This window comes from Gopherus evgoodei, chromosome 18, assembly GCF_007399415.2.
Source record: "Gopherus evgoodei ecotype Sinaloan lineage chromosome 18, rGopEvg1_v1.p, whole genome shotgun sequence".
Lineage (NCBI taxonomy): Eukaryota > Metazoa > Chordata > Testudines > Testudinidae > Gopherus > Gopherus evgoodei.
Window position 1 is genome coordinate 6,473,922 of NC_044339.1, and position 253,699 is coordinate 6,727,620.

At 51.7% G+C, this 253,699-nt stretch overlaps 1 protein-coding gene across 15 annotated transcripts; it reads left to right on the forward strand.

Annotated features, from left to right (window-relative positions):
* The first annotated feature begins 27,855 nt into the window (after positions 1-27,855).
* ARHGEF10L (Rho guanine nucleotide exchange factor 10 like) lies at positions 27,856-195,615 on the forward strand. Of its 15 annotated transcripts, none has more exons than XM_030537196.1 (29): positions 28,060-28,134; positions 61,912-61,996; positions 67,136-67,420; positions 68,530-68,557; positions 85,672-85,763; positions 86,709-86,792; positions 94,558-94,715; positions 98,461-98,577; positions 103,876-103,984; positions 108,387-108,493; positions 110,135-110,212; positions 111,853-112,032; positions 113,234-113,350; positions 114,380-114,472; positions 117,107-117,280; positions 120,037-120,182; positions 122,100-122,114; positions 122,407-122,588; positions 125,166-125,281; positions 132,209-132,336; positions 133,555-133,655; positions 143,391-143,512; positions 149,160-149,246; positions 149,992-150,224; positions 151,606-151,760; positions 161,239-161,384; positions 182,139-182,313; positions 192,583-192,705; positions 194,585-195,615. In XM_030537196.1, the coding sequence occupies exons 2-29, from the start codon at positions 61,960-61,962 to the stop codon at positions 195,097-195,099; spliced, it is 3,903 nt and encodes a 1,300-aa protein (XP_030393056.1). In that variant the 5' UTR covers positions 28,060-28,134; positions 61,912-61,959; the 3' UTR covers positions 195,100-195,615. The 15 variants fall into 15 exon arrangements, with proteins under 15 accessions (XP_030393052.1, XP_030393053.1, XP_030393054.1 ...); XM_030537197.1 differs by lacking the exon at positions 28,060-28,134 and adding an exon at positions 55,191-55,209; XM_030537192.1 differs by lacking the exon at positions 61,912-61,996 and having other exon boundaries at positions 27,856-28,134.
* Positions 195,616-253,699: the final 58,084 nt, after the last annotated feature.

Consider the following 253,699-nt stretch of genomic DNA (forward strand, 5'->3'; position numbering starts at 1 on the left):
TTGTATGATTATTCTCCTTTCTCATGGGGTTTAATGCCCGAGGGAGCTGTTTATGGGGCTGACCGACTGCGAGATTGAATATGCTCCTAGCACTTCATCTCCTGGAAGGCGGGAAGAGCATGAGGAGACCAGATCTATTTCGTTGCCACCCCTAAAAGGCCTTTACTCCGGGCAGAGCACCGAGAGCATCTATGGGGCTCCAGTAGGGTTGCCCAAGGAGCACAGGGCCTCCTGGCCTGGGCAGGGGGGAGTATTGCCACCCCAGGAGGGGAGACAGGGGACACAGGGCTGGGAGTGAGGCTGGAGCAAGGGCAGTGCTGGAGCTGGAGCTGGGCTGAGGGAAGGGCAAACCTGGAGCTGGATAAGGAGCAGGAGGTGGAGGTGGAGCTGGAGCTGGGCTGAGGGAAGGGCAGAGCTGGAGCAGGTCGGGAGAAGGCTACAGCCTGTGGAGTCTGCCAGCCCTATCAGGTAGGGGAGAGTCCAAGCCAGGAAGTGAGTCTCAGCAGGCTGAGCAGCTATTTCTCCTGTGAGGCAATATACCTGCCCTGAGAGCCACCAGACCAGCTCCTGGCTTGTGGATTGTCTCTGGAGCCTAGCACAGGGATGATTCATCCCCACATGTGGAGGGAGGGATAGCTCAGTGGTTTGAGCATTGGCCTCCTAAACCCAGGGTTGTGAGTTCAATCCTTGAGGGGGCCATTTAGGGATCTGGGGCAAAATATCTGTCAGGGGATTGGTCCTGCTTTGAGCAGGGGGTTGGACTAGATACCTCCTGAGGTCCCTTCCAATCCTGATATTCCCTGATTCAGGCTCCTCTGGGATCACATCACACCACACACATGATCTTGTTTGGTAAGATGGCCAAGCTGATAGGAGACTGAAAGTGTCTTTCTGTCCCTTCACCTCATTGTGCCTCAGTTTCCCCTCCTAACTTTTTGTCTTGTCTCTTTAGACTCTGCACTGTGCAAGGAAGGGGATCTTTTTACAGGTATGTACAGCACCTAGCTCAGAACTCCGCTGGAGCCTCTAGTTGCAACTGGAATGTAAATCATAAAAATAAGGTGACCGTGAACATTGGCTCTGAGTGCAGCTCAGATTTATTTCATAACAGATTAAGGCATGTATTTAAATTTGTTTGGGAGAAACAGTGTTATCTAACAGTTAGAGAAGGCTCCTGGGAGTCAGGACTCATGGGTTTCTCTATTCACATCTCTGCTATTGTGCAAACTTAGGCAAATCACCTAACTTCTCCGGGTATGTCTACACTGCACACTGACCCCGGTCTCTGATTCAAGTTTGAGCCCAAGCCTCTCTTCCACACACACATCAGTCAGACTCGGTTCAGCAAGTACTCAGAATCTGGTTCCTAGGACTCTGGTAGGAGGGAGGGTTAGAGCCCGAGTCCCGCTGTGTCTTGGATCCAAGCCCTGTTGATTTGCAGTGTGGATGCAGCTCAAAGGCAGACTTGAGTCAGAAGGGACATGTAAGCACAGCTGTGAGTCCCAGGTCCAGCAATTGTAAACTGAGATTTACAATGAAGTGTGGATGCTCAGTGTGGGCTTGGAAACAAGTCCACAAGCCCGGGTCTCACCAGGTTTACAATGCAGTGTAGACGTAGTCTCTGCTTTAGCTGATTTATCTCCCACAGTGTTCTTGCCAGCAAGTTAAAGAAGTATTGTCTGGATGAATAGACTATCAGGTGGATAGAAAGCTGGCTACATCGTTGGGCTCAACGGGTAGTGATCAATGGCTCCATGTCTAGTTGGCAGCCGGTTTCAAGCGGAGTGCCGCAAGGGTCAGTCCTGGGGCTGGTTTTGTTCAATACCTTCATTAATGATCTGGAGGATGCCGTGGACTGCACCCTCAGCAAGTTTGCAGATGACACTAAACTTGGAGGAGTGGTAGATACGCTGGAGGGTCAGGATAGGATACAGAGGGACCTAGAAAAACTAGAGGACTGGGCCAAAAGAAACCTGATGAGGTTCAACAAGGACAAGTGCAGAATCCTGCACTTAGGACAGAAGAATCCCATTCACTCTTACAGACTAGAGACCGAGTGGCTAGGCAGCAGTTCTGCAGAAAAAGACCTAGGGGTTACAGTGGACGAGAAGCTGGATATGAGTCAACAGTGTGCCTTTGTTGTCACGAAGGCTAGTGGCATTTTGGGCTGTATACTTAGGGGCATTGGCAGCAGATCAAGGGACGTGATCATTCCCCTCTATTCAACATTGGTGAGACCTCATCTGGAGTACTGTGTCCAGTTTTGGGCCCCACACTACAAGAAGGATGTGGTAAAATTGGAAAGAGTCCAGCGGAGGGCAACAAAAATGATTAGGGGGCTGGAGCACATGACTTATGAGGAGAGGCTGAAGGAACTGTGATTGTTTAGTCTGCAGAAGAGAAGAATGAGGGGGGATTTGATAGTTGCTTTCAACTACCTGAAAGGGGGTTCCAAAGAGGATGGATCTAGACTGTTCTCTATGGTACCTGATGACAGAACAAGGAGTAATGGTCTCAAGTTGCAGTGGGGGAGGTTTAGATTGGATATTAGGAAAAACTTTCCCACTAGGAGGGTGGTGAAGCACTGGAATGGGTTCCCTAGAGAGGTGGTGGAATCTCCATCCTTAGAGGTTTTCAAGGTGAGGCTTGACAAAGCCTTTGCTGGGATGATTTAGCTGAGGATTGGTCCTGCTTTGAGCAGGGGCTTGGACTAGATACCTCCTGAGGTCCCTTACGACCCTGATCTTCTGTGATAAGATGATAACACTTAACTACCTTGCAGGAGTGTCATGAGGCTTGCTGATTGATGAACCGCTTGCAAAGCAAAGGTTCTGCAGCAGTGCAAAGCACTAACATTGCTTTTGCTGAGCATAAAAAGAATTCTCGCCATGGTAGGTGTTTTACCTCATCAGTGCCAGCAGAGGGTACCCTGGCACCAGAATCATCTCCATGGAATATGACAGAATGGACTTTAACAGGGTACCAGTCCCATGTCACTATGCCGTTGTCAGGCACGTTCCCATACTGGGTCATAAATGGTAAAAAAGAGAATTTTATCCCAAATCATTTACTGATCAAATGCTTTCTCTGTCTCTCCCCATTAATCATGTTACCAAGACACTGATGGTGAGATACCACCGTGATGGGCAGCTGGAAATGCAGACAGATAGGTCTGGTTGGGGAATGAATTTTTTTCACCTGCAAAAGGTAACAAAAATGAACATTTGCATCCCAAATTTTCTCAGAAATGTGAAAAACAAGAAGGTTTTCAGTAACCAAAACTTCTTTTTTGCTTTTGCTTTTTGCGTGTTCAGTTCGACAAAAACCTGAATGCTTTTGACCGATTGTTTTGCACCTTCCTCTCAAGCATGCGGTGCTGGCGGAGAGGAAGGGGCTAGAGGGACCAGGGGTCTGGCTCATTGTCTTTGAGGCAAGAATTTACTCCAGGGGAAGGGCCAGAGTCTGCTCACAGTTACGCAGGTGTAAATCCAGAATTACTCCACTGGCTTGACTAGAAGTTCCCTGGGTTCACACAGGGGTAACTGTAACAGGATCTTGCCCATACACTTTACATTGAACTAAATGATCGGTCAGACTGCAGCTATTCCAGCCCTCCATCCCTGAAGCTGAACTCACCTCCCCAGGTGCATTTCCCATTCTCCTTTTCCTCTACTGCTTTCATTTTGAGGGGCAGCCAGATCCTGATAGAAGCAGGGTTCCTGAAATAGAGGATGTTGCAGCTACTCAGGTCTTCTCTCCCCTGGGTCCTTTCTATCTGGTTCTGCAGTGGCATTTTCTTCATTCCCTTTTCCTTCCCCGGCTGCACTACCACGTCCCTGGCCCCGTTCCCTTCACATACATGGCCCTGCTTCCTATTAACATCCCCTCCCTTCCTATGCCCACTCTGTCACTGCCCTTACCGCCAATCTCGCCAACTCCCTAGTTCCGTATGCTGGTGCCAGACACCACTGATCCCCAACCTTCCATCCTGTCCAAACCCCCCTCTTGCTCTCTGGGGAGCCAGAAAGGGGAGCATCGCCCCATTGCCTATGGAACAACAGTTATTAAAGAGTCAAGACTTGGTGAGCAACAACAACTGAGTTTATTAAAAATTAAGAGATGAACTCAACTGGGCTTAACCGAGCTTGCTGGTGCCTACAGGCAGCTCCCGTTTCCTGGCGTATCCAGCAGCAATCCCTAATGCAAGCAGCTTTGCTGTCTCCTCTGCCTTGTTTGCAGCTTCTTTTACAGGCTTCCAGGCTGGGCACATGTAAAAGCAACGGTAAACAAGGAGGAACCAGCACCATGTGGCCAGCCAGCTGTCCCCGAGCTCCATGGGCCCTAGTTTGAGACCTTTTACATTACATCATCAGAACAAACTCTCATTGGTTGATCAGATGGTATGGGCAGGATGCTGCTTCCAGGAGCTTAACCCTTTTGTGGGTGTCCATATCCGATAAGCCCTGTGAGCACCATTACTATAGCACTATCTGCTGCTATGGTTGGAAAACCAAATGTAATGGCCTGCACCATGAGTCATCAGGAGGGGTTGAACTGGGCCCTTCAGCTCCTAAAACTCAGCCTCTTCCACTTGACCTAAAACAGGGGTTTGCAAAGTTCTGTCCTGGTGACCCCTTTCACACAGCAAGCCACTGAGTGTGACCCACCCCTTATAAATTAAAACACTTTTTTTTAAAATATATTTAACACCATTATAAATGCTGGAGGTGAAGCAGGGTTGGGGTGGAGGCTGTAATAACCTCATGACCCCCTGAGGGGTCCCGACTCCCAGTTTGAGAGCCCCTGAGCTAAAAGAGTAACGTCATTAACCAGTAGCAGCAGTAGGCTTTTAACCTTTAGGAGTACATCTACACCAGTGTTTCTCAACCTTTTTGATACCAGAGACAAGCTCGCTGCCTTCCAAAACTGCATCAGGGCAATGCTTGTCCACGGACTGGTCGTTGAGACTCCACCCAACTCAGGGTAGCAAACCTCTGAGCTAAAAACAGCTGTGTAGGGACTGGGGTGGGCTTCGGAGCCAGAGCTGCACCTTCTACACAGCTATTTTTGGTGCGGTAGCATGATCCCAAGTGTGTCAGTTTGGGATCTGAGACTCACTTCTGGGGGCTGGGCAGATGTACCCTAAGTGGGCCGGTCCCATGTTTTTGGTGATATGTTTATTGTATTTTCAGTTCTATACCTACACACATTTTGAAGTGAGACAGACATTACAACTGCCCCCCACTTGCTCTCTCTCTCACTCTCACACACACACACACACCTCTTCTGTGTGTGAAGCCCTGTGGCAGACTTTTGATTGTCCTTTGGTTAGCAACTCCCTGCACCCCTTGTTTATTGAATCGCATTGTGTGCAGTCTCCTGGCAGGGAAGGGGTTAACCACCATTGGGTAAGTCAAGGCAAGTCATGGGATCCAGGTGAAAATCCAGCTGTTTTCTCCTCACTGTCATAGCATCAGCTCTCCCTGCAGCTTTCCCTTCTCCCTCTCCTCTCAACACATGTGCTGACAGAGACCAAACGGGAAGGTAAAGACTAGTGGAGCAGTGCCAGCTGGGTTATAACACTTCATTCTTTGAGGACTGAATCAGCACTTGCTTAATGCCGCTAAAGAATGTACCATAAAGGGGGGGAGGGAATCCAACCAAATCGAAACAAAATCGCTCTCGCTTGCGTCAAAACCTATGAACTTTCTTGGCAAAATGGGCTTTTTTTCATGTCTCCAGGGGCTTAAGCAGCAAGCAGAGCCCCAAATGACTTCCAAAGAGGAAGTCTGAAGGAAATCCTTAACCCCTGAAGGCAAGTGCACTCCTGCCCTGGCATTGGATTAGAGAGCTGTGCTGATTGCCACTCTCAGGCAGCCGGATGAATGGTTGGAGTAGACTGTGTGGCTGAATCATTTCTGTGTCGAGAGTGTCTGGTTCAGGAAATACTGAAAGCCAAAGATGGGGACTTGGCCAGACGTAAGAACATAACAGGAGAACATAACGGCCGTACTGCGTCCTTCCAGCCCAGTATCCTGTCTGCCGACAGTGGCCAATGCCAGGTTCATTCCCTCTGGGACACCTAACAGGTAATGATCAAGTGATCTCTCTCCTTCCATCCATCTCCACCCTCTGGCAAACAGAGGCTAGAGACACCATTCCTCACCCATCCTGGCTAATAGCCATTAATGGATTTAACCTCCATGAATTTATGTAGTTCTCTTTTAAACCCTGTTATTAGTTCCAGCCTTTATAACCTCCTCAGGCAAGGAGTTCCACAGGTTGACTGTGCGCTGTGTGAAGAAGAACTTCCTTCTATTTGTTATAAACCTACTGCCCATTAAACAGCGAGGTCATCCTAGAGAAATGAAGGGTTTGACCCTTCAAATCTTGACTCGAGCACACAGCCACTTCTGAAGTTAATAGGAATAGCTGGTGGGAAAAGGTTTTGCAGGATCGGGCCTTAAGTGTTTAGATGGGCCTGGAGATTGTTGGCCCAGATCTTTGAAGATATTCAGGTTCCTAACTCCCCTGGGAGGATCTGGGTCTTACTCTGTAGATCAAGGCTTACCAGGCAAAGTTCCAGCTGTTACTTCAGTAACTATTGGACTAATACCAGGCACATGTCCATTATGGGCAGATATTTATGTTCACTGCTTTAAATGCATTGCTTGTATTTAAAGCTCTTTGATGTATTGCCTGGATGATATTAAATGTATCTGCGTATGCCAGTTTACTTGCATTGTTCCAACTGATCTGTATTACGGTTTCATCGTGTCAGGTGATCTGATGACTAACGAGGTCCACCCCTCCATGGAGCCTGGAAGCCGTGAAAGCTCCGGCCGCAGGAGGAGAGCTATGAGCAAATGATCCTTACCCCCTTTCATTGCTTGTTTTAAATAACGTGGAAAGAGCACTTGGGTGTGGGCCAATTCAATTCGGTTTCTTTGCAATTCATTCTAAGCCTGTTACAGAACAGTTTGTTCAGCCTTTTTCTTCACACACTAGAACTGGGGGGCTCTCTGGGATTCTGGTTGCTAAGCTGGGGAGCCTCGGCCCTGAGAGCCCATGCTACATCCATGGCTTCCAGACCCCTGGCCCTTCTGTTGGGTTCGTTCCTGGGGAAGTCAGTGTTTGTTCATTCAGATCAGTGAAAAAAATCTCTGTTCCCTCTCGAGAGACATGTGCACCTGCTGGAGGCTATAGCACTTGCTGCATTATAGAGGGGCTCAGAGTACACGCTTGGCGGTGGGCAGGAGAAGGGGTGACAGCTGGTGATGTCACGGAGCAGGGCATGGGCAGTCATGCGTATTGGTCAGAGCTGAAGTCAGCAGCCAAAACACCACTGAGGATCAGAACCAGAGTCAGGAAGCAAGCAAGGCTAGGAACACGGCCTCAGAACAATCACAAGGTCAGGAATAAGTAGCCAGTGCCTTCTGCTGCTGTTGTGCTTAAATGCAGCCCTGTAGGCTCCTTGCAGCCTATAGGGTGGGATGGCCAATCAGGTGATGCTATAGCAGCCCAGCTGGGCTCATTAACTGGCCCGAGAGCTGGGTAGTCCCAGGCTCAAATGAAGGAGTGTAGGCTCGGAGTTCCTGATAGATGTAATGCTGGCCACACATCCTTTTTTAGCTACCAATAATAAAGAGGGTCTGTGTTACTAGGCACTAGCCTCAGCTTTTGGGACCTGCTACTGCATGTGCACTCTGATTTGTGTTCCATGTATTTCAGCATCTGTGAATTCTGCCTTTTGGGGCCAGGGCCCAGACTGATCCTATGTCTGCATAGCTGGCAAATGGCCTGGGTACTGTTCCCAGGAGGATCAACTCTGACATGCTGCCAGACCCAGGGAGAAGTCTGGTTAATGTGTTCTGCAGGTGGGGATTGGAGGATTGTTGCTGGTGACAGTTGCAGCTGAGAGAAATGCCAGCAGGGAGCTCTGTCTTTCCCCCAGGTGTTCCCTCCAAACCCATGTCCAGCAGAGATGGAGGCAGTGACCTCCAACCCCCGTTCCCAAATACCAGGGAGCAGTGGTTAACAACCACTTTCTTCCTAGAACTGAAATTGTAGAGTGAAGCATTAGAGGAAGCTGATGGTCTCTGGGCATTTGCCTGCTTGGGCCAGTTCCCAGATAGAAGTGAAGCAACCTTGTGTAGATGGCGCTGTGCTAAGCTCCGCCTCCTCCTCATTGCTTATATCACCACCTTCTTCACCCTGACTGTGCCCTGGGGTATGTACTACCATGCTTCAGAAGAGCTGACTGCTTAGGGCCAGGTGGATTCTGCTGGCTCCTCCTCATGGCAACCTGGTTCCCCTCCCTTCACTTCCTGGGGTTTTTCAAAGGCTCATAATTTGGCCCAGCCTGGGTGGATTTTCACAGGAATGACAAAAGGCATCTCCCTGACACAAAGGGCACTTCCTTGCCGTATTCCAAGTCCCTCCTCCAAAACATGTCACCAGCATTTTTTAACAATGTATTTTTCCCAAGCCTCGTTCTCAGAAAAGCTAAACTGTTTTGGCTGAAATTTTCCAAAGCAATTCAGTCTGAGGCGGACACATGGCATGGACAATTTCAGCCCCGATGGGTAAAGCTTGGCGAAATGATAAACAGAAAAGAGGGACTTCTGCTGGGAAGTATCAGGCAGCCTTAATAACAGGCTATCTTTACCTAGATTTATAGTTTTAAATCAATAGCATATAGGCTGCCTATTTAGTCTTGCTCAAATCTTGGTCTGAAATCTCTCCACTGCAGGAAATTGGACCTGGTATTTCAGTGTGTGGCAGGGCCTCCATCTGCATGTAAATGTTTTCTTCCTTTTTGGAATTTCCTCACGGACTCTCCACTTCTGATAGCCTGGCTACAGAGTGGAGTTTTTAGCTCTGTGTATCATGGCTATTTACATGCTGGAAGCCCAGGGCAGTTTGTGGTGCATGGCTGGAGTGTGAGTACACAGTGGCTCAGGCTATGAATAGATGTTGCTGTAATAGGTGACTTTTTTTTTCTATAGCCTGTTCATTAGGAACAATTTATTTTTTGTTTTGATTGGGGTGGTGTATCTAAGTCTTAACTACGCCCTAGTTTCACAAAACTCTGGTCTAATTAAAATCAAAAGTGTCTTAAGCCAAGAATTTAGTGAGTATTAGGAAGGTCCTTCAGCCTTAGAGCTATTTCTTAGAGGCAGTACGGCCTAGTGGACAGTGCACTGCGTCACAGGAGACTTGGGATCTAGTCCCATTCTGCTGAGTGCCTGTAAGCCAGTCATTTCCCCTGCCTGGGCCACAGGCTTTAAGTGGTGGGGTAGACACAGCAAGTTCTTCCAAAATAAGTGTGTAAGGTCCCAATCCTGAAATGGGCTCTGTGAATGTTGAGTCCAATTGACTCCAATAAGTCTCTGCATAGATTCACAGACTCTAGAACTGGAAGAGACCTTGAGAGGTCATCGAGTCCAGTTCCCTGCACTTATGGCAGGACCAAATACTGTCTAGACCATCCCTGATAGACATTTATCTAACCTACTCTTAAATATCTTCAGAGATGGAGATTGTACAACCTCCCTAGGCAATTTATTCCTGCATTTAACCACCCTGACAGTTAGGAACGTTTCCCTAATGTCCAGCCTAAACCTCCCTTACTGCAGTTTAAGCCCATTGCTTCTTGTTCTATCATTGGAGGCTTTTAGATACCTGAAAAGTGCTATCGTGTCCCCTCTGTCTTCTCTTTTCCAAACTAAACAAACCCAGTTCTTTCAGCCTTCCTTCATAGGTCATGTTCTCTAGATCTTTAATCATTCTTGTTGCTCTTCTCTGGACCCTCTCCAGTTTCTCCATATTTCTTGAAATGCAATGCCCAGAACTGGACACAATACTCCAGCTGAGGCCTGACCAACGTAGAGTAGAGCAGAAAAATGACGTCTCGTGTCTTGCTCACAACACACCTGTTAATGCATCCCAGAATCACGTTTGCTTTTTTTTGCAACAGCATCACACTGACTCATATTTAGCTTGTGCTCCACTATAACCCCTAGATCCCTTTCTGCCATACTCCTTCCTAGACAGTCTCTTTCCATTCTGTATGTGTGAAACTGATTGTTCCTTCCTAAGTGGAGCACTTTGCATTTGTCTTTATTAAACTTCATCCTGTTTACCTCAGACCATTTCTCCAATTTGTCCAGATCATTTTGAATTTCGACCCAGGCTCTGCCTACTCAAATCTCATTGGAGAATCAGGGCCTGTGTTAGCTTGTCTAGGCAGTGGGCTAGATTTGTCCTCTTGGGTGTGGGGGGATGTCTGTGTGTCTGTGGAGGGGGAGGGCGAAGAGCTCCCTGCTGCTCCCAAACACTGAGAGATCCAAAATCACTGGTACTTTTAAGGATGTTGGCCCCCTTTGGCCAATATAGCTAGCACTCCTCTCTTGCACTAGGCAATGCGCAGTTCAAAGCTGCTACAGTGGTTTTAATTATTAGTGTGTACGCGTGATGGAGGCCTCTCCAGGGGCTCTCGATGAAGGGGACCCAGGCTAATTGCCCTCTGCGAGCAGCCTTCCTTGCGGGTAACAGACACCGAAGGCAGAAGTTAGCATTCTCATCCTGACTTGGGTTCTGCAGCTGACAATGAAGGAGGAAGGATCTCTGCCTCTGGGCATCCATTAGGTGGTGCCAGGACAGCTTTAATTCCCAGCTCTTTCCTAGCCCTAAGTCACTGGCTGACTCAGAGAGCCCAGCCCAAGCTGAGCCAGGAGTAGTCACTCCGGAGGGACAGGTAATGCCCAGACCTGTAGTTTCTCTGCTGAACTGCCAGAGCTGGGAGGAAGACAGGACATCAGAGAAACCAAACCAGTATCGTACGCAGGAGTGAAGTCAGCTTTGTCTGCAGTACCAGAGGGCTTGCTCCTTCGAAGGGCAAGCGGAGGACTTGAAAGGAATCAAGTAAGCTTTTTACGGTCTGTCTTCCCAGGCGGAGCGGATTTGTGGCAGTGCGCTTGGCTGAGCGTGTTGTGTGGTTGATAGGATCTTGGTGAAATCTGGGTTGAGGTGGTTTGGCTGGTGTATCAAAGGATCAGAGCAAGGGAACTTCCTGTGGGAAGTTCCTTCCTCTTCTGATTCCCCAGCTGGTTTTTTTTTACCGTTAAGAGCCTGTCTTAATTAGGAAATTGTGTCGCTTTGACTAGACTGGGTCCAACTGCCCTCTCTGGATGCAGTTATATCAGTGAAATAATAATGCCTACCCTTCCTGTAGCACATACCATCAGTGCAAGCCAAAGTGCTTCACAAAGGAGGTCAGGATCCCTACTTCCATTTTACAGATTGGGAAAACTGTGGCACAAAGCAGGGAAGTGATTTGCCCAAGGTCACTCAGCAGGTTAGTGGCAGAGCTGGAATAGAACCCAGGTCTCCAGTCTAGTGTGCTATCCACTAGTCCTCACTCCTCTTCCCATGTAGAAAGGGGATAAGCTATACTCCTAGTTAGTCACCATTATATTAGTGCTTGCGCTGATATAAGTAGCTCGGTAAAAAACCAAAGCCCCCCCATTCACTGATACTGATTGAGAGATATATAAAAAGTATTAGAGCGTAGCCCAGGACATATTATGCCCCACTCCTGTGGCTGTAGCTGGGCTTTTAGGTCACTGCTGCTCCTTAGATGTCTAGGAGGTTCCCCTTCAGTACTTTGATACTTTTCCCTCCTGGGTGGGTGCTAAGTCCCTTTTGCAGCGCTCTCTGGCCCTGCTGCTCCAGGGAGAGAAAGATGTTTCCCTGGCTATTCTGCTGCCGAATTATTGTGGCGAGAGGCTCCCATTGACTAGGACAATTGGTTATTTACTTGCAAACCTTCCTGGGTGCGTGCGGGCCAGCCCTGGAAGAATGAAGGCTGAGATCTCATAGGACATGTGACCATGTCACAGGGTAGTGGAATCTGGTACCTTTCCATTTAGGAGGAGGGGGTGGGGACCCAGAGAGACAACAGATTCCCGCCTTCTGCAAAAGCTATAAAAGGGGGTGGAACAGAACAAAGGGGGTTGCAGTCATGAGAACACTCCTGCTTTCCACCTAAGATGTCTGCTGGAACTAACAAGAACTGTACCAGGTGAAAAGATTGGGCTCAGATGAGGAAGGAGTCTAGTCTGTGAAAGCAGCTTATTGGAACATATCTAAGAGTGAGATATTAGGGTTAGACTTGCGTGTTCTGTTTTATTTTGCTTGGTAACTTACTTTGTTCTGTCTGTTATTACTTGGAACCATTTAAATCCTATTTTTTTATACTTAATAACATCACTTTTGTTTATTAATTAACCCAGAATAAGTGATTAATACCTGGAGGAGCAAACAGCTGTGCATCTCTCTAGCAGTGTTATAGAGGGGGGACAATTTATGAGTCTACCCTGTATAAGCTTAATACAGAGTAAACCGGATTTATTTGGAGTTTGGATCCCATTGGGAACTGGGTGTCTGTGTACTGCAGATAGGTGACCTGCTGAGCAGTTTTTGGTTAAAACCTGCAGCTTTGGGGGCATGGCCCAGACCTGGGTCTGTGTTGCAGCAGGCTAGCGTGTCTGGCTTAACAAGGCAGGGTTCTGGAGTCCCAAGCTGGCAGAGAAAATGGGCTCAGAGGTAAATTAAGCATGTCAGGTGACAGTCCCAAGGGGATCTCTCTGAATGAACTTATCACAGGCAGTTCATAGCCCTGGCACCTCTGGGCTTGTAGATTTAAAACTCTGAGCCCACATAGCAGGGTGGTACTGAGTTCACGACATTTACTTGAACCGGTGCCACGTGACAAGACCTGACTTGTGGATAGTGCATTCTCTTAGGAGTGGATGAACGTAGACACCCGCTCTCCTCCTTACTCATCTTGTTTTGCTGGCACAAGGAAACAAAACTAGAACCAGAGTGCAGGAGGAAAAGTTCATCTCCATGGAAATGCAAACTTGGGAGACCATGAGAGAAGGAAGAGTGGCCCGGGTTGTGCTCAGACTTTTTCTCCAGGGATCAGCCCTTTGGTTTGAAACCTTTGTGCTCTGGTCCCAGGCTTAGCCCTTTACTGCTGCATTAAATACTTGTAACATTTCTCCTGAGTCACTCGGAGCTGTGGCTCACTGTGGAATCCTCAATGCTCCTCCTTCTCAGAATGAGCAAAGGAAACAAAATATATGGAGAGAGTATAACAGCTTTGTCATTTAAATCCCTGTCAGAATTTGATTTATGTGAAAGAAAATCGGTGAAGAAAATGGTAAAAAAACAAACACACAAAAATAACCCGTTCCAGACTGTCTCTCATATGCACATTCCCATGATATCAGCCCTTGTGATTTTATTGAGTCTTGTCGTGTATGCTTCTTTGGGAGGCAGTGTGCACTAGTGGCTAGCACTTTGGACTGGGCTGTAGAAGGTCTGGATACTATTCCTGGTTCTGCAGCTGGGTGACCGTAGGCAAGTTGCTTTTCCCTGTCTATGCCTCAGTTTCCCCATCTATAAAATGGGGATAAAAATTCTGACCTCCGTTTGTAAAGCACTTTGAGATCTACAGATGACAAGTGCTATAAAAGAGCTAGGGATTATTTATTAATAAAGCCCCAGCAGCCAGAGTCATGTGATTAGGTAAAATTACTGTATTCTGTTAAAGTAGTAAGTTTCCAGCCCTCTTGGTTGCAGAGAAAAGCTTTAAAATGACCAAAAATCACAAGGCAAGGACCCAAAATTATGAAATTGTCTTAAAAATGAGATTTTAAAAATAATAATATTGGGTTCGTCTTTTTTTTTTTTTTTTTTTTTTGCTTTGTGGCTTTTGAGCCTTTGGGTGGCGGGTGTGTCGCATTTTCAAGCTTTTCTCTTCAGTCACAAAATCAAGAAATGTCCCTTTTCTTTCTTGCTATCACCTGACTCCAGGAGCTAGAGCTGTAGGAAAAACAGCAAATAACATGAGTCTTTCTATGAAATGGTGCAAGCAGGCAACACTGCAAAGGTGGGACAATACTGAAGTGCTACTGGCCCCGTTCATGAAGTTGGATCCATGTGGCTCGAACTGTACACATGTGCGGCCATCTCTTGCCTCAAGTGGGATGTCATGGGGGGGTTTAGGGTTTGCCTGTGTGGATCTGATTGCAGGTTCAGGGCACTGGAAGGTAAGAGGAAGAGGCAATCTAACAACTCAGGCAGATGACATATCCCCAAAGGCATTGGTACATTTGTGGTTAGAGCACCCAGAAAGTAAAGCCCCATGTGGTGCTAGTTTGATAGAGGCTGATTTTTTTTTTTATTTTTATTTTTTTTAAACAACCATGTGGCTCTGGCTAGGGTGTTGCTATAATATGATCCCATTCCCAAGGGCCCTTCGATTTAGCTGGGGCTGTCTGTCTGGTTTATCTGGTTCGTTAGGAAATAATTGAAGTGGGTTTTTTTTATAAGCTAAAATGGGTGGAGGTGGCATCATGAAATACCTTCTTATGACAAGTATCCGAGGGGTAGCCGTGTTAGTCTGGATCTGTAAAAGCAGCAAAGAGTCCTGTGGCACCTTATAGACTAACAGATGTATTGGAGCATGAGTTTTCGTGGGTGAATACCCATCTTGTCGGGTCTGACAGGCAGAATGCTGAGTGTGACTGGTCAGAAGCTAGTGATGTGTGGGATAGCGACTGTACAGCAGGGTAATTTCCAGCAGTCTCTGTTTATGGGCAGAGATGTGGCTGGCAAGGAAAGCACCGCAGAACCCTCTTGAACAAGCACCTATTAAACAAGGTCCACTGAACTGAGCAAAAACCTTACTGGCTACAGCCCTCAGTGAGTTTGTGTGCGTCTCTCTGTTGTGCACATGAAAACAGTCTAATGAAGTAATGTGGCTTTGCACCACTGCCTCTTGCTGGAGAGAATCAGGACAGTTTAGCTATGTATCATAGCCGCTATACGTCTAAAAGATCATGGGGATTCTCCTTTAGCTTTAGTGATGGGGTCCTTTGGGAGCAGGAGGATGTGAGTTCTGTCCCTGCTGCTGACCATACAGTTTTATGTGATCATGACGGAGGTGCGGCATAGTGACAAGGCGTGGCCTTGGATACGGATACAATACACAGTGTTAACGACCAGTATGGAAGGTGCCCTGCTGTAACAGCGTGTATCTTGGGGTGGTGCCTAGAGGCCAGCCATGTCAGGCCCCACTGAGCTTGGTGCTGTGCAAACACACAGGAAAGGATGGTCTCTGCCCCAAAGACGTAACAGTCTAGAAGACACGATGGGACAGGTGGGTGTGGGTGAGACAACCAAGTGGGTCAGTGGGACAGTGGAGGAGACAGAAATAACAGGGTGGGCGAAGTGCTTAACAGAAGCATGGTTTAAACACATGCACCCTAACCCCAAAGAGCCCATAAATCAGCTAGGATGGTCTTGTGGTTAAAGCACTGAACTAGGACTTAGCTGATCTGGGTTCTACTTATGACTTAGCCACCGTCTCTTTGTGTGACCTTGGGCAAGTTGTTTAATCTCTCTGGGCCTGAGTTCCCCATCTGTGAACTGGGACTAATTGTCCTGCCCTCTCTCGGAGGGGCATTTTTAGGATAAATCCATTCATGTTGGTGACACGCTCAGATCCTCTGGGGGAAGGCAAGACATCACGAAGGCCAAACGCCTAATGAGAAAAAATGGTCTCAGGTAAAATTGTACTCCATTTGGCTGCTTTTGTCTTATGCTGCATTTTGCTAGCCTTGAGTTAGTCAGAAGAAATGGTTCTGAGTTTAGTTTTTGCTGATTGTGTTAACGGTTATTCTTAGAAGAATAAAAGTTTTATGGCTGTAACTGCCTTGTTTATGGCTGGGTGTGAGTAAAGAACCTCTGGTAATTAATTGAGAAGGGACAGCCAACCAGCTAGGCCATTTGGTCAAGCAGGGAGTGGAGGAGTCAAGTGGTGCCAACTTTCAGCCGGAAGGCAGACACGCCGAGCACAAAATTAGAAGGTAAGCTAAAAAAATAAACCAAATAAAAAATGGATGCAAATCTTCCCGGCAGAGGTGAAAGTAACATGGATGACTTACTGGTACGAGCCGGCCCCTGGCAGGGGTGGGGTTGGTGGGGTCAGTGTCCCAGAAGCAATTTAAAGAGCTTATACTGGGGGGCAAAAGGAGCAGAGATCCGGCAGGCCCACCGACAGGGGCCGCAAAAGGGGCAGCGATGTTAAAGTGCTGTCGCAGCAGTGCTTTAGTCCAGGGCTGCCCGGGGGGGGGGAGGGGGGGGCGGGCAAGTGGGGCGGGCTGCCCGGGGGGGGGGCGGGCAAGTGGGGCCCCCACAAGAATATAGTATTCTATAGTATTGCAACTTTTTTTATGGAAGGGGTCCCCGAAATTGCTTTGCCCCAGACCCCCTCAATCCTCTGGGAAGCCCTGCTTTAGTCATCTGTGTATGGGCTGGTACTGGCGGCCACTTTTTACTGGTACCGGCTTACTTTCAACCCTGCAGTCTGGCCCTTCCTGGCATCTTCTACCCCGTCCCCAGGGCTGGACCCCCAGAACTCTGGCTTCTGCTGACAAGCCTGAGCTCATGCGTTACCAAGACAAGGTCACTGTGGGACAGCAGATCAGAGATGGGCGGGTCTGGGGACTGTGAGTGATGGTGGGTGTGAGGGGTTGGGTCACAGAACCCCCCCTTGGGACTGCCACCTTATGCACCTAGACTATTTCTGACCCCGTTTTCCCTGGCAGCTTGGGACTTCAGCGCCTCGTTGGAGCCACACACGCTTGCCTGCTGCAAACACGGACCCAGGTCTGAACCACGTCCCCCACAAGTTACAGGCTTAACTGAAAGCAGCTTAAGAAGTGCTCCTGTCTCCAGCACTCAGATGCCCAACTCCCAATGGGGTCCAACCCCAAAATAAATCCGTTTTATCCTGTATGAGGCTTATACAGGGTAAACTCATAAATTGTCCACCCTCTATAACACTGACAGAGATGCACAGCTGTTTGCCTCCACCCCAGGTATTAATACATACTCTGGGTTAATTAATTAATAAATAAATAAATATTTTTATTAAATACAAAAAGTAGGATTTAAGTGATTCCAAGTAATGACAGACAGAATAAAGTAAATCGCCAAACAAAACATGCAAGTCTATGCCTAATACAGTAGGAAACTCAATGCATATAAATCTCACTCACAGAGGAGTTCCAATACGCTTCTTTTACAGACTAACCTCCTTCTAGTCTGGGTCCAGCAACCACTCACACCCCTCTGGTTACTGTCCTTTGTTCCGGTTTCTTTCAGGCATCTCTTTGGGGGTGGAGAGGCTCTCCCTTGAGCCAGCTGAAGACAAAACGGAGGGGCTTCCAGGGGCTTAAATAGACTTTCTCTTGTAGGTGGAAATCCCTTCTTCCCTCCTATGCAGCCTCCAGCTACAAGATGGAGTTTGGGAGTCACGTGGGCAAGTCACATGTCCATGCATGACTCAGTTCTCTGCAGGCCCACGCCACACTCCCAGGAAAGCCAGATGTGGACTGGTGTCTCTCAAAGTTCATTGTCTGCTTAAGAGTTTCTTGATTGAGCACTTACTGAGAATAGGCTCTTCTCAAGAAGCTGACCAAATGCTTTGCTGAGGCTACTTAAAATCAAACAACTACACAGCCGATATTCATAACTTCGAATACGAAAATGACCCATGCATACAAATAGGATGAATATATCCAGTAGATCATAACCTTTGCAGAGGTATGTTACATGGCATATCTAGCATAAAACATATTCCGGTTATGTCATATTTACGTTCATAAGCATATTTCTATAAAGCATTATGGGATGCAACGTCACAGTGAGGAAGAGGGGAGAGAGAGCGTAGGTGGCAGCCTTGCTGCTGAGCAGGGGAGGGAGAGATGGAGGTGGAAATGAGAGCAGAAATCCAGGCTGGGACGGGATTATCCATTGCTTCCAAAGGAAATACAAGGACAGTGAATCAGCTGTGCTATGGGACAATATGGCCGCGTCTACCCTGGGATTGTGATCACCAGGGGCGTTGCACCAGTTGTGCAGACCTCTAATGCAGACACAAACATGTTGCAATTTGCACGGGGGCAGAGTCTCTTGGTTTCAAAACAGGGGGGAAGCTGCACCCGCGCAAATCCCGCCACACTAGCATAAAATGTGTCTACAAACTGTCCAGCTGCACTAGTGCCGGCAATCGCAGCCGACATCTTACGCCTCGAGAAGGGAGAGGCGACGTGGTCCGAACCGCATTAGCAGCAGTGCTGAACAGGGCTGGCTTGAAGTTTCCTGTCCGCACTGTTTGACCAGCTGTACTTCTTCCTAATGTGTCTTCAGGTGGTTGTCACACACTGCACTGGCATTGGCTCAGGCGAAGTGGGAATGCATACAGCTGCTGTTTCTGAAGCACTTCATTCAAAACCGGAAACATTCGCTTATGAGCTGTCAGTTATCTGAATACCCAGCAGCAGTATCCCACGCTTTAGACACAGATCTCCAAGTGCTTTACAACTGTGGAATGTGCCCCGTTATACAGAATGGGAAACTGAGACACAGAAGGGCTAACACATGCAGGGCTGGTACAACCCATTAGGCAACCTAGGTGGTCGCCTAGGGCAGTGACATTTGGGGGGCGGTGACCGCGGAGGCCTGATGTTCAACCGCCGCAGTTGGTGGTATTTCAGGGGTTGGCCCTTCCGCCGCCTCTGTCGGGGGCACCATTTTGGAGATGGGACCTTCCGCCGCTTAGGGTGCCGAAAAGGCTGCCAGTGCTCCTGAATGCATGGGTGCACTTGCAAAATAGCCTTGTAAAAAGAAGTAGCAAGTTGATTTGTGTCTCTCTGAAGATTTCAGTTGTGCTCAGTTTACAGGCTAGCTCCTCAGTTGGCTACGTGATTTAATTATTAACCAATCGGGAGGCGGTTCCTATGTTATTAACCAATGACGTTATCAACTTGCACTAACTAATTAACTTCTTAGTTTTAGATTATTCTCACAGCAAAATATTTCCCCGTCACGCTGTTTAAATAGGAATAGTACTATAGTAAAGGAAATGGTGCACTCGTTGTCCTGTGGCTTTTTTGGGTCATGGTGATTGTTAATTTGGTTCCTGAACCACAGATGTCTGAGTATCACCACAGAGTGGGACACAGGGAGCAGAACTGTGTCCTGCTTCATCAGCTACTTTTTAGAGAACAGCCACATTTTAAGTGATTTGCCTGATGTTAACAGAGGGAGTTGATGGCAGAGGTGGGGCTAGAAACCACATCTCCTACCTTTCAGTTCACAATGCTGGCCTTACTCCTGATTGGGTTTGGTGTTTTAGCTTTTGATGATCACTTACTCTATGCTTTCTCTTCCTCCTCTCCTTTATTTATATTTCCATTGTTTAATGTGAATGTGTCCCTGTGCTGTAAGTCACTGCTGGTGGCGGCTCTGGTATTTCATAAAGGAACTAATTAAAATCCCATTGATCTATGCAGTAGGCTGATTTTTCTGTAAATTGTCTACCCTTAAAGCTAATACAGAGAGACCGTGACAATACTTAGAGATAATCTTATCTCACCTGCCTTAACAATGATATGGCAGAGCTGGGAAGGTTTCCATGTGTTTGAGTTTAATACTTGTCTCACTACCAGCTGCCTAGCAGGCAAATAAAGAAATTCTGGAACTGGTAGGAATATACTTGCCAATACATCCTTTTCTAACTGGTCTATGGATGGGTGCCGGGTGGGTGCCGGGTGGGTGCCCCACCCAACCCATTCGGAGAGAATCCATGCAATATGTAGATTTAAATCTCAGCCCCTTTCCTGAAGATGGTTTTATTAACAGACAAATTAATAAATCAGCTCAAGTCTCCTCCCAGGGCTTGGCTGCTCCTAAGGTTCCTCTCTCAGGACTGCTCAGCCCATACCCTAGGTCAGCATTTCTCAAATGCGGTCACCAGGGGCTTTTCTTGCAGCCACAGCCTCCTGGGCAGTGATTGGGGAGGGGGAAGCAATGGCCTCTCCCCCGGGGCCTCCAGCAGGAATTGGGCCCTATCCCCTTCTGGAGACAGAAACACTGGAGGAGCAGGCAGCCACTGAGTTCCTGGAGGCGGTGGGGTCAGACTTCAGCCCTGTGGGGGCAGGCAGCAGGCTCAGGCCATGGGACTTTCGGCTCTGGACACGCGGTGGCAAGCTCTCACCCCCAGGTATGGGGCTCCGGCCCCTGGGCTCCCCCCATCACCTCTGGCCCCCCACTGCCTCCCTGCCCACCTCCCCATCCAGGGCTTCATTTGTCCCTCATCTTCAGGGCCAGCTCTGGCTTTTTTGCCACCCCAAGCCAAAAAACCCAAACAAACAAAAAAAGCAAACCTGCAGGGCAGCCGGAGAGGCAGAGCGAATAAAACCCGTACAGGGTGGCTGGAGCATGGGTGCAGGGGGACTCCCGGTGCTGCAGACATGCCCCGGGCAGTGGGGGGAAGGGAGAGGGAGCTGGGGGCAGAGAGAGAAGGGGTGTGGCCAGAGCTTCCACCGTGCCGCCTGCCGGGAGGGCTCCGCACCACTCCAGTTGGCGGGGAGGGAAGGATGCGGGCTGCCCTGCCGGACTTGCTGCAGACCTGGCATCGGCTGGGGCAGATGCAGCGTGCTGCCCGCTCAGCAGAGCGCTTCCCTCCTGCGCGCCACCGCCCCCTACAGGGCGACCGGAGTGGCGAACCAAAAAGAAAAATGAAAAAAAAGGATTTGAGAGGGTGCCGCCCCTTAGAATCTGCCACCCCAAGCACGAGTGCCTGGAGCCGCCCCTGCTCATCTTGCCAGGGCGGAGTAAATCTGCTGTGAAAAGTGATATTTGTATGTTTGTTAATATCACTTTTCACAGCAGACTTAGCAGCTAGCTACTAACATACAAGTATCACTTTTCACAGCAGCAGGCTTACTAGCTAGCACGTCTAAAAAAAAAGCACTAAAAAAGCAAAAGAAACGACAACAAAAAAGACGAGAACGTGCTGTGCTTATTTGTGTTTCTATTCTGTTTAGGTCCAGTAAAGAATAAATTGTACATTATTTTTATTATTGGGTCTGCAAAAAGACCCTATATAAATAAATTACAATGACTTGGACATGTGTATGTCCATATTTATTTGTTTTTCCTAAAGTTAATTAAGTAATTTAGGAAAAATTGTCAGAGCAGCCACCACCAAGAGGTGGTGGCTGTACTTTGAGGCCACTAACAAATTTGTTGTGACCTGTCCTAGATCCTCTTGATAGAGAACCACCAGGGGCGGCTCCAGGCAACAGCATGCCAAGCGCGTGCTTGGGGCGGCAAGCCGTGGGTGGCGCTCTGCCGGTCTCCGCAAGGGTGGCAGGCAGGTTGCCTTCGGCGGCATGCCTGTGGAGGGTCCACTGGTCCCGCAGCTTCGGTGGACCTCCCACAGGTGTGATGCCGAATCCGCAGGACCGGGGACCTCCCACAGACAAGCTGCCGAAGGCAGCCTGCCTGCCATGCTTGGGGCTGCAAAATACCTAGATCCTCCCCTGAGAACCACCACGTGGAGTAAGGAACCACCTTCCTCAGTTGCTTACTGGAGCATTTAACATGTTCCCAATAGGATCAACACGTACTAACAGGCTGTGATGTCTCTGGAAAACAATAGTGTGCTGGTGCATGATCTTATCTTTGCAACCATTCAAGTCGGACTTTTAAGTGACAGGTTTTTTTTGTTTTGTGTTTTTTTTGGGGGGGGTCTTAGCTCATTTTAAATCCATTGCTTACCTGTCCATTTGATCTATTTTTAATCCTCATAACCTTACTAGAGAATCCTTCCTTCCCCTGTCTGAACGCTCCTGTATGTTGGAGAAGGGGACTATGTAAGGTTGAAGAATGTAACCCCAAATCTCAAACCCATAATTCATGACTGATCCCCACCCCTAAACTCTCAAACATGCCCCCTTAAATTCCAATAAAATAACATTTATGGGGGAGATTTTCCAAAGCATCTATGGGATTTAGGGGCATAAATGTCACTGACAGACAATGGGCCTTATGCTCCTAAATCCCTTAGGTGCCTGGGAAACTCTCCTTTTACAACAACTAATCCCCATAAACAAAGGGGATGATTCTCACTTACTTGTGCTTGGCTTAGGGGGTGAGGACTTTAAATGCTCTTTGCACTTTTTGCACTCGGGGAGTGTTCCGGACCCTGCCAAGCCCCTGGTGTAGGCCAGAGCAGTCTTAGGGCTGCTCTAACATAAACTTTGTTCCCATGGGTCCCTAGATGTCATTGGAGGAAGAAAACAGCCATGCCTTTACCCTGATACGCCCTTATGATATAAGCAGAGCGGGGTAGAATCCTTACACCAGCTGTATTTTTGGGTGGAAGGCGGGGGGGACCATGAGGGTGGATTTTCACCCCTTCAGGTCTTCCTTACAATGCTGTCAAAGGTCCTTGGCCTAACTGAGAGTCTTGTCTAAGACACAAGCTGAACTGTCAGACCAATAGTAATTGTTGGCCTTGTTGCCTCGCCCACTCTTGTCCTGAGTCACGCAGAGTTGTCACTGCATGATTCCTCCTGGGGGAGCAGGGTTTGCCGTCATGACGAAGGACAGGATCTCTCCGCCTCTGATGTGATGCTGTCGGCTGGATTAGCCTCACCCACACTCCACCCAAAACGTGCTCTGGATCCATGCAAGATTGCGGCTCCAGTGATGCGGTTTGGGCCATTCCCTTCTACATCAGCAACGTGATGGCTTCGGACAGGGCAGGAAAAAGCCAGTGATGCTGGAGCATGCCCAGCTGCGGGTTTATTCCATGATAAGCTGTAAGCCCCCGGGGGTGTGGAATTCCATGGTGGGGCTCCATCCTAAAGAGATGCAATCGCTCACCACTGTGCTCATATGAACCAGGAGATGGCCCTAATGCGACCATGTTTACCCAGAATCTGCTGTCCAGGAGACCCTTTCTCAAGAGCCAATGGCAGAATCCACCACATGGGCTCACTGGCTTGTTAGTTCTAAGCCGGCTGGTTTACCCTGCCGCTCCCAGAGTTGCTTATGTGGGTAACCTGTTTTCTCTTCCCATAGCGGTATTTCCCATCCTGCAGTGGCTGAGTCATGCTGCCAGGATCAGAGCATCTTTTCTCCTTGGCTTCATGCAGAATTAGGTCTAGAAATTTCAAAACAGCGGGGTCATTAGGGTAACACTGCTCAATTGTTCGCTCTCTTCTGGATTCAGCTCTGTTCCCTCCCTTGCGCTGCTTCACTTACCAGCAGAAGAAAAAACGACAAACTTTTGTAGTGATAAACAGGATGGTCAATTTCAAACAGCTGACATGAAGTAATTGAGTTACAGTAAGGGGAATTCCCCCTAAGGGACCATCCTGATTATCACTACAAAAGTTTTTTTTTCTCTTGCTGATAATATCCCACCTTAATCGATTAGTCTCATTAGAGTTGATATGGCAACCCCCGTTTTTTTCATATTCTCTGTGTGTATATATATATATATCTTCCTACTGTATTTTCCACTGCATGCTTATGCTCAAATAAATTTGTTAGTCTGTAAGGTGCTACAAGTACTCCTCGTTCTTTTTGCTAAATAGTTTTAGTTAACTTAGTAATCTCTTCAGAATAACAAGGACATGGCTCCCTCTGAGGGTGGATCTTCTCTAGGTCATATGGTGCTTTCTTACCATTGGCTAACATGTGGTATCTAACGTGTGTTAAAATCCTAGTGAGGACAAGACAGTTTGTCATTTTTCACCTGTGTCAGCAGGTCGAGGTAAAGACTGTCAAGGAGTCTGGGCTTTAAGTTGACCTGTAAACACACATGTGTGAAAACTACAAACTTCCTTGTCTTCACTAGGATTTTAACTCATGTCAGTTACCATGTTAGCTAACATGAGGTAAGAACGCATCTTTATTCCTAGTGAAGACAAGGCCTGAGAATGGTGCCCAGAGCCCAGCTCTAAGTTAGATCTTTCTGCTTTGTTGCTCTTCCCAAACACAATAGGTTTAACATTATCTTGCACGTTACCCCGTCTCCTCTGATCTCTGTGGCCTTGGTAGTTGTTTGTCTCCCTGCTGTCACTGATTTTGGTTTTAAGACATTGTGAAAATGTGGTGGGGCTGGTTGTGGTGAGGACGGTGGGTTTGTTTTTTAATCCTGCAAAACAAAAACAATTTCAAGATTTTCCATGTTCCCCCTTCCCCCATTTTTAACCAGCTCTATCTGCTGCCTGATGGAATCACTTATGCTTGTGCAAAGCGAGTGTGCGAGAGTGGAGGGTTCTAAGTTGGTAGCATTTTACCCACGCTTTGCACGGCACTAGTGCGAGTAATCATAAAAGACAACGCCACAAGAGGCACTGGAAGCTCAGGCCCTGGGTTGAATTCTGGGGCTGGGTCAATTTCATAGCACCATAGAATGGTAGGACTGGAAGTGACCTCGAGAGGTCATCTAGTTCAGTCCCCTGCACGCAAGGCAGGACTAAGTATTATCTAGACCATCCCTGACAGGTGTTTGTCCAACTTGCTCTTAAAAATCTGCAGTAATGGAGATTCCGCAACCTCCCTGGGCAATTTATTCCAGTGCTTAACCACTCTGACAAGAAGTTTTTCCTAATGTCCAACCTAAACCGCCCTTGCTACAATTTAAGCCCATTGCTTCTTGTCCTAGCCTCAGAGGTTAAGGAGAACAATTTTTCTCCCTCCTCTTTGTAACAACCTTTTATGTACCTGAAAACTGTTATCATGTCCCTCTCAGTCTTCTCTTCTCCAGACTAAACAAACCCAATTTTTTCAATCTTCCCTCCAAGGTCTTGTTTTCTAGACCTTTCATCATTTTTGTTGCTCTTCTCTGGACTTTCTCCAGTTTGTGCACATCTTTCCTGAACTGTGGTGCCCAGAACTGGACACAATACTCCAGCTGAGGCCTAATCAGCACAGAGCAGAACAGAAGAATTACTTCTTGTGTCTTGCTTACAACACTCCTGCTAATACAGCCCAGAATGATGTTTGCTTTTATTTGCAGTGGTGTTATCAGGGCCAGCTCCAGGCAAGAGCGGAGCAAGCAGCTGCTTGGGGTGGCCAGTACAAAGGGGAGGCACTCTGTCTGCTATTGGGGCTGCACATCCGGCGGGAATTTGGCAGCAGGTCCCTTAGTCCCTCTCTTCCTCTTTGAGCTGCCGAAGTGCCACAGAAGAATGGAGCGTGATTGACCTGCCGCCGAAGTGCCGCCGATTCGTTTTTGTTTTTTTCTGCTTAGGGTAGGAGAAAACCTGGAGCCGGCCCTGAATGTTACACTGCTGACTCATATTTAGCTTGTGATCCACTATGATCCCCCAGGTCCCTTTCTGCAGTGCTCTTTCCTAGTCAGTCATTTCCCCCTTGTGTATGTTTGCAACTGATGTTTCCTTCCTAAGTGGAGCACTTTGCATTTGTCCCTATTGGATTTCATCCTATTTACTCCTGACCATTTCTCCAGTTTCTCCAGATCATTTTGAATTTTAATCCTATCCTCCAAAGCACTTACAACCCCCCCCAGCTTGGTATCATCCGCAAACTTTACAAGTGTTACAAGCAGGGCCGGCTCCAGGCACCAGCTTAGCAAGCAGGTGCTTGGGGCGGCCATTCCGGAGTGGGGCGGTTCGTCCAGCTATTCGGCGGCAATTTGGCGGAGGGTCCCTCACTCCCACTCGGAGCGAAGGATCTCCCGCTGAATTGCCGCAGATTATGACCGTGGCTTTTTTTTTTTTTTTGGTTTCTTGGGGCGGCAAAACCCCTGGAGCCGGCCCTGGTTACAAGGCTTTCTAAATCCTTGTGGAAGATATTGCTTCCTTCAAAGGTGGATATGTAGGTTCCTACCTGATGTGTGGGGCCTCGGGCTGCGCCCTTAAAAGCCATGATTCTGTCTTAGCTAAGGTTCCCAGGGTGTGTTTTGTTAAAGGAGAGGTTTTCCACTGTCTGCTTGGCCACAGTTTCCCAGGGCTGCTCAGAGGACTCAGGGGGCCTGGGGAAAAGCAGGGGAGCTTGTACTCACCTGGTGGCAGTCCGGGTCTTCGGCAGCACTGAAGGGCCCCCTGCCGCCGTAATACAGCCGAAGACCTGGACTGCCGGGCCAGGGCTCGCAGTGCCCCTGTGGGGCCCAGGGCAAATTGCCCCACTTAGCCCCCACTCCCCTGGTGGCCCTACAATTACCCCCTGGACAGTGCTGTTCAATGTGCCTTACAAGCTGGCTGCTGCCTGCGTTTCAGTGCGATGGTGGTTAATAGGGACTGAAACCGTTTTGTTCCTTCCACACACTATAAAAATGGAAAATGTTATTTTATTATAAAAATGCCCGTTTCCTTTCATTCATTAATTCCCACGTAGACTGTTGCTTCTAGGGCGCCAGGCTCTCAAGAGCTTAATAAAGATAATAAATGGATCTGCCCACCCCTTCGGCCAAACTTTCCCCTCTTCTTCCAGGCCTAAGCCCCAATCACCTCTCTCCAAATCTGTTATCCCTTGTAGGAAAACTCCAGGGCTAGAATAGTGTGTGGGAGTTTCCGGTGGAGGGGAGGCTTTGCAGGTCAGGACTGTGAGTGGCAACGTCAGAGCTGTAGGGGGCCCAGGACTTGAGTAACAGAAGACACCAGGACAGAGAAAAACTAGGACAGGACTGAGGAGCATTAGCAGAGCTGCATGTGGGGAGCGTGGGGCTGGGGTAGCAGGGGGTGCGGGTTAGGATTGAGGAGCATTGGCAGAGCTGCGTGTGGGGAGCATGGGGCTGGGATAGCAGGGGCTGCGGGTTAGGATTGAGGAGCATTGGCAGAGCTGCGTGTGGGGAGCATGAGGCTGGGATAGCAGGGGCTGTGGGTCAGGACTGAGGAGCATTGGCAGATCTGTGTGTGGGGAGCGTGGGGCGGGGGTAGCAGGGGCTGCGGGTTAGGATTGAGGAGCATTGGCAGAGCTGTGGGTAGGGAGCGTGGGGCTGGAGTAGCAGGGGCTGTGGGTCAGGACTGAGGAGCATTGGCAGAGCTGCGTGTGGGGAGCGTGGGGCTGGGGTAGCAGGGGCTGCTGTGGGTAGGACTGAGTAGGATTGCCAACCCTCCAGCATTGGCCAGGAGTCTCCAGGAATTAAAGATTAAATTTCATTAAAGATTACAAGGAGTCTCCAGGAATATGTCCAACCAAAACTGGCAACCCTAGGATTGAGGGGCAGTGGTAGAGCTGGGTGGGAACTGGCTGTTGGGAGCTGTACAATCTTTTTCTCACCAGGACAACCTGACACGGGTGAACAGGCCCTGAAGTGGGGGCGAGGGGGTGTGTGTGCCCATGGGGGTGTCTAACAGGCGGCCAGCTCGAAGCCATCCACCCAGGCCAGTGTCCACCCGCTGCGACTGTGTTCTGAACCCGCCGCGCCTCCGAATTTAACACAAAGAGGGTCTAAAAATCAGTTGCCCTGGGATGCAGTGGGAGAATTTGGCCCATGGGTGCAGGCCGCCCAGATTAGGCCCTATGCCAGGCACAGCTAGGTAGGGTGACCACATAGAAAGTGTGAAAAATCGAGACAGGGGGTGGGGTGGGGGAACATCCCAAATAGCAGAACTGTCCCTATAAAATCGGGACACCTGGTCACCCTCAGCTAGCTGGGTGCTGGGGTCAGCTGGGGAGCCCATGGAGCAGAGACACTGCACGGGCAGGGGGCCTGATCCTGCCGGTGTAAATCAGGAGTGACACCGGAGTCGCTCCGGTGCAAAGCGGGAACGAGCCACTTCCCAGCCGGGGGCCTCTGACGCGGGCCGCCCCCGCCTGCCGCTGCTCCTGAATATTCATCGCGCCGGCCGGGGCCGGGAGCCAAGCGGCCCCGCAGACGGGGGCGGGCCGCAGCGCGCTGCCATTGGCTGCCGGGGAAGGCTCCTGGCTCGGGGAGCAGCCCGGGGATCGGCCGGGAGCGGAGGCAGAGGTGGCGGGACGGTGGCAGGGGGAGACCCGCAGCTTGGCCGGGTTCCGTGCACGGACTGAAGCGGGGCTGGGAAAGCTGCGAGTGGATGAGACCCCCCCGGCCTTTGGGAGCTGGCAGGGGGAGGAGAGACTTAGAGGAGACACACGAGTGTGTGTGCGTGTGCAAGGAGCGCTCTGCCTTGTCAATCGGAGCACGGGGGGCTGCTGCTGCAGCCTGCTGCTGTCTAACATCACAACAAAGGCTGGTGTGTAACTGGGGTAAGTGACGGCTCCGATTCCCTCCTGCTTTTTTCCAGCCCAGCCTGGGTTAGATGTGGCAATGTCGATTGCATGTATGGCCACTAGACCCCCCCGCCCCCAAGAAAACAGACAGCTCGACCAGCTGCTCCTCCAGCTAAGGAATGGCCCCCAGAGCCCAGCCTCTGGTTTGAAAATCCTGCTCAGCTGCAGGATTTGGGGGGGCGATGCTGTGACCGCCCTACTGCCCCACGCTGGGAATCCAGACACAAAGGCCGGGGAAATGTAACCTTTCCCCAGGTCAGCACAAACGGCTGGCCCTGGCAGGGCTGCAGTGGATAACTAGCTCCTAGCCCTGCTGGGTGGAATAAGGCCTGTCCCAGGGCAGGGGAGGGGGGACGAAGGGGGATGGCTGCATGGATGGTTGCATCTTTTTAGGGTTAAGTCGCCTCTTTCCTGTTATTGTGGGCCAAACTCCCGGCCAAGCGGTGGTGGTAAGGAGGGCCTGGCAGATCCTCCCCGGGGGTGGTTAATTAAAATGTTGCAAACACTGAGGTTGTAGAAGGAAAGGGGAAGGCTCAGAAAAATAGCGATAATTTTTTATCACAGTCTCTGAAAGTTTTCGTGTCCTTTGAATACTGATAGACAGTGCCAGGTCAGCTGCTCTGGAAAAGGAGCGTTTGCCCAGGCAGGATCTGCTCTACAGCCAGAACGTGTGGAAGCTTTTCCGTGCTAATCCATCCGCGGGCCTCAACCTTATCCCAGAGAGCTCACCTGTAGGGCTCAGAGGGAGTTCAGTTTCCATGCCCTGGTGTGCCCTTGGCCTTTCTGCGGAGCCTGCCAACAAGAGGCCACTTACCACTAAGGTCTGGTCTATGCACAGGTTTTGTACTGCGTTAACTACGTCAGTGAGGGGACTGATTGTTTTTAAATGCAATAGTGAAATCGGTACCGTCCCTAGCACAGGATAGAGGTGCCTTATCGTGGTCGAATTTATGCTTCTAAATGTACAGGAATTAAGGTCTAAAATTTTTATTAATGTTTAAAATGAAATAAACACAAGTTAAGAGGGAAGGTGCTGTACATCTGGGTCAGGCTCGAGTTATGAGGGATTACAGGGATCAGTTACAAGGTTCACAAGGGATCCGTTACAAGATACAGACATATCACATAACCAGCATCAACCCAGATTGGGGTGCGGGAGTTTTTAAAGCGTCAGTGGATAAGTGGGCTTGGGATGCCACCCTTGGAATGTATTAAGAGTCCAAATCAGGATCAGTGTAGCACAGTGGCTCTCAGATTTTGTACTGGTGACCCCTTTCACACAGCAAGCCTCTCAGTGCGATGTCCCCTTATACATTAAAACACTTTTTAATATATTTAACACCATTATAAATGCTGGAGGCAAAGCGGAGTCGGGTGGAGGCTGAGAGCTTGCGACCCCCCAGGTAATAACCTCGCGACCCCCTAAGGGGTCTCAACCCCCAGTTTGAGAACCCCTGGTGTGGTGAATAAGTACATGAGTGGGGTGCGTCCTTCGGTTTGTCAGGGAAGGAAGTGGGTTATTTCCCTGCTTGGCACTCTCGGTTACTCGAGCTGGACACAGTGTAAGAAAAGGAGACAGTCTGGCCCTGTGAAGTCAGTGGGGCGAGGTTCTGCTTTGCTTCAGCATGGGGTAGCAGAATCTGGCCCTAGAGAAAGAAGAAGATGACTGCTGGAAGAACACGCTCCTTGTGAACTGGCCCTTTCTCAAGGCCTCCTCACTTCGCCCTTTCCCGTCTGAGCGCTGCTGGTGCAAGAGCCTTCTTCCCTGTATCTCCTGCTGTCTGGAGCAGTCTCCCTGTCTATCTCCCTGCCTTGCCAACTCCCCATTTCTTTTCACTCTCTTCTGGTCACATTTTTGCTCCCTTGCTCTGTAGCTCGCTTGTCACATGTATAGTGTATCATAAGAGCATAAGAACGGCCAGACTGGGTCAGACCAAAGGTCCATCTAGCTCAATGTCCTGTCTTCTGACAGTGGCCAATGCCAGCTGCCCCAGAGGGAATGAACAGAACAGGTAATCACCAAGTGATCCATCCCCTGTCGCCCATTCCCAGCTTCTGACAAACAGAGACTAGGACGCCATTCCTACCCATCCTGGCTAATAGCCATTGGTGGACCTATCCTCCATGAACTCTTACCAATCTCCTGTTAATGTTCCACCATTAGTTTAAGTGGACCTTTGTTCAATACCTTAATGTTCCTTTTCCTGACAACTTTATCTCAACATTCCTCATTCCTGCTTAAAAGGAACATACAGCATTTCTTTAAAAGCAGCAAAGAGTCAGACATGCATCTGACGAAGTGGGTATTCATCCACGAAAGCTCATGCTCCAAAATGTCTGTTAGGGCTTGTCTACATCAGAAAGTTGCAGCGCTGGTGAGGGAGTTACAGCGCTGCAACTTAGGAGGTGTACACATCTGCAGGGCACCACCAGCGCTGCAACTCCCTGTTTGCAGCGCTGGCCGTACTCCCGTTTTGTCTCGGGTGTAGAGGATCCAGCGCTGGTGATCCAGCGCTGGTAATCAAGTATAGACACTTACCAGCGCTTTTCTTGACCTCCGTGGAATAAGCAGGTATCCCAGCATACCTGAGGAAGCCTCTGGTAATCAAGCTGGTCTCCTTCCCCGGCTTGCTCTCGCGTTCCCCGAACCCCGAGCAAGCAGGTCTCCTTCCCTGAGGTTTGCTGGGTGGTTCCGGGAACGCGAGAGCAAACCGCGGCGAAGCTGGTCTCCTTTCCTGGTTTGCTCTCGCGTTCCCCGAACAAGCAGGTCTCCTTCCCTGCGGTTTGCAGGGTGGTTCGGGGAACGCGAGAGCAAACCGCGGCGAAGCTGGTCTCCTTTCCCGGTTTGCTCTCTCGTTCCCCGAACCCCCGAGCAAGCAGGTCTCCTTCCCTGCTGTTTGCAGGGTGGTTCGGGGAACGCGAGAGCAAACCGCAGCGAAGCTGGTCTCCTTTCCCGGTTTGCTCTCGCGTTCCCCGAACAAGCAGGTCTCCTTCCCTGCGGTTTGCTGGGTGGTTCGGGGAACGCGAGAGCAAACCGCAGCGAAGCTGGTCTCCTTTCCCGGTTTGCTCTCTCGTTCCCCGAACCCCCATTGAAGCCGCCCAACAGCGCTGCAGTGTGGCCACATCTAACACCACTTGCAGCGCTGGTTGCTGTAAGTGTGGCCACTCTGCAGCGCTGGCCCTATACAGCTGTACTAATACAGCTGTAACAACCAGCGCTGCAAAATTTTAGATCTAGACATGGCCTCAGTCTATAAGGTGCCACAGGACTCTTTGCTGCTTTTACAGATCCAGACTAACAATGCTACCCCTCTGATACTTGACAGCATTTCTTTAATTCATTTTCCTTTTATGATATAATACACTCTACTTTCACAACATCCAGTTACGTATTAATAGCATCCTGCCCCGAGATCTGCCTATGCTGCTCCATAACTGCTCACTTGTTGGTTGGAGTTTAGCATGATTTAATACAGCAGGAAGATGAGATTAAAAACACTTAAAGTTGTTGCTGGAACCAGCTGCAAACATGGTTTAAGATACTGGTGCTTTTTCATAGATTATAAAGTCAGAATGAATCACTGGGATCATTTATCTGACCTCCTGCGTAACAGGCCGTAGATCTTTTCTGAAATAATCTCTGTTTGAACTACAGCAGAGCTCTTCGAAAAACATCCAGTCTTGATTTAAAAGTTTCCAGTGATGGAGATTCCACCCCAAGCCTTGGTAAATTGTTCCAATGGCTTATTGCCCTTGCTGTTAAAAAAATTACACCTTATTTCTAGTCTGAATTTGTCTAGTTTCAACGTCCAGCCACGGGACCTGGTTGATATTGAAACACCTCTGAGATCTCGCTCTGTATTGGATCCTTTTAATGTTGCTTACAAAGTTAACCAAATTAATGCCACTGGGGGAAGGAGGGTGGGGGAAAGATCAAACTGGCTTCTAAACATCTTGCAGTGCTAAAGAAGCCTTATCAAAGTGCATGGGTCAAACTCTGGACCTATCTGCTGTGGCTGTAACTTACATCTGTTCACCAAAGGTGAAATTCAGCCCCGCACAGCCAGCGCAACGCCCAGCCACAAATAAAACCCTGTTTTGAGGGCTTAAACGGGAACGGCCAGATTCATAGACCTTGTGCCAGCCCACTCTGCCAGGGCTGATTTCCCACTCCAAAGTCACACAGCGCTGGATCCACAGCCCATTGAACATGCAAAGTGTTTTGGAAAAAATGCTGCACTATTATTTTTAAAAATTACTCACCAGGCCTGCATTTGTGACGAGCAATGTGACAGTAATAGATCGGTGGACTGAAGTGAGCACGTGCAAGCTAAAACAGTGCAAAATCTGGTGCCTTTCAGGATATGGGCCAAGGTAAATATTTTCTCATGGGCCTCTGAAAATAGGGTGAGCGGGGAATTGTAAGTGCAGGGAATTACTGGAGAGGGATTTGTGGTCGGTTATCATAAATTAATGAATTTAGGCACACGGGTCAGAGCCTCAAAGGTATTTAGTTTCCTAACTTCCTCTGATTTCAAATAGTTTCAATGGAAGTTAGGGGCCTACATACCTTTGAGGGTCTGGACCCTAGCGCATATGGCTAGAGATGCCCTTTGTAGAATTTTTATGAATCAAAATAAATAAGCACCCTACAATAACAACCCGGTAGAGTGTCTATATAAGAGAGGAAAACCCATGTGGAGGGGATGAAACAGGTTTTACATTTCAAGCTTCCAAAGATTTATTGCAACGAAACCCCCCAAAACTGTTTTGAAATGGCCAGGAGTACTTTTGATGGTAGCACTTTAAGAAACAATCACATAATATCGAAGCGTGAGGGCAGTAAAGGAATGGAGAGGAGTCAGGCCCTTATTTCTAATGAGGACCCTGCTTTTTAAACAGTCAGATTGCCAGGTACCGAGTGGGGGACAGACTGGCCAACATTAGCCTGTGTCTCTCCTGCAGAGGAAGTGCCTTACAAAGAAAAAAGCTGAACACAAGGGGAACAGCAGAGACAAGGTGGGCACTCTGGAGCAGAGCCATCTGCTCAGGGGGAATCCCTGAGGACTGGATAATCAATCCAAGGCAAGTAGCCAGGCAGAGACAACTGTGATCAGCTCATCAGCTGAATGAGTGTATCTCGGGACCTGATGGTGGCAGAAGCCATCGGGGGTTTAGGGCCCGATCCACAGCCGAGGGCGAGCCTTTTAATTAGTTTCTGGGAGCTTTGGATCACCTCGGGGCTGGGGGAAAAGGGGATGGGCACGTGCCCTGAGGGCAGGAGTTAAGAGGATGCATGTGAGTCCTGTGGCGTGTCTGGCTCTGCATCCCACTGTGGTACCTGCACAAATGCTGAGTGAAAGGGCTTTGCATGGTGGAACTATGCTGGGTGCAGCACCCGCCGATCCATGACATGCACCCCAGGAGCTTCCAAAAGGGATTCTGGGTGAATCGTCAGCTCCTGTGTGCTCCAGCAACGACTCCCTCCCCTCCTATCCCCACTCCACTGTGCCTCCATATTGCAGGGCAGATTTCCGCCCTGTCAATTTGAGCCTGTAGATGCAGGATCTGCAAGTCCTGTTTAGGTGCGAGCCCAGCTGATCTCCGATGGGTTTTGCCCCACCAAGGCAGGTTCACCCAGAAGAGCTTTTAACGCAGAAAGCCGGGGAAAGTAGCTTTACTGGCAGTGGTATAGGTGCATCAACACTCTCCATGTGAGAGTGGGGTCCCAATGTTTACATACAGTGCCTAGCCCATAGTGAGAGATGGTCCCTGCCTGGAAGAGCCTCCAGTCTACATAGACAAAGGGTGGGAAGGAGGAGTGTTATTAGTCTCCAGGCGCAGAGAGATTGAGTGATTTACCCATGCCACAAAACCCTCCCATAGTCTTGTCCGATTGGCACAGCTCGGGGGAAGCCCAGGACTAGAATGACAGGAGGTGCTGTCGGTCAGGACTGAGGGTGCGTAGGCAGAGTTTTTATATTGGTGACCCATGCAACACTGTGTCTGGCTCCCGCAATAGCTTTCAAAATCAAGACCGAAGGCTTCCTGTTTTCAGCGGGAGTTCAGGGTGGGGTTTGCATGCACGCTCAGCGTTGGCCTTGCCCTCTTTCCCGTTGGAATCAACAGTTGACGGTGGTGGGCTCGGAGTTCGGCCAAGCCTGTGTTTGTATTCACGGGGGGCGGAATTCCCCTCTGTGCAAGGCCTTCGTGCCATTCAGGTTCTGCCTCAGACTGTGGGGCTGTACCATGTAAGACAGGTTTCCAAGCTGGGGTTTGCAACCGCCTAGTGATCGGTGAAGGCTTTGGCAGGGATGTGGATTATGCCTTGTGTTTTTATCCCAATGTATGTGACACACTCCTCCCACCCCAACTCAGGAAGAAGCCCTGGAGTTCAGAAAGTCTGAGATCCTCTGATAGGCAGCATGATCTAGATGGCATAATCAAGTTGTGCTTTGAGTGTCACTTAGAACACGGTAGGAGCCTTTTCTTTCCTTTGTGAGCAAGAGCATGTTTATGGCCTGGGAGAAAAGTGCATTTCCAATCTGAGGTTCAACTGCGAAAGGCTCACCACGGCTCCACGTTTGTTCTGTTTATCTGCGGTCGATGGGCTTAGATGCCAGGGGCTGGATTTTAAACCCTGGCCGCCGAGGCTGTGCATACAGCTGTCTGTGTTTGTACCAGTGCGTGCACACCCATGTGCCTCGCGCGGTATTTGTGTGTGCATGCACTAGGATAGTGCACTGACCTGAGTCACAGGCACAAAAGGGGCGTGCATCCAAGTTTTGCACCTGAACTCCAGCGTGTGTGTGTGTGTGTGTGTGTGTGTGTGTGTGTGTGTGTGTGTGTGTGTGTGTGTGTGTGTGTGTGTGAGATTGTATGAAATTTCTTGTTGCTAGGCTCTGTGCACCACTATGAACTCCCCAAGAACTTGGGACTATCACAAACCTCACCGCTTTCCGTTCCACGTGCAAGGCAGACTTCTCCGACCTTTCCTTCTCTATTACAAATACACAGCAAGGGCTGTATGTAACAGATAACAGTCAACCCGCCCCTACCCAAACAGGACACGCCACTCCACACCTTTCTCCCCTTGGGGAAAGGAGAGAACAAACAACAAGTGACAGATGGGTAGTCCTGTTGCTCAATGCAGTCTTGGAAGGCACTCAGATATTATGGGGATGAGGGTGGTGTAACAACAGATTTAGAATAGAGCAGGGGCAGATTTCACCAGGGGATACGCAGACCTGGAAGCTTGAGGGAAATGTGACCTCATAAGCAATGAAACCAATGTGTAAATATTGGTGTCCATTAGCTGTCTCTACCTTTCTATGGCCTTTTGTTTAGCTTCCTATCAAACTTTAAAGGTCATGTGTTTTTGACTTGGCTGGCGAGTGAAACCCAAGAATTTTTCTACCCCCTTTTCACTTTGTTTTCCGAGCTGATGGTGGTTACTAGGGACTGCACTGTGGAATGGCTGGCTCGGTCAGGCTGTCCAACGTTTGCTTAATGTCACAACTATTTTCTTGGCTTTGGCTGCTGTGCAGCTTCAATCATGCGGGTAATGGATGGTGAAAAACAACAGGCTGTGCTGGGGATTTGATCCGCTGCTGCTTCTGGAAAAGGCCTGAGACAACAAACTAGTTTTGTGGCAAATGCAGGATGAAATTTCTCTGGGGTGGTTAGGGCGATTGGGAGCAGCTGTAGCCCCATCCCCCCTAGAAAGGCTCAATGGCCCATAGGCAGGCTGTGCAGATGTTAAGGAGAGGGGGCTGCTTCTGATTCTCTTTCTTTCCTCTCTGCCCAGTTGCTCTCACTTGCTCTACGGAGTCTTTAAACCAAGAGTGGGTGGGTGTCTTTCTCAGAGGTCTCCTATAGCTCATCCAGAAGTTATGGACTTCATGCAGGGATTAGTGGGTGAGGTTCTTTGGCCGGAGTTGTGCAGGAACTCCGACTAGGTGGTGACAATGGTGCCTCCTGGCTTTAGAAAGCTATCACGCTCTATTGCTTTACCATCTAAGGAATCCTCCCACCTCTGCCAGCCCACTTTTTCTGCCGTCATCCTGATCTGAGTCTGTACTGCCTCCTCGTGGCTGGCAGGAGGTGCTCTAATCGGCTATTGTCACAGCACCATGTTGCAGGCAGCCAGGCAGGGGAGCCGCTTCAGAAACTTGCCAGCAGTGATAACTCAGCTTGATCCTGGGCGTTGTTAGTGAGATCCACGGTGGGGACAGATCCTGGTCTCCCTCCTGGTTGAATTCACTCAGGGCTCCATTCTGCCCCATGCTGAGCGGTGCCTTACTATGCACCTCACTCCATTGGGACAGATTCTGCCTCCTTTCCCTGCTTGGCAAACAGCGTCAGTCATTTCCAGGGATTGAGCAAGGGACATAGTGTAAGGAAAGGAGACAGTCTGGCCCTGTGAGTCAGTGGGGCGAGGTTCTGCTTTGCTTCAGCATGGGGTGGCAGAATCTGGTCCTACAGAAAGAAGGAGATGACTGCTGGAAGAACACACTCCTTGTGAACTGTGCCTTTCTCAAGGCCTCCTCCCTTGCTCCTTTCCCGTCTGAGCGCTATTGGTGCAAGAGCCTTCTTCCCTGCCTCTCCTGCTGTCTGGAGCAGTCTCCCTGTCTATCTCCCTGCCTTACCAAGTCCCCATTTCTTTTCACTCTCTTCTGGTCACATTTTTGCTCCCTTGCTCTGTAGCTCGCTTGTCACATGTACAGTGTATCATAAGAGCATAAGAACGGCCAGACTGGGTCAGACCAAAGGTCCATCTATCCCAGTATCCTGTCTACTGACAGTGGCCAATGCCAGCTGCCCCAGAGGGAATGAACAGAACAGGGAATCATCAAGTGATCCATCCCCTGTCGCCCATTCCCATCTTCTGACAAACAGAGGCTAGGGACGCCATTCCTACCCATCCTGGCTAATAGCCATTGGTGGACCTATCCTCCATGAACTTATCTAGTTCTTTTTTGAACCCTGGTATAGCTTTGGCCTTCACAACATCCTCTGGCAAAGAGTCCCACAGGTTGACTGAATGTTGTGTCCCCCTCTAGTGGCTGATTGAAATAGTGAATAACTGCCTACTACTGCTCCTAGCTTATGAAGTTAACTCCTCTAGCACAAGTGCTCTGGTGCCGAAGATCCTAAGGGCTGAGCTCTGCTGATGTCCTTCTGTTGAGGTAGCGTCTAGGAGCTCTTGTCATGGACCAGGACCCATGGTGCTAGGTCCTATACAAACACAGAACAAAGAGATGGTTCCCTGTCCAGGGAGCTGACAATCTAAGTATGTATCAAGGGATGACAGGTGGATGCAGGCAGACGGGGGAGCCCAAAGAAACAGTGAGACAGTACGGTTAGCAGGATAGGCGGTGCTTGCAGTAGACCCGCAGCTGAACAAACCATTGCCAAGTTTTTTGAAAACATTGCGGCAAAGGAGAATTTTAAGGCGGGAGCTGAAGGACAGAGGTAGCTTTGCCAATGCTTACGGGAAATGCTTCCTAAGGGTGAGGGGCAGCCTGGGAGAAAGCACAACATTTAACAAGTTGTTGATGGAGGCTGGCATGGGCTGGTCGGAGGAGAGAATCAACCTCTTGATAACAAAAGAGGGATGATAGGTAGAGAAGCAGTGGGGCTAGACAAGCAGTGATTTGCCTAATGACTGGGTGCTATATTTAATCCATTCACCACACTATGCCAGCCAGTAGAACTCTACCCGGCCCTCCCTATCATCAATGGTAGAACCTTCAAGTTACGAATGAAGGTTGTTCGAAACTCTGAAATGTTCGTAACTCTGAACAAAACGTTATGGCGAGTCTTTCAAAAGTTTACTAGGCAGAAGAAAAATGCAGCTTTTAACCCTCTTAATTCGAATAAAAGAAGCACAGAAACAGTTTGCTTACCTTGCCAAATCTTTTTTTTGAAATGTTCCCTTTATTTTTTTCGTAGTTTACGTTTAACACAGCACTATACTGTATTTGCTGTTTTTTGTCTCTGCTGCTGCCTGATTGTGCACTTCTGGTTCTCCATGGTGTGTGGTTGACTGGCCAGTTTGTAACTCTGGTGTTTGTAACTCTGAGGTTCTACTGCACTTAGTCCTGTATTTGGGCTACTTGGGGTTTCAAATTACCCAGTAAATTGAGAATCTCACCTAAATCTCCTTTGCTGCAGACTAAGCCCATTACGTCTCGCGTATCTCCAGCACACCTGTAATGATGATGAATTTTCAAAGAACAATCGGTGGTTTTGGCTAAACAACTAAACATTCAGGTTCAGCTAAGCATATCTAATCAGTCTATTTCGACTAGACATACGACTTCCTCTTTGGTTTCAAAAAATCAGGCTGAAAATCTCAAGAGAACAGACTCCTTTGTGAGATTTCAAGATCCTCCCCGCTTCTGACCTTCAGGCCCAGATTGCTCAGAAATAGCAGTTTTCCCTCTGGTGTTTCACCGCCTCTGGTTTTAAATCCTGGTTAATGCAAGGAGGTGCAGAAGCACATGAAAATGGGTGTGTATGTGACCTAACTCCACCTTAGTGAACCTCAAAGTTAAGGTTCTATGTAAGTTTCAAGTGAAAGATCAGGACAGGTCCCATTTTACTGATGGAACTGGTTTATTCATACTTGTTGGTTGTCTTGGGATTGGTATTTCTATTTGCTGACCTGGTCTTTGGAACAAGGCAAAAAACTAGACTGTGCCGGTCTAGATTATGACGATTCTTAGTTGTGTTACCACAAGCATGGCCCAAGACCTCCTTGTGCTAAGCACTATACAAATCCACCCAAAAAGACAGTTCTGGCCTCAGAGAACTTCCAAACTAAACATAAGACAAGACGTGGAGGTAGACAGGGGAGCAATCCACTCCAGGTTTTACATTGCGCTGCTGCATGCTGGGACAGGAGGAACTGGGCATTCAGGGAGTGCAGTGCTAATACCCATGCAGCGCATGCATCATCGGCACCGCTCCTGGGCCCCAATCCAGCAAAGTGCTTAAGCATGTCCTTCCTTCAAGTGTGTGAGTCTGACCACTTGACATCAGTGTGATGGGACTGATCACATGTCAGATCAGGGCCATAGTTTCTAGACCTCACTATCAAGTCTCAGTGCCTTGTTCTAAGAAGTTCCCCATAAACCAAAGACATGAATTTTGTGTCCTGCTACATTGCCAGATCTTGTCCAGTTGAGTGCAGTGGGTTCTGCCATTCTGGCTGAAAAGTGCCTTTTAGATTCTAAACGTGTTGTTTGGACTGGGGTCTTTCTCAGTGCAGGGGAGTTTTGCATTTGAATGGCACTGCAATGAAGCCAAGCGCGGTCCGTATTCTAAATGAATGACTGGAACACCGTGGCTCACTGGCCTGTGATTGCTGTGGCAGGGATTCCAAGTGCAGTATCCTCGTAGTTGCTGAGGCTGTGTCTGAAAGCTTGCAAATTTTTTCTTTTTAATATAATTTATGAGGAAAGAGGAAGTGGCCTGCAAATGTGCAGCTTGGCTAAACAAGGGCTAGTGGGGAGGTTAGCATCAGTGTCCAAGGAGAGCTGAAAGGTGCAAATGTTTAGGTGGCCGAAGGGTGTGACCAGGGCTTATGGGAGGAAACTGAGCAAAGACACATTGTAGTGAACACGCAGAAAACGCCCCGTTGGCCCCAATCCCGTCAGCACGCACGGAGTCACAACTGCTTTCCTCTAAAAGTAGTAGATATATAAAGCAGTGAACGAGGCCTCCCTGCATGGAACGACTTCCCCTGAAAAAGTGAAGAACGTGCATAAGTGTTTGCAGGATTGGGGCTGGGGAGCAGCATCTCAAGGAGAAAGGCAGAATCAGGTCATTTGGGACACTTTAAACTGGACTGGGTAAAATGCTGAAATAATCTGCATTGGCTGAGGGGAGGGATTGATGAAGGGTTTAGAAAGAAATAGCCTCTGGTACCTTTTTCCTCTGAAAATACTAGCACCGTTTCTGTCTCTGTTGGCTGTTTCATTTACAACCTGCCTCATCAGTATCTCTCCTCCCTCCCCGGGTTCGGCTAACAGAGAGCTTTGGGAGGTTTCTTTTAGACACAAGTGGTTCTGAGCTGACACCCAAGCTTTGGATCCAAATTTGCAGCTCAGACTTCTCTCCATGTTGGATGGAGTCTGAACACCAAGTTCAAAATGCCCTGAGCTTTGGATTCAGCTGTAGAATTCAGCCTCCATCCACTCCTTGCTTCTGCACGTCTTCAGAGCTGACATTTCAGTTCAGGGTCTTATTCCTAAATGTCCTGGATGCCCTTTCCTTATGCACAGACGAAGGCATGGTGGTTCTACCTAGTCTCATTTCTTCTGCTCAAAGCAGCTCTTTGCAGAATGGGTGGCAGTGCTTAAATGAATCTCCGGGCCACCACCCATGCATGTGTGAGTTCACCCTGTGTAGCACTGTGCCCCTGGGTGCTGCTTCTGTGCTGCACTCCAGAAAATGTCCTCAGTCCAGGTGGCACTGTTGTTTCCAGGTTCAGTTGAAATGACACCTGTACTTCCTCCAGGATGTGACTGCTTTGCTCACTTCAATTTGCACAATGTGATGCATTTGCAGCAACTACGTATTTTCCCACTTGGCTTGTGTAATGGTAATTATATGTTTATCCTCTAGTTTCATCAGGAGCCTCTGCATGCCAGGACGGCTGTCATTCAGGTCCTGTTCCTGTATGTCTAGCTCATGTTTATTACGTGACAGATCTCCCGGCAACCTTGTAAATTTCCCTGTGCAATTTCTCCCATCCATAGGCTAGAGCTAAGGGTTCCCTCCCCACATCAGAGCCTTTTTTGCTCATTCTCAGTCTTTGATCTCCCAGAGGAAGTAGGAAGCAGGAAACAAAGCATCTTTTCTCCTGAAACAAAACTTTTCAGAGGCCAGAATTTTAACTAGAAACTTCAAACCCACCCAAACCTCCCCCTAGATCAGTAGGGTTCACACTTGTGTTTCTGGATGCTGGCCCTTGAATCAGGAAGCTCCAGCTGAGGTGAGCACAGCATGGGTTTATTGTTGTTGGGTTTCTCTGGAAGGAAAAAGGTCCTTATCTCTTTCACCAGGGATGTTTACTTCAGCCCATGGATGCTGGAAAGCGGGGATGGATCAGCAGTCCATATGGGCGTTGCTATCTAAACCCTGGCATTAGCCACATCCCCTTCCTAAGATCAGCACTTGCGTGTTGATATGGGGAGATGCTGGCTCTGGACAGAGAACTGAAAATATATAGGGCTCAGTATCTGAAATCAGTTTTCTTAAACTACACATGTGCTAGGAGGCTGCATCTCATAGACTTTGAAGGCCGGAAGGGACCATTGTGGTCATCTAGTCTGACCTTCTGCACATCCCAGGCCACAGTACCTCACCCACCCACTCCTGTAATAGACCCCTACCTCTGCCTGAGTTACTGGAGTCCTCAAATCATGAGTTAAAGACTTCAAGTTTCAGAGAACTCACCTGGAAGTGACCTGTGCCCCATGCTACAGAGGAAGCGAACCTCCCCTCCCCTCTTCCCCCTCCAAGGTCTCTGCCAATCTGACCTGGGGGGAAATTCCTTCCTGACCCCAGATGTGGTGTAAACCAGTGTTGCCCCACTGAAGTCAATGGCGCTGTGCTGAGTGGCATCAGCGGAGGATCCGGTCTTTTGTGTTTCTAATGGAGCAAAGGCCGACAGGATTCAGTTTTGTTCCTTGTGGGTACAGCACAATTGGAGCTGATGGGGCTAGGAATGTGTAACTGTGATGTTAACTTGTTTAGGTTTTTGGCCATGTCCTGGATAAATGACAGTTTATTTCTTGGTGAAATTTAAAGGCTGATTCTTCCGAATCAGAAATCTGCCTGCTTACCTGCCTCCCATTGCTATGGAATCTGAGCATCTCGCAGACATCTTGTATTTGTCTCTACATCCCATTGTGGGGTGAGGAAGTGCTAGTAACCCAATGTCTAATATGGGAAACTGAGGCACACAGAAAGGCAGGGTCAGGTTTCCAAAAGAGATCAGCATCCAACAGCTGCCATTTTCAGCACCAGATTTTCATTCTGCATCCAGTGCAGTGAGCTCTTTTGACAATCTGGCCTGTAAGTGACTTGCCCATGGTCACACAGGAAGGCTGTAGCAGAGCCAGCAATTGAACCTGGATCTCTTGAGAACCAGACCAGTGCCTTAACCCCAAGGCCATCTTTCCTCTGGATATCCCTAGATCCAAATGCTCTCAATTCTTTGAGGGGATTCAGAGAATCTACATCCGACTTTTACAACTGTCTCCTACCTGTGTGATAGGCCTGAATGGATCCAAGCATCCCTCCTGAATTTGGGGTAGGAGGAATAATCAAAATCCAGACTGGAATTTTGTGATTCATTCCCATCTCTCTAGAATTGGGAGAAGTCCCCACTTCGCTCCCCCAATGTTAGAACAATGACAACATACAGGAGGTCGAATCTAGGGCATGAAAGCTGAATTGCAAAGGATTTTAAAAAAATTAGGTTGTGCATCTGTATTTTGCATCTGTATAATAGAGAGCAAAAGAGGGGTTTTCATTTCAGCCTTCAAAATCTCAGTGATGTCTAGCCTGGTCTCCTTTCGTTTTGCTGGAGAAAAAAGTCTTGAAGGATTTGTACTTTGAACTCTGCCACCTCACTTGAATGGGTGAGCTATTGAATGATTAACGAAGACCCTTTTATCCCAAATGTGTATCAGTTATTGTAGTTTAATAGGTGGTGGCAAAAATAACAATCAAAGAGTTTTAAGCTGCCTGATTAAAAATCTCTTCCGTCCTCAATGTCCATAACGTGCTGTTTTCATTTCGCGTTGGCTAGACTAGGGACATTGGGACAACCCTCTTATGTTAACAAACGACACCACTGTCACTTACGCTGGCAATTTAATGCAGACCTTGTCTTTACACTAGTGCAATGCATTTACACTGAGGACTTGTGCTAACAGAGCTGCTCAAATGCAGCCTCCTCGCACGTAGGCACACGTGCTGCCCCAGAACCCAGCATAGCCCAGCTTAAGGTCTTCACGAAACATCCAGGTCAGCCTTAGGGGTGAGTAATGAGGGTAGTTGACCTGGGCAGTGACTTCCGGGAGCATCAGATCAACATTCGGGGGGCGCTACATTGGCTTTGTTTTGGTTTGGTTTTTTGCTTGGCCTTTTAGGGGGTATCGGGACTGTTTTCTGCCCTGTGTGACAAAACACCCAGGACTGTCCTGCTAATCATAGACTTTTCCCGGGCAGGTAATACATGAATTTCTCTTGTAAAACAATGAGAAGAAAGAAAAGACCTTAACACAATCAAATAAAATAAAGTTTTTTCCAGGTGTGTTCACAACAGAAACAGAAAAGTGCACAAACCCATTTTATTGTTTTTTCCTTCTTGAAAGTCTCCTTTAAATACTCTAGGGTGTCTCTCTTTAAAGACCATTCAAGTGCATGAGAAGGTGCTTTGAAAGACGCAAGTGGCACTGGTTGTAATTTGGAGGGATTAGACAGCAAGCGCCAACAGGAAAGCCAGCCGGAGGGCAGATTTTAATGGGGGTTTTGTGGTAATAAATAAGATTTAAAATAAACAGTCGGACCGTGGGAACCTGGAACCCTGCCTTTTTAAAACAGCGTTCTTGATTAATATTGCATAACTTTGGAGACAGCGTGGGATGCGGTGTTGTCCAGTCACCGGAGCATGGCCTCCAGAGGCGGGAAACTTAAGAGTTCTAATCGCAGTCTTAATGCTGACCTGGGGGGTAATAGGTGCACCTATTACCCCCCACCCTGTCCCTTTTAAAAACGGGACATCTGGTCACCCTAGTTGAAGAGGATGTCAAAACGTTCCAAAATTTCCAATCTCATGCTCTAGGACTTCACCTGCAGGGGTCAGGAAGGCAATCCCCTCTCCCCACCACTATATTCAGTTTTCGTTGTTGCTGTTGTCTCCTGTGGTCACGGCTCGAGATAAGAGTGGATGGGGTGGGCTGGTGCTCTGAAGTGGCATGGAGAATTCTCCCTTGGATCCTTGGCTTGCTGGTTCTGGCTCACATGCTCAGGGTCTAACTGATTACCATATGTGGGGTCAGGCAGGACCTGGGAGTTTTCTTGCCTTCTTCTGCTGTGTGAGGCATAGGTCGCTTGCCAGAGTTATCTGGGTATATCTCACCTACTCTGTTCCCTGCCACTGCGGGGGCTTCAGACACTGGTGTTCTCTGTCTGTGGCACACAACCCTTTAGTTTCCGAAGGGCTGAAATACGTGGGTCTAATTCTGATTGTGAGGCTTGGTGGGGGGTGGCCAGGTGGTGTTGGTGGCCTCTGAGGTGCAGGAGCTCTGACTAGATAGAGAATCTCATTGTCCCTCCTGGGTTTAAAGTCGATGACTCCATTTTGAGCATCTCAGTTCTTGGGTGCCCGACGGAAGTGCCGTTGGGTTGGGTTTCAGAGGTGCTGAGCAGCTGCAAATCCCCTGGGCTTCAGCGGGCGTAGCAGGTGCTCTGTATTCCTAAAAATGCAGCTCAGGATGGGCAGCTAGACACCATGAGGATAAGCGTGGCAGTAAAATTATGACAGCCCTGCTGGCTGGCTTGTCTTATCGTGAAGCAGGGCTCTGTAACTTGATTAAAGTGGCCCAAGGAGCCCAACCCACCTCATCCTTATGCCTCTTCTTCCTCGTCAAATGATAATGGAATCCCATCCATTTTCCACCTCCTTTCCCAGCAGACCCTGCTTCCTGGCCACTGAGTTCCCCAGGAGAAATATTGAACAGTGTTGCCTTTGGAGATCAGCAGTGCTGTCTGGGAGAGGTTGCTGGGTGATATCATAGAATGGTAGGACTGGAAGGGACCTCGAGAGGTCATCTAGTCCAGTCCCCTGCACTCAAGGCAGGACTAAGTATTATCTAGACCATCCCTGACAGGTGTTCGTCTAACCTGCTCTTAAAAATCTCCAATGATGGAAATTCCACAACTTCTCTAGACAATTTATTCCTGTGCTCAACCACTCTGACAAGAAGTTTTTCCTAATGTCCAACCTAAACTGCCCTTGCTGCAATTTAAGCCCATTGCTTCTTGTCCTAGCCTCAGAGATTAACAAGAACAATTTTTCTCCCTCCTCCTCGTAACAGCCTTTTATGTACTTGAAACTGTTCTCAAGTCCCCTCTCAGTCTTCTCTTCTCCAGACTAAACAAACCCAATTTTTTCAGTCTTCCCTCCTAGGTCATGTTTTCTAGACCTTTAATCATTTTTGTTGCTCTTCTCTGGACTTTCTCCAATTTGTCCCCATCTTCCCTGAAATGTGGCGCCCAGAACCGGACACAAGACTCCAGTTGAGGCCTAATCAGCGCAGAGTAGAGCGGAAGAATTACGTCTCGTGCCTTGCTTACAACACTCCTGTTAATACATCCCAGAATGATGTTCGTTTTTTTTGCAACAGTGTTTCACTGTTGATTCATATTTAGCTTGTGATCCACTCTGACCCCCAGATCCCTTTCTGCCATACTCCTGCCTACATAGTCATTTCCCATATGAAGTTTCCGCAGTCCTTTGTAAGCTCCCATGATGGAAAGGGCCATTTTAGGGGGCTTTAAATGCTGCAACTGGGACACAAGAATGAAACTGAGACGTAGACTTTGAGGTTGGTTCCAAAATACTTTCAGATTGTGACGGTGCCCTGTGCAGCACAGCAGTGTCCCAAGGGCAGTGATGGAAACCCAGTTGCTCCAGGAACTGAACCTTGGACTGGGCAGAGCCCTGGAGAAGAGGCTGTGATGAACAGTGGGGTTCTGTGCGAGGATGGTCTCTAGTAGAGCTGACGGAAACTCAGAATTCCTGTTTCACGGGAAATTTCGACATTGGGACATTTGCCGCGAAATAGAAATTCCGAAAAATTTGGGTTTTGGAAAATGTGTGGAAAATTTGAAATTTCATTGAAGTTTTTTCTTTTTCCATTTTTATATTTTTATTATTTCGACATTCTTTCAGGACCGCAGCCGTGCACAATATACACGGCTGCTAGCGACGTGCCGTATTGTGACGTAACACAGTCGCGGAAATAGTCTAGTTTTCTTTATTTCATCTTCATCTTTAAGGGCAGCTCGGGCTGAAACGTCTGATCTTCTATCTGCTTGTGGTGCAAGGAATCTGTTTGTAGTTCGACTTCTGCTATGTCACGCTGCAAAGAGTCATCCCCTGGTACCCTGCAGGCTGAATGCCTGGTGTGGAATCCATTGCTTGGGAAGGCCCAGCCTTCAAGGGAAGTGGAGGGGACCAAGGCCCTGGAGCAAGTAGAGTTAACATAGGAGCCTTGCTAGAGAGACCCAGGCAGATGACATTGGCCTTCATGATTATCAGCGAGCAAGAAAAGTAACAGAGGATGGCAGCAGAGCACACTGGCTGCAGTTCTAACACCTGGAAGCTGTCAATCAAGCATCGGGCTAAAAATAAACGAATAAAGAAGATTTGCCAGCTTGCTCCTGGACGAGTATTAAATCACGGGGGCTGGCAAGGTGCAGCAGATGCTCCAACTTTCCTCGTTTTTAATTTTTCTCCCTTTACTTGCTAGGGAGAAAATGTCTTTTCAAAAGGGCATTCGCTGGGCTGCACTAAAAAGTCCCCCATATCACAGCTCAGCTGTACTGTGTTACTACGTGGTGGCCCCAGCCAGGGTGGGGGCCCCATTGTGTGGTGAGAGAGAAACCCTGCCCGGCACAGTCTGAATAGTCAAGGAAGACAAGGATTATTGTGCCCACTTTATGAACAGGGCTTGGTTGCCCAAGCAGTCTGTGGAAGTTGGTGCCTTAGCTACAAACCCATCCTATCTCACCATTTCTAACACTGTAGCCCAGGGATCCCAAACTCAGTTTACCTTAGGGCCAGTGCCAGTCCTCAAATCCTCCCAGTGGGCCAATAATGTCACTGAAGACGGTGTTCAGAAGAGAAAATGTTTATATTGTATTTTTTATTTCAAATTTCTTAGAAATAATAAAACTGTCATACAACTTTACACAGTTCTTGGCCTGCCAGAGAGTTTTTAGTTGGCCAGCTACCTGGCAATGCTTCAGTTCTGTCAGTTTGGTGATGTTTGGCCTCAGTGGCCGAGCAGTTGAAACCTTCAGGATTGCAGCAAGGTGTGCATCAGAGAGAGTTGTGTTCGGTATTTTTGACTTGTTTTCATTGTGGAAAAAAGTGATGCTGCCTCTAAGGCTGACTCTGCCCGGCAACTAGTATCTCTGTCCCGCTCCCCCAGCCAATGGGAGCTGTGGGGGGTGGCACCTTGTAGTTGAGATTGCCGGCAGCATGTCTGCCTGCGTCTCTCCTCCGCGGGTGCAGTGGAGAGGTTCTCGGGCTGCAGATGGCCCACCCGGGACTTTGAGACCCCTGCTGTAGCCTCTTCAGTCTGGGATAATCGCCCTGCATTGTCAGATGCCTCACAAACCCAAGGCTATTGGCAGACCTGGGGAGTAGCCTGGTTGTAAGCTTATTTGAGATGCTCTCTCTGGTTAGGTGAGCTTTCCAACAGGGCATCTTTCCCCTTTGATTCAGGTCCCATTGGTAACCTTTTCCTGCCACCGTGAGGGCTGGAAACTTTTTTAAAAGGAAAGTTGAGATGCTCACTTGATCACATGCTTCCAGGGGCTGGGACTTTAAGAGAAAGACCCCAAATGGTATCAGGTTTCAGAGTGGTAGCTGTGTTAGTCTCTATGAGCAAAAACAACGAGGAGTCCTTGTGGCACCTTAGAGACTAACACATTTATTTGGGCATAACCTTTCATGGGCTAAAACCCACTTCATCAGATGCATGGAGTGGAAAATACAGTAGAGAGGTATAAATACACAGCACATGAAAAGATGGGAGTTGCCTTACCAAGCAGGGGGTCAGTGCTAACGAGCCAATTCAGTTAAGGTGGAAGTGGGCTATTCTCAACAGTTGGCAAGAAGGGGTGGAAATCACTTTTGTAGTGCTAATGAGGCCAGTGTAATCAGGGTAAACCCTGGTGCCAACTCTGTCCGCATATCTATTCAAGGAGCATCATCATAGGACCTAACCACATCAGCCACGCCATTGGGCTCGTTCACCTGCACATCTACCAACGTGATCTATGCCATCATGTGCCAGCAGTGCCCCTCTTCTGGGTGCATTGGCCAAACCGGACAGTCTCTATGCAATAAATAAATAAATAAAAAGACACAAATCTGACATCAAGAATTATAACATTAAAAAACCAGTCGGAGAGCACTTCAATCTCCCTGGACACTCAATAGCAGACTGAAAAGTGGCAATTCTTCAACAAAAAAATTTCAAAAACAGACTCCAACGAGAAACTGCAGAACTGGAATTAATTTGCAAACTGGACACCATCAAATTAGGCCTGAATAAAGTCTGGGAGTGAATGGGTCACTACAAAAACTAATTCCCCCTGCTGATACTCACTCCTTCTGGTCAACTGTTTGAAATGGGCCACCTTGATTGCATTGGCCACATAGCACTACAAAAGTGATTTCCACCCCTTCTTGCCAACTGTTGAGAACAGCCCACTTCCACCTTAATTGAATTGGCTCGTTAGCACTGACCCCGTCACTTGGTAAGGCAACTCCTATCTTTTCATGTGCTGTGTATTTATATCTCCCTACTGTGTTTTCCACTCCATGCATCTGATGAAGTGGGTTCTAGCCCACGAAAGGTTATGCCTAAATAAATGTGTTAGTCTCAAAGGTGCCACAAGGACTCCTCGTTGTTTTTCCCAAATGACGTGCGACCAGAGCCCGCTGGGTGTAAAACTATTATTATTTATTTGTCCTGCTGTAGCGCCCTAGTCATGGACCGGGCCCCTGTGGCGCTAGGTGCTGTACAAACAGAACAAAAAGACAGTCTCTGCCTCAGAGAGCTTGCCGTCTAAGTAAGAGACGAGAGAAAACAGGTCTATACAGACAGACAGGGAACTACAAGGGACAATGAGACAAAATCACAAGGGTAGCATTTAACAGCCCCTTTTCACTAGTATAAGTGACTGCCCCAACTTAGATTGAAAGCTCTTTGAGGCAGGGACTTTTAGTTCTCTATTTGTACAGCGCCTGGCGCGATGGGAGCCTGGGCAAGCCAATTAATGAGGAATCAGGCCTGTTTTTCATCTCACTATCCTGTTTCTCTGCATCTATTCTCCCTTATACGTTGCGACATTTTCACGAAACTGTTATTTGCCACCTTGTGCACCCTGTTATACAAAGGCGAGGGGACAGATCCCTTCCCCATGTCCTGCAGGAAAACCATTTGGCATAAGGCATGGTTTGCAGAGGCATAAGTGCAGTACAACTCTGCACAGCTGCTACTGTTCTCGCTGTTTCGAGTCTGCATTAATGCACTCGCCGTATAGCAACCAGATATCTCCCCCCGTAGTAATTAGGTATCTTCACCCGTCATTTCAGAGAGGGAGAACGAGCTCATTAATTCCCCTCTGTAATGCGCTCGCTTGCACGAACCAGGTGGTAAAAGAACTGGCTATAGGAGAAATCAGCCTCTGATGGAGCATATGTTGGCCGTCAAAGCAGTAGCTGCCTTCCCCATCTCCGATAGCCTGCTGAAATCCGTCTGGCTGATCCTGTCTTTTATTCTAAGCCTTGAGAATGTATTTATTTGTGTATTTGTTGCTCCAGTTACTTTGCTGTCCAATGAACAGGGCTGTTTGTTTTCGTTGGAAGGGGGAAAAGTCAAAATGCAGGGAATTAGAAAACCAGCGAAGAAATTTGTTTGCTGAGATAAACTTTAAGTCTCCCAAATGTATCTTCCTATGGCCTTTTCTGGGACCCTTTCGCCCCTCTCTTGCTGCCAGCCACGCAGAGCATTTAGGTTGTGATCCGCCAGCAGAGGGATCATTGTACTAAGTCCTACTCAAGCCCTCCTTAGAACTCGGAGCTGGGCACAGCGATGGGTTTCCCCTGGGAATGTGAACATGTTGCTCTGTCATTAGTCGGGGGCAAGATGATCTTGATGGGCTTGAGGTGTATTTTGGTGGTTCGTTGCTGTAGTTGGCATTAGAACAGGTGGAGGCCTCCTGGTGCTTGCGTCTTTCCACGTCATGTTAGGAGATCTTCTTCAGTCTCATTTGGAAAGACTTGCCCATTGAATGTAGGGAATCAGGTACCTGAATCTGGGAGGATAGAGCATTGCACACAGTATATAGCAATGGACTTACTGAGGTATCTTTGCCCCCTACTGGTTCGAATCAGACGTGCTCAACTGAGTGTCATAGCCTCTGTACTGCTGCTAGTGAAGATTCTCCTTTAGCTCAGATGGGAGGAGCCTAGATTTTTGGAGCAGTTTATTCCAGGAAGGTCTGCACATTCATGGATTTACCATAGTCCAGTGAGCCTGCATTGACAAGCATAAAATTCAGTCATACGTTGGAAGTGAGAACCCTCTTCATTGATTCATTTAAAGGGGTGAGCCTCTGCGAAAATCGTGCAGGGAAATGGTGTGTTTATAACATAGATAGCAAATGATAATGTAAAGCAGATACAAGTATCCAGAAGAGGAGTGAATACACACTCCTTGGCTGGGAAGTTACTCCCAACTCTAGGGCTAGGGAGCGGAGTTTAGAGAGAGAAAATATCCCTGGCTTCTCCTTCCTAATAAATCACTGTTAATGTGTTTGTGCAGAAAACAGGCTCTTTGCAAAAGCGCTACTGAGAAAGCATCTGTTTGCAGGATTAGTTTTCGAGAGCGTCCCAAACTGGGTTGAAGTTATTGAGTTTCAGTCTTGCAGGAAAGAAACAAATGGATTTTTTTGCCCAGGTAATGGAGAATCCTGTCTTATTTTTCATCTAGGATAGGCCAGACATGTTTATTTTTGTGCCTTTTGGTTATTTACAGTAATAATGAAATATGCATTTATTTATATAGCCCCAGGGTACTTTACAGACTGGCGCAATAAAAAAATATCCAGCATGGGGTCCTGTTACCAACTCCCTGTTGCCTGCATCAGACGTGCAGAGGGGTGGCAAAAGTTGCTGAGAATGACAAGAAAAAGTGAAGCCAGCTATTTAGACCCCAAGAAAGCTTGCACGGAAATCTGAGGCAGCCATTCTTTTATTCCAAGTGGTTTGAGACGCTTCAGCAATCCCCCCTCTTCTGTCATGAGTTACTTCCACACACAAGCAACCCTCTGTCTTGGACATCAAAGCCAGTTTTTCATTGGCTCAAATAGCTAACCTCTGGACCACACTTCCTGCAGTGGCCTTGTGATTGATTGGTGCATTGAAAGGTCCCTTTCTTGAAGGCTGAGGGGACTGAATCTACAGCTGTCAGCTCCTCTGCACCCCTGGGTTCGCTCCTTGTGTTATTTGTCTCCAGACGTTCCACTGGGTTTGCTAGACATGATCTTCCACAGTCCGTCTTTTCACTGGCCGGTGTGTGTCTGGCTCTGTTTCTGGTCGGCATTCCTGCTCTCCTCCCCTGGCCAGTGACACAGTCGGACAGGCAGGCGTGGGGCTCCCCTGAGTTTTCCCTGGTTGGTTTAAACAGTGGAAGAGTCTGGACCTTCTCCAAAGCCTATTGAAGTCAGTCAGAGTCTTCCCATTGCCATCAAAGGCCTTTGGATCGGGCCCTGTCTAAGCTGAGCTGATTGTTTAGTTCTGGCAGCTCATGCGATGCCCACCTCACGCCACAGAAAATGCAAGTTTGGTCTGGGAACGAGCAAACTAACCCAACTAGCGACCGCTGCGTTGCTGACTGGGCTCGCCCAGGCCAGTGTTTCTCAACCTTTTTGATACCAGGGACCAGCTTGCTGCCTTCCTAAACTGTGTGAGGGAGATCTCTGGGGTCGGCGCCAGTCCACAGACCGGTCATTGAGAAACACTGGTCTAGCTGATCTGTCAGTGCGCGGCATGCCGGTGCGTCAGCCTACCCTGCAGTGACCTGCCGTGTGCTAACTGCCTGCGTGCGCTCTGCTGCCCCGTACTAAAGGTTCCCTGGAGTGCTGTGATCTGCCTGCTTTGATTAACACCCCAGCTTGCTGCATGCTGACCCTTCATCTGGACAAGCCCAGCAGCATTGGAACCCAGCCCTGTCTGCCCAAGGTTTGCACCGCTTTATTTATGCTGCATTAATTAAGGGCAAGTCTACACTTAAAAAACTGCATTGGTGCAGCTGTACTGGCACATCACTGGAGCGCTTTAATGAAGGCACTCCAAGCTGACGGGAGACCTCCCCGAGAGACGGTAGCTAGATCAGCAGGAGAAGCTCTCCTGCCAACATAGCTGCTACACTGGGGTGTTAGATCAGTATAACTATGTTACTCACAGGGGTGGATTTTTCACACCCCTGAGCCAGGTAGTTTTACCAACGTAGGTTCTGTAATGTAGACAAAACCTAAACTGGTACCGTTAAGTTGGTGCAAAGTCCTTTGTTGATGCACTTACTTTGGTTTAAGAGTGGCTTATTTTGAACATCTCCAGGAGCAACTTGCACCAGTTTAACGTCAACCATTTTAAAAAACAATTCAGTTAGGGCAGGTCTACACTATGGCAGGGATCCACGCTCTGAGGTAAAGACCTGCCAAATTGACTGTAGATCACTCTCCAGTTGACCCCTGCACTCTACCCCCGACCAGAAGAGTAAGATAAGTCGATGGGAGAAAATCTCCCATTGATCCCCTGCGGTTTGGCCCCCTTGATAACTCAACCTAAGGATACGTTGACTCCAGCTACGTTATTCATGTAGCTAGAGTTGCGTAGCATAGGTTGATTTACCGCAGTAGTGTAGACATGGCCTTAAACTGGTGCACAAAGCTGTGTGGATGCTCTTATTTCAGCTTCAGGGCTTGTCTACACTTGAAAATTAATGTGGATTAAGGTAGGGTGTGAATTTAAAGCACAATAGCTGTTCCTGATGAACTCCATTGGCCTTGGCTACACGTGAGAGTTACAGCGCTGTTGATGGCTTTATAGAGCTGTAACTCACTCCCAGTCCACGCTGGCAAGGCACATACAGCGCTGTATCTCTGTGGCTACAGCGCTGCTTGTACTCCACCTCCCCGAGAGGAATAAAGATAGCGCTGGGGTGCCAGTGTAAACAGGGAATAACCTTACTACGCTGTGACTGACCTCCGGAAGCGTCCCATAATCCTTTTAAGTGAAGGTTCCTCTCGTTGTTTTGTTGTGAACTCTGGGCTCCGGGAGCTGCTTGTCAAAAAACCAAAGACAGCTACTTTTGCTCCCTTTGGAACGCCCACAGCTAGTGTTTGCTTGAAGAGAGGGGGAGGGAGGGGGCTTGAGGAGAGAAGCAGTGCGGCGGGTCCGTTTCGGGGAGGCTGCTTATCTGGTCTGTGAGGGAAAAAAACCTGCTGCTGTTTGCTTTCAGTGAGTGAGAGGGGTTGGGGGAGAGGGTCAGAACTTGCAAGGCAGGGAGCTGACACGGTGTCGGCTCCAAAAATCCACGCTCTCTCTCCCCCACGCACCCTATCACACCCCACCCCACCTCACCCCTTTTGAAAAGCACGTTGCAGCCACTTGAATGCTGGGATAGCTGCCCATAATGCACCACTCCCAGCGCCGCTGCAGATGCTGCAAATGTGGCCACGACAGTGCGCTGGTAACTGTCAGTGTGGCCAGACTGGAGCGCTTTCCCTACTCAGCTGTACGAAGACAGGTTTAACTCCCAGCGCTGTACAGCTGTAAGTGTAGCCACACCCAATGTGTGGGCACTTGTATTCCACTAACAAGAGCGTTGTTCCTGCCAGTTTAACCCATTCTGAAGTTAAAGTGAAACTGAACAGGCTCAGGGGAACTGTTGTTGTGAAGTAAGTGTCAACTCACTGGGCTAATCTGGAACGATTAGTCAGGAGCACCTCTATATGTAGATACGCCCTAAGAACTGTTTATTTTGGTTTTGCTCAAGTCAGTTTCTGATTGACCTGAACTAATCTGAAGTAAACTTGAGTCACACTGAAATAAGAGTGTCCACACAGCCTTGTGTGCTGGTTTCACTAAACTGGTTTCAAATCATACCCTAGGTTGCACCAATGCAACTCTGCATGGTCTTGAACCCTGTGATCGAAATGCTGGCCCTAAACCTGGGCACCACAGGTGTGGAGTGCTCCTGATGCTGGCGGTGAGCGGAGAGTCCTGATCTGGGAGCAATATTTGTGTCTACTTTCCACATACCCCTGTATGTAGGATGATGACACAAGATCCCAAGAAGGGCAGAATCAAGCCCTTGGGTTCCGTAGGGAAGTTGTGGGTCTAGTGGTTTGAATTGGAGAATCCACAGACCTGGATTCTAATCCTAAATCACACCTGCTGTGTGACGATGGGCAAGTTTGGGCCTCTCTTTTCCCCTCCAAGTTTTTGTCTGTTTTGACTGTAACCCGTCTGTCACTGTGTTTTGTACAGCACCTTGTGCACAGTGGGGCCCTGCTCTTGATTAAGGTCTTTATGTGCTACTGTTATAAATCTTTCTTTATTCTTAGTCGTCTGAATATCCCATCTCTGCATCTCCGCCGCCTTTCGCCTGCTTTCTGAGAGCTGCTGTACTTTTCCCAGTCTCTTGCTGCCTCCTCCAGATGCGATGAAGGAGCCAGGCTGCTCTTGGTGCTTTGCCCGTTGTTTGGTAACGTTAATTTCTTCACCAGCTGTTGTCTGGTGCAACCCTAGGAATTCCGTCCAGGTTTCGCCTTTCCTCCCCTTGGAAAACGTTTTTCTTTCTCACTGGCATCAGCTTCCCGCCCTCCTCCTGGCAAACCTGGCAACTTCAGCTTTCTGCAGCGACAATTCCTTTTGCAATCGAACCGCTCTCGCTGACTCACTGGGGAGTCCTGCATCCGCCTCCAGCCACTCCTTGCTCCTTCAGAGTCTGAAAACTTCTTTCTTTCCACTCTGGGTGAAATTGACTTCTGTGCCGTCCTGTTCTCAAAGGTGCTTAAACTTCCACCATCCAGCTGAAGCCCGTGGGAGCTGCAGATGCTCAGCGGGTGCATCTGGCTCAAGGTGTTTCAAACTCAGCAGCCAAAAGGTGAGGCATCCGAAATCAGTGACCATATTTCGCCTCACCGCCCTGCTCTAAGGTAGGGAAATATTATTATCCCCAATGGCTAATAGGGAAAGCCAGGCAGAGAGGTGGAGTGACTAGCTTAAGACTTCACCCACTCTGTGCTCATTCCTCTAGGCAGCCCTGTAAATGCGTGTAATGGCCAGTAGCATATACCTTCCCGATGCCCCACATCTCTTTGCCTTTTGGACCCCTCACTGTACGTTAAGATGTTTGAATTGATTTATCCAAGGTGATCCCTAGGTATCTTTTTCAGAGACATTGGCTTTATCTTCCCGTGCCTGAATTTTGCAATCCAGAAAATGCGAGTGACAATAATTGTTCATTTGTGTTCTTAGTAGCACATTGTACTGGAAACTATAGGCACACAAGTGAAGAGGCAGTCCTTGCCCTGGAGACTCATAATCCTTACCCACCTCACAGGGGAGAGGGTGTGAGACTTAATTAATGTCTATAAAATGCTAGGAGATGCCACAGACGTGTTAAGTATTATTAATAGTAATGGTGCTGATGATGTACCAAGGATATCCAGGAAATGGATTTGTCCAGCCACATGAAGCAAACCAGGCTTGTCTAGCCAGGTCAAGGAAACTGGCTTGAATGGTGTGTTACTGTATATCACACGTTTCTGGTATTCCTGTCCTAGACTCATAGATCTATTAATAGGACACAGACCTCCTGATTCCCAGCCCAGTACCCTATCCACCAGACCAAATGTTCTCAAACAGGGGAGCAGATCCCTTTTGGGCGAGGTCCGGGGACGGACAGAATAACAGACTATATTCTAGTGGGGCGTGAAAAGCTTTAAGGAAAAAAAAGGACTTAGTGAGCACATGTTCCCCACAGCAATGACTAACCAGCCAAACAGATTCCTCTATATCTGGTCCTCAGAGGGCGCTGTGCATTTGGACGGATTTCTGTGACGCTTGCAAAGCATTCTACAAAGTCATTGCCATCTGTACGTTAAGCTGCTCGCTACGACGCCGGGTGCACGTTTCTTTGTGAGCACGGGCCACAATCGCAGTTTTGCTTTTGCTCTTATTAGAATGGCTTGTTTGGTTAAAAAAACAAACCAACCCAACAACTGAAGTGAGAAACAAAGAAGCAGAAACGAATGCGAGTGAAGCAGCACTGCTGCATAGATCGGGAAATGTACTTGTGTGGTGGTGGTGGTGGGGATGTAAACTAGCCCAGATACAAAGAAGGGGGCGCGGGCAGATACCTTTGAGAACCACTGCCCTGGGCTGTACAGGCACTGATTGTTGCTGTGAAGTCCTGTCCTGGGGAGATCCCCGATTGTCCTGTTATGAACATTGTCAATACTTGGATCCCTTGTATATTGTCATACAAATCAGCGATTCTCAAGCAGGGGTCTGAGGGGCCACGAGCAGGTTTCAGGGGGGTTTCCAAAATAAACCAAAGAGCAGAGCCAGCATTAGACTCACTTGGGGCCCAGGGCGGAAAGCCAAATCCCGAGCCCCGCTGCTAGGGACTGATTCTGAATCCTGAGCCTTTCCTCCCTGGGCAATTCAGCTTCACGGGGCCCCCTGTGGCACGAGGCCCTGGGCCATTGCTCTGCTTGTTACCCCTTCACACCATTCCTGGCTTTTAATCTACTGAAAAACAGGTGTTGTGGCATGGGTGGGCCATGGCAGTTTTATAGCATGTTGGTGGGGGTCAGGGGGAGCTTAGAAGGACAAAGGTTGAGAAGCCCTGACATAAATGATCTGCTGGGAGGAAAAGGGTTAACTCGCATTGAGTCATGCAAGTCAAGTAAAGGTCTGAACAAGTGGGATCCAGTTGGAGGGATCTAGTAGATTTATCTGGTAGATTTCTCCTATATGGTAATTGTGTTAGATCTCCTGCACCCCCTCTCTCCACACACACACACACACACACACACACACACACACACACACACACACACACACACACACACACACACACACACAGAGTTGTCATGGCTACCAAAACAGCCCCAGCTGATCCAGCTCCAGCCATGTTCTGTCAGGCTGGTGGTGTTGACTCAAGCAAGTAAGCAGCGTCCAAACAGTTTGTGCAGCCGGGCATGGAAGCATTGCAAAACCATCTGCCGCTCGGGCATTCTTCCCAGAGGCTCTGCGGCCTGCCTTCCAGACAGCTCAGGATTCCTCAGCACCAGTAAAAGTTGGAGGCCAGCGGGAAGTTGGGGTTACTGCGAGACCTTTCTGTCGCTCGGGTGGAGCCCTGCCTCAACACACTGTGGGGAACATCAGACTCGTGGCTGAGCAGACCTGGGGAGGCTGCAGAAAATTTGTTTTGAATTAACAGGGAAGCTGTAGGTACACACTGGACTAGATGGACAGTAGCACCTATAGTAGGGGTAGGCAACCTATGGCACGCGTGCTGAAGGTGGCACGTGAGCTGATTTTCAGTGGCACTCACACTGCCACCGGTGCAGGGCCCTTTGCATTTTAATTTAATTTTAAATGAAGCTTCTTAAACATTTTAAAAACCCTATTTCCTTTACATACAGCAATAGTTTAGTTATATATTATAGACTTATAGAAAGAGACCTTCTAAAAACATTAAAATGTATGACTGGCACATGAAACCTTAAATTGGAGTGAATAAATGAAGACTCAGCACAGCACTCCTGAAAGGTTGCCGACCCCTGACCTATAGAAACAACAAGGAGTCCTTGTGGCACCTGAGAGACGAACACATTTATTTGGGCATAAGGAGGTGGGTTTTAGCCCACGAAAGCTTATGCCCAAATAAATGGGTTAGTCTCTTAAGGTGCCACAAGTACTCCTCGTTGTTCTTGCTGATAAAGACTAACACGGCTACCACTCTGAAAACAGTAGCACCTATGATGATTAGCGGGAAAACAAACCCTGTGTGATCTGCCAGCTCCCTGTGTGTCATCAGGTTCACTCTCCCTCAGGTAAAGTCAATGTGTTGTACCAACGTCCCGTGTATCAGTTCCACCGTTTGCAAGGTACAGTCAGTGTGATCTGCTGACACCCTGTGTATCGTCAGTTCCACTGTTTGCAAGGTACAGTCAGTGTGATCTGCTGGCACCCTGTGTATCGTCAGTTCCACTGTTTGCAAGGTACAGTCAGTGTGATCTGCTGGCACCCTATGTATCGTCAGTTCCACTGTTCCCCAGGTACAGTCAGTGTGATCTGCTGGCGCCCTATGTATCATCAGTTCCACTGTTTGCAAGGGACAGTCAGTGTGATCTGCTGGCACCCTGTGTATCGTCAGTTCCACTGTTCCCCAGGTACAGTCAGTGTGATCTGCTGGCGCCCTGTGTATCATCAGTTCCACTGTTTGCAAGGGACAGTCAGTGTGATCTGCTGGCATCTTGTGTATCGTCAGTTCCACTATTCCCCAGGTACAGTCTGTGATCTGCTGGCACCCTGTGTATCGTCAGTTCCATTGTTTGCAAGGGACAGTCAGTGTGATCTGCTGGCACACGGTGTATCATCAGTTCCACTGTTCCCCAGGTACAGTCAGTGTGATCTGCTGGCATCCTGTGTATCGTCAGTTCCACTGTTCCCCAGGTACAGTCAGTGTGATCTGCCGGCACCCTGTGTATCGTCAGTTTCACTGTTCCCCAGGTACAGTCAGTGTGATCTGCTGGCATCTTGTGTATCGTCAGTTCCACTGTTCCCCAGGTACAGTCAGTGTGATCTGCCGGCACCCTGTGTATCGTCAGTTTCACTGTTCCCCAGGTACAGTCAGTGTGATCTGCTGGCATCTTGTGTATCGTCAGTTCTACTGTTCCCCAGGTACAGTCAGTGTGATCTGCTGGCACCCTGTGTATCGTCAGGTCTACTGTTTGCAAGGTACAGTCAGTGTGATCTGCCGCCACCCTGTGTATCGTCAGTTCCACTGTTTGCAAGGTACAGTCAGTGTGATCTGCCGGCACCCTGTGTATCGTCAGTTCCACTGTTTGCAAGGTACAGTCAGTGTGATCTGCTGGCACCCTGTGTATCGTCAGTTCCACTGTTCCCCAGGTACAGTCAGTGTGATCTGCTGGCATCTTGTGTATCGTCAGTTCCACTGTTTGCAAGGTACAGTCAGTGTGATCTGCTGGCACCCTGTGTGTCGTGAGTTCCACTGTTCCCCAGGTACAGTCAGTGTGATCTGCCGGCACCCTGTGTATCGTCAGTTTCACTGTTTGCAAGGTACAGTCAGTGTGATCTGCTGGCATCTTGTGTATCGTCAGTTCCACTGTTTGCAAGGTACAGTCAGTGTGATCTGCTGGCACCTTGTGTATCATCAGTTCCACTGTTCCCCAGGTACAGTCAGTGTGATCTGCTGGCATCTTGTGTATCGTCAGTTCCACTGTTTGCAAGGTACAGTCAGTGTGATCTGCTGGCACCCTGTGTATCGTCAGTTCCACTGTTCCCCAGGTACAGTCAGTGTGATCTGCCGGCACCCTGTGTATCGTCAGTTTCACTGTTCCTCTGGTACAGTCAGTGTGATCTGCTGGCACCCTGTGTATCGTCAGTTTCACTGTTCCCCAGGTACAGTCAGTGTGATCTGCTGGCACCTTGTGTATCATCAGTTCCACTGTTTCCTGGGTACATTTGCTTGTGTGCGTCTTTCAAACAGCAAGGAGGAGAGAAAAGCATTTTAAAAACAGGAAAATATGACTGTAAAACTGTAAACATAGGCTGTGGGGCAAGTGTGTTACCCAAAACTCCTGTCAGACTTTTCTTGACACTGACTAGATTTCAAGTTGTCAGTGTCCAATTAATTTAATGGTTTAAAGTACTAGTTTTAACTCAGGATTTGATGTAGAGTCTGCTGAAGTCAATGGAATGGCTGATGTTGGTGATGGTGGGTGAATACAGGTCACTGGAGAGAGCTCGGTGTGTGTTGCTATGAGTGCCATCACTGCTCAGCTTGGCATCCCTGTCCTCGCTGCCCTCCTGCCTGTGAGATAGCTCTGTTCCATAAGAGCTGGGTTAACAGGCAAGTTGGGTGGACAGAGCTATCCAAAAGGAAATGAGCCAGTTGACTCTTGCCTGGCTAACCCCGGACAGGGCTGCACTCCTTCCGTGTCTAGTATTCCAATAGCTGTGTGTATACCGCCCAGTTGTAAAGGACACACCTGATTCAGCTGGCTGGTGCCCTTTCGACTCTGCCGGCCTCCGGAGGCCAGCGGGTTAGACAGGTGTTCCCTCCTCCGGTGGAAGTGAGACTTGCGAATTGAGAATTCCTCCCCTAGCTTAGTTCAGAAGCGGATCAAAGCTGCTTGCATTGGCCTCTCTCCCTAGTCTGTTTGCATGTTGCACAAAGCCTGGGGAAGTCTCACTCTTGATCTGGGACGGCCCCATCTTTATACGTTTCCGTCTACACTGCAATTGCAAACCCTTGGCTGGCTCATGCCAGCAGACTCAGGCTCGGGGGGCTCCGGCTAAGGGGCTGTTTAATTGCAATGTAGCTGTTCGGGCTCGGGCGGGACCCTGCGAGGTGGGAGGGTTGCAGAGCGCATTGCAATTAAACAGCCCCCTAGCCCGTGCCCCACAAGCTTGTCAGTTGGCACGGGCCAGCCACAGGTTTTTAATTGCAATGTAGACGTACCCTAAGAGGCCAGACCAAACCCCTGCATCCAGGCTTCCTCCAAATTTGGGGGAAGTTTGGATCCCACCCAAACTTAGTGGCTTGGGGCCCGCTCTGTTTTCAAACCTATGGCTTGTTTGGTACCAGGCTCGGCCCTTGCCTGCCCTTTGGAACCGAGGTCCTGGGGATTGGCCAAAGTAAACCCACTGTGCAAACAGGCACGGCTGCTATTTGAACCAGTCGCCCTCAGCCCTGCTGCAGACCGCGGTTCGCTGCACCTGTGCAAACGGCGGCTGATAGCACTTTCCCCCTGTATGCCTTGGGGAGTGAAACACACCGAGACAGAAAGACGTCTCCACCTTATGCTTGAGTTTGGGGGGTCATCTTGAGATGTCTGATAACAAAGGGATGTGTGCAGGTTAGGGGGCACGTTTCCCGTGGCAGCTGGGAACTGCTGAATGACAAGTCAGAGCACCAAACAAACACAAAAAAAGGGCTGGTGAGTTATAGCATTTCTCCCTAATAGGGAAGGGAACTGTTTCCTGGTTGGGCCAGTGCCTGCCTTTGCATTTCATCAGCTCCGCGTGAGGGCACAGGATGCTTCTCCATCTGGGCTCTCTTTCCCCACTGGATACCAGCGACATTGTTGCCAGCAGGTTTTGCTACATCCTGGAGCAGTGCTGCTAGTGTCCTAACGCTTCCTGCTGCTTTGGGCTCCTGCTCGGCTTGCCCCCAGGAAATGCTGCCTCGTCTGTAGCCGCAAAGCGCCTGCGAGGCAGCGTTGTCTGGTGGGTAAAGGAGGGAACCGGGAGGGGCCCTGGGTTCTGTTCCAGGCTCTGCCGCCTCAGGGCATCCCGTGGGTCCTACCTTATACCTGGCCCTACCATTTACTAGTTGTGTGACCGGGAGCAAGTCACACCTAGTTTGGGTTGTCCAGTACCTCTGAAAATTCGGGTGCTCATCTCCAGGGACCTGTTTCCACTTCTATCAAAGGGTGTAACCCCTACCCCCAGGGCATGCTGAGCCATAATTAATTAGGAGCAGAGCCCCGTGAGCTGTAAGGAGGGCAGAGAGTTCTAATGCTTTATTCCCCACTCCCAGGAATAGACAGACGCGGGGGTTTCTCTTCCAACTAGATCTCCTCTCTTTGTGTCCCTAGGAAAGCAGCCGGGAAGGTGCCAGGCGAGACGTTGGGATTCCTAGAGAGATGGCTTCCTCCAACCCGCCCCCAAGCCCTGCAGTAGGTAATGTAAACCCAGCCCTTTTCCTTCAAGAACTTGTATTAATCATTAGAAAATGAAACAGATCTAGCCCAGTCCCCTCGCGCTGTGGGCTCGTGGGGGCAGGGCTGACTTTGTGCTATGTGTGAGTGCAGCGCCTGGCACAAGGGGGTGGGGGGCGATCCCTGATTGGCCTCTGCCTCTGCAATGTCAGTCATAAATAACAGCATGCGGAGTGGCTCGTGATGGGCAGTCTTGGTTTCCCTTCGGCATCTAGGCTTTTGTAATGCAGAGCAGCCCCCCAGGATGTGGGGCTTTCAGGGCCCTCCGAGAGCTACCAGGCAACCCATCGCCTGGTGCTGGAATGTCATTCGCTCCTAACAGAACTCGGAGGCACAGGCTGGTCATGGCCCCATGCAATTGTAACCCCGGACCGACCCACATCAGAGGTCCGTGATCCTGTTCCTCCCACTGCACTTTTGACAGCAACGCCATATGTGGCATTCTTCCCAAGGCGATGTAGGGACGTGGTGCCCGGTTTAATGTGTGTGGCAGGGGAGGGGAGGCAGGAAAGTCACAGGGTCTGAACCTGTAAACCACGGCTGGATTGGAACCTGCAGCCTGCCCACGCTCATTTTACACCCGCATTGAACAGGGTAAATGGCGAGACACGGTGCCAGGCAGGCACTTGACGCTCAGGGAGACCTTGCTAGGTATTAGAAGAGCCAAGAAGCCCTGTGAGATTGAATCTACAGGAGGCGCTGCAGAGTCACCCTGAGAGCGTCTCTGCGCCCTCCCCACAGTTCCCCCTCCATGTGCCCAGAAGGACAGACAAGTTCTCCCACGATTCACGGGGAAAGAATCATCGAGCAGCTCAGCCCCACTGCAGCGCTAAGAGCCAGGGAACGTGACCCCACAAGTCCTAGTGCCTCCCGTGAGTGCAGTGCCAGTGTAGCTTTGCAGTGTGGTCACTCAAACCCGGGCTGGGCCGCTCTGGGTGTCCATCCCCCTGGTTAACACTGCAGCGAAGGCATGTCCGCAGAGATCACCCTGCAAACTCCGGGCCTCTGAGCATTGGGGGGCCCCATTTTCAGAAGAGCTCAGCTTCCGCGTAGGCACCAGAATAAGTGGCTGGATTACTCAGCATGCAGGGTTTGTTTACAGATGGGAAACTGAAGCACAGAGAGGCTAAATGACTGGGTCCGGTCGTATGGGAAGCTTGTGAGAGAGTGGGGACTTAAACCCAGGTCTTTCAAGTCTCAGGCTAGTGGCCTAACCACTGGATCATCTTCTAGTGGCTGGAGCTCACCCCGAACCCCCGTTTTCAAGCCTGCTCCTTATGGCCAGCTTGGGATCTGGAGCCATTCAGACTCAGTTCCTGTCTGCTGTGGTACAGTCCGGGCTATGCTGTACACACCCTCCCTACAAACCAGAGCTGGCTGGCCGAGAGGAACCAAGTCTGGGCCGGTCTCAGAGGCTGCAGTCAGTCCATGCAGCAGCCCGTCCTTCCCCCCGCAGAGCTCTGGGACACAAGGAGACTGCAAAGGGGGATGCTGGAGAAGGAAGAAGCAATGCGATAAATACAATTTCTATTCCAGCGGCGCATTAAGGCCACAGCTGAGATCAGAGCCCCATTTTGCTGGGCGCTGCCCGCATCCAGAGTGAGAGACAGGCCCTGCCTTGAACAGCTTACTGTGTACATGGACAAGGCAGAAAAGAATGCGAGTAAGGAAGGATTCTGCTGCTGCTATTATTTGTGTGAGCATCGTGCCTAGGAGCCACAGTCTCAGACCAGGCCCCTGTTGTGCTACAAACGCAGAACAAAAAGACCGTCCCTGTCCCAAACAGCTGACAGGCAAAGTATCACACAAGAGACAGCAGGTGGATACAGACAGATAAGCTCAAGGACAAAGTGAGATTTTAGCTCTGTTTGAAACCTGGGAACTGAGGCCCAGGGTGAGTAAGTGACTTGCCCAAGGTCACATGGAGAGCCTGTGGCGGAGCTGTCAGTTAAGCCCTGAGTCCCAAGCTGCAGCCTTAACCATTAAACCGTCTTTCCTTGCACGGAAAACTGCACCACCTAATGAAGGCTTGAGCTGAGGGGAACTCACTGGCAGTTTGTGAACGAGCTGGGCCAGCTCTCCAGCTGCCCTGCTCTGAGCTGAAGCGCTGCCTCAGAATGTACCTGGCACGCGGTTTCTCAGAGGCACGCTGTGTAACGCTCTAGGCAGAGGGTGAATGGCTGAGTGGAGTTCAGTAGGGCTGTGTTCAAGTCCTGCTCTGCCACAGACTCCATGTGTGACCCCAGGCAAGTCACTTAACCTTGCTGGGCCTCAGTTCCCACCTGTACAATGGGGATCCTAATTCTTCCTTTCTCTCGGCCGCCTCTATTTACAGTGGAAGCTCTGGGGGGGCAGAGACTGTTTCTCCTGTGTGTGCGTACAGCAATGTGAGGCCCAGACCTCAGCTGAGGCCCCTAGTTGTTTCTATAATGCTAACAACAAACATTAATATTTTGTCCCGGCCACGCAGAGTGCAAGACCAGTAAACAGGCAGTATTAACGGAGATGAGTGAAGGAGATTTAAAAACATCTCAGTGCTGATCACTACGGGGTTCTTTGGAGCACAGGACAGGAAGCCTGGAGAGCCTCCAAATAGAATTTTTGATTCTAAACCCGTGACCGTCACTCCCCCTTCTATTTTTTCATTGGTTGTCCCCCAGAATCAGTTGATCCCTGTGTTTCTTCTGGTCCTGCCCCCTCCCCATGCATACGCCCTGGCCTGGTCTTTGCCAGTTCAGCAGTAATGCTGGCTTCCGACTGGTCAGTGCGAGAGGCAGAGGACGGAAGCCGTGGGAGAGGGGCAGAGGAAAGAGATGAATGGAGAGAGAGGCGCATCAGAGAGGATATGGCGACAGGAGGCCGAGGGAGCAGCTGGCCGGCTAATACCTCAGCAGGGGAAGTGCTGGAAAGCAGTTCTGAGACAGGCCCTCCCGAAAAAACCCTCTTAGCAGCAGAACGGGCCTCCCAGTCCCAGGGGACAAGCAGCCTCCCGCCGCTTTGCTGCTGTCTTCCTGGATTAGCATGGCCCCATTGCGGGGCCCAGGTTGTTCCCCTTTTCAGCCAGCCAAGGAGAAGCCTGGGCTATCTCTGAGCGGGCTTGCGGGTGGCTGTGTTTATTCCATAAAATTAATCCCTAACAGTCTTGGCTCCCGGCCACTCTGTGCGCTAAATCGGGAGCAGATTGAGATTAGATACCGCTGGTTGCTCGGGCATTTGGAGAAATGTTCTAAAATGCCCTCGGGGCTCCCGGCCACAGATGGGGTGCAAGGGAAATACGAGGCAGGGAGGTGCTGTTGCTGGGGTTTTTAAAAACGGAATTTCCCTCCTTGCCCTTGCTGCTATGAGGACCCAAACCGATCATGTGATGGGCGGTGCTGGGCTGGCTTCCCTGCTGAGAGTGGATGTGCACCTTCAGCTGAATTCTCCTCCATTCCCATGTCACTCAGTTAATGCAGCTCAGTTCTCACCCACTGCACCCCCTGCTATTCCAGTCCTGGGGCCCCCCTACAGCTCTGCAGGTGCACCTCAATCCTGCCCCCTCTGTACCTCCTGCTACTCTGATTCTAGTCACTCTGGTGTGTGCACTGCACACTGCTGTTCCAGTCCTGGTCCCCCAAATACTACTACCAGTCTACCTCAGTCCTGACAAGTGTGTGTTCACACACACACACACACACACTTGCCAATGCACATCTGTTGTAACCAGCATTCCCCGCAGTTCCAGGCCTGGGTCACCAAACAGCCTGACCCAATGCAATTCCCTCCTGACCAGCTGCACCCATGGCTGCCCCAGAGCTGGGACCTAACTGACAGCTCTGCCAACGTACTTCGGTCTTGTCCTGCAGACCCCTCCATCCTGGACTGTGCTGAGCACCCAGCTGCTCTTGTGAGGTTGCACAATGAATTTAAGATTTGTCAAATGCTCTCAAGAAACTGGGTTAACTGGACCAACGCACTCATTTTACCTGTGACTTCCCCTGGATTTAAGCTCGTCTCTAGTAATAATAATAATTTGTTCTCTTGTCTCGTGCTTTCCATCAGCAGCTATCAAAGCCCTTTATCCAGCAGGTCAGGATCATTCTCCCTAGTTTATATATGGGGGAACTGAGGCACAGAGAGGGGAAGTGATTTGCCCAGCAGGCCCGTTGCAAGAATAGAACCTAGGCCTCCTGAGTACACCAGTTCAGTATCCTAACCCCTAGGGCAGAATGCCAGGGGATGTGAGTGTAGCATTGCTTGCCCCATGCCTCTGCCAGGCTGAACTGTGCTGGAGAAGTGGTGTCGCTGTGGTTTTGTTTCCATTGCACTAGGACACTCCGGGGAAAGCGTTTAGGGGCAAGGCGTGGTATGTGTTGCACTCAGTTCAGGTGAGCCCACCTGAGTGGGACTTGTCCTCGCCGCTGGTGGCTGTACCGTTGCGGGGGTGTTCAGGGGAGTCACTGATTGAAACCAGGATGATGCTTTGGGTTATATAATGGAGGGCGGAAGGGGGGATCCCAGTCCTGCTGCAGACACCCAAAGGAGCTTTCTCTGTTCCATGGGAGGATCAAAATAACTGGTTGCTTGAGACCTTGATGAGTCAGAGAGATGATGCTCCTTGCTGGGTCATCTGCAGGGGTTGAATGTTTGAATGCATGAGCCTCTCTTGTTTGAGTTAGAGGGTGAGGGCCAGGGGAGATAGCGTAGTGTGGTGGACAGGGCACTAAAGTGGGACTTGGAAGATCTGGGTTTTATTCTCAGCTCTGCTGCTGGGAGACTTTGGGCAAGTCACTTCCCCCTTTGTGCCTCGGTTTCCCTATCTATAAAATGGGGATAAAGATACTGACCTCCTTTGTAAAGCACTTTGCGATCTACTGATGGATAGGGCTCCATGATATTATTAGCATGGAGACAGTAGATTTATGAACCTGTAATACCTGGTACAGCCAGTGGAGGGGGACAGAGCCACACTATTAGCATGCGTATGAAAGCAGTTGCACTGGGGTTCCCAGGGGAAAAGGATCCTACCTTTCATCTGTGATCTGGCTGCTTAGTTATCATGTTTTCCTTCCCCCTCCATCCAAAATCCATTGATCCACCTAATTGTAACATCTTCTGGCAGGAGACGGGCTAGTGCCGGGGGCCCTGGAGACCTCGACCGAGGGAGAGGAGGAGCTAGGGGAAGCGTTTGATTTCGACCACAGTGAAGAGGAGGAAGAGGATTCCACAGTAGGGGTCAGCAGCGCTAGCACCGAACCCAGCGTCGAAGTGGCCCTGCAGGCCCCGCCCAGGAGGCATAGATCAGGAATTGCTGCTGAGCCCCATTCGTCAGCCCAGCAGGAGAAGGATGGAGCGCCCCCTGCAGGGCAGGCTCAGCTGACCGACTCTGGATCGAGCACCAGCGCTGGTAAGTAGGGCTTTCAGCTCGTGTTAACGCAGGATGCTTCACTCCCAGCATCTCTCAGGGGTCTTTGCAAGACTCAGGGTTGCAATGGGACGTGCTCAGCCTACTGGCCCCATTACAGAGCTGCAGAAGGAATGGGTAAGAACCAGGTCCTGGGTCTCCGTTGCCCTGTCCCGCTGGCAGTCACGTACCGCAGTGCAAAGTGAGTTTCACAAGCTACCCTTCTGATCTGTCAGGGATTGACACCCGGTCCGCGATCCTTTGCAGTGCAGAGAATCAGGGCTGCCCTGTTTTGTACTTCTACCGCTTGCAGTTTTAGGCTCCTCCTCAGCTCTGCCAATGCCCCTCAGTCTAAACCAACCACTCCCCTCCTCCACTATTCCAGTCCTGGTCTCTCCCCACGTCCTTGCCAGTGTCCCTCAATCTTGACTCGAAGCCTCACCCACCTGCTTCCTGCTTTTCAAGTCACAGAACTCTACCATTGCCCTCAAATTCTGTTTAGAATATGAGGGGAAACTTTTTTTTTCAGTCTCATTCCTGAGACATCCTACTGTAGGGCATACACGCTGGCCGAAGACCAAGCCCTTCCTGAGAGCTGGCTCAGGGACTGTCAATTTCAGTGGAACAGAACGCTCATTCACCCAAACTCGGGATGAGATTTTAAAAGTCTCCCTGAAACATGTTTCAAATTCGCTTGGCACTAGATTGAGCTCGTCAAAGAATACTTGAAAACGAAGCCAGCGTGAGTGGGATCTTCTTGGTGCTGCTAAAAGTGGCCCAGCATGGAGGGTACGTTCTGCTTGTAAACCAGACATGCTGGTATAAACTCTCATGCTTCAGGGCATAAGCAAACCCCTACTTAATGGGGGTCAGGAAGGAACTTCTTCTAAAACCAGGTCGTCCCTTAATTGTCCACTACTGCGTTTCCTGCACCTTCCTCTGAAGTAGCTGATGATAGCCACTCTCAGAGACAGGCAACAGAGCAGGATGGACCCGTGCTGTAATCCAGCAGGACAATTCCTGTGGTCTTGTCAGCTCTGATTCTTGTTGTGCTTGGGTTAATGTGCTCTAAGATACCGACTTGGTTTCCTTCTGCTTTTTTTTTTTGACAGATCCACTTGACACAAAGCTACAGACAGAGTAAGTGAGTCTAGATTTTATTTAAAAAACCACCCCAAACCCCTGGGTGCTTGTTAGGTTATATCCAACGGGGGGATCCAAGGGGTGTGAAGCAGGGGATGAGAATGCAAATAGTTAATAGAACCCAAGATGCTTTGCTGGCAATGGAGAGACAAAACCCTGTCTCGTTACCATAGGCGTGCACAGCACATTTCATTAGGGGGTGCAACCAGGGAGCCTTGCCCTAGCCCTGCCCCTGCCCTGGCCCCGCCCCCATCCTGCCCCCATCCACTCCCTCCTACTTCCTGCCCCCTGACTGCCCCCCTCAGAACTCCTAATCCTCCCACGTCTTGTCCCCTGACTACCCCCTCCTGGGACCCCTGCCCCTAACTGCCCCCCAGGACCCCACCCCCTATGTAAGCCTCCCTGCTCCTTGTCCCCTGACTGCCCCCCTAGGACCCTACCCCCTACCTGTCCCCTGACTGCCCCGACCCTTATCCACACCCGCGCCCCCAGCCAGAGCCCCGGGATTCTCATGCCTATCCAACCGCTCCCCGTTCCTGGACAGGACCCCCAGAACTCCCGACCCATACAACTCCCCCCGCTCCCTGCCTGCCCCAACCCCTCTCCACACCCCTGCCTCCTGACAGCCCCCCCCAAACTCTTGACTCATCCAACCCCCCCAGCTCCTTGTCCCCTGACTACCCCCTCCAGAGACCCCCCACCCTAACTGCCCCCCCGGACTCTCCTTGCTCCCTGTCCCCTGACTGCCCCGACCCCTATCCACTCCCCTCCTCCTGACAGACCCTGGGATTCCCATGCCCCATCCAACCCCCCCTGCTCCCTGACTGCCCTCTCCAGAGATCCCCCCGCCCCAACCACCTCCCTGGGATCCCACCCCCTATCCAACCCACCCTGCTCCTTGTCCCCTGACTGCCCCCACCCCTTATCCAACCCCCCCGGCCTCGGACCCCTTACCATGAGGCTCCTAGCAGCATGTTCTGCTCCGCGCAGAGCCAGACACGCTGCCATGCGGGAGTGCGCAGCCCTGGCCTCCAGAGCGCTGCGCGCGTGGCGGCATGGCTACAGGGGAGGGGGGAACATATCTGTCTCCCCGCGGAGCCAAACACTGCTCCGTGGGAGTGCGCAGCCCCGGCCCCCAGAGCTCTGTGTGCACGGTCGCATGGCTACAGGGGAGGGGGGAAGGCATGGGAGGGGCTGGCGGCTTGCTGCTCCAGGAGAGTGAGCCATTTCCCCACCCCTTCCTTAGGGTGGGCCTGGGCACACCCAGCACACCCCCTGCACACGCCTATGCTCTTACATGCTGCCTCTTGCTCTCCAGTGACTGTAAAGTCCAAGTCCAGTCTGGCATGCAGCTGCCGGTCACCTTCCTTTACCTTTTCCCCCTTGCTTGCTCAAAGGTGGGGGCCTGATCCCGCAACCATGTGCTCGCGTGCGTCACGTTAAGCGTGTGAGTAATTGCGCTGAAGTCAATGTGGCAACAGCCCCTGTTTTTCCAGTCCGGAGACCTAACCGCTGCGGCCAGTGGGACGACTCACGTGCTTAAAGTTAAGCCCGTGTATAAGGGGTTGCAGGGGAGGGCCTCAGGCAGGAATTGTGCCTCTTGCTTTGTGCTGAAGGCTGGGGGTCAGGAGTCCTAGGGTCTATTCTTGGCTTTGCCACTGACTCGCCCGCTGTGACTGGAACATCGCTGCCCCTCTCCGTGCCTCAGTTTCCCTGAGGTTCTGTCATCTCTCCCTCCCCAGCAGCTCTTCTCCCTGCTTCAGGATCTCACTGTGATGCGCAAAAGGATCCCAGGGCACGGGGCTATCAAGTGATTCTTCTGCTCCCCAGTGACTGGGTTTGCTTGTGGTTTGGTGAACACAGTGGGAGCTTTCAGGGCAGGCTGAGCCTCCAGGGCATATGAGGCCTGGGAGGTTTGGGGCAATGCCAGGTGTGGCCAAAGCAGAGCCCGTGGATTTCTGCAGCGCAACTCGGCTGCCCTCACCTTTCGCACAGAGGTGCGGCTCAAAGGACAGGTCCCAGCTTGCCAGGCACGCCCGTCAGGGCGGGCGGTTTTACTCAAAATGTCTGGGGCCAATCAGAGGGCATCGCCTCCTGCTGGCCAAAAGCATGTTAAGACATCCCAACTTCCTGGACTTGGAAAATGTCTGCAGTTTTCTCCCTTCCTTTCCCCACTCCCTGTCTGTACCGTCTCATGATGAATGGATCCAGCCCTTTTGCGTTCCCTGTAAGACTTTGCGCCAGCTGCTGGGTGGTGGCTACCAGCACACGGTGCAGTTCTGGTGTGTGTGGATGCAAAAGTGCTTTAAAGTTCACTCCTGTGCACAGAGTGACCAGACGGCAAGTGTGAAAGATCAGGACGGGGGTGAGGGGTAATAGGAGCCTATATAGGAAAAAGACCCAAAAATTGGAATTGTCCCTATAAAATTGGGACATCTGGTCACCCTACCTGTGTGCTGCTCTGATCCTGCAGCTCTGGGCTGGGCTGGAGCAACCAGCGGGCTGCTCCGACTTACGCCAGCTGAAAGGGGTTGAAACCACAGGGAAGCAGTGTCCAGGGTGTATGGCAGAGAGGGCAGGGGCCTGGGGCCTGCTTGGAATGGAAGAGTGAGTGGGTTCTGCCCCCAAGGAATGTCTGTAAGGAGTGGGGATCGGTCCTGCTAAGGATTGGCCACTTTGTGACTCGGAGGGCTACCCAGGCAGATTGCCAGAAGCCTGAGTGATTCATAACTGTACCGTGGTATTTCCGGCCGTGCGTCTCCAGTGCTCACAGAACTGGCTGCTGGTGGGAGACCCCCTGAGACATGCCGTTCGCCGGCTCTGCCTCCACCTTGCATTTCCAGGGAGAGCCCTGTGACCGTCTGCCCCGAACGTGGGGACTGCCAGCTCCTTCCACCCCGCCCAGCGCTTTGGCCTGGGTTCTGGAACCTCAGCAGAGTGGCCTCTGGATCCCCTCTCCGCCAGTGGAGCAAGTGAAATTAACAGGAGGGTCGCTGAGGGCATGCCTGCCTTGGGGAGCATCCTTCACCCGGCCCGTTACCCCTCCACCCCCATCTCCCCACAGGAGAGGGGTCTTACTCACTGCCGTAGTCCTTGAGCCAGCTCTCCTTGCAGTCTGGTCCGTGGGGTTGCTGGGGTGATGGGGGAGTGGGCACAGCTCCCCTGGTCCCCACTGTGCTGTCCTCACTTTGGGACGGGCACCCCGGTTTCTCAGGTTGAGGGGCGTCAGGGTGCTGAGGGGTTGTACTTGGCCCTTGGGACCTCCTGCCTTAGCAGGACTGGACATAGCCGCTAACGAGTGCAGAGAGCTGGCCTGTCCATACGCCCCCGGCTTTCCCTGTCCTCCCTTCCACCTCAGCATCAGTCAGGCGATTGAAAGCCGTTAACCCTGCAGAGTGCTCCATAGCGGGCAGGCCGGCACCCCGAGCTTTCGAGCTCATGCACTAGCTGGAGGAGCCATGCTTACTGTCCCAGAGGGGCCGGGGCAGTTTGCTTGGCTGGCACTTTGCAGTCAGATCACATGTCAGATTGTTGCTCGACTCCAGGCCTTGCGTCAGGGCCAAAGAATCCACAGCAGTTGCTCAGTGAGCAGCTGTAAACTGTGTTATTGACATCACGGGTTCTGTAGGGCTGGTGGAGTAACGGGCATGGGGAGAGGGAGGGCTCTGATTGCCCAGGGATTCACCTCTAGTCAGCTTATCCTGCCCCCATCCTGGTGGTAGCAGAACAGGATTATTGCTATACGTGTTGTTATTATTACTTCATGAGCCAGGAGAGAAGTAGGTCAGGGCCCTTTTGTGCTGGGTGCTGCACAGATGCATAGCAAGAGATAGTCCCTGGCCCAAACAGACAAAGGCAGGGAGTAAGAATTATTACAAATGGGGAATGGAGGCACAGAGAGATCAAGGGCTTGTCTGCACGAACAATTCATTTGTGGCACGATGGGATGTGCAGCTACCTCATGCTAATCCTCTTTGAAAGGGGACAAGGTCAAAGCATACTGCTGAAGAGTTAGTGCGTGTTAGCAGGTTCCTCTGGGACAGTTAGTCCATGGTAGGCTGGTGGACGGTGAATTCACACCCCATCCTGCTGTGAATTAATTGTTCATGGAGACAAGCCCTAAGTGACTGGTCCAAGGCCACCCAGAGAGTCTGTGGCAGAGCTGGGAATTGACCCCAGCTCTCCTGAGTCCCAGCACAGCCCCTTTGCCACAAGATCACCTGAACTGGCTCAGAAGCAGATGTTTTATCCCCCTCTTGTCCTGTCTATCTGGGCATTTAATCTTCACTTGGCAATAGTTCATCCCAACCCCCCAAATCCAATATCCTCCTCCCCCCTGTATTTATTTTGTGGATGAATCCAAATCTGGATTGGGATCGGAATCAGTATTACTTATTATATGCAGCCTCTGGGAGCCGCAGCCAGGGAGCAGTACCCCAGGTGCTGTACGAACACACAGCAAAAAGAGTTCCCAGGCAGACTGCCCCTACCTCTGTACTGGGACAAATCACACATTCCCCCTCCTGCAACTCCGGTCCACCTCCAGATCTGAGCAACCCCGAGCTTTGGGACTGCAGCGTTCCCAGTGTGGATCAGATTCTGAATTTTGCATCTGTGGATCCCTCACTCATCAAGACCAGTATGATAGCTCAGGTGACTTGTCTCCCCAGGGTGGTGAGAGGATCCCACAGGTGGGTGGTGCAGGGGGGCACTTTGCACGGACACTACAGAACATCTTTCAGCTGAGGATCTCAAAGCACTTTTCAGACAGTGGGTCAGTATTAGTATCCCCCTTCTGCAGGAATCAAGCCTAAATCTGAACAAACACCATATGTTATGGGGAAGATACAAACAATCAGCTGGTTGGGGCAGGACCTGTCTCTTTGTTCTCTGTTTGTGCAGCACCTAGCACGGTGGGGTCCTGGGCAATGACTCGGGCTCCTTGGTATTATGGTAATACAAAGAATAATACTCTAGAGCACTGACATTTCCTCACCAAGAAGATATCCAGCACGGCTTTGACGTATCCCCCTAACTCAGCACCTGCGGGGTTAACATGGTACTCAGCTAGCCTTCTCCCCAGCTGCTAATAGCTGGCTTGTTTCACATGCCCACAGCTCGACCCCTCCCTCTCCCAAGGTGATAATTCAGGTGAGCTGGGAGGCACCCAAAGGAGCTGAATCTGTGTAAACTCTGTGGAGGGGTGGGCTTGTGCCACTGCTTGGAACAAAGGCTGCCTTTGTGGGGTTTGCCCTGGGATCTGTATGGATCACTCCAGTAGCTTTGCCTACAGGTGCTTCCGTAGGATGTTCCTGGCCAGGTAAGGGAGGCAGGTGAGTTGCTCTGGGTGTGTGGATGTTTCTTGAACCAAGTTGATGAGGCAGGTTGTGGTTTGTCCTCTGAGAGCAGCGCAGGGTGGGGAGAGACCCAGGCCTGTGCTTGGTGCTATGACTCAGCTAGAACCTTATGGTAACTATTTCAGGGCTTTCTCCCCCCAGGCTTACAAGGTGCTTCCAATTTCTAATCCTCCCACCCTAGCATTTGCATTTCCCATGAGAGTTCCCCAGGCCTTTAGCTTCATCTCAAGTGACCCCTTGGCAAACATTTTAAAGGCTACAAAACGTTCTCTTTGCAGGCTCTCCAGGCTTCCTGTCCTGTGTTCCAAAGAACTCTGTAGCGATGGGCACTGAGATGTTTTTAAATCTTCACTCTTCTCCTTTTACACTGCCTGGTCACCATTCTTGCACTCTGTATGGCTGGGACAAATTATTAATATTCATGGTTAGCAGCTAGAGGCCTCAGCTGAGGTTAGGGCCCCATGGTGCTATACATGCATTGCAGGAGACGGTCTCTGCCCCAAAGAGCTTCTACTGTAAATAGACAAGGCTGAGGGAAAGGACGGATGAGGCTGTCTACTGTATAGATGGGAACTGACACCTGGCAAAGTTAAGTGACTTGCCCAGGGTCACACATAGAGTCTGTGGCAGAGCAGGAATTGAACCCAACTCTGCTGAGTCTTAACCCCGTGTCTAACCACTTGGCCATCTACAAGCAGACTAGTCTGTTTCCTTCTCTGGTTTCCATGTATGTCTGTTGGTGTTGATAAGGCCCCATCAAATTGTCCTTGGTACTTTCACCCACACTAAGATTCCCACGATCCAAATAACTGCTCCATTCTCTGAGATACAAATTAGTTGTTAACAAACATTTAAGCAGTTCTCGCCCCCGCCCCCATTTCATCTCCCATGTCCCTTAGCTCACCGCCCCGCAGGAAATAGGGTTTTGCAATGTTTGCATTGCAAACACAGGAATGTTTGCTGCTTAAACTTTTCTATTGAAATAGATAAATTCCTACTACAAGTGCTCCCCTCCCCTTTCTCTTTGGTCTGCACTCCTGGGGTGGGTGTGGCTGCCTGCTACAGAATCAGTCTTGTGACCTTTATGTTCAGTCCCCTCCTGCCTGGGGTGTCAAGGCTATTTGAACCCCATTAGTGCTGCTGCATCAACCCAGCCCACTGGTCTGTTGTAATCCAGGCGTTTAGACCCCCGCACCTCTGTGCAGGCTGCCCAAAGCCTACAGAGAAATTGACAGGAGAGACTCTACCGGGGATTCCAGTAATTTGGGGGTATGACTTTTTCCCTGCATGGGAGCAGTATCTTAGGCAGGTCTCCCCTGGGTGCTGCTGTTACATCCACCCCAGGAGTAGATTGTGCAAGCTTGTCTGAGAGTGTCTGGTTCTTTCTCTCTCCATCCTACCTCTCATTTCTGCTGCTTACTCCCCTGGTGGTTGGTTCATGCCGTTATCTGATCTCTGGGCTGGCGTCATATTGAATCCCAGCTGCAAAATCTGCCATCTCAGGGAGGCATTTGCTGCTGGGAGCGTCTGCTGCACATTTGAGCCTCCTCTCTTGCAGACTTTGCCCTCCCCCACCCAACTGAGGCTGGGTTCACCCATCCCTGGTGGAGCAGCAGGACCCGGGTTGGTAACACAGGCATGGAATGCAGGGTACGTCTACACTGCAATTGAACACCCAGGCCTGGCCCGGGCCAGCTGACTCAGGCTTGCTGGGCTCTGGCTGCAGGGTTGTAAAACTGTGGTGTAGAGGCTCAGGCTGGATTCTGGGCTCAGGGACCCTCCTCCAAGTGTCTACGCCACAATTTTACAGCCCCACAAGCTGGCGCAGGCCAGCTACCGGTGTTTAATTGCAATGTAGACGTACCCCAAGGCACAAGTAGTGCCTCTTGGTAGACTGAACTGGGTTCAAAGGGGCACCAGAACCATCTGCAATTCTCATTCTCCTTTTGGGCAGCCTGAAGACCTGCTCCGTCTTGGCCTATGTCATTCATATGCACAAAAGAATTGGGGAGAGATTTTTCCTTTGTTCCTTCTGTATTTTCTTGTGTAGGGTCTTCGTTTGCTGGCTGACTGTGGTCGAGAGCATGGGGCTATGAGTCAGGGAAGCCCATGTCCTATTCCTGGCCCGCTGTGTGTGTCTTCCCTGCTCTGTGTCTGACTTTCCCCATCTGTACAATGGGGGTCACTCTGACCTACTTTTTAAAAAATGCTTTGAGATCCGCTGGCAAAAGGTTCTATCTGAGTGCAGACTGTTACTGTTTTAAGTTTAAACTCCATACGGAGATGGGAACAGTTAGCTTCTTGGTGTTCTAGAGGAGATTACAGGTTTATTTAGAAAGATGGGTATGCACAATACTTTACTTTTGTTCTTTCTTGTTTAGAATAAATCCATTTAGACTTGAACAGTTTGCTCTTTGCATGTGGAATATCTATAACTGAGGCTCCCCTCTGCCTGTTTCACAACCAAATGATTTGGAAAATGCTTTTAGTAGAGCTGGTTGGAAAATAAGATTTTTTTCCCCCCCACACACTGGAAAATTTGAGTTTTGGGCAAAAAACTAACAACTATTTTGGCTGAAATTCAAAACATTTTGATTGGCAATCCTGCCACCTTGCCTCATCAGAGTTGTAGTTTGGGTGCATCATGCTTTCATTATCTTCCAGAGGCTTGCCTCTTTGTTTGGACTACGTGCCCCATGATGCACCAGCCTTGTTTTATGGTGGCAGGATGCAGTGTCCCGTGGCCCGGTGCATGATGGGAGATGAAGTCCAGCTGGGAAGGCCAGCTGTAGAGAATGAATGCACGAGGCATCTGAACTATAACTTCCATGAGATGTTTCAGGCTTGAAATATTTCATTTTTTGGCCAAAAGTGTCTCGTTTTGGGCGTTTGATTTTTTTCAATGAAAAATTAAAAATTTCTGTAGAAAGCAGATACTTTTCACAAAATATTCAGTTTACTGAAAAATCCATTTTTTTCACCCATAAAAGACCATTTTGGTGAAATTTTAGTCCTTTAATACATTGTTCTGTCATGCATCATGTTTGCCTAGAATTCAGAGCATGTGTAATAGACCCCCGAGTAGGTTTCTAACCTAGGAACTTCAGCACTTTAACACGAACCTCTGCTGCTGAAGGAGTAAGTCGCTTAGTGGTTAGCAGTTGTAGGCTATTATCCTGGAGTATACCAGCTACTAGAGGGAAGGGTACCACCAACCTTGTGCTGAGGGGTGTGTATAGCAGAACCCATTTCCCTGGACGTGGCCTCCACCATTGCTAAGAGCCAGGTCTATATTTGCTTTGTCATCGGCATGTAAGTAACATGACACACAAGGCTGAAGTCAGTTAAACACAGATCGCTCTAGGGCTTCGTTTGTGGTGTTTTAATAGCATCAGTTGTTCCGTCCTTCCTTCCTGCGCTGCTGGCAGCCGCCGTTCCAGCTTCCTCACCTCATTGGCAGGGTTGCCACCAGGGGTGGCTCTGTGTATTTTGCCACCCCAAGCACGGCAGGGAGGTGGCTTTTGGCAGCATGCCTGCGGGAGGTCCACCGGTCCCACGCCTTCAGTGTACCCGCCGCTGAATTACCGCCGAAGCCGTGGGACCAGCGGAGCTCCCGCAGGCATGCCACCGAAGGCAGCCTGACGGTCGCAGTGAGAGCGGCAGTCAGATCACCCCTCCATGGCTTGCTGCCCCAGGTACGCGCTTGGCACGCTGGTGCCTGGAGCTGCCCCTGGCTACCACCTCTGAGGGACAAAAAACTGGGATGATCCCATAAAACTGGCCAGCTGGCAGTGCGCGCTGAGCGTCCTGACGGATTTCCCAGGGCAGCTACCTTGAACAAGGGATCATCCTGGGAAAAGCTGGACAGGGGGCAGTTTTACCATTTGAGCCTATACCATGGCAGCGAAAAGCAGGAAGTGCTGAGAAAATGGCAGGGGACTTGTTGCTGGCAGCTGGGAAAAGGTAGCTCAGAACCAATGGGAGCTCTTTGGAGGGGGAGCAGAAGGGCTGGGAGAATGCTTGAGGCAATAATCACTGAGCACTTCTTCCTTTGGCCTCAATTTACCATGTCTCTGCACTTCACATTGTCCTCTACCCCAGAGCGAAAGGCCTGTGGCTCAGAAACGGCAGCATTTCACACGTGCTTTACTCGAGTGGGAAAGGTGCAGGGCAGTGGTGAAACAGGCCCTGTGTGTTTGCACAGCAGGGCAGTTCAGGCCCAAGGAGTCAGCATGCCTGTCATCATCTTCCTGCTAATGCTGCTTTTGGTTCCTGGCGTGATGTTGGGCCAGTCACTTAAGCCTGAATTTTCCAAAGTGCTGAGCTCTCAGCTCTGGTTGAAGGGGAGCACCCCCGAGAGGCAGGCCTGTAACCTTACTGCTGCAGCTTCCCATCTGTTCAATGGGGATAAGAATCCTGATGCCCCCCAGAGCCGCTCCGAGCCTGTACTAAAATTCTGCAAAGCAGCTAAGCTCCTCTGATGGACGCGAGGTGAAACGTTTCCTAGAGGCATTGCGAAGGCATTTCTCCTCCTGCAATCTGGGCACCCCAAACGGTCTTGGGAGGAGATAGCTGGGATCCAGAGAAACATTCCCTAATTTGATGGCTGTGAAACCTGCCCGGAGGCACTGAAAACTCCGTCTGTCTGGTCTCGGGGTCGGCGTGCCCTCGCACATACGTTCTGGATGCAAGTCGCTGACATGCATTGATGTTCCAATGTTACAGCAACCTCCGTGCATGGGGATCCCTGCATTGCCGGGTCTCAGAGAATGACCTGAATCACGTGTACGCGAGTGTGTATCCATGCAAGGCTGGGGTTAGGCTGTTAGATGAAGCCTGAAAGGTGGGAGTGTGGGTGACGTTAGTTGGGCACGACGGCAGCCCTGTGTGTACACAACCCTGTTTAGTATGGCTGGCGAGATGCAGGCAGGAGCAAGGGAAGCCTTGACTCTGGCTACTAGAATGACGCAGGGGTGGGACGTTCTGTCACCGGACAGCCTGGGGCTGGTTGCAAGAGCTGGGGGGAGTCCCCAGCAGCCAGAGCATGGGGCCTGTGGCAGGGTGATCTGCCTGCCCATCTGGTCGTGCCGCTGCGAAGGTGGTCAGGGAAGCCCAGTGAATTTTTCTCTGCAGAACCTGGACTGGTTGCTGGTGTTAGAAGCCAGCTTGGTTCTAGTGTTTGCCTCCCCACGGGCCACCTGAGCAACACCTCTTCCCCTCCACCGCTAGGTCTCTCCTGACATCACTTCCTTGCAGTTCTCCTGCTATTAAACACCTGCATTTGGAGTGTTTTCACATTGCGATCCTGGCCCAGTGCCTGTGGGGATGGGGGGTGGGCCAGGAGGTTTTGGTGGTGGAGGCTAGAGGAGATATGAGCATTCTGAAGGAAGCTTATGCAGGCGCCTATAGGTGCGGTTCATGGGCTCAGACCCAAGTTAGATCAGAGGCTGTTTACCTAGACTATTTACCCCAGCATGTTAGTTCTGTCCCTGGTAGCACTCGGTCTGAATTGCAAGAGTTTCGCTTCAGATCTGAGCACTGTCAGCGTGTCCGGGTGCTCAGAGCTCGGATTCTGTTTGAGGGATGCAAGGACAGCTGTGGTCTGCAAAGCTATATCCACAGCAGGTCATAAGTTCCTTTATGAATAGCAAAAATATTTAAAAGGGGATTTCTAACAGAGGCTACGTCCAGACTACCCGCCGTATCAGCGGGTTAAAATCGATTGCTCGGGGATCGATATATTGCGTCTCATCTAGACGCGATATATCGATCCCTGAGTGCGCTTATATCGATTCCAGAACTCCATCAACCCCAACGGAGTTGCGGAATCGACAGGGAGCGCCGCGAATATCGATCCCGTGCGGTGAGCACGGGTGAGTAATCCGATCTTAGATATTCAACTTCAGCTATGTTATTCACGTAGCTGAAGTTGTGTATCTAAGATCGATTTCCTCCCATAGTGTGGACCAGCCCAAAGAGTTAGAGACGTTAGCAGCTGGTTTCCGCTTACGGTGGGCAGATAACCCTTTAACCCTGAGCCCCTAATGGCATTCAGAGGGAACTGGCTTTAATACGCTACATCATGATATTGGATTTGCTTTTTATTGTTGTGATTCTTCTTCATTTAATGTCTTTGACCAAATGTCTCCTTTCTAAAAGCAAAACTGATATTATATAAGCTCAAAGGAGCAGCAGGTAGCTGCATTTAAAGGTTAAGTAGGTTAGCTGGTTCAATTTGTGGTGGTTGGAGTGGGAAGGCCAGGGCATTTCAGTACATTGTGTTCTCTAAGGCCTGGTCCACACTACACAGTTAAATCGATTTAAACAGCATTAAATCGATTTAACTCTGTACCTGTCCACACTACAAGGCACTTTAAATTGATTTTAAGGGCTCTTAAAATTGATTTCTGTACTCCTCCCCAACGAGAGGAGTAACCCTAAAATGGATATTACTATATCGATTTTAGGGTTAGTGTGGACGGAAATCGAAGTTATTGGTCTCATTCCTTTAATGTAGCTACCCAGGCCATGTCTACATCTAAAATTTTGCAGCGCTGGTTGTTACAGCTGTATTAGTACAGCTGTATAGGGCCAGCGCTGCAGAGTGGCCACACTTACAGCAACCAGCGCTGCAAGTGGTGTTAGATGTGGCCACACTGCAGCGCTGTTGGGCGGCTTCAAGGGGGGTTCCGGGAACGCGAGAGCAAACCGGGAAAGGAGACCAGCTTTGCCGCGGTTTGCTCTCACGTTCCCGGAGCCACCCAGCAAACCGCAGGGAAGGAGACCTGCTTGCTCGGGGTTCCGGGACCGAGAGAGCAAACCGGGAAAGGAGACCAGCTTCGCCGCGGTTTGCTCTCGCGTTCCCGGAGCCACCCAGCAAACCGCAGGGAAGGAGACCTGCTTGCTCGGGGTTCCGGGAACGAGAGAGCAAACCGGGAAAGGAGACCAGCTTCGCCGCGGTTTGCTCTCGCGTTCCCCGAACCACCCTGCAAACCGCAGGGAAGGAGACCTGCTTGCTCGGGGTTCCAGGAACGAGAGAGCAAACCGGGAAAGGAGACCAGCTTGATTACCAGAGGCTTCCTCCTTCCACGGAGGTCAAGAAAAGCGCTGGTAAGTGTCTACATTGGATTACCAGCGCTGGATCACCAGCGCTGGATCCTCTACACCCGAGACAAAACGGGAGTACGGCCAGCGCTGCAAACAGGGAGTTGCAGCGCTGGTGGTGCCCTGCAGATGTGTACACCTTCAAAGTTGCAGCGCTGTAACTCCCTCACCAGCGCTGCAACTTTCTGATGTAGACAAGCCCCCAGAGTACACCGCTCCGGAAATCGATGGTAGCCTAGGACCATGGACGCACACCACCGAATTAATGTGCCCTAGTGTGGACGCATAAAATTGATTTTATAATATCGGTTTTATAAAACCGGTTTTAGTAATTTCGATTTTATGCTGTAGTGTAGACGTAGCCTAAGTTTCCCCTGCAGATTCAGCTGGAGAAGTTATTCTTCACCCCTTGTTCTAAATTGTTGCATAGTGTGGCTGTGTGCCACAGCCCAGAGGTGGCTGCATTTCGATAGTGAGTGAAGGGACCTCAGTAGGTAGGAACTGATATGTCTGGTCGAAGGGTGGAAGCCTGCTGTGATCCTGTAGGATTAAAGGTTTCCGTGTTAGTCTGTATCTGCAAAAAGAACAAGGAGTATTTGTGGCACCTTAGAGACGAACAAGCTTATTTGAGTATAAGCTTTTGTGGGCCCACAAAAGTACTCCTCGTTCTTGTTGTAGGATTAAAGATATAGACTGTTGTTAAACACACATAAAAAATGATTGTTATGGTAGCATCTAGCCACCCCTCTGAGCTCAGTGCCCTGTTGTGCTGGGTGTGGCACAGATGCATAATGAGAGACAGTTGCTGGACTGAAGAGCTTGCTGTTCAAATATCCAATACAGATACTACCTGGAGAGGGGAAACAGAGGCATGTAGGTGAAGGGACTCGCCCAAGGCCACTCAGCAGGTCAGTGGCAGAGCTCGGAGTAGAAGCTAGGACTCCAGAGTCTCTGTCTATTCTAAAATCAATATTAACACTATGTAGCCATCTGAGGCTGTTTCCTCCCTTGTCAGGCTCCTGGTGTCTGTCGCTGTTTCTCACACAGCTCTTGATGGACATGCAGTGCCTCTGATCCGGTTAATGAGTTCTTCCTGCCAATACGGGCTTTCCTCAGCCCATCTAGAAGGCAGCCGTGAGCAGAGGAAGTTTCAGAGGCGGGGCGGTGGTGCTAGATGTCAGCTTGACGTTGTTGCTCCTGGATCCAGAAGCAGTTACAGGCAGCCGGGAGTGATGCAATGAGGGTGGAGGAGATGCTGCCTGCTGAAGGGAAGAGACAGCGATATTGCTCAGCTGGCTGCGTCGGGATCTCGCTCAGTCAGCACAGCCAGCGTCTGTCCCTGGCCCAGTGCACACTGCAGTGCAGAGAAGGGTGGGCGTGTGGCTGAAGGGAAGGGTCTCTGGATCATGCCAGGGGAGGATTGAACCGGGAGCCGTGGTGATGGGTCTCCTGCCAGGTCCGGAGAGAGGGGTCTGATTTCTGGACTGGCGTGCGTGGTAGGCCGTGTAGGTATCCCTGCTTTTCACAAGGAGAGCAGGACTCTTTGCTTTGCTCTGAAGGTACGTGAGGAGGCAGGTGCCGCTTGCTGGGTTGCCTGCAGGGAGAATGGATGGAGGCAGCAGAGTCTGTTGGGAAGGTGCATACCCTGCCAGTCCCATGCTGACCGTGCAGGTAGCTGTATTGCCATTGCTGGGTAGGGAAGTGCTCCTTTGGTGTTCAGGGGACAGGCATCCAACAGCGGACTCTTGGCCCCCATGCGGGCCCGGCACCAAAACTGGGGAAAACGGAGCCCTCCTTGACAGGCCTGTTTTGCCAACAGATTGGAAAGGGGGGACAAGTGAGACAAGGCCTGACTGGAGGGCTGAATGCAAGGCCCGTCCCAGTCGGCAGGGAGACACCCTCCCAGATTTGGGTCAGGCCGTCGGTGGTGATGAAGTGCAGATTTTCTGTGCTATTTTTATAGGGTGGGGAGGATAGCTGATGTGTGCCTCAGTTTCCCCTATATTTTGCATGGCTACCTGGTGGGTGGAGGGAAGGTCTAGGTTTGCTCTCTGGGCAGCTAGGAGACATAGGGAGAGGTGTGTGTGCATGTGCGGGGGGAGGCTTCTCACTTGGAAACTGACTAAGGTCAGACAGCCAGAGCCTGGGGCTGGGCTCGTTACAGCTTGGTCTGGCCTGACCAGGACAGACTGAGCTTTAACCTTCGTTTCCCTGCACTCCCCTAAGGGCTTTTGGCTTGTGCGTGCCAGGGGGCTAGTGAATGGTTACCTGGTTTGGGAAAGGCACCGTAAATACTCAGAGCATTGCTCCCTGAAAGGCTTCTCCTGCAGGAGTCTGGCTTGCCTGGATTCGCTGCAGGGAGCCCTGTTGAGACAGTGGGATTGCTTGTGCCACTAGACAATGTAGGAGGCTGTGGGTCTTCCCTGTGCGGATCTGTGTGGGTCCTGCCCCGCCCCAACTACAGGCCAGGGCATAGACCTGGCCTTGTGACTTGGATGCTTCCCCCGACGTTTTATTCACTTAATAAAGCCAGGCCCGAGCCGCCAGTCTGAGCTCCAAGTCCTGTCCGCCCACCGCCCTCCTGGTTTAAAGCTGAGATGTTCGTGTGTTGGTCCAGCTCGTATGGGGCTGGTCCATGCTAGCTCATCAGCCAGGTGTGGATGCCTCCTGCTTGCGACGCTTCCCCTGAGTGCTGCGGCGAGCCACGTTCTGTGATGCGAAGGCACGTTAGGGGATGGATGTCGACTCTGCGTATTTCCCTAGTTCCACGATGGGGATTTGAACCTGGATTGCAGCTTCCCTGTAGGGCTGGGGAGAGGCTGGGTGTGTTCACTCCATGCAGTATTTAGAGGGCCCAGATGCAGCTATAATAGCTGTTCAGATAATACCGTGGGGAGAGGGCACAAGGAGCAAATGTGTTTGTGTCTGGAGACTTTATAACCCCCACCTCCCGCTCTGCGGGGTCACCAGGACACTCCATCAGCTGCTGTCTGGGAAACAGCCCCTGTGGCTTTGATCTCCCTCGCTGCTCTCAGACATCCTGTTCCACCCCACCACGCACACTCCAGCCCTCCCTCTCCTTTCCCAAAGCTCGGACACAGACCTGCCTCCCCTCTAATACTGATGGAAGCCCCCCCGCTTCTTGCACTGCGTTTGAAAAATTCTTAACCCCTTCCATGCCGGATGATGGGCCAGGGTTGTCTGGCAAATGAATGGACATCCCTGGGACAGCCTGCTGTCGCCTGCTTCAGGTGGCAGATGGGCTTAGGGGATGGGATGATGTGCTGGCGCCAGTTCGGCTGCTTACGTGACTCTCCAAGAGGATGAACATTAGGCTGGAAATCTCGCAAGGGGGAGGTTCTTTTCTGTCTCTCTTGGCCCTTCTGCTGCCATCTGGCACCTGGGATTCCAGTGCCGCCGCCTGCACACAAAAAATAATGGAGGAGGGGCACAGCTAATGGAGCTCTTCCAACCTCAAGGGTTAGATTGAAGCTTTGGCTGAAGGTTCACAGCAATTCTTTATCCAAACCTGTTTGTCCAGCCCTGCTGGGTATCGGGAGGGTGCTGTTTGTAACGCTTGTGGGGCTCAGGCCGTACAGCCGTAGTGGGAGCTGGTCCCTGCCACTAAGAACTTGCAGTCTAGTGGCAGAGAAAGTAAATATTGTCCCCACTTTACAGGTGGGAAACTGAGGCACAGAAAGAAAGTGATTTGCACTCAGTCACGTGGGCAGTCCATGTCAGCGCTGAGCAGTGAATCTTGCTTGTGTCTGGAGAGGGATCTTCAGAAGAGAGGAACTTGGATCGCAAGCTCTTTGGGGCTGGGACTGCCTCAGTTATCTGTCTGCAGCGCCAAGCGTGCTGGTGTTAAGGCATTTAGGTGCTAGCTCAGTACTGGTAAGAATCAAGGCAGAAGGTAGGTTCCAGCCCCAAGGAGTGAACAAGCTTGGGGTGGGGGCGGGAAAGGAAGAGGACTGACTCATGATGGGGAGAGTAACCCAGGGCAGGAGGTAGTGAGCACAATGCAGAGAATGGGGAAGGGATGCCCTGTTGAGGAGGAGAGTAGAGGAAATAGGTTGAAAGCAGCCAAGGGGGGAAAAGACACCGGAAGAGAGAGGCAAGTGGAGTGAACGGTGGTGAGTGGGCACGCGAGAAGGACATGTTGGCGGTGTAGGGGTGGCGTGCTGGGACCTGCAGCGTAACTGGACGGCGCCAGTGCTGGGAGTCAGCTCTGGTATCTGTAAGTGGATGCCCTTGTAAGCAGCCCTGCTTAGGGGTTTGCACCTTCAGAGCTAAAAGCTGTGAGCCTCTATTGCTGCCGTTTACGGGGCGACTCTCGGAGCAGGAAGCGGTAGGAGACTCGCTAACCTTTTACACGGACTGGCCGCTAGAGGGGGACAAAGACCCATCGTGTCTTAGTGTGGTTTGCCCGTGGATGTCACCCTCTCTGGGTGCAGTTTAGCTATGGAGGAGCCCAGTCGGCAGCCAAGTGATTCGGGTGTGGCCATTGCATTTGCTCACAGCTGGCCCTTGCCGATCAGGTTGGTGGATCTGCACTTGCCCAGCGACAGCTCACAACTTCCTCCAAACGTCCCCGTACACTGGCTGCCTATTGCGCCTGCCTGACCGCTCACAGTGCTCTTCCTGCCCTAGGTTCCTGACGGTGGTCAGCAATGGGGACATGGTGGGCAGCTCCCACACCGGGACTCGGACCTGCAGCTGGAGAAGGAAGAGCACCCGGCGAGGTAAGGTTCTGCCTCCTCTTTGAGCTGGACGGGATGGATGGAGACGACTCTGGATTCCTTCAAAGAGTCTCATGTGGTGTTTGATCAGCTTCGGTGTGCCCTGGAAAGGCTGGGATTCCTGCTTCCCCAACACAGATGGAAAAACACGGCTTCCCCATCCCAAATCCTGGCTCTGTTGAAACACTGGGCATGTCTGGGGCCAGACTTCAGTGTAGCAGTTACCGTGCCATACGTAGGGTGCTGAGAATTTGATGGGTTGAAATCGGAGAAGTGTCTGATCCAAAGAACTGATCCAAATTTGGGGTGGTTGGGGATCTGCACTTGGGCCTAGACCTGGATTTCACAGCGGGCCGCAATTTCTCTCTCATCTGGGCCACGCCCCCAGAGCTGAAGGCCCCTGACTGAGATGTAGACTTTGTAGCCCTGGCCTGTTGCTCCTTACAAAGGAGCCAGGATTGAGTCCTAAAACTCAGCTGCAGATTTTTGAGCTCTCCTTGCAGAGGCTGCAGAGAGAGGGGACAGGATCTAGCATTTGTCGTTGATGCACGAAATGCACTGAGAGCAGCGTATTGAAGGTTGGTGCTGAAACATCAGATGTTCCAGACGAGACCCACTATCCGTTGTGTTCCGGTTGCACTCGAGGTCCCTTGTGGTCGGCCCTGTGCAGATACCCAGTGAGTGACAGTCCTGGACCAGAGTTGACCGTCTAAATAGGCAAAGCGGGAGGAACAGTCCCAGAGGTGAAGTGACTTGGCTACCGGGTCAGTGGTTGAGGCAGGTATAGGGCCCAGGTGTGGTGACTCCCAATCTAGTGCCCTACCCACCGGCCCACGCTGCCACTTGGCAGCCAGGAGTCAAAGCGGGATGTCGCTGAAGCTCTTGACGAGTTCTCTGCTGGATTCAGGTTCCTCTCCACAGCTTGCCCTGTGTCGCTTCTCGTTCCAGGTGAACGGTTTGAGTTCCCGGCCCTGGAGGAAGATGTGATCTATGATGACGTCCCATGTGAAAATCTGGACTCTGATCCGTACGGTAGGGAACCACCCAGAATTTTGCTCTGAGCAGAGATGCTTTTCACGCCCTTCACTCCCACAGGCTGTCCTTGCCTGTCTGTCTTGTCATCTTCCTCCCCTGCCTCTGTCCTTCCTCTCATAGCCCCTCCCATCCAAAGATCTTGGAGCTCTTACGTGAGTGTTGAGGGGATGGGTAGGTGTGAAGAGCTCCGTTTTACAAATTGGGAAACTGAGGCGACATGACTTGCTCCAAGGTGGCATGGTGATTCTGTGGCAGAGCTGGGAATAGAACCCAGGAATCCTGACTCCCAGTCCTCTGCTCTAACAGGGCCACTTCTCTGCCTCCTTCAGGAGTACCCTGGCCTTTTAGAAGCCACTGTTGGTCTGTGGATTACTTGGTGCTCCCGAGTCCTTTCAGCCTGCTTGGAGCTAAATCAGAATCTCTCTGGAAGCAAAGGGCCAGGTCATCAGTTGGGGTAATTAGTGTAACTTTACTAATGCCAATGAAGCAATGCTGAGTCTCTGCCTTGCCGTCTCCTGTCCACCCCTCTAGAGCTGCCGATTGACTATAGAGAAGGGGACCCTTTGTGGCTGGCAGTGGGGGTAGGGTGTGTGTTCTGTGCCACTTCAAAGAGATTCCTGGGTAGAGGGAGGGATAAAGCAATTGAGCTTTTCATGCCTTTAAAACACAGCAGCTCTGGGTCTGTACCCACAGCCAGCCTGAGCCATAAAGGGCTGGCTGGGCACCAGGAAGGGAAAAGGGGGACTCTGCATTTCATTGCACTGAATTAACAAGCTCCTGCTGCCTGGGATATGGGAGTGAGCAGTGGCCTCAAGACCAGAGGACACAAGGAAGAGGCTATTTGGAGATGCTTGTGTGAGTAGGTGAGGGCCTCGTAGGCCATATCTACCCTACAGCTTATGTCGGCAGAACTTCTGTTGCTCAGAGATGAGAATAAACCATCCCCTGAGCGAAGTTACACCGACGTATGTGCGGGTGTGGACCGTGCTGTCGGTGGGAGAGCTTCTGTTGCCGACATAGCTACTGCCGCTCGCGGGGGCTGGAGTAGTTAAGCCAAAAGGAGTGCACTCTCCCATCGACTTAGAGCGGCTACATTAGAGAGTTTCTAGTGATGCAGCTGCAAACTCTCCAGGGTAGCCAGGCCCTTCGGTTGATGGCATCTCCCTCTTTGTTTGCTGTGTTGTTGTAGGCGTGTTGGTGCCGGGTTATTATGGAGATAAGGCAAGTGAGGTCATATCTTTTATCTTCTGTTGGTGGGTGAGACCAGCTTTCTAGTTTATCCAGAGCTTGTCTTCAGGTCTGGGAAAGGCACCCCGAGCATCACAGCAAAATACAAGGTGGGACGAGTGTTTAGCATAAGTAGTTAGCACATATTTCTAGGGACCTGTCAAGATAAACTGGCTGGTTAATATGTCTCCAATCATGGGGGGAGGGAACAGATTGTTATAATAAGCTATAAATCTAGGTTCTCTATTTGGGCCCTGATTTCTAGTGTCTAGCAAAGTTTATGAATTTAAACTCCCAGGCTCATCTTTGGAAGGTACTGTGCAGGCTTCCGTTGAGGACAAGGTCTGAGAGGTCAGATACAGAGTGATCGTTTTGTGAACAGTATTTGTCCCTGGCTGATTTTTGTCTTTTGTCTATCATTTTCCTGTGTGAGTTTCTTATAGAGCGTAGTGATTGTCTGGTTTCACCCACATAGTTGTTGGAGCATTTAGTGCACTGGATGAGGTACACCACACATTGTGTGGGACCTGTGGATCTTGAAAAGTGTGCTGGGGGGGGGGTGTGTGTGTTACGTCTGGAGGGTCTGGTGCTGCTTTGAGTTGGTGGGCCTGGGTCTGTGGGGAGCTTGCTTCTGAAGATGAGGTTGGGGAGTGGTTTGAAGGCCAGAAGCGGGGATTCAGGAAAGATTGCTTTCAGGATATGGTCCCTGGAGGGGTATTTCCATATTGAAGCAAGTTCTCCCAAGGGAGGACTGTTCCATAATGTGGTTTACTTCTCTGGTGGTGTGTCCTTATTTGGTGAAGGTGATTTTTAATTGTGTGAAGGTGTATGTCCTGGACTTTCTCCTGGGAGCATATTCTGTGGTCTCTTGGAGCATATTTGGTGGCCTGGCTCTAGATAACTGATTTCTTGGTGTGTCTAGGATGGTTACTGGATCTGTGGAGGTAAGTGTGCTGATCCGTTGGTTTCTTTGTATATAATTGTCTGTAGGGTTCCATTGTTGAAGCTGCTTATGATGTCAAACATGTTGATGGTGGTGTGGGAGTGCTCTAGAGAGAGTGTAGTGGATGGATGGTGGTTGTTGAAGCTGTGGTGGAAATCTGAGGGAGTTTAGATCATCTGTCCAGAGGATGAAAATATTGACATGATCTTAGGTATATCATATCTCGGGCTCATGAGACTGACTTGGGGACCTCGAATATCCATCTGGAGCTGCAGGCAGCCTCTAGCTTGGATGCATTGCAAGGGAGAGTCAGTCCCCCGCCGTCACTTTTGGTGCTGGGTAAGCTCTGGTTGAGATCTGAAGCATGGCCTAGTGGCTAGAGCAGTGGGCTGGGACTTGGGAGATTTGGGGCAATTCCTGGCTCTTCCACAGTCTGTTTGTGACCACAGGCAAGTCACTTCGGGCTGAATGCTCCAAAGGAATTAGACCTTGACACTGAGTGTCACCAGGTATATAATTTTAGGTGCCTGGAAAAATCACAGTGATTCCCAAAGCCCGAGTTAGACGCCTACACTTCTGTACAACGCAGGGGGAGAGCTGGGCACCTTTGACTGCAATTCATGCGTGGCAGGGAGCTGCCTAAGCTAGTCAGTGGGAGATGCCGACCGGAGGGGTGGACGATCTAGGCTCCCAAGTCCAGGCTGTAGGGAGATGCCCATTTCTGCTTAGCAATTCTGAGGCCAGGAACTCTCTCTTCAGAGTTAGGCACCTTATGCCATTTTGGGGGGGGGGGGCATGATACCTGCCTTACAGCTTTAAGCCCAGTGATTAGTGCAGAGAGGATTGGAACAGGGCTCTCCCAGCTCTGACCACTGAGCTATGGGATATTTAGATGGGGGCTCCCCCCATCTCGCCTGTTGAAGCAGGTCCACTGTGGAGAGAGAATGACAGAGTGGTTGGAGCAGGAGGACAGGACCCCAGGGTCTCCCATCTGGATGCCCAAACCACTGGATGACAGAGACATTCTCCCTCTCGCAATGACCCTAAAAGCTCCTCTTCCTCCTGCCAGGTTTTGAATGGCCCCAATCTGGTTGGCGGGCTGAGAGGGTGCCTACTAGACTGAGCCTTGGACACACTTAGGCTACGAACGCCTGTCTTCCCTGGGGTGGGAGTCGGCAGGCATCCGCACACCCACAGGGAGGCAGCAGAGAGAGACAGGGGCTGAGGGAACTTTTACCTTGACAGTTTAGGGGCTGAGTGAGTTTAGGTGCCTGAAATACAGACTTAAGTGCCAAAGTTTGTTTGAGCATCCTGACCCTTACCCTGCCTCAGTGTCCCGTCTGTGAAAAGGGGAAGGGGGCAATAATTCCTTTACCCCTCTCCCTTTTTGTCTCTATTTGGACTGTAAGCTCGGGGGGCCAAGGACAGCCTGTACCTTACAGGTAAGTCTGTGTGGCAAGCAGCAGCCCACAGTAGGGAATCTCCAAGCCCGAGTCCCCAGGCTCAGGCTTGCACTAATGGTGCTAAAAATGGCTGTGTTCAGGCTGTGAACCCCACGCCCCTTCCCTAGGCTTCGGAACCCAGGCCTCAGCCCCAGACTGAATGTTCACATGCTATTTTTAGCACCAGAGCCCTGTGAGTCTGAGTCCGTTGCCCGGGGCTCTGCGACGTGCTGCTGCCTGTCATGTAGGCGCAGTCTAGCTGGTACAGTACTACACGTGATGGTGATGATGATGAACACTCCTTCATCTCCAACCATACTTCCTTTGCCCCTTGATGGAAAGCTCAGGAGGTGGAAATGCAGCTTAATTCCGCTATTGTCCCATGACGGCTGCAGCGATGGTGTGGTTTTTCTTTTTTTGCTTCTCCGTGGCCAGTTGCACTGGTTACCCAAAACCAAATCCTCTTCTACGGAGTTGTTTATCTTTTTGTTTAATAATAGCCTGATGACTGGAATCCTGTGTTAGCTGTCAGTTTAAAATGCCTGTCTGCCTGCATTCCTTCCAGTGCATCTCCTCCTCCTCCTGCCAGCCTGGGTATGGAACGCAGGTCCCTCCCTAGCTTTAGGAGTGGATGTTCCGACAGTGGAAAAAATGCAGCTGTCCGAAGCTGAGCTTTACCACTAGACAAAAGAGCAGGAGCCCATCCAAATTTTAGCCTATGGATGGTGCTGGGCATTGCACGCATCAGAGGTCTCTAGTCTGATGTTAGCCTTGGTCTCCATCTCTGGCCCAGAGGGGCAAGGCCAATGGGTTGCCAGTTCAATCACCTGCTTCTGTAAGTATACATGTAAATGGGTCCATCTAGAAACACACGATGTCGGCCATACTTACAGAGCGGGGGACTCTATCCTGGGATGCAGTGACTTTGGAAGAGATTTTGGTGGTGTGTGGTGGATAATCAGCTGAACATGAGCTCCCAGTGTGATGCTGTGGCCAAAAGGACAAATACAATCCTGTGATGCGTCAAGAGGAATCTTGAGTAGGAGCAGAGAGGCTATTTTATGTCTGTATTTGGCACTGGTGCGACCACTGCTGGAATCCTGTGTCCAGTTCTTGTGTCCACAACTCAAGATGGATGTTGATAAATTGGAGAGGGGTCAGAGAAGAGCCATGAGAATGATTGAAGGATTAGAAAACCTGCCTGATAGTGAGAGACTCAAGGAGCTCAGTCCGTTTAGTTCAACGAAGAGCAGGTTAAGGGGTGACTTGATCACAGCCTGTAAGCACCTACATGGGGAACCAAATATTTAATAACGGGCTCTTCAATCTAGCAGAGAAAGATCCAACCTAATCCAATGGCTAGAAGCTGAAGCTAGACGAATTCAGACTGGGAATAAGGTGTAAATTTTTAACGGTGTGAGTAATTAACCATTGGAACAACATACCAGGGTCATAGTGGGTCTATCGCTAATGATTTTTAACTCCAGATTGGATGTTTTTCTAAAAGATCTGCCCTAGGAATGGTGTTGGGGGAGGTCTCTGGCCTGTGTTATACAGGCGGTCAGACTAGATGATGACGATGGTCTCGTCCGGCCTTGGAGTCTAGAAGGGATGAGGGCAGGGGACTGGACTCGACCTCTCCAAGTCCCTTCCAGTCCTAGAATCTATGAATGAATCTATGACTGTGGGGATCTTCCTCGCTGTTCCAACAGCTGGGAAGGGCCCACCAGAGACAAGGAAATCCAAACAAGGGCTGAAATCCTGGCCCCGTTGGAGTCAATGGGATGTGTTGCTGTTGAGTTCACTGGAGTCAGGAGGTCAGCCAAGCTCAGGGAACTGAGAATGGTGTGGCTGGCCTCTCAGGCCTGGCCCTTCAGCCTGGTGATCAGTCTTTAAAATAAAAATGGCAAGAGCTCAATGAAAGCTGCGCGTCTTTGTTGGGCCTCCACTGAGAAGAGCAGGACTGTGTTTAAATATGGCCGCCGTGCGCTGGCGGGAGCTTGGAGGAGGAATGGGCCCTGCGGTGCCATGGTAACTTGGGGCGAAGTTTCCAAAAGTTCCTAGTAGTTGAGGCTCGGTGGAATCAGCTGGGATGGAAGACCAAGGGGCCTGGCCATCTTCTGCCGTAGCAAGCTCAGAGATAGTGCAGGTGTACCTCTGATCTTCACCAGAGACCTGCATCTATGGTAAAGGAATAAGCAGATCTGAGTCCGGTGAAAGCTGGCACATTTCTTTACTTGGCTACTCTGGCTCTTGTGCAACTAGAGGTGAGACTCCTGTGGTTCCACAATGCACGAGACGCTGAACAGAGGCAGCAAGAGCCACAAGAAAGCTGGGTGTTGGATATGGGCGACTTGCTTGCCAAGGAGCGAATACACCTGGGAATGGATCTTTTAACTTGGATTCGGGCTCACCTTGCTATGGCCTGACTCTGGGGTGGCTGACGCAGCAGCTGGCTGGGGCAGGGCCTGCCCTTTGGTTCTGTGTTGGTACAGCACCAAGCAGGATGAGGTTGTGATGGGGCTTCAGGGTAGCTACTGCAATGCACATAAGAAATAAATAGTACTGGCAGCTCTGCAGTCTGTTTCAAGGGGCTGCGTGGCGCATGCCCTGCAGTGTCGCACAGGCTGGGTTTTTATATGAGACGTGACAGAAATGTGCAAGATCCTGCCCCAAACCCTCTTCTGTGTTACCAAATCTCTTCTCTGGGCTGAAGAGCGGAAAATGGATCTGCTGAAATAGGAAATGGATGGTGGCTTGGGAAATGGAAATGGAAAAGCACATGGTCCAGGCCAGAGGAGGAGGAGGAAAGTAGTAAATAGACAAGGTTTAAACACAAATAGGGAGGGGGAAGAAGGACACTGTGGTTAGGGGAGCTGTTTTGGCCAACAATGTTCCCCAGGGCTTGCGACTCTCCCAGCTGTGACACTGATTCCTCTGTGACCTTGGGTAAATCACTTAATCTCTCAGGCCCTCCACTCGCTATCTATAAAATGGGGTTAATGCTTCTTCCTTGCCCTGATCTAGTTAGATCCTCATCTCTTTGGGGAAGGGACCATTTGTAGAGAACGGCGGGGTCCCCACCCCGATTGGGTCCTTCGGGCACTATAGTCACAGAAATGGGCAATAATAACGTGCCTCTCTCCCACCTTCCCTGATCTCTCTTGAGAAATGCCGCCTCTCACTGTGCCTGGCCTGGGAGGACCTCCCTGCTTTGGGTCTGCAGACTCTAGCTTAGGATGCATCAGCATTAGCTACCTGTCTGTCCAATTCCAGGAAGAGAATGAAGCCTTTCAACTGTGGCACAGGAGCACCCTCTGCTGGGCAGCACCGCTCCACCTACCCACTCACCTATTGATACCGATGTGTGCTGTGTCTCGTAATTCCACAGTTATTGCTGGCTTGGTGGGGAATCGGCTGCTCCTCATGGGTCATCATGTTCCCCTGGAACTCTCAGGACTTCTCACCTTGCTTTCCATGGGTCCAAGCCCCTCTGCTCCACCCTCTTTTCTCAAGTTCCTTGTGGTGACTTGTGGCTGGTCTGTCTATGCAACCATCTCTGTTCTCAGAGGGAGAGCTTGCTGCTTGGACAGAACTGCTAGTCTCTGCTGGCCAAGAGCTTAGTCTTGTCCTTTGGGCATGGTTCATAGCTGCTCTGAGCATGAATGTTAGGAGACCTGGCCTGACCCACTAGCTGCCTCTCCTGAATACAGCACCTGGAAACAGAGGTCGGAGAGGGGGAAAAGATCACTGAGTCGCCTTGTCCTTCTCCAGCCTGCCCCAGCCCCCTTGCTGCTTGCAAGATGGCTCCTTTTCTCATCCACTGTCCTGCCTGGTTTGAAGAGATCTAAGTGAGGGGGAGTTCCACCAATTTCCTTAGGCGGCACTCCTCCTCATTTTCACCCTCATATGGCTTACTGACACGTGTAGCCATAGATTCAGAAGTTTTGCCTAGTTCTGCAGCAACGCCTTCCAAGGCAAGTGAATGCAGCGAGATATCTGGGCCTGGGTCAACTCTTGAAATGGTTGGTGTGGGAGACCAAGAGGCACGCTGTGGATATTGCTGAATGAATTGGGCCCGTTGTGGGTCGAAGAGTCAATGCCTTAGGCCTTTGTCAATGATGTTCTGTTCTTTCCCCCGCCCCGACAGGGGCAGACAGAAACCTGATTTACGAGGATGGGACACATCGGGAAGCCGAGGACCTAGGCTGGAGCTCTAGCGAGTTTGAGAGCTACAGCGAGGATTCTGGCGAAGAGGCCAAGCCTGAGGTGGAACCTGCCAAACTCAAGGCGTCCTTCCAGCCAAAGGTAATTGGCACACGATGTGCCCTGAGAATTGATACAACTGGTGCTGCCTCGATGGCTGGCGTGGGGTGGTGGCACACCAGTTTGAAATAAAACCTCTGACCCACTTCTCTCGTCGATGATCCAGGGCTGTACTGGTTGGGGGTGCTGGATGGTAAATGCTAAATGGTTTGTCAGGCTTATGCTCAGCTGTAAATGTTTATAGCCCATCCATGGTTAAGGGACTGCTGTATCAATAGCTTGAGGGTAAGCAGCAGACCAGGAGGGGTGTAGCTGTTTCAAAATTGACTCAGCTGAGATATGGGGTGCACTCGGATAATCCCCACTGCCTGGGAGAGTGAAAAGGGACTTAGGTGGACCTCCAGAGACTGTTGCCTAGCACTGGATTGGGACTCAGGAGACGTGGGTTGTACTCCTAACTCTGCTTGTCCCTGTCCTTCTGTGCCTCAGTTTCCCCATCTGTAAAATGGGGCTAATGACACTGACTTCCTTTGTAAAGTGCTTTGAGATCTATGGAGGAAAAGCCCCAATATAATAACCAAGTGTTCAAGGAGATGGTGGGTGGGTTTTTAATTTTTTTGAATTTAACATCTTGCCCAGAGAAATTGAAGCTGCTGGTCTCAGATATTGCCTGGTACTAGGGAGGCCATTTGTGGCCTCATTTGAACCAGGATTCCACTTGTGGCTTAGAGATGTCCTGAAGCCCTGCAGTTTCCTAGGAGCTGAGGCTTTGTTCCAGGCTATCAGGGTATGTTGAAATGTCACCCCCGCCATGCATGCTAGATCTTGTCCTCTTTGGAGTGGAACCCCTGCAGCTAGCTAATGGTTCATGATGCAAACCATGTACAGCTGGCTGCAGGGCTGTTCTGCTGCAGTCAAATGCTCATCAATATGGGGGCAGCAAGAATCCCAGCTGGGACACTTTGGGGACCACCCAGGCCAGTAAGGGGTTCATTCACCCCCTGCTGTGTAGCCTAGAGGATTTTTGTGCTGCGCAGCTTTGGTTCAGAGCGCTGATGCCAGTAGCCGGCCCACAAGCACAAGGTCTTACTCTGGCATCCACCAGCCTTTGAAGAGTGACACCAGCAGCTCTTCCCATCCCGAGTCTTCCCAAATCTGTCCTCTCAGAGTTCTTAACTACCGGATGCTGACTTTCCCCTCTGGTGCATCACTGTTACAGGTGTGAAACCAGCCCCCCTGACATCAGATGACTTTGTCCCCCGCATCCACCCGGTTTGTGTACCAGAGACCTGTGTGAAGTGCAAAGAAACAAAGGGTTTATTAGAATCACAGAATATCAGGGTTGGAAGAGACCTCAGGCGTATCTAGTCTGACTCCCTGCTCATAGCAGGACCAATCCCCAACTAAATCATCCCAGCCAGGGCTTTGTCAAGCCAGGCCTTAAAAACCTCTAAGGATGGAGATTCTACCACCTCCCTAGGGAACCCATTCCAGTGCTTCACCACCCTCCTAGTGATTTAGTGTTTTTCCTAATATCCAACCTCGACTTCCCCCACTGCAACTTGAGACCATTGCTCCTTGTTCTGTCATCTGCCACCACTGAGAACAGCCGAGCTCCATCCTCTTTAGAACCCCCCCTCAGGTCGTTGAAGGCTGCTATCAAATCCCCCCTCACTCTTCTCTTCTGCAGACTAAATAACCCCAGTTCCCTCATAAGTCAAATGCCCCTGTCCCCTGATCGTTTTCATTGCCTCCGCTGGAGTCTCTGCAGTTTGTCCATATCCCTTTTGTAGTGAAGCCATTGACTAGAAAAGCCACCAATTCAGAGATGACATAGTTACCGAGAAACCTGTCTACGTTAGGTAAAACCCCTTTTCTAGTACAAGCTGCCTATTGCCTTTGATCAGTTTCCCAGTGTATCCCCGAGCCGTGGGGAAGATCCAGTGTTTCACGGACAGCACTCGCTGAGTGATGGTTGTTACTTGGAACCAGATTCCTGTTACACCCTGGCAGGAGTGGCACCCCTCCTGGCGGTGAGGTGTACCTGAAATTGTAATGCAGGTTATGAACACAGTGTTTATAGAGACAGATCCGTGTTCTGTCTTCTTATCTCATGATGGCCAAGTTCAGAACATTATAAGCTTCCATAAAAGACCTTCCTCGATACACATTGCATACTGTATTATTGTACTATAAATCAGTTAGTTCAACTGCTCATTTTGGGGGCGGGGTGGGGACGTTAAAGCTTCTGTTCTCCCCTGGGGGTGTCTGGACCCTCAGTGGCCCATTATCTTGCATGGCAGGTCGTCCCTCCGTCATTCAGAACTGGCACACTGCCTCTCGAAGCGGTCAGTCGTGAAATCCTACCGTAGGCTGGCACCTTCTCGAAAGGGCGCACAGATCTATTGCTGGTGCTTAATTGGTAAGGGAAGAGGTGCTGGAGCTCAAGCAATTGGGTGCTGGGGTTCAAGGCTTTTTTTTTTTTTAGTTTCATAACTGAATGGCCAGGCCCAGGGGCGCCGAGGCTCAGCCCTGGTAAGCCCCAGCACCAATGAAGCCCTGCCTATAGGTGTGTTGTCCGTAGAGGTTTTTCCTCTGTGATGTCCTGTTCTGAGTCCAAACTGGGACTGTGGCGCAAGCAGAGAAGAGCCTGTGCCCCCAGAGGATCCCTCCCGGGTTTTACACTGAGCCCAGTGTGCACTGGAGCAGGACTATGGGGTGCAGCCAGTGCTGGGCAGATACCCCCGTGGTGCAGACGTGCACAACAAAGTGGTTACATCTGTTCCTATTGCCTGTCGGTGCTTTGAGCTCCCGGTCAGCTGGGAGATAAGATGCTCCAGCACTCGGACTGTTCCACAGAGTGCCTCTGACTGGGCACTGCGACTGGGGGTGGGATGCCCACCTGGGAGGGAAGAGGGGTTGACCAGGATGGTGAGCACCAAGCAACGCCTCCTGGTGGCTGAGATCCTGCTTTGCGCCCTGCATGAGCCTGTGCTGCCCCCTCCTTCCTCCCCCCCCCGGCACCTGCGTACGCTTGCCTCTGTCCCACTTTGCTGTGCGGTCTGCGGGGGACATGCACGCTGGGTGGGATGACTTGCTGGGCAGGGCTACGGAGCAGCTTGTCTTAATGCAGCAGTGGGACTGTCCCTTGCCCCCTCTCCTCCCCCTCCACCCGCCCCCGTAGCGAGTTCTCCTTGGTCTCAGAGTCAGGGATGGACTCCTGCATTAGGGGCCTTGACATGGGATTGGGACTGTGGAGAGCTCAGTAAATTACTGAACGTAGTGGTTGTTGCCTGGCTGGATCTCTAAAGGAGGGGCCCAGGACCCACAATCTGGAATGCCCTTCTTCCTGGTGCCTGGGGGGGAGCATCCCTCCTTTGCAGCCCCTGTCCCCCATCTCCAGAGGAGCTCCAGTAGGTACTGGTGCACCATTGCAGACACGGCCTTGGGGTGGGGAGAGCCTTGGCCACTGTTCAGCAAAAGACCGCTTGTTCTCCTGAGAGAGGGGCCTGAAGCAATTAAATCCCCCCTCCCTCCCCTCCAGGGAGCAGGGCAAGAGCTATCCACAGCCCAAAGCTATCCACCCCCTGTGGGAGTCATGGCAGGTGCTCTCCTCTTCCGGATGGAGGGGACATGAGCGCCACCTGCATTCAGACTAGCTAGTCCAGACGAATCACTGGTCCTCTTGTTTCTCTTCCTGTGTTTGGCTGCTTACCTGAATCTCTCTTCTCTGCCTCTCTTCCCGCCACCTGTTGCTTCTCCTCCTACCTGATTGCTTGGGGCGCAGCTTTCTCCAGACCTGAATAGGCTAAAGGAGAGATACGCCAGGACAAAGAGGGACATTCTGGCTTTAAGAGTTGGGGGGAGAGACATGCAGGAGCTGAAGCAGAAATACGATTGTAAGGTACTGTCCCTCCTTCAGACTTTTTTCTTTTTTTTAAACCCCCTTATCGATCCCTCCTGGGTTGCATGCTCTCTCTGCACCGCAGTCTCCCATCTGCTCTCTTTGCTTCGCATGACTGCTTCCTTTTTACACCAGGCCTGCCGAACTCAAGTCTGCAACCATTCTGTTAAAGGGGCAGAGGTGTGTGGACCAGGGGCGAGAACTGGGAGTCGGTTCTGTTCCTGGTGACTCCTTGGGTACGTGCAAACCCCAGCTCGAGGAGACGTACCCGCGCTAGCTCCAATCCAGCTAGAGGACTGAACGGAGAAGTGTAGCTGTGGCAATGCAAGTAGCAGTAGGGGCTGGTGGCCCGGAGTATGATCCCATCTGAGACTCTAGGCGTGTACTCAGGGCAGCTAGCGCCTCACCCTGGGGCAGCTACGCTTCTGTCTTTGGTACGCTAGCTCCACCAGAGCTAGCCTGGATATGTCCCCTCGAGCTTGAAGTGTAGCTACACCCATAGACTGTGGCCAAGCCATGTCACCTTTGTGCCTTGGTTTCTGGGAAATCAAGGAAAACGGGTAGAATCCTTCTCTGCCTCCCAGGGGTTCCATACAGCATGGTCGTGCCTCTGAAAATGGCATTTCCATGTTTGTTCTCTTTCAAATGAGCTTGGCTTCCAAGTAATATGATGCAGGAGGAGGGTTTTATCTGCTAGCTCCCTTTTGGATCTGAGCACCTCTTTCCTTATGCATCGTGACCCGTAAAAGGTTTTGCGGATCAAATTTTGCCCTTGGTGACCCCTGTGCAGCCCCAGGTGTCACTGATGGGAAGTTAATTAACAAGGCGGCTTGCACCAGATGGCCTGGGATCCCACATCCCCCTCTGCCAGCTGCATTGGCTCCTGCATGACTATGGGGAGTAAAAAGCAGCAGAACTTTATTTAAGGGCTTGTCTTCACTGCAGAGTTAATGGGAGCCCTAACCTTGCCCCAGGACCTCCTTAACTCCAGTGCGCTGGTGCTGTTGGGTACTAATACGATCCCACTGCGCAGATCAGAGTTTCACAGTGTGGCTCCTTGCTCGGGAGGAGATAGGTAGCTGGAGTTAACGCTGCCGCCGAGTGGCTGAAGTGGGCAGATGAGACTGATAAGCCCCGTAAGGAGATGTCAGTTTTGTACAGTCACTTTTCAGAGCAGAACGGCACACAAGTAAGTTGGCCTTTGTAAAACGCTCGCAGACACTGGAGATAGGGTGACCAGATGTCCTGATTTTATAGGGACAGTCCCGATTTTTGGGTCTTTTTCTTATATAGGCTCCTATTACCCCCCAGCTCCTGTCCCGATTTTTTACCTTTGCTGTCTGGTCACTCTTTCTGGAGAGCGGCTCCCATTTAAAAAGCCACCAGCCGTTCCCGCGCAGTGATCTGAGAGCAGTAGTTCTGTACCTTTTAAGAAGTAAACCATGTATCTTGGATAGCTCTGGCAAATGCTGGTGATTTTTATATGGAAGCCGTTGTCTATAAGTGCAAAATATTGGTCACACTTCTTATTAAAGTTTCCTTTATAAGCAGTTAATTGATTGCTGTAGAGCCCAGTAGGTCGATAGGTTGCTTATAACCATCTAGAACATTTTTTTTCTTTTTTAAACCTTTTTTTATATAAAATATAAACACAGAAGGAAACCAAACATGTAAATACAGGCCCAACATGGAAGTAGCATGTAAATAACACAATTCAGCCTTCATTATTTTTCAAAACCTGGAAAAAATTGGAACAAAATCAAACGAGAAACCCGAGCCTGAGTAGGTCATGCCGGGTATCAGGTCAGTGACTAAATAGATAAACGTGAACATAAGCTATGTTAACTAATATATACTAAACTGCAAAAAATATGCAACGATTTCATGTGTGACCAGGCATCCTCATTCCTCCTCTCCCAAACATTTCTATTCAACAGGGATTTGTTTTTTTCTATTCGTGCGCTAGCGGAGAGCTCACTAAGCCAGTCTGTGTCCGAGGGAGGAATTGCAGATTTCCATTTTCTCGAAATGTTTGGCCACCCAAATAGTTACTGCAATCCACTTCTTAATACCAGCTCCTCCAGCAGCCCTGAAATACGCAAGTTTTGGGAAGGCAAGATAGGGACATTTAGCGTTTTTGAGAGCACTCTGAATATGGTGTTTCTGAACACCTGTATTTTTTGACTGGTATAGAGGATGTGTGAAAGGTTGGCATGAGGCTGTTTGCTCTAATGCCTGCTAGTGACATGCTTATAACCATGCCTAGCACATGCTGCTGATGTCTCGAACATACTTAGAGCCGTCCAGTAACCCTTTATAAACCATTTGTAGGTGGAACCTCTGTACAAAAATGACTGTTGTTATCTGATCCATTGCCCAAGACTGAAAATGGAAATGTATTTGGCTGGCCCCTCATTTGATTGTCCCGTCTTTGCTCTGGGTTTCATCTCTCAATCCTGCGGCTTACAACACTTCCTAAAACATGAGAGCAATAAGAATCTGATGTCTTGCATTTAACCTGCACCTTTGTCCGCCTCGCCTGCCCTCTGCCCATTAATCCATCTCATCAGGGGATACCTCTGAAATTTGAAACCTTTCTGTGGCCTGAAACAGCTGCCCCTTAAAAACCTGCTATAAGTCGTCCTCCCGAAGGTGGAATTTGAATGCCATCCTCCATCAAAATTATTTGGGGCTGCAGCACAAAATGGGCACTAGTTAAATTCTCGAACGTGGCAACTGGTTGAAGGCCCCATATTGTAATAGTAGTGTGCCACAGATCTGGGCGAAGGGGTGTGGGTTCAAATCCCACTGCTGGTACCATGCTGTCATACTGCAACACCTGAGATTGGTGGTAAGAGACTGCACTTCATCTCCTTGTTGCAATCACCGGACCCGGGTTGGGGTTACAAAGGTTCACCCGAAAGAGGTCAGCGGTAGACCTGTGTGGAGGCTGGCAAATCCATTTCATGAAGGATTTAGGGACTTTTACGTTTATCTTCATTTCAGTTACAAATAAAACCTGGAAATTTCTAAACACTCCATGAAAGAAAACTCCAATTTTATTTTTTTTTTTTGGTCAGTTAATTTTGTTTTAATTAACTTTTTAAATTTTATATTATAATACAACATTTTTTTAAAGTCAAAGTTTTTTCAAAATGAAAAATCAAACCATTTTTTCTAAAAATATCCAAAAGGAACCTTGTTTTTAATTGTTGAAACTTTTTTGAGGGTTTTACCCAAAATCAAGCTTTGGTGGAACTGACACATTTCGGGAAAGGTTTTAACTTTAAGGAAACTGCGTTCTCTGACGGAAAATGGATCTGTCAAGATTTTTCTGACCAGCTCGCAGTCATCACCATTGGTGGGTATGGACTAAAGTATCTTCTGAACCATCGGGGCCAGATTCAGGTGTCCTGCTCTCTGCAGAGTGTGTGCGGCTGCCCTCCAGGTGCTGCACTGATCTCTAGCCCCTGCAGTTTGCAAATGGACACTTTGCACGTGCAGCTGTTGGATTTTCAGGTACAAGTGCAAAGCTCCCGCATGTACAAATACAGTGGTTCACAAATACCAGGGAAGAGGGTGTGGGGGGAGATGTCCCATAAAATTATTAGTGGTGCTTCTGGCTTGAAACTAAGTTGGTCTTGAGCAGATCAGCGCAGTCTTTCCCCCTTCCATTTGGCCACCCTGAGAATCCCTTCCTGCTTTAAATGTTCACGGAATATCTAACGCTCAAACCCTGGTCCGAATCTGATGGGTCGCTACAGGGCAAATTCTCTGTCGCACGTGGATGGCAATGTGCCCCTTGCTGGCGGGGTTCCCAGCAGGCTGCCTTCCCTTCAGCTCCTTGTGCAGTAGGCATAGCAGGGGTGTGCTATGCTCCAGCTATCCTCAGCGGGAATGCGGTGCCCTGTGAGGACGTGCGCTGGGCTGCTGCGTTGGTTCACCATGAACCTGCTCTTCCCAACTTCCCTCCATGTGGGATGCCTGCCCTTTTAATGTGTCGGATGGATCCAAATGAGGGTCGCGTGCCAAAGGGCGGGGGAGCTCCCGAAGGGGTTGGCGTTAAAGGGAAGCCATCATGTCAGTAGGATCGCTCGCATGCAGCCCTGTGGCCGGAGCTGGGCCGAGGCTAGTCCCAGAGCAGAGGCGGTAAAGACCCCGGAGCGCTGCTGCTGTCTAGTCCGATCAGAAATGCCAGAAGAGGAGGTGGGCAGGCTGGCGTGCCAGACTGGCAGATTGGGAAAGGGAGCCTGTGCTCCCGTCTGCATCTGACCAGGCGGGCAGGTCCTAGAAGATGCCACTATCTGCTGGTGGCTTGGTGGCGCATGTGGAGTTAGTTCTTGAGGCTCAGTCCAGAGAGGCCGAGGACAGACGGGGCTCTGGAGACGGAGCTCTCTCTATCCCGGAGGTGGTGCCACCACAGAGCACACTGGCAGGAGGTGTGGGGGAACCTTGCATTGCTGCTGCCCTGTCCTGGGTGCAAATAGGACTTCAGACCCGGGGCTGTCCAGCAGCATCCACGAAGGGTTTGATTGGCTGGCTTCAGTGGGAGTGAGGTTAGGCTGGAGTTCTGCCCTCCGCTTTGACAGGAGCAGCCTTGGCCAATGCCGCGCGTCTGACAATCCCCACCCCGTTACTAAATTCACAAGTTTAAACCAAAAAAGTGGCATTTCCTCTTTTTCGGAGATGGAAAAAAGCAGAACTTGCTGCAAGAAACTGCTCCTCAAGCTCCTATGATGGTATCACCAACGGGAGTCTCTCTAGGTATAGAGATCACACTTTATACTAAGGTTTCATCTCTAAAGGGTTAATAGATGCTTCAGTAAATGCCTGTCAGTTGCTCCAGATTGCTAGAGAGACCTTAGGTTGAGGGAGTGCTTATAAACCATGCAGAACACTTTCTAGTGCTGTGTGGCAAGCCAGCTGTAGCACGTACTACTCATGCCTGGAACACACTAATAACATCTCTGAATAATTTAACCCTTTACAAAGGGATCCTTAATATAAAGTGTGGCTGTTTTTTTGTTTAAAGCTGCTATTGAAAGAAATTATTCAGATTCTTTCAAAGCCATTTCTTTAGGGCCAAGAGGGTCGGTGCCCCACCATGAAGTGTAAGTGTGTGTGTGTGTGTGTGTGTGTGTGCTTAACATGGGGAGGGAGAGCTGCTCTTGTGTCTTGGAAGTAGAACCGTTCCTAGCAAAGAGGCAGGGAGCGTGGGCTGCTGCTTGCTCTGGGATGGAGCAGCTGGGGCTGGAGGATTGACAGAGATGGTCACTTCTTTGTGTCTCTTCTCCCCAGATGACTCAGCTGATGAAAGCTGCCAGAAGCGGCACAAAGGACGGCTTGGAGAAGACGAAGATCGCAGTGATGCGCAAAGTGACCTTCTTGCACCGGAAAGAAACCCCAGGTGACTGGTGCTGAGGCGGTCGGTGTCAGGTGCAAAATAACTGATTTTACAGAGAGAAAAATCACAAACTGAAAATACCAGAAATCTTTGCGTTTACTACGAATGGTGGAGTGATCGCAATTTCATTTTTTTTTTCCTGCCTCTAACTTATGCTTTTTGCACTCTCTCACTCTTGGGCACTAGCATGGAATTGCTCAGAGCACGGAAGTGACTTAGGCTCTTAAGCGTCTAACTTTTGAAGATGGGATTTAGGTTCTTGTGAAGACTTTGCCCCTTGCCTAGTGCAAGGCAGTTGTATCAGGGATTCCAACAGCGGGAGGAAGTTTACATGTCAAACCTTTATGGACCCTTTAAAAACTCATCCCAGAATCCCTTTTCTAAAACCTATCAAAGCTTCATGACTCTCAAGCTGGAAATGCAAGTGTAAGGCTGTACCTTAAAAGCACCCTTCATTCAGGGCCGGGTTTTCCAAAGAACACTGCTCCCAATTAGGTGCTGAAAAGTAATGTGCAGGTTTTCAAATGAACTCCGGTTGAGGGCTATGCTCTTCTGGAAATATTTGTGTCTTGATGGGAACTAGTCATCTGGCCCCAAGTTTGAGTGGGGAGCATTTGAAAAATCTGTCCCCTATGTCTTTTGAAAAGCTGTCCCCTAATGGCCTGAATGTCGAAAGTGTTTGTCTTCGGTAGGAGCGGTGAGCGCTCAGCACGTTTTGAGAAAACAAAGCTGGATGCTTCTGGCCTAAAACCTGTTTTGGTTAGTCATATTTTTCTTTAAAGATAAAAATCACATTCCTGTTTTATTTCATGCATTGCTTCTGGTGCTGTTACTAAACCAGAACAATATGCTGGGGCAATACCTTTTGCTGGAGTTACTAGCGTAACTTCCTTGGCTGGGTTGGCATTGCTGCCTGCAGAGGATTTGGCCCCTCGTGACTAAATCTGGATCTTCCCGTGGTTGCCACCCGGGTCTGTTGTAATCCTGAGTGTTGCTGCTTCATTTCCATGGAAACAACTGTGCCAAACCAAATCCCTTCCGTTAGCCTTTTGATGGCACGTGAAGGAGGAGAGAGGAAACCAGCTAGAGCAGGGGTAGGCAACCTATGGCACACGTGCCGGAGCCAGCTCATGAGCCAATTTTCAGTGGCACTCGCACTGCCTGGGTCCTGGCCACCGGTCCGGGGGGCTCTGCATAGACTCATAGACTTTAAGGTCAGAAGGGACCATTATGATCATCTAGTCTGACCTCCTGCACAATGCAGGCAACAGACTCTCACCCACTCACTCCTGTATCAAACCTGTGTCTGAGCCATTGAAGTCCTCAAATCATGGTTTAAAGAATTCAAGGTGCAGAGAATCCTCCAGCAAGTGACCCGTTCCCCATGCTTTAGAGGAAGGTGAAACCCCCCCCAGGGCTTCTGCCAATCTGCCCTGGAGAAAAATTCCTTCCCGACCCCAAATATGGCGATCAGCTAAACCCTGAGCATGTGGGCAAGACTCACCAGGAAAGAATTCTCTGTAGTACCTCAGATCCCACCCAATCTAACATCCCATCACAGACCATTGGGCATATTTATTGCTAACAGTCAAAAGATCAATTAATTGCCAAAATTAGGCTATCCCATTATACCATCTCATTTTAAAAACCTTATTTACTTTACATACAACAATAGTTTAGTTATATATTATAGATAGAGACCTAAAAACGTTAAAATGTATGACTGGCACGCGAAACCTTAAATTAGAGTGAGTAAATGAAGACTCGGCGCAGCACTCCTGCAAGGTTGCAGGCCCCTGAGCCATAGTTTCGGTGGTGGAACCTTCTTATCTCTAGTAATGGGAGGGAAATGCTGAACTGGGGAGGTGCTGATGTTGTGGGGCGCCCCTTGAGGGCACGCGTAGAGTAACTAGCAGCGCCGTGTTAACTCAGGGATATTTAGTAGGGCTGATCAGAAAGTTTCCATCAAGGTGTTTTCCCAGTGGAAAACAGGGTTTTTGACTAAACAGATTTTCATGGAAATTGTCTAGTTTTTGGCCAGTTGTTTGACATAAACGTTCAGTTTCTGTTGAGGTGTTCCACAGGTTAGTGGTGGAAGAAGCCCCATTTTCTAATCCGCTCTCATCCTTGGTTCCAGTCCATAGCAGAAAAGGAGTCTGAGCAGCACGTAGGGTTACCCGATGGGTCGTGACCGAAGTGAATAGCTGCTTCCTGTCCAAGGGAAGAGATGTCCTAGGTGACGCATCTAGTTAGGGATAAATCTGGTTGTCTTCTGCCATCCTATGCCCTCCCCCCACCATAGGCGCCAACTTCTCCTGGCGTTGGCGGGTGCCTGCCCCGCCCCCATTGCATGCCCACCTCCTCCCCTGGGCGCACTGCGTTCCCGCTCCTCCCGGAGCTTGTTAAAGTGCTGGGAGGAGAAGGGGGCACGGGGCGTACTCAGGGGTGGAGGTGGGTGGAGGGGAGCTTGCTCTGCACCCATCACTTTCTCCTCCAGCCTGGGAGCACCCACGGGGTCGGCGCCTAGGCCTCCCCACCCCGTGCAGGTCTGATCCTGCCTCTGCAGCAAGGGGCTGGGGCTCTGCTTTGGAGATCAGCCGCCTGACCCAGAGCATGAGGCGCTCTCCGAGAGCAGCGTCCGAGCAGAGATGGGCTCCCTCCGGCTCGGTCTCCCCGCCCATCCCTCGCTGTGGTTGCCACTCTGGGCAGCTGGGGCTGGAGCCGAGCGACAGCGAGCTGAGCGGCCCTTCCAAAATTAGGGAAGGGAAAAGGTCATTCGGGAGTTGTGAGCCAAGCAGCTGCTGTATTCTTGCAGCCCTCTGATCTCCCTCGTTCCTAGGCACCTCCCCTCCCCGTCTCCACCCACACAAGCCCAGTGTGTCCCCGGCAGTCACCCTTCCTCCCGAGGCTATTTATATCCATAAAACTAGAACTGGGGTGGGGGTGGAGGAGAGAGGAAGTTGACAGGCAGTGCTTGCGGGAGAATGCAGCGGGCAGAATGTGGAGGAAACGGTGCTCCGTTGAAAATGATTATATTGTCACCTCCACCACCACCTCCTCCTCCTCTTCCTCTTCGGTCTCTGCCTCAGGTAAGGGGAGGTGTGTCTCTCTGAGCTTCCCCTTCTCAGGTAGGTTCGGTTCCTGCTGCCTCTGCTCCCCAGTCTTGCTCATTCCTTCCTGCTTCTCTCTGCACGGGGTCCGTTATTCCTCGTCTTGCCCCTTTTGCTTGAGTTTGATTTCTGAAGAAGCCATGAGGAGCAATGGAAAAAACCCAGTGGTCCGCTGCTGGGATCATTCTGTTCAGTCCCTTAGCAGGGTCCTGAGATGGGAGATTGGTTGGAGCTTTGCAGAAGTAATTGGGTTTAAACCACCGAGTGAGTTTGATTTCCCTGCTATGGGCGTTTGCTCGGCAGAATGGGTGCTTGGCTGACCATGACATTCAGGGGCAGACGGGGCACTTGGCTCGCTGGTCCTGTGCCCTCCGGCACGGGGTAGAGCCAGGGCTTGGCTATAACAAACCCAAAGGGAACTCGTTCCAGGCTGAGGCCTCAGTGGTTCTCCAGTCCCTACCTCTCAAATTCCTTGGGCTGATTAATGCAGCCCAATGGTATCTGGTGTCAGTGTTCAGGGTTTCCCGTAAGTCCCGGCTTGGACTAAGCAGTTGTGCAACATGCTGCTGCATAGAGAGGAATCCTCTGCTCCTTGAACCAACTGTGGCAACGAGCGGAGCCCCAGCCACCCGGGCAGACAGTTTACTCTTCAGTCCCAGGGCCGTGCTTGAGCTATCAATTCTGCTGACCAGTGGGTCATAGAATTGTAGAATATCAGGGTTGGAAGGGACCTCAGGAGGTACGTAGCCCAACCCCCTGCTCAAAGCAGGACCAATCCCCAGACAGATTTTTGCCCCAGATCCCTAAATGGCCCCTTCAAGGATGGAACTCAAGGTCGGAGCAGTGAGGGGTGCCTCTCCGCCCAGGGTAATGCCTAAGACATAGGACGAGACTGGCATATTCAAGTTTCTAGGTTCGTTCTTGATGCCAATAGAGAGAAAAGGCCAGTGCATTAACCACCGGATTACCAGCCCCAGCCCCCTGCATGGCAAGGATGTGTGTGTGTGTGTGTCGGGGGGGGGGGAGGTGGACAAACGCTCTGGATATTCAAGTGCCAGCACTGTCTGCAGCCTGGGAGAGGCTGTGGTGCCCGCCGCAAAGTGCTTGTGATCTGAATGGTAAGCGCCTGGAGCCCTCCAGAATGCAGGGGCAGAATGCTCAGTGGACATGTGTGCTCTTCCCCTCTGCTGTAGGAAGCTTTAAGACACAGACCGGCCCATGCAAGGTACTAGTCATTGGTCCTTCTGCTGGGCGCGCCACTCAGGTGTTCATTGCTTGTGCGTTTTGTCTTCCAGGTGACTCTGAGGAGGAAGACATGGGGTTCCTCGAGGTCATGGTCTCGGACATGAAACATCCACCTCCAGAGCTTGGCCCCATGCCGGATGGATTAAGCCCTCAACAGGTCTGTGATAGGGTGAAGGTGCGACTACATGGGACTTGACTTCCCCTGGTTGACTGCCCCCGAAAGGATGGTGGTGATGTAGAGAGCTGTCTCCTTGATCCAGAGCTGGTGGAAGCCTCTTTGCAAAGTTGCATTTATTTCAAAGGATCCGAATGGGGCCTGTTTTGTGCCGTTTTTCTGTTTTCTTTTTTGAATCTTTGATTGATTGAAGCCTTTATCAAAAACGTCATTTAAATGGTTAAATATCGAGGAGGTGTGGAGTAATTATTGGCCAAAGAGCATCTTTTTCATGAAAACAAAAGATTTTGACTATCCAATTTTTATGGGAAAAAATTAGATTGCCTAAAAAAGGTCACTTTTGGACAAAATGTTTGGAAAATTTCAGCGAGTTCTATTAGATCTCATGTTTGGAACCCAGAGATTGATCCCTACCAGGTTTCAGCAAAAGCTAACGCTCATTGACATTAACAAATACCTGTCTATGTTCTATAGGATTTAAACAATCCCCAGAGGCTTGCCATGTGCGAGCTTCCCCTGCTGGTCACAAATTTGTGGTCACAAGTGGGGTTGAACCATCCAGTGGCTTAACTTGTGAAGCATCCCGTTGCTTGAGGCTTATCTGAAATTACCTGATCTTCTAGCAAGAACTCCAGCCAGCATAGCTCCTTCCGTTGCTACCCATTAAAATAAAATAAAATGGAGATATACCTATCTCATAGAACTGGAAGGGACCCTGAAAGGTCATTGAGTCCAGCCCCCTACATTCACAACAGGACCAAATACTGATTTTGCCCCATATCCCTAAGTGGCCCCCTCAAGGATTGAGCTCACAACCCTGGGCCAATGCTCAAACCACTGAGTAATCCCTCCCCCCTGTTATCTGCTGTAGCTCTTCAAGGGTTGGCAGGATCTTCTGGGGAGGAGAGGAAGGCTGTTTAACTCCGCTTGGTCCTCTCCAGCACAGCAGGACCCAGTGGTACTTGGTTACCTGTCTCCATGATTTGTGGCACGCTGGAGATTGTGGGAAATCCGTCTTGGTGCGTGTGAGATTATCATGTCCTGCAGGGGTCGCTCTGGAGGGTGCCTGGGAGTTCGAAGCACCAAAACATTTTAGAGCATTAACTGCAGTAAGACCAAGGGGAGGGATGCTGGGCTTGGGAGCTGGAGGACCAAGTTTTCATCTAGTGGGAGGCCCAAGAGGATCAACGGCTGTAGACACACAAGTATGGGCAGAGCCTTTACAAGACTTCCTCAAACTTTGCAATACGCTGGCATTCAGCTGGCCTCATTCCCCCCTGTGTGTTTTTGTAGCTGTGTGTTGAGTAACTAAATTGCCTCACCACCACCCTCCAATCTGCTCAAAAAAGATAAGTCCGTAAAATAGTTCCACATGGCTCTGCTGGATCCTAGCACCAGGCAGCATTGTGAGTGAGCAAAATAGCTCTGCTTCTGTGAGTGGATCTACAGCCTGACACCTTGCCGCTCTTTTTCCCGGCCCCTTCTCTTTCCTCCCACCGATATCTGTGAGGATGTACATGTTCTGTGCTGTGGTGCTAGGGGTGTGTGTGTCTGTGTGTGTTTGTGTGCTGATAAAGGGCTCTGCCCCCGTTTCTGACCGTAACCGTGGTGTGGGTGTTGCAGGTGGTGCGACGTCACATCCTGGGCTCCATCGTGCAGAGTGAGAGGAGCTACGTGGATTCGTTAAAGCGGATTCTCCAGGTGATGCCAATCTTAAGCCCACTGAGTCACCCACCCTAGTACAGACAGACTACAGATGTCTGTGAATGGGAGGGCCGGGGAGGATGGGATAGATGGGAACATTCCCCCCCACCCCCATCCCATTTAGAAACCTTAATAGGGAAAGACGTAGGGGAGGGAGGGGAAGGGAACCTCAGTGAGACCGATCTCTAGGCAGAGGTGCAAGTGAGCCGGTACGGCGTACGGGCAAGAGCCAATACGCTGTGCCAGACGCAACTGGCTTCCCCAGGCTGGTGATTTAAAGGGCCCGGGGCTCCCTGCAACAACTGGAGCCCTGGGGTAGCGGCGGCAGGGCTCTGGCGGTGATTTTAAGGGCCCGGAACTCCACTGCGGTGGCCAGAGTCCCGGGCCCTTTAAATTGCCCCTGAGTCCCTTGGCTCCCAGCCACTTCTGCAGCTGGTAGCTCTGGGGGTGCCATGCCCCTGCTCTGGACTCAGGCATACCGATAAGTCCTTTAACTTACTTTCACCCTGTCTTTAGGCAAGATGATGGAGTAGCCATGACAGCTTCTGGACTTGGCTACCTGCCAGAGGGGGAGGGGAGCCTTGACTCTGCAGTGCTGCGGGACTTGCTGCTGTAGTGTTAGGCCGTAGAATTGAAGCTTCTTTTGTTAAAAAGAGAATTATTTCCACCATTTCCGGTTGCAAAGAAAGCCCTGAGTGTAACAGATGCCAGGATGTCTGCCTGAGTCTTCAGACAGCCTTAAACAGTAGTGCTGAGGAGTGTGAATGCCCCCAGGCAGCTAGATGGGTTGTTAACTCTGAAGCCTAATGATCACAATTGAAATGGGTACATTAAACTGTTTCACTGCTGATCATTTAGTAGAAGCATCCAGCAAATATGCTAATCGTGCAGTCCTAAACTAGGCTCCAGATTCTCCCTTCCCGCCTCTGAGCCCCATGGCTCACATGACTTTAACACACAATCTCCGTAGCTCGCTGAAAATTTAGGGGCACCGTGAAATTAATCACACATCCAATTAGACAATGCAGGGAATGTGCCATGGATCATTTTGATTCATGCCCCCCGCACCCAGGGAACTCTGTGGTGCTTTCCGTTAAAAAAAACTGATCTGAAGTCACCACAAAGCGGGGACCCTGGGCAGCCATGGCGCATGGAGGGCTTTGGCCAAGAGGCACAAACTCGTTAACGGTTGCAAAGCACAGTGAGGACTGTGAATGGCGAGGGCCATGGGAACATGAAGGAGGAGCAGCAGTGGGGAACAATGTGGAAAAACTGCCAAAGTGAGCCGGGGAAGGGAGAGTGTTTTAAGAATCATCAAACCGGTTCACTATGGTAGGGCTGATGGGTTCCAACTGGGAGCAGGGTCCCCGGGTGTGAGGTGCTGGACGTACCTGGGGTAAGAGATGGTCCCTGCTCGGAAGAGCTTATGGGCTAATAGACAAACCGTCAAAGAGCATGAGAGAGGGAGCAGCAAAATCCCTGTTCCACAGCTGGGAGCTGAGACATGACCATTAAGGCTGGGAAATTCACAGGGGGACACCCAACTCATTTTGGCTCCTTTGATGGGCCCGATCTGGGACAGTGAGGGCAGGAGGAGGGTGGGAAAGCCCGTTTAAACCCTCTCCTCTGGTTTACAGGATTACAGACACCCCTTGATGGAGATGGAACCCAAGGCCCTCAGCGCCAGGAAGTGCCAGGTTGTTTTCTTCCGCCTCAAGGAGATCCTGCACTGCCACTCCATGTTCCAGATCGCCTTGTTCTCCCGCGTGGCTGAGTGGGACGCCACGGAGAAAATCGGGGACCTCTTCGTGGCCTCAGTAAGAGATGCCCTTCTGGAGCAAGGTTAAGAGGTGGTGGGGTTACTTCCCCCAAGCACATCCTTTTCCTATCCCCAGCGTGCCAAAGCCACCTCCAGGCAATGACGTAGGATATAAAATGCACAAGCGTCCTCTCTCAAAACCCTTCTGTCTGGACCTTCCCAGCATCCCTATTCCATCCCAGGCCCCCACTGTGCTCTGCAGAGTTTCCACACCCACTGCTGCCAGCTCTAGTTCATTGGGAACCTGGATTATTGCAATAGGCACCGTGTAGATGAGACCATGGCAGCGTGAAGGCCATGGGAAGGTTTTAAGAGCAGCCACCGTAAGCTGACCAATGAGAGGAAGCCTGGGAGAGCAGTATTTGATTTTGCTGGTTTGCTTGATCAAATGGGACCAGCCCACGGGAAAGGCTTGGCGTCTTCAGGCAGGTTCCAAGCTTCGCTATACTAGGCCCACCTGGGCCAATGTACCGTGTATAGCACTGCATTGTGTGCCCCGGTTATTGCAGGATAGCAAGTTAGATGGCTGCAGCCCCAGTGCCAATACAGGGGTCCTTCTGTCCGCCACAGCAGCACGCGGTGCTCATCTTGTTTATGTGGGGCTGGAATGTGGGCGAAGGTGTCAGGGTCCCGTGGCTCTGACTCCTTGGAGTAGCTGCCGGAGATGAGTTAAGCTCAGTTTAGCTTGTCGTATGAATTCCAGCGTCCCCGATGGGGTAATCCCGGGGATTACCTCACTCAGAGCTCTGCAGACTTCAGTGTTGATGCTGCATACAAGCCCAAATCTTGGCGGAGAACTTGAACCCGCAGTCTTCTGGCCCAGACGCGAGTGTTCTCAGCTGACGACAATTAATTTGTCCATTGCAAGGAAGTGGGAACGCCCCTGTACCTCCATCCCATGTGTGGGGTGTGGCAGCCCCAGTACCCCTCTTATTCTGTGTTTGATGGCGGTAACCTCCTTGCAGATTGAAATGAAAGCTCTGGGTTTCAGGATGGACTTTCTGAATGCAAATACCTCGGGATGGGGGTGAGGAAGGGGAGGAGACAGGTTTGCAAGCTGTGAGCCTCTGGCAGCCTGCAGCGAGCTGGTGAAGTCATGTGCTGCTGGCTTCTCCTCAGCTCTAGGTGCTAAGTAAAGAGACGCTGGATCTGACTCTCTCCTCTCTCCTGTCTGTCTTGTTATTTGTGCATGCGCCAAGTTTTCCAAGTCGATGGTGCTGGATGTGTACAGCGATTACGTGAATAACTTCACCAATGCCATGTCTGTGATCAAGAAGGCTTGTCTCACCAAGCCCGTGTTCTTGGAGTTCCTCAAGGTCAGTGGAAGAGTCAGGAAAGGATGCACCTGTCACTGCCTGGCAGTTGCGGCTGCATGGGGCTCTGCTTGCGACGGGTATCATAAAGGTTGATGTTTCCAGGAACAAGCAGAGGATGCAGATGGAGAGAAGATGCATTTCAAACTACTCGGTGAATCACTTAGCAAAGGTCACCGGTACCCAGGACTTTCTACCTGTCCAGTGGCTTCCCGGAGCAGTAAAGGATTTTCCCGCTCTGCATCACATCTGCACTGTCTGATGCCTCTCTATACAAAGGGTTGGGTTTCCAGATCCGTGTGGTGGTCTTCGCCTGCACAGTATCCGTTCTGCTTGTCCTGGTGGCTGCTCTTCTCTGAGGCTGTGGTTGCACTGAATGATGCTGGCTTGTAGCCCCTATCCGCTAGCCCCGTCCTTTTCCCTTGCAGAATACCCATGTCCTCCTTTCTCACTGGGCTTGGATTCCCACCCCAGAACGAAGCTGGGGGCACCATCAGTTGAGTGCCACCTGCCTGATCTCGGAGTTCAGGGCCGATGCCAACATGGTGCAAAGTCACTGACCGTCCTTTCAAATCCTATCATATTGGTACCCTCCCCATCTCTTAATGCTGGCATCCTTCTCTCGCCAGGCACGTGCCACGAAGACCATTCTCTGCTAATGCTGCATTTGAGTGAAGTTAGGCAGAGAGTGGCTAGCCAGAGCAAAAACCTTGCTGCCAATGAAAACCACTGCAGGAACCCAAGGTCCTGAGTGAAGCTGGGCTCAAAGCGGTGGCGGGAGAGGATGGGTTAGTTAGTTTTTCCAGTTCTGTGGTATCTCTTCCTGATCTAACCTCAGACAAGAGGGTGCAGTGGGTGAGGGAGGGAGGAATGAAAATGGAATGAGCGAGGGCCGGAGTGACGAAGAATCTCACCCAGATCCATGGCTTGGGGAGGTGGGTGTGTGGTGGGGGGAGAGAACAAACAGGGGTTTCTGCTCTGAGTGATCCTGGTTGAAGTGCAGGTGGTAGAGGGTTGTTCTTGTCTCAACAGAAGCGGCAGATGGCAAGCTCTGACCGGGTCACGCTCTACGGGCTGATGGTGAAGCCCATCCAAAGATTCCCTCAGTTCATTTTGCTGCTGCAGGTACCTTAAACTGGAGTCTGCGCTCTTACTGGGTAGTCGGGGAGCAAGGGACGATAGAATGGAGCCACCGGGCAGGGAAGTGGCCGGATCTCAGGGCTGGCAGGATGGGGACAGTCAGTCTGGTGTCTGAGTCCGATGGGGTAATTCCACAGGAGTCAGCAAAGTGATGTGGATTTACATCCGCTGAGTCCCTTTCCCTGAGACCCCACCCCCTGCTCACTTCTCTCTGCCCCCGTGGCCCTATCGCTCACCCTTACATCCGTTAAAAAGTGATGGGGCCTGACCCCCCTACTTTTCCGGCACCTCTGCCCAGGATTTAGCCTAGGCTGGCCGCTCTCAATGTCTGGATGTGTATAGAAGAGCTCTGTGATGGGTTCCCCCAGGATGCCACTTACAACTGAGGTACCACCGAGCCAGCCTGAACCACCAGCCTGGGCTCCTTTCACACTGTATGATGCGGTGATAAGTTACCAAGCTCTCCAAGTTTGCCCTTTCACCAGCGCGCACGCACACCGGTAGGGACACACCCAGCTGCGGCTTCAGACACGTGCTGAGATCTGCTCTGCGTGGGAAGGCTCAGCTAAGGCACCCCCCCTCACCCCACAGAGTGTAAACCCCAATTTATACTGTCTTGCACTGCACAGGGAACTGTACAGCGTAAGCTCATGAATTTTGCCCCCTCCCTCAACGTGGAGGAAGGTCTGTAACAGCTTTCTGCCCCAAGTATGATTTCTACCCTGGTTTTAGACCAAACAAAACCAAGTTTATTAACCACAAAACCTCAAACTGAGCTTAACATACTAGACAGGTGGGATATGAATTAGCAAATTCTCACCCTGAGTGATAAACAGGCTGGCAGATTTTTAAGGCATAAGCTGCCTTGGCTTTCCCAAGTTTCCATACACAGGCTAAAATCCCTCTAACCTGGGACCATCGCTTCTCCCCATTCAGTCCTTGTTCCTCAGGTGTTTCCAGGTGTGTTGTGGGGAGAGTGAGGTACCATCATGATGTCATTTCCCCCCCTTTTATATCTTCCTACTTGCTGGAAAGCTCTTTTGCTGTGACCTGGGTCAAACAGTTCCCATTGTGTGGAGCTATCTCTGTTGTGCACAGTTCTGGGGTAATCCTGGTGCTTGTGTGCATTTCCTCAATAAGCCGTTAACATTGTTTGGCCTTTTTACAGTCTGCAGAGGTGGTCAAAAAAGCAAACAGGATGTTAGGAATCATAAAACAGGGGATAGAGAATAAGAAGGAGAATAAATTATTGCCCTTATATAAATCCATGAGACGCTCACATCTCGAATATTGTATACAGATGTGTTCTCCATCTCAGAAAAGATCTACTGGCACTAGAAAAGGTTCAGAGATGGGCAACTACAATGATTAGGAATTTGGAGAGGGTCCCATATGAGGAGAGATTAAAGAGGCTAGGACTCTTCAGCTTGGAAAAGAGGAGACTAAGGGGGGAATATGATAGAGGTCTATAAAATCATGAGTGATGTGGAGAAAGTGGATAAGGAAAAGTTATTTACTTGTTCCCATAATATAAGAACTAGGGGCCACCAAATGAAATTAATAGGTAGCAGGTTTAAAACAAATAAAAGGAAGTTCTTTTTCACACAGCTCACAGTAAACCTGTGGAACTCCTTGCCTGAGGAGCTTGTGAAGGCTAGGACTATAACAGGGTTTAAAAGGGAATTGGATAAATTCATGGAGGTTAAGTCCATTAATGGCTATTAGCCAGGTTGGGTAAGGAATGGTGTCCCTAGCCTCTGTTTGTCAGAGGATGGAGATGGACGGCAGGAGAGAGATCACTTGATCATTACCTGTTAAGTTCACTCTCTTTGGGGCACCTGGCATTGGCCACTGTCAGTAGACAGGATACTGGGCTAAATGGACCTTCGGTCTGACCCACTACGGCTGTTCTTATGTACCTGAAAGGCTGCTTGTGAGTTTTTTTTGTTTTTGTTTTTTTCAACCTCCTACATAGCCAAACTTTATAACTTCACATATGCCGATAGCACATACAATCCAACAAGATATTACTGTCTACCAGATCAAGACTCTTAGAATGATCCTTCACAATGCGCACTTTGTACAAACGTATCCTAATTACACGACAGTGGTGAAAATTGGGATGCTAGGGTGTCACAAGTTCCCGCTCAGCAGAGGTTCTGTCATCGGGGGCCCTGAGCTCAGCATGGTGGGAGAAGGAAACAAATTCAACGCCTCTTCCTCCCACATCTTTGTGCCTGGGAAACTTGAAGCCGCCAGGCGAGGGACCTGGGCAGGGCAGCTGAGCGTCCTGGGGCTGCACATTGTGCCTTGGGGGAAGAGTCTGTGGTGCGTTGATCACCCTGGCGGCCGCAGAAAGTGTCCCTATGTATACACATGTGCATGTTCGTCTTGGGCGGCTGCTGCTCCCCTAGTCTCTGTGCAGGCCAGGCCTGTCTAAAATCCAGTTGTTTTTCAGGAGTGCTGCTTGGGAGCGACAGCTGCTCAGCACCTCTGAAAATCTGAGTGCCATGCCATCAGGGGCTCCCTCCGGCCCACAGCTTGGCCTGCGAGGTGCGTGCGTGGGGATGATCTCCCTCCCTGGTGACTTGATTTTCCTCCCTCCCTCTTTCACCCCAGGATATGCTGAAGAACACCCCGAAAGGCCACCCGGATAGGCTGTCGCTCCAGCTCGCCCTCACCGAGCTGGAGACGCTGGCGGAGAAACTCAATGAGCAGAAGCGAGTGGCTGACCAGATGGCCGAGATCCAGCAGCTGACCAGGAGCGTCAGTGACCGCAGCAACCTTAACAAGGTGGGGGCTTGAGCTCCTGAGCGATGGGCAGGGCTCAGCGTCTCTGGTCGGGAAATTCCCCTACCCGGCTCTGCCCACTAGATGACAGTGTGTGTATGTGAAAAGCTTAGAAATCCCCACCCCTACCTCAGCTGTAGTCTAGGATGGCTGGAAAGGGTAGTTCTCTCCTCTCCGCAAAGGTTTGTTCAGAATCCATTTCTGGCTGGGCACAAAACTCTCCCTAGTTTAGGAATCTACCCACTCGGGCTCTAGCCAGGTGTGTGCAGCTACTTGCTAACAGCATCTTTGCTGGGGCTGGGCAGGGAGGCACTGGTCCAGGGAGGTCAAAACTAGATCATCACAATGGTCCCTGTGAATCTGCTTTGCCCATTCGGATGGGATAATGGAGAGGGAAAGCCTGGACTGAATATCTGAGGCCCCCGGAGTGGATTCTGCCTACGACCGTGGTGTGGAGAAGACAATCTACTAGGTTGGGTTGTGGCTGAGGTGTGTCCGTTGGTCAGAAGAACTCCCAGTTTGTCTCTGGTGATCCATGGTGCTGTCCTCCGGCTTACAGTGCTAGGACCAAAACGTCTTCCATCCTGGATCCTCCTCCTCCCTTCACCCAACATCTTTCCTGCGGTCGCCTGCTGAAGTCGCTCGCTGTTTGTGTTTCACCCCCATACACCTGCCCTCTGCGATGGAACTGTTAGTGCCACACTAAGTCTCTGTGGTGCAGGTGCGAGACCAGGAGCTTCAGAAGCATCCCGGAGAGGGGTAGGATGCATAAGTGAGAACTCTGCAGACTCCACCACCCCTTTGTCCTCTGTTCTAATGGCCCCGCTTGCTGGCTTTCACACTACCCTTGGCAAGTTGGATGTGGCTTTGTCCTTTATCTGCTCAGCCCTGCTTCTCAGGGCTGGCAAGGTAGCCAGGATGATGGTGTGGCCAGCCTGTGGCATATAGCCCTGAGTGTTGGCTCTTGAACAGATCTCTGGAGCCTGGATGGTGTTGTCTGAGCAGGACTCATACTCAAATCCCTCGGATTTGATTGCGCTCTCCTGCTCCGGAGCTGAACTCTGCAGCTTGGGCTCATCTCCGTTTAAAATCCATCTCAAACTTCCTGGGCTGGCTGGCATCAGCCTGGCTGTCTGCAAGGGGGCTTCTGCCAGGAAGCCTGGGCACAGTAACCAGGCAGTCTGCCTGGGCATGCTCCCTGTCAAAGGAAGGGATGGAGGCTGTGTCTTATTCAAAGTGAAAGCTCTGATTTGAGAGCACCTCGAACGCATCAGGCGGCTGTTACCGGCTCACCCAGACGGTCCAGCCCAACCACGGCTCCGTAGCCAGCTGTGTGAGCCCTTGAGCTACTCCGGTACCCAGCCTTGCCATTTCAGGTGCTGCTGGGCATTGAGTGAGAGGCAGGGGCAGTGCACTGGTGCCCGGCACAGAGGTTCGTCTGAGCCACCTAAGTGCAGTGACAGCCCAGCTAGGCTGGGTGGCAGTTCAGAGTGCAAAGCGGGGGAGAATTTGAGCTAAGTATGAGTGTGAAGAGAGTGTGGAGAGAGAGCCCCCTGTCTCCCCCAGCTAAGCACCCTCCTCCTCCCCAATAGATTTGACTCTCTGTTGGGGGTGGAGGGCAGGTGGAAGATCTCATGGAGAGGGCAGGTTGCCAGCACCTAGCTCATCTGCTGGGCAATGGGGGCGCCGCAGGGAGCGCCCCATCTCCTTGGCCAATCTGTGAGTTTCCCCAGCCCGGCAGATTCCTGTCAGCTGGGGCTTACAATAGATGGGTCAAAGCACCAGGGCAGTCTCTGAGAACAGGCAAGTTACCCTGCTAACTACCTGGTTGGTAACGGGGCTCTTCTGCCTACTCCATCAAGGCACAGGCCGGTCCGTGCTGAGGTGACTGCCGATGGCTGCCGAAACCCGCATGGATTGCTGGTGTCTGGTCTCTCAGATGGTGGTGTGTGTGTGTGTGTGTGCACGACTCTCTTGGCCAGGCTAACTGGTATCCAGACACTGCGTTATTTCTCAGAGTCTCTGGTTTACACGAACTCAAAGAGCATTGGGTGGAAATCCCCCACCCCACCCTCGACGTTTACTCCTTGAGAGGACAGAGACTGAAAGTCAGCGAGATTTCGAAATAGCCAGAGCAAGGCATTTGCAGAACAGCATGTGCCCGGGCAGTGCTGGGGCTGAGCAGGGCCCAATCTGCTCCACGGAGGAAACGAAAGCAAAGGAACTCACTCTGCAAAGTGGGGGACTTTTGGGCTCCGAAACTTGCTGCTGCAGGTTTTAAAACGTAGCATAGATGTACCCTCAGTCATTGACACTGTCCACCTTTCCTCCCTGCAGCTGGGCTCAAAGACTTCGGGGCCGAGGAACAAAGTTCTGAAGTGGCCCCTGAGCCTGGTTCTGTTGGGTTGTAGCTCGGCGTGCTATTGCTGTTGTGCTGTGGAGTCCTATTGGATACATCTCTGTACAGGAGCAAATAGTTACCGTAATGAATCCGTTAGGGCTGCTCTCTCTACTTTGTGCACTGGGCCCACTCAGAACTGCATGGCAGAACGCTGATCCTCCTGCTCTGAAAGCCCAGGCCCCTGAGCTAAAGGAGAAACCCCAATAGCTGTTAGCAATATAGGGCCTATGACACAGAGCGGAGCAGTTCTGATTCCATTCAGCAGGGGGCAGTGGTGCGTATGCACGTGATTAGCTAGGTTGTTCCCCTCTCTTCTGCTTTCCTAATAAAGGACCTCTTTGTTCTTTTTCCTCTGCAGCTTCTGAATTCAGGGCAGCACCAGCTGCTGCTTTGCGAGACCCTGACGGAGACGGTTTATGGGGACCGTGGCCAGCTGATTAAATCGAAGGAGCGCAAGGTGTTCCTGCTGAATGACATGCTGGTGTGCGCCAACATCAACTTCAAGTACGTTGGCAGCGTTCATTTCCTCCAGGAGCCCGTCATAAATGTTGTCCCCACAGCCCTGGAGGAATCCGCAGGGATACAGTATCGAGGCTCCACACAAGGAAACCCAACTTAAAAAAAAAAATGAAGGCTGACCTTTATAAAGTGCCGCCTTTGTTTTGCCTCCAGGAAAACCGCTGGCAGCTCTGCTGGGATTTGGCATTTTTCTTTGCAGTCGTTCTGGCAAGTTTGAGTCAAATGGATCCCTGGTGTAATCCCATTGGCTTTGACAGAGTTATACCCGTGATAAATTATGGGCCATTTGACTTTAAAATATGCCTTTTGATTGCACTTTCCTGGCACTGGCAAGTTACCCAAGAGCTGCTGCAGGAAAGCTCCATTATGTGGCTATAAACATGTAGGTGTTAGAACCAGTGAAGATAACTCAGTAAATTACCAGTCGCTGCTGCATTTAGCTGCAGCAAACTGGGACCACCTCCAGCCCTGCAGTGTCTGCCTGCAGTTTTGCCCTGCAAGCTTGTCGATCCCTGGGCCCCCCTCAATCGTAATTTGCATCCTAATCTCATTTTACCCATCGTTGTTACAGCCTCTGAGTCGAGCTCCTTGGGTTAAGAGAATGTGGTGACTGACGGTCTATAGGGGCATAATAATCGATCGGAGTAAAGATTTAAGGCGAAAACTTTTCAGTGTGGATGTTTGAAGTTAGGCACTTAAAGACGACTTTGGTCCGCTCTGCTCAGCACTGGTGAGGCCTCCATTTTGGCCCCCACAAAGAAGTTAATGTGTTAGAGATGGGGAGGCCACCCTGAGCCTGAGTAGGAGCCAGAATTTGCCAATGTACATTGCCAAAGAGCCACAGTAATACGTCAGAAGCTGCCCCCCCCCCGACGCCTCCCGCCCATTGTCAGCCCTGCCAATCAGCGCCTTCCCCTCCCTCCTCGCACCTCCCGATCAGCTGTTTTGTGGCATGCAGGAGGCTCTGGGGTGGGGGAGGAGCGAGGCTTAGGGGAGGGGATGGGAAGGGGCGGAGTGGGGGCAGGGCCTGGGGCAGAGCCAGGAGTTGAGCAGTGAGCCCCCTCCACCCCCCACCAGGCACATTGGAAAGTTGGCACCTGTAGCTCCAGCCCCGGTGTCGGTGCCTGTAGAAGGAGCTGCATATTAACTTCTGAAGAGCCCACATGCGGCTCTCATATTAGAGAGAGACCAGAGGAGAGCAACGAAAAGGTTTAGCGAACATGACGTGGGAGGAAAGGTGAAAAGAATTGGACATGTTTAGCCTTGAGAGAAGAAGACTGGAGGGGAAACATAACAACCCTTTACTGTTGTCAACGGAACAACGATCAGTTGTTCTCATTGTCTACTGAGGGTAGCACAAGAAATCATCGGCTTATTTTATCAGATTATTTTTTGCAGCAAGGGAGATTCAGGTTCGATATTGGGAAAGTACTTTGCAACTCTCAGGAGAGTTAAGCACTGGAAGAGGTTACCTAGGGAGGCTGGGGGATCCCCATCACTGGAGGTTTTTAAGAACCGGTTGGGCAAACACCTGTCCCGGATGGTCTAGATTTACTTAGCTCTGCCTCAGTGCAAGGGGAAGGACTCCCAGCCCTAATCTTCTATCATTCTACAAGTAGCCTGATTTCCAAAGGTGCCGAGTTCCCCTTTGCAGCTGCCTGAATGTGCGTTTCCACACCTGAATCAGAACACTTTGCCCTAAGGGATTTGCCTAAGAATTCAGATGGTGTCAGAACCAGGATTTGAACTCGGGACTTCCTGCTTTCCAGAACTACTAGATCAGGTCTCTCTCTTCAGAGCAGAGGATAGAAAATAGTAGCTGCAACACCCAGGGAAGGGAGAGAAGCGGAGGACTTGCATGCAATTGTGGTAGTGACCTTTGTTAATCTTCTCTCTTTCCAGGCCCGTGAGTACAAGGTAGGCTTAGCACGTGGTCTGGTCTGTTTGCCTCATGTGTTGGGGGTGCAGATTATGGTGGAAGGTGTTAACATGCTGGTGCAGGGTGTGGAATGCAAGTTTTGAAGCAAGGGAGAGGGAGCTGCGCTTGCAAATGTTTCTGCTTTTTTCTGGTCGAGAGGTGTTCTCCGAGCATGACCTGACTGTTCCCTCTTGGTGCTGCAGGGTTCTGGCTTGGCTGGGGATGGGGAAGTTGGTGGAGTCTAAGGATGCTTTTTTTTCCAGGGAATAACAGACTCTTCCCTCTCTGCAGGGGCCAGCTGGAGATCAGCAGCCTCGTCCCTTTGGGCCCCAAGTATGTCGTGAAATGGAACACTGCCCTCCCCCAGGTGCAGGTGGTGGAAGTTGGGCAGGAGAACAGCTCCTACGACAAAGACAACGTGGTCATCCAGAACGCGGGAGCCAAAAAACACGTGTCGTCCAGCCAGTCGTCCAGTGAGTATCCACTCGGCGGTGGGGCTATAGCACACCAGCTTAGTGTGCTCAGTCGTCTTCTAGTCAGCGGCTGCTTCGTGGAGGATAAGAGTCTACTACTGTTGCCAGCCAATGGAGTTACTCCCACAGCTCCAGTGGCAGAGCCCTGTTTTTAGTGCTCAAGGTTCAAATGGGCGAGGTGGGAGGAGAAGAGGGAAGGGGATAGGAGGGGGAGCAAGGGGACCTACAGAGACTCAGTGGTGCAGCCAGCAGTTCCTGTCTGATCCCTGGCCCAATCCTGGACCCCACAGGCTGCTCCAGCCCCTCCGTGTCCCATGTCAGCCCCCCAGGTGTGTGCCAGCGTTCATGGGGGCAGAGCCCCAGCACTATTTCCATTGTGAGATCATTAGTGCAGTTCTGTCACCCCCCAGGTTCACTCCAGTGGTGGCAGTGGGTGATTGACCCAGCTTGCACAGCAAAGCCCTAATCTGGGAATTTTACTGGCATGTGCCGTTGGGCTGGGCCATGGTGATGTGGCAGAGCATGGTGCCACCTTCAGATCGCTGACTGGTCTGCCAGTGACTTCAGATCAGTGACTGAACTCAGCAGCGTCTGCTCTAGCCAGTGCCCCCTGCGTGATAGAAGGGGAAGAATTGGGTCTTTCTTGAACCCAGAGACCTGGTCCCTGCCTTGGTGTTTGTTAGACTGAGGTTGCCTGAGCCCATGACTCCTCGGTCACATGAGGGCTAACACGGGAATGACTCCACGCCTGTTGCTGGCTGGGTCTCTGCAGCGATGTTTTGCTGATGACTAACAAATGTTGCCTGTGCCTCTTGTTTTGGTTTGCCGGCTAGAGGGGACTTCCTCTGTGGGCAGTGTTGAAACCGAAGATGTAGCAAGCAATAAACACGTGCTGGGAGTTGCTTGTATGGGACCAGAAACCGGAGCCCTTTGCTTGGGTTCCTGGATGTGTCTCATTGTATCCCTGCCCGTGGTGGTGCTTGACCCGTCTCAGCTCTACCTTCTCCAGCCCCCTCGTGCCTGTTCTTTTACAGTCGGGACTATCAGGTGGAAATATTGGCTTTGAACTTGTTTCAGGGCCAATTTTTTATACCCCCAAGGAGCAGCCTTTGTGCTACATTATGGCGGGGCGACGACCAGCAGGAGGCACCATGCCGGGGAGTCGTCCTGGGAGTTAGCTCTTCACCAGCTCCGGAGCGCCCTCTGTTGGCCAGTGTCTTGCCTGCAGCTGGCCCTCATGTCCCTCCCACATCCCGGTAGCCCGTTACATCGGGCTTCTGCCCCCAGCAGCAACCCACTGTCTCTGAGTCTCCCCTCCCAGGGGAACCCCCAACCCTCTATCCCCACCTTGCCTCAGTGGCTACTGCCAGTCCCCATCTAGCCCCTGCCCACTGAGGTAGACTGTAGTCTATAAACCACTCAGCATTGGCAAGGGGGGTTAGGACCTGTTGCCTTTGCCTGTCTCTGGGCTACCCTCCTGCAGCCCCCATTCCTTTTGGCCTTTTTAGCAAGGCCTGCAGCTTGGGGAGTTACCAGGCTGGAGCTCCCCAGCTCCCTCTGCCCTTCCCCAGCACTGCTCCACCCTGGGTACCCTTCTCAGCTACCAGGCAACCAGGTCCTTCTCTCTCTAAAGCTAGAGAGAGTGTGTGTCTCAGTCTCTGGCCCTCAGCCCTCTTATAGGGCCAACTGGGCCCTGATTGCACTGGCTACAGCTGTGGCTGCTTTCGCCATCAGCCCAGCTTTCCCAGTTGCAGCCCTCTCCAGGGCTGCTTTACCCCCTCTGGGCAGGAGCGAGGTGCTCACCCCTCTACATTCCTCACTCGCCATTAGCAGTTGGAACGACTGACCTTGAGACTTGGTGGATTCTCCATCACATGGGGTCTTTAAATTGAGACTTGAGGTTGTTCTGAAAGATGTTGCCTAGGTCAACCGTAATCTGAGCCCGATGCAGGGATTATCGGGGGAGACTCCGGCCTGCACTGTGCAGGAGTCAGGCGCAACATGCCTCAGGTGGCACGTGACCAGGAATAATCACCGAGTTTGGTCCACTGGTTGGATCATTCGCTCCCCCAGCTTGGCCCGGGGACTGACTGGGAGTGTGGCATGAATGCCGAGCCGTGCCCCACCCCAGAGTCAGGCTAGATCATCGCAATGATGGTTCCTTCTGGCCTTAAAATCCATGGGGTGTCTGAAAGGCAGCCCCACACTTAGGACATTGCTGACCTATGAGCTTGGCTGCCGAGAAGACCCAGAGTGGTGATGGCAAAAGGACTCTGTGGAATTCCCGCTCTGAGCACAAGTGAATTTTGGCACTTGGGAAAGTGGGGCTGGGTAGCACCGGCAGAGTCTGCGCAAGCTTTCCCCGTGCGGCTATGCTAACGTACTCCAGTCCTGAACTCTAGCGCCCGCTGCTCTTCTGTTCCTGGGCAGTCTGCCAGTTGTACGCCGGGCGAATGCGAACTTGCTTCCCCCTGAGACCCGAGTTGGGATTTGAAACCAAGTCTTCCAAAGTGGAAGGTCAGCTGAGAAACCCACTAAGCCCCTCTCTACCTGCTAATGCATTGTTTTCCTCCCAAGATAAGGTGTACCTGGGCCCTCCACGGCTCTTCCAGGAGCTCCAAGATTTGCAGAAGGATCTGGCTGTGGTGGAGCAGATAACCCTGCTCATCAGCACCCTCCATGGCACCTACCAGGTAATGGCCAGGCAGTTCCCCTTCACAGTCAGTGTCAGCTCTCTCTCTCTCCAAGCTGATTCCTGCCAGCAGATCTCTGGTCAGTTGGGAATAGGATTTATTAAAGAAATGGAGCTATTTCCCCTGTGATCAGCAAGCCACAAGCTGGTTTGTGACTTGGACATAACCAAGGCTGGGGAAAGTCATTGCAGTCTGGAAATCAGACCCCAAGTTAGTGGTCTAAATGACAAAGAACATAACCTTGGAGCAGGGCAGAAAATGGCACTGAATGAGATTTTTGTCGCTATCTTACTTCTAAAGCAACTGTCCCTCCTACCTAGCCACAGTCCTACGTACCCCTCCTCAGCACCTACATCCAACGTTGCTATACTGGCTCTTTAGTTGGGGAGGCAGGCAGATCCTTGCTCTGTGGTTATCCTACTGTGGATGGCCATTGGCTTCCCCAGGAACCTCCAGACATACCAACTTTCTGGTGGACTTGGTTCTTCTTCGAGTGATTGCTCACATCCATTCCAGTTAGGTGTGCGCGCCGCGCGTGCACGTTCGTCGGAAACTTTTTACCCTAGCAACTCCAGTGGGCCGGCAGGTCGCCCCCTGGAGTGGCGCCGCCATGGCGCCCAATATATATCCCTGCCGGCCCGCCCGCTCCTCAGTTCCTTCTTACCGCCGTGTCGGTCGTTGGAACTGTGGAGCGCGGCATAGCTGTCCTCCACGTCCCTAGCTCTCCTAGTTTCTATCGCTTGTTTATCGCTTATCTCTAGTTCTATAGATAGTTGTTAATTAGTATTGTTAAGTAGATAGTTTAGTAAATAGCTGTTAAGTAGTTTCTTGCCGGGGGCTTAGCCCTTCCCGGCACCGGGCGCCAGGCTCATGCCTGTTTCGCCAGGCTTCAAGCAGTGTGCGGCCTGCAAGAAGCCCATGCCTACCAGCGATCCCCACGAAGCGTGCCTGAAGTGCCTCGGGGAATCGCACAGATCTGACAAGTGCCGCATCTGTAAGGCTTTTAAGCCGAGGACAAAAAAGGAGAGGGATCAGAGGCTCCGAACTCTCCTAATGGAGGCGGCACTTGACCCGTCGACTTCGCAGACCGTGGTTTCGGCACCGGCACCGGATCGCTCCGGCACCGAGAAGACTCCTCGGCACCGACCTTCTCCGGCACCGGAATCAGAGCCTAGGCCGTCGAAGTCTAATACTCCGGCCAGGCAGACCCGGCTTGAACGCCCGGCCTCGACATCGGCCGCGGCGCCGCCGGCACCGTCAGCACCGTTGACTCCGGGCCCGGCGGGTCTGTTGAGTCCGGTGCCGCCGAGCTCCCCCATGAGATCTGGGGTTGAGATAATGGTCCCATCCACACCGGAGACCTTCGCCTCGGCTCGGGACCTTATTGCCCTGATGGAGCCTACTCGGCTGCCACCCCCGGTTCCTCCGGTGCGGGTCACGTCCAGAGGCAAGCCCATGATGTCGGCACCGCCCACGGACAGTCGTTCGCCATCCAGGCCCCGACGTCTTGGGCGCTCCAGATCCCGACGCCGCTCGCAGTCCCGGCACCGCTCCCCTCAGCGGTACCGGTCGCACTCGCGGCACCGGTCGGCATCGAGACGGTCGCGGTCAGGCTCCAGTCGACACCGGCACCGCGACTCCAGGAGCAGGTCCCGACGCTACTCGCCGCACCGGTCGACCTCCCGGCACCGAGCTGGTGGCAGGTCCCGGTCCCGATCTCGCTCGACCTCCCGGCACCGAGCTGGTGGCAGGTCCCGGTCCCGGTCGATCTCCCGGCACCGAGCTGGTAGTAGGTCCCGGCACCGAAGCGGCGCCCGGCACCGTGACAGATCCCGGTCCCGAAGCGGCGCCCGGCACCGTGACAGATCCCGGTCCCGAAGCAGCGCCCGGCACCGTGACAGATCCCGGTCCCGAAGCAGCGCCCGGCACCGTGACAGATCCCGGTCCCGATCCCGGCACCGTTATGACTCCCGGCACCGGTCCCCGGCACCGAGACGATCCTCCGTGCCGGCTCGCGCAGACCCGTACCATCCAGGGTCGGCCCCGCCGTGGCCCTCCAGGCAGCCGTCCGTGTCCTCCCAGACGGACAGCGGCTATGCGCTGGGCACCGACCGGCAGGCGGCGCTGTTTGCTGATCCGCCGCTGCAGGACCAAGGCCCCCCACAGTGGGGATTCTGGACACCCTGGGCGTACCATCAGGCCCAGGGCCCCCAGCAGCTCCCTGCTAGGCCGGCGACTGCGGAGCGTAGGGCCCCTGAAGCCTCCTTGTCTCGCCCCCCTCCCTCCCCGGAAGGGGACGAAGGGTCCAAACAGCAGGACTCCGCTGGGGCTCCGGAGACAGAGGCGAGGGCTGAGGAAGACCCTCAGTTAGACACTATTGTGCCTGGGGTCTCATCATCCTCCTCCCCGGATGAGGCGGTGGCGGGTACCTCCTCCAACAGTCCCCCCCCGCTGGATCTCAGGGCGCACCAGGACCTCCTCAGGCGATTGGCTCAAAACCTGAGTCTGCAGGCAGAGGAGGTCTCGGAGATAGAGGACCCAATTGTCACCATCCTCTCTTCCGATGCTCCCACCAGGGTTGCCCTGCCGTTTATACGGACCATTCAGGCCAATGCCAATACTATCTGGCAGTCCCCGGCCTCCATCCCTCCGACAGCGAAAGGAGTCGAGAGGAAGTACATGGCCCCTTCTAAGGGGTACGAATATTTACATGTTCACCCGACTCCCGGTTCACTGGTAGTGCAATCGGTGAACGATAGGGAGCGTCACGGCCAGGAGGCTCCGGCCCCCAAATCCAGAGAAGCCAGGCGGATGGACCTCCTTGGCCGTAAGGTGTATTCGGCTGGGGCGCTGCAGCTCAGGGTCTCTAACCAACAGGCCCTGCTGAGCAGATACGCCTTTAACTCCTGGGTGGCAGTGGACAAATTTAAGGAGCTGCTGCCACAGGATGCTCGCCAAGAGTTCACGGCCATCTTGGACGAAGGCAAGAAGGTCGCGCGCACGGCCTTGCAAGCCTCCTTGGACGCTGCGGACTCGGCTGCCCGTACCCTCGCGTCAGGAGTTACGATGCGTCGCATCTCCTGGCTGCAGGTTTCCGGCCTTCCGCCAGAGCTCCAGCACACGATACAGGACCTTCCTTTCGAAGGCCAGGGCCTGTTTTCCGATAAGACAGACCCCAGACTTAAGAGTTTAAAGGACAACCGGGTCATTGCGCGGTCCCTCGGGATGCACACCCCCGTGACACAGCGTAGACCCTTTAGGCCGCAACAACAGCAGCACCGTCGGCCTTTTTCCCAGTTCCGCCAGCGGCAGGACCCTTACAGGCGCCGCGGCAGGAACGGGAGGCGCAGGCAGTCGGGGAACCAAGGGGGGCAGAACCAAGGCTCCTCAAAACCCCCGCCTGGTCCTAAGCCTTCATTTTGAAGGTGCGCTCGAGGGCGCAGTAACAGTTTCCCCTACGGATCCTTCCCCTCCGTTTTCCAACTGCCTTTCGTTTTTCCTCCCGGCGTGGTCCCAAATAACATCGGACCGCTGGGTCTTGAGCGTGGTGCAGACGGGGTACCGCCTGCAGTTTGTTTCGTTCCCTCCTTCCCGCCCTCCTTCCTCGTCCCTCTTCAGGGACCCCTCTCACGAGCAATTCCTTCGGCAGGAGGTGCAGACGCTCCTCAGCAAAGGAGCTATAGAGGCGGTTCCCGAAAATGAGAAAGGCAAGGGGTTTTATTCCCGCTATTTTCTGATCCCCAAGGCCAAGGGGGGCCTCAGGCCTATCCTCGACCTGCGAGAACTCAACAAATACCTCGTGAAGTTGAAGTTCCGCATGGTATCCCTGGGGACCATTATTCCATCCCTGGATCCGGGAGACTGGTACGCCGCCCTCGACATGCAGGACGCGTATTTCCACGTTGCCATTTGGCCACGCCACAGACGCTTCCTCCGCTTCGTTGTGGGGGCTCGTCATTATCAATTTGCGGTCCTCCCGTTTGGCCTGTCCACGGCCCCGAGGGTGTTTACAAAATGCATGGCAGTTGTCGTGGCGCATCTTCGGCGCAACCGTGTCCACGTGTTCCCTTATCTGGACGATTGGTTGATTCGGGGCACGTCGGAACAGCAGGTGTACAGCCATGTCCGCGTGATCACCGGCATGTTTGCGAGTCTGGGCCTCTTGATAAACACAGACAAGTCCACCCTGAGGCCCACTCAGAAGGTGGAATTTATCGGGGCCGTCCTGGACGCCACTGTGGGCAGGGCCTCGCTGCCTCGGCAGCGGTTCCAGACCATGGCGGCGATCGTTCAACGCTTGCGGTCAGCCCCGTTGACGTCAGTGAGGACATGTCTAACCCTGTTAGGCCACATGGCGGCGTGCACCTTTGTGACCGACTACGCTCGGCTCCGCATGAGGCCTCTCCAGCTGTGGCTTATCAGTCATTACAGACCAAGGCAACCGCTAGACATGTTAATCACAGTCCCCCAGAAGGTCTTAGATTCCCTCGGCTGGTGGGGGGACCAGTCCGTATTGTGTGCGGGTCTTCCCTTTCACCCGTCTCAGCCCTCGGTATCCCTGACAACGGATGCCTCAGATCTAGGCTGGGGGGCCCACCTAGGGACCCTGCGGACGCAGGGCCTATGGTCCCAGGAGGAGGTGGGGCTACATATCAACATGAGGGAGTTGAGAGCGGTCCGCCTTGCTTGCCAAACGTTTTGTCATCAGCTTCAGGGTCGTTGTGTAGCCGTGTTCACGGACAACACGACGACCATGTATTATATCAACAAGCAGGGCGGCACCAGGTCCTCCTCCCTGTGCCTCGAGGCGATACGACTCTGGGACTTTTGCGTAGCCCACTCCATTCACCTCAAGGCTTCCTTCCTTCCCGGAGTACGGAACACGCTGGCGGATCGATTGAGCAGATCCTTCCTGTCACACGAGTGGTCCCTTCGACCGGACGTCGCTCTCTCCATTTTCCGGAGGTGGGGTTATCCCCGGGTGGACCTCTTTGCGTCCAAGGGGAACAGGAAGTGCCAAGCGTTCTGCTCCTTTCAGGGCAGGGAGCCGGGGTCGATAGCGGATGCCTTCCTCATCCAGTGGTCGACCCACCTGTACTATGCGTTTCCTCCGTTCCCTCTGGTTCACAAGGTCCTCCTGAAGGTGCGCAGAGACAGGGCTCGTGTTATCATGGTGGCCCCGGCATGGCCCAGACAGCACTGGTACACCATGCTGCTAGACTTGGCCGTAGCCGACCCAGTTCCCCTGCCCCTTCATCCGGACCTGATTACCCAGGACCACGGGTCCCTCTGTCACCCAGACCTGCAGTCGCTGCACCTAGCGGCGTGGCTCCTGCGTGGCTAACTGGTTCCGAGCTGCGCTGCTCCACGCCTGTGAGAGAGGTGCTCTTGAGCAGCAGGAAACCATCCACAAGAGCCACATATTCGGCAAAATGGAAACGCTTCTCCTGTTGGTGCGTAGAGAGAAATCTCCGCCCTATGGAAGTTTCGGTATCCGAAATCTTAGATTATGTTTGGTCCCTCAAAGAACATGGTCTGGCCTTATCGTCGTTGCGAGTCCATCTGGCAGCTATCTCCACCTTTCACCCGGGTGCGGACGGTCGCTCCGTTTTTTCTCACCCGACGGTGTCGAGATTCCTTAAGGGGCTGGAACGGTTATTCCCTAACGTCCGTCCCCCTGCTCCAACCTGGGATCTTAACCTGGTGTTGTCCCGGCTCATGGGGCCCCCCTTTGAGCCGTTAGCTACTTGCTCCCTGCTTTACCTCTCTTGGAAGGCTGCCTTTCTAGTAGCTATCACCTCAGCTAGACGGGTGTCGGAACTCCGAGCCCTTGTGGTGGACCCCCCATACACGGTCTTCCACAAAGATAAGGTGCAGCTTAGACCACACCCTGCCTTTCTACCCAAGGTGGTCTCAGCCTTCCACGTCAACCAAGAGATTTTCCTCCCGGTTTTTTTCCCAAAACCTCACTCCTCAGGCAGGGAGCAGCAGCTCCACTCGCTGGATGTCCGTAGAGCTCTCGCGTTCTACATAGAGAGGACCAAACCCTTCCGCAAATCCCCCCAGCTTTTCGTGGCGGTAGCGGACCGTATGAAAGGGCTTCCTATCTCCTCCCAGAGGTTATCCTCGTGGGTTACGTCCTGTATCAGGACCTGTTATGACTTGGCCCATGTCCCTACGGGCCGTGTGACTGCGCATTCTACCAGGGCGCAGGCGTCGTCGCTGGCTTTCCTGGCCCGTGTGCCCATCCAGGAAATCTGTCGGGCAGCGACCTGGTCATCGGTCCACACCTTTGCTTCCCACTACGCCCTGGTCCAGCAGTCGAGAGAGGATGCGGCCTTCGGAACTGCAGTGCTCCATGCCGCGACTTCTCACTCCGACCCCACCGCCTAGGTATGGCTTGGGAGTCACCTAACTGGAATGGATGTGAGCAATCACTCGAAGAAGAAAAGACGGTTACTCACCTTTGTAACTGTTGTTCTTCGAGATGTGTTGCTCACATCCATTCCACACCCGCCCTCCTTCCCCACTGTCGGAGTAGCCGGCAAGAAGGAACTGAGGAGCGGGCGGGCCGGCAGGGATATATATTGGGCGCCATGGCGGCGCCACTCCAGGGGGCGACCTGCCGGCCCACTGGAGTTGCTAGGGTAAAAAGTTTCCGACGAACGTGCACGCGCGGCGCGCACACCTAACTGGAATGGATGTGAGCAACACATCTCGAAGAACAACAGTTACAAAGGTGAGTAACCGTCTTTTCTCCACCCTTGGTGGCATGGGTGCCTGTGCTAGTCCAGGGCCCCGCTCTTTGCTCTTGCTGGGTGAGTCTTTGGGTGCAATTTGATAGTAACTCCTGGACTCTTGTCTGGCCGTCTCTGCCACGCTCTGATACCTGCATCTCAGGGGTTTCCTTTTCTCTCTTGCTTCCAGAATCTGAACATGACTGTGGCCCAGGATTGGTGTCTGGCCCTGCAGAGGATGATGAGAGTGAAGGAGGAGGAGATCCACTCTGCCAACAAGTGCCGCCTTCGCCTCCTGCTTCCAGGGAAGACGGACAAGTAAGTCTGCTCTTAGATCCCATGGGCGGGGCGTTTCCTGCTGCATCCCTCTGAGCACGGAGACAGAAGTGGAGGGCAAAGTCAACCTCCAGGAGATTGGCCCGTTCTAACCAATCTCCTGGTAGACCTGTGCAGAATTGTATGCTACAGCGTGTTCCAATGCTTTGATCAGCCCCAGTGTACGTGTCTCAGGTAACGGAAGCCTATGCCAGAGTGTAATAAGGTCTCCCTTATACCTAGTGCCCTGTACACATCTGTGGGCCTGGGCAGCTTGAGTCTTGTCTTGTCCTGGCTTGGCTGGGACGTACCAGAACAAACACCTGGTTCAATGCCAGTATTTTGGAGGAAGGTGTAACCCCCCTCCCGGCCCCCAGGTAATTTGGGTGAGGTGGGAGGAGGAACATCCTCAACAGAGCACTCCACACTGGGATTATGCCCTGATTTTGAGGAGATACTAAGATTCATGGTGGATCCTGAGTTGGTGGAAATCAGCATACTGTGGTGCTGCACTGCTTTACACCAGGTGAGGATCTGGCCCAATACGTTTCTGATGAATCTTGGTTCCCTTTACCCTCCCTCCCCTCGTGGATCCTCTTGTATCTAGTCCGGAGAGAAGGGTGACTGGCTGAGACCATTGCAGCAATTATTGGTCCCCTCCTCCATTCTTGCTGAGATGGATTTCCTCAGTCTAACAGCTCGGGCTCTGCCAGGTCAGGGCATAACCTGTAAAGCCTCTCAAGGCCCTGTGCTCTGCAGGGCATGGGGGTCGTGGCCAAAGAACTAGCAGCTGCCTCAGCTGGTCAGTGCTGGCAACTCCCAGCTGTGACTCCAGGGCGAAACGCAGGCCACGTCTGGTGACTTACCACGAAAGTGACTCCAGTAGCTGCAAAGAGGACTCCTGTGAACATAGTAACTGAAACCACAACAGGATGATCTCCTTGTCTCCATAATGTCATATGTAAACTCCCGTCCTGCCCGCCGTATGGTCAGTGCATTTCCAGCCCTACCCTTTTAGCTGTGGCCCCTGTGTGCCCTATTAAACAGCTATTGCCCATCTCTGCAGGGGTGGTTGCACTTCTGTGGTGAGTGAAGTGCACTTTGGCACAGAAGATAGCTAAGCAGGGGCTGGGGTGGTACTAGGAACCTAGGTTCATCAATGACTTTCAGTCAGACTCAGAATGGAGCTAAGTTCTGGCCTCCGTCATCCTCCTGCTGCAGGTCCGGCCGTCCCATCAGCTTCATGGTGGTCTTCATCACCCCAAACCCGCTCAGCAAGATCTCCTGGGTGAACCGCCTGCACTTGGCAAAGATAGGACTGCGTGAGTAACTCTGTTTGCATGGGCAGGGCAGCCCTCTGAATGCAAATGAAGGGGCAGGGCAGGGAGGGTTGTCGATGTCTGTGTTCCCTTTGATAGGTCAGGAAAAATAAGCATCAAAGCTCCTTGCCCAGCACATGGCATTGTGGGAAACGTGCCAAGCACAGGTCTGAACTTGGGAGCGTTGAAGCCCAGCAGAGCTGCAAAGAGCTTGACTAGGAAAAGCCCTTAGCGCCTCCCTGTCACCCAAGAGTCTCCAGAGCAGAGTGTTGGATGCCCCGTATCCAAGTCAAATTGGGATTTAGCAATGGGCCAAATCAGTCCTGTGTGTTGCTCCATTAAGATCACAGGATCCGGCTTGCCGCTGCTGTGTGCACTCGCCCCGCGTGCAGTGCTCCCATGCTGATTTGCTCGTGGTTCACGCTCGCTTTGCACTGCCGCAAATGAGTGTGCAAACTACAGGGTAATGAACCATGGTCAGCGTGGGCTTGGCTCATGAAGTCTGGCTTGGTTTGTAGACATCAGATGTAGGGCTCGAAAGAGGTCTCTTATCGGGGTGACTTCCTGTTGCCTTTGATGCCTTGGAAGCTTATTCCTTCATTGTTCTTACTGCTGCTTCATCAGGGATTAATTAAAAGGCATCACTGATTTTCTTGCCTGCAGATGTTTGGTTCTGCTTCATAGCAGGCAGTCTAATACCAGGGCTATTTCATCAGGGATGTTTGTTTTAATGGAAGCTGTGCGGTCTTTCATCATGGGGCTCCCCCTTGCTGAGTAGTGATTAAGACCCAAGCGTTAGCAACTGTTGCAGTCTCTCTGCTGCAGGAGGCACTAGGCTGGCTGAGGAGTGGCAGTGATGGTGGAGAACTTCTTGGGAGATTGCTAATTTTTTTTCCCCCCACTAGCAGTGTCGGCAATGAGAGATGGATGTGATGGGCAATTTTCTCTGACTCATGCCTCTATGCTTTTAAGAACCTGCTTTTATAAACTTTTTTCCCCCTGTTTTCCTGGGCATTGTGTTGTGCAAGTGCCTACCAGAAACTGGAAAGCAGGTTTGGGTAGCCAGAAAACACCATAAAATTACAAATCTAGAATGCACAAAACTTTCATAGAGGAACTGCTTAAGGCGGGGTGCCGGTTCCAATTTCAGTGCAGAGGAGGCAGCTTGCAACAGCAGCCCTGAGGATGCTTAGGCCTCTGGAAGCTAAGGATAAAATGTTTAAAAAAAAAAAAAAAGTCAGTCTATTTTGGGAGCATTTGTGGTTTCATGCAGGTTTCCTACAAGGAAGTTACCGGCGCAGCACAAACAGGCAACTACCTGTAACAAATTCCCAATGTTAATTTTCATTTGGACAAACTGTTTAAGGTTCTAGCTGTTTTTGGCAACCTTTCCGGTGAAACTTACCAGTGTACAGAAAATGAACCGTCCTGGATAGTAGCCTGAAATACTCTCATAGTCAGAGTTTTCTATACGCCAGCCTCTTGTGAGACGGGCCGGTAGTTTCAGCAATTCGTTGAGGCCTTGATTCAGGAAAGCGCCTAAGCACATGTTTGACTTTCAGCATGTGTTTGAGATCTGCTGGCAGTGCTAAGGTTAAAATATGTGCTTAAGTACCTGTCCCAAATAGGGATGCAGGGCATTTCCAATTGGAAGAGGGTCAAAGCAGGGGCCAGTGACTTTTCCTCTGCTCCCTAGGGCTTAGGAAAGACTCGAAAACCAACATTTTAAACTACATTCATACTGGGCCAATAGTATCCCGGCCTAGACTTGTGTTTTTTTTTGTTTTTTTTCCCCCAAACTGAGGCTTGGGGGGGAAATTGTGTAACTGCCATTTAGAATTACAGCTTGTGAGTGGTGAAGTGGAAAGAGTTTGGGATCGAGGTGGCTCCAAGATATCTGCCCTCTGTGTGTAGAGTGAAGGGGAAGGATAGTTAAGGATATAAAACAAGGAGTATTTTTACCAAGGGCAAGGGCTCGTGTCTGAAGCACCACATAGCAGGAATCTCTTTCTATGCTAACCAACTCGTTTAGTCAAGACAGGCAGGTACGAGGAGAACAGACTCACCAGGTGTTAAGTTGGCAGTGCGCCGTTCTGTTTGGAAATGATGTCCATGGCTGATGCTAGCAGCGTAAAGGCTAAAACTAATTAGCAGGTCAAAAAAACACCACACCAATTCGCTCTATGCACCTGGGGAACCATCCCTCTGTGCGCACAGTCCCCAGCACTATACGTCCCGGCCAGCCGGCACGTACAGGAGCACCATCCCTCTGCATGCACACAATCCCACGCCCCAGGGCACCATCCCTCTGCATGTACATGCCCCTTCCAAGTTCCCTGAGCACCATCTCTTCCCCTCCTCCAGTAACCCCTGGGGTACCATCTGTCTGCACACCGACAGCCCCCTGGCACCATCCTGAGCATGCACACTCCCCCAACCCCAGCCCTCAGGGCATCATCCCTCTCCGCATGCATCCTGGGGCACCACCCCTCTGTCCCCCCCCCATGGATTTGGTGGGCTCAGCGCGGCAGTTCAGCGCTTGCATGTTAGTGCGGCCAGCCCCGGCAGACAAGTTATGCAGAGGGGTCCCAGTCCCTGTCCCCCGGCACGTTGCAAGACATCTGGCTCTGCTTGGCGGGGGGGTGGGTCTTGGGACGCCCCTTGTTCTGTTCTCCTACCTGGTGTGAAGTGCAGAGTGGGGAGGGGGCACGACTGTCCACCCCTATTTAAATGGCGCCCCTGGCTCAAATGTAGCTAAACCAGAGTTCAAGTAACCAAACCCGCAGATGTCCCCTGAAAGCAGCATGTTCCGGGAGATGGAACACACTCAGCGGTGTCATATGGCAGGCCTCAGTCTGGCCTCTTCCCTGGGTCTCTAAAACCAGAATTGGTAGGTGGAATTCTCGACTGTTTCGAGCTATGTAATTTAATTTACTTACCTCTGTATCCCCAGGGCGGGCGTGCGTGCGTGTGTGTGTGTGTGGAATGTCCATCCAGTCTCTGATTGGAGGTCTTAGGAGGGGACAATTGTGGATCGCGCCTCAGGGAGGTTGGCATATCTCTTCTATGGGCCAACGCTTCCTGTGCTGTTTGGAGGGGAGTGGGGAGACTCTCTAGGCCTCTGCCGTGGCTGGTGTCCACACGAAAGCAAGCCTGGCCGTGTTTGAGAGAACCAGGAGGGAGGAACCCAGCCCCTGTTGCTCCAAGCAGCTATTGGTCAACGCTGAGCATTCACACTCTGCATGGAAGAAAACCAGCCGGGGGCTCAGATGAAATTACAGCTCTTAGGAGACCCTTGCAGTGGGCTTCATGGCTGGATGCTTTGAGTGCCTTCACCTGTCTTTCCCTGACACCTGCTCTGTCCCCCTTGCTCCTTTCTATAGAGAGGACTATAGTTTTACTCCTCCCTTTTGGGAGGGATCACAGCCAGCCAGCCCTGCCTGTTTTTTTCCATCCCTCTCAAATGCTGAGCTATAGCTTTGGACGCCACCTTGTGTTTACACAAACTAGATGATCACAGCGGTCTATGAAGCACGTGGAACTGGGTACTGTTGAAGATAAGAGATTGCTCTAGAAGATGGACCCCAGCCTGGTGCAATGTGGCAGATCCTGTGTTCCTAAGTAGAAGGAACAGAACTGACTGCAGGTTTCATCTTGGGTGGCTTCAGGTCACGCTTTGGGCTTCAGAGCCCTGAGCCAGTGGCGTGGCTACATCTGTTCCTTCCCAGGCTGCACCTGGCTCTCCCATTGACCTTCAGGGCAAGACACGTTTTGTGTACAGCATTTGATTAAGGCTCTTTGTTTTGCATTTAATTTTCTTGTAATTAAAGCGCCTGGCAGCCGCAACCATCAGCACCCTGGAAACAAGTGAAATAAATAACTCCAGCTACTACTGCCTGGGGGCTTTCTTGAGTTGTGTTGGCTCTGAATGATGATGAAATGGGCCAGCACTTGGAGACTGCCTGGTTCTTATTGCAATACTGCAGGATTCTGCTGTTTGTCACTTCTCCAAGCTTCCTTGTTTGGCCAACACGGCCTGGAACGGATCTGTGTGCATGCAGCCTTAATGCCTCCGAGCCCACGGCTAACAGGTACGGCTGGACTCTTGGACAGAGATTTCCTAGTGTTGCCACCTTCTGGCCAACCTTGAAAATCCTGAGTATAGAACGGTTGCCCAACCGCCCTCCTGCCTGAGTTGTATTTCTGACCACCTGGCACTATGTGGTGCCATCCTTGGAAAGGCTCTGGTGGGGTCTGTTCTGTAGATGATTCCGTGCAAAGAGGAGAAGGATGAGGTAAAAACAGTGACAGGCTTTCCAAAGAGCTTAGGGTTGATTTCCAAGTGCTTGGCATCTGCCATCGAGACCAGATTTTTCATGGAGTGCTGCACTTAGCAGCTGCCGTCGCGAACGATGCTGAGCGCCGATGAAAATCTGGACTCTTGTTTTGGTGCTTTTATAGAAGCTGAGTTCTTCTGAAAGTTCATGATCTTAGGGGACCAAGGATGGAAGCTTGTGGGTTGGAACCTGGCCCTTTTTCAGAGGGCAGCAAAGGTGCCTTAGGTACTGTAGTTATGACGTACCCATGTGGATGGTGACCCCATATATAGATGCCTCAAGGCGGATAGCTTTTAACCACCAAAAAGGCCACAAAGTTTTAACCAGAGGTAGATGACGTGCTCTGACTAAGGAGACGTCTGGTCTGAAAAACTGGGGGATGATGGGATCAGGGAATGTTGGTTCAGTGTCTGAGTGATCAGGGCTAGAACTTCCTGGATGGTTTCATTAAAAAGTACCATGTGTGAAACCATGGTGCAGATGCAGAAACTGCTGATCTTCCACATAGTCTTAGCAAAAATCTGTGCCGTGTCCCTTGGACTCAGCCTATAACTTATGTCACTGGCAGCAGAAAGATCCCATTGCGATGGCCAAGATTTTTAACACTGACTAGTGGTTTGGGGTACCTAGTCTGAGATGTCTTAGAGGGCCTTGATCCTCACAGAGTGGGTGCAAATTAAGGGGTCTTAATTAGAGAGCCCCAGAACCGAGGCGCCCAAATTCACCAGTCGCTTTTGGAAAGCTGCATCTGATCCCTAAGGTGGTGTGTGCCACGAAGGGCAGCTTCAAATCTTCCCTTGTTTTGTAAATGGAGCACATCCCCTCGGGAAGTTTATTACGGGTGTCTGTGTAACCCTGGACTGTCATTGGTAGCATTGCTTTTCAGAGCACAGTCACCCTTTGATCTCTTCATTAAACGGGAGAAAGAAAGCAGGTAGATGATTCTGGGTGGCCGCAGCTCCCCTGCGCTTTCAAGTCCCCTGGCGGTGGAGAGTTCTCTGGTGACACTTGCGTCCTTCTTATCTGTGTTTCTGTTTAACTCCACCAGCCACTGCAAAAAAAAAAAAAAATTTAATGGAAGAAAAATTCATTTGAAATCTTCTTTGAATGCCTGGATTCCCCCAGGCTGGAAGGAGTTTTGATTCTCTTGTTTTTAACAGTTTGTTTTTTATCTGGGATGCCTGCGGGGAAATCCTGTAACCACCAGTTAGGAATAAAAACGCATTAAAGCTTCATGTGAAGAAATGTTTTGTTATTTCATTTCCTTTTTATTTTATTTTTTCTGCTGCTGCTCGGGCCTGGCTGTCTCTGCTCCATGCTGCAGTCAGGACTCAATGCGTGAGCGAAGGTAAATAAGCAGAAAGAACTGCTCTTAGTCCTTGGAAATGCCAGCCCCCGGTTCCACCCCTGTTGGGTTCCTTGGGAGCAGACGAGCTGTATGCATTTTAATCACCGTTGAGCTTCATCCTAATGCCCAAAGCCAATGTTTCTCAACCTTTTTGATACCAGGGACTGGCTTGCTGCCTTCCTAAAGTGTTGGGGAGATCTCAAGGATGACAGACCAATTGTTGAGGAACACTGATCTAAGCAGTCTAGTCAGCTGAGAGATGCTAGATTCTAGCTCATCCCAGCTGAACTGTGGTATGTCTGCGTCTACACAGCAAAAGCCTTGAATCCAGCTTGTGTGGGTAACCATAGCAGTGACGATAGCCCAGCCAGCCACATGCGGGTGCACCCAGGGTGTGCTCCGGGCTCGCGCTATCCATGCTGTTCTGTGTTCGCTGCTAATCACATTCAAATTAGCACAGGTAGACCTAGCCCCTGCACAGCTTCTGCTGTGTAGATGTCCCTGCAGAGGGAACCTTTCCCCTGTGGTGTTTGTCTTAAGGAGTTTGTGCTGACACCATCTCTGTCCTGTAGGATGATCAATGAAGCATTCAATAGCATAACCTTAGTCAGCCCAGTGGAGTAGTGAATGTCCTGCTTCCAATGCGGAGTTGGATAACCAAGCGTAATGGGATGGAATTGAGAAAAGGAAAACTCCGGCTGGAATATTGGGCCTTCTGGCTGCCTTTCTTCCCCCTATTTCTTGCGTCGGTTAGAACTGACTGGGCAGGAGGAAGAGGAAGGCCCAGCAGGTTTATCACCCTGGTGGGACTTCCCATGCGTGAAATTGGACTGCAAAGACCTGCGGGGATGATGGTGGGACCTCTCTCAGCCCAGTCTGGGGATGGTCCCTACGGTATGCTAGGGCGTGGTGGCCCGTCTGTATACCATTGGGTACCTCCCTAGACTCTGAACAGCTTCTCTGTGCCTGGCTGAGTTCTGCGAGGGCTGCATCTCAGCTGCTTTTCTGGTTACACCCAGTCACTAGCCAGGGGCTAGTGTGGCTACTCAGGGATTCAAGGAGAGCCTGCATGTTAACCCAGAGCAGGGAAGTTCTTAGCATAAAACAATGTCGTCCTCCACGGCGGGGAGGTATGCAGCTCTCAGCTAGGGTTTAAGTGGCCCGATTAAAGCCTTGTTAACGATCTTTTTTCCGTCAGTTACTCTATCCTGCTTTATTGATCTGAGCTGGAAAGTAAGCTGCAAGAAATAAAGCCTCACTGAGAGGTGCTCCTAAACCAGGAGCTTTGGCTGCTGGGAAGGATCCAGGTCAGAGCCATAACAAGGAATTTTGTGCCCAAGGCAAGGGCCGGCTCCTGGGTCTTCGGTGGCAATTTGGCAGCGGGTCCCTGAGTCCTTCTCGGAGGGAAGGACCTGTCGCCAAATTGCTGCCGAAGAATGAATGAAGCGGTGGTGGCAATTCGGCAACAAGTCCTTCCCTCCGAGAGGAACTCGGGGACCTGCCACAGAAGCAGCGGCGGAGATAGAGCTGCTGCCACCGAAGCGCCGCTGATCACGGTAGGGCTGCGCCCTTCTGCTTTGCGTGCCCTAGGCAAGTGCGTCACTCCCCTCGCCCTTGTTACGGTGCAGATCCAGGTCCAAGTGAGGCTTCCGCATACATGTTCAATGTAGCCTGATACTGAGGTCCAGAAGCCATCTCCAGGAAGGGGGGGTCTGAGCAGAGAGCGACTATGAACCGAGTGCAGGAGGCTTTAGTCTGATGGCAAGAGCTGGGGACCAGTAAGGGTCTGTCTCATGTTTGGCTCACACCCTCTCTCATGGGTGCAAGCTGGGAGTATCTCCGCTGGCCCGAACAGAGTTGGGGTCAGCCGTGCACAGGAGAGAATATTGGGGTCAGTGGGGCTTGCGGAGATCACAGCGGGCACACGATGTTCCTTGGCTTTGCTTGGGTTCCGTCTGGTCCTGTTATAAAGGAGGCTGGGCCTGATTCACAGGGTGGTAGTGCAAAGGGGTGGAGTTATGCTAAGTAACTTAACACGTCTTAGAGCTGGGGTGGGCAAGAGGGTCGAAATCCAACCCAGGGAAAACAAAGCTAAACCCAGGGGAAGCTGCCCTGGCCGCACGATGGATTCAGCGGTAGAACAGATACCCAATGGAAACGTGAGGAGGGAATCCCCATCATTTGGCACGGTTAAAAACTAGGCTGGGCAAACCCTAAGCGGGGTGCATTAGGGCACTGCCCTCTTAGGGAAAGGGCAGGCTGTTACCCGCTTTGTCCCTTTTCTGGATTCCGTGGATATGTCTGCACTGCGGTGAGATGCCAACGGCTGGCCTGTGCCAGCCAACTCCTCCCCGTGGTTCTCGGGCTAAGGGGCTGTTGAACTGCAGTGTAGATGCTCTGCCTTGGGCTGGAGCCCAAGCTCTGGGGCCCTCCCACTTTGCAGGGTCCTAAAGCCCAAGCCTGATGTCTACACTGCAATTAAACAGCTCCTTTGCCGGGAGCCGAGCTAGCTTCAGTCTAGCGAGAGTGGCTAAAAATAGCAGTGTCTATGTGCTGGCCTGGACCCCAGCGCTGGCTTGCAATGAGTGTGCACGCAGGGTTGTGGGTGGGCTAGTGCAGCCCACACCAAATTAGTGTCACCCTGTCTGCATGGCTATTTAGCAAGGCTAGCTAGATTAACACTTGCTCAGGTATGTCTGCCTGAGCTGCAGGTACACTTCTGGCTGCAGTGTGACCTACCCCAACCCTCCATCCCCTGTGCATTAAAGGTGAGATGAAGGTGCCTGGTCTTCTGGCTGCAGGTGGAAAAGGAAGGATCCGTTCTGGGAGCGATAGGGTGGCTGGAAGGATCTGTTCTTCAGAGAATGTCCTAGGAGTCGTTCAGATGAACGAGCCCGTTAGCTCGTTGGGTCAGCTGAGGAGCTCTTGTTGACTTTGCTCCTTGTGGTGGAGGAGGAGCATTGCTGGCAGAAGTTTCTCTAGTTTGTAGAAGTTCCTCTGTCGTGTCCATCAGAAACTAGTCTCCTGCAGCAATTAGGGCAACTTCCCCCCTAAGGTACATAGGGGTTCAGGGGTGTGTGGGTGCAGCTACTATCCATGGTTGGCTGGGCAGACCAGTGTTCCAGGCCAGGGCGTCTGGGCAAGGCACATACATCGGAATGGCCGTCTAGAAAACGACTAAATAAGATGCATGAAATGCGCGGTCGCCATGGAAGGAGCTGCTGGACTCAAGGGTGAGACTCTTCCCTGGAGCCCTGCGTTCCCCACCTCGTTCTGAGCCATGTATGATGATCTTGCAAATATAATCTGTCCCCACCCTGGTTCACTGTTGAAACAGTTGTGGGGCGGGGACAGAAGAGGCTGCTTGGAGAAAAGTAGGAAATAAAAGTAGAGAAACCATGTTGTGAGAAATGTGATGTTAGCTCATAGCTTCTAGTGTGTCCTTGGCTATCAATGATCCTGGGTCAGCACCCTTGAAAGTTGGACTATTGATGGTAATATCACGGTTACTGATTGCTGCTCCTCTCTGTGAATGGGCTGCACTATTTGGTTAATCACTGGACTGGGACTTAGATCTGGGTTCTCGTCCCAGATCTACTACTTGGGCACGTCACTCAGACACCTGAGCCTTCGTTCCACGTCCGTGAAATCGGGCTGATGCTAGCACAGGGGCACTGTAAGGATAAATACGTTGCTTTGCGAGGTGTTCTTGTGCTGGAGGTCTTGTAACTACTTCAGCGGGATCGGCACTCCCCCACCTGGAGGGCAGGGAGCACTTTAAAACCCAGCTCCCAGTGGTGTGGCTCGGGGTCCGTTCGTAGTTCTTTGCCGAATGGGGACGTTTTTTTTTTTTTTTTCCTCGAAGAAGCAGGGCTTGAAACCTTTTTTCCTGGCACGATGGGCAAAGACCTCCTCTAGAGCTTACAGACAGCTGGGGCTCTGATCCCCTCGGCTCTGCGTGTTTGGAAGCATTCGGGGAGTGTTGAGTGGGAGGGAACGGTCTATGTGAAGATCTGCAAAGCTGTTAACTTCCCCTGCCTCTGCTTGCCACAGGGGAGGAGAACCAGCCTGGATGGCTGTGTCCTGACGAAGACAAGAAAAGCAAAGCTCCCTTCTGGTGTCCCATTCTGGCGTGCCGCATACCTGCCTTCTCCTCCAATGCCCTCGACCTGCAGGTAAGAACCCAGCGTCACCCTTTCTCTTCTCCTCTCCCCCAGGCTGTCTGGATGCCAATGAGAGCAGATGTGGGGTGGGCTGTTAGACTGCCCCACGTTAATGCATTGCCCTGGCTCTGTCTTTCTGGTGCCTTTCTTTGCTGCTTGTAAGGGACATAGGGACAGGTGCCCCGGTCAGGGCTGCTAAGTATGAGACTGGGGGTTTTCATGTCACTCTCGGAGATGCTAACAGGAAAAGGTGAAGGCGGGTTTCTTGGTCTCAGAGGATTGAACACCCCTACTGTGGGACTAGTCCCCGGTGGTAGAATTGGGGCGAGTCCTTGTGTGGCTTTTGTGGCTAGATGCTAGCAAAAGGGGGGATGGCGGCTCAGGGAAGTGGAGGGAATCCATGGAACTGGACTGCGGGCCAGTGGAAATTCTAGGTGCTGGGTCGATGCTGGCTCACCTGTCACAGATATTTTGGTCAGCTGGCTTAGAAGTGCCTAGGAACCCCAGTCATGGGCCAGGACCCCTGCTGTGCTGTATAAACACAGAACCAAAAGCCAGTCGCTGCCCCGGTGAGCAGGTAGTCTAAGTAAACGGTACAACCTTGGCATGGTGTGATACAAGCCTGGTGACCTCCCAAATTGGCAACGTGTAGATAGCAGCATCCCACTGCGAGTTAAGACTCGGTGGTATGGCACCGGACTGGCCGTCACCTGGCTTTGTCACTAACTCACTGAATGACTTTTGGCAAGAGACTTAATCTCTCTGTGCTCTGTTCCTAGCGTGGGGACACCAGCACTTCATTTCTGCTCCATCTGTCTGGTCTTTTTCCACTGTGATTTCCTCAGGACAGGGACAGACTGTCCATAGACACCAGCTGGCGCAATGGGCCCCTCATCTCAGTTGGGGCCTCTCAGCACAACCAAGATGACAGGCGGCCAAGTTTGCCTATCCATGGGGATACCGTAGCAGGATGCTACAAACAACCCTCGTTAAGTGGGTGGATGCAGCGTTTCGGAAAACAAGCCAGTGAAAACCACTTGAAAGCTCCCGGTAGTTCTTGCGCACAGAAACCAATGCAGTGCCGGGATTGAACCACCACTGCAGCTCTTGCCTGGTGACCTGCTTTCTTCCAGGGCTGTTCTGGGAGCTCAAGCTGTAATCTACCGGCCGGCCGTTCCTTGTAGCATGCTGCTTTCCTGCTGACAAAACCTGCTTGGTCTTGGCTGCCTTGACGCACTCTTTACAACACCCCGTCGCTGCTTCTCTCCTGACGGCTGTGTGGGGTGGGAGGGCTTGAGGGTTCGCTGCAAAACCCTGCTGATCTGCTCAAGCAGCCACTTAAAACACCCATGTGGTGGTCCTCATCCGCCTGCCTTGCTCCTGGAGTTGAACTGTTGCAGGGCTGCTGAGAGGTGGGAGGTGCTTGGGGGGTCGGGGAGGCGCTGATCTGCAGGGCGGCCAGGGGGTGCTTTTTTTCCATGGGTGCTCCAGCTCTGGAGCACCTGCGGAGTCGGTCCCTTGGAGCCTCAGATATCGGGCATGAATCAGGCAAGGTCCTGGGGAGATGGGGAGGGGTGGATTCTCCGTTACACCATCCAAGAGGGAACAAAACATATTGTGCCCCAGTCCTCTGCAGGTTCAATGCAGTGACACAGGTACGTGCTATGGGGAGGGCATGGGAGGCTGGTGACTTAGGGGGATGGCATCCAATTAACCCTCCCAGTAGCTGCCTGATGTAGGTGAGTCACATGCTCATGGGGAAACTGAGGCATGGCATCTCTGTGGCAATGCCAAGAATAGAACCCAGGAGTTCTGCCTGGACAGTGCTGTCTCTTGGTGCGTCATGGCTAACAGGTGCTAGCTAAGCGTGGCTATTCAGGCATCCACCTGTCTCCTCTCGCTTCTGTTTCAAGAGGCTCGGCCTGTACCGGCCCCACAGCCTCTCTCCTTCCACCCCAGCTTCCCTGTTGCCATTCATGACAGAAATAACCCAATCAGCGCCCTGTCGGTGGGATGAATTAGGGCTCCCAGTGCTGGGCATTTTCATCCAATTACTGACAGTAACAGATGTGATGTTGTCGAGCTGCCGTCTCCCTTCCCCCTCCCGCAGCTGGCTCCGGCGGGAGCCCTCGTCAGCGGAGGAACACATTCCTTCTGGAGCCCTCGCTGCCGTGCCAGCTAATTAGACCAAATGGCGGGCTGTCTGTCTCCGGGGGGAGCAGGACTGTGTGTGTTGCTGGCGCGGTGCTTTCTTATCAGCCCTGCCATAGATCCTGCTCTCCGCAGTTGTGGTTTTTATTTTTTTTAAATGCTAACAAGGGCACCAGCTGGAAGAGGACAGCGCTCCTTCTTCTGTCTTTAATCTACAAAGTTCCTTTGCCGTGGTAACATCCTTCCCTCCTGTCCCCGTGGAGTCTGTGTCGCTTTCGTGGTGTCCTCTGACTTCAAACACTTACCCGAATCTCACTGGGGTCCCAGGAGCTGGGGACCTTCTAGTCTCTTTCCATGGAGCCTTAAACATTCCAGATCCCTCACCAAATTCAGACTAAGCCCCCCGGTTCTCCCCCCTCCCCCTTGCTCTACCAGCTGCGAATCATCACTCGGATCTGCTCCAGCTCCTTCGTGAAGTGGCTCGTAGTCGGTGCCAATGGGGAGGTGGCCTTCTGGGAAAAAATGCAGGCTGGGCTTTGCCTGGCACTGTGTGTGCTGGTGCCGGCTCCGTGGATGTGTTTGGAACGTGGAGGTGGGAAGGTTGTGTCTGGGGGGCAGGGGGAGGGGTGTGGCTCTCTGTACCCACTCACTCCCCTGTGGGGCTACGGGAGGAGATGGAGTGAATCCCAGCTGGCAGTGCCCAAATCCTTGCTGGGCTTCGCCACAGTGGAAGGCGCCAAAGGGACATGTCGTCGTTTGAGGATGGGGGGAATATTGAAGCAAAGTGCAAAGCGTGTGACCCAGCATTGGTTGCGCTGCAGCAAACTTCCTGCAGGGGTCCCCATGCTGGACTGGTGCCGATCCCAGCAAATCTGTGCCCGGGTTCTGCGTGCCCGGGCACCTATCCAATCCCTGCGCCGAGGGTTTCGTTAGGGCGGCGATCATCGGCAAAGGCCTTGATTTCTCCACCCTTCCCCATCTGTTTTATTCCCTCCCATCCCCCACTCTCCTGGCCTCTCCGCACGAGCTTCTGGCATCCCCGTCCACCACCTGACCCAGGCGGCTCTGTACAGGCCCCTCCCCGCTCAGTCTACGAGAGCGACTTCTCCAGCCCGTTCCTAGCAGATGGACTGCGTCCCGGTGCCTTTGGATGAATAAATAACGTCAGTCAATTAAAACAAGGCTAGAAGAGCCCCCATGAGAGGCTAACTGGGACGCTCATTAAAGGGCTAAATGCCATCGGCAAAGGCTGTAGTCATGGATGATGGGGTGTCCGGAGGGATGTGCCCTCATCTGTGTGCCCTGGGAGAGCAGCAGAGTTGCCAAACTCCAGGACTGAAGGATGGTCATGTGATGAAGCCTCCAGGAATACGTCCAACCGAAACCGGCAACCCTAAAGAGCAGTTCCTGGCCTGGAGCTCTGAACAAGAGTTTGCTGGTTGTGCCAAGTGGCCGGCTTTGCCGAGAGCATCCATCAGTCTCTGATGCGCTGGCCGGAGCAATCTGTGGTGGGCCTCCTGCCCCCTTGACCTGTCCAGCTGCAGGTTGTCTGTATCTAGTTCTTAGCTTCGTAGGCCCTTTGTGGAAGCCCTGGCCTAGTGACAGGAGTTGCGTCGTGGGGGCTGGTTAAATTCGTCCATGTGCCTACTGGAAACAGCAAGCGGGAGGATGGGGAGGTGCAGTTAGGTGTCTAGGGATGGGCTTGCTATGGGGCAAATCTTGCCTCCACTCTGGGAACCGTCCCATGTGCTTCATCGGGGAAGGGTGGGATTTCATCCCTGCTGAGTATGCCCTCCCTCGAAGGTTTGCTGTGTTCTGGGCTCAGAGGAGCCGTGCTGGGCTCCCGTGGAGAGGCACCCAGTCAGCAACTCCCTCAGCCGCATCCCTCGCCAGCCACCACTGCCAGAGCTTTGGGCTGGGCTCCTTGAAGGCCCTGTGGTGCTGCCATATCCTGCCCTTGCTGGGCTATATATTGTGGGGGGGCACCCTATGCACCAGTCCTTGTCTGCAGATGCCTCTAGGCACTGGGGGAATTGATCCCTGGAGGTGATGGATGCTTTGACTTCACCCAAACTGCAGCACATTTAGGGTCAGGCTTGTCTAAACGCTCCCCTGCTTGTGCCCTCTGTGTGTCTCCTCTGCTGCGTTTTGCTGCCAAAATCAAGGGTTTGCTGCACTCAGAGCTGTAGTGTTAGCACAGCTATGGGAGAGCGAGCTGGTGCTTTTGTCCTGACTTGTAGATCATCAGTTCTGGGTCCCTCTCTCTGTGAGGTTGAGGGGGAGAAAATATGCATCTCTGCCTGCATATCAATCCCAGGCTGCCTGGGGGATAGAAAAAGCAGGAAAAGTCCCAGGTTTGTCTTAGTCAGTGGAGCCAGTTTGCTCTGATGGTGGCAGAGGGAATCAAGATGTAAAAGAGAATTTGGGCCTATAGCTCCCCTCTCGCTCCGAGAACGATTGTGGGTTTTGCAAAGGCAAAATTAGTCTAGTGGTCAGAGCAGGGAACTGGGAGCCAAACAAAACGTGTCTGGTTTGTGCTGCAAGAGTTCATCCGAAACTCTGCCTCCGAGGCTGAGATCCCTGCGTTTCTCCCACGCCCAAGGTATTGATCTGTGGGTTGGAAGAGCTCCAGAGCTCAGCTGTAACTGTAGGAGGCTCTCTCGGTTCCATCATGAAACCTTCAGACAGGACGCCTGGCTCCATTCCTGGCTGGGCCACGAGCTTGTGGCGTGACCTTGAGCAGATCGCTTTGGGCGAGACTTGGAAAAAAGCCCACGTGATTGATCCTGAGCCGCTTAGGTACTGCTGGACAAACCTACCCTGGGCCTATCTGTGATTCTGTTGCCCCATCTGTTAATAAGGCTGCTTACCTACACTCCTTTCCAAAAGGTGGTGATCTGAACACGCGGCGGCATCCGATTCCAAATGGAAGTGGGCTAGCTAAGATCTGAGGCAGGTTTTGAGATCTTGTATGAGGGCTGTGTGCTGGACAGTGGCTGTTCTCCCTTCCACCTCGCCACTACAGCTTCCGTTCAGTTGAGATCTCTGTAAATATCCCATGCGCCCGTCGAGAAGCTGGCTATGGAAAACCAGACTTCAAAACAGTGTCTCTAAAAATGGCTCTTCCAAATCCCTCATGGCCAGAGCAGGAGGAGAAGAATCAAGCATTTGATGTCTCTGCGTACCAGTGAAAGGTCCAGGCTTGTGTGCAAACCATAGATGGCTCTGCCAGAGGGTTGGGGGAGTGAGTTTGCTGGCAAATCACGGGGCAGAGGGCCATCTTCTCTACCTTGACGGCTTGTAATTGTGCAGCCAGGCTGCTGTGTTTTGGGGAGCATGTGATTAGATTCCACGTCTCAGCACGTTGAGGTGCAGACTCGCGGTGGAGGGGGTCAGGGTGGGGAGAGCATTTTGGCTCTTGCATTTACCTTCATGCTCATATGATGCTTCCCAGCAATGCACTGTCCAGGCCTCGATTGATGGTGTTGTGTCCCCGTCTCTCTTACAGCTTGGAGCCGTGGTGCACAATCCTGTCCAGTCCTCGCTGCTGGGCTTCTCTGCCGTGAGCACCTCCCTTCCGCAGGGGTATCTGTGGGTGAGTACGGGCTGAGCTGGCCTGCGTGGGGAATGGCTCCTGAGAGTCGAAGGCTAGAGCTTCCTGCTAATCCCAGTCGAGGCTCGCCCTCGATGGTCTGACTCACCTCAGGCTTGAGGTGCTCAGATACCCCAGTGATGGGCAGGAGTGTGAAGAGGAGAGATGCTTTGTAAGGGATTCAACCAAGTTGGTTTTCCTGGTCAATCCAGGCCAGCACGCTACTGGCACTGTTGTCGAGTGTCAGATGGGAAGGGGATTGGCAGCAAGGGGGTGGGCAGTGAAATGCCACAGCCCCAGTTATGCCTGGGCCTGGGGTTTTGGTTCCTTGCATGGAAATCAGCTGTTCAAGCAGGGCCATGTGTAAACTACCCAAAGTAATTGCAGTAATTAACCTCCTGGGTGCTGCCTAGTGTGTCTGCGGCATGGGGTACAGGCCCCCCTGCTCCACCCACCGATGCTCCTTTAAGGAGATCCTGTGCACCTCCTAGAGCTTGCAGACCAGGAGGAGTCACTCTAATCAGCCCGACCCCCCCAGCCCCTGGCCAGAGAGCCTGACCCAGAGTCCTGCACGGGAGGAGCTGCCATGGGTATGGTCCAAGCAGCTTGTCGTCCCAGTCTCCACCCAATGGCAAAGCCGGGGGAGAAAATGGGGCACCCTGTTGTTTGCCGAAGGGGTGGGGGAATATTCCAGGCTGCAGGGGCAGAGGTTCAAAGCCCCTCTGGGTGGCTTCCTGCATCCCCACAGGTTGGAGGAGGCCAGGAAGGAGCAGGGGGCCAGGTGGAGATCTTCTCACTCAACCGCTCGGTGCCCCGCACGGTGAAGTCCTTCCCGGTGGCCTCCCAGGTGCTCTGCATGGAATACATTCCCGAGAAGAGCAAGGAGGAGCAAGAGCAGTTCAAAGCAGAGGATTCGAGATCAGCAGCTGACCAGCCCTCTGCACCGCATCCCACTATCTGTCTGGGGCTGCAGGATGGCAGGTGAGGGTTGGGCCGGGGGCTCATCTTTGCAGCCTTCTCCATGGAGGCAGGTGTCCCCCAGCACAGCCATGGCGACCGCCCCGTAGCCATGCTGCGTGTCAAGCGCCACCAGCCTGCTAACACTTGCACTACGCTCTAGCAGTTCTGTCGGCTGTCCAGCCGGCTGGCCCTTCTGTTTGTTCTCAATCTGTGGCTTTCTTCCTCCTCTGCACCCCAGTAAGATTCTGAGGATAGCCAGCGTCTCCCCCCGGAAATCTCAAGTCTTACGTCCCCCTCACCCGCCTCCACTCCTGGAGCAATGGGCAGGGCTAGGCGTTGAGCTTCTCCACCCTTCCTGTAGGGGTCACTGATTTTTAGGGCTGCTCCTCTGCAAATTCTTCCTGCCTCCTCCAGCCTGGACAGTGGAAGGCAGAGGCCAGGCCCCGGACAGGATCTGCAAATCAGATCAGATAGATTCCCACCTCCCCATCTATCCCCCATAGTCCTTCCTGCACCTCATGGTCTTGTCTCCACTTGATGCCAGAGGGATTCAGACTTCTCTGCCTATGCAGGTAAAAATAATCTTTAGGAACTGGCTGAGTTTTGAGTGTTTGCAGCAGCAGGACGTCTCCCACCAGCCAGGAGCCTGCAAGGACCAAACTCTGGGCATCCATGATTTTCCCAGGCTTAGCTTTGTCTCGCTGTGAAAATCTTGGTGTTGCGTGTGTTGATTTGCTCACTGCTGTCACTTAGCTCCATTGCTATGGGTAGCTGCCAACCGGTAACCCTTGTCTGCAGTTTACATGGTTGGGCCGGGACAATAGGGTGGAGACCACGAGTTTCCACCTTGCAGATCCTTCCTGAACACGGGAGACCCGGTGACAGACCCTGGGTAGGGCCGACTGACCTTGGCCCGCCAGGCCAAGTTCTCAAGGCTGGTGGTGTGCAAAATCCACCAAGGGGTGGTCGCACCCCTTGTTCCTAAGGTGGAGCCCTGAGTTTGGCATTGCAGACACCAGCCATGCACGTCATCAGTCCAAGAGCTCCACGTTCAGACAGAGCCGTGGGAGCCATAGCTTCCTCCCTGGCTGGGATCTCTCCCTCCCGTGTGCTTCATCCTGGAGCGAACGCATGTTCTGGCTTAAATCATTTGCATGGCGGAGCTGGGCCATACCTTTCTCAGTCCGGGAGCAAATGGGGGGGGGGGGACAGAAACATGAGAGATCAGCCTGGGGTGACATGTTCAGAACTTGCTTCATGCAGGTGGATCGGATGGATCTGCTCCCGCTAGCCACTCTGTACGGGGGACTCCTGGTGCAGTTGGTGGCTGCCAGGACTGGACTTCGTACAGGTGCTCACCAGTGTCACTCTGGGCTTTCCCACTTCTTCTCCCTCTCTTCAGCATCCTGGTGTACGGCAGCGTCGACATGGGGACCCAGTGCCTGCTGAGCTGCCGAAGCCCTGGGCGGCAGCCTGTCCTCTGCCTGAAGCATAGCCCCGAGTACCTGTTTGCCGGACTGCAGAACGGCACGCTAGCTGCCTATGCCAGAAACAACGGTGAGTGTGGGAGTGGTGCACGGGGAGGCGGGCGCTTTGCTCTTGATGTGCCTTCCCCAGGGATCTGGAATGAGGTTGGGGAGACAGGAATGGTCTCCCAGCTGCAGGGCCAGTCTCTTTGTAATGCCTATGCCCTGGCTGCAGTGGGGCCGCTAGTTAACCCTTTGCTGCTGTTGCATTGGAACATTGCCCACGAATCCGTGCCTGGAACATGGGTGTAATGTGCCCAGTGTAGCTGGGAATTGGATCTTCCTACCAGCTGCCGTGCTCGGACTCTGGACAGTGGCCTGCAGAGTAACATGGCATGTTCAGAAGGGAAGGATGAGTCGGGGCATAGGTTAGCCCCTAGGGTGCGGGAGCCCTGCATTCAGTTCCTTGCTGTGCCACTGACTTCCTCTGTGACCTTGGCCAAGTAACTTAACCTTTGTGCATCATTTCCCCTATCTCTAAAACAGGAACAGTGTTGCCCTGCCTCCCAGGGGGGTTGTAAGGATAAATGTCTCAGATTGTGAGGCACTCAGCTCCTGCGGTACTGAAGGCCATAGACGTACCAAAGAGAGGTGATGTGATATTAAAGGGTCCCCTATACAGCAATAGTTAGTGTGATATCTAGAGCGCTGATTGGATTTACCGGCCTGCAGTTTTCAGTCAGTTATTGGCTATTCAGACACAGTAATTGTGGCCTTCCTGCATGGTCCAGTTGGGATTGGATTGCCCTAAATCTGTCGGGGTCGTCGCAAGCAGGACAATACTTAACTGATCCAACGGAGAGACAGGTTTGTCCAAACCATCCCTGGACCCCATAGGGAAAGTTGGTCCAAGTTTATTGCCAAGTGGTTTTGAAAACTTTCTTTCCTGCTATTGCAAATATATAAATATATAGATAGAAGTTAATTGGCTGTTCAGAATGCAATTGCTGGAATTCAGGATTCGTAACAGCTGCAGAAATAAACTCCTATTTGAGAATTATAGACTAATTTCCTATTGACGGGCTGTCACTTCTCTCTGGCAGAGAAGAGGCTGGTTGTCTCCAAATGGCTTTTAAACTTCCTTGCTCTAACTTCTAGTTGGCCAATGGACGTTTGTTTGGAGCCATTCAATCCAAGGAGCCTTTCTTGGCCTGCCAAGCTAGACAAGGGTTTGCCAAAGTGACACATCTGTCAGGATCACTTATTTCTCCCTTTTCCAGGAATGTCCATTTACCCGAATAAATAGAGTCCAACGAGGGACTGAGACTGATTTATGTGGCTGCCGAGGGCCAGAGCAAAGCCATAAACGCCATTCAGGTTCTCAAAATAGGCCTAAAATGGTTCGTACGTGCTGACCATTATCTTGGTCTCCATCAGAGCTTGAACCTGGGACCTTCAGAGCCCAAAGCGTGCACCCCTGCACCTTGAGCTAAAGGACTAAGCCCGTGTGCTGGTATTAGCAACAGACTCATAGCCTCAGTGGATCAGGCATAGGGGAAGATGCCTGAATGGCGGGTTATGCAGAGTTTTGGGCTAGGGATGATTTCCCCCTCTGGGTTGGCCGTTGGATGCCAGGTATTGTACGTAATGGTGTGGGGTGGTGAACACTCGCTCCTGTGGCCCCGAGGTCTCTGCTTTGTGCCCTCTCCTGGTGCTGCATTAAGCCGCTGGCATGGCTATGTCATCGCAGCCCGTTCAAGGTTATACACCGGGGGGGTGTGCAGAATGCTGACGCCACTTGGCAGTGTGTTGGGTTTTTTAAATGAGTTTTTGATAAGGCATTTATAGGTTTTAATTTAAGGGGGAGAGGCAAAAGGAAGCCATCTCCCAGGCAGGTGGGAGTATGTAGGAATGTAAATACGTGCACATATCTGCAGGGTTCATGGAGCTCTCGCTCCGTTGGATAAATATGGTAGGGAACCTGGCTCCCTTCACCGCACGGAGCGGGAACAGCTCTCAGCTCCGGCTCTGCATATCACTCCTCTCCTCTGATCTGAGACATCTCCACCTCCTCCCGGCCTCTCCCCTGCTGCTGGCCTTTGCTTTTTTGGGGGGGATCTGGCTCCCTGGGACTCATCCACTTCAATGACCTGCCACTCTGTGCCCCGTTCACTTCTGTTTCTAGTGCAGGAGGTTACCCTTAATAGCTGAAGGAGGGTGGTGTGGGTGGAGGGACAGGAGTGACTTTCTTGGCTGGTTTCTGTCCAGGTGTGTGGTGAAAGGGGCAGCAGACTGGTTTGGCACCCAGAGGGAGCGCATGGCATTGGTTTGCAGGGGTTCCAGTGAAGATCTCTGGAGTTTTGGAGCACAACTGTTCAGCCTGGCTTTGGAAGGCAGCTTGGGCCTGTCTACTCGTGTTTTGGGCACCTGTTGGCTCTGGGGATCTGGGGAGGGGGCCTGGGTTCCTTTCTCTCCGAGGTGCAAGATCTTTAGAGGCTGCAAGCTGGCTGTTTTCTGGAATGCACCTGGAGTTCTCAGGGCTGGTGGTCTGCAAAATCCTCTTTGACTTTATAAAGGGAGCAGATTCCCTCTGGAAGCCTTTCAGGGATAGCAAACAAGAGCCCTCGCAGTGTCGTTCATTACCGATTCATCTCCCTGACTCCCACTGCTCTTTAATGTTCTGCTGAAGCCATGGGAAATCTTGGTAGGACAAATCTGTGTCCGTGAAAAGCACAGTGATGGCGGGCCAAGGTCAGTCGGCCCCACCCAGGGTCTGTCACCGGGTCTCCCGTGTTCGGGAAGGATCTGCAAGGTGGAAACTCGTGGTCTCTGTCCTATTGTCCCAGCCCAACCATGTTAACTGCACCGATGTGGATGGTTCTCATCCTGTTAAGCCAACGGTGGGGCCCAGTCCTGTGAGGTCCTTGACTAGTCCAGCAGCCAGAGATGAAGGTGCTTGATGCGTCAACGGGGGGTGTTTAGCCTACTGGCTGGCAGCTGGATTCAGACATTGCCCTCAGCCGTTGTACAGCCAACAGCTGGTGTGGAGCTGCTCCGCATCACTTCACATCGGCCCCACTTCCAGAGGCAAACCCAGCCTAGTCTCATTGCTGGAAGGGGCTTGACTAGATGAGGATCCTGGGCTCCAGTCTCGAGGAGCCCCCCAGGGCATCTGCCTAGGCCATGGTCGCTAGGCAGGGCACTCTGATCACTGGAGTGCAGAGAGCCTGGATGTCCTGGTGCCATGGCTGTGGTGCGTGGACGGCAGTCACAAGCACACCTTGGTTTACCCCACGTGGAAGGGGATTTCTCCTTGGCACGAGGGGAAGAATCCCCTGTCTGCGGGAATCCCGAGGGTCCTGATTGCAAGGCCTGGTATGGATGGAACGTGGGTGGTTGTGGTATTTGAGGAGATGCGCCATCTTCACCATGAGGGTGCAGTCTCCACCCTGCTCCGTCGCTGGGTGCCCCCTTTCAGCCAGCGCTCTGCCTGTTTTCTCAGCCAAAGAAAGGCCATAAGAAGAGAGAGCGAGGGATTCGCAAGGCCCTTGCTGTGGCTCTTCTGGTTAATCTGAGCCTCAATTATTCATGTGCTGCTTTTCTCTGGGATGCCGTTAAAGTCGGATCCACTCTGTTGGCCCTGCCTCTCAGTGGAGGTGAGCCGGGTGTCAGGCAGGTGAGCCCAGGGAGACTTCATTCCTGCTGGGATTTCCATGGCTAAAGTCAGCTCCTGACTTCTGGAATTACTGACCCTCCCTCCCACTCCCAGTGTAGGGACCAAGGCACCGAGAGATGGTTGGGCAGTAGGAATGAAGCAGAGTTGCGTCCATGTGCCTGTGAAGCGTCCTATTCCCCCACAGGTGCAGGCCCACTTGGAGGAGAACAGTTTACTGCTGCTGCTAGGGGATGGAGCTACTCCTGTAGGTCAGGTGTAGAAGTCTGTGGTTTGGGGCTGAATGCCGGATGTTCTCCCACCACCGCCAGCACATAGCGCGGGTCACTGCATTCGCCTGGGGATGGCTGGGCCTCTACTCTGGTGGGTGCCTCCAAAGGTGATGGCCCCCGAGGAACTCTGACCTTGCCGTGGATGTGGGTACAAGGCTTTCCATGAGGCAATGACAGCTGTGTGTGTCTATGCCAGCGTTCAGGCTGCACCTTGAGCCGCTGAAGATTAGAGAGTTGGGATGGGTCCTACGTCTGGCTTTCACGTGTGATCAAGGAGACCTAGTGTGACTCTGGCTGGCAGCGCTGGAGGGAAGGGGATGGATCTCGATTGCTGCAGGACAGGCAGGGGGCTGAGAAGCCCAAAGGCATTATGGGAGGCATGGGGGAGGATGCTCTGTTGAGCTCCCCTCTCCTGCTCCTGGGAGACCCATTTTCGCCGGGTTAGGAAATACCCCTGTGTGACCACTAGAGGGTAGGAAAGAGCCTGAATGAACCTGCAAGTCTGTACAGAGACATTCGTAAGGTGCTTGGGTCCCTCTGCCCCTCCAGGAGCTGAACAAAGCTGCGGTATCCCCTGAAAGGGGCCTGGCTCACACGGGAGCAGCGCCCCAGTCCGTGGGCAGAGCCGTGCTTGGGCTCTGGCTTGGGGGGGCGTTTGAGGGGAAGGCAGGGAATGTGTAGAACAGCAGAGGGTCGGACTCCACCAGCTCCCGGGACGGATTAAAGCAGCGGGGCCGTGGAGAAAGGAACGTGTGCGGGAACGTGGCTGCACTAACCTTGTAGTTACAGAAAGGGAGGCTAGTTCCTGAGCTGCAGTATGATCCCAGATGTGGGTCTCTGCTGATCCCTGTCCTCTGGCTTTAACATGGAGGTAGGCAGTGCAGCCTTCCCAAGGCTTCGGGACCTGGCCACCGGCCAAAGACGGGTGTGCAGTCCAGACCGCCGACAGAGTCCTCAATCCCTCGTCTGCTCAAAGGAGCTCTGCTAAGGGCCTGGGCTCAGAAGAGCAACCCCTGGGCGTCGCCAAAGGGCTCTGGTTATCTCCCAGCCCTCGGATTTCAGAAGTCTCGTGCGGTGGTGCTGGGAGTGGGCTCCCAATGGTGGAGTGCAGCATGGTGGGAATGTCACTTTTCCAGTTGAGCTAAAGGGGCTTTGCCTTTGCCAGTGCTGCTGGTGGCACTTGTCAGGGGCACGGGGTCCTAGTGAGACCAGTAAGGCTGCCTGGAAAGCCAGAGAAATCAGGGATGAGGGAGGTAAGAGCTAGTCTGGGTTGAGTGTCCGCAGAATGGCTCTCCCCTCGGCCTGGGCACCCCAATGCTCATGTTGATAGCAGCTGGTAAGCGTTAGGGGATCCCTTCCTCTTCCAGCTGGTGCGTTCCCCTCAGCTTCTCCTCTGGGCGTGAGGGAACAGTGAGTGTCATGTTTGTGACAATACGTCACCGCGCTGTTACTCGACATGTGCCGCGGTCGTTTTCTGTGCCGCTGCATCAGGAAGCTGCTAAGTTTCTTTCTGTTCCATTTTCCTCCATTCCTTCTCCTTGGCCAGAAGGGCAGAAATTAGCAAAGCATCGGTTTACTCTCCCTTCCTCTTGCTTGGTGTGACGCCAGCATCTCAAGCTTTTCCGCCCTAAAAAAGTATTTGTAGTTTCTTCCAGGGCTGCTCCTCAGAGCCCAAGGGTTTTGGGCCAGATCCCCAGTTGGCACAAACTGGTATAGCGTCCCTGAATCAGTAGAGCTGTGCCAATCTGTGCCAGTTCTGGGTCTCCCAAACCCAGGAAATGGCCAAGGTGGCTGACCAGCTGCTTTCAGTCCTGATATTCCGTTCTTCTGCAGAGGTTTTTGATGTGAAGCACCTGATGAGGGCTTGGTAAATAATTCAAGAAGAAATGTCTCCATAAATTCTCTTGCAGATTCTTAGGCCGCACGTAACTGGTCTGTTCTTTCAAATGAAATCACACATTTTCTGGAACAGCCGATGTTAAGTGAATATTGCAGAAGGGCTCAGAGAGCTCCAAAAAACCATCTGAGATTTGAAAAACAGACCTTACGGGGAGAGACTTAAATAGATTAAGATCATTATCTTATCAAAGAGAGGGCTAAGGGTTGACTTGATTACAAACTACAGGTACCAGGGAAAAGAGATCTGCTGTTAGGAAGTCCTTTCATGTAGCAGATGAAGACATGACAAGATCCAGTAGTTTGCAGTTTAAAAAAAAAATCATTTGGGGAATAAGATGCTAATTTTTAAGTGAGGGCAATTAGCCACTGAAACAGCTTAGCAAGTGGTGGTGGTGGTGAATTCATCACTGCAAAGCTTTAAATCCAAATTGGATGTCTTTTGAAAAGATGCTCTGTAGTTCAGCTGCAAATTAATCGGCTCTGTAGTGTCACTTCAATAGCAGGAAAAAATTTCCTTCGCGGCAGGAATGATGGGGTGAAATTCTATGACCTGTGCTATCTTGAAAAAAGAAGACTGGGGTAGGGGGGACCTGATGGTCTTCAGGGCTGTTCTAAAGAGGATGCTGATTTATTGTTCTCCGTTTCCACTGAAGGTGGGACAAATAGTAATGGGCTTAATCTGCAGTGAGGGATTTAGCTTAGATGTCAGGAAAAGATTTCTAACTACAAGGATGGTTAAACTCTGGAATAGGTTTCCAAGGGAATTTTTTAAGAACGGGTTGGACAAACGCCTGTCAGGGTGGGTCTAGGTTTGTTTGGTTCTTGGTCTTTCCTCAGCACCAGGGGCTGGGCTCTGGAGGTACCTTCCAATACTACGTTTCTATGGGCTTCAGTGTAGGCCTGGGCTCTGAATGCTGGATGCTGATAGTGGTTCCTTCCAGGCATTAAAAGCTGTGAACCTTTGCAAACGCGACTGCATAAGGAACCTGACCAGAAGCGGCGCGTATCCAATCAGGGAATGAACCATACAACCTGACCTGGGTCTAATGAAAATGGTGAGAGTTTTAAGGTGTCGAATGTGAGACAATGCTCCTGGCTGAGTGGTGGGCAGAGAATTATTGCCAATGACAAGTTGGAGAGCAGCGAATTGTGTGCGTGAAGAGGGGAGAGATTTAGTGAATAAAAATGACCTGGTGGAAATGTCTCAAAGGCGTTGAGGAACCTGAGCTGGAAACATCCTGCCTGGACTCTCGGCCGCAGTGGTGCTGGTTCGTGGTTTCATACTTTGGGTTGAGTTCAGCTTGGGGCTTCAAGCAGGGATTCAACCTCTGTTTCATCTGAAGAACAACGGCGTGTCCTCCCCAGACTTGCAGCACACTTCCCCTTTGAGTCCAGAGAAGCAACGGGCATTGAGCGGGGAATGGTTCTTCCAGACTGGATGTGGAGTTGAACTGCCCAAACTTCCTCAAAGTCTAGGGCTGAGGGCCCATCAGTCCTTTGGGCAGGGCGGCTTCAGTTCAGATCTCTCAGAAGCCCGGCACTCAAATGACTTGCCCACGCTTCCTCAGATAGACTCACTGTTCCTGGTCCTGTTTCTGCTGGTGACCAACAGCAGAAGTAAGGAAGGTGTGAGACACCTTGAAGTTGGGAGTCTAGGAATAACCTACCCATGAGTGGGTGGGGCTGGGTAAAGTTCCTTCTTGAACCAGTTAGAGTGGATGGGAATGGTTATAGAATATCAGGGTTGGAAGGGACCTCAGGAGGTATCTAGTCCAACCCCCTGTTCAAAGCAGGACCAATCCCCAGACAGATTTTTACCCCCATTCCCTGAATGGCCCCCCTCAAGGATTGAACTCACAACCCTGGGTTTAGCAGGCCAATGCTCAAACCACCGAGCTATCCCTCCCCGCTGTGGCCTACAATGTACAGCTCAGACTAGGTGACCTGACCTTAGAGGCCGATGTGTGCCCTGCCGCAGGAGGGGTTTCTGTCCCAGCTTGGCACCACAGTGAGAACCCCCCGAAGGCAGCAGGCAATTGATCTGCCCTGTTTCCCTGCGCTGCACCACCCGCCATTGGCAGTGTCATGGCTCTTTTTTTCTTCTCAAGTCTCCGGTTTAATCCGTAACCTCGTCGCTTTAATTAGAGCTTCCTGAGTGTCCCCGTTTCCCTGAAGAGATGCCGCTGCCTCCGGCTCTTTCAACCATTTGTAGAGTCATGCGCGCTGCGGGGCGGGAGTTGGGCAGCAAAGGGATCCTTTCATGGTTCACGTCAGGCAGGTGCCAAGAGGGGTCAACCTGCAGCAGAGGCCGCCGCTCAGAAAATACTCGGGGTGGGAAAGGTCATTCCTGCCGCGCCTTTTGTGGGGAAATTGGCGCTGCGGGATGCCCTGATGAAAGAGCCGAGGCAGTTCAGTTCCTCTTAACGACAGGCCGGGCCTAGCGCGGGGAAGTGCTGAAGGGCACGGGAGGAAAGCTGCCGCACAGCCGTGTGCCAAGGCCCGTTTCTTAAATTGCATTTCAAAGCTCTGGTGCAAAGAGCCGCATGGTGCTGCCGCTGCAGACATGCTTCTAACTGGGCAGATGTGCACTGCCGTGCATGTTATCTGTGATCCCCTCGCACCCCCGTGCCCAGCACCCTCCTGTCCCATCTGAGAACCCCCCACCTTTCTCCTTGGATCCGTTTAACAGATGGAGCTAAGTGGCAGTTGGAAGGGCTGCAAGGCTGGAATAATCACCGCAAAGGCAGGGAAATGTGACTGGGTCTTGTGCGAGGAACAGCCCGTTCCCTGCAACAGGGTGCTTTGCGCAGGAGGCCGCAAGCCAGCCAAGTTCTGCCACCTGGCTCGGCCTCCCCCTCCGATCTGTTCTCCATGCCCGTGGGATGGCAGAGGAAAGGGAGTTAGTCCCCTGGAGGTTGCCTCCCAAGTTCAGGGAGAGTGGCAAGGGAGCCGTCACTGGCTGGAAAAGACGTTTGTACAGTCCTCCTCAGTATTTTTGTTTTCTGTGTGTGAGCAATCCCACGCCATCCCCTCTCGCCTGCAGCTTGCAGCCTGGTTATAAATAGACCGTGCATGCTGTCAAGGCTTCAGGGAAGAGAACTGTGCTTGTTTTCCTGCTGCCGCATTCAGAATGTGGAGGCATCAGGTGAGACTTGATTTGTAGGGGGAAGAGACGTTGCTGCCCTGCTGAGCCAGCCACCCGAATTCCTGTAGCAGGCCAGCTCCCCTCTTCTGCCTCCAGCCCTGCTGGAGATGCCGCCACAGAGTGGTGGATGTGCTGGGGAGGGCCAAGTGTGAAGCCAGAGGCTTCCAAACTCAGGTCCATGGACGCGTGGCCTGGGTTCTGTGGGGAGCGTCGGAAGGATCCTGCCCACTTTCAGTGGCTAACGCTCCCTGGATGTAGGTGTTGGCAGCGACGTCTTTTCCTGCTGTTTACTGTTGCATGGAATGAATGGCTGCAGATGTCCCAGGGAGTGGTGAGCTGGTGAACGGGCAGAGGGATGGTGCAGGAGTGGGGCTCCAGCTGTCTATTGAAATGTGGGTCTGCCATGGTCGTAGCATGAAACGCCCCGGGCTGGGTTTCAGCTGGGGATCAGAGTCTGATCAGAGACTCCTGAGGGTAAAGCCCTAGGCGTTGCGGGCTGAGATCTGGCTCCAGGGGGCCTTTCCTCCTCTGGTCTATGATGACAGGTCTCTGATATTTGCTCTCCTTTTATTTTCTGCAGGGGGGCTGTGGGACCTCGAGGCGCAGCCCACCTGTCTGGAGGTGGGGACTGGACCGGTGCAAACCCTGCTGACTCTGGATGACACCGTGTGGGCCAGCTGTGCCAACCAGGTCACCGTGCTGGATGCTGCCACCCTGCAGGCTCAGGTACTGCCGTGGCTCAGTGCCCCTTGCCACGGGCAAGGCTGGGTGCCAGGATTCCAACCTCCTTTGGGGTGGGGGGTTCCTTCCTTTCCGCCCTCCCCACACGTACTCTCAGCTCCTCGAACTAGGTGCTGGGTGACTGACCAGCTGGCCCAGACGAGACCTGGCCTAGGCTCCTATTGGTGCTACACTGACCTAGTGTCAACTCCTCTCCTCACTCCTGCATCTGCGTGGGACGTCCCAGCGAGTTTCTGGCCTGTGCTCTCTGTATGGCTGCGCACAGATTGCTCTGGCTGTGAGATGCGGAAGGTGGCTGGGATGGGGTGAGCTTTGCTTGCACTCTGAGGGCAGCCAGGGGTGGGGAGGTAAGGGTCTGGTGTGATGGCTGGACATGCCGGGGTGAGACTCTTGCTGCTTGGGGTCACTGTGGCTTTAGCCCACCTGCCCACGCAGCCCCAGTCTCATCCTTAGCGCTGGCAAGTGTTAACTCCAGCCACTCTGGACCGAGCCTGGCCTACCCTGCATGCTCTTCCAGGAGACCTTTGTCTCAGGCTTGTTCCTTACTTGCTTTGACGCCCTGCGGAGTGAAGGCCGGAAGGATTACAAGGGAAGAGGCCGGTGCCTGGGGCAGCCTGGCTGTGCGCCCCTCGCCGGGGCTCTGAGCGGCATGAGAATGGCACTCGGACAGCAGGCACAGAACCCGTGGAAGCGTGCGGCCGGGCGGAGCTTCGTGCTCTCGGTGCTCCTGCTCGCGTGTGAGGTCCCTCTGACCCCTGGCTTCGGATGCAGCTGGAGAGTGACTGGATGTAGGGGAATGAAGGGAACTGCCAAAAGCACTGGCCTGGTGAGCCGGAAAGGGGACTGCAGCTGCTGCTGGTTGAGGGAGATGGGGAGGAAGGAGCAGCCCCTGACAAGGTGCCTGGGATAGCCAAGCAGGGATGCTGGGTGCTCAGTGGTGGCCAGGAGCCCAGGGCGACGTTGGGGGGCTGTGTGGGTTGAGGCAGCGAGTGACACTGTGCGAGTGGGTGAAGATGGCACCAGAGCTACGTAGGGAGGAGCCTGAGGACAGAGCCACTTAAGGAGTGTGGTGGGTGAGGACCGGCTGTGGGAGGGTGGATTGGTAGAGAGCGGGGAGGTTGGCAGCATGACATGCAACCCGGCTAAAGGATCTGGAATGTATTTGGGGAGTGGGAGGGGGTTGCTGTTTGGATGTGCCCCAGTGCACACAGGATCTCTTGCACCTAGTGGGACTGGCTGACTTCATCCCAGATGCTCCCCCAGCAAGGATGGGCTGAGCTCACTTCCTCAGCCAGAGGCCTCTGCTCGAGTGCCTCCGAGTGTGTCTACAGACCAGAACTCCATCTAGCCAACTTCAAATACCAGGCGCTCTGAAGCGGCGGCAGGCTGGGCTCGCTGCTTGGGTACCTGCTCTAGGACCCAGGTGGCTGGTACAGCCCGTGCTGCCGTGGTTTTACCGCTCTTGTTGTTGGTGTGAGTTCGGTTAAGGCTAGCTCGGATCCGTCTACACGTGCTGCAGGCACACCTCCAACTGGAGTGTAGACAGACCCCTGGGGCTGGCCATCAACCCAGCTGCCTCGCTCAGGGGTGTGAAAAAGCCACACCCCTTAGTGACGTAAGTAAGTTGACATGCGTCCCTGCATAGACAGTGCTGGGCAGATGGAAGAATTCTTCCGTCAACTTGGCTACCACCTCTCAGGGTGGTGGATTAACTTCAGCAATGGGAGAAGCCCTCCCACCGGCATTAGGTAGTGTCCACACTGATGCCCCTGTACTGCTGTAGCAGTTCAAGTGTAGACGGGCCCTCAGTGTGTCTGCAGTGACTAGCTGGGCTCCTGGAGATGGGGCAGCCCTTCCCCTATGCCTGAAGGGTGAGCCAGCCCCTTGAAAGATGGCAGAGAACCCTTTCTGTGACTGGCTCAGCCAGCCCCGGCTTGCCTCACGTGTGAAAGACCAAGGCAGGATTTGTGGGCAGTGCCCTGCCTGGCCACTGCGTGCAGCTGTCGCGGTGCACAAACTGCTGTGGCTCAGCCGTTCTCTGGACAGATCCATCCCGGGCCCGCTCCCCCACTGTCTAATAGCAGGCCTCTAACGACGGTGCATTTCTCGGTTGAGCACTCCCCGCACTCCGGCCGACCACGGCCTTCCTCGCCGTGCTCCCATGCTATTATGGAGATGGAGATGGGGACGGGCTGCTCCCGGACTGCATGTGCCCCAGCCTCTCTGCCACCTCATGCCTAATGAGCTGCGATTTGATTGGAAATGTCCCTCGCCGTGCAGGGGGAGCATGCTCGCTTCGTGTCTATCAGAGCGCCGGGCGCACTGTTAGTTAACCGGCCTCCCATGCCCGCCAGCTCCCCGGCGGGGACAAGTTAACCATTTGCTGGTTGAATGGGACACATCGGCCGGCCCGGCTTGTCTGGGCAAATGGGCCTGGCACCCTCGTGTTCTAGTGATTCCACAGGTCATACTGGCAAGAGATGGTCAGAAGCTTGGCTTGGCAAACCCAAAGGCAGGGGTGGCATCTAACCCACTGGCAGTGAGTGTGAACTGTCTTGTGGTGGTTGTACAATGCCAGACAAAAGCGGGGTCCTATTCACGGCTGGTCTCTGGGTATTTCCATACTACAGATACCTGCAGTAACTCGGCACACAGAGAGGATAAAGGATCTACTACTACGAGTGGTTGAAGGCGATCTCCTTCCGCTCCAGCAGAGGCCGGTTTGGATGGAGTGTGGGTTTAACAAAGGCCAGGTGCTTGGGAAGCCCTAGTGAAGGGGATTATAAATGCCTATGTGAAGGTGACAGGCTCACGGGACTCGGTGCCGAGTTCACGAAGCAGTGGGGCTCGCTGGAAGGGCTGGCATGGGTGGGATTCAGCGGTCCCCTGAGTTGGGGAGTTAGCTTATAGGAGAAGCGGAGGCTTTAAAATAGACTTTTATAGTGTATTGCACTTTCTGGCTCTGAAACGGTTCAGTACAGATGCAGCAGCACCATAAGACTCCCCAGTGCTTTACAGTGCCCAGTAAGAGCCAGGGTATGTGCCCTGCCTGCCCCCTCAGAGCTCATGGCACCCCGCTCCCCAGCTGGTACTGCCTGGTCAACTTTGGGGGACCCCATAGCCATGCTGCAGACTCAAGTCTCAGATGATAAAGCTGGTGTAGCTGGCAGCACGCTAGGTGCCCCCTGACGAGGTGTAATTGGGCTCCACTCTGAGCCAAGCTGAGACACAGGCCCTGAGATTCGATGGGCCCCAAACGTGGGGGACAAAGAGGCATTTCAGGCTGCTTTGGAGGCTTCCCGCTGGGCCTGGTGCGGGCCGCTGGAACTTGGATTTGGCAGGCTGCCATTTGAGTCCCTCGCCTGGCCTGTGCATGCTCTCGGCGGGAGCTGCTGGTGAGGGTGAGGTGGAGTCCGCACTCGGGGACCTGCGTTCGTTCCCAGGGCGGGGCAGCCTTGGTGATGAGTCAGGCCCTCTGCAATGTGAGCCAAGCTGCCCTTGGCTGGATTCCTCCTGCCCGATGAGCTGCGTGGCTGCAGCTCGTTAGTCAATGGGGTGAAAGCACAAGCTTCCAGCTGACGATGGGCTGGGCGGCATTGTTATGGTGCTTTTTATTTTTCCCCCGCCTCTGCATTGGAGGGCAAACTCCCCACGGCGCGTGCATCTCTCCAGCTGCTATAAGACCTTCTCTCCTGTAGAGAGCATTGTGCTGGCCGCTTTAACTCAGGTGCCGGACCTGACGTGCCTGGGCTCTGAGCTGCTGACTGCCAGATCGCAGGCACCCTCTGATACCTCCTGTCAAATGACTGCGCGGCAGTGTGTCCATTCGGCAGAATCAGTCGCATCCGCTCATGCTGGTGAACCGGGTAAGGCTCTCATGAGCCCCTAAGGAGCCAGCCTGGCTCTGGGAGAGGGGACTGCAGCCTGTTCCTTCCTTTCTTCCCCTTAAAGGGCCACTCAGGTATGCCGTGCAAACCCACCCCTAGCATGGGGGCTGCCCAACTACCACCCAGGGAATAATTTTGGCCTCCTGGCCCTGGTTGCTGGGGAGGATGGGAGCACTGGAGAGAAGCTAGCTTGACTCCCCAGCCCCAGGTGAGGTTTTTGAGGGGCCACGCATAGAATCCCGCCCTCTATCCCCACTCCTATCTCTGTTTAAACTTGTAAACTGGAGGGTGGGACCTTGGAGATGAGATAGGAGCCCAAAGTGTCGTGTTTCTGAGGAGAAATGCTCTTTAACCCCTGCAATTCCAGGGAGGAGGGGTGTTATCACAATTGTACAGCGGGAGGCACAAGAGACCTTCCAGCGGCGCGGCTGTATGATGCGGCTGCGCTGCCGCGAGTTCCCTAGTGTAGCCGCTCTACCGATGAGAGAGAGCTCGCCCGTTTACTTAACCAACCCCCACAGGAACGGTGGGAGTGCCTCCCACCAGCGTAGCGCCGTCTACACCAGCTCTTAGGTCGGTGTCACTGACGTCACTATGGGGGTGGCTTAGTCACGTCCCTGAGCGACACATTTTCTGCCCACAGAAGTGGTTGTGTAGTCGTAGCCAAAGGCAGAGAGGCCAAGTGATTTGTCTGAGGTGGTGCAGCTACAGGCAGGACTGTTCTGAAATTCAGCTCAGGTCTTATCTGCCAGACCCTGCTTCCTCCGTTTTCCATGGTGCCAGCCTTGGCTGGAAGAAAAGAATCGAGTCCTGGATCCCCAGCTGAGGTGTCAGTGGCCCACACCCGCAGCTTAGAATCCAGCCCCTAGGGCCGAGCAGCCATGTTCCAGCGCCGCACCTCGAGGTGGCTACGGTCTGAGCTGCCAGCCTCGCCTCGGCGACTGTATAACACCCTGGCCGGGCAAGCTGCAGACCCTGGCCTTTTTGCTCTTGTGATTAAGACCAGCAATGTGCTAGCGGCTTTGAAAAGGGATCAATGCTGCATTTAGCTTGCATTTACACTGGGCTAGAGATCCCCACCCGGGGAGGGGTCGGTGAGCTGCAGTCGGGTGGGGATGGGGGAGCAGAGACTGACACGCACGTCGACAGCCAAGCTGAAGTGGAAACGTTGAGAGGAGGCGTGCGCGAGACGGGGGGAGCCGGCCTTCCACACCCGCCCTCCCATTTCCATTCCATACGGGACCGAGGTGAATTCGATCCATATTTAATAGCGAGCCGCTCCTGCTGGCCACTGAACAGGAAATAGGTTTTCTTCTGCTGGCTACAGCTAATGACAGTCCCCGCAAACATCACACACGCTCCGTCTCGCCAGCCGTTACCCCTCCGCGGGCCGGGGTGGGAGTGGGAAGCTCTTCTCAAGGAAGACGGAGGGTGACCCGGGGCGCTTATTACCTGTAATTGCGGCACTTCACAGTGTGCGGCAGCCAGGGTTGAAGGCCGGGGACAATCATCAGCGCTGTTCTCCGGAGCTGCTCTTTGCTGTCAGACGTGTATTTGTATGTGTCGCAGAAAACTTCTTCTCCACGTCGCCTCCCCATCACGTGTGATTCTGCCTTTTTCCCTTCTTGTGCCTGACCAACCCCAAGGCCTGGCAGATTCAGGGTCGCACAGTTCTCTCTTCCAGCCACGGCTTCTCCTTTCTAACTCCCCTGGACCGATGCTGGAAGGAGTTGGCATTGATGCCAAAGGGGGACTGCGTCCCTACACGCTGGCACTTTTCTGCACTCCGCTCCAGCAACGCATGGTAGTTCTGGCCGGCAGCACCCACTGCCAGGCTGTGCACACAGCCCCACCCGTACACCTCCATCCAACCCAGCAGTGCGCCCTGCTCCACAACTCTGCCTGGGCACTTCAGCAGAGTGCAGGAGGCTTCTGAGTGGGTCTGGATCCCCAAATGATCTCTGGCAGGTCTCCCCCTAGCCTCTGCTGGGGCTGTTCATCAGAGCGGAAATCTCCAAACAGCCCATCTGCGTGGAGAAGGGAAACAGGCCGGAGCTACTGAGCCTTGTCAAGGCTGTGGATATGAGGCAGTGCGAGGAGTAGGCTTAATGCAGTGAGCGGGAGAAGCCCAGCAGACGGCTTGAGGAGGGTGATGTGGCCCTAACCCTGAGGGAGGAAGACGATTTCTAGCGGTGGTGTTCTGTATAGCCCTCGTGTGGGAGGAGAGCATCGGGGGGCCGGTGAGGTTACTATGCGTTACCGTTTGTGCTGGGCTATGCAGTAGGGTCTCAGATACTATGGCGCCGGGCAATATAAAACCCTGACAGAGGATCAGGTCTCCGTTATGCACATAAGTGACAGCAGGGTCCCTGCCCGGAAGATCCCATCAGATATGAAGACAAGATGCGACAAAAGATGGACAAACCACATGAGGAAGGATGAGGGTAGTGGTGAGTTCTCAGCGACTTAAGCTAACAATGCGTGATGGTCCTAAATACGTGACAACTAGCGAGGGAGGGCAGCATAAGCTGCTGCTGTTCCAGGGAGGTCACTGAAGTTGCATCAGATGACACCAGCTGAGGCTCTGCAATAGTGTGTCTGCATAACAGAGAGATGCACACATGCACCCACCCAATGTCTTCATTATCTGGCTTTCTTGTAGACATGGCAGCAGAAGAGTCTTGGATGGGGAGTCATGGTCTTACAGGCAGATCCAGGGGGCACGTTCCATGCATGCAAGCCAGCTGGAAGGAAACGTGCAGCTTGTTATGGACAAAGCAGACAGACCTGGTGGTTGGGGCTGATGTAGTTAGCAGAGAGCAAGTTGAGGGATGACCTTGCACAAAGGGCTCCTCTAAAGCAGCCAGCCATAACAAGAACCTGGCTGTGGTGTCATAGGGGAAGAGGTGAGGGGGATTTTAAGACCACGCCGAGTTTAAAGCCGGCAATGCAGTGATAGGGCTGAAGTTAACCTGCCTTTCGCTGTTCTACGTGAATTACCTTCCTACAGCTCTGGCAATTATTGTGTAGCGGTGCCTAGTACTGTTGGCTAGCTGGCCTTTCACCCCAGAGCTAGCAATGCTTCTCACTACCCAGTCTGAGATGGGAGCCAAGGCAAAAGCTCTCCTTGTTGCTTGGCCTAAGAAGGGAGTGTTGAATAGTCTCTTCTCCCGCCCTTAAATTTCACATTTAGTGCCTAAACTTAGTTTGCATGTATTAGCGGCTGTAAATCTATCGTAACAATGGGGCCGGCGATGAATAATACATTGCGAGGCTGTATTAGTTTTCTCTCTCCTGTCTTATTTATGACATGAGCCGGTTGGGACCTTCTGTGAAAAGGGGGAGCAGGGGGGAAGTGTCCATGTGGGGCATGCTGGGTAATACTATGCAAATCGGCATGTGGACTGGGAAATTAACCAAGTTTTAGGAAGGCTGCAAAGCTGCCAAAAGGGCAGAGATCCAACATTCGGGCCTCCGGGGTGCAGTCTCGAGGTCTCACTTTCCTCCACTAAGTCCTTTCTCTACTCTTAGTTCATTCTTAATGAAAAGAGCAAACTCAGGGGGACAGATGGAAACTGAAATTGGACAAATGGCTTGCCAGGCGTTCTGTGGCTAACTAGTTGGGTCCTGAAATTGTAGACGGGGAAGCATCATCGAATGGGTATGTTTCTCGTGGGACCCTTCAGGGATCAGTTCTTGGCCCTGCGCTATTGAACATTCTTATCAATGGCCTGGAAGAAAACACAAAATCATCGCTGATAAAGTTTGCAGCCGGCGCGCACTTTGGAGTGATAAATAATGAAGAGGGCAGGTCGCTTATCTGGATTGTTTGATAAGCTGGGTGCCAGGAAGCGATACGTGTTAGTATGGCTAAATGTTAAGGTGTACATCTGGGAACAAAGAACGTCGGCCATACGTACAGGATGGGGGATTTTCTCCTGGGAAGCAGCAACTCTGAAAAAGATTTGGGGTTGCAGACTGGTCTGTATCACCTCCCTGGTCTTAGACAAACACTGTCATCTACAGGTGCCTGGGTGGAAGGATGAGGTCTCACCCTAGCTCTGCCATGGACTTGTTGGGTGGCCTTAGGTCATGGGTGACTTGGCCGACTTTGAGGTGCCGAGTGTCTGCAGCTCCCACTGAAGCTGGGGACTCAGCGCGCCTTGAACTCAGGCCACTTGTCTCTTAATTTCCCCATCTCTGAACGTGGATAACACCTGACCACCTTCCTCCTGGGGCGGCGTTGCGTTAATTAACACTCCTACTGCAGTTTGGGGACGTACAGCATTGTGTTAGCGCTGCGTATTGACAGCTTCCTCCTCCTCGTAGCAGTTGAACAGTCACTTAACCACATTATTACTTCTCTTATGACTAACGTGAGCCACCAGAAGTATAATGGCATCTCTGCAAACCCCCTCTGGTTATGGTATAAATAGAATTTGACGGAGCGCTGTGTAATCGGCTCTTGTATGTGTCTCTCTTTGAAAAAATGGTCAGAAAGGAAGAAGAAAAGAGTGCCCTCTCTTAGTGAGCTCAGGAGAGTGGGGTCAGTGCCAATCTGGGTTTCTGGGTAGGGCAGCTGCAGGTGGTAAGGAAGAACAAATGACTTCCTGGCAACTGCCGTTCACATCGTGCCAGCGTGCGTCGATAGCCGGCATCCTAAAACCACCACCTGAGAGTGTGGTGGATTTTGCCTGCCAGAGAATGGTTCTTTTGGCCATCCCAGAGTTCATCCTGTAGACGGTACAGCTGGGGAGGCCTTGAGTTAGAATAGGCTTGGGGTTAAGGCCCTGGGGAGCTTAGCTCTAATTCCCCTTTCTGCATGACTTAATCTGTCTGTGGCTCAGCTGCTCCTCTGTGATAACCCATCCTTCATCTGCCTGGTCTATCCAGGTTGCAAGCTCTGCTGGGCACAGACTGTCTCTTACTGTGTATCTGTACAGCACCAGCCTAATCAGGCGCTGATCTCTACTGGAGCCTCTAGGTGCTGCTGGAACCCAGTTCATTAATAATCACACCCAAGGGGTTAATTTTCCTGCATAAATATAGATGCAGTAGCCACCTCGACCAACTTCTCCTTTGGAGACCATGGTGCACCTTGGAGTGTTCATTCCAAGCTTAGCTTCCATATGGCTGGAGTTGGAATGATCATCTATCTGCTCCTTGTTTTTTCGAATGTTTCTAGTGAAAACCCCAGTGCGGGTGTCTTATGGAAAGAAGCATATGAGGAAACAATCCCACTTCAACATCCTTGGACCTCTCCTCCACTAGGGAGAGGCTGGAGGGGATATTTAAATCGAGGGTTAATAAGAACACATGTTCCAGGCGATGGAGGCATTAGAAAATGCGGCAGGTTCTCTCGCAGGGGAGATGAGGAGCTGCTACATTATTCCCATAATTGGACAGAAGAAACAACAAATTGAATAGAACGAATGAGGGGAAAATCCATAGTAGTTTGTTATTCTAATAAGAGCTGGTTTCTTTTCATGCAAAATGTCAAATTAAAAAACCTAAATTAAAAAAAAAAAGTTAAGGTAAAGATTGAGAATTGACGTCCATAAAGTGACGTTGGGAAACTCTCTCTGATCTGATCCAGCTACTGGCCTTAATGTTTCTACCCTCAGTTACCCCATGGTCCGTGGGCTGTAAACACTCGTTGGGTATGGATAGTGTCTCATCTGAAAGTTCTAGCACTGCTGCTGTCATTCCCAGGTAATACGATCTGTATTATAATGTGACCTAGAGGTCCCAGCTGGGATCTGAACCTTGTTCATAGTCATAGAGTCCAAGGCCAGAACGGACCACTAGATCGAGTCTGACCTCCTGTATATCACAGGCCATCACCACCACCCAGACCTCTCACAAAACCCAACAACGGAAATCAGACCAAAGTAAACAAGACTCTCACAGCATGCTCGATGCCACCACAGAGTCCTGGCCCATCTTCCCAGTGTCCTAGCTCCAGCCACGGCCATCCCTGCTGCTGCAGAGGAACGAGATTTTAAAAAAACAAAAAACCTTCCCAGAATACATTGCGGGGGGATCTCTTCCTGACACCTGCAAGTGGCCAGATGAAACCCTAAATTCCAGGTGCTACATGTACACATTACAAGAGATAGTCCCTGAAGGAGGCAAGACAGAGAAAGGAAGTATTCTCTCCATTGTACAGGTAGGGAAGTGAGACCTCGCAAAACTAAGGGGAACATTTTGAAAAGCCCCAAATGACTTTCCATTATCAAAAGTGATTTAGGCTCTTAGGCTCCTAAGTTACTGAAGGTGAAATTTTCAAAAGTGCCTGCATGACATGCCCAATGTCGCTCAGTAAGGACTTGTTAGAGCCGGGTGGGATATGGTTTTTCCACCTGCGAATATTGAGTCTGAAATTTTTTCCTTTCTCAATTGGGGTTAAAAAGCCCAAATCTGATGTTTGCAAACCAAACCACAAGTTTTGTGGTCAATTGAAACATTTTGTTTTGATTTCAACCTTTTTTCCTTCTCTTAAAATTTCCCCCCCAGTTTTATTAGATTCAATTTCCAAATGAAAAGTCATTAACCGGAAAACTGCATTTTTTTTTCATTTTGAAAATGTCCAAATATACTGTTTTGAGGGGAAAAAAATTCTCACTTTTTTTTCGACTCGGGAAATTCCTTGAACCCGACCCTGTTTCTTGAACAGCTTCAGTTTCAGCAAATCAGTATTTGTTGGGGGAAAAAAAAATCCATTGAAAAATTCCCAGCCCGCTCTAAACATGACAGAGCTGGGAACTGGAATCTGGTGCTGAGTCCTGTTCCTTAACCTCACTTTCTTCTCAAAATACCAAGCTCAATCCAGGCTCCCGTGAAACTCAGCAGGAAAAACTTCCATTGACTTAAAGGTGGTTGGACTGGGCCCCAGGTTCCCAAGAAGGCATCGTCTTATCAATGGCACGTTGGAAGTTTCCTGGGACGACTGATGTCTCCTCAGGACTAATGACTTTTCCTGCTTTGCCTGCTGTGGTGTGGATTTATAGGGCCTCTATTTTATATAGACATTTCTAGGTCCATAAATACTGTGCTGCTGTAGGTAAGCTTGTGGCAGCATTTCCAATATAATATTCAAGCTTTTATAACTCCCACCATAAAATTTTGCTCTGAGCTGGGACACGGTGCATAGGCTCTTGGGCAGGGAACGGGTTTTAGTGTTAAACTGGGGGAGAGGGGGTAATAAATCAGCTGCTTGGATGCTTTTAATCACACTACTAACGTATGCTTATGGAGGTAAGGATGAGCACAGGAAAGGTCGTCCAGGGATTAGGACGCTAACCTGGGACTTGGAATACCCTGGTGGTCCATCCCTGCTCTGCCACACACTTCTGTGCAGACCTTGTGCAAGTCACTTAACCTCTCTGCACCTTAGTTCCCCCATCTGCAAAATGGGCATAAGAGCCCTGCCCTTCTCACAGGGGCATTGTGACCCTAAATCCATTAACGACGACAAGGTGTTAGAACAACTCCTCTGAAATCCAGGGGGGCTAGTTACGTTGATGTAAATCAGTCAGGAGAAAAGATCCTGACTTTGCGTTCAAGATTTCCATTTGGCCTGAACCAAAATACTGGATCCGGACATCTTTAAACTGAAGCTGGATGCCAGACTCTGCAGCTTGGGCTCATCCACGTAGTCAGAAGTTGTAGCCATGTTCCTGCATACCATCCCATCATCTACTTAAAAAGATTGTGATTTTCACCCACTTAGCTTCCAGATTCCCCTAGATGGCTTTGAAAAATCTCTAAAACTTGCAGATTTTATGCATTTGCTGGATGCCTGTAGGGTCAGACCGGATGGGGCATTAAAAGGGTAATTTAAAGCAGTTCCAAACTCCAGACTGGCCTTCCTGTGGCTTGCGGCTCTTTCTTTCCTCTTTTGTGCCCCAGATGTGAACAAATAGCCGCCTCTTTTACTTTTAGCTCCCCAGGAAACAAGAATTAGTCTGTTCTACAGGATGTCTTTGAGTGCATCAGATTTGACTTTAGTGCATTGTTTTGGCTGGTTATTGTCCTCGGGGCCTCATAGCGCCGTGGAAGTGATTAAACTGCTGGGGCCTCTGCATAACCCAAGGGAGCTGATCCTTTGGGAGATCATTGGCAGGACCAAGAGTGGATGGTGAGATCTGGTCATAGGGTAGTTACCCAGTCCTGACTTTTCTGTTAAATTCCTGTTGTCTAGTGCCCCAGTCCAGGAATGGGACCTCATTGTTCTAGTTCTCTCTCTCTCTCTCTCTCTCACACACACACACACACACACACACACACACACACACACACACACACACACACTCTCTCTCTCTCTCTCTCTCTGAATTGAATCCCTCATAAACATCCTGGGGTAGGAGGAGAGGTTATTTTACTGCTGCATTTGGCTCTGGTGCGACCACAGCGGGTGTCCTGTGTCCAGTTCTGAGGCCCATAATTCAGGAAGGATGTTGATACATCGGAGAGGGTTCAGAGACGAGCCACGAGAATGATTGAAACCATGCCTTAGAGTGAGAGACTCAAGGAGCTCAATTTATTTAGCTTAACAAAGAGAAAGTTAAGGAGTGAGTTGATCAGTGTATAAGTAACTACAGGGGGGAACAAACAGCTGATAATGGGCTCTTCCAAGTAGCAGGTGTACATTTTTAGCTCTGTGGTTTGAGCATTGGCCTGCTAAACCCAGGGTTGTGAGTTCAATCCTTGAAGGGGCCGCTTAGGGATCTGGAGCAAAAATCTGTCTGGGGATTGGTCCTGCTTTGAGCAGGGGGGTTGGACTAGAGACCTCCTGAGGTCCCTTCCAACCCTGTTGTTCTATGAACAGTGAGGGTAATTAGCCATTGGGACAATTTGGAGTTTTGTGGTGCACTCTCCATCACTAGCATCTTTTAAAAAACCCTCCAGTCCTGATTTTAAGAGTCCCAACAGCTGCACACAGAGGGAGCACCAGGTTGGGCCTTTGTGTAGGATGCCTCTGCCAGGCCTTTCAAAGAGTTTTACAAAAGCAGGTAAGTATTAGCCCCATTCGCACAGGTGGGGAAACTGAGGCACAGAATGGCAAAATGCCTTGCCCAAGGTCCCATAGGGAGTCAGTAGCAGAGCAGGCAGGAAGACCCATGCATGAAGGCTGACTCCCAGCACTACGCTTAGACCGCCTTCCCTGACTCAGTTTCCCCCAGGATATACAGAGGATGTAGCTTAACTGGGAAATACAGCAGCATCCTCTAGCGCGTCTCTGCAGGCTGAGCTTGGTAAGCTTCTTCCCTTCGTTACAATGGGTCTGCATGTTTGCCAGCTCTTTCTTCAGTGAGCAGCATTCACAAGGCCTATCTGTTTGGGGAATAGTAACTTTCCAGCATGGCAGCTAATTTAGTAGATGGAGCATTGGAGGCTGGGGGGAATTCCCGAGAGCATGAGCGGAGGTGGGGGTATGGAAGGGTATCTAGAAATCAATGAGAAGATGGAAAATAAGCTCCCATTTAAATGAATAGCAAGTTGGTATTTGCCAGACCTGAATTCAACTCCCTGTAAACTTGAGGAGCTGAATAGATCCCTGATGGAGAATCTCTCTCACCTCCAGCCACCCTCCATCTCCTTCTTCACCAATGGATGTGAGCAGCGGTTTGCAGGGTGTCTTTGGGTTGGTTGGTGTCATGTCCCGGGCTGTGGCGAGGGTGTGGGTGAGGGATTTGCTTGTTGTAAATGCCTTCCCAGTGTTCCTGCTTTGGGGGTCTAGGCTGTGCGACCCTGAGTGCATTGAGAAGCCCCTTGCTCAGGCGAGCAACCCGACTGACTTCAGTAAGAGTGAGTAAGTGCTACTCAGCGTAATTCAGGGATGCGGAACCCTTTTGTACACAGAGCGGTGTGTGCCAATTGGTTGCTCCTCCCCAGCACTGGCCGCATTTCAGTGTGGGAAGCACTTTGGTACTGTGCAGGAGTCGATGAGATTTACTCCTGACTTGACCCCTCAGTCAATCGGCTTCTTGTCGTGGCCTTGGCAGCCTGAGCTAGGCAGCAATTTAGTCTCTCTGTGCATGTGCCTCAAACATGTCCTTGATTAACATCTCTGAGCAGCTCCTGTCCCCCATGTCTCCAAAGATCAATACGTCACTAGTGACTGGTTTCATGTAACTTCTCCTTTTTCCAAGCTAGCTTTGTTTGTGTCCCTTCTAGGTGAAGCCGTAATGCAGCAAAAGGTCAATGCTGAGAACGGATCTCTTCCCACTCAGAAGACCAGCCCAAGGGCTGGAGATGGTGATACAGCAGTGGTTGAGCCTGATGTCTAGACTGGGGGTGGAGGGCAGGGGAACCTACTTCCTCATACCAGGAGTTTGGGGGCTCATGGAAGCGGCGGGGTCTGACACCGGGTATGTCTTTTTATAAGATCCTCCTATTCAGCTGAGCTAGCATAGATTGGGAGAGAGGGACAGCCCCCTTTACTCCAGTTCCAAGACCCCCCAGTTCTGCAAGAGGAGTCCTGATCTGCTGCAGCCTCCATCGTGTTCTGGTCCTGTTAACTTTGAGCAACTGCTAATGGTGTGGAACGGTGGTGGTGGGTTTTGATGAGAATGAACAGCTGCTGGGGACCAGGCTGGCTGCTAGCTGCGTTGAGACAGCTTTGTTGCTCCTGGGACAATCCATAGTTTCTGGATTTTAAGAACAGCCACTCACCTTGAAAAGACGGTGGTCAAGTGCCTTCTGAGACCTGAAAAAAGGATGGTAACACCCGGTTACCCGGTGTTACTGTCTCAATGGAGTTTGTCAGCACGGTTCTCATTAAGCTGCTTCATTTGGGGTGAGGAATGAGCTCATAGCTTGGTGGCAAGGGGTCATACCTACTTTAAGACCAGCCCTCTCTCGCTCTCAACCAGCCTGATTGTGGGAGGTGCTGGGAGGGGACCAGCATGTCTCGGTGATGCCGAGTAGTCAGTTTAGAACCTACATTAAGAGGCACCTGTCTAGCTCTTCTCAGTCAGAGGCTCTGACACGGGACTTCAAAGGTCATGGCGGAGGGGGAAGGTCCCTGGATTCCACCTGGGATGCAGAAGGCCCCATTGGTGTAGAATAGATATCTGCTACTTGAGGGCAGGCAGAAGGTGGAATCTAAACGCTCTCCCCTGACTTGCGGAGTGGGTAGGAAGTAGATTCCAGCTCCTCTGACGTACGCGAAAGGGACAGCATCTCATTTAGAACATTGGCTGTCTTGCTGTTGGCTTCATGGGGAGCAGGACCAAGCCACTAATGGCTCTGGGTTATAGGCTGCGTTGTTTCGGTCAGGCGTGGCAGTCAGGAGATCCCAGTGGCTCGTGCATCCTAACATGGTGGTGCCTGTCTTTTATCAAACGGCGCACTTTGGACTTACCAGTGGCGCATATCTGCTTTCTGAGCGGGGCCATCTGAAGTCATCATTGTCTTGCAAAACTCCCGAGCTAGTCCCCTCTAATCTTTCACCCTACTCTTTGCCATCTCCAGGGTAAAGAGGTGACATATTCCACATGGAATCCACGTTCTCCTAGAAACCTTCTGGCCTGGGTGGAGCCCACCTCTTAGATCGTGAGCTCTGTGGGTGGGTGGGATGGGACCATCTTTCTTGTTATATCTGTGCAGTGTCTAGCACAACTGGGCCCTGATTGGAGCCTCTAATGGCAACACAAATAATTGTGATGCTTCTCTTCTAAGCCTGACTTGCAGTTATGCTCTTCCCTACATCCCCAGCCATTATCCCAATTTTGGGGGGTAACAAAGGTCCTTTGTACATTAAAGATCCCTGTGTTCTCCACACTTGAGCAAAACAGCTTCTCTGAGATGTTTGAGATGGAGGGGACGAGCCAGCTGAGTTCTGACACTGGAAAGCTGGTGGCTTTTGAAAATTGTTCTAACTTCCTTTGACCTCCCATAACTCAAAGAGGCAGCGTGTAATCTTCAGGTTTATTTCATGCCCTGATTTTCACTGCCTGGGGCCGTGGGTTTTTTTAGGTGAGTTGGAACGCTGATGTTTTGTTATTGGAGGTGAGCTCTGTGTGTTGGAATGTGCCATGGGAAATGTTTTTGCAAAAATAGCAGCTTTATCCCAACTGAGTGACAGGTTTTGGGTAAAAGTTTTAGAAGCACCTAATTCTCCCTTTCAGAAGTGGCTGGGGCACTTAAGCGTGGAAGCATCAATGAACGGTAAGCTCCTAAGCGTCTAAGGGTTTCTCTGCATGACCAGCCATGGTATAAACCTACAGCATACTAGCTTGCCGCGCGCTAACGGTACTAAAAGTTCTGCAATGCCTGTTGCCATATTCCTGTGTGGAACGGTTGCTCAGATACATGCTTTTGAGATGGTTTTGCCCTTTCTGATTCATAGCTTATTTTTGTTCAATCATTGTGAGCAGCTGCTTTGACTTCCTGGAAGACCTCAGAAGCCCTGACTCCAGGCCGTCTTTTTAAACAACTCAAATTCCTTTCCAAAGCCAGGAAGAGTATGGAAGAGTCTTCGCTCTTAATCTCTAGACCTCATTCTGCCCAGTGCCAAAAACAGAACCCAGGAGTCCTGACTGCAGTGTCTACACTGTAGTAGAAGACGTGAGGCACAGCTGAGGCCAGCCTCAGTCACCTGTCTCGGGCTTTTGGGCCATGGAACTATAAAATTGCAGTGGAGGCATTCAGATTCGCGGGGGCTCAGAACCCAGGATCCAGCACAGACATCTACACTGCTATTTTCAGCCCCAAGCCAGAGTCAGCTTACCTGGGCTCAGACTTGGTGCCGGGCGGGGGGAGAGAGGAGTATCACAGCCTAGACAAATGCACAGTTCCCTGCAGAGCAGAATCTTGAAAGCTGTGCTGTAAATCTAACCTCGGAGTTGAGCTTTTTGTTGTGAAGACCCTGTGTAAATCAATTGCCACTAGGCCTGGAAATGTCTGTTTGTTCTAGACAAAATCATTCCCACCCCTTCCCTGCGTCGCACTCCTGCCAGGTTAGACTAAAGGAGGCCGAGTGCTTGTATGCAGAGTACGGGAAGGATATGGGCATGGGTGATCTACACTAGGTGGGAATAGAGGGAATGCAGTTTTTATGAGTCCATAAAATCCACTAGGGGCATAAAATCCACTGTTGCTGTGGATTTTATGCTGAAGGCACTCAGAGGCTGGGGTAATGGACAGCAGTATAAAACCCTTAGACAGCAAGACACCAGCACAGCACTGAAATTGGAACGGCAAATCTCTTCAGGGCTGACCAGAGAAATTGTCAGAAGGTTGATTGAATGGGCAGTGGCTTCCCTGCGAAGGGGTGTTGGTGGTGAGCCACTTGTGTCTGTGCAGCACCCCGGTGAAGAGTGGTCCCTACCGATAGTCCCCCTGAAAGGACACGGAGTTTGTCTATGCTTGGATCTGGCGGGTGATTCCCAGCTTCCGGGAGCTTACCCATGCTGGCTCTGAGCAAGCTCGTGCACTAACAATAGAACATAGCTGCAGCAGCGTGAGCTGCGGGACTGGCCAGCTGCCCCTGGCTAGCGTCTCGTGGGTGTGTACTCAGCCTCACCTGTTGCTCACACTGCTGTGGCTACATGCTGTTTTTAGCACGCTAGCTCAGTGAGAGCAGGACATTGCACTCCCGGCTCCAAATGTAGATATACTAAATGGGGCAGACCTGAAGCGTTGGACGAAGGTGCTGCAGGCATCTTTGCTGACCTCAGAGAGGCAAAATCCTGCTGGTTGACTCTCTTGGGTTTGGGGCACTGGATCCTAAAACCCCAGTGGTCCAGTGTGGAGGTTCTAAATCAGAGAGCTTAGAAAAAAGAGAGGCAGCGACCTCGTCACCTGCTGGACAGCCGCTGTTGTGATGGGCACATTTAAAAAAAGAGCGTAGCTCGTTCCAAACAAGCAAATTAGGGTAACCTGTGAACTTCCTAGCAAGCCGAAAGCCTGCACCATCGGGATGCCAAGCTTGAGAACGCTTGAATCTGTCCTTTCTCTAGCTGTGGGTCCCACTGGAACCTATTAAATGGTCTCCCTGAGTTTGTTTCCGTTAGCTTGTCCTTTTCGCTGCAGCTCTCTCTCCTTCCTAATTCCACCGGGTGCTGCTTTAGAACCCACTCATGAACTGCTCGGCCCTGTTTCTCATTCACTGGAATATTTATCTTCTTGGAGGTGAATCCAATTCGCCTCATCTTCTCCAAGCCCCTGTCCTCCGGGGGAGGCAGCATCCTCTCGTGAGCAAGGGCGTTCCCTTCTCTACTGTAATAGAAGAATGAGCGGGTTCGGGGGGACCCAGGCCATGGGAGGGGGTGAGGGCGAGTAACTTAAACCATGATGGTCAGTAAGTTATATTCTTATTGAACATAAATTGTGAAGGCCTGAAACTGGGGGGCAGAGTTGTTTTTAAAGCATTGTAAAGTTCAGTAGCTCTGCTGATGCCTTTTAAAAGAGCCCAGAGGGGTCTCAGCTAGACTTGTTTCTCTGGAATTGTGTAACAAATCCATTTCCTGCACTGAATCTTTATTTTAATTGAATTCTGACAGCCAGGATCTGGGCTGCGATTGTTGCTGCTGTTGCCTCTCAAGCTGGGCTGGGTCGAAGCCACTCAGGCCTCCGGTGTGGGGAGGAGGGGGGAATATGAGCCGATCTTTGCTCATAGTTTCCATCCAGGACACGGGGGTGATGCTGAGAAAGCAGCTTCCTTGGTTGCTTGAAATGCCCCAGCATGGAACTAACTTGGGTACCTAGGGGCGATTGAATGGAACTTCAGGTGAGTCAGATGGTAGGTGCTAAAGCAGCGTCACCATCTTGCTACTGGTGTTTCCCTCCCGGCACCATCTCTCTCCCTTAGTGGTAACTGGGGAAGTCACAGCTGGCTTCAGTACCACTCAACAGACCAGCTGCCCATGCGGAGGATGATTGCAGGGGGAAGTGGGCTGTAAGATGAGGGTCTCACTAGGTGACTCCGTGGCCCATTTCTGCAGCTGCAGAGCTGGTCACTAGAGAGAGCCCAAGCTAACAAGCTATTCCCTGTGCTTGGAGAAAGTCTGCGCAAAGGCAGGGAAGAAGAATGAAGAACTTGCCTGCGCTGGGCATGTTTACACCGACGTAGTTACACCAGTGCAAACCTCTAGCCCTAGTGCAGTCACTACACTGGTGTAAAAATGTTCAACCCAATTTTTTGGATCTCGGCCCCATCTCCTGACTGTCCCATTCTCGTGTCCATTCAGTGGCTCTCCACACGACCTCAGGCCTGGCCTACGCTAGGAAATTAGGTTGATATAACTACATCACTGGCTATTAGCCAGGATGGGCAGGAATGGTGTCCCTCACCTCTGTTTGCCAGAAACTGGGATTGGGTGACGGGATGGATCACTTGATTATTTCTGGTCTGTTCGTTCCCTCTGGGGCACCTGGCATTGGCCACGGCCAGAGGACAGGATACTGGGCTTGATGGACCTGTGGTTTGACCCAATATGGCCGTTCTTATGTCATGCAGGGGTGTGAAAAATCCACCCCCCAGGCATATGGCTTATCCAGTTCCCCTTAGAAAGCACTGGAGCCCTCAGGGCAGGGCTGAGCACCAGCCTTTCCTGCCAGCGGAGGGAGAGCATTCAGCTCAATAGCCGGCTCCCAGGCCGAGAGAGACCTGAGTCTTGGGAACAGACAGGGAAGTCTCTAGCTTGTTGTTCTTGGGGATGCTCGTCCTAGCAGGATGCCGGTGGCTCAGGGTGGGAGGCAGTCCTAGCGAGTAATGGGGCCTCTTGCGTGGCGTGGATTCAGGGCACGGGGTGGAAGAGCTGTGAACCGTTCCTATTTCAACATCCAAAGTGAACCAGGTTAACCAGGCAGGTAGCGCCTCCACCTCCGAAGCCTCTGCAACAAGTTGAGGGTGTGCGAGTGGGAGATTCTGGTTTGCGCCGGTTACACAGGTAGGGGCCATTTGCAGAACTGAGGCCGAGATTTTCTTTTCAGTTCCCCTCCCCTAAGTGCAGGAGTGTTGGATCCAGGAGTTAGGCGCAGGGGCCGTCTCTAGGATGGGCAGCAGGCCAGGCTGGGCTGCTTGGTCGTAGTTGTGTGTGTGGCCAGCAGCCGTGTGGAATGGGGGGCGCTGGCGGAGGGGGCATTGTTTCTCTTGCACTCACAGGGCGGTTCTGCTAGGGTTGCGTCGCAGGAAGATGGGAGCAGAGGCTGTGAATTCCTGCGCCCTACGGGCACTGCAGGGAACAGCGCTGCCTGCATGCACTGCGATTGGAGGAGGTGGTTAAAATCAAGTCCTGGTTAATTAGAAACCAGCCCAGACCATTCCCCTGCTTTGAAGTGCTCCTGCTGCACCCCGGGGCGCCTCTCTTAGGCCTGCTGTCCCCTGGTCACACTGACTGGTCTCCGCTCTCATGCCTATAGCAACTAGCCATTCCTTCCCCTACCCCATGGGGGACAGGGTGGGGTTGATCCTATCTGTAATTTGGGGATCCACTATTATTGTTGTCCCCCTTGCTTTGCAGGCATCTGGGACATGCCCCACCTCCAATGAATAATAATCCCGAGCTCTTACTTAGCACTTCCCTTCAGAAGATCTCAAAGCACCTTCCGTCTTTAGAGCCAGCTGGGCCAGACTCTGTGTGGAGAGGGCCTGTGCAAAGCAGCCCCTGTGAAACTTTTGTGGTGCTCCCCAAGAGGCAGGAGTTGGGATAGCCCAACTTCCATGACTGCTCCAAGCCCCTGCTGCCCTAGGGGACCATTGAAGTAGACACCACATCCACCTTTGGTGCTGGAGCTCCCTCTGTGTACCCTGTGTTATGGGCCCTTCAGCACCTGCCCCCTGATAATGTGCTCTGCGGCGACACCCCCTCTCAACCCTCCTCTTTTCGTCCTCTCTGTGCAGCAAACCTTTGAGGCCCACCCGGAAGAGGAAGCCAGTGTGACGCACATGATCAAGGCAGGCAGTGGCGTCTGGATGGCCTTCTCCTCGGGGTCCTCCATTCGCCTCTTTCACACCGAGACTCTGGAGCATCTGCAGGAGATTAATATAGCAACGCGGACCACCTTCGTCCTGCCAGGTAGGGGAGTGGGGGAGGACTGGGCTGTTTGTTAGGGGGCAGCCCACTGAGGATCAGCCCCAGGGCTGGTGGGTACGTGGGGAAGGCTGCTCCCTATATGCTTGGAGTGGTAGAGAAGCCGTGAGGAGCGGGGGAGCATCTCCATGGAAAGAACTTGACCCTAGGAAAACAGGAAGGCTGGATGTTGTCTTGGTGACGTGCTGTGACAGTAAGAATTGCTGGCAGAGCCCAGGTGGCCAGGAACCAGCTGTTCTCGGGAGGTGTGTGTTTGGTGACCACCTCCAGCCTCTTCATCCCAGCATCCAGGCTATGAGTCTGCATGGAAGGGGCCCTTGTGTCTGGAGTGAGGGAGGTGCCTTAGCTCCCGTGGTGTCCAGTGGCCGGGGTCAGACCGGACTTCATTGTAGCTGCGGAGTGGGTGTGACTGCAGGGAGATACCGCAGGGAGGAGGCGAGTTTGCTGAGGTCTGCAAAGCCAATCTTTGAGGAAAGACCTGTTCTTCCTCCCTATGAACCAGCAAAGAAAATCAGCCTGAGACCATTAGTGCCAAGACCGTGTTCTCCCCTGCCCTGATCAGGGGAGTAGAGATTCTGCGGTGCTAATGCCAGTCCCAAGACATCCATTGTCTCTCTGGAGAGAGCACTTCCTGCCTACGAGCAGCAGGAGGCACTGTTCTGAGCAGGCTGGCTGGATTTTTCTCTCAGCTTCAGATTCTCCTTCCCCTCCCTTGCTTATTGCCAGGAACCCAGGGCCCAACAGGAACTTCACGGTTGTTGCTATGCTGTGCCTGATCCCTGAACCCTGATCCTCCCGTTAGCTGTGTAGGGCTTATGACCCACAGTTGAGCAGTTTTGATACTAACCACTAGGGAGCAGTGGTGCGCACACACCAGTTTGTTGCATTGTAGAGCCTTTCTGCTCTACGCCTCCTCTCCACTTCCCTTTGTTCACATGGTCGGTTCCCATTCCAGACTCCCCTCCATCCTGTCCGGGGGCGTGCACAGGAATCAAAATTTGGCTGCTTTTGGAGGGGCATTTTCTGTGCCCTCTGCACGATCGGAGAAGCTGGTTCACCCCGGGGCTGGTGGAGCTGTCATCTCTCACCAGAGGAGCTCGCTGTCCGTGCCCTGGCCCCGGAGGAGTTCTGTGCTCCCACTGATGTCTCTACTTGCCCCCCACCCCTTCCCCTGTGTGGCTTAACGGGTCAGGTAGTGCCTCCTACAGTTGAGCTAGCTGCTGTGCTTGAATGAACACTGCTTTGTACAGATGGCCAGACGCTGACTGAGTCACACCCCTCCAGCGGGGCCGGCTGTGGGGCTTTGGGCCAGGTTATCTTACCAATGTAGCTGCAGGCTGGAGAGGAGTTTGCCTTCTCCGCCTCCACATCCCACCCATGCTGTCACGAGGATGTGTGTTGGGAATGAGGCAGTTCTGCATGAGGATCAGCATATCGGTGGCTTCTCCTGGCAGAGGGTAAAGATCTGCAGAGAAGCAACCTCTTCCAACCCTGCTCCCATAACCTTTGCGAGCATCCCGTTGGTGCAGGACGTGCACGGCAGCTGGGCCAAACCCACCCTCCCTGGGGAGAATGGGGGAACATTCACCCCTTGAAATAAACAACCCCCTACATTCAGGGGGAAAAGCCGTTGGGCAGCATCTCTGTCCCGAGCCCTGCCTGAGCCTCGAAGCAGTGCTGGGAAGGGGCCATGTTTATCATTAAAGACGTGTGTGGGCCGGGCACGCTGCAGAACTTCAGCTAATTGCTCGGCGAATGGAGCCAGATGGGCTGTGACTGCCGCTGTGGGAAACGGCCTTTGTCTGATGCCTGCATATGCTGCTGCTATGAGGAAGCATCTTTCTTGCCGCGCGTTTGGCCTGGATTCTTAGTGGGTGATTCGAAAAGCTGTTTCCCGCTTTACTAGTGGCCTGACAGATGAGACTCCTTTCTGGACTAACACCTACAGCTGATGTCCTCCTCTGCCTCCTCCCCAGCCAGGGCTGGATGTCTGCAGAGTATTTATAGCCTGCTTTGCTGGAGGGCGGAGTGGGAAGGGTGAATGGAGAAAGGAGGGGGAAATTGGGGTGTAGGGGATGGGGGGAGAAATCCACCCCCCCTTCTGAGCATGGATCCTTGTTGCCCATGCTCACCCTTGCAAAGCATTGCGGGGAGGGTAGGAGGAGATTGTGGTAAAAGGACAGGCCTGGCCCTTTAAATTTCCTCTTGCCAGTCTCTCATCTTACCTTTCAAACCGCAACTTAGGGAGCTGCTTGCAGGGTGGATTCTCTAGGATGACTTTTAAAGGGCCAGGACTGCACCCCAGCAAGGGACTATCTGGAAAAGGGGCCTGGTCCCCCCCCAGATTAAAATGACCAGAGTGATCCTTCGAGTGCTGCAGCTGCCTGTACCTCGTCTGCCTTCCCTCGGGGAGAAGGTTGTTCTGTCTCTGGTCCCTGTCCCCCCACCAGCACGTCTGTGCGGGAGCAACCTGTCATCGTACCCTCTCCCTAGAGCCGGGGTCAGCAGCTAACCAGAGAGGGAGACTCAGGACCCTTTCCCCCCAAGCCCACAGCAGCATTGGGATCCTTGGCAAGTCCTCTAGCTTGTAGAAGGCAAGATGATCCCAAATGCCTGTCCTGACTGATACAGAGGGGTAGCTCTGTGGTGGAAGCACAGAACTGGGAGGCTGGAAATGAGCACTGACCCTAGCTCTGACATTTCTCCCTCTGTGGCTTGGAGTGGGTCACTCAAGCGCCCGGCCTTGGGTTCTCCTATTATAAAATGGGAATGATACTTATTTGCCACCCCCTCAGAGCTGGTGTGAGGCTGTGGATTTGCAGGAGGCTATTGGAGAGCTGAGGTGCTAGTGCCCACCAGTCGGACGGGTGGTGTCGCTGTTCAGCTGCCCTTGGTTTTCTCTGGTCCAGCGGCCCCAACCTCGTGTTTCAGGAAAGCACCACCTGTCTGCTGCACACAAACTCTGCATTCCTTGCAGCGCTGCGGAGCAGATGCTGCACAGCAGTGCGGCTTCAGTCCGATTCAGGAGACTCAGGTTCTGTGTCCCAGCTCGGCCATTTATTTACGGTGCGACCTTGAGTGTTTAGGGAACGTTTCCCGTGCCTCAGTTTCCCCAGTTTAAAAATAGTACTTGTGGTCCTTCTCCACCTTTGTCAAGTGCTTTGAGGTCTGTGGAGAAGGGAGGTGTTATGACAAGCATAGCTTCGTTTCTTTCGGCTTTGTTAAACGCTCTGTCAGCATCAGTGTGGCCTAATTACTTCACTCAGTCGCATTTAAAATTGATGAAGACGCTGGTGATGCCAAACGCCTGCCCTGCGGAAGGCTGTTCAGCGCAGAGGGAAATGATTTTCAGGCTATGTCTGGGTCCTGGTGGAACCGCCCTCGCTTTTTGGCAGCCTCTGCAGAGAAGTCAAGTTGTGCAGAGTCATCCTCTGAGCTCCCTCCTCATCCCGAGAGAGGGCTGGTCCCCCCCATGTTACGGTGAGGCACATTGAGAGGGCAGCCGGGGGAAGTTTGTCTGGTCCCTGCTCTGTGGTTACATACAGAACTCAAGTCTGTTTGGTTGTCAGACTGGCATCTTTTGTGAGCACACAATTCTCATGCACTGTTTAAAAAGACACAAAGTCCTAGTACTTGGCTGCCTGGGAAAATTGCACCAGTGTCATAACATCGATACAGTTGCATTGGTGGAAACCTCTAGTGCAGACACCCTACGCTGGTGCAAAGTGGAATTTGAACCAGGGCCTGTCACAATTTTGCACTACTGCTATGGACACACATTAGAAGTTTGCACACTGCTGTAGTTAACACCACTGCAAGTTTCCATAATCTAGACAAGGCATTAGATCAGGAGTCGGCAACCTTTCACAAGTGGTGTGCCAGGTCTTCATTTATTCACTCTAATTTAAGGTTTCGTGTGCCAGTCATGCATTTTAATGTCTTTAGAAGGTCTCTTTCTTTAAGTCTATAATATAGAACTAAACTATTGTTGTATGTAAAGTAAATAAGGTTTTAAAAATGTTTAAGAAGCTTCATTTAAAATCAAATTAAAATGCAGAGCCCCCCTGGACCGGTGGCCAGGACCCAGACACTGTGAGTGCCACTGAAAACCAGCTCGCATGCCGCCTTCTGCACACGTGCCATAGGTTGCCCACCCCTGCTTTAGATCTTAAAATCCTTTACTGATCCCTCCCAGAGAAAGCTGTCCCAAGAGATCACCTCTTCTGCATTCTCATCTGTTTGCCGTTGTTTTATTACCAGGGTCATCCGCATGGAACAGGATCTCTCGCTTCTCACCAGCTCATCTGCCAATTATTCCCATTTTCTCCCACCCCTCTCCAAATTGCAAACGTACGTTTGTGCCGTCAGTTGTTTTCAAGGCAACCGATTGCGATTTCGCAAAAACTAACCACGGCTAATGGGCCAATGAGAAGTCAGGAGCTGGTGAACTCAGTGGAAACAAAGATCCTGTTGTCATGCGAATACTTTTCAGTGCTAACGGGTTTCTTTTAGTAGGCTGCAAGGATGAGAAATGCAGTCTGGGGGATTGATTCCCAAACAGAGGCTATTGTGAGCTCTCAGTCCCTGAGAGCGAAGTTCTGTACTTATTCACAGAATAGCAATAGGTCATGCCCTCCCCTTCTCCCTCCTGCCCCCCGCCGGCTGCCCTGCTAACCGTCCTGACCTGGAAGGACTTGAGCTCCTGGAAGGATGAGAGGTTTATTCCCCATTCATCGCTTGGCCTCTGCTGAGACTAACGAGGGGCTGTTTCTGATTTAATAGTTCTCGTGGATTGAGCCTCCAGTGCTCAGATACTGCGGCTATAGAAAATCCGAAAATAGAATCAAAGCTGGCTTTTAAGGCCTTTCCTACATGGGGGGGTTTGCCCAGGTTCCAGCCCCCGACACCATGGCACTAATGCAGATGCTTAGTGCAGAGGGTAAAACTGCTCGAAGCTGCTGTCTTGCACTGATCCAGCTCTGGGAACGTCTGAACTGGAGTCATGGGCTGCGGTTGCCCTCGAGCAGATGCACCCACTAGTTCGAATCGAGCTGGTGCAGCCAAAGGAGTGGTTGCGCAGGGCTCCAGCTGGGCTCGTCCAGCCTCAGCACACCTCCAGGGCCAGAGCTAGCTAGATTAAAGCTAACTTGGGTGTGCCTACTGGAGCTGCAGTCACGGCCTAGGATTGTCCTGCAGACACACCCTCTGTTGATTTTGTCTAGAAGTGCCCTGATGCAGCTTCGCCACTGGCTAAAATCAGGGAGGCCCACCAGTGAGGACCAGGCCTGAGGCTCGCCTTTAGAAACGGGCTGGAGCCCCAGATTTCGGGCGCCGACCCAAACGCCAAAGGGGGTGTTGGAATAGAGAAGTTCTGCTCCGTCCCCATTGCTCATTTCACCTAAAGCGCCAACGACCCTTTAAGAGCAGGGAAATGAGCTGGGAAGAATTCTGAAATGTATCGCTCCCCCACTCTCTGCTTTGAAGGGCCGTCGCCCTACCCCTCACTGTAGCGATGAACAGGAGTAAGTGTTTAATTAGTAATAAAGGCAGTCGTTGTGTAAGTGGGTGGGTGTTTTGTTTTTTGGGGTTTTTTTTGTAGGGCATGATAAAAAATTGATCACTTCCTTTTCTTCCTGGGAGAGTGAGTGTTCTGGCATTAATGCATTTTTGAACTTAAGCTCCCTCATCCTTTTGAACCGACAGGTCATTAATAAAGTCTTTGTGGAGAGCCCCGGCTTTCTCGCGTTGTAGCTCAGCAGATACATTGCTTCGGTGAATCCAACGCCGCAGTGTTACATCGCGGTGATTAAAATATTTATTTGCCGTTAGAAATCTCACTCTTTTGATGTCTTGCTTTCCCTTTCTTGGAGTGGGGGGAGCCCAGCTGCAAAAGAGCATTGAGGAGTTAAGGATCTTATTAATGGGATTGGCGTAACGGTGGTGCCAAGAGGTCCCACCAGAGATCGGGGCTCCGTTGTCCTAGGTACAGCATAGATGCCGAGGCCTGGTATGAGCAAGTGGAACCGTTTTAAACTATACCAGTATAGTTCAAGCAGTTCCATCCCCAGTGTGGACACAATTATACTGATATTGCTTATTCCCAGACAGGAAGGGGGGAATAAGATGTAACTGTTTACTACTAATCCCTAGCTCTCATACAGCACTGCTCAGCAGCAGACCTCAAAGCCCCAGGTCAGTACCATTATCTCCATTTTACAGATGGGGAAACTGAGGCTGGGGGGCGGTGAGTTGCTCAGGCCAGTGGCAGAGCCAGGAATAGATCTGAGTCCTAGTCCAGTGCTGTAGCCACTGGCCCACACTGCCACCGCTATGTCACTGTAACTATGTCCACGCTCGGTTTGGTCCTGGTATATAACCGTTTCTTCTGGGAGAACTGTTTCAGTGACAAAGAAAAATCGTACCCCTAACCAGAATAGTTGCCTCGCTTGGCTGTCTTTGCCCCAGAGAGCTTAGTCTAAATAGATCAGATGAACAGAGGGTACCAGGGGTCACTGGGGGTCAGGGAAGGGTGCTCAGAACAGAGCTCTCAAGCCTCCTTCTGCTGGCACGCCTTATGTTTTGTTTACTGTTCGTTGAGGTGATGCGCTTTAATTGCAAACCAGCTCCTAGACGGGGTGGGGAGGGGGCTGATCGTGGATTGGGCATGGTGGGAGCTTAGCTGGAGGCAGGGAGCAGGGCAGCGGTGGACAACCGCTGGCGCAAATGTGTCCTGAGAACAGTTCCCGCAAGGCAGGGATCCGAGCCGTCAGCCCTGAGCTGGGGTCGGGGAGGGCAGGATGCACAGCTGGAGGAGGTGGCTGCTGGGGGTGTGTGTGTTAGAGCAGCTGCCCTTCTCCTGCGGTGCTTGGGAATGGGGCGTGGCCACCTGTCCTGCTCTGGCGCCCTCCCTTTCTGCGGTTCAGTGAGGCTGCCTGCTCCTCTCTAGCCCCCTTGCTACTGCACCCTGCTGGTGCTCCTGTGCCCAGTGCATACTGGGGGGGGGTCCTCTCTGGTGTAGCCATGCCTGGGGGACCCCCAGTGTGGGAGGTGTCAGTGGGGTCTGGCTGCATGAGGGGTTAGCACTTATTTAGCTACAGACAGTGCTAATCCCCCTGGCCACTGCTCCAACCCTGCCCCACCTTATACCTGGGAGGGCTTCTCTTCCTGCCCCCTTCTGCTTCTGCCCTTTGTAAAGTGGCGGGGGGGGGGGACGAAGCGCTTGCTCCTCTCTGCTGCCCCCTCTGTTAACGGTGATGGGGGGGGGTTGCCCTCTGGCACCCAGAGGAGAGGGTGCCGGAGAGGACACTGTCCCCTGGCCAGCTCAAGTGGGAGAGCTGGGGGTAGAATCCAGGTACATGTTGCTTCCTGGTTGCAGGAAGCTGATTTTCAACCGGAGATGACACAGGTGGGGATGGCCTGTCTCAGAGCCCCTCTGCCACCCCTTGTCTGCTCCATGCTGGTCATGGCCGGTGCTCGTCTGTTGCGCCAAGGCTGTGCACTGTCCTGTATTGTTTGCACATGCTGGTTACTTGCCATGGTTAATGCATATCTCCCGAAGCCTCTTCCCCATTTCAGCCATGCAGGGCCCCTGATGTGGAGCCGCTGGGGGGTCACGATCTTTTGTCTGCTCCATGCTTCCTTCCCGGGCAAACAGACATGAACTACTGGCAATCGAGGAACAAAGCATCGGCTCCAGCTTGGGTCTGAAGAGGCAGGCTCCACCCAGGGCTTGGGCCTCCTTTGTGGCTGTGCTTATCCTCTGCCAGTCAGCCAGTGCCTCTGGCTCTAGCAGTTAGCTCCCAGCTCCAGGCTAGTCTCGCACAAGGGTGCTGGAGGCTGGATCCCCGCTCAGGCGGCCCGGTGACAGCAGCGCATCCTGCGAGTGGAGCACCAGCCAGGCTGTGTGGGGAGCAGCAGTGGCATGGGCAGGGAGGAGGAGAAAGTCATTGGGTAGCACACATAACCCTTCTCCCTCCCTCCATCCTGCATTCTTATCTCTGGTGGGAGCCGTCCCCACTGGGGACAGCTGGCAGCCTTGCGGCTGTACTAATTGCAGGGGGTGAGGGGGCATTGAGATACAAAGCAGCTGTTTTGCTCAGCTGGGATAATAGCACCTCTCTGCTTCATGGCCATTTCCACCTCCCCTCCCATGCATGTAGACAAGGGGGATCCAGTGGACATAATGAACGTGGACTTTCAGAAAGCCTCTGACAAGGTCCCTCGCCAAAGGCTCTTAAGCAAACCAGGCAATGTCTTAACCAGTCATGGATCCGTGAAAGGTTAAGACTGGAACCAAAGGTAGGAATAAATTATCAGTTTTCAGGCTGGAGAGAGGAGATCCCCAGGGATCTATACTGGGACCGGTGCTGCTCAGCATGTTCACAAATGATCTGGAAAAAGCGAGAAGCAGTGAGGTGACTACATTTGCAGATGATACAAAATTACTCAAGATATGACCAAAACTGACTGCGAGGAATCACAGAGATCTCACAAAACTGGGTGACTGGGCACCAAAATGGCAGATGAAATTCAATATTGAATTACCATTCAGGAAAAAGATGGTGGAGTCATTGTGGATAGTTCTCTGAAAACATCCACTCAATGTGCAGCAGCAGGCAAAAAAGCGAACAATGTAAAGAACCATGAGGAAAGAGAGAGATAATAAGACAGAAAATATCATAATGCCTCCATATAAATCCATGCTACGCCCATCCCTTGAATACTGCGGGCAGTTCTGGTCGCCCCATCTCAAAAAAGATATATTAGAACTGGAAAAGGTACAGAGGAGGACAGCAAAAATGATTAAGGGTCTGGAACAGCTTCTAGAGGGCTGTAAGGTCGTGAATGGGGTGGAGGAGGTGAATAAGGAAGTATGATTTACCCATTCTCATAACCCGAGAACTAGGGGTCACTCCATGAAATTACGAGGCAGCAGATTTCAAACAAACAAAAAGAAGTTCTTCTTCACACAACGCACAGTCAGCCTGTGGAACTCCTTGCCAGGGGATGTGGTGACGGCCAGAACTAGAGCTGGGTTCAAAAAAGAACTAGATAAGTACATGGAGGATAGGTCCACCAGTGGTGATTAGCCAAGATGGGCAGGGAGGCAACCCCATGATCCGGGCATTCCTAAGCCTCTGTTTGCCAGAAACTGGGATGGATCCCTTGATTCCCTGCTCTGTTCATTCCCTCTGGGTCACCTGGCATTGGCCACTGTCGGAAGACAAGATATTGAGCTAAATGGACCGTTGGTCTGACCCAGTATAGCCGTTCTTATGCCCCCCCTCTCCCCACACGCTACCACTCAGCTGCCTGCTACCTGCTTCTGCAAGACCTGAGACGCAGCCTGCAACCTCCTCCCCCGGCCCTGGAGTGGAGTGGAGTTAGTGAGACAGACAGCGGAGTGAGGATTCCTGAGAGGCACCCCATCCTGGGCTGAGATAAAGGGGGGCATGTTGTATTTCCCCAGGGGACTCTCCATCACAAGCACAGGGACCCTGGTTGGCTTGTACATCCCAGCACGGTGCACTAAACATCCCGCTCGTCATTCATCCTGCCCTGCGGGGTGGCTTGCTGGAGCCCTGCCCTGCACGTGTGTTATATGAGCCAGCCCTGGCACACACCCCCCTCCATGAAGTGATCACATAGGGTGAATTTTTACCAGCCGGACCGGGCCCCAGGTGGAATGGAAAAATCTTCCTCCGTTTGGGTTGCCCTATGGAGCCTCGCCCTGCCACCTGCCCCTCTTTCTGCTAGGGCCTCCTTCCTCCCCACCCCAGCCCCCCGTCCTTCCTCAGGTGTGTCAGTACTGGAGAGAGGAGACAGGTATCCTCACTGAGCCGCCCGCTCCCTCTGCCTTGTTCTCCCGAACGTTGCCGCTAAAGTGAAAAGACAGCGCAGCACTGCTCATGCGGGAAGAGCTAATCTGGACTGACATCAAAAACATGTTAATTCATGGCAGCGAATTATCCGTCTCATTGTCCGTGCCTAGAAACAACAGGGTATTCTGTTCTTGCAAAGGAGAGGCACTCATGCATTCAGAATGTAAAACATGGCTCTGGAATCGCGTCTTCAAAACTGTGCCAGGAAATTGCTAGCACTGGCACTGGGGCCCTCGCCACGTCCTGCATTCTGTTGTCTCCTAGCCCCAGCTGTTTGGCAGAGCCACGCTGGGTCGGGGCGCTGGGTGGGCGCAGGCAGTGCTCTGCTTCCCCCACCGTCCTCCAACATTCACTCCCTCTTCTACCCCAACAGGCCAGAAGAACGTCCGTGTCACCAGCCTGCTGATCTGCCAGGGGCTCCTGTGGGTTGGTACGGACCAGGGCATCATTGTGTTGCTGCCTGTGCCTAGGCTGGAAGGCATCCCCAAAATCACCGGTGAGTCTACTTTTCTGCTCCGGCTTGCCCCTGGGAGTTGGGCAGAGCAGAAGGTTCTCAGCTGGGCCAAGAGGGAGCTCGTCAGCTCTGCGTTTGGTGCTGGTGGAGTCCTGCTGAGCTAGGGTTAAGCAGCACCCGGGGGACGGGTAGCAAATCGCTGGGGGACTGCAGAGATGTTGCGTTTGGTTCCTTCTCATGGCCCGCAGGGCAAGCAAAACGCTAAGTGGGATTTGCAAATGAAGGGAAGGGACCAGGGCCCTCAAGTCCCATGGCAGCGCCGTGGCGTTTGGGCACATCTCTCCCTTGGATTCCTTCACAGATCCCAGCTGAGACCAAACGCAGCCCTGGAAATCCAGCCTGTCGCACTGCGGGCTCTGGGCTAGCACATCTGTTTTGTCAGCTTGCCTCGCTAGCCCCGGAGCGTGTTTCCGCCCCCCCTGCGAGCGCACACCGTGATCTCACAGCTCAGTGGGCTTTAGCATGGCCAGCTAGGTGCTGGGGTGGGACACTTCCCAGAAAAGCCCCGGCCCTGCTCTCGGTGGTACCGGTGCCTCAAGCCGTGCTCTGCACCAGCAGTAAATCGCTGCCCTGATGCGCTGCTAGAGGGCGCAGTTCTGCTGGAAGTGTTGTCACTTGCATGGGTGTCAGGACTGGAAGCCCTAAACGCTGGTTGTTCTGGAATGTCCCCTATTTATCCATAACCCCCCCTACCCTGGCACATGGGTGCGGCAGTGCATTTCTGTGCCCTCTTATGGCCATCAGGTGCACTGTCCTAGGGCGTTGCTTTGTGTTCATGGGCACGCTCCCTCCCTGGGCTGAGCCCCGGACAAACTGAGTGGAACCGTGGAGATCTGTTGTCCTGTCGCCCACCATGGGGTGCTCATGGAGGAGACCTTAATGTGCGTCGTACCTCCTAGCCCCTTCCAGCATGGGACACGTGGGGCAAAAGGCCAAAATGAAACCCCCCGGGTCCTATCTCAGGCAGCAGCCCCATGCTCCCTGGCTCAGCCATTGGAAGCCAGGGTCATGCTTCACTGCACTTGGGGAAGGAGAGGGCATGGTGAATGCCAGGAATGAATTCGAAGGTCAGGACTAGCCTGCCCTGGTGGTGCTGTGGGTACCAGGGCTGGAAACGCTCTGTATTTCCCCTCTGTCTCTCCTCCCTTTTCCCCCCTCTAGCAGGTGCTGCTAAATGTCAGCAAACAGCTTGGGCACCATCTGATCCCTGAGAGGACGCGTTACCGTCACTGGGTCAAAACTGTCTCCGTCATGACCACAGCGAGTGGGCTGCGCTTCCCATTCAGGGCCGGCCGCTGGGATTTCCCAGCATCCCCCCCATTAATAGGAAGGTTGAGTCACAGCGTGGGGGGGTGTGTGCCCAGGGGGCACAGCATGTAGTCAGGGAACAGGGTGCTCCAGGGGCCACGAGTGGGAGGGGACTTGGACCGTGGGTAGAATCAGAGGGGCTGGAATGGGGAGCCATTGGCTCAGATGGGAAAGGCTGGGTGTGGCATAGGCATAGCCAGAGCCAGCAGGCGCATGCAGCATGTCGGCCCAGATCCTCTTAATGATTTCAGTGGAAATTAGGAGGACCTGGGCCATTGGGCCCTGCTATGCAGCTCATGCATGGTGTGGAGGGCTGAGCGCGTTGGCCCCGGCTCTCCTGGCCGGTGCACGGTTAATGGCGAGCTCGGGGCACGTCTGTGCATCTCAGAATAACGTGCTCTAGTTATCGAGGCAGCCAGGAGCCGCCGGGACTCGGCAGACGAGCCTTGCAATATTTATGAGGCATGAACTTGATTTGTTTTCTGAAGTGTTTACTGTTAATAAAACCTCTCTCTCTCTCTCTCTCTCGCTCTCCTCCCCACTCCTCTCCCAGGCAAAGGCATGGTCTCTCTGAATGGCCACTGTGGCCCTGTGGAATTCCTGGCCGTGGCCATCAGCACCCTGGCCCCGGACGTGCTGAAGAACGACAAGGAGGAGGAAGGTGGCCAGGAGGAGAAGCCAGACGGTCCATCTCCAGAGCCATCTGCCCTCGACAAGCCCCCAGCCAGGGAGATGAGAAAGAAGGGGATCCTCTTGCAGTACCGTCTCCACTCCACCTCCCACCTGCCCGGGCAGCTGCTCTCAGTGAAAGAGGCCTCTCCGGTGCCAGGTGGGACTGCCCTGGAGCACAGCGAGGAGGACGGCTCCATCTACGAAATGGCCGATGACCCGGACGTCTGGGTGCGGAGCAGGCCATGCGCCCGGGACGCTCACCGCAAGGAGATCTCCTCAGTGGCCATCATCTCTGGTGGTCGGGGCTATCGGAATTTCAACCCCAGCAGCAAGCTGCCAGCCTGCAGCGAGACGGACAGCACTCTTCTCATATGGCAGGTCCCTTTGATGCTATAGCGTCGACGGCATCCGCTACCCACAACGCACCACGTAGGGTGGCTAACTCTGGCTCCGGACTCGTGCCAAGCCCCATGCGGAGTGGCCTGCACCAGGGAATGCTGGGATTGTATCTGCTACCGTCCCAGGCCGACCTAGGGAATGTCTTGCCCACTGCTCAGGAGGGGGGCAGCCTCTTCCGCTTACCAAACAAATGAACACCCCTCCTCACTCCCCGTTTTTTAAAGACTTTTTTCAAATGTACTATTATTTTTCTTGAGAAACCAGCTTGTTTTCTGGGGGGTTCTTTTACCGTTTTGGGGTGCGTCGGGAGCAGCACCCTCCCTGCGGGCTGAGGAGGTTTGCTGAGCTCTTGGGCGCATCCCTTCCAAAGGGGGCGTGAGCGTCTGTGTGTCTGTGTGTGAATATATGAATATATAAATCTAATTCTGTATATTATTACATGTATAAATAAAACCGTCTGTATATATTGTGGCATCCGGAGGCACAGGAATAAAAAGGAGGCGTGCATTGCAGCCCGACGGGTACTATGTTCTCTCGAGCTTTGTTGTCTGGTCGCATGTGGTTCATCTGGGGCGCCCGGCGGATAATGTGGTCCTTGTACCTCTGGGCCTTGGTTTTGAGGTAGGCAGGAAAGGGCTTTCCCAGCCACGAGGATTTACAGCTTTTCAAAGGATATCTGCTTTGGCATAGGGACGAACCCCGCAAGCTTTCGATGTTTCCCATGACAAACCAGACAGCTCCCTCTCCTGAAATAGCAGGGGTCGGGCCCTCAGCTGGGATGTGGGAAACCTAATCCTAGGTCACGTGAAACTTAGAAGCATGGGGCTGGAAGTGTCCTTGAGAAGTCACCAAGTCCAGGCCCTGTGCTGAGGTACGATCAAGAAAACCTAGACCGTCCCTGACAGGTGTTTGTCCAACCTGTTCTTGAAAACCTCCAGAGATGGAGATCCCACAGCCTTCCATGGTCACCTCTTCTAGAGCTTAACTACGTTTATACCCCTAAGATCTAACCTATATCTCACTTGCTGCAGATTAAGCCTATTACTACTTGTCCTACCTTAGTGGGCACGGAGAACAAGTGATCACAGCCCTTGATGTCTTTGAAGACTGTTTGAGGTCTCTGCTCAGACTTCTTTTCTCAACACTTAACATGCCCAAACTTTTTAACCTTTCCCCATAGGTCAGGTTTTCTAAATGTGATTTTCTCCTCTTCTCCTACATCCCAGGTGAGCGCCATAACCATGGGGCTGCATGGTCAGGAGGGTGTTTGGAGCTGGAATCCCATTCTGGACCAGAGGGAGCTTTCTGACTAAAGTTCTCTTGAAACGATCTCTGCCGCAGGAAATGTTTCAGGTTTGAGAAACCGGCATTCCATGATGAAGAAACGTTTCATTGAAAACTTCCTGACCAGCTCTACTCTGGTTGCATAAGGCTTCTGTCTGGCAGGTGCTGAAATTTGTTGAGAGATCCATCTGTCCTTGTGGTCAGTGTGACAGCAAAGGCCTGGGCTTAATCAAGCTTGGAGACTAGGGCTTTCTTCATGGCAGAGTTCATTCAAGCTGACTACACTCGAGTTATTCCTCTCCACCTGGTCTAGCTTGAGTGAGAGCAGCCACACTGCAAAATTACTCGAATTACCCCTCTATGCTGACACTGCACTCGTGTGTGGTGCCCGGACTTGGTGGGGGGCATATCCCATGGTTCTTAGCACTGCAGGGAGCTGAGCCAGGAGTTTTCCCAGCAAATTCATCTTGGCTTTCTGGGCACACGGTGGGAACCGTGGGAAGGAGTTGGAGGAGTTGCTGCACTCGCATGACACTAGGCTGGGGCCACACTCCAGAGTGGCTGCGTTCGAAACGGCTCCATTGACCTCACTTGAGTTTGAGCCTCTACCCCCCTCTGGTGCCATCCAGCTGGAGTGAGGTGTTTGTGTGTGGGTGGGACTTGAGTCGGGGGCAACACGTGAGTGAATTCTGCAATGAATTCAAGTCCAGTGTGATCACCTTGTCCCCTCAGCCCTGAGCAGAGGGGACTGGGTCCACCTTGGCAATGGGGAACACGCTGGGGGAAGCTTGCTTTGTCGTTGACTCTGTTGGCACAGAATTCCAGTCTCCAGGCCTGCCAAGCCGACACCTATCTCATCAGTGCGAACGCTTAAGTGCGAACGTCTCCCTCACAGAGCCCTGCTATGGCTGACGGAGGATTTCCTTTAACTCGGACAGCAAGGACATGCTGTTTCAGAGGCGAAGGCCGTAGTCTGTGTGCCCGGTGTCGTGTGTGGATGACCTGGTCATCTGCAAAACTGGAAGCAGGGAATGGGGGCTGATGATACTAGAGGTTCTGTCTGGGATAAATCCAACCACCTAAGTCCTTGTGGTGACTGGAGATCCCCAGCAGGGGCTTTTGTGTGAAGAAGGCGGTTGTTCCGCTTTGTCTTGCCAAATTCCTACACGTTGGTTATCTCCATCCAGCCTGTGTGTTTTCCAGCTGGATTGGGATCCTCTTCTGAGTGCTCTGTGGCGCCGAGCTGCTGTTTTCAGGCCATTCGCTGTTGGCCCCCTTCGTGACTAGTGTGGATGATGGGACGGGTGCCGCGATGGCTCTGGTGTCTGGGAAGTGAGCTGTGCTGGGAAGTGACGCAGTTCCCTGAGCTTCTGGGAGTTCTGCGTGGCTTGTGTCAGAGCAGTTGACACAGGCTTGATCTCTAGCCAGGCCCAAAGATCCGGAAGGCTCATAGGGGGAGTGGGGGGAGATGTTCCCCTCCCGCCACAAATTAACTCTTGATGAGAACCAGCACGCAGATGGGAGTAATCTACCTCTTTGTCGCTAATGATGGTGCTAGAATTGGTGCCCTCAGCAGAGATTCTGCGCTGTTGGAGGTGCCCACCGTTAATAGTTCTTATTGCAAACCCTGGAATGCCGTTTTTGGTGTGACCTGTGGGCACGAAAGCCTTCAGCATAGCACTGGTGGCTGGCCATTCAGGTCTTTGGAAAGGAAGCCAAGGATCAGGACAAACCAACAAACCTCTTCATTGAATGGGTTTCGCTTCTAAGAGACTTAGCGAGGGCTCGTTACTTAATGAGCCGTGGAGCTTGGGGAGTTTAAACAGCCTCCTCCTGCCCCTTTGTTGGACGCACACCGCAGAGCAGCCACATGTTTTCCACACCTCCGTCTATAAACCTCGCAGGTCCTTCAGCCTCTTCCTCCCAACGAGCTGGCTGCCTTCTTGCAAGAGGTGAGACCACCAACCGCTGCGGCAGCTGTCTCCTCGCCCAGCAAAGCTGCAATGGAATAGGAGATTCCACTCTTCCCAGCTAGCAGGGCTGGGGGGTCAGCAGTGCTCAGCCCCATATGCAGGGAGAATCCAGCTATCCCCAACCAGTGACTGCAGACACTCAACCCTTCCTTCTGTCTTCACCCCACCCAAGAAGGCTCCCGGGGCAGCTGCCATCAGTGACGTGTCTGGCAGCAGAGATCCCGGGAGGAAAGGGGGAGCAGACAATGTGGAAACATGGGTAGTTTTTGGGGTGCATGTATGGAGGAGCTGTTCTAGGGTAGATCACCGCTTAGCCTTTTAAAGACTCTAGGCCTGCTCGTTAATGGAAGTTCATCAGCATAGCTCTGTTGATTTCAGTGGAGTGATCTGGATTTATATTAGCTGGGGTTCTGTCCTTTGTTCTTCAGGGGAACAGCTCCGAACAATCCCACAGGCGGCTACAGTCCTGTTCATTTCAAGGTGTTGCTCCCTGTCACGGAGTGTGGGGAGTCCGGCCCTGCACCCCTCTTCCTGGGACCCACAGTGACTCTCAGCCAGCCGGTAAAACAGAAGGTTTATTGGACAACAGGAACACAGGTTACAGCAGAGCTTGCAGGCACAGTCAGGACCCCTCCACCGAGTCCTTCTGGGCTTTCAGGGTGCTTGGATCCTAGCTAGGATACCCTGAATTCCGCCCACACAGCCCCAAGCCCAAACTCAAACTGCTTCCCTCCTGCCACTCCCTTCCTTTGTCCCCTTCCCGGGCAAAGGTGTTGACCTTTCCCCTCCCTTACCTAGCTCAGGTTACAGGCTCTGGCATCGTCCATCCCCTAAAGTCCTCCCCTGCTCTCCCACTCCCCACACAGACAGTCCCTACTCCATCACATCTCTCCCCCCTTCGAGACTGAACTGAGCGGGGTCACTCTGCCCAGTGACCTGGGGAAGTTCAGGGTCCCCTCTCCGGGACAACGCATCCGCTGTCAGGTTGGCACTTCCCTTCACATGGACCACGTCCATGTCATAGTCCTGCAGGAGCAGGCTCCACCTCAGGAGCTTGGCGTTGGCTCCTTTCATCTGGTGCAGCCAGGTCAGGGGAGAGTGGTCGGTGTACACGGTGAAGTGTCGCCCAAAGAGATATGGCTCTAGCTTCTTAAGGGCCCACACCATGGCCAGGCATTCCTTCTCGATGGCCGCGTAGCTTTGTTCCCGGGGTAGCAGCTTCTTACTCAGGTACACGATGGGGTGTCTCTCCCCCTTTTCATCCTCCTGCATTAACACTGCCCCCAGTCCCGTGTCTGAGGCATCAGTGAACACCATAAAGGGTTTGTCAAAATCTGGGTTTGCCAGAACTGGGCCACTAACCAGAGCCTCCTTCAGCGCCCGGAAAGCCTCCTGGCACTGCTCAGTCCAAATCACCTTGTCTGGCTTCCCCTTTTTGCACAGTTCAGTGATGGGGCCGGCTATGGCACTAAAGTGGGGCACGAACCTTCGATAGTACCCCGCCATCCCAATAAAGGCCTGGACCTGCTTTTTGGTTTGGGGAGCAGGCCAGTCTCTGATCACCTCCACCTTGGCTGGTTCCGGCTTTAGGCAGCCGCTCCCCACCCGATGGCCCAGGTAAGATACTTCAGCCATCCCCACCTTGCACTTCTCCGCCTTTACTGTTAACCCAGCCTTTCGGAGTCGGTCTAGGACTTGTTTAACCTGGGATATGTGGTCCTCCCAGGTCTGGCTGAAGACGCAGATGTCGTCAATATACGCCACGGCAAAACTCTCCATCCCCCTCAGTAGCTGATCCACCAGGCGCTGGAAGGTGGCCGGCGCTCCCTTGAGGCCGAAGGGCAGGGTCAGAAACTCATAGAGCCCCAGAGGGGTGATAAAGGCCGATTTCAGCCTGGCATCTGCATCCAGCGGCACTTGCCAGTAGCCTTTGGTAAGATCCATAGTGGTGAGGTACCGAGCACCTCCCAGCTTGTCTAGGAGCTCGTCAGGCCTGGGCATAGGGTAGGCATCAGATACGGTGATGGCATTGAGCTTTCGATAGTCCACACAGAACCGGATTGACCCGTCCTTTTTGGGGACTAGCACCACTGGCGAGGCCCAAGGGCTGGAAGACGGCTGGATCACCCCCAAAGCCAGCATGTCCCTGACCTCTCTTTCAAGATCCTGGGCAGTTTTCCCAGTGACCCGAAAAGGGGAGCATTTTATAGGGGGATGTGACCCGGTCTCCACCCGGTGGACAGTCAAATTAGTGCGTCCAGGCTGGTTGGAAAACAGCTGTCGGTACAGATGCAGCACCCCCCTGATCTCAGCGTGCTGGCCCGGGGTCAGTTGATCAGAGAGGGGAATTGCCTCCAGGGGGGAACCAGCCTTTGTCCCAGGGAATAGATCTACTAAGGGGTCATCTCCCTGCCTCTCCCAATGTCCACACACGGCCAACACCACATTCCCCCTGTCATAGTATGGTTTCATCATGTTCACATGGTACACCCGACGGTGATGTGCCCGGTTTGACAGCTCCACCACATAGTTTACCTCATTCAGTTGCTTGATAACCTTGAAGGGCCCTTCCCAGGCGGCCTGGAGTTTGTTTCTCCTCACGGGGATAAGAACCATCACCTGATCCCCGGTGGCGAAGGCACGGGCTCGTGCTGTGCGGTCATACCAGACCTTCTGCCTCCTCTGGGCTCGGGCCAGATTCTCCCTGGCCAGGCCCATGAGCTCGGCCAGTCTTTCCCGGAAGGTCAGGACATACTCCACCACTGACTCTCCCTCGGGAGCGGCCTTCCCCTCCCATTCGTCCCTCATCAGGTCTAGGGGCCCCCTCACCCGCCTTCCATACAACAGTTCGAAAGGTGAAAACCCGGTAGATTCCTGGGGTACCTCCCTGTACGCAAACAGCAGGTGAGGTAAGTACTTGTCCCAATCTTGCGGATGCTGGTTCATAAATGTTTTTAGCATCCTCTTCAGCGTCCCGTTGAACCTTTCTACCAGCCCGTTGGACTGAGGGTGATACGCTGAGGCCCAGTTGTGCTGGACCCCACATTTCTGCCATAAGGACCGGAGCAGGGCCGACATGAAGTTGGACCCCTGGTCCGTGAAGACCTCCTTGGGGAACCCCACCCGGCTGAAAATTGTCAGCAGCGCATCTGCCACTGTGTCTGCTTCGATAGAGGACAAGGCCACCGCCTCGGGGTAGCGAGTGGCAAAATCCACCACCACCAGGATGTATTTCTTCCCTGACCGGGTCGTCTTGCTGAGGGGTCCCACTATGTCCATGGCCACCTTCTGGAAAGGTTCTTCTATGATGGGTAAAGGCCTCAATGCCGCTTTCCCCTTGTCCCGGGCCTTCCCCACCCTCTGGCAGGGGTCACAGGATTGGCAGTACTGTCGGACATGGGTAAAGACCCCAGGCCAGTAAAAGTTCTGTAGCAGCCTCTGCCTGGTGCGCCGGATTCCCTGGTGCCCTGCGAGAGGGATGTCATGAGCCAGGTACAACAGCTTGCGACGGAACTTCTGGGGAACCACCAGCTGCCTCCTGATCCCCCATGACTCTACTTCCCCTGGGGGAGCCCATTCTCGGTACAGGAACCCCTTCTCCCACAGGAACCTCTCCTTGCAACCTCTCCTCATGGTCTGTACCGCACTAAGGTCAGCCCGGTCCCTGTGCTTCCGCAAGGAGGGATCTTTCTGTAACTCGGCCTGGAACTCGGCAGCTGGGACAGGAATGGGGACCGGCTCTCTCTTGCTGGCTGGGTCTGAGGCCGCAGCCTCTCTGCACCGTGCCCCTGGGCGTTCCCCGTTCCCTGAGTTAGGGTCCTGCACCTCAGGTCGAGTACCTTCCCCGTTGTCGGGGAGCAGTGCCATTTGCCGACTCTGACTACGAGTCACGACCAGGGCACTCTGGGTGTTACTAGGCCAGTCCTCAAGGTCCCCTCCCATTAACACGTCAGTGGGCAAATATTGGTGTACCCCCACATCCTTGGGGCCCTCCTTGGCCCCCCATTTCAGGTGTACCCTTGCCACGGGTACCTTGAATGGGGTCCCGCCCACGCCCATCAGGGTCAGGTAGGTGTCAGGCACCATCCGATCTGAGGCCACCACCTCGGGCCGGGCCAGCGTCACCTCTGCGCCTGTGTCCCAGTACCCAGTGACCTTCCTCCCATCCACTTCCAGGGAAACAATGCACTCTTTCCGGAGGGGCAGCCCTGCGCCCACCCGGTAAACCAAAAACCCGGAGCCTGGAGCATCCACAGGTGGTATGTTGCCAACCCCCCTTTCCTGGGAATGTAGCCCCTCCTCCGATTGGGTTTTTACCCAGTCCACCCTCTGTGGGTTGGGTCTGCTTGGTCTGTCCCTGAGCTTGGGGCACTGGGCCCGTATGTGACCTCGTTGGCCACAGCGATAGCAGCCCATATCTCGTGGGTCCCCTTGAGTGGGTCGGAGGGACCTGCCGCTGGATGTTCCCCTTTTGGGGGGGTTCTCCATAGGCCCCCTTTGGGAGGTCCCAGGATGACTCTCTCTCTGCGTTGAGGCAGGCCTGCTCCTTCGAGACTCCTCCCTGCCCGACTGTCCACAAATTGGTCAGCCAGCTGGCCTGCGTGCTGTGGGTTCTCCGGCTTCTGGTCCATCAACCACAGCCTCAGGTCGGACGGGCACTGCTCGTACAGGTGCTCCAGTATGAATAGGTCAAGCAGGTCCTCTTTAGTTTGGGCCCCAGCTGTCCACTTGCGGGCATACCCCTGCGCCCGGTTGACCAGTTGTAGGTATGTGACCTCACGGGTTTTACGCTGGCTCCGGAACTTTTTCCGATACATCTCAGGAGTCAGCCCAAACTCGCGGAGCAGGGCCTGTTTGAACAGTTCGTAGTCCCCTGCCTCCGCCCCTTTCAGTCGGCTGTACACCTCCACGGCTGTGGAGTCCAGTAAGGGGGTGAGAACTGCGATCCTGTCTGCAGGGTCAACCCTGTGCAGCTCGCAGGCATTCTCAAAGGCCGTCAGGAAGGTATCTATGTCCTCCCCCTCCTTACGCCGGGGCAGCAAGTGCTTATCAAAGCTCTTTGTAGGCTTGGGCCCCGCCTCACTCACCGCAGCCGGGGCCTCACTGCTCCTCAGCCGGGCCAGGTCCAGCTCATGTTTACGCTGTTTCTCCTTCTCCTCCCGCTCATGTTTACGCTGGTTCTCCTCATGTTCACGCTGTTTCGCCTTCTCCTCCAGCTCTTTCCTCTTTAACTCGAGCTCCTCCTGTCTCAGCTCCCTTTCATATTCCAGCCGCCTCCACTCCACGGATGCCGAGCGTTGCCGGGAGGATCCCCTGCTGGGGGGTGAGCTTCGCCGGGCGGATCCTCTGCTGGCCGGGGATGTCACGGTGCCCTCGGTATACACTGGGCTCCTCCCCGCCCTTCCCCTACGCCTAGGAAGGGGGGGTCTCGGGAAGCCCTCGTCCGCCAGCTGACCGCTCCCAGTGGGGACAGACACTGGTGCCTGAGCTGCATCTGCTCGGCTGCTTCCCTCAGAGACAGGGCTCCGTTCATTCATGCGATCTCCCTGCTCCAGCTGGGCAATCAGCTGGTCCTTGCTGAGCCTCCCCGGGCGCAACCCCCTCTGCTTGCACAGCTCCACCAGGTCACACTTGCGCCGCTTGGCATACATCTTCCTGCTGGCCACTCACAGGCCGGGGCGCTCGCCGCTCCCCACGGTTTCCAGGGGGACCCCTAGTGCACCAGCCCTTCGTGAGGTCACCACCTCTCTGCCAGGGTCGAGCTGCAGACTCCTCCACCCTTGGACCGCTTGCTGCAATCCCCCGGGGGACCCTGTTACTGCAAAGTCCTTCTCACTGGGCACACACTCCCAGGGGTTAATCACCCCTTCGTTTTACTGCTCCCCAGTCACTTACTGCAGGAAGCGCCGTCCACGGGGTGCAGTATGTCCCGCCGCTGCCACCAGTTGTCACGGAGTGTGGGGAGTCCGGCCCTGCACCCCTCTTCCTGGGACCCACAGTGACTCTCAGCCAGCCGGTAAAACAGAAGGTTTATTGGACAACAGGAACACAGGTTACAGCAGAGCTTGCAGGCACAGTCAGGACCCCTCCACCGAGTCCTTCTGGGCTTTCAGGGTGCTTGGATCCTAGCTAGGATACCCTGAATTCCGCCCACACAGCCCCAAGCCCAAACTCAAACTGCTTCCCTCCTGCCACTCCCTTCCTTTGTCCCCTTCCCGGGCAAAGGTGTTGACCTTTCCCCTCCCTTACCTAGCTCAGGTTACAGGCTCTGGCATCGTCCATCCCCTAAAGTCCTCCCCTGCTCTCCCACTCCCCACACAGACAGTCCCTACTCCATCACACTCCCACCCCCTCCAACCCCTCTAGCTGAAGCTCAAGGTGACATCTCAGTCCTTTTCTGCAATACCAATATCCTCTGGGTGCAGCAGCCAATGGGCGAACCTTCCGAAACCGGAATGAATCCTGCCTCGGATGGACCAAGAGGAGGAAAATGAGTCCTAGAGTCGAGGCACTGGGTAACCGAGTGGCTGTCAGGGATCACTATCAAAGACTTCCAGAGCTCTAAAATAGTCTTTCTTCTCCCTCAACAAATTCTTTTGTTTCCTGGTCCTCCATCCTGGGTTGTCGTGCTCTTTCTTCAAACTGGGCAGAGGACTGGATGGGACCCCCAAGGAGCTGCTGCTTGTTGTTGTTGTTGAAAGAACTCAGGATCATGCCCCCCTGCTCAGGGATTGAATGGTGCTGCCTTTATAGCTATAAGACCAGCTGGCGAGAGAATCAAACTCCGGTTCCCAGCTTGGCCGGCCATGGTTCGATGCTGATTTAAAATATCTCTGCACTAAACCTTGAGGCGGTTTAATATGATCAACATTTGCTGCCATACTCTGTTGCAAAATCTGCCAAACCCTTCCCCCATGTAGTGGATAGGATTGTAGTGATGCATTGGAGCTGAAATTGGTCTTTCAGTCTTTGCCCACTATGCTGCTGGTCAGGAGGAGAGGAGGAAGGTCAGGCTGTGGAGAAGGAAGAGACCCAAGGAGTCGATTAGCCGATCTGGCCGGAGGGAGACCGTTCTGTTACCCAGTCGCAGCATTAGATCAAAACCAAAATCTTTCGAATGCCTTTGTGGAAACAGAACTTTGTGTGCACGCACAAATGTGCTGGTGATTCGGGAGACCTGGCTTCAAGTCCTTGCTCTGCCTGGGATGAAACACTGCTCTGGTGGCCTGTAGACTGGGGGTCTCCTCTTCCCCAAGCTGGAACGCAAAGCTGAACTTCTGAAATTTCCTGCAAGAAATAAAATTCTGAAAATCATTGATTTGGTACCATCCAAACATGCCAGTTGGACTGCGCTTAGTGGTTAACCAGCTGGGACTGTGTGGAACCCTGGTCCTGGGAAGAGGCAGCAGAATGCAGAAATTTTTTAAGCAGGACAATTCATTCAGCTGCAGTGTGTGTCTGCCATTAACGACAGCTTGCTCCATCCAGCCGTCTGCTCTAGAGGAATCCTGGACAGGGGAAGATGGAAATTTTGTGTGAGGACTAAATCAATTTAAAATAGGATCCTCTGATGGCTTCAATTTGATTTTCATTTTCAGCATTGCAATTATCAGATTTATATTCCCAGCTATTCATCCTTGAAATGGGACAGCTTGGCCGGCACTATCAGAAAAGAGATTATCCGGCTTACACCAATTTCCTAGTATTTTTCTAATTAGACATCAAATCTGCATGCATTATTATTATTTTTTTTTGCACAGCCTTTTCTTAATAAGTTTTCCTGCGTTTCAGCTGTTGTCACATACAGAAGCATGGTTAGTTCATGGATTCTGGGGAGGTTTGGGCCAATCTTGGGGCCAAATCCTCCACTGGTATAAATAAGCACAGCTCCCTTGAAGGAACATGGGGATGGATCCTTACCTTACGGCATCAGTGTGAGTATATATATTTTTAAATTTCCTACATCTCTCTTCAACATGGGCCAGGTATTTAAGCACCTAACCCCTGTAGCAATCAAGGGGAGTTAGGTGTCTAAATACTTTTGAGGCTCTGGGGCCAGACTTCTGAAACGTGACTCGTGATTTCTGGTGGCTTAATCTGTGAGTGGTCCAAGTGGTGGCATCTTAGAGAGGTCTAGTGTTCAGAGAGGGCTTGCTCATCATGCTCTGAAAATCAGGCCCTTTCAACCTGTCTCAAACCAGACACCCCAAATCCCCAGTCGTGTGTGACAATCGTAGCATGGCCCAGCTCTTGGCCAGCTGTGTGTTCCTCACCTGAAGGCAGCATCTGGTTCTCCTGCAATACCAACCTCGTCCCCACCAACCAGTTGCTGCCCCAAAGGAAAGTTTATGGTGTTCGGTGTGCAACGAGCAGTGGATTCTGATCAACCTGCCAGAAACAAAAGGGCTGCGTCTTTCATAGAACCATCCAAGCAATTTAAAACGCAGTGAAACGAGCGGAGTGAATTGCAGAAAAATCTGTGCTGGCCATGCAGAATGCAAGGGCCTGTTTCTTGACAGATTCAGTGATGTGTTACTGGGGCCTTTAAAAGGACCCCTTGAAAGTCGCAGTTCTGCCTGGAAATGGTGTACCTGCTGTAGCTACATGTAACGCCAAAGATGACTAGAACTCTGAGCAGAGCGCGGGGGGAGGAATTTGCAGCTCATCCTAGGGTGGCCAACTTTCCATTTTGTGAAAACCGGACACTGAGCACCAGAACGTCCCCTGCCCTGCCCTGCCTCTTCCCTCAAGACCCTACCCCTTCCCTCGAGGCCCCGTCCCCTCCCTCATCCCCCCACCATCGGTCAAAAACCAGACACTTGCCATCTCATCCATGCCTTTGCAATGGGTATGCAGGCGAACCATCTTCTACAAAATGCTGCTGCAACTCCCACAAACTTCAGTCTGAAGGTGCAATTGCTGTCGTAGCCTTGACCTGCTGCTGCCCTGGCAAATCTGCTGAGGAGCAGCCTTTTGACAACTCCCCAGAGATGACACTAAGCAAGAAACCCTGCATAGACTCATAGAATATCAGAGGACTGAACTCACAACCCTGGTTTTAGGGGGCCAATGCTAACCAATGCTGGGTTTAGGGGGGCCAACCACTGGGCTATCCCTTCCATCACAAGGAATGGCCTTCAATGCAGGTCCTATCTGTGCACGTATGTGACACCCTCCCCCCCATTCCTAGGGTATCTGAGGCCCTCACAGTCAGGAATGGAATGATCTTCACAACCTCCTTGAGAAGTGGGGAATTGCACAGTGGGGGAGCTGAGGTGCGGCAAAATTAGAGTTTCAAGGACTCGGCACCCACCTTTGGGGCCATATTTTCCCAAGAGCGCTGGCTCCATTTAGGCATCTCCTACTGGGAAGCTTATGCCCAGATTTTCAAGAGTCCTGCACCCAATGTGCTGTGCTGTCTTGAAAAACGTGGTCACTTATTTTGGTGCAGAAATGGGACCAGAGCTCTTGAAAATCTGGCCCTAAGTGACTTGGCCAAGATCCCACAGGGAGTCTGTGGCAGAGCCAAGAACTTGACCCCGGCCACCTGAGTCTGTCTGATGCCTTAACCACAAACCCATCCTTTTGGCCCGAATTTTGTGATTCTAAACTAGAGAAGCGCTGGAAACGTTCCCAGAGCCTGCACCTGACCGTCTATATAGCAATGTTTTTCATTATTATCTGACACAGCCATCAGCTCCCTTTGCACCTGAGAACGTTCTTGATCGATGACTAGAAATTGCCCATCGAGTTGAGTTCAGCAGCTGTGGAACCGAGGGATCATCCCCCGAGGCAAGAGTAAAGACCCCATATGTGGTCTCTAGCCCGTTCGAACTTTTAGCCTCCCTGGACTGGGACTCAGCTAAGACACAGCAAGGTGGAGGGTGCAAGGTTTAATTTTGTCTAATAAGGGGGCATAAGGGGACCAATCCAAAGCCCATTCAAGGTTACCATCTTAAAGCTCACTCCAGTCCATGGGTCTTTCCAGTGACTTTGTGGGCATTGGGGCAGGCCTGAAACGAAGAGGTTTTAAGTGAACGTGAGAGCCAGAGGGATGCTCCTGGCCCCTTGTCTGCACCCTTTACGGTCAGACCAAACAGTTCAGGGCCTGATCAGGATTCTCTCTGAGCCAGGCTCCGGCAGCAGCTGCTCAGTGTTACATTGTTAGCTGGGCTCTGGAGGGCTTGATTATCTTTTATCAAATTAATGTACTTTAGCCGGCGCGGCTGTGTAATGAAGACATTTCGCAGCGCCTCGTTTTCTGCCTGCTGTCTAATAAGGAAAGTATTGCACTTCTGAGAGGAGCTGGGTCTTGCAGATTGAAACCGTCAAAGCGAACAAACTAATTCCTGTTTCCTTTAATGAGATCGGCTGTATGGAACGTGCAGGTAGGTCGGCCGCGTGAGCTGGTCTGTTTGCATAAATCCCTCTCGCCTTGCAAAGGGGCTGCCGAAATGCAAGGTCTTTCTGTGATCTCTGGGAAGCCGGCTTCTCAACCGGCGTAGCTCGAGTGATTACAGTGGTGCTATGCTCGTTGGCAGTGGCTGGGGAGCCACCCCATTGACTTCAAGGGCACTGACATGGATTTACGCCACCTGAGGGTCTGTCACAGGAGATTCTTCTTTCCTGGCTTTTGATTGAGAGTTATTTGCTCATCCGCGATGTCTGAGGCTGTACAATTGCAGAACCTCTGTACCAATGGGATAATGAGGAGAACCAGGGCCCAGGCTAGTAATTATAGTAACTAGCTCCTGTCTAGCACAGCTTGTTCAGAGCGCTCAAAATGTGTATGATGTCCCGGCTCTTGAACCCAGGTGTGGAAGTGCCCAGACAGCTGCTGCCTCCTGGCCTCCACCCAATGCCCACTGACCCCTGCTGGGCGGAGAAGCTACCAGGACAACAGCCCCAGCCAAAGCGTAGGGTTGACAATTTTGGATGGATGTGTTCCTGGAGGTTTCATCACATGACACAATCTTTAATTCCTGGAGATGCCAGGGCCATCCTGGAGGGTTGGCAACCCTGCCAAAGCACCATCCACAGGCACTCTGATTTGGAGACTTGCCCAGCTCCACTGATTGCGTAATCCAACCGCTCTATTTAAGCCAGGAGGCGGCACGGGAAGTTTGTCCGAGCAACAGAGGGGTTTTCTGTTGTGGCTGCATGGGACCCTGCTTGTATCTGCTTCCTGCACTCAGCCCTATTCCAGCTCCATTCCTGGCACCTGCCTTTGCTCCTGTTCCCACTGTGTTCCTGCTCCATTCTTGGTCCTTGCCTCTCCTTCTGCCCTTGCACCTCATCTCTAATCCTCCGCCACCAGTCCTGGCTCTGACCCCGGCCTCTAACTTCTCACCCTGACTCTAGTGCTGACCCTTGGCTTCATTCCCCAGCCTGGACACCTGCTCCGCCCACTAGCCCTGACTACTAGGCCACGCCACCTACATCCTGATCCCTAACGGTGCTTTACAAAGAAGATAAATATCCTTGTACCTGATGGGGAAACTAGAGGTGAAGTGATGATTTATCATGTATGGGTGACCCAGGACATGAGACTGTCCCTGCCTCCAAAGCATTTATAATCCAAATAGATAAATCAGAATCCAATTGCCCAAGGTCCCACCTGTTCAGGGCAGAGCAAGGAATAGGAGCTAGGTCTTCTGAATCATAGTTCAGTGCCTGGACCACACTGCCTTTTATCCCCATCTGCCTAAGGCTAAGCCAGCAATGGCCTCTCTGACTTCCTGAACTGCATAGGGCGAGTTAGGAGTTCACGAATGATGAACAAACTGAACTTGAATTTGCAAATGGCTTTTGAGCAGAACCCTTAAAAAAGAAGTGGAGGAGGACCACAAGGTCAGAGTCAAAGGCTTTCAAGCTGGCTATGCTCTAGGAAGCAGAGGAATGGTAAGCTGTTATATCTCCTGAAGGAATGGGACAACAGTTGGTGGCGTGGCCACTGATTTATTACAACGCAGGTAACAAAGTCATGACTCTTTAGGGCTCCAGACCTGTTGCTTTATCTGAAGTGACCCCCATTACTATTCTATTTGAGCACCTCAAAAAATCATCATACTGTATTTATCCTCAGACACCCTGGGCATGATCTGATCCCCGTTTAACAGCTGAGGGACCAAGAATCCGTGAGTCCAAGGTCACACGGACAGAACAGGGAACCTAACCTCTGGGTCATCCTTCCTCTCCGAGTCCTTGTTCCCAGCTGCAGCAGTGATTAAACAATGCTCCTCCTATGCCAAGAGCCCCCACGATTGGATTAATGAAGGTATTCATGGCCTTGTTAATCAGCATAGCATCTGAATGTCTCAGAACTTCCAGTAACTTCTGAGAGTGGTGGAGCAGTTTCCACCTGGCGGAAGTGGCCGAGATGCACTGATGGGTCACTAGAACTGGTTGAAAAAGGTCGAAGGACTTTCACAAAGAATGTTGTGTTAAAACGTTTCATCTAAATTGCAAAATTTTGAATTTTATTTTAGCCACCCCTTGATAAAAAAAAAAAAGCCACGTTTTCATTTAAAATTGAAAGTTTGCAAAAAAATTGTGGCCAAAATCTTGACTTTTAAAAAATCGATTCTACTGATGTCATTTCATTGCGATATTAGGCCCCGATCCCGCAATCGGATCCGAGCAGAACGACCCTTGCATCTGATGGTAAGTTTGGAGCCATAATGATTTGCAAGAGGGCAACTCTGCTGCTGAAAGAAAACTGCTTCCAGTAGTCGTAATAATCCCTAGATCTTAAACAGAGCTTTCGATCAGTCAATTGCCAAGTGCTTTACACAGCAGGTCAGCATCATTCTTCCCATTTTATAGATGGGAAAACTGAGGCTCAAGGAGGTGAAATGACTTGCTCAACGTCCTCCAGTAGGCCAGGGGCAAAGCTAGGACCAGAACCCACATCTGCTGAGTCCCAGTCCAGCTGTATGCACACTGCCTCCCTACCACTAATAGATACCCCATATTGATTTAAATACACTGGGGTGCCAGTGTTGTACAGAGAAGATAGCTAGACTCTCAGATGCTAGCTGGCAAGATTTCTTGGCAAGTTCCAAAAAGCTTCTCTGAGCGCTGGGGAGGATGTAATGCTACTTGTACTCTTAAAAAAAAAAATTAATCTGGTGTATTGTAAAGGTTGGAAGTATTTCCTTGTAAACACCTCTTATGGCATGTTTCTGACAATAAATCTGACTTTCTAACATCTAAACTGTGGAGACCGCTATAGGAGGCAGTGGATTTGACATCTGTGTATTGGAAGGGCTGGCCTGAACAGCTATGAATTAAGATCCTAGTTCTCCCTGTTTTTCAATATTTCCGTTATTGATCGGTTTCTCCAGACTCATTATCATTCCGAGATGCTGATATGACAAGCACCAGGCGAGCTTGTCACAGGCGGCGTTTGAAAACTCCTGCCTAATGATGTTAAACAGAAAGCTGCCTTTAATGGAGAGCCTTAGGTTGGACTAAATAGACCAGCTGGTTTCTTTATGGCTGCTAATAATAATATTAATAATAATTACATAATTGTTGTGGTCACGTCGGTCCCAGGATATTTTAGAGACACAAGGTGGATGAGATAATGTATTTTATTGGCCCAACTTCTGATGGTGAAAGAGACGAGCTTTGGCGCTACACAGACTTGGGACGCTCGAAAGGTTGTCTTTTTAACTAACAGAAGTTGGTCCGATAAGAGATTTCCTCCCGCACCTTGTCACTCCGGTGAAATTGTCATTTGCTGGACCATGGGTTGTGAATGAGCCTCTTTTAGAAGAAGATATTTAGAATAAAAGGTTTGGAACTCTGGTGGTAACGCAGGCTTGGCCCAGTAATAGGGGAGTGGAAATGGACATGGTGAGTGATGGGATTATCCTGTTTTCTCGTTTGTTTGGTCCCTGTTAACAGCAAACTTTTTTTGGTGCAAAAGTGAAGATCTCTGGACCGCTTAATAGGTTGGTTAACTCATTAATGGGATGCAGTGTTGCCCAGTGGAAAGGGTACCAGGATGTCTGGGTTCTGCTCCAGACTCTGGCACTGATTTATTGTACCGTCTTGGGGCAGCTGTTTCCCCATCAGTAAAATAGAGGTAATGACACTGTTTGGCCCTTGAGAGATCTATGGATGAAAAGCGTAGTGTCAAGTCTAATAGGTAAACCTGCACATCTCTCGAGAATGAAACCAGATGGGTGATATTGAGTCACTCGGGCCCAGATCCTCAAATGGATTCAGGCAGCCAACTCCCATTGAAATCAAAGGTGCCCAAATACCTTTGCAGATCCGGGCCTTGGGCTTTACAGAAGAGCTTCCAGTTACACGAATTAATGGTATTTACATGTGTCAAAGATCTTAGGAGTGTACGCTGCTGCCCACCACCGTGGTCTCTGGGCACCTTCCATGTAAAGTCAGTAGCATCGCAAAGACCTTAGTGGACTTCATGGGGCGTCTGGCACTTCTCTCTTTTCAGGGAAACTCTGCCTGAGCACGGATTTTGATCTGGATGATTCTATTAGCTTCTGTTTTTGGTAGGGGTTTCAGAATAGAAGGGGGCATGGGTCGTCAGGATGGAAGATTACAACCACACTGAAATTACAGCGTAGTTCATGTATTTGTATTATGACATGTGCGCAATAGGAATCATTTGCCAGGAAGGGAGGATCAAGAGTTTATTTCTCTTTGCTGTGCCTTCCCTCCCACACCCAGCCCCCCTTAGCATCCTGTCCTGATGATCTGAATAGGAAGATGGGGAATGAGACATGAGCTGTTGAGAAGGGGGTATATGGGAAGCAAACAGGGAGAAATTTTTTGAGTTACAGAGTGCTTTGTGTGGGAAAGGTCTCTGGTTATTCAGTGTAATGGTGATCTAGAAATGTAGCAATTTGAGTCTTTCTCACAAGGAAACTATAAAACCCTTCGCCTGGCAAAAAATAAAGAGCTGTGTCTGAACTATATTGAGGTACCTATGGGGGGCTGCATGAGCATCTGTTTCAGCCTCAGCTGTGTGGGTAGCTGGGACCCATGGTCCAACATCAGTTCCTTGCGAGCACCCCACAGAGCTGCTTCAAGCAGTTTTCAGTTAGGACTGATTATCCTCGTGCATTTCTTTGCTTCTCTGCTGCTGTGCATGTTAAATATGCCTGTCTGGCAGTAGTGAGAAGTGACCATGCATGTTGCATGCTTCCAGACCATAATGCCATGGGACTGCACCAACGCAGAGAGATGGTACTGGGGGGAAATGCTTGGCGTGTTGAGCAGGAGCAGTCATCTCTCTTGTGCTGTCTCTCACTCTCACACGTGGTTTGATCCTACCCAAGGAGAAGGTGCTGTAGACTGGAAGGGTCCATCACCAATGCATGTGAGACATCTCCATTTTTCTCTATGCGTGCGAGATGTGGACTCTGAGAGCAGAACTTTGAGCTGAAAATACAGGTAGTAGAGATGAGAGACATCCATAAATTCCTGGGCATCTCCTACTTCAACCACATCACTAATGAAGAGGTCTGCAACATCGTCGCCCAATGCGCTGGGTCATATGAGACCTCTTGCTGACTGTGAAGGAGCACACGCTGAAGTGGTATGGCAATGTAACAAGATCATTGGGCCTATCCAAGATCATCCTCCAAGGGACAGTAGAGGGGAGGAGAAGAAGAGGTAGACAGAAGAAGAGATGGATTGACAACATAAGAGTGGACAAGAATGGACTTCGCCAAGACTCAGGCACTGACACACAATTGTTAGGAGTGGAGACAATTGGCTGATTGCTCATCAGTGACGGTGCCCCAACGACCAATGTGGTTATGGGAGTGGTGGGGGTGATGATGATGATGATGATGCGACTGGAAACGTCTTCTACTGGTATTCCTTGCTGTGCTAGCAATTGAGGGGATAGCAACACTGTGCCTGTTCTTCCCAGCAATTTCTCTTAGGAACAACCAGCCTTTGACCTGTTGTGCTCGCATGCAACTCAAGCATGATGTACTTTGGCCAAAATGGAATGGGAAACTTCTGGACAAATCGAGATTCAAAAGACCAGGGCTGTTTACTATGGGGAGGAGACCTGATAAAGGGATACAACATAATAAATGATCTATGGAAAGCAAAGTGAGCTCTGCCATTCACGCCGCCTCATCAGCCAAACACAAAGGGATGTTGGATGAAATTGTGAAAGGCAACAAATGCAAAAAGTGTGAAAGGAGATACCTTTCACAGTTTGCCTGTGGAACTCATTGCCACATGTTATATGTGAGGCAGGATTAAAAAAAGAACTGGGTGTTTATATGGCTAACAAGAACAGCCAGAGTTATATCAACAAACAATCTATTCATTTTGAAAGGGGTTATAGTGTGTATATGTATTAGCATCAAGGATTCCAGCCAAGCCTCAGGCCCCCAATGGAGAGGAGTCAGTGAGAGAACTTCATCCCATAAGCCAGCTCCTAATTAATGGAGGTTAAAGGGAGATCCTTTTTCAGGATGCCCAGGTTATTCCGTAGCTGCCACTGCAGAGTTTCACATTTTCTTCCGCAGCATGGGCAGAGATTTGTCCTTTGGTTCAATGTTTGTGCAGGGCCTAGCGCAATGAGGTCCTGGTCCGTGACTGGGGCACCTAAGCGCTACCTCAATAGGTCAGTTTCAGAGAGCGGATGCTGGCCTAGCAGCCATGTGGGTAAAGTCCTGTACTGGGACATGAGACTTGGGGTTCTGTTCTGAGCTCTGCTGCTAGGTGACCGTGGGCAAATCACGCCCCTCTTTGTAAAGCACTCTGAGATCTATTGATGGAAAGGGCTAGATCAGAGCTAAAGATGATTATTAGACAGACCCAGTTTGCTGGTTCCTGCGTTCCCGAGTGCTTTGTGGTAAAAGGTTTCCTGGCTCAGCCAGGGAATCTTACCCTATTTTCACTTTCAAATATGGCCAGATATTTATGGCCTTAGCCCTAAGGAGTCTTCTGCTGTCGCTGGCAGAGAGGGGCAGGGAGCAGGAGTTAATTGTGAGCTGGAGGATGGAAGGTCCATCGGGAATCCAGCACCTGCCTGCTGATGTGAGTAGAAGATTTTGTGGAAGGCTGAAGGGTGATAATTTAAATACTGGCTTTAAATGAGATTTAATAGCGATACTTGTAGCTGTGCAGAGATAATGTTTATAAAATCTCCTATAGGTCAGGTCACCAGTGGGTCACCTGCAGCCCCCCACTATCAGCGCTTCCCCTTCTCTCCCTGCACCTCCCGATCAGCTGGTTTGTGCGTTGCAGGAGGCTCGGGGAGCGAGGGCAGGGCAGGCTCAGGGGAGAGGGCGGGAAGGAGTGGAGTGGGGGCAGGGCCTGTGGCAGAGCCAGGGGTTGAATAGTGAAAGCGCTCCCCCCAGCACACTGGAAAGCTGGCGCCTGTAGCTCCAGCCCCGGAGTCGGTGCCTCAGGTTGGCCACCCCTGGTTTATACCCAGATAGCCGGGCAAACAGCAACGGTGGGGTAGGAGCTACAGAACAAAGCAGATCTAGGGTGTAATCTAGTTGGGTTGGAAGGGAAGAAGGGTGTCAGGCTCCCTGTAAGCAAATGTCTCCTCTGGGCTTTGGACTCCCAGGCACAGTGGTCTCTAAGCTGCCTTACATGAGGAGGAAACAAACGAGAAGCGAGGGAGCTTGCATGTCAAACTGCCTGCCACGCGCGCTAGGTGCTGCAGCAACCCCGAAGGCTGATCTGTCCCACTTAAATCCAGAGAAGCTGCACACGGTGACAGCCGTCGCCCGGCGCGCATTCAGCTCCGTCAGCTGTTCCTTTGGATTCCCTGTCTGGGCTGAGCGACTTTGCCTACAGAAGCAAGCTCAGATTATTTCCCCTCTTTTCCCTATGAAGGTCAACTCTCCCCCACCCCTCCTGGCACCCTTTTCTCATGACACTTTCCTGGGCTTCTCAGAGTGCTTTCTCCTTTTGAGGCAGTTCCTCCTGAGGCGACCCCGCAGGCTCAGGAGGGCTAAGAAGGCCTGGTGTAATCCCATGTCTTCAAAGCCTGCTGTGCGCCGGCAGGCTGCCAGGTTTGTCCCTTGCTTGCTGCCTGCCTGGTGCCTTTCATCAGAGGAACGCGCGTGTGGAAGGAATGAGGAAACCGCCCGGCTTCTGGTAGCAAACGGCAGAATAAACAGCAATAAGTGTGTGCCATGGCATTGGGCAGCTGGCTCTCCTCCAGCGAACAGGGGTTCTGGGCCTCAGGGCCCATGTCGGTGGAGCCTGGGTGGAGTCATTCTCGTTTGTTCCTTGGGGCATCTGTGGCATCGGACAGAACCTGAAAGCAACCTTGTGACTTCTTGGAGAAGCAGGTCTTAGACTCAAAGGATGAAGGGACGGCTACCTGGCTAACCCTGTGCATAGCACTGGATGCTTTTTACATTAGTCCTCCAGGTCTTCTCTCTAACATACTCCTTAGCACCTTCAGCAATGGTGCTGCATCTACCTCTCACCTCTAGATGGGTGATGGGGGTGTGAGACCCACATATAAATTGCAGTCCAAAGCTCCACGTCTTACAGGCAGATTCGGGCTGGTGCTTTTCAGTTTATCTCCTCCCAGTGTACAGATGGGGGTTGGGTTCTGCTCTCAGTTATGCCAGCACTGATCTTCAGACATGCTAGTGATCAACTCTCCTGATTACATCGCAAGTCTCAAGCTGCTTGGTTTGTGGGGGTTACAGCTCCAGCTCCTGGAGTCATGTGAATTTGCAAGAACCTCAGCTTTCATTTTTTTAAAAAGGGAAGTGCCTAGCTCTCAGGATAGTAGGAAAAAAAACTTGAAAGCATGCCTTGAGCTTCAGAAACTAAAAGGTAAATAAAATAACCCAATGTTGATTGTTCCAATCAAACTTCAATTTTTTTTTGTAAAGCCAATCTCTTGATTTTGGCGGCTTCTGACTCACAGAGGCTAGAGACACCATCCCTGCCCATCCTGGCTAATAGCCGTTGATGGACCTATCCTCTATGAATTTATCTAGTTCTTTTCACAACATCCTCTGGCAAAGAGTTCCACAGGTTTCCTGTGCGTTACTCAGTTCCAGAGTGAACTGTGTATAGTGGTCTTGCTTTGTTCCTAAATATGCATTGGTTCGTAACCTGGCACAATTTGCCTCTGAGGTCAGGGCTAAAGCAGTGTAACAAGGGTCTGGTGCATCGTCAGAGTGGAAGCTTGGCAGCAGGCTTGTTCGCAGTGAGTGCTTTCAACTTTTATGAGCCCTGAAATTCATTCAGCAACGGTGAGGCAGCGCAGGTGGGGGGGACCTGGAAAAAGCGCACATGCAAAAAAATGAATTTGGGCTTTTATGAGAAACAGATGCACCGTAGGTCGAAAATGGGGAAAAATGAATTCCAAGTGATGACAGGACCAGGGAAAGAACAGAGCACGCAGCATATAGGGCTCTGATGTAAAAAAAAAAAAAAACTGCTCTAACCATCTGCAATGCACGATTTTAGAGAAAAAGGCAGAGCAGGTGGCCCGTGGAGAAGGATTGAATGTTCACCAGGAGATGAAGATCACCAAGGAAGCATAAAAATACTGTATCAACATGATCTTGGATGCCTCTGTTTATCTAGGTATTTTTCTATTTCGATTCTCACATGGTCCCCATTGTGGCAGTAGATGAGAATTTGCAGTGTTTTCTCGTAACATCCAGTTTTTTTTTTTTAAAAAAAGGAAATCAGCAGAAGTTGGGCCATGGGTGGCAAGTATCACAGGCCAGAGGAGGCTGAGCCTCCCCAAACAGCCAGGCGTGGCCCTGCCCATGCTCCGACCAGGCCCCCTCCTGCTTCCTGCTCTTCCCCCATGGCCCGGGCCTGGGATAGGGTGGCCGTGCTGTGGCCCAGGACTCAGGATGGCTGGAACTGTTGCTCGGGCAGCCTGGGGCTGGGGCCATGCAGCTCAGTGCTCTGGAACTGGGGGTCCTCCGGCGGCCCAGGGCTGGGGAGGGGCACCTGTCGGCCATGGTGGGGGGCTCAGGGCTATGGCAGGGGAGGGGGAACAGGGAAGAGGGGTGGTGCCGGGGGATAGCTTCCCTGAAAGGGCAGTGCACATGCCACCCGGGAGTTGCACAGTGCAATGTCCCCTTGCAATGTCCTTCAGTGTTTAAGGTTTGCAAACGGTGGCTGACTGAGAGCAAAATCCCATTCTTAGATAAAAGGGTTGTAGCCTGATTGGTGCCCACATCACTGATATCAGTGGAACTCCCCTTTCGGGGACTGTGCCATAGGGCAGGTCCCTTCCGTCTGAACTGCTTTTGATGGAAAATTGGATTTTCAACTAAAAGGAAACTTTTTTTCACCAAGTCTCTGCTTTCTGTGGAAAACCTCGTGTTGCCAAACAGCTGAAAACTGAAATATTTCAGTTTGGATGTGCTGCTCTTGTGCCTCATGGGAATTGTAGTTTGGTTACCTTGAGTCCCCAATGGGTCAGTCTCCCTGTCCAGACTACATCTCCCACAGCTATGGTCTTCCATGATGCAACTACCTCCCCTCAGGCCAAGCTACATCAAGGGAAATATAGTTTGATCGTGAAGCATGGTCTATAGAGGCGAATGGGAACATGAGGCACCCAAACTACAACTCCCAGGAGGCAGCATTTCCAAATTGAAATACTTCTGTATTCTGATTTTTGCTGCAAAATTGAAATGTTCCATGGGAAAACTTAAACAAAAATGATTTTTTCCCCCTCTTCATCTAATTTTTTTGATGGAGGAAAAAAATATTTTCCAACCAGCTCCAGTGTATAGCTTAGCTTTCACTCTCTTTGTTGAGATGGCTGACACATGCCAGCCATGCCAGTTGTGTGTTTTTGTGGTGAGTCCATTGGGAGACCCCCACCCACAATTCACCACAACCAAACCAGCTCTGGATGGACACTAGTGAGCCAGAAACCTGTCCGTTACCCATTCCCTGAGCCACCCAGTTTCTCCTTTGGTCATCTTAAGCATTAGGGTTGGAAGGATGTTGTGGGTTATTTAGTCTATCTGCCCTGCATGGTATTAGGTAGTTTTTCATTGCTCCACCTGTGTTTCCTTCTTTAAAAAGGCAGAAAGAAGAGAGATTGTCCACTGACGGATTGCTCTTACGTCACAGATGCCCAGCTTCCACTATTAATCTTCAGAAGAACAGGTGCATGACATGGTTGGAAGGGGGTAGGAAACGACCTTCCTGGTTTGCCTTGAGTCAACATTACTCAGAAGTGAACAGAGATGAGCCAGGACACTCAGCAGATGCAACTGAACTCCTTGAAGCTTTCAGGTAAATTTATTTTCTTGGTCAAATAGCTCTTAAGAACTCAGGCACAGCCCGGATAGTTCAACTCTATGGAGACCAGGCTGGGAGACTAAATAAACCCAAGAAAAATGAATATTGACCCCCCATAGGACACACACAGATCATCACATCTAGGCTGGGCAGGATTAGATTTTTATCAGTAAATGTCGGTAAACATTGATTTCACCATACACATGCAAAGAACAAAAAAATATTCCCACTGGTGGTCGTAGAAATATACAGATAGGCAAGTTATGAAAAGGGCAGCCTGAGAACGTATTGGACTTAGATTTATGCATATTTACTTTGTCTATTTTGATGTGACGTCAAGAATTGGGGCTTTAACTCTTTAAATCTCAAGGTTTAGCGTCATTCAATAATTACTGTCTGACCCTCTATAATTTCCCGCAGCTGTCAAAATTTTAATTGATACAAATAAAAGGCTGAAACCCCATAATTTTACACAACTGAAAATTTAAATTAAAAATAGAAAAAAGACTTAAAAATGAACATTATCTGTTGAAATTACCAAAAATGTATTTATATGTATTATGATAGACCCAGGCCAGCTGGGAACAGCAGAGTAGTAGAAGGGAGATATCCTGGCCACTGGATAAGCAGTTTTCTGTTCGCTGAGTCACCAGAGCAGGAGCTGCTCTAGGCTAATGAGAACACCTGACTCCAATCAACCTGCTAAGAGTCAGGTGAGGCTGTTAAGCACCTGACTCTAATTAAGGCCCCTCTGATGCTATAAAAGGGCTCACTCCAGTCAGCCCAAAGGGAACCAGGGAGTCAGAGGAGAGGAAGTGTGTGAGAGAAACTGGGAGCAAGAGGCACAAGAAGCTGAGTGTGAGTAGGCATCCTGCTGGAGGACTAAAGAGTACAAGCGTTATCGGACACCAGGAGGAAGGTCCAGTGGTGAGGACAAGGAAGGTGTTGGGAGGAGGCCATGGGGAAGTAGCCCAAGGAGTTGTAGCTGTCACGCAGCTGTTCCAGGAGGCACTCTAGGCAGCTGCAGTCCACAGGGCCCTGGGCTGGAACCCAGAGTAGAGGGCGGGCCCAGGTTCCTCCCAAACTTCCCAACTCCTGATTAAACACAGGAGGAATTGACCTGGACTGTGGCTTCTACCAGAGGAGAAGGTCTCTGGGCTGTTTCATATATATATATAGAAAGAATTCTGGCAACCCACAAGGCAACACTGGGATGGCACTTGTAGTCACAGAATTATTATCCTTTGTATTGTGATAGCGCCTACTGGCTGCAACCACGATTGGGGCCCCATTGTGCTATGCACTGTTCATAATGAGGATCAAGGTCAATCTAAGTAGACAAGATGTACAGCGGATGGGAGGGTAAATGGAGGGGAAGTAACTTGCGCTGCTGGGCTGCGACCATGGTTTAGAAGGTGAATTGGAGCTCATGTCTCTGACATTCCAGTCTGGTGTCCTACCCACTAGATCATGCTGCCTTCAAAAGAAAGGCCCTGACACATAATCTGCAAACTGTATATATAAATAGGGGGTTATATATGCCTCCCCCATTGAAATGCTTGTTTTGAGGACAATTGTAATGCTGTAATGTTGTTTTGTCCTAAATTATTGATCTGTCGTCTGAGCATTAACTCTAGCTCAGTGTAATTTTTGCCTAGGGACAGTATCACCCACCACTATACTATTGCAGTGGGTGGTTAATTTTGCCAGGGAAAATGACAGAAAAGTTGGTGAAGCTGCACCGTATCTAACAAACTGAGGTGGTGTGGGCACAGCACGTGTCATAGGTCAGGATTCCTCCACTTGTATTTCCCCTCTGTGGTTCCTTGAGGGCGCACACCCTAGGCTCAGCTGTCGCCTCTCTTGGGTAGCTCCCTTAAAACTACATTATGGACCCCAGTTTTAGAGAAATCTTTGCCCTGCTGGGGCATTTTCCTGATCAGAGGGGAAGAAAGGACCGCCACAGTGAAAATCAACAGTGTAGACTACAGCGGGTTGTGTCCCCTGGCACAACCTCATCCATTCTCCCAGGGATTGGGAACATACTGGACATGATATGTTCATATGAACAGCGGGATGTTTGGGGGCAGGCAGAGAAGTGCATGTGGGTGATAACCCACTGAAAGGAAAGTAGGAAGAAGGATGCCTTTGAGTAAAGCAGTGGATGGGGGCTCTGCAGACTGGGTTCCGTTCCTGCATTTGACACAAGCCGCCTGTCTGACTGTGGGCCAAGGTCAAGAGTCTCTTTTTTACCAGTATAACCAGTCCTAAGGAGATGGCATAACTACCGGCCAAAGACCTTGGTATGCTGATATGAGTTGTCTCCCCGCTAGGGTGTTCTGCCAGAAGAGCTATATCTGTACAGGAAAAGCCTTTCTAGTGTAGCTCTCAGTCGCACTATTCTTGATCTGTGAAATGGATCCCTACTACTGTCCTATCTTGTAAGTGTGTCACAAGAGTAGGTTCGTTAATATTTGTGATTCTCTGGTGATAACGGTCATATAAGTACCTAGAGAGGCAGACTGTTGAACAGCCTTGCTAGCAGCCAAAATCCCGAGTTTTGCTTATAAATCACAAATTTAAAAATAAAATAAAATTGAGGTTATTTACCTTCTGGTTTCCAGGTATTTGGGGCATGCTCAGTATATGTTTTCAAGCTTTTCTCCACTAATGTGAGGCCTTGAGCCTTCCTTCTTTACATGACAACTGAGATTGTTAATTTCAGGGCTGGAACTTAAAACAAAACAAAAAATTACACCCCCATCCCCACTTAAGTCAACAGTGGTTAAGTCACTTTTAAGCCTAAAATGGAGATTTTTGCTAAAGCAGTACAAATAGCAACAGGAATAGAAATGATTGGTGTGTGTGTGTGTGTGTGTGTGTGTGTGTGTGTGTGTGTGTGTGTGTACGCACAATTGCTTTAAACATGCAAGTTTATGACCCTACCATGAACATCTGGTGTAGCAGAGAACTAGAAAAGCAAAATTGATTATAAACAGCAGGTGAAACAGGACTGTCTGGTTTCTGTGACTCGAGCTGGATGAAGTGCAGAACAGAAACAACCAGCTTCAATGGTAAAAAATAAATTAGATTTTAAAAATCCTTTCAGTGGTCCATGGAGACAGAACTGGAGAGTGAATCCAGAGACCTCAGTTCTATTCTTGGTTCGTCCACGGATTTCCTGTGACCGCAGGGAAATCACTTCACGGCTTTGTGCTTCAGTTTCCCCATCTGTAAAATGGGGGCCACCAATCCTTGCTTCCTTTTGGAAAATGCATTTAGATCTACGCAGGAGAAGGGCTTTATTTCCTCTGTATCCTTTCAAAAAAGCCAGTGGCTGACTCATTAGGGTGGGTCTCAGTTTATACAGCTTCCACCCTCTTTGAATTTTCCTTGAAAATACGATTCTAGATGGATGGATTTAAAAAAAACCCACCCCTGAAGATTTTTGATTTTTTTTGTTGAAATGTTTCGATGACTGAAAAAATTTGCTGAAATTTTAAAATGTCAACTTCTTTTTTGAAATTTAAGTAAAAAAAAAAATTTCAAAATTCCCTCACAATTGTTGTTACTGTTCTTTGGACCAGCTTGAGGTCTCGGTGTCCTCATTAAAAATCTGAAAGCAGAGCTGTTAGTGGCTTGCAATTTGTAGGTCTCATGATACGGTTTGTTAGTTACACTCCTCTTGGAAAAAACAGTTCTGTGAGCAGGGTTATGTGTGACACCAGGGATTTAACTGGGGAACCTCCCAAGCTAAAAGCACCATCTCTCAGAGCATGAGCCAAAGAGCTAGGGTTTGTAACCAGGAGCTGTAGCAGACTCGCATCCTCTGGGAGAGATGGACAGAGCGTGTGTCTCTCTCCTTCTCTCTCATAAATGCTCACAGAGAGCACATTTTAAAGTTGTTTTCTGTTCTTGTGCACACTTAAAATTTGATTGCCACAAGCATTCATGCTAGAGCAACTCAATTGCTCTATTGTTTGTGGAAAGTGACCAGGAAAGGGATAATGACTCAGCCAATGGGAGTTCACTTAACAATCCAGATGAACGTGCGTGCACTTTTGCACCATTTATCTAACTCTGTAGTTATTTACTAGAGGGTAGGAATGTCTCCTTGGACTATATGGCACCGTTAGTTGGTGAGACATGGCAAACCACACGATGCTCTTTTGTCTGGCTCTTCGCTGCGACAATACAAAGCCATTTGAGAGTTCAGGGCAACTGCAGATAACAGACAGTGCAAGAAATTCAAAAGTAGGTGGAGGGGACGACATGAGAGAGGAAAAACAGGAAGTCTGCCTCTGCCGAGCGTGATTTGTCAAGAACAGAAGGAAGCCAAGATAGATGTGCACAGCACACCTCACAGAAGGAGGAGGAGCAGGCCTGCTCTGCATATAAATGTAGCATTTATCATTTCATTTTGCAGCCCATATTCCTTTCCGTGTCCCACAATGGCAGATTGGCACATGCCCCACTTGTGCGATACAGTGTAAAGACTGTAGCCTGTAAGTGGATCTGTCACTCTTCACAGCAGATTTCATTTAGGGGGAGACCTAAAGGACTGTGCTGTGGCTCTGATCAACAGTCCCTCTGTTCCTTTGTGGGAGAGCAGGTAGGCCCCAGTGCAGAGAAGTTGCCCAGCACAACCATTTGGATGTTTGTAATGCTCCCAGGTGTGTGACATTTTTGATTAAAAATAAAACTCAGTTGTTGAAAAGGAATCTAAGCCTCCCCTTTGAGGACGGAGACCTGTGCTCAGGGCCGGCTCCAGGCACCAGCAAAGGAAGCTTGGCGCGGCCAATGGAAGGGGGCGGCACGTCCGGGTCTTCGTCAGCAAATTGGTGGCGGGTCCCTCAGTCCCTCTTTGAGCTGCCACCGAAGAGGAAGAGAGGGAGCGAAGGACCTGCCACCAAGTTGCCGCAGAGGAATGAAGCGGCGCGATTGAGCTGCCGCCGAAGTGCTGCAGATCGGCTTTATCTTTTTTTTGGCGCCTGGGGCAGCAAAAAAGCTGGAGCCGGCCCTGCCAGTGCCCCACTTCTCTTCCCTCCTGTCGTCTGCAGCGGTGTGTCCCCTTCAAAAATGAGACAAGGTCGGACTTGCCTACCCAAGCGCTGTGCCTGGCTCAGCATCGTGCAATGGTCCCGTAGCCACACAGACCATGTGGCTGTCCATTAATCCCATGCCAAGGGCCGAACGCGAGAGCTGAAGAAAACTTTTTGGTGGCCAGTGTCGAATTAGGGCTTGTATGTCTCCCTTTAGGAAAATGAGAGCAGCCAGTAGGTAGTATGATCGTACGCAGCAGAGATCATCTGTCTGGGTTCTTACATTGCAGCCATCGCCATGGTATCCGAGTGCCACCATCCAGTAGAGAGAGGTGGATGCCCACACAAACAGCCACACGAATGGACGTCTGTAGCTATGTTTCTGTGCCAGCTGGTATCTCTGAGACACGATCTCTCCATTAGAGATCAGCAAAAACTTAGCATTAGGGAGGCAAATTATCACACCTGGGCCTTCTGCAGAGTTCTTATGCCTTTCTCCCAGGCATCTGGTGCTGGCCACTGTCCGAGACAGGATACTGCATTGGATGGACCCTGAGGCTGACCCTGCCTGGTGATTCCTATGTATCTAAGCCTGAGTCTCCAGCTGAATCCGTAGGGTAGAATGTTTTTTACGTGGATTTAAAGATAAAGATCTAGATGGCAAATGAACTGGGGCACCTATTGCTAGAGACCTTTATTCAGAGTTCCCCAGCAGGGGAAGGATCTGGTTGGTATTTGCCAACTTCCCCCACTATTAGATCTGCCCTGGTAGTTCTCCTGTATTTTTATCCCACCTTTTAAAGGACCGGCATCCCGTGTTCACTCCCTAGAGAGAGCAGGCTCCTGCTCTCGAGCCCTGTGGTTATCTTCGCGCAGGCCTTTAAGTTTTACCACCTTGTTTATGCAACGTGAGCTTACCAGTGTTTAAAGATTGCAAGCTCCATTTAGCATTTAAGACAGCAAACTACTCCAAAACGTATAGGGAAAGAGGGGAAAAAAGACGACGAGCAAGCAGAGATAACATGCCTACGCTGCAACAAACATTCCAGCTTCTTAAATACTCTGAACCGGTGCAAAATACTAGCTACAAATTCCCCTTTGCCCATCGTCTGCAAATCCACTAGCTGGCTGCAATTGGCTATAATTGTCTGTCTCTGGTCCCTAATCCCCCAGAACACGGTTTGTCCAGTAGGCAGGAATCTAAAGAGCAGAATAAAGTTCTCAGGTTTCGACTTGCAGGTGTTTTTCTGAGCCCTGAGCCGTGCCGTTTTCAGTGATACGGCTCATGAACCGTCGCAGGGAGAGAGGGTTGGATTTATAGCACTCCACTGAGGATAACGAGAGGAGATATTTACAGGAGCGGTGTGACAAACACGGAGCGAGGGAATGGAGATGAACAATATTGGCTCCTCCGACACGGGGGATTTGGCGAGCTGGTGACTTCCCACTGCCTTCTGACCCTCGAGTGCACCTGCAGCTCTTGGGTTTAGAGCAATATTGGTTGTTACTCATAATACTTTGCATTTATATGGCGTTGTTCATAAGGATCCCATAATGCTAGATGGATAGTCTTGTGGTTTAGACCCATGAGTAGGACTCAGGGGATCTGGTTGAATTCCCAGCTCTGTTACTGATTGCAGACGTGTGGACTCACCCCTGCGGCGCCTCCTTCTGATGACTTCTGGGAATTAGCTCGGTTCCAGCTCCGGAGCGCCCTCTGCAAGCCGGAGATCCGCCTGTCCTCTGGCCCTCATGTCCCTCCTTGGACCCGGTGCCCTTTTACATGGGGTCTACCCCCTGGCAGTAACCCCTCTCTCTCAGGGTCTCCCCTCCCCAGGGAACCCCCATCCTCTATCCCCACCTTTCCTCAGTATATGGCTACTGCCAGTCATCATCTAGCCCCCACACCCTGGGGCAGACCGCAGTATCAGCCTACTCATCACTGGCAAGGTTGGGTTTTGACCTGCTGCCTTGGCCTACCCCTGGGCTGCCATCTGCAACCTCCAGTACCTTTTAGCCCAATGCTAGGCCACAGCCTGGAGCTTTCTAGGCTGGAGCTCCCCAGCTCCTCTGCCTTTCCCCAGCCCTGCTCCATTCAGGTACCATGTGTCTAGCTCCCTGCAGCCAGGTCCATCTCCCTCTACAGGCAGAGGGAGACTGTTTTGGGCTTCTGGCTCACAGCTTCCTATAGGGGCCAGCTGGGCCTGATTGGGGCATGGCCACAGCTGAGCCTACTTTCCCCAATCAGCCCAGGCTTCTTGCCCCAGCCACAGCCCCCTCCCAGGGCTGTTTTAAGCCCTTCAGGGCAGGAGCCGGGTAAGCACCCTGCTACACTGACTCACTGTGTGACATGGGCAAGTCGCTTTAATCTCTCTCTGCCTCAGTTCCCCATCTGTAAAATGGGGATAACCCATCCTTTCTCACTTTTCAGGGCAGGGACTATCTCTGTGTTTTGGCAGTGCCTAGCACAGTGGGCTCTCTAGGCTGCTATATACAAATAACAAAAGTAATTTTACACTGTGGTACAAAGTGAAATGACTCTCCAAAATTCACACAGCAAATCAGTGGCCGCGCACTGTAGCCCAAGCCTGCCGACTGCCCTGCTCTGACCACTGGACCATGCTACCTAGGGCTGAGCGGAGAAAGGTTTTATTGTCCTCTGAGAATATTGAGTTTTTTGAAATTTTTTTCCCATCCTGAATCAGATGAAAAGTCAAAATGTCAAAAATGTTCACAAACCAACAATTAAAAAAAACCAATTGATTCAGGTCATTGTATTTCAAAATTTCCCAAGGTTTTGTTCTACTTTTGCCCTTTTAAAAAAAAGAAACCATTCTTAAATGTAAACTAAGTGAATTTTTAAAATGAAAAATTGTTTTGAAACAAAAGCCAAGAACTGTTCATTTTGAAAGAGCGAAAGTGAACTTTGGTCCTCAATTTTAGAAGTTTAAAAAAAAAATTGTTAATTTCCTGACCAGCTGGGATGCTACCCCACACTCAGAATGTGTCAGTGCATTGCAAATATATCAGTGATCCCGAAGCAGAATATCAAGTTACAATTGATGCCTGTTACTTCCCTTGTACGGGTAGTAGCATTCAAACCTAGGAACTTCAGTGCCAACTTCTTCTATTTAAGTTAAAGGAGCAACTCTGTTAACTGATAGCTATAGTAGGCTATTATCCTCATATTTAGACTAACCACTAGAAAGAGAATGACCCACAGTTTGTTACATTACATTAGCACATCAGTGCAATATTTGGGCTGTAAAAAGGACTGCATTGACTGCTTTGCAAATGAAAGAGCTGTTCTCATTGGAATGGAACACAGCAGCATGTAGAAATGTTTCCTTTGGCCTGAGACTCTGCAAAGCCTTGCTCCTACAGAATCTAAACGTGCAGGCGATGTCCCTTTAAGTGATACTTTCAGGGCAGGTTCTTCCCCCTTTGTCAGGGAGGAGAGAAGGTTCTTGCCCAGGTCAGGGGAGAGATGTTAGAAGTGTGCTGGGCACGGCTGATGGCTCCCCGCTGAGTTGGAGGTGGCCTGTGAATTTTGGCATCATGCAAGAGATTGATAGAGGGTCACCAGAGTCATTTAACAACAGCACCTGACCGTGCTACAGGCTGTGCGTAGGGGGCTGCTGCCAGCATGTACACACGTATGCATGTGTGCGTGTGTCTGTGTGTGCGCACACCAACACTGTCTGATCTCAGGGTGAAGGATGGAGGGGAGCAGCTGATTGAGAGGAGAGACTGTTTTGACTCCGAAACAAACCAAGATCTTATGCTCTCAAAGGAAACACATTTTTGTCAGGGAGAGAGGATGAAGGGTCAACTTAAGTGCTTTCTTTTCCTTTGTTTGCTGGGCTGAGTCCTTCTCAGGCATGTAGGGAGCCTGTTGTTCAGGAGGTCGTGGTGTCTCGACTGAGGCTGCCTCTACCCTGCAGCTGGGAGGTGTAAATCCTCGCGTGGGGAGACGTGCCCACACTAGCTCGGAATGAGCTAGCGTCCACAAATAGCCGTGTGGCCCCAGCAGTGCGGGCATATACTGGTTCAAACAGAGTTAGCGTGTGTACGCCTGCCCCAGCTGGGAATTACCCCTCCCAGCCCCGGGGTGTAGAGAACCCCTGCTTACTCTGATGCTGCTGGTGGAGTGGGATGGGGTATAGGGTGGAGGTGGGTCAGTGAGGTGAAATCCACCCCCCCCCCCAGAGCCAATGCAAACTCAGCTCCTTTACGCTGAAGAGCATCTTGTGCCATGCATAGAACCATGGCCTTCAAGTTCAAGGACACGGAAGATGCGTAATTCATGATTTCCTTTTGTCTCCCCATCTGTCGTCTCCCTAAACCTATGGAAGGGGCATCTGGCTAAGTTGCAAAAACCTCCCCTCAGCCCCCAGCTCCCCATCTTGTGGTTTTTTTACATCCTTTTGGACTATTTAGGTGTTTTTTGAAGGCCAGTGAAAGAAGATCCAGGAGTCTGGAAGGGGCGGGCAGCAGGGAGCAGCACGTGAGCATTACTCACAACCATATGTTCCACTTTCCGCGCTAAATGTTTTTCCTTGTTTCTGTGTGAAATAAAAAGACTAAATTCTCGTAGCCTGTGCACGGGACTAGCTGCTGATTTGATATCCTGGCTGGAAATCAGGTCGTGCTAAAGCTGGCGTCCTTCTGCTTTACTGGTTTCTTGGGAATCCACTGGAGGCAGCTAAGAAAACTTCATGTAGTGAGAGATGGCTGAACGACCCTACCTCAGCACTGGCTGCTTGGTAGGATGCAATGATCATTGCAATCCATTGGCTGTCTGGCGTCCCGTGTGACAAGAGTCAGAGGGTCTGGCCAGCGCCTGGCGGCTAGGAGATAGCATCACCGTGATCGCAGCCAATGTTGGCCCAGACTCGAGCCCCTTGGTTGGCAGCCTCAGCAGAGAGCCCACAGGCTGGGTGAGCAATGGGCACTGATCAGTCTTTCCTTTACAGCTGGGTAATGTTTATCGTCCAAAACATTTCCCCTGCCCCCGCGCCCTGAAAAACTCAGATTCAGTTCTAACAAAACGTTTCATGAATTTGTTGAATTTGCAGAATTGCTTCCACTGGCTAAAACAACAACAAATCAGAGAAAAATTGAAATGTTTCATTTTGACATATTTGAAACAACCGGCCTCTGGTTTTCTCGGGCTGGGGCCTGCTCACTTCGCAGTGAAGACGCAGGCAAAATCACCGGTGCTGATAATCCTCCGACATCATCCCCCAATTACCCCTGAAAGAACAGACCTGTTCTCCCAACACAGCTGACTGGGAAAGAATCCTAGCGTGTGTCCGCACACGACAGCGTGTGCCTGCAGACGCACACGGGCAAGTGCAGCCCTACACAGTGAGCTGGGTAAGGCTTTGCAGTGGGGATGTTCACTACTCAGTTAACCTGGGTGGGTTAGACTAGCCTAGGTGTGAAGACAGGCCCTGGTGGTTGCCTTGAAGAACACCAGTGAAGAATGCCTCTCCCACTTTGCTTAGGCCATTGCTGTGAGGGACTGCTTTCCTTGGCCAATGGAGAGGTCACTCCAGAACGTGTAGCATGGAGGGGAGATGCCTCACTGATCTCATTCTGGGCACAGGCCTTGAGCAGCTGTGGTTGCGTTGGGTGTTTGTGGGGGCGCGTGGTCAGACAGGCCACTCAACCTCCCTGCTGCTGTCACCCAGAGGCTGAGAGATGCCCAGGACGCGTAGTCTATGATGAGTGTCGAGCTCTGTCACTCTACCAGCATCTGTCCCTGAAGTCCGTAACCGAGGCAGAAGGTGAAGTCCCACTGGGCACCCTGGTGACGTAGTGCATGGCTGACGTGCTGCTCTGCAACATGAGGGACCTGGTTTCAATCCCCAGCTCCCAACCTCTTGCCCCACTCTGCTGCCGGCGGCCTGGAGAGGCTGGGGAGAAGGAAGCGGGGAGCTGAGTGGCTGGAGAGTGCTGCAGGTTCCTAGCCAAGTCCGGTGCTGATTCGGACGTGAGGTCAATGGACTCAGACGCAGGTTCAGTCCTCAGCTGGTAGGATACAAGGATGGGTGTGGGGGAGACTAGAAGTGTGTGTGTGTGTGTGTGTGTGTGTGTGTGTGTGTGTGTGTGTGTGTAAGGGAGGAGGGTCCCAGACCAGGTGGGATTAAAACAAGAGGGAAAACAAGGAGGTTCCCTATGGCTCCATACTATGGGACAACCTGGGCACCAAGTGGGGCTACACCCGCATTTTCAGACTCGATCATTGTGGTCCCAGCTTTAAACAGCGGCATCCATTGGTCAAAATGAATCCAGCAAAGGGGGTGTGACACTCGCCCCATTCCCCTGCCTATACACACGCACACACCAGCCTCGCGGTATCTGCAGTAGCTGTTTCTCAGACCTCAGTGCTAGCTGGACTGTCCAGCTGTCTGTTAGATAGAACTGAAAGACCAATTGCTTTACCTACAGCCCTTAGTGATTTAAATCTCATCCTGGTTTGGACTGGACTGTGTCCAAAGCAGTGCTGTGTTCCCAGGCGAGGGGATTAAAGATGCTCAAGTACCTTTTCCTGTTACTACTTCTGGCGTAAGGTCAAGGGATGAATTATGCATGGCCGCGCTTCAGCCTTCAGCCGTTTTTTCCCTGAAGGCCGCGGTGGGATTTTTTTTCTTGGCATGTGAATTGACAAGGGAATGCTGATAGGGATCCGCGCCGTAGTCCCGGCTGGACGGCAGGGTTACTGTTCGGAAACAGAGAGGAGAGGTCAAATGCAGGCGAACTTGGAGGGTCCCTGAAAGCCTTTGGAACCTGCTTGTGCTTAAAGGGGAAGAAATTGAGAATTTCATCTCAGTTACGATTCATTTCTTCTTCTGCCACAGGCCCCCAAGCCAACTTGAAGAGCTGTTCCCTGAAGCTACATGGACGGAGCAAAGCTGCAAGACCCAGTGTCATGCTGAGGTTACTTGCCAGATGGATCCCAGCTCCTGTTTCTATTGCTTGGAAACATTGGGTTTGAATTCAGATTCCATACAGTAATCTTATTCCCTCCTTGGCATTTTGAGACGCTTGGAATTAGCCTGGGAATGATTTGCTGCTCCTGCCACCGCGAGTCCCCTGGAAGACATTTTGAAAACACACAAATTGTTTTCTGTGCAAGAATGGCTTCCCCCTGCCATGGAAATACAGCCACTTACTGGGAGGCACACAGCATCTATTCAGCAGCACACATTGGTGGCGCCCAGGAGTTTAGGACAGGAAGTGAAGAGCTGGGAGTGGAAGGAAGCAGAGACGGTTGCCCAAAGTAGATTTTGTTTTTTCCAGGGGCAGCAGGGCTGATGTGATCTGCTCTTTGCCAGGAGTACCTAAGATCTTAATTACCACATGACCACCCTACAAGTCTCAGATGGCAAAGGCCTGTGAGATTCGTGCTTCTCAACCTATCACCTACCGTGACCCTCTTCACTCCCATTTAGCTGGGATCTAGCCAAACTCCTTCACCCCATTTAGCACCATAGGACAGGTGGAACGGTACCCAAGAACCCATGTGTTAGCCATCCGCTCCCCTCTCTCTGTCCCTGCACAATTGTTCCCTACATGGCACTGGAAGTGTTTCATCCCTGACTGTCCCGAGCAGCGGGGCTGTCAGCGCTCCCTCTGGGAGCCCGGTCTAGCACAAACCGGCTCAGATCTGGCATCTCCTCCATTCGAGCCACAGCCATTGCTTGTTTCTTGCAGACCCAGCGAGGGGCCCACAAGTAGTTAGTGCAGGGATAACAGGGTGTGCGAGGGGAAGATGAACCCTTAAATGGATCGATAACACCCCAGGCAGCTGATATCAGTGCAAGGAGACCGGCCTTGTTAAATAGAGCTATATTCCTTGCTTTCCTCTCTCGACCATTAACACATGGGCTCGACTGTCACAAGAGCAGTGTTCTATCGAGCTCTCTGGCCTACTTCAGTTCTCAATCCTTTCCATCCTGGGAACCCCTTTTCCACACTGGAACATTTCTCCCATCCAGCTGGAACCCTCCCCCCCATGTAGCAACTTCCCGTAGCAACCCCCCGACATCTGTGTCGTGATCTTCCTGGGAGCAACCCCCCGACATCTGTGTCGTGATCTTCCTGGGAGCAACCCCCTGACATCTGTGTCGTGATCTTCCCAGGAACTTCCTGGTGGAGAAGCTCAGTGGATGCTGCTTCTCCACCAAGCTATGCCTCCTTCCCCCCCCCCCCACCTTGTTCCTCTTTTTGTGTCTCTGCTGAACCCATCACGTGAAATCACCGTGCGGCTGAGGCAGCTGTAATGGAGTATTTAATTCCATCATCATTCGTTTGTGTCAGACACCGCAGCACCTGTCTTCAGGGGTTTTTTTTTGTAATGGTATTTTTAGGTTGCTACATTCTCCTGTTCTGCCTCCGAAACAAATGCCTCTCATCTGCAATGCAGCTGCTGGGTTTGTGTGTACGATAGCCGGGGGGAGGCTTGTCAAGATCATTCTTGATCATGCCTGGATGTTGATGTGGTTCCACGTGAACTCTCTGTCCTATTTAAGATATACATTGGACGCATGCCTAGCGAATGCAGCGCAGCTCTGGATTTTCCACCTGGGCAGTGGAGATGGGGCTGCCAGAGCTGACCCTTGTCTCACACCTCCTATGCAGCATAGACAATTCCTCACACCCTCTTCCATAATGTCCCCTGCATGTACCCCTCCAAAAATAACCAAAGAAAAGGTAACTCCCCCAGCCAAAGAATCCTCCCCAGGTACTACACAGAGCCCAGCACATCCTGGGGGCGGGACTTTGGGAGTGGTGAAGACATGACCCCTAGTGCTCCTGGGTTAGGGACAGTGAGTCAGTATTGACTTTGTGTCTTGATGTAAGAAGCTGTCCTGCCACCTGGGATGGATGGGAACACAGGGAGCGACGCGAGCTGTTTGAGCGGGGGAGGGTACCCTGCATGGCAGCAAGATGGTTGGTGCAAGGCCTGGTGCCGCCACACCTGTGGCGTACACCGCTTGCTCCTCTGGCAGGGTTTCTTTTGTTCACCCACCCTCCCCCAGCTCACTGCATTTTGACTTAGGGCTGGTCAGTTCAGGGAAAGCCCAAGAGGTAGAATCCCAGTTTTAGAAACCATGGCTGCGGGATGGGCTGTGAGAAGGCATTGTGGGTGAAATGATCTCCTTGGCAAAGCTACCTCCAGCTGCTTGAAGGGGAAGGACGTTTCTCCAAACATCTGGCAGGTGGGGCTGTTTTCACGCCCAGAGCTGAGCTGAACATCCGTGCCGTCTCATCCAAATTTTCCCACCTCCAAACTGGTTATGGTGTATTGAGGACTGTACCGGAATGGCAAACTATCACTTTGCGTGGAGGGGGAGGTGCTCCTGGTCCTGCATGCAGGCAGGGGGCTCTGTAGCAAAGCATGCAATCTGAGTGAGTATGGAAAGAGCCAGCTTAGAGCAAGGCAGATTGAAGCGTGCCTTGTTACGTTAGGGAGCAGCCTGCTTTGTCTCTCTCTGGTTTTGGTTCTTCTGTGCTATCGTTCAACATACGCTGCAGCCTTCTAGCCAGAATCTTTTTGTTTTTATCTGTTGTCTCTGGGTGTGTGCTGTGAATACTTTTCTGTCAAATCTCAATGAAATACGGAAACCTCAAGATTTGCTTGATGATATTTCACACAGCCCCAGAGCCGAACTAGGTCAGGGGCCACAACTCCCACCCAGCCAATTGACCTGCTTACACCAATGGCCAAATTTGGCCCCTTGTCTAGATGCAGCCTGATTGCTCATTACACTTTCCACATTAACGAGGCTTTGATTTTGTATGCAGTGCAGAAAAGGTGACGCACCCACTCTCAGGCAGTCAGAACCTTGTAATCTCAGGTACTTAATACACAGCTTGTTGGAGTGCTACCTAGTGCTGTGCCTCCTCATTAGCTTACATTTAGAAGGTCATTTGATATTAACAATTAATAGCCTGTTTCAGAAAACTAATCCCGTTTTCTACTGAGCCTCCATGCCTTTTAGGCCTTTCAAGAAAAGCTGCTGCATCTGATGTGCAGCATGTTGGAACATCTTCCCACTGAGATGAAGCTCGGGATGGTGCTTTCCCGCTCAGCGGGTGGACGAGTTAGATTGCCCCCTCTGTATCTTACCTGCCTGTGTGTCACAAGGATCATGGATTCCTGTTGGAGTCTGGGATGCAGAAATTGTTGCTAGGTAGGGGTCTGCGCTTCCTGGTTACTTCCTTAAATTGCCACTGGCTTCAGTTGCTTTTCATTTTCAGGCTCTGCGTCCTTACAAGAAGCAGCAGTTTTGTGACAAGCTAAATCTGTGCCTAGATGCGGCAGTGACTTGTAATAAGAGTGAGAGAGAAGATAGAGGAGCAAGAATCTTGGGCAGCATAGTAGAAGCGCAGGGCTTGCTAATTCCTTCATATTCAGTGGATTTTAGTGCCGGTCTCATTGGCAGCCCCGGAGACCCCCAGTCACACTCCAGAATGAACACTGCGAACATAGTGGCATTATGAGCCTCCCCAGCCAGCTCTGGCCACTGGGGGAGATAAGTGTGAAGAGACACATCTGCAGATATCTGAGGTGTGGAAACGTGATTGAGGCGACTGGGGGAAACATGCACAGGCATAGCTAGATGCAACAGGGTGAAATTGAGGGGAAATGTAAGCTGAGCGGCTGGAAGGAACGCTGAGTTGTAGTGGGCTGGTGGAGAATCGCCCATGGAAAGTGTTGGAAGACCTGTTGTCTAGAGATTGCAGCAACTCAGGGCATGCCAGCTGGGGTATTGAAAACTAGACTGGACGCTATACTAGAGATGGGGCGGTAGGGAACGATCCTGTCCTGGCAGGGTACTGGGCTGGATGGGACCTGATGGATTCCCACCTTTCAACCCTTGGAGTTTATGTCCCTTAGCTCCTTGGAGGGGTTTGAGAACTTTAGTCTCCATGGCCCATGCAGCCCTTGGCCTCACTGCTGAGACTACCAGCTGTGTGTGTGTGTGTGTGTGTGTGTGTGTGGTGCAGCTAGTGCCAGGGACAACTGTGGGTTTTGCAATGTGGACACTTGTTCAGCAGACACTAGAAGGAGACCCACCGAATAACGTCACCCAGGCCACTGAAGAGCTATTGTCTCTGCCAACCTGGGGAGGGCCAGAGACGAGCTTCATGTGCCATCTCTTGAGGCCTCTGATCCCCTGTCCAAGATGCCAGGTGGGGATGGAGAGATGCTTACGGCTCCAAGCACTGGCAAAAAGTCTCCCCATCCTGGCTCCCCATGTCTCCCCTTTTCCAGCAGGGAGCCTGGGCATGCAGCAGCCACTGCCCTCCCGTAATGCAATGCCCCAGCTCTGCTCCATCTCCTTCGCCTCCCTAGCCTTATGGCTCAGGAAGTGCGTTGCTCCCAGCCAGCCTAGGATGAACGTGCGCTCGTGGCACGCTCTGCGCTGCCGCCAGCTCGGCTGCGATGATTCAAACTCGGTGGCTCAAATTCTTTCTGAATCAATCAGTGTCTCCCAGCGCTTTGCCATAGCACCAGCAAACAAGCATCCACATGATAAATAAGGTGAGACTGGAGGAGGTGCGGAGGAATAGAAAGGTGGAGACTAGCTGTGATGCGCGCACATGCAGCGTCCTTCACAGCTGCTGGGGATGAGCAAAAGAGCCCTAAGTAAGAGGTAGGGTGGCCAGTGATTTGCAAACTAGCCTTGGACTTGGGAGATCTGGGTTCAGGTAGCTCTGCACAGGGTCCCTGTGCATCCTCGGGCAAGTTACTTAGCCTCCCTGTGCCTCAGTTTCCCCATCTGTAAAATGGGGATGAAAACACTGCACAGCCTCACAGGGAGGATTGATACATAAGACTGTGAGTGGCTCAGATTCTAAGGTAATGGGGCCGTTTCATTAGCAGGGCACAGCTGGGTTTCCTCTAGAAAACATTGGATGAATGGCTTGCTCTGATATTTGTCCATTCCCTGGTGGACGTGCCCTGTCAACGTGGGGAGGTAGGGCTGGGTTGAGAGTTCTGCCCCACCTCCCCTTTCAGCCTGTGCTCCCAATTTGGCTGGCCAGTTCCCCACCTCTGAACCAGCAAGGAGCACATTTGGCGTGAACGTTCCTGGTGGGGATGGAGCTCAGACCGGCCATAAGCAAGGAGGTGGATGGCTCCGAGGAGGTGGGAAGGGAATCACAGAATGTCAGGGTTGGAAGGGACCTCAGGAGGTATCTAGTCCAACTCCCTGCTCAAAGCAGGACCAATCCTCAACTAAATCATCCCAGTCAGGGCTTTGTCAAGCCTGACCTTAAAAACCTCTAAGGGAGGAGATTCCACCACCTCCCTAGGTAACTCATTCCAGTGCTTCACCACCCTCCTAGTGAAACAGTGTTTCCTAATTTCCTACCTAAACCTCCCCCACTGCAACTTGAGACCATTACTCCTTGTTCTGTCATCTGCCACCACTGAGAACAGCCAAGCTCCATCCTCTTTGGAACCCCCCCTTCAGATAGTTGAAGGTGTTATCAAATCCTCCCTCAATCTTCTCTTCTGCAGACTAAACAATCTCAGTTCTCCTCATAAGTCATGTGCCCCAGCCCCCTGATAATTTTTGTTGCCCACCCCGGACTCTCTCCAATTTATCCACATCCCTTCTGTAGTGGGGGGCCCATTGCTGGACGCAAAACTCCAATTGTGGCCTCACCAGTGCCGAATAGAGGGGAATAATCTCGATCTGCTGGCAATGCTTCTACTAATGCAGCCCAATATGCCGTTTGCCTTCTTGGCAACAAGAGCACACTGCTGACTCATATCCAGCTTCTCATCCATTGTAATCCCCAGGTCCTTTTCTGCAGAACTGCCGCTTAGCCAGTCGGTCCCCAGCCTGTAGCAGTGCATGGGATTCTCCCATCCTAAGGGCAGGACTCTGCACTTGTCCTTGTTGAACCTCATCAGATTTCTTTTGGCCCAATCCTCCAATTTGTTTAGGTCACTCTGGACCCTATCCCTGCCCTCCAGTATATCTACCTCTCCCGCCCAGCTTTGTGTCATCTGTGAACTTGCTGATGACCTCTGCGAACGTGCAGGAGACTCTCTGCATGCTGGAGGGGATGGTGATCCTGCTGGAGGCAAAGGGGGATGCTTAGGAGCTTGGAAGAAGGAGAATGCCAGATCATGGGCACTTCTGTGGAGCGACCCTTTAAGCATAGAGAGGTCTGGTAACCCTTGAGTTTTGAGTGGGTTGGGAATCTGAATTTCACAGCTGATATTTAGCTCCATATTGGGCCAAGCTGGAACCCCAGATCCAGCCAGCCCTAAACCTTTCGGATGTTAGAAAGCTGGATTCAGTTCTGAATTTTGAGGCTATCTGGGGGGTCGTGATGCTGGCAGACCTGATGACAGCTCATGCCAAGGCCCCAGGCTACACTGATAAATGCATGGCTGGAAACCAGTCTGGTTCTCTGCGTGTTAGTGTTGTTAAAATAGAGATGAGAGTTATAAGAGTGTGTTCGATGCTTAGACTTTATGGAATGCTTGCAGGATGCTGCCTGCATTAATCCTCCTTATAATAGCTGTATCCCATGTTAGAAGGGGATGTTTAAATGTTTGCTCTGTAGCTATGAAAATGTTTGCTAAACTGTAAATCCCCCTCCCTTCCAGTCAGGAACGAAGCATAACCGAGTCTGACATGCTAGTTTACCCCAGGAGGTGTTATCTCCTCCTCCAACAAAAGAAGGTCTGTAGACATCCGAGAAGCCATTGTGGACAAAAGGCTTTGTTGCTGGCTTCCGCCATGCCACTGAAGAGGGTACTGCAGGAGGAAGGGCATAAAAAATGCCTGTTAAGGAGAAATTGTTATCCCTTTGCGGCTTGAACCATGAGGGGTGAAGATTTTAGAGCTCCCCAACTGTTTAGCTTGGGTTAGCCACACAAAACTTGCATATTCTAGCAGCTACTCTCATCTTTTGGAACCTAAGACGGTATCTCATTTGTGACATGTTTCAACCTTGCAAATAACTCACCTCTTGTCTTCGTTAATAAACCTTTACTTGGTCTGTTATAGGATAGGCCACAAATATGGCCTTTGGTGAGAGTCTTGGGTGCACTTCACCTGGGGTAAGTGAGTGGTGCCTTGGGACTGGGAGTAACCTGAATAGTATTGTGATTTTTGGTGTAAGGGGCCATCTGTCTCAAAGGCAGCCTTGCCTGGGTGGCAGGACAGACCAAAGTACCCAGGGGGACTGTCTGTGGTTCCCTATTAAGGCTGTGATTGTGCCTGAGAAGTTCACGCATGTTACTTGATTGGTGAAATCTACGTCTAGATAACACAACCAGTTTGAAATTCGTGCCCTGTTTTGTGACAGTCTGCCCTGAGGTTGGCACTCAAGGGGGGGAACTCTGATTCCCAGGGAAAAGTAGTAGGGAGCTGAGTCTGGATTCAGCTTGGGAAGCCAGACTTGAGCTGAAAACCTTGGAGTGAGAAAATCAAGACACTGTACTGTATTTTAGTGCTCTGTTTTCCTTCCTCTTAATTTGGCTCCTGCTTGCTTTGGGGTCCATCTACAGCAGCAAAACCGCTGTTTGCTGACAATGGGAGGTCTCTGTCTTCATTGTGATATGCTTGCAATGTGTGACTCCACGCTCTAGTGGCTGGCCCACAGAGAGGATAACAGCCTACTACTGTTACTAGATCATGGAGCTACTGCTTTAGCTCAGGTGGTAGAGGGCTGTGCTTTGATGCTGAATGTTCTGGGCTCAAACCTTCTGGTGGTATGTACCAGGAGTTGGTGCATGAGCAATGGGTCATTTTCCTAGTTTATTTGGGATTTTCTGTCTCTCTCTGTGTGTCTGTTTTCCAAGCAACATGCGAAGATGAACAGTCCTCAAATGCCCTACCATGAGGCTGGAATTGGCTTGCTCTGGGATCAGAATAATCTGGATATGCTCTTCCCATGTTGCAGAACAAGGGAGGGAAATTAGGGCTCTGATACCTTTTCGCTATACGGCCCATGTGCCCCTGCCAGCACCGCATGCCCCCCTCTTCCATCCTGCACCCCTTGCAGAGTCTTTCCTGATTGAAATTCCAGCATATGCACAGCACAGCTGGCCAGCCTGCTCTGCTCCAGATCTCACTCTCCGCATCTGGCACATGTCTCTCTGATCTGGAAGATTTATATGGCAGAGCTGCCTGGTAGCCTGAGCCTCAGAGCTGGATAGGCTAATGCCGGAGACACAACACGCGGTGCCCTCCCGCCACTCACAAAGTGAAGGCTAGCATGGTCCGTGACTTTGGCAGCTTCCGTGTGCATGGCTGTTGCAGCAGGGGAGGGAGATGTTTCATTCACAAGTTTGTGACGCTGAATGCAGCCGACATTGAACAAGTGAAACTTTTATTCAACCCTGTGTGTGGCTCTACCCAGAGGGCTGACTCCCCACCTTCCCTGTTCCGCTGTCTCTCCAGGGAACGTTGGTCCTAATATCGAACCTAAACCTCCCTTGCTGCAGGTTAAGCCCATCATTGCTTGTGTCCTACCTTCGGTGGGCATGGAGAACAATAGATCACCATCTTCTTTACATATTTAAAGACGTATCAGACGCCCCTCCTCCCCCCAGTCGTCTTGTCTCAAAACTAAACATGCTCAGTTTTTTTAAACCTTTCTTCGTAGCTCAAGTATCAGAGAAGTAGCCGTGTTAGTCTGGATCTTTCGTAGCTCAAGTTTTCTAAATCTTTGGGGTCATCTTTGTTGATTGCAACTTGCAGTATGTTGCACTGGGGAGCTGGATGAATGCACATAAAAATATCAAAAGAGGAGAAATTGGTGACTCTTGACTTGACTTGTTTTTGCATGGCTCAGGGCCGGACTCAGCCTGATATTTAATCATGGGCCTGGGACGAAGTATCATGGTGAATCAGGGACCAGATTCGGGGGTTCTTTCCGACGTTCCATTTCGCGCTCTGACTGTTAAGAGGCTCTTGCTTTTCCCTGAGGCCTCCCAGAACAGGTCAGACTGGTCCCAACTGTCATAGTCAGCCCTGGGGTGTTTCTCACCTCTCGGAGAAACCCATTAGAGGCATGACATGTGCCGTGGCCAGCTTCGTATAGTGCTCTGCTTTAGCCCGGTCCAGAGGGGAACGGGAATGGAACTGTGTTGACAAGGGCCTCGGAAGGCTGGGTCTGTCTGAGTGGCAGTGGCTGCAGAGTGGAGATTTTGGAGCACTTTCAATGGGCGTTTGTTAATGACACTGCTGCTTAATAAATTGCTGCGTTGCTAGCATCTCTCCCGCGCCCTACAATTACTTGCTCTTCAGAGCATTTCAACCCTAACAATAGAAACCCCTGCAAATAATATTTCAATTAGACACCTGGGCCGCCTCCTCCCATTGCATAATGATCACTCGGCAGCCGCTAAAGAGGCATTTAACTTCAGCACCATGTTAAATTCCTGGTCAATTGGCAGAGTCCCAGGGCCGTTAGCTCATGTATATACATTTGCAGCACAGTCCTCTGCATGCTTCTGCACTGCCCCGGAAACACCCTGACCCCGACGAGGCTTACAGGCAGAACCCCTCCCTTAGAATCATAGAATAGAATATCAAGGTTGGAGGGGACCTCAGGAAGTCATCTAGTTTAACCCCCTGCTCAGAACAGGACCCAATCCCCAAATGGCCCCCTCAAGGATTGAATTCACAACCCTGGGTTTAGCAAGCCAATGCTCAAACCACTGAGCTATTCCCCACTCTGATCCCAGTCTTCCCAGAGACAGTCATACATGGAGAAAGGGATAGCTCAGTGGCTATGAGTGAATTCAATCTTTGAGGGGGCCATTTAGGGATCTGAGGCAAAAGCTCTGTCTGGGGACTGGTCCTGCTTTGAGCAGGGGGTTGGACTAGATACCTCCTGAGGTCCTTTCCAACCTTGATATTCTGTGATTCTGTGTGGCTTCAGAGTGGGGAAGGGGGGAATGATGCCCCTTTAAGATATTCAAATAATTATAACACAGAGTCCATTCCATGCACCATCAGGGAGAATCTGCCCCCTCCCGTGAACAAACATGACCCTTTGGGATGCTCACGTCCCGTGTTAATGACGGGCCCCGTTTGTAACCGCTGTTACTCACTTGCAGCTGCAGAATGAATCACGCCCCACCACACAAAAGCTCCCATTGTGCTGAAAAGTCATAGCCCCCCCCACCCCGAGCGCCATGGTTTGCAGTGCATTGTTGTGTGATGCACGCCCTGTTCTCACGCGGAGAATAAGAAAGGATTTGGGAGGAGAGGGGAGGTTACCTGTGCCAGCGCTGGCTCTGCTGAGCAGTGCTTGCGTCCGCAGATGTTGCCAATGCATCCGGTCCATTCACAAGCTTGTAAGAGAAATACCTGGGTACAAACGTGTCCCACTGTTGTGCTCTCACAGGTGAGGTCTAGGGGGTAAGGCCACGGGCCTGGGACTTGGAAGCCCTGGGCTGTATTCCCAGCTCTGACAGGCCACTGGGTGACCTTGGGCCTTGTCTGTATAGATTGTAAGCCCTTTGGGGCAGGAACTGCCTTCTATGCTGTGTATGTGCAGTTTTTAGCACAGTAATATTGTAGTTCTCATACAGCACTTTCCATCAGTAGATCTCAAAGCGCTTTACAAAGGAGGTCAGGATTGCTATTACACATTTTACAGATGGGGAAATTGAGGCACACAAAAGCCGGGTGGTTTCCCTGAGGTTGTCCAGCTGGTCAATAGCAGAGCCAAACCTATAACTCAGGGCTTCTGAATTCCACACTAGTGGTCTCGATGCTAGGCCAGACTGAAATAGAGCCCTGGGCTTAGCATGGGAATTTTAACCACCCTGCTCAGCTCACGGTTAGATGCACCAGTGCTTATCTATGCTCGTGCTCCTGGATTTGCGGGGCAGCAGGGAGAGATTTAAAGTCAAAGACCATCATCGCTCAGGCTTAGGTGTTCAGGGGGTCTTTAAACTACTTCCACCTGAAGGGGGTTGATCTGGAAGGGAGGTGTCCATCATGGCAGCTTAGTTTCCAGGCTCTGCCCAAACTCCATTGTCCCTGTGCCGCACCCCAGATGCCAGTGCACTCTGTCTGAAACACTCCACAGGGCAGTGGTGGTAGGACACTTTGTGCTAGCTGGGCGTTCTCTTTATGGTGTCCTTTCTCTCCTCGGTCCCAGCCTCCTCTGTCAGCTGTGATCTCCATTCCTGGGGTGGGGCTGTGGGCACGTATCCCGGGGAGGAAACCCACTGGGCTCAGACATGGCACTCCCTGGGCTGCCATGCCAGTGATGGCCCTGCAGCTGTAATTACCAGTAGCGGCTGCTCAGAGATTCCCTCACTGGCACCAGTTGTGGAAATCCCTGTGCCGGAGAACTTGGCCTCAGTAATTGAAGGAAACTATTTTTGACCAGCTCCAGAGGGAGGCCTCTCATCCTTTATCCGTCCCAGTAACACCAAGGACCCCCATTGCCCCCAGGTGTGTGGTGCATTTGTTTCATCCCCATCGCTTTTGTGGGGGTGGGAGGAAATGCCCTGTGATGATGATGACAATGCAGAGTTCTTTATTGGTGGTCTTCATCTAGAGAACTCAGCGTGCTTAATGACGGTAAGGAAGACGGGCTAACTGATGGTGTAACGAATGCCAACATTTTCAAAACTGGCCTTGGATCCTGGCTGCTTCCATGTTTTGGGCGCCTCGCTTGAAATACACAGAACCTTCCAGTGCCTCGTGAAATGACTGGGAGTCTTTGCAGGGACTTCAGTGGGCTTTGGATCAGGTTCCATTTCCCGATGCATCGCAGCACTTAAGCACGAACTTTATCTTAATACTCCTGATGGGATTCATCCCAGCCAACGGGCAGAGGAGGCAAGAGGCTGTGGAATCTAAACTGATCTGATACAGGCCAGTTGTACGTTTCAGCAACGCACCAAGATGCAGTGGTGATGAGCATGGTGTAAATAAAATAGAGTAACAGAAATTATGGTCTTGATGCAGAAATCATTGGGTCAGGGTTATGCAGGAGGTCAGATTAGATGATCACAATGGTCCCTTCTGGCCTTAACATTGGCTGTCATTTATTTTCATAGATTCATCAAACATTTTCAGCCATCTTGTCCATTTTTGGATGCATCTGTTTTCAAGGGTCCTTCTTGATACGTTGTGGGCCTGATTTTCGTGGGTGCTGAGCACCGTCAGCTCACAGTTCACAGAGCAAGGGGCTACCATGAGATAACCAAGATCTCCTGACTCTATTTTAGCTGTAGTACAGACATAAGAGCTGACATTCTGGGTCTGGCCATGGTCCATCTTGCCCAGTATTGTGTCTTTGACAGTGGCCCGTACCAGAGCTACAGGAGCAGCATACAGAACGGAGAAATTATGAAGTGATCCATCCCTGTCTTCTATTCCCTGCTTCTGGTAGTCGGAGGGTTGCACCCCTGACCATCTTGATGGACTTCTCTATTAACTTCTCCAGTTCTTTTTTGAACCCAGTTATTCTTTTGGCCATCACAACATCCAGTGGCAAGGAGTTACACAGGTTAGCTATGCATTGTGTGAAGAAGTACTTCTGCTTGTTAGAATGAACCTTGCTGCCTGTTAGTTTCAGGGGGTGACCCCTGGTTTCACATTGTGTGAAAGGGTAATTAACGTTTTTCTCCACATTGTTCATGATTTTATAGATGTCGATCACTTGAACGGTAACAACTTATTTAGATGAGGCTTTGTTTCACGCACCCTGTGACTATCCAGGAAGCATGTACAATTTTCCTTGTGTTTCCTTAACTTTCCATGCTACTTCATAGAGTTGAAGGGACCAAAGTCTGCCCTCCTGCATAGCACAGGCTGTTGAATTGTTGGGGGTGTCCTCCGAGACTGTTCCTTGGCCTTCTCCTTCCACTAGCATCTTGGGGGAACTCTGCTGCTGCTTTCTGCCTGACCCCTCGCCCGTTAGTTCGGCAAAGGTTCTGTTCTTTCTTGCTGTCTCTTCTTCACCGAGAGCTGCAGGCGAAGTATTTTGTTTTCGCGTTGACTATATCTATTTTTTCTTTTTAATTAAATCGTTTTGACTTCTTCCAGCTTCCACGTGCCCCCTCCTCCCAGGCATAGCACAGTGAGAGAAATCAAATGTCGTCTGCAAACTGCCTCCTGAAAGCGTCTTTCATCTCCGGGCACTGAGCTATCTCTCTCATTTGCATAAACTCCTGATCAGCATGAAGAGAGGTTTCTCCTCCTCGGCACACTCTCCATGGCCAATGGAGAACTTTGGAGATGAAAGGTCCCCCCATGAAAGGGCACAAAGGCGACTCCCCCATGGGGGATGCAGCTCGGTAGAGAAAAAGCATCTTCAAAAGGCCCGTTAGTGGTGAGGGGCTCCCAGGAGAAGCGGGGCTGTGAGGAAGGTGCATTGAAGGGCGCAGTGGATGCTCTGAAGATGTGCTTACCAGGCAACTGGGGCAGGGGACAAAGTGGGAGTGTAGAAAGATGCCAAGGCAGAAGGTCTCCAAAGAAAGCAACATAAAAACCTGGATGTGCAAGATGGCCTTGCATAGCAGGGTTGAACTTACTCTCTGACACGGGGAGCGCCTTCTGCAAGGCAGATGCTGGAAAGACCTTGCCACAAGGCGGGCAGCAAACTGAGCGTTCGTAATTGCTGTGGTGCAGATCAGCCTCTGAGCTAAGCCTGAACCAAACTCCCAGCTCTGAACTGCCCAGATCTTTGGAGTGTTCCCAGTCCAAGTTGCGATCCAGGCCTGACTTCTGCAAATGCTTGTGGCTTTCTAATGAGAGCAAGGCAAAAATATCTTGGGGTGCTATTGCCGTTTGCATTGAACCAGCCTCGTCTCCCGGCTGGACTCACGTGTGGGGTTCTGCTCTTGAAGGCACCCGTGGATTCATTTCTCACCCACATGAAGAGGAATTCCAGGAGCTAAATTCTACCTGCCACTGGCGTCACTGGTCCCATTTAAGTGTAACCCACTCAGTCCCCCTCTGGTGGTGGCCATAGATGGAGCTACAGCCTTGGCTAAGAGACCTGCGTTGTTAAACTCAGGCAGGGTAGAGACATCCACCGCTACAGCCTGCCTCGCTGAGCAGGGGTGGCTTCCGTATACTAGAGCTGAAACACAGCCCACAGCATCCACTGGGCCCCCGGGGTGAAGCTGTGCTGGAGGACCGCTGTCGTGTGCCTGCTCTGCCTGCAAACACTGAGACTCCAGCCCTGGCATGGGCTTTACTACTCACCGCTGGGGCGCCTCCTTGTGGCTTAGCTGGGGATTAGCTCTCCGCCAGTCTGACACCCCACCTGCCCCTTTGGTTACTCACCCTGTAGAGAGTCTGTCTGTGTGTGTGTATCTCTCTCTCTCTCTCTTTCCCTGGCCTCAGTTTCTCTGTCTTTATAGCTACGCCCTATGTCCAGATCTGTAAAATCCTCCCCCTTGCGGGGTAATGGCCCCACTGAAGAACCACTGCCACTCTGTGCTATTTTCTCAGTGGCCAGGGGGTAGGGTTGCCAATTTTCTAATTCCACAAAACCAAACACCCTAGCCCCACCCCTTCCTGAGGCCCCATCCCTTCTGAGGCCCCACCCCTGCTCGCTTCATTCGCCCCTCCCTCTGTCGCTCACTCTCCCCCACCCTCACTCACTTTCACCGGGCTGGGGTGGGGGTGAGGGCTCCAGCTGGAGGGGTGGGCTCTGGGGTGAAGCTAGGGATGAGGGGTTTGGGATGCAGGGGAGGATGGGCTCTGGGCTGGGGGGTGTGGGCTTGAGCTGAGGTCAGAAAGGAGGGGTTCAGGGGGTGGGGTGGGGTGTGTGGGGGTGAGGACTCGAGCTTGGGGTGCAGGCTCTGGGGTGGAGCCAGGGATGAGAGGTGTAGGATGAAGGCGGTGGCTCCGGGCTGGGGCAGGGTGAGGGCTCCGGGAAGGAGTTTGGGTGACTCTGGGCTGGGGCAGGGGTTGGGGTGCAGGCTCTGGGCTGGGGCTTCAGATGAGGAGTTTGGGGTGCAGGAGGGGGCTGGGGCAGGAGGTTGGGGTGTGAGTGGGGTGTGGGCTACAGGAGGGAGTTTGGGTGTGCGAGGGCATTCTGGTTTGGGGCAGGGGTTGGGGTGTGTGGGGGGTGCAGGTTGAGGGCTCCGGAGGGAGTTTGGATGTGGGAGGGGAGCTCCCAGGGCTTACTCTTGCCTTGGACCTCCTCCTTGTAACTAGCCGATCTCCCTTCCTCTATAGTGCACAACTGCAGAATACCTTCCTACAGCCCTCTCTTGCCACCAACGTCCTCTCTCTATAAGCCTCATCCAGCTCCTCTCCCAGCTGGCCTTCAGCAGTGTCACGGAGTGTGGGGAGTCCAGTCCTGCACCCCTCTTCCTGGGACCCAGAGTGACTCTCAGCCAGCCAGTAAAACAGAAGGTTTATTGGATAACAGGAACATAGGTTACAGCAGGGCTTGCAGGCACAGTCAGGACCCCTCCACCGAGTCCTTCTGGGCTTTCAGGGTGCTTGGATCCTAACTAGGATACCCTGAATTCCGCCCATCCAGCCCCAAGCCCAAACTCAAACTGCTTCCCTCCTGCCACCCCCTTCCTTTGTCCCCTTCCCGGGCAAAGGTGTTGACCTTTTCCCCTCCCTTACCTAGCTCAGGTTACAGGCCCTGGCATCGTCCATCCCCTAAAGTGCTCCCTGCTCTCCCATTCCCCACACAGACAGTCCCTACTGCATCACATCTCTCCCCCCTTCGAGACTGAACTGAGCAGGGTCACTCTGCCCAGTGATCTGGGGAAGTTCAGGGCCCCCTCTCCGGGACAACGCGTCCGCTGTCAGGTTGGCACTTCCCTTCACATGGACCACGTCCATGTCATAGTCCTGCAGGAGCAGGCTCCACCTCAGGAGCTTGGCGTTGGCTCCTTTCATCTGGTGCAGCCAGGTCAGGGGAGAGTGGTCGGTGTACACGGTGAAGTGTTGCCCAAAGAGATATGGCTCTAGCTTCTTAAGGGCCCACACCATGGCCAGGCATTCCTTCTCGATGGCCGCGTAGCTTTGTTCCCGGGGTAGCAGCTTCTTACTCAGGTACACAATGGGGTGTCTCTCCCCCTTTTCATCCTCTTGCATTAACAACGCCCCCAGTCCCGTGTCTGAGGCATCGGTGAACACCATAAAGGGTTTGTCAAAATCTGGGTTTGCCAGAACTGGACCACTAACCAGAGCCACCTTCAGCGCCCGGAAAGCCTCCTGGCACTGCTCAGTCCAGATCACCTTGTCTGGCTTCCCCTTTTTGCACAGTTCAGTGATGGGGCCGGCTATGGCACTAAAGTGGGGCACGAACCTTCGATAGTACCCCGCCATCCCAATAAAGACCTGGACCTGCTTTTTGGTTTGGGGAGCAGGCCAGTCTCTGATCACCTCCACCTTGGCTGGTTCCGGCTTCAGGCAGCCGCTACCCACCCGATGGCCCAGGTAAGATACTTCAGCCATCCCCACCTTGCACTTCTCAGCCTTTACTGTTAACCCACCCTTTCGGAGTCGGTCCAGGACTTGTTTAACCTGGGACATGTGGTCCTCCCAGGTCTGGCTGAAGACGCAGATGTCGTCAATATACGCCACGGCAAAACTCTCCATCCCCCTCAGTAGCTGATCCACCAGGCGCTGGAAGGTGGCCGGTTCTCCCTTGAGGCCAAAGGGCAGGGTCAGAAACTCATAGAGCCCCAGAGAGGTGATAAAGGCCGATTTCAGCCTGGCATCTGCGTCCAGCGGTACTTGCCAGTAGCCTTTGGTAAGATCCATAGTGGTGAGGTACCGAGCACCTCCCAGCTTGTCTAGGAGCTCGTCAGGCCTGGGCATAGGGTAGGCATCAGATACGGTGATGGCATTGAGCTTTCGATAGTCCACACAGAACCGGATTGACCCATCCTTCTTGGGGACCAGCACCACTGGCGAGGCCCAAGGGCTGGAAGACGGCTGGATCACCCCCAAAGCCAGCATGTCCCTGACCTCTCTTTCAAGATCCTGGGCAGTTTTTACCAGTGACCCGAAAAGGGGAGCGTCTTATAGGGGGATGTGAGCCGGTCTCCACTCGGTGGACAGTCAAATTAGTGCGTCCAGGCTGGTTGGAAAACAGCTGTCGGTATAGATGCAGCACCCCTCTGATCTCAGCGTGCTGGCCCGGGGTCAGTTGATCAGAGAGGGGAATCGCCTCCAGGGGGGAACCAGCTTTTGTCCCAGGGAATAGATCCACTAAGGGGTCATCTCCCTGCCCCTCCCAATGTCCACACACGGCCAACACCACATTCCCCCTGTCATAGTATGGTTTCATCATGTTCACATGGTATACCCGACGGTGATGTGCCCGGTTTGACAGCTCCACCACATAGTTTACCTCATTCAGTTGCTTGATAACCTTGAAGGGCCCTTCCCAGGTGGCCTGGAGTTTTTCTCCTCACGGGGATGAGAACCATCACCTGATCCCCGGTGGTGAAGGCACGGGCCCGTGCCATGCGGTCATACCAGACCTTCTGCCTCCTCTGGGCTTGGGCCAGATTCTCCCTGGCCAGGCCCATGAGCTCGGCCAGTCTTTCCCAGAAGGTCAGGACGTACTCCACCACTGACTCTCCCTCGGGAGTGGCCTTCCCCTCCCATTCGTCCCTCATCAGGTCTAGGGGTCCCCTTACCCGCCTTCCATACAACAGTTCAAAAGGTGAAAACCCGGTAGATTCCTGGGGTACCTCCCTGTACGCGAACAGCAGGTGAGGTAAGTACTTGTCCCAATCCTGCGGGTGCTGGTTCATAAATGTTTTTAGCATCATCTTCAGCGTCCCGTTGAACCTTTCTACCAGCCCGTTGGACTGGGAGTGATACGCTGAGACCCAGTTGTGCTGGACCCCACATTTCTGCCATAAGGACCGGAGCAGGGCCGACATGAAGTTGGACCCCTGGTCCGTGAAGACCTCCTTGGGGAACCCCACCCGGCTGAAAATTGTCAGCAGCGCATCTGCCACTGTGTCTGCTTCGATAGAGGACAAGGCCACCGCCTCGGGGTAGTGAGTGGCAAAATCCACCACCACCAGGATGTATTTCTTCCCTGACCGGGTCGTCTTGCTGAGGGGTCCCACTATGTCCATGGCCACCTTCTGGAAAGGTTCTTCTATGATGGGTAAAGGCCTCAAAGCCGCTTTCCCCTTGTCCCGGGCCTTCCCCACCTTCTGGCAGGGGTCACAGGATTGGCAGTACTGTCGGACATGGGTAAAGACCCCAGGCCAATAAAAGTTCTGTAGCAGCCTCTGCCTGGTGCGCCGGATTCCCTGGTGCCCTGCGAGAGGGATGTCATGGGCCAGGTACAGCAGCTTGTGACGAAACTTCTGGGGAACCACCAGCTGCCTCCTGATCCCCCATGACTCTACTTCCCCTGGGGGAGCCCATTCTCGGTACAGGAACCCCTTCTCCCACAGGAACCTCTCCTTGCAACCTCTCCTCATGGTCTGTACCGCACTAAGGTCAGCCCGGTCCCTGTGCTTCCGCAAGGAGGGATCTTTCTGCAACTCGGCCTGGAACTCAGCAGCTGGGACAGGGATGGGGACCGGCTCTCTCTTGCTGGCTGGGTCTGAGGCCACAGCCTCTCTGAACCGTGCCCCTGGGCGTTCCCCGCTCCCTGGGTTAGGGTCCTGCACCTCGGGTTGAGTACCTTGCCCGTTGTCGGGGTGCAGTGCCCTTTGCCGACTCTGACTACGAGTCATGACCAGGGCACTCTGGGTGTTATTAGGCCAGTCCTCGAGGTCCCCTCCCATTAACACATCAGTGGGCAAATATCGGTGTACCCCCACATCCTTGGGGCTCTCCTTGGCCCCCCATTTCAGGTGTACCCTTGCCACGGGCACCTTGAATGGGGTCCCGCCCACGCCCATCAGGGTCAGGTAGGTGTCGGGCACCATCCAATCTGAGGCCACCACCTCGGGCCGGGCCAGTGTCACCTCTGCGCCCGTGTCCCAGTACCCAGTGACCTTCCTCCTATCTACCTCCAGGGAAACAATGCACTCTTTCCGGAGGGGCAGCCCTGCGCCACCCAGTAAACCAAAAACCCAGAGCCTGGAGCATCCACAGGTGGTATGTTGCCAGCCCCCCTTTCCTGGGAATGTAGGATCTCCTCCGATTGGGTTTTTACCCAGTCCACCCTCTGCGGGTTGGGTCTGCTTGGTCTGTCCCTAAGCTTGGGACACTGGGCCCGTATGTGGCCTCGTTGGCCACAGCGATAGCAGCCCATGTCTCGTGGGTCCCCTTGAGTGGGTTGGAGGGACCTGACACTGGATGTTCCCCTTTTGGGGGGGTTCTCCATAGGCCCCCTTTGGGAGGTCCCATGATGACTCTCTCTCTGCGCTGAGGCAGGCCTGCTCCTTCGAGACTCCTCCCTGCCATCCCTTGCCCGACTGTCCACAAATTGGTCGGCCAGCTGGCCTGCGTGCTGTGGGTTCTCCGGCTTCTGGTCCATCAACCACAGCCTCAAGTCGGACGGGCACTGCTCGTACAGGTGCTCCAGTATGAATAGGTCAAGCAGGTCCTCTTTAGTTTGGGCCCCACCTGTCCACTTGCGGGCATACCCCTGCGCCCGGTTGACCAGTTGTAGGTATGTGACCTCACGGGTTTTACGCTGGCTCCGGAACTTTTTCCGGTACATCTCAGGAGTCAGCCCAAACTCGCAGAGCAGGGCCTGTTTGAACAGTTCGTAATCCCCTGCCTCCGCCCCTTTCAGTCGGCTGTACACCTCCACAGCTGTGGAGTCCAGTAAGGGGGTGAGAACTGCGATCCTGTCTGCAGGGTCAACCCTGTGCAGCTCGCAGGCATTCTCAAAGGCCGTCAGGAAGGTATCTATGTCCTCCCCCTCCTTACGCCGGGGCAGCAAGTGCTTATCAAAGCTCTTTGTAGGCTTGGGTCCCCCCTCACTCACCGCAGCCGGGGCCTCACTGCTCCTCAGCTGGGCCAGGTCCAGCTCATGTTTACGCTGTTTCTCCTTCTCCTCCCGCTCATGTTTACGCTGTTTCTCCTTCTCCTCCAGCTCATGTTCACGCTGTTTCGCCTTCTCCTCCAGCTCTTTCCTCTTTAACTCGAGCTCTTCCCGTCTCAGCTCCCTTTCATATTCCAGCCGCATCTGCTCCATGGATGCTGAGCGTCGCTGGGAGGATCCCCTGCTGGCCGGGGGTGTCACGGTGGCCTCGGTATACATTGGGCTCCTCCCCGCCCTTCCCCTAGGCCTAGGAAGGGGGGGGGTCTCGGGAAGCCCTCGTCCGCCGGCTGACCACTCCCAGTGGGGACAGACCCTGGTGCCTGCGCTGCATCTGCCCGGCTGCTTCCCTCAGAGACAGGGCTCCGTTCATTCATGCGGTCTCCCTCCTCCAGTTGGGCAATCAGCTGGTCCTTGCTGAGCCTCCCCGGGCGCAGCCCCCTCTGCTTACACAGCTCCAGCAGGTCGCACTTGCGCCGCTTGGCATACATCTTCCTGCTGGCCACTTACAGGCCGGGGTGCTCGCCGCTCCCCACGGTTTCCAGGGGGACCCCTAGTGCACCAGCCCTTCTTGAGGTCACCACCTCTCTGCCAGGGTTGAGCTGCAGACTCCTCCGCCCCTGGGACCGCTCGCTGCAATCCCCCGGGGGACCCTGTTACTGCAAAGTCCTTCTCACTGGGCACACACTCCCAGGGGTTAACCACCCCTTCGTTTTACTGCTCCCCAGTCACTTATTGCAGGAAGCGCCGTCCACAGGGTGCAGTATATCCCACCGCTGCCACCAGTTGTCACGGAGTGTGGGGAGTCCAGTCCTGCACCCCTCTTCCTGGGACCCACAGTGACTCTTAGCCAGCCAGTAAAACAGAAGGTTTATTGGACAACAGGAACACAGGTTACAGCAGAGCTTGCAGGCACAGTCAGGACCCCTCCACCGAGTCCTTCTGGGCTTTCAGGGTGCTTGGATCCTAGCTAGGATACCCTCAATTCCGCCCATCCAGCCCCAAGCCCAAACTCAAACTGCTTCCCTCCTGCCACTCCCTTCCTTTGTCCTCCTTCCCAGGCAAAGGTGTTGACCTTTCCCCTCCCTTACCTAGCTCAGGTTACAGGCCCTGGCATCGTCCATCCCCTAAAGTCCTCCCCTGCTCTCCTACTCCCCACACAGACAGTCCCTACTGCATCACAAGCAGCCATTAGGCCTTGTCCCACCGTGGCTTTCCTTCACTTGCAGCCTATTCTACCTCTTTGGGCTTGCATGGCTGCAGCACCCCATCCCAATGCCTCTGGGCAGAAAGGACTCCGCTGCCTCCAGCAAACAGGAGCACGTCTGGATTGTTCATGGAGCTACAGCCATTTACGTAGGCTGAGGATCTGGGCCCAAACTTCAGCCCTCGTTGGAGGGTGAGCTTAGCCGCCTCCCGCTCTAGAATCACTGGCCCTCCTAGTCTGGGCTCGTATTATTCCCACAGCATGTGCCAGCCAGACCCCAAACCTCACTGTGGTCTTGGGTTAATCTCAGCTAACGATTCATCCAAATGCACAGTGATAAAAGTCAACAACGAGGAGCCCTTTGAAAATGAATCTCGGAGTTGGCCGGGAAAGGATAAAACTCCCCGTGGCAAAATCGCAGTAGGAAATTAAACTGATCAAATGTATGAGTGCTCTGGAGAGGAGCTGGGTTTTTCCTTTGTGAACATCAAACCTAACTATACCCGAGGAAAGCCAAAGACCCATTCAAAGAAGCAATACAGGAGGAGAATCAAATTCTCCAGCAATGAGGTTATGGGCCTTCTTAAGCAGTTTGCTTATTAAGTTTCGAGCTGCAAACAAGGATGCAGCCTGGGTGGTGAGGGGGATTCCTACAGGGATATTAGTCTATCAAACCTAACAAATGAATAGCTGAGCGGCAGCAGATCCCCCATTTCAGAGGCGAGGCTGCGCTCAGCTGGAGCTGGTGTTCCGGTGGGATGAAAGGGAGATTAGTTTAAAAAATGAATACTTGACAAACCAGCCCCTATTTATAAATGTTTTCCCTTCCCCGGCTCCTCTGTCTAAAGTGGTAAAGCCCCTGG

Excerpts from the sequence above, each read along its gene's own strand:
- ARHGEF10L (XM_030537192.1), top strand. The coding sequence starts at position 27,963 with ATGAGACCCCCCCGGCCTTTGGGAGCTGGCAGGGGGAGGAGAGACTTA. Across the intron at positions 28,135-67,135 it reads AAGGCTGGTGTGTAACTGGG|GAGACGGGCTAGTGCCGGGG; the intron begins GTAAGTGACGGC and ends ATCTTCTGGCAG. Across the intron at positions 98,578-103,875 it reads AGCAGAAATACGATTGTAAG|ATGACTCAGCTGATGAAAGC; the intron begins GTACTGTCCCTC and ends TCTTCTCCCCAG.